At 38.0% G+C, this 217898-nt stretch overlaps 3 protein-coding genes across 9 annotated transcripts; 1 reads left to right on the top strand and 2 right to left on the bottom strand.

Moving 5' to 3' along the window:
* Positions 1-4346: 4346 nt before the first annotated feature.
* Positions 4347-36478, bottom strand: NETO2 (neuropilin and tolloid like 2). Its single transcript, XM_050311134.1, has 9 exons — positions 36348-36478; positions 24495-24551; positions 23588-23728; positions 21429-21677; positions 19470-19514; positions 19253-19380; positions 15448-15676; positions 11196-11309; positions 4347-8621 (listed from the first exon to the last, which is right to left on the bottom strand). Exons 1-9 carry the CDS (start codon positions 36379-36381, stop codon positions 8041-8043), a joined length of 1578 nt encoding a protein of 525 aa, XP_050167091.1. The 5' UTR covers positions 36382-36478; the 3' UTR covers positions 4347-8040.
* A 6458-nt stretch (positions 36479-42936) lies between these two features.
* ITFG1 (integrin alpha FG-GAP repeat containing 1) lies at positions 42937-112903 on the bottom strand. The gene is made up of 18 exons (XM_050311668.1): positions 112669-112903; positions 109200-109272; positions 107669-107814; positions 106280-106337; positions 105609-105683; positions 102332-102426; positions 92689-92750; positions 90535-90619; positions 78777-78871; positions 71979-72151; positions 65035-65185; positions 64615-64723; positions 61279-61322; positions 59312-59390; positions 49517-49641; positions 48579-48661; positions 46837-46954; positions 42937-43484 (listed from the first exon to the last, which is right to left on the bottom strand). The coding sequence occupies exons 1-18, from the start codon at positions 112874-112876 to the stop codon at positions 43425-43427; spliced, it is 1839 nt and encodes a 612-aa protein (XP_050167625.1). The 5' UTR covers positions 112877-112903; the 3' UTR covers positions 42937-43424.
* Positions 112904-112967: 64 nt separating this feature from the next.
* On the top strand, positions 112968-183291 carry PHKB (phosphorylase kinase regulatory subunit beta). 7 transcript variants are annotated; one of them, XM_050311663.1, is made up of 33 exons: positions 112991-113131; positions 115558-115652; positions 119800-119817; positions 121951-122040; positions 124097-124235; positions 124872-124971; positions 128022-128129; positions 130079-130159; positions 133495-133610; positions 140615-140678; positions 143317-143412; positions 145021-145218; positions 145936-145993; positions 148159-148236; positions 150092-150250; positions 153977-154071; positions 159431-159486; positions 159658-159751; positions 161479-161562; positions 161947-162051; positions 162871-162953; positions 163034-163124; positions 165483-165544; positions 165633-165795; positions 166641-166722; positions 168821-168878; positions 170631-170721; positions 172315-172517; positions 175159-175293; positions 177865-177994; positions 178395-178502; positions 179825-179965; positions 182260-183291. In XM_050311663.1, the coding sequence occupies exons 2-33, from the start codon at positions 115598-115600 to the stop codon at positions 182395-182397; spliced, it is 3279 nt and encodes a 1092-aa protein (XP_050167620.1). In that variant the 5' UTR covers positions 112991-113131; positions 115558-115597; the 3' UTR covers positions 182398-183291. The 7 variants fall into 7 exon arrangements, with proteins under 7 accessions (XP_050167617.1, XP_050167618.1, XP_050167620.1 ...); XM_050311664.1 differs by having other exon boundaries at positions 113005-113131; positions 115540-115652; XM_050311667.1 differs by lacking the exon at positions 119800-119817.
* Positions 183292-217898: the final 34607 nt, after the last annotated feature.

Genomic DNA, 217898 nt, shown 5'->3' with positions numbered 1-217898 from the left:
CAAAATCCTTTTAAAAACAGTAAAAATAAGCATTAGATTAGAGGTGGCATTTTGCTTATGTAGTTTGGCTGCTGAGAACAGAGAATCTGGTTTAATTTAATTTGCTATATTGTCTTTCAGTTCTTTAATTCTAGGCATGAGCCATTAATATTCATACAAAGTCTCCCTTAAAAAGAAAAAAAAATCAATACACACATCTGACCTTAATAACAAGGGTTTGCTGTTAATCAATAGAATCACTAACATAATGAATTACCCTTCAAAATAGCACTCTAGATGTTTGGATCTGTCTTGAAATCTTTCAACTTGAGTGTGGTTTAGTGCTGAAAAGTGTTTCAGCTATGTTCAATGAAGCTGATGTCTGTTGTTCATAGGGCATCCAGACCAGGCTCCTTAGGACACCGTATGATTTTTTTTTTTTTTTTTATGCTTATACACTGAATCTGGTGGACTTCCTATTAGACTCTAGAATTTGACTCCAGCCTGAAAAGGAATCAAAGACAATATTTTTTTTTTTTTCCCCTGGTTATTTCATACCAGGTATTTCTGTTAAGACTGGCCTGGGGCCCACAGGCAGGAATGTCACTCATTTCAGATATTCTCCTATCAGTACTGAAAGTGCTTCCCCATGAAAGAAGAGAGGGGTTACCCCCATGGTTAGGCAAGCAGAAGACGAGTTATTACATCTTTAAGACAAGTTGTTCTGCTTTGAGATTGGGTTGGCTTTCTGCCACTTCCTTCAGTCATTGTCAGCTGCTCTTTGTAACTCGACAAGGCAACCAAACAAACTGCATTTTCTTGAAGTTCTACAGAAATAATCTTTCATTATACTGTAAATCTGAAGAGGCTGTTCCTTACCTTTTGGTTTTTTGGGAGATTAACTTTGGTGTAGTCCTACAGTAAGGATAAGTTACGACCTCCAGCTCTGGTTCACATAAAATTCTGTATTTCCCTTTAGGAGTCCTTGTTTGGTCACCCTGTGTATTTTTTGGTTTTAAATGATGCCTATAGGAAAATAATGTAGAAATACCTTCTATTTTCTATTTCCTGTAATGTTCCCCTAAGCCTTGAGGGCTACTTTAGCTACTATTCAAATCTGCATGTTTGGTACTGTTGCTAAAGAACAGTTGGTAGCCTTTATTTGTGTTCCTGAGGGGAAGAGAGAGTACTGAAAAAGAAGTGGGTTTATGCTTTTTATTTCTCTTGTTGAGCATTAGGATTTGTCATTTGCAGCAGTGTTATAGGTGGTGCTAAAATGTCAATAAAACTTGATGTTACACATCTGGTGGCTTGTTGTAATGTAAACTATTCCATGAATGTAGGTGATGCAGCTTTTTATACTTCTATAAATTGATATTAAAACCAGGTATTTCATAATTTTAAACACAGTAATGCAATATTTAAATTTACTTATTATAGTTCTTTCTTTGTGGGCAAAAAAATACATATTTGCTTTAGAAGACATTTTATCTTATGATGCTAATAATTTAAGGGAAGTTGGAACTACAATTAAAAAGAACAAAACAAAGTAACAAAAACAAACACCCAAACTTTGTTCTAACTATGTCATGTTTGGATTCTGATAGTTCAAGCAAAGGATGTCTGCCCTTGCTTCCACTCTCATGAGGGAAGTGCAGTACAGTAAAACTTTCCAAGTCTGCAGCTTTATTAGTTCTGGATCCTAAAGGCCAGGAACTTAGTTTTCTCTTATTACTGCTTCACTTGCACAGATTTAATACATGAGAGCTTGTATTCAAATCTGCCAAACAGACAAAATGCAGAGGTGTCTGGGAGAATGTGATAACCTTAGGAGTCATAGAGAGTTCTAGAAAATATCTAATATATGAGATTATTTTAAGTATCTGTTCCTTTTGATTTGTTTGCTATGCAATTGAATTGTACATAGATATTTTGTGCTGTTCTTTTATATTCCAGAATTCCCTTCACTGTTAAAGATAACACTTAATGATGACAGAAGATTAAATGGCCTGTGCAGAATCTTTTGCCTCTGGTAAGTGCAAAACAAATATCTTCACTCTACTAACTATCTTTGTTTTCATTACTACAGAAAGATTAAAATTATTTGACTTGGCCTCAGGCCTTCAATTTCTCTGTTGGGTTATTAAATGTACAGTGGAGAGGCAGTAACGAGTGGTATTCCTTATGTACCTTGGCTGTTTGTTCCTTACAAATAGAAGATGGATTACAATGGTTAAGAGACTTGGGATTTATTGACTTGTCTTTCTAAGAATCTTTTATCTCATAATTGCTTTCAAGAGTATTTTCCTGCTTTTTTCACCCCCATTAATCACTAAATCACCTTTTTCTGTAATAATCAGTAGCAACTGAGGATGTTAGCCCATAAACTCAGGACTAGCAGGTGGCTTTTTCCAAATTATCAAGAGTATGAGGGTCTTTACTGATATGAGGGAACCTAAAATATAGGTAGAATTGTGGGCTTTATTACCTTGAGACTGCATTGAAGGGAGAGTTAAGCACTATCAGAAATGTCCAGTGCTTAATATTTGTTTCCTGTTTGGTATTTTCAACAAAGAATTCTCTAATTTTCAACTCCTCTCCTGTCTGCAAACAGCTTAAGCCTGTGTCATTTTCATAGGTGTATGTAGCAGTTATTAAAGACAAGCGTTATGAGCAAACTGGGGCAAACTAAATCCTCTCACAAAACAACACAGGCCCTTTTAATTCTGATATTACTTCCCTCTTAAATATTAAACCTTGAGTTTTAGAACACTGATGTGCTCTGTTCCAGTTTAGCCATGTTCATTTTAGGTCAAGGAGATAATCCCATGAGCTTTGAGTTTTCTTTGTAGCCTCATACTTCTCTGGTGAAAAATAAGCTGCAGTATAGTCTCAGAATTAACATAGCGTTTAAAGCCTGAAATGCTGTGGTTTAACGAGAAATATTTTGCAATATAATTACTGCTCCTAAATACATGTGGAAGGAAGACAGGAGCAACTTTATGTAGGTGATAATGAACTGTGAAACTAATTATAAGATATAATATGCATATATTTACATATAAATTGATAAAATAGTAAAATAAGTTTTAACATTTAAAAAATGTCTAGGAAATCTGTGTTTGGGCTGAGAAATAAGTTGTTCAGAGAAGTCGGTGTGATGTACATCTCTTAAGTCACTGGCAGCACTGACAGCTCATACCCTTCAGATTTAGATTCCAAAACAGAAAATTATTTTGAATTTTGAGGTGTGTAGGTCTTAGGTACCGATTATTTGGTTTATATTGTAAGACTTTATTTTTTCTTGAACAGAATGTAGCATGAAGTTTTTACAGGTTTCTCTACTGTACAAGTTATTACCATGAATTATGGTATGGTGGTGGAAAGACATACAAAGATATCAAGATCTTACTTTGTTTCTCCTGAGCCTGGTTCTGTAAGAACAGACTTATAAAAACTAAGCTGTTTTATCTGGTATATGGTAGATTATCTTCAACAGCAAGATAAGAGGAAACAAGTTGACCATTCAGAAATTACTGTTGTTGAGCTACGAAACAGATGGAAAAAGATTTTTGTTAAGCTGATTGTGTAAAATGGAGTGCAGCAAAAAAATCTGAGTATGAAAATAAACTTGCAGTTCCACCCTGACACAGAACCACATATTACAGCATATTGGCACTTGATTTGTGTATTTATAGGGGGGATTTATGCTGTGCAGAGATGCTTATTAGACACCACAGGAACAGAAGTCTTAAAGATAATAGCTTTTATATTGTTAGATTGAGATTGGTGGTGTTAACACTAATTTTCAAAGCATGAGTTAACTCATCCAGGTTTTTCATTTCAAAATCCTTTCTCCCACTATAATTAATATTCAGTTTTAGCAGTGTGATCTCAGTGTAAAATCAGCTTATCTTTCAGACTGACATGGATTAGGAATCTTGTTTTGATAAACAGTCTACAGACCTTCTGAGAAATCATAGGGCTTATGCATAAACTTTGAAATAAGGACATGTAAAAGTAAATGGATTTGACTGAGTTTTGATGTGAACAGATATAGAGCCTGACCATACAGAAAGGTCAGGCTGTAGATATGCTTTCATACATCCACATGAATTAAGTTGTTCCATTTCAAGCAGTAATTTACTCTTGGTTTCCCAGGTAGAGGTGCCAAGATTTATTTTTTTTTTTTAGTACTTCTGCTTGGCATCCTTTCAGATAAAGGATTATACTTCCATAGTTTGGAAACTTCAGTGTCCTGAACAATGATGTAAGAACCTTATTTAATTTGTTTTGCAAGTAAGTCAAGCCTTTTTTCCTTATTTAGTAGATTTGCTGGTAACGCACAGAATTCTTTGCACCGAGGAGAAACCAAAACAAACTATTTTAATGACTTAAAAGTTCTGTGACATGTTCACACAGCAAGCACCTTTTCTTGTAAATCAATGACAGTTCTTTTCACAACCCTTCTTTGTATTGGTTTAGTAAAAATAGACTAATTCTTATAATATGCCATTGTAATTTGTATGTGCTATGAGGGTCATCCTGTCTACAGCAGACAAGAGAATCTCATGCATTTTAAGTACAAATTAGTATTTCTGCCATCACTGATATATTTCAGAGTCAGGAACAGTGTTAAGCCTCAGTTCCCTGTATCACTGTTGTCATGCCTGTAAATGCAGATGTCTTCTCACAGAGCTTGCAAGAGTTCACAGTCACCTTTATTTTCATGTTGGCTTGAGGTTTACTTATACAATTTTTATCACAATTCCTTATTCATATTAGATAGTTGGCTAAGCTACTAAGATAAAAGGTAAAAATTAATTATAAATACCAAACAGTAGTTCCTGCTGTTGGTCTTTTCCTGGTCAGCTGTGTGTCTTGTGAGCAGATCTTTGCTAATGAGCGTTCAGTGTTAACAGATGGTATTGCAGATAAGGGTACAACCGAGTGCAAAATCAAGATGCTCCTAGAAATGCATGAATTTAAGATGGAGACAATGAAAAAATGCTAAAAGTACTTAGATATTGCAAAATAAGAAAGATGGTATTTTTCACTAATACCAAAAAAAGTTTAAAGACCACAACATCCACTTCAACTGGATTGAGACTGCAAACCCAATACTAGATTCTTTTGCTGAAAATGCCAGTTTCTATACTCTGAGTCAGTCCACTCAGTGAAAGGAATTTTACTGAAGTGGAAATGGAATTATGGCTGTAATAGTTACCCCTCATTTCCTAGAGCACAGCTAAGTAACTGAACCCAACACTGCCAGAGATGTGTAGGCATTATTATCTTTTAAAACACATTGTGCACAGGTTTTCCTTTCAGAATTTTAGGTTCAATGCTAATTTCACTTTGCACCAATACTTCATTTTCTTGCCATTACTATTTCTAGAGGCCTAGAGAAATCATTATTCCTTTAGGGTTGTGTGCAGCTATTGCCACAGTAAGGATTGGGTCTGCTATTGCAGGAATACAGGGAAGTTCCCTCTCGGAGAGCTTTGCTCTGTATTGGGAATCTGGGGCAGGTGTTAAACAGGCAGGAGTGTCTTGACTTACATCCTAAAGCAGCCAGAACAGATAGCAAAGAAGGGAGGAAAGCAAAGCTTGTAGAGATGGATTTGGGGATATTGGAAAAAGCTGCGCTCAAAGGACATGACTGGCTATGGGAGCTCACCCGTGTGCCCTGGGGTAGCCAAAAAGCACCTGTGCTCCAATCATGGATTTGGAATGTTATGAGAGACTGAAATATTATCCAAGCCATTTGGGAATTTCTTCAACAGGGCTTGTCCCTTTTCCTCACAGACCTGGGCTTTGGAGGCTTGCTGTTTGTTTTATTAATACAGGTTTACTGTTCAGAGACGACATAACTTAGGGAAGAGTAGGGATCATGTTATTTTTATCACATGGAGAAATGTAGCTTAAAAAGAAAACTTAATCATGCAAACCTAGCACTTACAGGAGCTATATGGATAAAAATGACCTGTGTAAACTACGTACTTGTAAAAAGAATCTGGAACTAACAGACTGTCAGAAATAACACTCTGTGACTTATAGGTCATGGTGAGGTATTTATTACTGAAAGTGTAAAATTTACTGAAAATATTACTGAAAGTAAATGAAATCTGTCAAATGCTTTAATTAAATATTCAAAAATTTTTGAGTCAAACTTTACTAGATTTTTTTTTAACACTTATCTTCTGTGTGAAGTGCATCTAAAAATAATGCTCATTTTCATTCCTTCGAATTGGAATACGTTCTGAGACCAGCACAAAAACTGACACCTGGATACAGCCTGATGGGTCTGATATATGAGCTTCTGATTAAGTTCTTTCTGGACATCAGACAGCAGTAACTTTGAAGTTGGGAAGTGTTGAAGAAACTCAATTCCCCTCTTTTTTTTTTTTTTTTTTTTTTAAATGTCATACATCCAAAGCATTTGTAAAAAAGATTGCAAAAATGCTTTGTCATTCTAATGAACATTTGTGATTGCAGCTGTTGTTCATCTTTTATTTTAAAGATTTTTCAACTGCTACAGTCATACATTAAGACGATTTTTTGTTTGTTTGTACTACAGTCAACCCAACAAACACTATGTTTTGACACCTGTAAATAAAGGCTATGCCCAGTGCAAGGTGGCAGGTCAGCTTTAGTGAAAGGTTTCATGTACCAAAAATACTGGAATAAGCTCAAACCAACCAGGAAATAAAATGTAGGCTAATGTGGAAGTCATGGGCAAGTATTGTTGGCAAATTGTGATGTGTGCAGCAGTGACTGCTTGTTCTCAGAGCTGCTAAGAGGGCCACTGACACAAGCCTGCTGTACAGGTGCTAGATTGTGATATAATAAATAGTCTGTACAGTATCACACTATATAAAAAGTTTAAAAACCACAATGAGAATATATTTTAAAAAATTTTTTATACTGTAAAAATTTTAAAATTAGGTCCAAACCACCATTAAAAAAGGTATGAAATGTGCAATTTTGCAAGTGGAAACAAGGGGCACAAGAAGGGTTCCATAAGGGTTAATAAGAGTTGCTTTGTGAATTCTCTTTGTTTCCAGTATCTTCATAGATCTGGTAATCACACAGACCTCAGAGCAGTTCTCTTCAGGCAAGTAGGACATGAGCTAAAAGTATCACCACTGATTTCAGTAGGGAAGATTGGCTGCAACAAGGAGTAAAAGGCTATTTTAAGAGACAAATGTACAGTACAGTCTATTTATGTAAATACTTGGAAAACGCAGGCACAAAATTGTTTCCCAAGTACAGAGCTGTGAAATCAATGTGCCATATGGAGCTGTAATACATGGCAGAATATTTCAGAATCCTAAACCTTGAAAGAAAACTGTTGTAAAAGTCTGCATCTAGAATAACATGACTACTCGTTTGTGTTTAACCAAAAGCTGCAAAGATTATGTATTTCCAAATGTCCTAAAATATAACTTAGTATTTTTAAAAGGCAGTAACCCTTTTCACTTATTTCTCACAAAGCATAGAGTGAGGAACTGATAATTAAAGGCAATAAAAATGGGAGGCAAATGAAACAGATGGCAGTAACATAATTCTTGAGTCTTAACTGGCACTTAACACTAACTCTATTTCCAGTTTGACAAATACAATAAGACACCTATGTTGACATACACGGGGTGCACTTAACTAACTTTATTTATGCAAGTGAGGTATTAAAATTGTCTTCAAAAGCAGACGTCTAAAGAAGAGAAAAATGGTAGCCAGAAGAGAATAGTAGCCATTGTTTTCAGTGTTCAGTGATTAGTACTTGTAGGGTTTTTTCTTCCAATATCCTCTCTTATAATTTCCATGCAAAGTCTCCGTTTTACTCCTCCACTAGATAGGTAGCTTGGGAAGATGGGAGGAAATTCACCATTTTTCAGCAAGAATTAGTTATGAAGACTGGGTTGTTCTTTTTTTTTAATGAAGTATAATAAGCTAAAAGTGTGTGCATCTCACACGCTGCGTATGATACACTTTTAATATGTACACTGTCATTGTACACAAGCATCTCGTATATACAGCGATACCACCTTCACCAGGAAGTCAGAAGTCAATAGACAACGAACCTTGTGCCGTATCCTCCCTTCCTCTCACATAAATTTCACATGGAATCTCCTCCATCACCCTGTCTTCTATACCCTGCTCAGGGCACTCATGCGCTTGTTTGAAGGTGTAAGTACTTTTCTTGAAGGTGCTGTTGAACGTTTTCATGGGCTGGGGCTGCGCGAAGTCGTTGCGGAAGGGCAGTTCCATGGAGCTGAGGTTGGTCCTGCTCTGTTTTATGTTCGAGGCCTGGGAGCCACAGTGGTGGTCGTGGATGCACCTGGAAGCTGTTGAAGGGCGTCGCATTTTCTGATAGTTCTCGAGTTCTTCCGATAAATCTGCCAAATCCGCAGAAATTTCTTTGTCCCTTAGTGAAAAGAGTTCATAATGAGGAGGATCAAACACTTCCTGGAAACCGGTTTTATTGAAGGCAGTCTTGCAAGCCATGACCTTTTTGCGAGGTTGCTTTACTTGCACTAGAATTGAAATGATGAGAAGAACTAAAACTATCCCTGATGTGATGCCAATGATTGTCCCATGAGTTTTTGTGATTTGTTCAAACAATCCAGTTCTTTTCTTTTCTGCAAAGAAAAAATGAGGATCATGATAAGACTTTTATTATTTTCCACACTTTTGATAATGTATTTCAACAAAGCAAATCATTATGATTACCAGCAAGTGCCACATTAATAAAATGACTTAAAGGCACTGGAGACTAGACCTGTATGTCAATGGGATTTGTCTAATTCCCTGTCATTAGTGGCTACCATATGATAATTCAGTGGCAGGTGGAATTCTGTGACCACTGCTTGCTGACTCAGCTGGGGGTGATTTCCATCCCGAACCTTAACTGATCAGTTCGTATTCCAAAATCTGTGAATTAAACAGGCTTAAATTAACCTTAAATAGGTTAAATCCAGCTACAGCTGACGCTTCTCTTGCCATGCTTTATTCCTGTTGGCAACATTCCCATTGATGTCCGTGGAAGAAAACCTAGATTTACAATCAGCTAGTTCTTCTTTAAAAATGAAATATTATCACAGTGGTATCAGATGTAAGAATGGCTATGTTTGCTTTCACATCTCTTGGAAACGTAATGGCTGTGTCTATTGTGTGAGGCTGTTATACCTAATTCAACACAGGGAGTTTTAGCATAGATATATTCCAGTTTTAGGAGTCCAGTAATCAAGTCAGTTGAGAGGAAAAAAGAAAGAGGGAGGGGAACCAACTAATGCAAATTTTGGCTAGTACTTCATATGAAACCACACAAGATGGCAGCATCAGAACAAGGCCATTTTCCATATTTTAAGTTCTTATTTGAAGACTCAAATTTGCCAGTTGGATTTTTTCCTCTGTAAATGTTCTTGTCCTAGGGGACTGAAAGATTTCTACAGTTGAGGCTCTGCAGTATCTGCTAGTGGGGAGGAAAAGCATTTAAGACTATGTAGAAGAAAATGTAGTAGCCTAAATATTGCATAATATCTTCAGATATCTGGCACCTGAATATGTGTGTTATGCACCTGAGTACCACACACTGTGCATGGAGAGAGTTATACACCCTCACGTGTTATTTGAAATGATCCATGTACTAAACAGACTCCCAGGGAACTGGAATAAGAAGTTACATTTCTGCTTCACAGCTTGGACTGTTGGAGGTATGGATTCCTGTGCCATGGAAGTTCTCTTGTCTGCATCTAGGTTTCTTAATTCTTGGAAGATATTTCAATCAAAAAGTTGTTACGCAAAAGGTGATGTCTTCTCCAGTCTCTTAAAATAAATTGCACACAACTGACTTTTCTAACAATTTTTGTGTTACAGGGCTTTGGCATAAGTAGGTCACAATATGCTCAGATTTATGTAGCTATTGATATGGACTAAATGAGAACTCTGGGTGCCTGCAGGAACTGAGCACAATTGTGAGCAGTTTTCTTTTTAAGGCTAAATATTGCTTACTTGGTTGCATCAGTCTCCCATAGCTGGCAATACGGATCTGGTCTTCAGCTGCCTCTAAATTTTCTGCTGTGCAAGTACTACAGCAGAATTTAGCTTGCATTAAATAAAAAACATGATAGGTTGTTCAGCACCAGATATAGCAATTTACAAATATTGGGAAATACTCTTTTTTCACATTACAGCACGTTTTTCGTGGAATTAATTTTTTTAATCCTGCAGTACGTGAGTGAAGTGTGGATTCTAGGTGAGATTCCAGAAGGCATTTGGTAAAGATGGGAAAGAGATCTAGAAATTGCACTTAAGAGGGAATGTTGAATATTATCAAAGCTAAGGGTTGTTTAGAGGAAGCTTAGCTGTACACTGAGAACTTGGGAGTTATAGATCAGTTCTGTTAGCTGGAAAGCTTCCATAATATCCAAGACATAAAGAGTATTTATTAGTGGTGTGAATTTTTTTTTGTTTACCCAAAAGGTAATAAAAAACTGGGGGTGCTTTAACAGAATAACAATTTCCTCAAATCATGAGAATTTTTCCTACAAAACCTGATTTTGAAGCAAATCTTTATTGCAGTTGTGATGGTTTAAATAATACTTCCTGCACCGTGTTCTAGAGGCAGAGATTTACATGTCTGTTTTCCATAAGTGATTACTCTTCCTAACAATTCCTCCTTCCTCCCATCCTTTCTCACACCATATGCAGCAGCTGAATTCACTCTGAAATAGCCTGCAATTTACAACTCAAATATTTTAAAATTGTATTTGTCTTCCAGGATTGTTGCTTCTATTTTGTTGCTTTCTATTCTCAGCCCTGAGAAAGGCTTTTTATGCTTGAAAGCTTGTTTGTGTTTTTCCAGCTCTCTATTTTTTTCCTCTAAAAGGCACTACCTGTCCCTACAATCCTCACTTTAGGTGAAGTTTAGAAATGGACAGGATGCAGCCTGGAAAATATTACATTCTTTTTCTTATCAAGCTAATATCCCTTTAAAATAGAGAGTATATCCTGAAGAGTTATGAAGCAGTAAGGTCAATATTCAGGAAGCTTTACATGTCTCCTGAGTTTAAACATAAAATTTGGAACACCTTCCTGAGATTAGCAGAATAGCTGTCTTCAGCATATTTCCAGGAAAAAGACATTTCATGGCTTTCTTGAAAGGCAAACTGACCAGCCCAGCTCATAAAGGTTCTACTTTGCACTGTATTCACCTCTGCAGTGATTCTCGTCCCAAGGGTATGCACAGTTCTGGATGCCATTGCAGACTAAAGAATTATTGATGCACATGTTGCTATGGCAGAAGTAAGTGTTGCCTGAGCAGGGAGCTGTAGGAGAGAGCAGAAAGAAAACATTCAGAATTTTCAGGAATTGATGCATTGCAATAAAACTAGTAAGTTCTTGTTTGTTTTTTTAACATGCTAGCACATTCTTTATCTTTGTTTCAAACACAATCCCTTTTCTTTCAATCATTAACTATCAGATGATTTTCTCTCTCTCCATGTGGTTGCTTTCAGGTGTGTTGTCTATGCTACAAAAAGAAAATTCTTGCTCCAAGTGGGTAGGTACCAGATAGAGGCAGTCACAAAATACAGATAATGGAAGCAGGCTTTAATTCATGTCTTTAAAAACTTAATACTTAAAAATCTCATGCTCACCATCAATTATATATTTATTCTGCTGTGCATCTGCTGTGTAGATGTTGTGAGGCAGCCCCTGAGCATCTGCATTTTAGAGCCCATTAATATCTTAAGGCAAATCAGATTTCAGCTTGTGGAGGACTGTTTCAGTAATTGCAAGAGATTTCAATAACTGGAGGCATCTAAGTCAGTCCTGCTTGTGAATCAAAAGCTCCTGGATCCTCCTATTAGAGCTAATGCAGGGATTGAGAGAGTACAGTTTAGCTTTTTATCTATCTGTCTATATATAGTTAGAAGTTTGAAGAAAGATATTAACTAGAAAGCTGCCCTGGAGATTTGATGTTTTTGTGAATATTTGTTATAGTTCCTTGACTTTAAAAAAAAATATTAAAAAATAGTAATAATTCTTTTCAGAGTGTGATATAATATACATAGAGAATTATTTATGAATTCAGGGCACTGGACAAGAAATTGGTTTTCCCTTTCTCTGTTTCAGTAATGTGCTATTTTCACCACAGAAATGTTTATTATTAGTGGATTCAGTTATATATTACACAGCAAAGATGTGTGATAGACATTTGACTATTTGGTGTCATAAAAAGAATTTATTCCTAGAGTAGAGCAGAGGGGAATGGCTACTCCTGAATACTGCATTTCCCACTTATTCCTTCTGTTGAACTTCAGAGTCTCAGTGACAAAAAGAGGAGTTACGTCAAAGAAAAAAGAAAATTCAGACCTTTAATTCTGAATTTGCATTCCCTAAATTTAATATGCATTGTCTTCCCATTTCTTACTCCACTAAGTCTGGTAACCTACACTCATTGGTTTTAAGCCTTTGTATTAGCTTTCTGTCACTGCTTAACCCTGGCAATCTGGCAAGAAGTTCCATGTAGGAAGTCTGTGCTTTAACTGTAGTGCAAGTGTAATACAGAATGTATTTAGAGTGTATTTTGGGAGAGTTTATCCATGTAGTTTCAGAGCTTAAAAATGTCATGGTAGCTATCACATGTATCTTCTCTCCTGAAGTGAGTTGAGAATTTAATAGTATGGAAAGTAGATTTAGCCTCAGGAACACCTTTTCCTCCTCAAAAAGTTCAACAAAAGGAAACAAAGTCCTGCAGCAGTGAAGGAGTAACTCCACAAATGCATCCAGGCTGAGGGCCAGCCAGCTGCAAGGCAGATCTACAGACAAACACTCGAAGTCCTGGTGGAGAAAAAGGGGAACGTGAGGCAGTAATCCCCCTTGTAGCAAAGAACCAACCAGCAGCATCCTGAGCTGCATTAGGGAGAGCACTGCTGGCAGGTCAGGGGAGGGGATTCATCCTCCCTGCCCAGCACTGGGGGATTGAGGCAAATGGCACAAAGACAAGGACCTGGAGTACCTAATATGATCCATATGGGTTGCCCTGAGAGGTTGTGGAGTCTCCATCCTTGGAGATGTTCACCAACCGACTTCATATGGTCCTGGGAAAGCTGCTCTCCCTGATCCTCTCTGACCAGGGAGACTTCCTAGGTAGGCTCTAAATCAACAGCCTTTTTCAATAATGTTTTATATCCAACTTTTTCTAAGGGCCAAACCATTTTTCAATGGGATTTCCCCCCCCCCACCAAGGTCAATGCAATTCCTTGATAAATAAAAGAATAAAATCAAACATTTTCCTACTTAATGTTACAAATTCAGACTTAACTATGTCTTTACCTTTTTCATCAACTGCTATTCTTTAGGAAAGGAAACATAAAGGAGGATGGTTGTTGTGTTGTTGATGTGACAAATGGTCTCCTGTAATGTATCAAGAGTGGCTGCTAAGAAAATGCACATCGTTAATGGCTCAAGGCCTAATGGAAGCATCGTATGATGCATCGTGATGGAATGTCTGAAATGATGCTGCAGTTATATTCCAAAGGGATTCACATCTCCCTGAAGGACTAAATGATGACAGGACAAAAGTTATGCAAGATTATCAATCTAAATATGAAAACAGGTATCCCAGACAACCTAAAGCCATTCATAGAAATGGGAAGACGCAGTCAACGTTTCTAACTATTATACCTATAATAATGGGAGAAAGGCTAATAATCAAAATGGAAGTGTTCATGATGCAGACTATAAAATAAAAGGCTCTTGGCCTTATTACCACATGTGGGGAGAAAAGACTTAGGTGTTTTTCCTTTCTGATTTTGGAAAGAAAGATTGTGCAAGCTTTGCTTTATAAAGGATAACCAGGATCAGAATTTAAACACAATAGTTTAAAATGGGTGTGTATGTAATAGGCTACAGTATCTACTAAAATATTTCTGACTGTGAGATAAAGGAGGATCTATGAAATTCATGTCCAAAGTGGTGGTTGTGGATCTATGTGTATCTGCTGGTGTTTTGATAGGGACCTTTAGGGAGTTGTAGTTCTTCTGGAGGCACAGAGGAATAAACAGGAATGTAAGACACGTTCCCTTTCTTATTTCCCTGAACAGGTGGTTCTGTATTTTTGGTTGATCCTTTCTGTTGCTGCTTCTCCATCCACTAGCACAGTCTCTATTGTACATTTTTGAATAGTCTCTAACTTTTTGTGGGGATGTCCACAGTTTGTAAAGATGAGACAAATGGACTTAATTTTCTTTTTGTTTGTTATTTGAGGAGTATGAAGACTAAAAGTCACAATGATTGATCAGTTCCAGTCCAGGACTTCAAGGACATAGCTGGACTCTTCTCATACCAGCTGCCTAAGACCGGTGCAATGTTCCCAGTGTCCTTTGTATCCAGCATTATTCATGTATTGAATCAAGCCAGAAATCAAATACATTGATTTTTGACATTGCTCTTAGCTGAATTACTTAGTCAAATCTGCAATTAGCACTAGGTGTGTGTTAGGTGACTGTCATGCACAATTAGTTCATTTATGTAAATGTTTTCAAAAATATTGATCATTTTCATGGTTGGCTTCATATAATTACAAATCATTAGCAAGGTAGATGAGAAAGATAGCTTAACAATCTGAAAATGTGTGAATTCCCCTTTCTCAGCTAGAAATATTGTTTATGACTAGATTATTTAAAAGTACGTGATACATTTTTCAGCCACATGCTTTTCAATTACCTACCAAGAAAGGCAGTATCCAAGTAAAAAAGAATAACCACATTCCTTTACAGATTTTCTTCTGCTAAAGACTTTTGAGCTGCTTTAAAATTTTAAGTTTGAAAAGTTATCTAGCTTTAGGAGTACTTAGTGTTTCAACCTCTTGCATTAAAAAAACCAAAAAACCCAAACACACAAGCCTCCCAAGAAAAACCCAAACTCAACAACACAAAAATCTCTTAGAGTCACATGTAGCTGAGGATAAGGGATGGCTTCGGTGGAGTGGTAGAGTGGTAGAGTGGTAGCTCTACACTGAAGGTAGAGCTGTGGATAGGAAGGAGAACAAGCACATTTTCTAGCCTTATGAATATCAAGTGTGGGCTTGAGCAGTGCCTGTTGTGGTGCCTGGAAGGGAACTGGAAGGTGGGGGCTGGTGGGAGAGCTCACTTCAGTCCCTGTGTTGTCTTTTTGAAGTAAGTCTGTGCTCGTTTGTAGAACTCTTTGTGGGAAGGACATAGCCTAGGGTGGAATTATTGCTGAATTCAAATGGAAAATGAGCCTTCTAAGAAAGGTGGTTCTTCAGGAACCACCTTACAGCTGTAATAAAGCAATTACCTAATTTACCAGCTACTATGTGAAAGAAACAGAAATAACCTTTTTCATGTACTCCTGCTGCATAACATGTATCTGATGCCTTCCCTAAAACACCTGAAGTGTCCCAATAGCAGGAGAACAGGCACTTTAAAATCTACTTACGGTCCACAAATGAAGTGAAGAGCATCCTGAACCTGCTCAGTCTGCTGCCTTCGTCTGCCCACATCCTCACCACCCCTGTCCCCGTCTGCAGCATCACATCGTTCGCCACGGTGCTGCAGAACTTGGCCTTCAGGTTTTCGATGGAGCTGCTCCCGTCATACACAGCCACGAAGTTTCTCTTGCATTCATTGGAATGCTCCATTTGGTAGTCGAGAAAGCGCATGTAGATCTGTTAGAGAAGAGGAGTTAATGTCTCCGGGGAAAGTACCACAGAGAAGATGGTTTTCTTTCTTAGCAAATATTGAGTAAGATGTTTTGTTCACTTACAAATACGGGTAACTCCCAATTCACAACACTTTTAAACTTACATTTCGTCATTAAATGTCCACGTGGAGTATTACCTGAAATTCTGTCTTAGGTATTTGTTTCACTTCTTTCCGTTCCCCAAAACAGTCCTTATTTAACAATTTCCTTTGATATATTTCTGCTCCCTTTGGAAATAAAAGCACAAAGCAGCACACTTGCTGAAGAAACCCCCAAGCAGCTCTGCTAAATGGGAAGTCTATTACTCTAGAAGAGATACAAGGAATGTATAAATGTGCTAAAATAATTTTAATGGTATTTTGACTCTTCTCCTTTCTTTTTAATTCATAAAAATAATGTTAAAATATAAGGGAAAGAGTCTAGTCAGAGAAGCTCTGAAGTAAAATAAGGAAATTAAAATTTATTGCCTCAGAATGAAAGCTAATTACTGAACCATAGCAGTGTTATGGAAGACACAAACCATGAAGTCAGGAGTAATTTGAATAAAAATGGAACTGAGAGAGAAAAGTAAGCTGGCTATGTAGGAAGAGGTAATAAATTTACGCTAATCTTAATTCTTCAAAAAGCAGAAATCTAATCCAAGAAAAGGCAGCATATGTGTTTGAACATGTGCAACAAGAAAATTAGAAGATTGAGATGGTACTTAAAGAGTAAGGAAATAATTTATTTTGCTGGAGCAGGAAACTCGTGCAAGATAATAACTCAGCTAGAATGACATGAACACCTCATAAGGGCTTTTTAATCTCTTAAATGGCTGTATTTGAACTCTCAGAATTCTAGTGAAAGTTTATGAGATATGAAACTAGGTCACCTATGCGAGCTGCAAGGGCCATTTTCAACTTTCAAAGTTTGTCAGATAGCCCTTGTTTTGAGAGGAGAAATGTGTCCAGGTGGAGGCTGAGGTCTCCTGCTTCCCCTCTGTCCCTGAGCTCTTCCCCATGTGCTCAGGTCAGCCTGGCTCCAGCCTGGGTGTGTTCTGAGGACATCTCTGATCACCTCTCTGGCCCCTGCTATGGATGCTAAAGAATTTTTTTTGCATAGTGTGGATTTTTATCTCTGCCCAACAAGTCCTGCTTAGGCTGTGAATGAGGAAGTCAGGGTGGATGAACCCCACACCTGCATCAGCTCTATTTACCTGGTTTTCTGCCCTTTTGCCATATCTCATTTTTAACCCCAGTGAGTGCCAAAGCCTTTCAAAATTGATTTATAAAGAATTCACTAAAATAAAATTAACCACCTTTGTGTGGGGGCGAAAAAAGATACACAGCACATCCCCCCATACACCTAACAGGTTTTACTGAAAACAGGGTAAAAGAGCACAGGGAAACACAGGTGACACTTGTACCCCTTGGCTTTTCCCTCCCAGTGCTTCCAGAGGCAGGTTGCCAGCACTGCCTTCCCTTGCACCGTCTGTCCAAAGGTGCAGCCTGTGCCATATCATCTCATGCTTCACCTCACTGTTTTGTGATTTTTCAGTATACACATTTTTTTCTTTTTTTTTTTTCTGTTTTCTTTCCCCCCCTGCTGTTTCTGTTAGATTTACTGCTGGAAATTCTCAGCTACACTGAGAGCCTGTCTTCCACTGATGTCTTATCTCACAGGCGTGGGTGTGAGCTGTAAGTGGTAGTATTTGGGCTGAGAGATGGTATTTTCTTTTAATGATTGACTTTATAGATCTGCCACAAAATTACAATGGAAACTAAAAATAAATTAGCACATTTTTAGTAGATCTATTATTTGTATGAAAACAAAGGAATAATTCTATTAAAAGCCCTCACCTCTTCACAAGCTCATCTGGGTTACTGTTAGGCAAATGTAAAAGGTCCTTACTCTTAGATTATACTGATTATCCTTGTAATTTTCTGAAATCTAGAGGCAATTTATTATATATATATAATTTATAATAGATGCTTCTCTGTTATGCAGATTTTAAAGGTACTTTAATTGCTGTAGTTGTGTCAGTTTTAAAAGTTTATTTTTATTACAAAATCAGGTTGAGGAAATTAAAAATGTCTATGCTTATTTTTCTCAAGAGAGAACCATATCAGATCTAATGGATTTTATCACCGTAATTCTGCCAGAATTGAAGCTTGAGAAACCACTGTCAGAATACTAAGAATTATTTTTCTGTAATGTTTTAAATCAATAATGTAGGATGATGATCTAATCTCAGGACTCACCCAACTATAACTCTGCCTTCTGGCATCATTCAATAATTTATTAAAATGCTTAAGTATAAGACCTCGTGCACTCAAGTGGCAATGTAGAGAGAAAATGGTTTTATTATTGTTTCTGGTAGAACTGCTATTACTTAGACCAGGATAGGGCTCTTGGGAGTTGAGTCACTTCCTCAAAGGCTCAAATATATTAATGGACTTTTAGTTTCTTTCTTGTCTTGTCCTCCTTCTTATCATCTTTTAGGCTGCTGTTTTAGAATACACTTGGAAGTTGGTTAACAGGGCTGGTTAGTTAACTATAAGGAGTGTGTAAGAAGGCACAGAGGTTTGTCATCTTGGCAGCTACTGCTTAGAAATATTTTTTAATTTTTATGTACATGCAAGCAGAAGCAAAGTTAAAGATAAGTATGCTACAAAAAAATAAAAATAGGTACTCTTCTGTGCAACTCGTAATTAACAAATACACGATTCTGAAATGTGTAGCTGTTGGGTTTTTTTAAGCAGGCTGTAGCTATTGTAATTTGGAATTATGAATAGGATTTTATCCTTCTCTCTGCCTAACAACAAATCTCGAGGTTTTTAATGAGCATAAGACAGCAATGTTTTTGTAAGCAGTCTCTAGTTCTGCAGCACAATCATAAATAGCAGGTACCTGAGTAACTAATGTTGATTTCTGGCTCCAGCAGCTGATAATGCCCCTTTAGGGCTTGGGCAGAAAAAGTCCAGCAAATTTTACTGAGACACTTTAGGAGATCGTGATCCTCTAGCTAAGTCAGAAGAGTGATAATTTCTCAGCTGTTTCCAGGTGAAAGCTGAGCCTTTCCTTTTAGCTCAGACTGCTGACAAAAGTGGATTTTAATGCGGTGGATTGTGAATTAGATGGGAGAAGCAGGCACGTGTTGTGTTGACTTCAAACAGAACCAAATTCTCCAACAGAACCACTGGAGGTAAAATGCTAAACCATGGCAGTGAGATTTACCGGAAATTATCAAAGGTGTTAGCCAGCATTTTTGCCTGCAGTCTTCCAATAAAACCAGAGTTCAAGTCAAATGCCCTTGAAAATTGTTGCTTAAACAGTTTTCACAGTTATTTGGTATTTGAAGTTTCAAATAATAGGAAGGCAGCTCTGTGGACTTGTGTAAGTTTAATTTCAGAAACAATTATCTCTCTGGATTTCCTAAACCACTGATACATAACTCATTTTGGTGAAAGTAAGACATTATGCAAATCCCAGCTAGTGACCATTCCCTGTTATGAATGTCATGGAAACACATTATATACTGAATTATGTGAACAAAACCCACCTTAGCATTTGGAGTAGCTTTAATTGTCCATATACAGTCAACTGCTTGTCCTGGCTTTGTTTTTCCTTCTTGTTCTACTTGACTGGAACGTACTATTCCATCAGCTCCTGAGAGCTCAAACTGGCAGTCTAGGGAGAAGATAAACCTTGCTGTCAAATGCAGTACAATATTAATTTAAAATTTCATGTATAAAGAAATTGTTACTGTAATACTAGACCTGGGATGGGATTTAAAATGCCTCCTAGGTAAGTGAAGTCAGGATCTGCAAGAGAAAGAAGTCATGAATCACAAGGGCTATCAGTGCTCGAGAATCACTTCAAGGTTTAGTATTATCTGCAAATTATGTCCGTTTTTTAGTATGTCACAATAAAAATTACCAGAAAGTTTACTGAAGCAATTGGAGGGGAACGAGGCAGTTTTTTTAGATGAGAACATTATTCCACAACGATTGACCTTATCAGAATAAGGCAATTCTATCCTGGCAGCTCACATATCTAACATAACACTAAAAAAGACTATTCAGTATTTTGTTCCTACATTATGTTCTGAATTTAACTATTCCAGTTTTCACTGAAATTGCTGGAGCTCCACAAGAGTACTGGGGAACTTTCTGTGTGCAGAAAGATTAACTAGATTTATTTTATCAGACTGCTGTCTAGTTTTGAACAATTTGAACTGAGTTTAGTAGAATATATCAAGACTTTGAAATTGCTAACTGCTCTTAATAACGGATGTGAAGAAGGACAGTTCAATCCTGAAGATACTTTTTCCCTGGGTACCTTTATCTCTTCTACTAGGCCAGGTAGTGCAGTTCTAGACCTCATTTCTGAAAGCAGAATCTCACCTTGATTGCTCCTCCATCTCCTTTCTCTTCAGTGTGACGTGTAGGTACTGTACACATCTGCAGTAAACCTGTAGTAGCACACTCTGGGCACAATACTAGTGAAATAAGAATATACTTTTCCATAACGGTTAACTGATGGTACTTGATCTGCTGAGACTAGAACTCAGCTAAAAGCGAGTCTGTAATGGGCTGGCATGTCCAAGGCTTCCACTTCAGTGATCAGGTTAGTGTTTCCTCACAAATCAGAAGAGAAACATTTAAATGTATATTTAAAGTTCCAGCCTGGAACTATGCTAATTTAGTGATGTTTATGAAATGTCTTTGGAAATGGACTTGGCAAAATGCATAAATGCTGCCCCTATGAAAACATTTTAACGTGTTATTCCCAGTGGACTGGCCACCATGTTCATCTGAAATTTCCAAGTCTAAATCCCTAAGCAGTAATATATAATCAGAGATATTGTATTCATCTGCTATAGGAGTAAAGACCAGTTGGGTAAAGGTGACATTAAGCTATGCCTGTGTATACATTTGTAAAAGGAGCAGAACTGACACTTTTATATTGCCTTTCGTCCCAAAGGACAATAAAATGCTGATAACCACACGTGTAGAATCCATGAAGTACAGTAGTCAAGCGTTGCACAAGGACATCAGGTCAAATTTTCATGTAAGAATAATGCCCTGCCAGTTTTAAGTGGCCCCACAGAGCAGATGTACTTTTGTTTGTCTAAAGGCACTGTCAGCACATTATCGTCTCCTTCCTACCTGTAAACTACACAGTCCTGTGAGCAAAGAGCAGCTCTGTGGGCTGAGCCTGTGGATTGAGGGAATCTAGTTCTACTGAGAGCTGATGCTTGGACTGTATAGAAATGTCCTCTGGCTTTTCAGAATGGAGATTTAAAATGTTTTGCATCTGGCTGGAGTGCTATTGTAGATTTGCTTCGGGTGTTTTTGTCAGTGTCTCATATTGCTGGAGGACAGGCTGTTGAAAATGCAGCTGTTTGTGTGCACAGAGGCTTCTTCCATTACTATCACCGGTGAAACCGGTACAAGGTAGAGGAACAAAGAGGGATGCTGCTGAAGACTTCAGCATGAACAAGATCAACTGTCCTCTTCATTACCAAACTACAGACCTGTGATTTCCTTTGGTCAACTTTCCGAAGTGGTTTTAGTCAAGTGTCCCAAGCAAGACTGAGACTGTGACTATCACATTGCCACTGTGCCTTCACAAGCACTAATGATGAAATGCAGCTCTAGACTGAGAGCTCAAACACACCCACAGAGTTCAGTGGGAGCAGATGGTCATTAACTCACGATTTTAGACGTTTTTACCTGGTATAAATGAGTACTTTGCTTGAAATCCCTTTCCTTCCAGCTCCTCATCAGATGTAAACTTGATCCACATAAATCTCCCTGTTGATCTAATTAGTGCAGGACTTTTCAGACCACAGTAACGATTGATGAGAGGGGAGAAACCGAAAGGTCCATCTCGAACCTCCAGATGATCAAACCGACACTCAAATGAAGGTTCTATGTAATAAGGTTCATCAAAGGTCAATTCAATTCTTTGTCGTGGAGCAGCTAGACATAAAAAAAAAAAAAAAAGATTAAATGAAGGTCTAGATAAAAACCATGAAGATGTGAAATAATGAAGAGACAGGCCTCCAAAACAGCAAGATGAAAAAGAGAGCGGAAACTTCTCAAAATATATCTGGCAGTCTGCTACAAAAATTCAGACACACCGTTATAAAATTTTTAAATTACTTTGTAAAAGATACTTTCGCATAGAGTTTTACAGGATTTTTTTTGCTTGCTGATCTTCATTGTTGAAAATTCAGAAATCCCATAAATTTAATGCAGCACATGTGCCATATTAACATATATGCAGAGGTACTCAAACAAGATTTAGTTATTAAGATATAAATTAACCCCAGTGTTATGCGAAAGTAAAATATACAGTATAGGACAAAACAGTGAGGTGTGCAGAAAAAAATGGAAAAGAGGAAGATATGAAGAACTACTGACTGGTGCATTTCTTAAACATAATGTCCAAAGTTGCAGATCCATTGGCAGAAGACATCTTTTATTAGACTATTCAGAGAAGTGCAAATGCTTTAAATATGTTATTAATATGCAGGTGGCTACAGATGCTGGCAAGTCTTGAATCAGTGGCAGCCTAATATCAGGATTTGGATCAGACCCCTAAATCCTGATGAGACGCAGCTATGACTGCTTTGAGACGGGACTTTCACATCCCTGGCTTTATACTGTGTGAATAACTTTAGTGTTCCTTGCTCTTGGCACCTCTTGAGCTGTGTGAACTTTCAGATACTCACTGGTATCTGGAGTGCCAGCATTAAGGAATCCCACACTGGCTGCTTCCTCTGGATGTGAAAAGCATTTGCTGACGTGCCTCTAACATTCAGACCTCACACCTTCCTTACACATGAGTTACACACATTTGTAGCTGCTTGTGCAGCCTGGCAGTGATCTGCAGGAACACACAGATCTTGGTGAGAAATTCTGGAGGGCCTTGGCCTCACTCAGGTACCCACAATGTTTCTGTGGAAGGGCTGTGAGGAGAGGTTTGAGAGCTGATTCTGAGCCCATGTCAACTGCCTCGTTTGGCCCCTGAAGCCAGACTGGCTGTGTGTGTTCCACGGTGCCCTCACGGTCAGACAAGACTCAAAGCTGGAACTCTGCACGTGTACACACAGAAAGGGTGTCTGTGAACCACCACTGTACTGTACAAATAAAAACTCACTGAAACCTACCACTTGAAATATTTCAATTAATTGATATGAATCAGATGATTAAGCTGACTAATATTTTTAGCTGACTTCAGTGGGTTTTGGGTGCATTCTAATAAGAGGAAAAATAATTAGAGTGTCTCAAGTCTTGCAGCCTTTATCCAAGATATTCTCATTGGAATGTGGCTTTATTCAAGTTAATGACAATTTTTTGTCCTCAGCACATTATTTTAATAGTGACTTCAGCAGTGCTAACAAATCTCTGTATTTTTAGTACAGTGCTATGGCATTCAGATGTATCTTTTTTATTAATGAAGGACAGCATAATGATTTTCTGCTGGTGAGATAGACTTAGAATAACACAATATGGTCTGAAAATAGTCTTCATTTTTTGCTGTTTATTATCAGTGATATTAAGATAACAAACTACAATTTTTATCTTAATGGTTCTGTGTCTTCATAGATTACAGTAGATCTGACGCTGCTATTTCTGGCTGTGAGGGTATGTCTTATTCCCTACAGCTAATTTTTTTCATGTTTGCATTTCTTATTAATTTGTTATTATTACTTCAGAGAGCAAATTTAGCTTCTTGTTCAAGTAAATTTATGCAGAATTTATTATATCACCAGTATGGCAAAGCAATACTTCGCAGTACTGTAGAACGACAGAGTCCTAACAGTTCAAGATTATCCATTTAACAGGAAGATTACAGCACAACGAAACAGAAATACAGCAGGTACCTTCTAAGATATAGATGCACTCCTGGTTTGGGGGGTACATGTTTGGGTAGTTTGGTGAAGCAAAATGTCCTCCATTACTCGTCCGTACCCAGTTGTCGCACTGGGTGGGGGGGATGCGATTCACTCCGATATTTTGCCCACCTTGAGTGGAAAAAAAAAAGCGATAAACGAAATTTCCTCTGCAAGCCTGCAGGTTTGATATCGCAAAAGTAAAACACTGGCATGACGCACAGCCCATTAAAGAGGACAGTAGTTAATTTTGGTTGAAACCCCTCTTTTAAGGTGCTTGTCAATATCTAACTTTATCTATGCGGTTTTAATTCGCACACCTTTGAGAGGACACCCAATGCTGATACTGGTCTTAGCTGCCTCCAGTAAATTACATCACCTTCCACTGATATCTTGGCAGCTTCTTGATTTATGGGGGTGAAAACTCTCTCTCCTGCAGAAATTTTCCAAGGAAATTCTGTAGGTGTCAGTTCAAGGAATTCTTGTCCTCTTTTAAGTGTGGGTTAATCTTACATACAAGAAAATGAGGTTTGTGAAATTGATGCCTTCCCCACTCAGCAGTCTTCAAAAATGCTTGTGGGTGGACTATTTGAAAAGCTTATTGTCAGATACAAGAAAACATGAATTTCCATGGTGGCTTCTTTCCCACCTCTGTCATCTAAAACCACAGAACTTTAACTGGGTGAGTGAACTTCCATGTTCTTTGTGACTGGATTGCTTTGTTCATTCAGAAGAAAATGCAGCAAATGGGGGAAAATGGAAAATACTAGAATTCATATTGGTAATCCAAGAGCTATTAACACCTGAACACAAATACTTTCTTTCATTTATATTGCACAATTCAAAATTACAAAACTGTTACATTTTTTGACAGAAAATCACCAAACTAAAACTGTACCTTGTGTCTTCTGTGCAACAGCAATCCCTTCCACTACAAGGATTGTTACCAGCAACACTGATGAGAGAAATTGGACAGGAAAAACATCAGTAATTCATCAAAATTACCATTCTCTGCAGCCCTGATTCATGCAAATCCTTAGTTAGCATTACTGATCAAAACAATTGAGAACACACAAAAATATGTAATTCATTTCTGTGTTTTAAAATTTCAGCTTTAGGAAACCAATGCAGTACACAAGCACTGTTGGTTCTTCTTCCAGGTTCCTGGATAGTGTATATGAGAATAGCAATTAATTGTTTGAGGGAACTTTAAGAGTATTTTCTAGAGTATATCTACTAATTTACAAGCATTTTCTAAAATTAGATGGTATCTATTTTCTATAAAACTTTTATATCCTGATGTTTCACTGCTATAATGCATCATATTTATCCTAAAACTCTATTTGCCTAATGTGTGCAAAAAGACATCTCCAGCTTCCAAGAAATTAATTTGGACCACAGGATTCACTGCATGGTCTTACCCCTCCATGGATTTCAGGAGCACTATTGAATTGTGCTTCCAGGACTGGCTGTTGTGATGCTGCCACAACACCAGGGATTTCTGCAAAAAAATTTTCCCTCCCTCCCTCCTTTCCTTCCTTTCCCTCTCTGCCTCCTTTCTCTCCCTCCCTCCCTTCCTCTCCCTTCTTCCCTCTTGGCTTTTCCTTACATTTACGTTTTCCCTGCACCCAAGAAGCATCACTGTGAACAGCACATATTAAAGATCCCAGATTCCACTACCCATTAAAGCAGGCTTAATGTCCAGATTTTCCTAAAATGCTTTGCCATATCAAACTGTTAGGGATTACCACGAGGGGAAATGGGAATGAAATAGAGTATATTAATATGCCACTCTTCAAATCTTTCATTTGCTTCCATCTTGGGTATCTCTGCAATTCTGACACATCTCTTACAGAACCAGCTAAGCAGCCCTGGACTCTGCCCTGGACAGAGGCTGGCTGAGGGGAGATAGGATCCAAGTTATAAAATCACAAGTATCATTTAAATTGTGAATGGAGAGCAACTATTACTTGCCTCTTGTAGCACAGCAACCAGGAGCTATTGGGCAAACTTAGCAGGTGGCAAGTTCAAATTAAACAAAGATTTCTTTTTTTTTCCTTCTGTTTTTCTTTTCCTTTTTTAATGCACACACTTTGTAACTCATCCTTGAAATACATTTTATTTCAGAAACCCCTTAAGCCATAAGCTGTTGGAAGTCTGGAGTAATATTTGGGGCAATTATAATTTGCTCTAGTTTTATACTCTTTATGCTTTTGTATCTCTGTGAAAGAAGGTATCAGGCTAGATGGACCTTTGATTTGATCTGCTATGGCCTTTCACATGTTCCTAATTTGCTGTCAGTCAGGTCTTACCACTGCAGGAAAAGAAGAGATTTCAGCAGGAATTTTATGGTCACACTCAAGAAGTTAGTTTTATTTTCTCAGTTTTCCCATCTGGTTGCTCAGGCATTTTAGTGGCTCATGTTGAAAAGGCATTTTCTCCATCTGTGATTTTCCTTGTGTTGCTGTAAGACTTTGAGCCCTTCAGAGAGTTCCAGAGTAAGCATGTACTGACTGTGAACTACGATGATCTTGACCCAACTCATCTACAGGATCCTGTAATGTTGGCATGGATATATTATCTTGGGAAAAGATAAAAGGAATCAAAGTCTGCTCCTGAAAGTGTCCATATAGCATTTGTGTTTGATGATGTATGTCCCTGCTGCCCTTTCTTCTCTCTGCCCATACTGAAAGAGGCTGTATTTCATTCTGAGACTTTCCTCACCAACAACTGCTTTTCCCATGTAAGTCAAGTTCATAACTGTGGGTGTTTTCTAAAATACCATATGGGTCTTGCAACAAGTGTTCTATGTTCCTAGAAGCTTATTTGATTTTTAGGCGTGGATTATGAGACAGTAGGTGAAGACTTAAGTAGTTTTTCAATTTCCATCTTTGCAATAATTCTGTATTTTCATCATTATTAACATACTGAAAAATATGCTTTCTAACTTATTATCCCAGTACAAAGAATCTGTCACTGACCATTGCTGACTCACTCTCCTTCAGATGGAAGCAACTAGCACCCCATTACTGGTCTTCAGGTTAGGACTGTTCAGTCATCTTTAACGCAAATAAACAAACATCTTTATTAACATGACTGACGTTAGTTTTCAGCTATTTTTAGGTTTTAATATTTCTTATATAGGTGCTACTATTTCACAATCATCAGCACTTTATTTTTGCAGCTTCTCTGTTCAAAATGTGCAGAGGTCCGAGTTTGAATGCAGGAACTGACAACGCATTTGAGCTCCTGCATTTGTACTTGTCCCTAAAAGAGAGAACCTTGGTAGTGGCTATAAAGCTGTCAATCTATTTTCTCTGGGTTTTTCTACACTGGTCGTGGAGCAACACTTCAAAGTTGGCTTTTAAAGTAAATGCAGTTTCCACAATCCTGTGCAAATAATGTGTCAATATGTTCTATTGAATTCACCTTTCCTGAGGATGTGCTGTGCCCACCCTTGTTTTGCAAGGACATAGCAAGCTCTGTAGAACTTGCTGTGCCACTTCTCAAAATGTGAAATGAGCTCTGACTTTTTTCCTTAGAGCAACCGAACACAGAGCTATGAGTGAAATAAATACTTCTGTGACTAACAAAATGAATGCAGTCACTTTTGAGCAACAGTGAAAAATTTGGGAGTTTTTTATTTAGTACAGCTTTTTACTATGGCTACCATTTTATACAGTTACTGTATACTTTTTTAAAAAACAAATAACAGTGTGCATCTATTTGTGTGATTGTACTGATAGCAACAACGTAAGAATAGATGTTCTGCTACACTAATTGATTTCCCTTCTTGCTGATCTGGATAAAGAAACAAGTCCCCTAAAAGGACTTCAGAAAATCTGGTTGGTTTTCACTAAAGCCTGTGCCATTTCTATAAATAGTCCAGAGCTGTATATGTGAGTGTAAATGCAAACAACAGTGCATTTTCCTTGCAGAACAGCATGGATATGCAGGCAATTGCAGAAGATAAATGGTCTGAACATTTGCCTTAATGTCTTTCTTTCGTCATGTTGTATGGATGAGTGGAAATAGTTAAGTATGGGCCACCTTCTCTTTGTTCCCTGCCCTTTTCATCCTCTGCAGTCTTAATCTCTTCCACCTCTTTCTTGCCCTTCCCTGGCAATGCCCATCCTTCTCATGCTCTCAACAAACCCTTCAGATACGTTCAGAGCAGCGCAGTAGCAAAGGTTTCAGGGTCTTCCTTTGCCATTTCTTTTATCCCGGGTGACAGTATGACAAAGGAGAGAGGTGTCTCTGACTAATAGTCTGGATGTGTGCTGGCCTTATGTCCGTGACACTGCTCTAAAAGAAGTGCAGAGGACTTACCATCTTCCTGAGAGTACTGGGCAGGTAGTATGGCCTTAAACTGTGTGCATTCACACGACACAGGATAATGTGGGATAGCAAACAGGAGTCTGGGGGCTGAAAACAAGGCCTATCAATATTCAGGATGAAAGGAAAAGAAAGAAGGGGAAAAAAATCAGTCGGGATATTTTTAGACCTTTCAGACTGTTTCCATTAACCCATTTTTGTGAGCATTTTAAAAACAACAAAGCAATCACTTGGTGTCCTAAATCCATACCACTTCCTGGAAAAGTAATTTTGAATCCCAAAGACTGATTTGGGCAATACAATCTGTAAGAAGGAAGATATCTAGGGAAGAGACAAATCCTGTAGGATGGTGCAGTGGAGAGCTAGTGCTGACCCAGTGTCCTGGTCCTGCATGCAGGGACAGACACAGCTATGAGAACAAACACGAGAGACCCAACTACTTTCACTAAGAGTCTTGTAGCACTTCCAGAAGGATGAAGAATGATCTTGTAATTTCTGATAAATTGAAATTCAAACAGTTATAATGGACCTGAACTTACAATGGGACAGAGTATTCCTCTGCTCCTTTTTCCTCTTTTAAAGTCTCTTACAGCTCGCACTGACTTGACTGTTCTTCAGTGCAGATTAAAGACAGGTCTAGACTTAGCTCCAGAGTCTATTATGGTACAGGAACCAGAAGTAGAGAGTCAAAATGCCACCTGAACATGCCTTGGCAATGTAAACAACAGCACACAGTGCAGCACTGCATGACTGCACTGATTACCAAAGGCATGGAAGGGGAGGGGAGGTCTGATTGTGCTGTTTCCAATGTAGGAGTGTGGTGAGGATTTTCTAGAGGACACAGATATGGGAGACTGACCTTATAAACTTAAGATACTTAGTTGGTAAATATAATAAAGGTTAGTGCTTCTGCACCTTATATTGAGCTTCTACTTCATGATATGTACCCTGTAGAAGAGGCCATCATGAAGCCAACAGCAGCACACACACTGAGGCAGACAGATTAAAAGGGGCTTCTTTTATTCATGAACCTGGTATTTGCTACAGGCTTGTATTTCATGAATTCTGGTGCATACTTCTGTACTACTATTTAAAGCTCTCATAGTTTTTACCTGTGTGAACATGAACTGGAAATAAAGAAAAAGCAGCAAGCTTCTGTCTCTGTTTTTAAAAGAATGGATTTTTCATTTTCTTCACTTCTTTGCATGAAATATTTTAGGTCACATAGCCTGCAGACAGCTGTATAAATTTTGAACAGTGAAGACACTAACCATACATTGCAAGTTCTTACTATTCTGTTGTTGAAGTAGGCTTATGAAACAATATAAAAGAAGATCCTGAACTGCTGTAATAAACCATGCAATGTTTGCAGGAGTCAAGATTTTGTTGGCATTTCTTAAAATTTTCTAAAATAAATCTAAGCTGAAAATAAAGACAATCTGTGTACTGAAGTATATACAGAGAGGTTCACATATGTGTGGCTTCTATTTCTCTTTAAAAATGAGAATAATGTAGTTAGTTTTGTGGTAAATGGGTGCTCAACCCAATATTGAGAAATCAGTGTGTTGCTTAAAAAACAAGTGCTTTAGGCTGCAAATGTGACATATGCTTGTACTTTCTGGCAAGATGCATTTCTCAGATTTCATGGGATACAGTGGTGCTCTGAGCTCCCTGGGATATGTCTTTCCCCTCCCTTTCTGCATGCTCTAGGGACCTTCACACACACAGAAAACAGACTACATTTGCTGTGTGGCTCTGAGAGCAGTGTCTGTCCTCACTGATGACAATGGGTGATCTGTGCACGCAGGGCAAGCTGAACATCAAACTGGGGAGCACTCAGGCACAACTGAGAAACAGAGGGAAAAATTCCACCGATTTTTTAAATAAAGACTTAATCATTTGGAGTATTACACGTTCTTAGTGCAGTGGTAGTCAGAATCCCAGGGATAAAGATGACAGAGCTTGCTTTAAACAGGATTCCTTGTATGTCTCTGCTGTACTCCCTGGATTAGGCAGCACCTTGTACACACACAGACGATAATTGGCAACACACAGGTCATGCATGTTGGAAAACCCTGGCAGGATGCCTGCTTCTTTCTGCCAGATCCAGCCTGGAGTAACAAATGCCTGATCTTAATGATATACACAATGTTTTGCCTTATGGGAATGAATCCCTTTCTGTGTACTGTTCTCCAACCTAGTTCCTAATTTGCCCCGTGTGCTAAAATTAGTGTTACTTTCAGTAACTGCTCATCACAGCATTCCAGCTTTTATATCTATTTTTTTAGCTCATGTGTGTCTAAACATTAATGTTAGCTATTAATGTGCTGGAGACATTTGTGATATCATATCCTATCTTATTATCTGGCCTAGATTGTATGTACAACATAAATTACTCATGTTTTGCTTGCTTTTAAGGACTCTGATCAAGGATGAGTTGCTGCAGAAATTCAAAGTGATTGACTGCTGGGTGGTCTTGTAAAGATTTTGTGCAATTTGGACAGACAGGAAAGTGTCCAGACACTTTAGATCCTACATAATTCTGTGTGGATGGTCATTTTTAGCTCAGAAACATGAAGTGTAAATTCCAAGGAATGAGATTTTTCTCTCTCTTCCTAGCACTTGGTGATGTTTGTTCATTGACAAAAGGCATAGTGGATTGCATCTGTTGCTGCCTTTTTTTTAGGCAAACAATTCTATTGCTGAGGATGAAAACACAGTAGTTTTTGAATCCCAGTAGTTTTTATAGTTCGTAGTCTGAATATATTCCCTAATCTATTGTGGTCTCAACAGGACATCTGCAGATTGGTAAAACGAGTATCAAAGAGCAGTTAAGGTGGCTGCCTACAACTTATCCTATTAACAGCTCCAGTGATTTCCTCATATTGGAATATACTGCAGGATTGCCACAGAATAAAGCAGCAGAGATGAAGGGATGCACCAGGCAGGACATATTTTAGCTGGGTTTAAGTCTTACCCAGAGCACGTGAGAGGAGCTGCCAACCCATTTTTAATCCTCCTCACAAAAGCTCGATAGCAGGAGTGGGCTTCACCAGCTATTAACAGTGACTCCAGTGCCTTCTAAGATCCAAATCTTGTTAGCCATTAGCTGCCAGCAGGATATCTGAATGCACTCAGGTCTATTCTCAGTTATAACAGGTTCATCTCACTCCAGCTGTTTCCAGTAGGGATTCCTCGCTTTAAGATTGCCAGAGAAACAAATTGGGACTCTGTATCTCTGCAGAGAAACCAGGTTAACTGATTCAGGAAGTAACTGCAGCTCTCCCACATCCCTTTGATGAAAATCATCTCCAGAACAATTCATGCTTGGATGGATCTGTGACAGAGTCCCCTCTAGGTTAGCTCAAAACATTTAACATTTCGGATCCTGTCCTCCATTAGAAATGTAAAAGCAGCTGTGGGCTGCTTCATTTTACCAGTTGCTCCACATCCTGTTAGTTATAATCCATCCCTGGGTCTGTCTGCCAGCAAAACTTCTGCCAGAAGAATGATAGCTTTCATTTTTAAAATAGAAGCTTTCCTTTTTATATGGAAGATCTTTTTTTTTCATCTCTAAGATGTGTGCAGCAAGAGACTGATGAGAAGGCTGCATGTGCAAACCATGTTGATGAGGGGTTTAAAAAACCTTATTAAAATATATACACTGACTTCAAGTTCAGATGATTCCCCTGTAGCTCACAGAACTGATGCTGCTGTACATGACTATTCTGAACACACCTTTCCAAGAGATAACTTGTTCCTAGAGCACTTGGATAGTGATACTTTGGACTTAAAATCTCATCAGACTTCATCTTCTTTATTATCAATATAGTATATTTTTCAGAGGAAATCTTCTCAGGAATGTCTATTATGAAATGAATATTAAAAGTTTTGCTGTCTGCTGTCACATCTGGCAACAATTTATGTACACAGTATAATTAATTTTTTTTTTCTACCTCCTCACCCTTAGTCCCTTCAAAAGAGGCTTCTTTGTGTTCACCAATTTTATTGTATGCTAAAGAAGGAGGTTTTGGAGGTTTGTTAACATATTGGCCAACCTTTTCTGCTGCATAGTGGGGTCAGCTTTGTAATAACAGAAAATGGAGTGCAGCACAAAGATAAGCTAAAAGAAATGCAGATTCTTTTTCATTTAAAGTTACCTGATGGGTGTTTGTTGAAAAATTTACACTCCCCAACCCCCATCTCTTGCAGTACTTGAGGTGGCAGTTGCCAGTCATATATTGAGAGGCAGCAAGCTATTTAAAGGTAGCAAGCTGTTTAAGTTGTCCTAGACTGTAAGTGCTTCATTAATTAAACTAACAAATTGGAATATACAAGGCACAAAGGCAGCAGGCTTCTTTGCAGCACTAGAACCCCAACTTGAATCCAAGACACCATAATTAAAATTTTGTTTCAGTCCAGATGGGTTATACATCAAGCGATGGATTTGTTTTGTATGTAAACTCTGTGCACAAGAGTATGTGCAATTATCAGCTCTCTTCATTCCTGCAATGAATTACACTGTGACTTTCTGACAGGTTCAAAAGTGATGAATAGCTTATGAAGTTTCACTTTGGGGGTAATTTTTCTGTCTAATCTCTCCTTGTGAATTAAACCTTAGGGAAGACACTGAAGATCTTAACTTTTTCATTACCTAGGGATACATAATTCAGCAGCTCCTTCAGCTTCAATCCTGTGTTATTCTGTACTCCAGCTACAGCCATATACCTGATTTATACACTGAAACTTTCTATTAATATCAATGTAATTATAACCAACTTGTTCTGTACAATTTTAGCAGTCATGGTCAACTATGTCTTAGGAAAACTGGGGAGTTAATGTTTTTGAAGTCATGCTGCTGAGGGGTGCATTTTGGATATTAAGTTTGTATGTGTATTAGGAGCAAGACATAATACACACCACCAAATACTCTCCTTAGAACACAGCAGCTTTTTGAATCCTGTTCCACAGTTAAACTTAAGTTACTTCTGCTTAACTCCTTAGCAGTGCCAGTGGTTTGGTGCTTCACTTTTTTTCCAGTACAGCAGAAAACTCTGCAAGTAGATACTGTTTATTATGTAAAAAATGAAATTCTGACTTGCACTTGATGCTGCCTTCAGTAGAGTCACTTTACCCTCTTCAGTCAGTACTTTGCTTTTGGTTTCAATGAACAAATTGTGAAATTATTAACAGATTTTCAATTTTTTTCCCCTGCTTGTTTTAGCTTTTTTGGTCGATATTACACCTTTTGATTTTGGAAAGAAGTGGCCATAATTTCTAACTGTTGTGTGGAAGTAAGCATGACTTCCTAACACTACTTGTTTGTGAGAAATTAGCTGTTAAAATCATGTCAAAATGCAAATGAGGAGGCTGAGCAGAATGGCAGGAAGTTAATCATAGTAGTCCACATTCTTGCAACCTGACAAGAGTTGGAAATAATCCTGTAGCCCATTGGAAGGTTGTGAACGCTGACTTTCCAGAAGTAGCAGTAATTTGTTCTAGCCCTGGTTGCTTCTTGAATTATTGGGTAAGAAACTACAAAATTCTCTTTTTAGAGAGAATATCCTCTCTTTTTTTACCTTTTAAATTAATCCAACTGTACTAGCTGAAGTAGTCCAAAACTAACGTAGAGTAAGGATTTAACTTACGATTTTTAGGGTTTTTTAACCAGATAATAGCATAGGCAAATGAAAGAGGGAGTATATTTGAAGAATGTGAACAAGTTCTTAGCAAACACATTTTAGAGGAATCCCAGATTTGAGGAAATCCAAGATGGGTGTATTTGCTTCAAAAGCATAACAGGAACGTGGCTTTATCAAGAAAGCAGCTGCTTTTCTCTCTGAAGAAGTAGAGGGTTATAGTGCTTTATTGTTGCAGAGCAGGTGCATTTTCCAGGGCTTGGGGACCAATTCCAGTGTGTTTAAAATCTCAGTGAGAACTGAAGACAGGAGAAAAAGGCTTTGTCTTTCAACAACCCAAAAGCAGCAAAGCTCCTTGGCCTCCAGGACGTTACAGACACCACTGAGAAAGCAGGTGGGCATTGGCTGGGCTCCACTCAGCAAAACCTGCAGCCACTGCAGCCTCAGAGCTGCTGAGCTCCACCATCACTGCCTCTCAGCACTGGCACATCTGGATGAGAGCAAATAATCCATGTAAGATGATGGGATTCAGGATGAGACTTTGAAAAGTTTTGCTGAATACTACAGACAGAGACATTCATTTAAATCAGCCCTTATTATTGATAGCTGAGGAAGATCATAGAGTAGTTTTGAACAAGCTTAATATAAGAAATTTGAATTGCCACAAAGTGAGTATGACAGGCTCTCTTCTGCCCTGAGGTTATACAGTCACAAAATATAACCTCTGTGGATGACACAAATGTAGATATGCATTCCATACTAAGAACAGATGACTAAACTGTTTCTAAGTATTACTGAAATGTGACTTATAATGATATATTGAGCTCATGGTACTTTGTACGTGGTTTAGCAGAACTCCCCCAGTTCTGCAGACAAAGCTATTTGTATGGAGAAAGAAAATTAAAAATTACTGCCACTGTAGGTAGAGCTTCCACGCTAAATTTAAGATGCAACTTGTAAAATAAGGAAGGTTACTTTGAATTCTATTCCCAATAGTCTCCTTTTGGGATTAAATCTATATGTCTGTCTACGGGAATACATTTTTTTGTGTCTGACGAAATGTAATAATCGGAATATGTGACGACTCCTGGTGAAGCAGAGATAAAAGGCAGTGCATGATGCTAAGTAATGATAGGTTGTTTCTGTAGTCATGGCAAGGGATGCATTTAGAATACTAACAGCTTATTGACTAATGGCTTTGTGCAATTTATAGGTTCTGAATAATACAAAAAACTTCCTGCAGAGGGACTTTTTACCTGGACACTAGTGTGATTATAAAAATATATATATATAGGCCTGTTCAGGAGAAAACCTGTACAGTCAAATTTGCAGCAATCACAAGTTTCTGAAATGTGAGTAAATCTGCATATCTAGAAAGTATTTAAGTAGTAGATATGTCATATACTGACTTAGAGTATTTAAATATGTTACTTAAAAGAGGCAGGAGAAAAATATCTAAATGCCTTGTCTTCCCCATGTAAGCCCTATGCTCCTGTGTTGTCTGAACTCAGTGGATGGTTAACACCTATATAGAGAGCCAGACATTTATTGACAGCAAGTAACTTCTGTCTCTCAGTTATTATGCTAATAAACGAAAAATATTTATTTAAACCTAAAGACATACATCCTTCAGTTAAGGAACACGGGATTTTATGGGCCACGGAAACATTCTGGATTTGAAACAGACTTCTTTACAACTTTCATACCGTGGGAAGACGTCAGTGCATAATCAAAACAGTTCTCCACCCTGCAGTAATGCCTTGATGGCTTCAGTAATGCAAACGGTCGCGCCAAAATTTCCTAACAGAATAATTTAATAATAATAATCCTGATAAAAAATAGACTTGCATCGCTATCAAGTCTGCAATTGCTCAAGTAGATACAGAATAGTAGAAATAATCCCTTGAGGCACAAGGTTAACTGCCACATCCAGCTTTATTTTCTAACAGAAAACCCTCGCCCATTGTCGAGCTGTATAAATAACAGCACAGACAAAGAAATGCTCTGATGACGAGCCTTCCTCAGTTGTTTACCTCTCAACCGAAAGAAGTTAGAAACAAGATTTAAAAGCCTCAAGAAGAAAAGCACAGGTCAATACCGGTCAGCCAGCTTGTGACTCAGGTGGCGACTGATTTTGTGAAAGCCCTGCTGAAAACAGATCTCGCTCCATAAAACAAGTGTGATGAGCTGATCACTGCTGGGCAGCTCGTTAGGAGAGTTCCGAAAGCAGAAGGAGTATTTTCACAGCGAACAGACCGTAACGCAGGATGCTGTTGATGGGTCTTGGGAATATACGAGGCGCTGGGGCAGAGTCGCTGCCCCTTTGACCCACGTTCCTGCAGGCTGGGATTCCCCCAACCGAGGTACCGAGGCGTCTCCAGCGGGGCCGGAGCAGCCCGGGATGGGAGCGGGGCCCCGGCCCGGCCCCGCGATGGGCTCCCGGCAGCGCCCGCCCCAGCGCCGAACCCCGAGCGGCCGCAGCGCTGGGGCAGAGCGGGACCGGGACCGCCCCGCACCAACACGGGGCCCGGACCGCGGCCGCCCCGCAGGGACGCGGTGCGGGGGTCGGGCAGCTGCTCCAGAGCAGCAGCTCCAGCAGGAGCAGCAGCGGAGCGGCCGCCCCTGCGCACCCCCGCGCCCCTGGCTCCAAAGTTTCCGCCGGCGCTCGGCGGGGGCAGCGCGGGGCAGCCGAGGGGGCGGGCGGCTCCGGGGGTACCGCGGCTCCCGCTCCGAGCAGCTGCTCCCGCGGAGGGCGCCGCGGCGCCCGCGGCTCCTACCTTCGAGCACGGAGCAGAGTTTGTGCAGGGCCATTGTCTCCCGGCGGCGATCGGCGGCGATCAGCGGCGCTCCATGGCCGCGGCGGGGCCCCCCGCGAGGGCGCTGTGCCCGCGGCTCCGGCTCGGCCCCCGCCCGCCCGCGGCCATGCCCGGCGCCCCCGCGGGGCGCGCTCCGCCCGCGCCGCCCGAGCGCGGAGCCGCCGCCGCGCTCAGTCCCATCGAGAGCGGGGCGCGGGGGTCTCCGTCGGGGCGGGCCCGCCCCGGGGGGCTCCCCGCCAGGCGCTGCGAGCGAAGCCCGGCAGCTCCCAGCCCGACTGGAGCGGCTGCCGGCAAATGAAGCTCATTTAAGATGTGAGGGGTGTTTGCCTGGCTGAGCCGCTTGTACGCATGTGCCCGCCCCCCGCGGAGCCCCGCAAGCAGCCGCAGCCGGCGGGGCTGCGGGGCTCCTCCCGCTCGGCCGGGCAGCGAGGAGGGGGCGCTGGGGCAAGAGCCGTGCTCGCCCCGTCCCCACGGGGAGCCGGGGCTGGCACCGCCGCGGTCCGCCGCCCCGGTTCCCCGGCGAGCCTCACGTCCCAGGCCCCTCCTGCTCTCCGTCCGCCGGGATTTTCCCGTTTTTGCGGTGCCCCGCAGAGCGGGCAGGGCGGAGGGGGCGAGCCGTGCGGCCCTTCTCCAGGACACGGTGGCTCGGACGAGCCTGAATCCTGGCTGCCGGCCTTTGTTTGGGATCTGAGTGGGCTCCCGGTGGGGTAAAAGGGACCCGGTTCTTCCCCTCGTTTCCCGTCCCTCCCCCTCGCCCCCTCGCTCGTGGCAGGGAGCCCGCACGGCCCCGGCAGTGCGGCGTGCCCGGTGCCTGCCTGGCCGCAGTGTGCTGTGCGCTGCCTGCGGCTCGGGCTCCGGGAAGAGCCCATCACACGCTATTGTGCGGCTGTTGTTTGACAGGAGTGACAGCTAAAATGGAGCTATTACTTTACAAGAAGTTAATAAAAAGGCGCACTTAGCCTGCTGCCTGCCCTGGCTCCCGTCCCTCTGGTTATCCATCACATCGGGTTAGCTTGTGAGGGGACACGTTACTTAAAAAGAGGGCCCGGGGTGGAGGCAGGTGGCGATGTCGGGGAAAGGGATGTCTGGAACCCCCGGGCGCCAGGCGGGGAGGGAGAAGTCTCGGCCCGCGGATCCCGCCGCGGGGGCTCCCCGAGCTGGCGATGGAGGAGTGTGAGGGCGAGAGCCGGGAGCACGGCCGCGAAAGGCTGTAGTACCCATAGGCTACATGTAAAATTACAGCAACACATGTTAGTCCCTTAGAGATGTTTTCAAATCTCCCTTAGGCAGCACCGGTTGAAGTATCGCTGGGTATTTCCTACAGGATGTCTCCTCCCTGGAATTGCCGATTAGGAGAAACTGAGAGCTTTCGCTCAACCTCCAGAAGTACTGAAACGAGGGGATGTGCGCGGAGCGTGTTAAAGGTTTGCGCAGGGGGCAGGAGCTCCCGGCCCGGCCCGGCCCTCAGGAGCTGCCGTGCGGGTGTCCCGGGCCCGGGAGCTGCTCCGGCCCCGCTTCCAGCACGAAGGAGGTCCCGTTCTCCACTAAAGTCAGGTCTTCCCTTCTCCCCATCGCGGTCCCGCACAGTGATGCAGATCTGAACCTGCAGGTGCCCCGCGCGCGCAAGCACCGTGTGGAAGCGATTTGGAAACCACTCCATAGACCCAACAGATTTTGCAAACTGTAAATCATGTGCATAATTGCAACTAGCGATCCCGTCTGCTTAAGGAGTAGGGCAGCTCACTACAGTGTCGAACATGACTGTGCGAGGTGAAGTTCTGGTTTCCTTGTGGTTTAGTGCTATGTGTTTGAATGTTAAATGCTTTCTACAACGCTCAAAGGTCAGCATATCCTGTTAGAAAAGGTCATTCTCTTGCCTCAGCTTATTTGTTAAATATTTCAGGCTCTTCAAGTCAGTGTGATTGTCAGTTAGGGCGAGTTAATCGAGGAGGGAGCGAGGAGCAGCTGGAGGAACCCGGTGCGGGAGGAACAACTTCTGCCTGCGAACGCCCCTGCCCAGCACCGCACAGGAGCCCCGGCGAGACCTTAGAGTAAAGGTCCTGAGCTTTTCTGGTTATTAAACATCCATTTCAGTGTTCTAAGAAGCTTCATGAAGTATTAAGCTTGATGGTCTGGCAAAATCCCAAGTTACATAATTATATTATTCTACTTACTTGAATTGTCCTTTCAGTTTCAAATAGAGATGGTACAGTCCTCCTCAGAGCAGAGTTTTTCCAAGAAATGTTAAATATCTGCTGCATCCCAGCAGTGGATGAAGCGATTTCTCTGTGTTCACCTCTTAACCATGTATTTATAGTGGTGTGATGAAATGTCCTGTAGTGAAAACTCCTATACAAAGAGAAGTCCTCATTAGGTGTATCTACTTTGCATTATTTTCTTTACTAACAAAAATGTTTTGCTGTAGTGACTCAAGAAAATATCAGACTACTGTATCTGTGCATCGTTCACAATTTTTTATCCTCTCTGCAAGTACACAATTAAAAGCTGACTGCTGTTGTGCAGATGGTTAGGAAACAGGGGGTTACTTGTTTTTTTAAATTTTTTTTGGAATGCACAGTATAGCTGATGGTAAAATTTGACTTGGATATTTTTATTACTTGTGATGATATTAGAAATGAGAGAACTGGCCCGATTCTCAGATTTCAGGCTGAATTTGCACTGAAGAAGACTATTTGTGGTCAATTGTCTCACACCAAAGAACAGGAGAAAACCCTTGCAATACCTTGTGCTTAGTACAAGTTTTGGTAGTAATTGCTAAGACCCAATCTGCTACAGTCAATTTAACTGAAGAGCTGAACTTCTAGTTTGTCCATTAGAAGGCTGAACAGAGCTATTACACACCTGGGGAAGTGAGCAGCTTTTCCATCCTGTTCTTTTCCCAGGGCTGTGTCAAACTGTCAGTGTGGGAGATGCAGGTAGAAGCATCAATTTGTAGATTTGGGGCATATTCTGCCATCATTTACTGCTGCTTTCAGAGACATTTCTCCTGTGGACACCCCTATTGCTTTGTCTTCCTGGACTTCTTGCTGCTACAGGTGCTGCTTTAAAGTACTTCACAGTGAACTTGTGACAGGTCTGAAGAAGCTTTGAGTTCCTGTTTTCTGAGCCTGCAGAGTGCAAGTTTCCAGGGAGGAAAATGCTGTGCCACGGGGTCAAGCTGGCAGTAAGCTTGAGTTAATTAAACTTGAGTTTGGGAGTTAAGAAAGGTTGAAGACAGCTTTTGGACAGCCAGCTGTGGATGGTTCTGATGCTCTATTGAGCCATCGTGGTTATCTTTGAATGGGAGTAGCTGAGGGAAGGCACTGGGACTGCTCATTTCCATGTAGGTGAACACCTGCAGGAGCAGCTCACAAGGAGTCAGGTGCAACAGGTGCTCTGCTGCAATTAAAGGCTGACATTTCTATTGTTAGAACTGGGTTTGCCTCCTCCCAGCAGTTCTTCCTTAAAACTTCCTCTGGTTTGCTGTTCTGCGAGAAGTTTAAATTTTAATATTAGCTAATGTATTTTTTGCTCTTGAGTAGCAGATCATACATCACAAATAGCTTTAGACCAGCAGCTGTTGTTTTTAAGAGAGGTTGCAAAAATATAGATGTCAACAGTGAATGATTATGAAAGGAAGTTAGGAGTTATATTTTAAGTGTCTGGTGCTTGGTTTTGTCAGTAGGATTTAGGTGCATTTGATAAATCCTGTTTGTATATGATTTCTACTTAGAAAATTACAGAAGGTGCAAGTGGCTCTTAGTGTGGTAACACAATATGTAATCATACATAAATATGTACAATTGGCTTTGTTGCTTACTACTGAGTTAAAACACTGCAAACTTTGGAATAGTCATGAAGAACACTGCTACTCCTCAGAAAGCTTACTGGGCACTTCTCTGCTAGGCAATATAATCAGATCCGACTGTTGGAATATACCTACAAACTTGGTTGGCTTGAATTGGAAAATTCATTAATTCCAAAATAAGGTTATAATTGTTATGGATTGTGTCATAGACGAGATCACATTTTTCACTGAAGTCAGGAATTAATTATAAAAGTGATGCTGTGTGGCTGATTATTTTCGAAGTGACAGTGAGTGTGATATTATAGTGCCTCAACAAATAGATCCTGTCACCAAAATGCAAAAAACCTCCAGAATGGATAACAGGGGGGTTACTAAAGCAGCATAGCAATGTGTCAGATTTAAGATCTCTATTGCTCTTGATTTCTTAACATACTTCTTCAATGAAAACATTTGCCTATCCATACTATTTATTTACAAAGTACGAGATTACTTAAAGCATAATTTTATTTTCTGAATTTTTAAAAAATATTCTTTTGGTTATTAATACCTTTAAAACTGACGCACTTTTGACACTATTGATTATAATATAGTAGAAACTTATGGATTGACTCCTTCTTTTCTGTTTAGGTGTCATTTATTTGAAAGAATTTGTAAATATGAATTATAATATATTGGTATCTCTACAGCATCAATATCAAACATTGGTATTAATCCAGGCTGGGGGGATGAACAAGTCGAGAGCAGCCCTGGCACAGGTTGTGCAGAGAAGCTGTGGCTCCCCATCCATGGAAGTGTCCAAAGCCAAGTTGGATTGCTCTGAGCAACCTGGTCTAGTGGAAGGTGTCCCTGCTCATGGCAGGGGAGATGGAACTGGGTGATCTTTAAGGTCCCTTCCAACCCAAGCCATTCTGTGATTCTACAAAAGTCCTGAATTGACTCGGTGCATTTACAGTGATTACTTTTCAATTAACTGCAGCAAATGTTTCTAATACAGCTGCCTGTTAAGCAAGATGGCCTCAGCACAGGAGGAGTATCATACGATATAGAATATGCCTATTAATCTGCAGCAGAAAAGTTGGTTCTTTTGTTGGGGGATTATAGTGCATTAATGATAAATCTGGTAGGAAGATTCAGTCTTAAAGCTTCTCATGGAAAATGAGAACAAAGAAAGATGGTATTTCAACAGCCATCTGTCAGTTGGCCTGTCAACAGTATTTTTATATAGGTGAAATTTCACACTGAGGAAGCCTTCCAATAGTATTTCTCACCAGGGCTGTGTTACAGTGGATGCATTTTGAAAATGTATGCAGTTAGAACTACTTCTCAAATCTCAGTTACTGTAACAATCACCTGGAACGGCACTTCCTAATTGATGTTGCTTTCTTAAACTTACTGGTGGAAGGGTAATAACTTTACCCTAACGTATTTTTGATGCTTATAGAGCAGAAAACCAAATTAAGACATGAAACCTTTGACAAGAAGTTTAACAATATTTAATTCCTTAATTCAAAATCATATGCATATACTGTGTGAGCCAAGCTAGGGAGTAGTTAGAACCTGTGGAAAACTTTATTATAAGACAGCTATTAAAGCACCAGTGATGTATACAGTGATGCAATGATGCACTACTGAGCATGCAAAATACCTCAGAGCAAAAGATGTGAATTCGTTGTTTTGTAAACCTGACAACAGCTTAAATGTCAGCATGAGGTTATTTTATTCCTAATTGCTTTTTCAAAAAAAAACATAAGGAAGCTAATCTGTGTGTATTATATTGTGATAGAGGGCTACAGATAACTTTGCTGCCACAGTGGCATTATGTATTTAGCATTATTCTCCAACCATCTGAAAAAGACAGGAAAATATATTAAATTCTGCGTCTTTTTAATAATGAAATCTGTTCTTTCTTTTGCTGATGGGAGCCAATTCTATCAATGTGGTTTAAAAAGTCCAACAGCATGAAGTATTTCTCTTAAAAAAAAAATCTTACCTTTTCATGCCACTCAGAGAAATATTAAAGGTGTACATTAAGTAAATATTCTGTCCTGAATAATACCAGTCCTGTGATATGAAAGTCTCCTGTGTTGGCATCTGAGCAGTGCATATTGGAAATATCTCGTAAAACTTTGGAGACTGTAAACTCATGGAAAATAGAAGCATGATTATTCTTAAGAGACTCTTTGAGGATCCCAAGTACACTGTGCAACTGTAACCTCATCACCATTTTAAATATTTAGAGTTAAGCTACTCATCTTATGTAATTATTATGACATTTGGGCATAGGAGTGTCCATAGATAATGTGCATTGCTTATTCTGAGTTCTTACTATAGTCTTATTTTACCTTTGTATATCTCATCACTTAACAATACATTTTAGGTGTCAATCCTCATTCCCTTTCTACTCAAAAATGTTTAACTTGTTGAAAACCAAAACCAAACAAATAATCCCGTATCTTTCTGATATGTATATATATTAAAGTTATTTTCATAATGACTTTGGACCGTTCTAAAATAAATATGGTTATACTTTAATTATAAAAGCAGTTTATGTAATCCTGATACATTTTTATGACTTTAATTTTTTAATGTGTTGTCTTCTCTCCAGAACTAGCACACATAAATACTGCATGTATCCCATGATGACTGAACCAGCATTACATTGCAGGTTTCCTTTGGTTCTCTAATTCCTAAGTTCTTTAATTATTGCAGAGATGGATTTAAACAAGGAAAAATACAGAATACTTTGGATTAAGCACCATTTAATACAATCAAAAGAATTAACAATTAAGTCATCTGAGAAATTGCTCATGTTTAATTTTCAGAAATCAGGTTATTTTGCAGGAAAGAATAAACGACGAGACCAATTCAAGTGGTACAAGGTATTCTGCTTGCTGAGATGGCAACACTTGATTTACACATCTTTCTTCCTATCAAATATTACTAAAGAATTGGTACATAAACAAGTTCATGCAACTTGATCCCTTTACTAAGAAAAAGAAATGTACAGTTCTGTTAAATAAAGGCCAAATGCTATTATATACAGGCTGTTAACTGAAAGGCCTTGTGAGACATTCAGGTCTAATTTTAATACTTTCCAAATAAATACCAAATAATGCAACATTTACAAATAACACACCAACAGTATTTTCACGGTAATAATCTTAAAAACCAGAATTCAGTGTTTCAATTAAGCAAATGAGTAGCAGCTCCTTCATAAATATTAAGGCATGTCACATAGCATCAAAATGGAACCGATGAGCCTCCTGTCGCTTCTCTCTGTCATCTGCTTTCTGAAAAATATTAATAAAAAAAACACTTTGTGGAATCTAGAGCAATACTGTTACAGAAATGAGTTGTCAAATGTCAGAGAATGGTTGATTTTTTCCGAATCATTCATTTGACAAAAGGCAAGAAAGCTTACTGAAAACCTCAATAATTAACTTTTAAATGATGTCAGCTTGAAATAGCAATAATCTATGCAAAATTGGTTTCTGCTATTAATGCTCTGCTTTTGCAGTATTTATGACCCATTATTTTCTGTTATTTCTAATAATGCTTTTTTAAAAGGAATAAGTCAAACCTGAATACTGTTTCCTACGATGCATTTACTTTGCATGATAAATATGAGATGAAACTACTCTGGATTAACTGTAAATGTCATTGATGTTACTCTTCAGAAGAATCTCATTTAAAAAACCCCATTCTGTTAAAATACAAATTTAGAGCAAGATGGCAGTTTAACCAACAATTAACAGCACAAGGTAGGCTAAAAATGTTCTGTGTTTTTGGTTTGTATTATGAAAATGTGGAGTAGGGTGCACTTCCCACACACACTGACCTGCTGAATGGTTTAGATGGTGCTTGGAAAAAATAAGTATATTTAAATTGTACCTACAATCCATGTAATGTGTAAAAACGTCCTCTCCTCCCACAAGTCTCCTCTTGTGTGCTAAAGCAGTAACAGAGGATGGAAGCACTTCTCTAAGGATTTGTGAACTTTTCTAGAAAACAGTGTTTTTGTCATGACAGACAGTATGTGTAAATCCCAGCATGAGAGAATTTAGCAAAACAGATTGAAATGCTTTTTAGCTGCTTAGACCCATCTTTTTTTGATGAGTAAAACAAAGAAAAGCCTCTCCAGTGTGCTGTTGTGTGGGCACTCAGATTTGTATCTCAGTTGATAAATATACACCGCAATTGTAAAAATTGGTGCACGTCTCCTGCCATGGAAGTTTGTCATCTGCTTTGGTTCAGGGCCAAATATTTCCTCATTACACAATGTTTATGTGTGATAGCAACTCCATTGGATTAAGTATGGATTTTACTGCATTTTGTAGCAGCACCAGAGCTGTCAGTGAGGTTTAAGATGTATCAGTCTGGCTTTTTTGGCAGGGATTTTATCAATGTCACTAGAATTTTGAATGTCAAAAAAGGGGTGGGAAGGAGGGAGTGGCACACTCTTTCCTACATTGAAATGCTTGTCACATTCCACAGAATTTCACAGTCCCACTTAGAAAACAATTTTCACTCCATTTCTTGTATGCTTCCTGAAAAAATTACTGCTTCAAATTTGACAGTAACTGATACTCTGGTGGATCCATCAAAACCCTTCTCTGGCAGCATTGCCATCACTGTGCAGTGCTCACATGACCAGCCTCAAGACCCCAAAGCACATTATAAAGAATGGAAACACAGGAAGATTGAGGTCCTTAGCGAATGGAACACACTGTAGTTGTGGTAACATGAATAATGGTGTCAATTCTTCTTCAATTACTCTTTCATTTGATGTATCAAAACTAAAAACTAGTAACTGAGATTTCAAAGCTCTCTTTTTTCCTTTTAAATGGATCCACAATTTCTAAGGCATGACAGCAACACCTACCCTAAACCCTACAGTTATTCCAATGCTACAATACTTGCCTGGCAGACGAGTGTGTGAGAACTATTGCACACAAAGGGTTCCTATTACTACCTATCTGCAGGGGTCAAAGTACAGAGTTTATTTTAGCTGCTGAATAAAACACTGCAGCTCACAGACACACGTCCTCTGGGGGATAGAAAAGATTTTAAGTGGCAGTACATATCCCCTTCCTTTCTTTGCTACAGGTACTCCAGAGATCTGCATGGGAAAATGGCATTTAGCCAGGATGGTATTTTTATGAGAGGATTACTGAGAGACAGTAAGCTAAGAACAAGCTTAGAAACAAGGAACTTTGGAGTTTAACTTTAACAATGTCTGTGATGCAGCCTTAGTGAAGGTTCTTTTGTGTTCAGTACCTCAGCCATTTCTTCTGAAAAGTGGGAAGGTAAAATCAATAGGAAAAGTATAGGAATTAACACATGTTTATACAGTGGTCTGAAAATACACACAATTTATCCAAATATTGAACCTATTTTGAGCAAGACTGCAGAGTTGGAAATGAGTTTATAATATAACCAATACACCACTTCATACACATACATGTCATGGGGTTTAAAATGGCTCCAAAAGTACTCTGGGCTGAGTCCTTTACATTGCAATGCTTGAATTACTGTGTGAAAAATTGTTTTAAATGGTGCCATTAAATCTCCATTTCTCCAGATGGAATTATACATAGTCAACCCTTCCCCAACTCAAAGTCCAAGTACCTTTTCTGCTACTCCTGTTGCTCAAGATATGCTGGAGACAGAATTAAACCCAGCCAGTGCCCAGCCCAAGTCCCAGTTAGCAGAGCTTTCCTGGTACAGTAGGACATGCTAATGACAGTCATCATAAATTTCATATTTCTTTGCTTTGTGTGTCTCATTCCCAGCTTTATTATTACTTGGGGATTGTATTTAAAGTTTTGAAGAGTGAAGATTGACAGACAAATACCATTTAAAGACGAAGCATGCGCAAAGCGCGCCTGAATGTTTAACAAGGTCATTTTATTTCCACAAGCACAAAATAACAAACAGTTCTACCATGTCAAAATGGGCAGTAATTTTATTTGACAGCTAGGATTATGGTTTGGGTATGTAGTAGCATTTATTGGCAGTCCTGCCAGTTGGATATGATTGTGAACTGAGCAGAGTTGAGAAAAATGGGAACACATTTCTTTTGTGACATGAAAGGCCCCTTTCAAAATGCTTCTTCAAATCAATGGATTTTTATACACTGCATGTATAATTCAGACCCACAGAGCAAAGAACCAACGTGCCCATGATTGACTCCCTATGCATTCCTGAATGCTAATGTCAATGCAATCAGCAAAGACAGATACAGAAAAAAAGACGTTTTCCTTATTTTTAGATTAACAGCAGAACTCAAGATAAGTAAACTGAGTTTATGTTCCATTTTCCAAAACAGTTCTCCTTAAAACTGCGAAATGGAAAGCTTAGATATGAAACAGATTTAAGTTGGAAACAACAGCTTAATGGCAAAAGCTTGCCCATGTTGCTCTTCATTTCCCTTTTTAAGTGACTTAAAGCTTAAATAAAAATAATGCCAATTTTTAAATTTGCACTGAATACTAAATTAATAAACACTTTTTGGGAATTAATTCAACCTGTGTCAGAAATTATACTGTAGAAAAACAGTCAAAAGAATCCCCAATGTACAGGGCTGTAAAACATTAGGAAGTGTTAAATAGTATAGGAAATATTCTAGTTAATTAAGCTTACCTTTTCTTGCCAGTGTAATATGCCAATTATTGCCAGGATGAAAACGCAGACACCAATTAAGGCTATAGCTGTGAGCAGTACAATGTTACTTGGGGTCAAATACAGCTTGGCACTCCAGCTATGCAAAGGAAAAAAATCGAAGGAAACATTAATACCCTTCATTAGGAAGCAGAAAACAGATTAAACTTACAAAGATGAAAAGAACCTGTTGGGGTAAGACAGGTGACAACTTGGTCTACAGAAATGAGCAACTCTACTTATAGACTGAAGCCTAATGATGTTTACTTGGAAATATATGGCTTAATATAATTATTTTCCAGTAATACCATGTCTAAATGCAGTTTCTGCTTAACTTCACGAATGCCATGGATATCCTCAGGGAATGAGTTTTTTCTCATTAGGAGATTTATCTCCTGCCCCTGCCTGGGACAAAGTAAAATGCACAAGAGAAACTTCCACAAAAAAGCCTGGGGCTTGGGGACATGGAGAAGCAGAGGGAAACAAGCCAGTAAGATGTTTCCTCCACATGAGAAGCTGCTCTTGGACAGGCTCATGGGGCCAGTTCTCTCAGTCTGATGTTTACCCAGGGACAAATGCAGTTCTAGGCAATATAACCAGTGGATTATGGCAGCAGAATGCTGGAGAGCAACAAAATTAAATGTTGTAAGGACTTCTGGAAGACATCCCTCAAACAGTGTGGGGCCCTGAGGCCCAGTGAACACTCTTCTTGTACTACAGCTTCCTGTCAGGGGACAGCCATCAGCAGCAGGCTCTGTGTTGTGGCAGCACTGAGGCCTCTCAGGAGATAACATATCTATGTTAAAAAAAAATTAAGAAGTTTTTATTATGAAATTTGATTTCTTCTGGGGATTCTATCCTCTGCTATTCTCCAGTGTCCATAAACTCCCTTTATAGGAAAGCAAAAACAGTTTAAGAATGACAGAAATTTTTCTGTGCAACTCATATCTTAAAATACCTCTAGACTACAACTAAATTTTCATGTGGCAGATGTTATTTCTGTGGTTGTTAATTAGCAACTCAAGCAGCACATCACTTCTTAACTGTTATTTGTCCTATAGTAAAATTAACTGCTGAAACTGATGTCAGAATCATTTCTGCATGATAAATGCAACTGACCTCACTGGTAGATCAAGCGGCAAAAAGCAGCTGGAATATTTGGCTAATGTTTTCTCTAATAGCAGGGAGAGAAATGCTCTCTTTCTGGGATAAACATTTCATTTGCAAAGTGAATTCTGTGTTCAAGCTCTCGTGTAACCAAGCCATTCACCTTTACCTAAGGAAGAACATTCACACCTGCAGCAACAGCTACTGCATTCAAAGGGCTGAGCCAAAGCTCTTCTATGGACCCACACAGAACTTGCATATTTGGTGCAACAAAAATGCTTAAATCAACCATTCCCATGCTTTTTTGTAATTTGTCAGTAAGAATGTTGGTATATCCAGCAAATATTTACGGGTGTTGAGCTGGTAAACATTTTGCTTGTTTGTATGAGATGGGAATAGATTTTGATTGTTTCCAGGCACCATGTGAGAGTCTGTGTAAATACCCGAGAAGGATCCTGCTCAGGGTCAGAGGCAGCTGCATCTCAGAACTGACCCCCTGGCCTTGTTCTCCAATTTACTTTTATACAAGTAACTATTTTTGAACCTACATATAATGCCTAATTTAAACCGTGTATTAATGTAATTTTGTGAAGTGCAAATCGAAATGATGGAGTTACCTTCGAGGAACGTTATGAGGATAGGGAATGACTATGAGCTGGGAGTTTGGTATGATAGCTGTCCACTCCTGTTTTCTTATGGACTGAAAAAAAAAAACAAAGGCTCTGTCAATTCCTAATAAAACAATATACTTAAAAGGAAAGAAATTCTTGTTGAAACATACAAAAGGAGAAACAAACCCCCATTTTTAAAAAGAATTTTAAGTATATGAGATTAATCCCTTAATTTTGTTTAAACTTTTTATTCTGAAAGCTCCAAAGTGCTTAAAAAAAACAACAAAAAAGTAAAAAGCTAATAACTATTTCTGACATGAAACACAGCATCTGCTTAAAAAGTACAAAGCAACAACATAATAAGGAAAGAAGAAAAGAATCGACTATACAAAGGAGGCAGGCAAAGCAATTATCCAAATCAGAATTTGGCCAATTTGAGTACCTTACTTCTTAAAGTAGTACCATCAGATCTTTAAAGAGTGGAAATGGTGAGGACCCCACTTTTATGTTTCATCTGAAGATTAGAGCATCACAGTAATCTCCACCTCCCATCACACTGATCATGATTTTATCACCGAGGCAGAAAGGATTATGTGAGTTCCAGGCTGGCCAGACCAACCCCAGGAAAGCCTTACAGCTATTACAGTCCAGAATAATTGCACTGTCAGATCTAATACTCATTTGCCCTACAAACTATGTACCTGTACACTTCAGAGACAGCTTCAGTCATCCTTTGGTCTTAGTGTTTGCTTCAGAACTTACATACCTCCCAAACCACCCAAAACATTGTTCTCTGGGGCAAACTTTTCTGTATTAAAACTTCTTTGATATTCTTACTTCAGAGAATTAAAATAAAGAGTGTCCCTAGCAGTATTTCCATCCAAACTCTTTTAGGAAAGGTAACACCACAAACATTAGCTTGACAATCTTAAATCTCAACTCACCTTTTCTCCCAGGGGACGAGGAATGCCAACATACAAATGGTCCAGGAAGTTGGCACTCCGTCCCAAGCCCAGCACGTTGTAGGGCAACTGCAGAGAGTAATGTGCTGACTGGCTGAGCTGTCCAGCTGAAATAAAACCAGAGGAGAAGACTAAGTAGGTATTTTGGGTGACAAAAACCCCACCAAATCAACCTCCAAACTACCAGCTTGCTAGACAAACACACATTTCACAGTCAGTAATACAAATGTTTAACAATATTTTACCAATCATATGATTATTTAATTCTTAAAGGCTCAATCCTGCATTTGCAAACTATTTGTGGGCACTCACGAGGAGAATAGCTTAAATGCTTATCTCTAGAAAGACAATTCTTTTGAGCACCATTAATATATTAAAACAAATCTCCCTTATTTGTTACAAGTTGAGAAGAAATCAACTATCCACATTTATTTTGATATGATTAGTGCCAAGTCTTTTGCCCCACTGATTTACAAGATCAGACTTGACATGTAAAGATTCACTTTAATTCTTGTTGATCAGTAATTACTACTGAGTCACAAAATTAGCTATGTAAATTCTCATGAACAAATGTTCAAATAATAAATTGATTTAATGAAAACAGGATTACAGTTGTTGCAAGTTAATAATAATTAAAGGAGAAACTGGAGAGGAAAAACCAGGTTCCAGGTTTCTTGAAAAGGTAGCAGGGAAAGAGACAAGTGTTGCAGCTACCCAGAAGTTCACTGATACCCCATTTCCAAAGTATCCAGTTATTCCATTGAAATAAAAAATCTTGTAATCTTTTAATTTCTGGCAAACAGATTCAGATGCTCTGTAGATTCTTTGCTCATTCTCTAGAAAGCCTCTTAGTGAGGGATCTGGTTACACAGCAGGAACGGTATCAGCACCTCATAAACCGCAGGGAATTGAGCCAGGATTAACAGAAATGAGTTCAAGGGATACTTGACAGCCACAAGTAGGTTTACGTGACCAAAAGGAAGTGTTTTTCACAAGGCTGTGATGTAGTCAGTATTTCTAGAGCATCAGATATTTCTCTGCTTTGACCCCTGACAGATTCTGCCTGAAACTGGAAATTATAAATTAAGTGACAAAACACAGCCAATTGTGAATTAAAGAACAGAAATTCACATTTTGTAATGGATTTACAGCCAACTCTATTTTACCTCTCCACACTCTCATCCAAGGTTTGATTCTGGAAGTTGGCACTTTGCTCTAGTATTGAAGGATGATGATTTTGAATCCCTCTTCAATACAATGATTACTTCACGTTCTCTTTTCCTGAACCCCCCTGCCCTTCACCAGCTCTTGAGGAAGCCACTTGCCATTTGCTGTCAGACATGTTTTGAAACAGGCTTGTTTAATCATGAGGTAAATATTCTGTATTATTGTAGCTTTAGAGCTATGATAATTTTATTTTAAAAAGGAAGATAAATGTCAACTAAATACAGAGCTCCAGATGAGATCTGAAAAATCAGCCTGATGCAGTTACGTCTTTATTAAGCTAAAATGCTATTAGCAAAAAAAACCAGTAAGGCTTCCTAAAGATTATACATATTTTAGATTTACTTTTCCCCCGTGTCAGCCATGTAATGAGCAAGCTGATGAGAAATATTAAATTGGATTTGTACTTTCAGTGCTGTTAGGAGGGCAAGGTGTACTGTGCACACTGTTAGGTAAATTTCCCAATTATGGAGGATGTGGCACTGATGAACAGCTTTTCTCTTCAAGAACAGGGTTTTTTTCAGTAAGTTGAGATAACAGGGTAGGATCTGAGTCCTGAGACTGTCCTTGCTTTGTCACTGCCTTCCCTGACATGATCTTGGCTAAATTGCTCAATCTCTAGGTGTCATTTTCCAAATCTAAAATGTGAAAAATTCCCAAATCAGAGGAAACATAGTATCTGAAAGCTCTGGTTACCAACATAAAAGTGACAAGGAGCAAAGGTGGGTTTATTAAATTTGGCTTAGTTATAAAACCAAATCAGGTGTGTGTTACTTGATCATGCTGTAATAAGGAATTTTAAAATTTGGTTCACTAATGCTGAAGGATTTTCCCCAAAAGAACAAAGTACTGCTGTAACATATAACACTGAAGAGCTTCTAGAGTTACTTTTGAGTGAAATATTTAGGATCATGAAAAGACTGCCACTAAGATCTTGCTTTTTTCTTTCATCATACAAATGAAATGAATGTCAACTAAATTAAAGGAAATAAAAGAAAATGTCATATACTGTGTGCAGTCAGCCTTAAAGAGGTTAGAGAGTCAGACACTGCAGCTGCAATTCTTAAAGCACTGAATAATTTCATGGCTACTAACACTGGTTCTTATGCCTACAAAGATAAGGATAATGAAATCTTATGCTTCAGGATGTAAATAGATCATTTGCAAAGGTCAGAAAAGAATGTTTTCTTCTACACAGCAGGCAGAAAATGTGCACATACCTATTTTTCTATTTGCCTTTAAAGTGGAAGGTAATAACCAAGCAGGATGATAGCACATAGAAGGTTCTAGTTTACATTAAAGCTGACTAAGCACATGAGATCTTCAAGTCTGTTTCTTGCTTTACTCCCCCTATATCTATCAAAAATTCTGTTTGATGCTTACTGAAATATTCCACTCAGAATTGCAACCAAGTAATTAAGAATGACAACTACTCATTTGAGAAACATAAAAGCCCTGAACCATGATGAAAAATAAAACAAGAAATTACAGAGAGTAGAGTCAATAGTTTACTGCCATATCTGAAGTTCTCAGTCATTGGTAATTAATTTACTTATGCAAATATTTCAAATTTAATTTAAATAGCAATTTGCCCTGTTGCAAAACTATTGTGAACAGTTTTCTACTTGTTCCAAGAAAATTTGAAAGTACTGTTGCATCTTCAAGGAGGGTGGGATTTATTTCTTACACTAGAATAGTTCTTTAGGCTTTTGGAGGTCTGTGCAGGTAGATAGAAGTGGCTGTTACTTCACAGTTTGTTTTGCTTCATCAGTAGAACTGTTACTATAAACAAGGATTGAAAATACTCCTCCTGACCATGTTTTTCTTTTCAACACTACTTTTAAGACTATTAAACACTCTGTCTTTTGCCCTATGCTTCTTGTTTCAAATCTGTTATTTCGAAGCATTCAGATATCATGGGCTTTGCTGTCAGTACAAGGCGGGGAGGGTGTTTGTATTTTAGTTTTAAATCATAAATCACTAAGTTTGTTGCTTCAAAAAACATTTTAACACACGGTTTTCAGCAGCTTCAGCCTGTCAGAGATCAAATTTGTAAGAAAGAGCTAATGATGTTGGGTAGCCAAACCTCAGAAGATTTTGCAGAGTTTTATATTCAGAAACCATCCTGGACATCTCTGAATCAATCTCCTTACTTCTGAAGTCTGGCATACAAAATTGGAAGCAATACGTGTCATTAACCTTTCCCAAGTCTTGTCTGAACACCAGAGTGATGTGTCTGTGACACACGCAGTCCTTGTTCTTCTATACCCGAATTAAGTCATTTTCCTTCTGTTCCCATTACTCTGATGTAAACCTGCTGAAAGCTCAAGGGTACCTGCTCTCCCCTGAGCTGAACTGTAACATCCTCAGCAGCTTATTTCAGGCAGCAGAAGTGCTTAAATGACGAATTTCACTTTCTGAAGGGGAGGTGAGTGTGTTTACATGTAGGAGCAAAGCCTTGTTTAAACAGCACTGACAATACGTAACACTGGATTTATGAACAGCCTACCTGAACCTACAGAAATAGATGCACAATACTGATAGTGTTCAATCAGTTTAAATGAGCTTATTTTGTGAAATTAAATCGAGCAGAACATACAAGATCACTACACGGAACTGAAAGACTAATGGTAAATGATTTCAAGCTTGTGCGTTTCCTGAAGCACCATTCTTCTAATTTTTTATTATGATTTTCTTGACAAAATATCATTTGCATTTAAGTAGTCAATTAAAGCCATTCAGATTAATTCAAAATACAGTAATATTTAGGCTTTCAAAAGTTTCCCAAAATTCAATACATTAGGTTTGGAAAGCTAAATATATTTTCATAAATAAAAATGTTATGTCATTATTTCTTCCAGTTGCTACATTTTTTTCCTAATTTGCAAAATGCTGCATTTATCAGAAGCCTTAATACATTCACCAGAATAGTAATTGAAGGTATTTGTGAAATGTAAATCACCTTGTCAAAAAACCCGAAAAATCTAATGGAGTTAGAAAATGTAACAAGGAATTGCTTAGTTTTAGATATACATTATTTTTACTTTTTGACAATGTAGGCATCTTTTCTGGTAAAAAAAGTGGTATCTGAGTTGTAGCCTTTAGTGTCAGACTTCTGTACCATCACCTACCTTAATACTGAGGTCAACACACGAATGACTGCTTTTACATAGGTTAGATAAACATATACATCCTAGAAAAAGTAAAAATTATTCCAAAAAAATGCCATGCAGAAGTTGCCTGGATTGCTGCATAGCTGGGAACAACATGCACTCAACAGCTGGAATGAGACAAAGCCAGTTCAAGGTTTAAGTCCCATTTCCCAGGGAATGTCTGTCACTTCAGCTGCACAGCTGAAACACTACAGTGATATTTAATTTACAGCCATTCTCGGTATTGTGCTATGTTGCACAAAGTGTTTCCCCATCTTTTGAAGCTGGCAGCACTTTATTTTACTTGAAAATATGCCAAAACAACTTACAGCAAGAGAAAGGGAAAATACAACTGATAGTAATTACGGACTCACGGAATATGCTTAAGAGTTTACAGAGCAGCTTTCAGAGAAGAAACCAAAAACACCAAACAAAAGCCCAACAACTTCAAACTTTAAAGCTTTTTAGAAAGTTGGAGAATTTGATTTCCTTGGCTTTGGTTGACAGCTTTACATCAGTTCCCTTATTACTCCTTTGGGGCTGTAGGTCACCGGCTGGAAAAAACGCAGTGGGGAAAGAGCTCTTCTTCTGCTTAAAATTATGCAGTGGTAACTGCAACTTTCTGGGGCTGAGGGTGTCTCCCTGTCCTCCTCAGCTGGTTGCCTCTTTTCCTTTGTCCACCCAATAGGAAATTCCAGATTAATGCAGTACACAACTTCACCTCAACCTTTTCTGCAGTACCTTATTCTGCAGTCCTAGAAATAACAAGGGAAACAGAATTCAAAGTGCACCAATGACTTGCAGTGCTGCCAACACTTACTCTGCAAATCCAAACTCCAAACCTGATTCATTTATATGAGAATATGTATTTTCAAGACAGACAACTTTGCACCATAAAATTGTAAAGCTAGTAAGTCTTAAAAACCCCTCAAATGATAAAATAATCATATTGCTGATATTCCAATCACTTGTATGGGGAGAAGTTGGGTCATTTGTAATGCCTAAATATCTGAGGTGAGGTAATATTTCATGCAACATTACAAGTTCAAATAGCTTTCTAAACAAAAGAAAGTTATATAGAAAAACTAGCAGGGTATTCTGACCTATAGCAACCAGAAAATCCCTCTTAATAGAATCCCGCTATTCAATTATTGAATTATTCCAGCTTGTTCCATGGATACACTCTTCTTTCTATATAGTGGAATTCTACACAATGAACCCTACCACACTGAGCAAGTGTCAAATGGCCATTGAAAATAAGCTTGTTTTGCTTTTTTTCTGGTACATATTGCAACGTTTATGTTTAAATTCGTGACTATAAAGGCTGCTAGACATTTGTGTTCACCTCACAATTCAATTTAGTTAAACAGCAGGAGAACTCAATGCAACAACGGGGAAGAGTAAGCAGATTTCAAAAAACCAGAAGGGCACGACTTCACAGCATGTGAAAGGTCATTCTGCCATGGAAGGTTTAAAACAAAACAAAGCAAACCCAGCAAAATGAAAGAGCTGTGAAATGAGAGCTGCAAAGGCCATCAGTCCACACAGCTTCAGTCATACAGATGCTTAAACAAATTATGGCTCGATCCATATGAGCCATTCAATGAAACCACTCATAGGATCACCTTATGCCCACATGTGGATCTGGATCTTTGAGTAAACCTTAAACATTTATTGTTCTGTTGTTCCTGGCCCACAGGATTAGTATGTTTGGTAGACACAAGCTGCAATTATGACCTTATTTATTTCAAATCAGTGTAGTTTTACTTCAAGGGAGAAAATGAAGATGTCCGTAGCGCTGGCTGAAACACAGAAGATATTCTCCCAGTAAAATCCAATGAAAGCCTGGAAATGCAGATGTAGAGCTGAAAATCCTGGCTGGCTCTCATACTTAACTGTGGGATTTCCTTAGCAATAACAGCTCCAAGACAGATGGGGATGGAGAAGGCAGATCACAGGAAATGATCAGAAGGCACGGCTTAGATTTGAGTTTGTGTGCTTCCCTCAGATTTACACCTGGACCTGATCTCAAGCACGAAATTCCTTAAATATTTGAAGAAGCTATTGCAGTTGATTTTCCTCTCAAGGGGAGAAGGTCTGTGGAGATATTAACCCCAGATGTAAGGCCCAGTACTCCTCAATTCCAATGCTCATGATGGCAATTGCTGTTCCCTGTAGCTAATTGAACACTATTTCTTGTTGTAAGATTACAAGTGAATTGAGCAATGGGAAAGTAAAAGCAGAGAACACATGCTAATTATTATTCTGATATCTTTTAACAACATACAGGAATGTTAATAGGAAAGAGAACAATTCCAACAATGTTTTTAAAAAAGCCCTCATAATTATGCAAATTTCCTGTCGTTAAGGCTTGGCAGATCAAAGGACCTTAAAATGAATTAGATAAGAACAGCCGTATGGGCCTTTTTATTTTACTCTTTGCACGAATATTGCCTACATGAAAGGTACCACACAGTTCACAACTAAAGTCCTGCAGAGTTTGGGAGATCAGAAGCAAAATGGGGACATTGCTTTGAGTACTTTATGATTTACTGAAGCCCAGGCCTGGAGGGATAACTTAAAGTGACTGGTTTCAGTGGTGCTGCCAATACCTCTTCCTCTGTTGAGACCAGCCCTAGAGCCAATAAGTAACATCAGCTGACTTGGAGGGGGGACAAGAAAATAATGATGAGTTTCGGTTTTATTAAAAAGAGAACTATGTTTTTACTCACATTATTTTTGGGAAACGGATTGATTATTTTCAAATTTTTTATTATCTCATTATTTCTTTCAGTTAATTGAAAGTTTCAGATATGGATTGTTCCATAATATTATATAAGGAGTGCAAATAAGTTGATGAAAATTAGTTTTAAGATAGTACCTTGATGCCATACTTTAAAAAGCTTAATGCAGAAAAGATGTTTTGTAGGTTTATACATAGCCCAAAAATACCATGTGGGTTTGGTATTGCCTACCAGTACACATAAAAAGCACTGCTTGATGTATTTATTGACAGTCAAATAGAATAGGATTATGATGTAATGGGGCTGTTTTTCAAGGTAACAACCTGTAGGCCTGGAATTGTAGTTAGAACAGTTACTGAATTTTACAAACAGGACTCGCAAAAGAAGAAAGTCTAGCTACAAACTTAATGTAATACCTTCAGAAAACATGACTTTGAAAAGTTCTTGCAGGAATTATGCAGTCTCAAAAAAAATCTATTAATTTATTAGAGCTGAGAAACTGATCAAAGGCAGCATTAGAAAATTCCCTGTAGCAATTCTGCTAGGGTCATAAATGCACTTGGAATTCATTACTGTTATTTCCTAACGTCAAAACAGAAAAGGAAATTCATCATGTCTGGACTCTGCTAGGTTTTTATTATTGTAAATACGGTAGCAGTGAAGGGAATATAGCAATATTAAATCATATTTGATAGCTGTTCTTAGAGTAAATTGTAAAAACATTGCATTTCTAAAAGCTCTGCCCTCCCTAAAATACCCAAACAAACAAACAACAAAGTCATAACCAACCAAATTCAGCAAACCCTAAAGATAATGCTTAAGAAAAATGTATTTGTTTTTGTTCTTGGAACAGAGAAAGAAACAAACAAAAAAAAATTAGGAAAATAATACATGAAAGGGATCCAAATTTTAAGCTAGTTCTATTCCACAGAGATATAAGGAATTTCTAAGATAAGTGCATTGTTCCATGGCACAAAGGAAGAAAAAACATCAGATTTCTAAACTGGAGATTGTGTTAATTATAAATAAGTAGTAAGAGTGAAAAACTTCTCTGACTACATGAACAATGAATTTAAAGAGTATAATTAGACCTAAACAAAGGTTATGTTGGTTTTTTTTGATTTACAGACAATTTATAGCACTCCTCTAAAGAAGAAGAACAAAGGGCAGTTTGATGGTTTTACTAATGTGTTTCTTAGGCAAAATACCTCTTTTTTGTTACTTAAGACAGAGTTACTCATCAGTATTCCTGATTCTCTGATAATAAGACTGGGATTCACAAGTCACGTGGCCAAGGGAAGTAGGAAGCTGTGCTTGCATTGTTAGTTTATATTCACATGGGTGCACCAGATTTAGGCAGGCCTGCAGTAAGTTCCAGTGAGCCTGAAGGAATAAATACATTGCACTCCTTCACACCCATGATTTCTTCATTTAGATGCCTGTTCACCCAATGAATGCACTCACTGAACTTGCAGTGGCGGGCTGGAAACTTTTGTAATATAGAATTTATAGGAGTTTCCAATAGCTCTGACAGCAGCTCTTGGGAAGAGGACCCATTGATTTAGGACCTTAACATGTCAGCATTTCCCCCCCTAAAATTATTGCTATGATTTAAACCAGTGTTATACAGAACTCAGTCTTCCCAGTGCACTGCTTTTTTTTATTTTTTAAATCAGTGTTTAATTTGAAATGAGACTGGAGTGACAGATGCAGGTGACTGTCCCCCTGGGGAAGGAGCCACAGTGGCACCACTCACAGACTGCACACTCTGATCATGTTTCAGCTTGAGAGTTTGGGATACGCTGCCTAAGCAAGAACTGAGTCCTTTATAGTCCTAAGATTAACAGTCATAAGTTAGACTAATAGACCACTAAGCACCTGTGTCTTCCACGAGTCACTAGTGCACACTCAGGAAGGCAGCATCACCCCAGGGTATTCTAACACCAGGCCCTGCTTGGACCACGGCCTCACAGGTTATTCTTTTCTTTGGCTACTTGTTTTTGGCCTCCTGCAAATGAAGGCATCTGCAATATCTCAGGCCATTAAACCACTAGTTAAGCTATAGTTTCATGAAGCACTTGTTCCCATTTCTTTTGAGCCTGTTACCTGATGATTCTTTGATACCTTGTAGTTCTTTTATTACCAGACAGGATGCAGCTCTCCAGCTTCCGTAGGCTACTCATGATTTGATTTTTTTAGTCTGACAGATGTAGTGAGTAAATCCAGACAAATACATCCTGTGTTTACTGGATATTATCCTGATCCTTTTTCATATGGCTACTATGATTCTATTTAGGTATGTCAAGGCCACTGTTGTTTCTTAATACATAACTGCTTAGGAACTGACAGGAAAAGTATATAATTAGAAGCTTGTGCTGTTTCACAAACTGATGATATTGTACCCAACAATTTTTCAGATACAGTCAACTGTTCAAACCCAACTGGCACAGAAGGGACAGAAGAAAAAATAAAGCAGTTGCAATATTTCTAATAAAAATGCAATCTGTAAAGAAAGAAGAGAAAGTTGGGGGGTTTTGGCATTGTAAACTGAAGACAGTCTTCAAAAACCATTCCCATTTTGCTCTGTAAACGTTCCAGCTCTTTAGGTTGCTGAGAAGTACTTACACATGTATATTCTCATGATGAGATTAGCTTACCTGACCCATTTTTCAGGTAGCCATTTGCATCTACAGTGGTGTACATGATGTAAGGACCAGGCTGATTAACTCCAAAGGGCTAGGAGGGAGGGAAAATAGAAAAAAAAAAAAAGAGGAAGGCAAAACGTTAGGAACAGACAAAACTACAGTAATTAAACAGTAAATTGAAGACAAACGTTTCTACACTAATAATTTATTTTTCATATTGTAATTACAAAAATCTTGCAACTGTTTTGGTCATAGCATTATGTGGAAATTAATTTTCAAAATAAGGGTAATCAGTTGGCAAAGTAATGTTTAGTTTCTTATGGAGAAAGCAATACTATTCAGTCCTCTGGCAAAAGGCTTAATGTTTCCTTGGAAGCTACAAGTAAAATAAAAAACCCCTAAAAATTCAAAGAATTAACTGCATGTTCTCAAAAAGCAGAATTCATTTGATGCTGTCTGGGAGAATGCACAGTCTTGATGGTATTTCTGAATTGAAAAATACTACATAAAGTCCATTTTTTTAATCATCACTTAGCAGTGTTTCATTTAATTCATGAAAGTGATTGAATAGTTACTTGTCAAGTGCTGGTATCTATTTTAAGTAAAACTCTCTTGAGGGAGAAAATGTACTTAAACATCAAAGTAGAGTCATGGGTTGGGGGGGAATCCAAGGTAGTTGTGTATTACTGAGTATGAACCAGAACAAATACACCTCAGTAAGAAGGGGTTGGAAACAATTACCTGCTATGGTGGGGCAGAAAAACGATGGAGAACAACTCTAAGAATAGATTTAAAGGATTTTTTTTTAAGTGCTGAATTCAAGCTGATATTAGGGTATCAAATCCAGTAAAGGTATTTCAAATAATTTACAGAAAGAACACTACAAGAAGAGATGATGATATGTTTCATGCCATGCCTCAAAAAACAGTCAGTCCCAAACCATAGCAGTAAGTGATAATGATGACAGATGAGATCAAAGCCTGAAAATAATAATTAATTAGAATGAAGAATAAGGAGACCAGAGAGATGATGTTAATGCAGATCTATGAGAGACGAGTAAAGTGAAATTTAAATTTTTTTTTGGTGTCAAGTAGCTGTACTCTGGCATATTATACTTTATGTTACTTTCTGACAGAGAACTTCTCGTACAGTGGAGGCAACAGTGTTTCAGTGATCTTGATAATGAAATGTTCACCAACATCTGTTGTGAAGATTTGCTTTTTAAACCCTCTCTATATTTGTAATTAAGCCAATAATACTATCAAACCTCAATATTTTATAACAGAAATTAAACTCTATGTCTTAAAATAGGCTGAAATAAAAAGCTGGTCCCACAGGAAGCATTTTTTTTTTATTATTATTTTCAAGTCAAATTTCAGTTTGATGTTTTTGCAGAGCTGAAGTGCTACTGCTAGTTCTGATTCCTCTAAGTTCCTCTCCCAGGCCAACTTTCACTCTGAACATTGTTAAACAATTGGCTAATTGGCAGTTTGGTGGGTGAGCTGCAGGATCTCTGGAGATGCAAATGTGTATGTAAGTATCTGCAGAACTCTCAGAGCCCAGTGCATTTCCTTCCTTCACTGCACCCACTCCTGCAGTTTAGTCCCAAAGTGGCTCTGTGGCTGAATCCGCCCCGTTGTCAGTTTTGCCTGGACTTTCTAAATGCCCAGACCAAGACTTGGCACAATGCACAGTCCAGACATCCAGCTGGATTACCCAAGTTTCCCTTGTGTCTGGTATATCCCAGCCCCCCCAGTGCTGGGTAACAAAGCCCCTGCACAATCTGTCAATTGATTTCAGCTCTGAGCAGGCAGCTGCCCAAAGTTCTGGGTCTCAAAGACACAGAACTTGGCCAGTCGTGATTTGGATTACACATTCTTCCAGTCAATAAGTCTTTTAAAATGTTGAGAGTTTTTGGTACAATTAGACTTCAGCTTATTTGAAGCTAAATACTAATGCAGAGTCATAGTTCCACTTACTGTTATTTTCCGAGGACAGTCGTTAGAACAGAGGCCGCTGAGAACTGCAAAAACAAGAAATGAGCTTGTAGTGTTTCTGTTCCCAAGCCATCTTGGAAGCACTATCTCTGAAACCTGGGAAAGTCTACAAATAGTGCCAGGTATCCATTAAAACACAAAGAAAAGAAAAGTCTTCTGTGTTACTTATGATAATGTATAACACTTCCCAACCTGTATAAAGCAAACTTCTTGGCAGAAATTTATCAGCTGGTCACTGTTTTATCCCACCTCACTGGTTAACCAGCTTCATAAGAAGAGATCTGACAGTTAAAATAAATCCAAATTAAATAATTTTTACAATACTGGACCGTACATTTTATTCATTATTCTTCATTTCTAACCATTTAAAACACTGGCAGAGATTCAGCTTTATTATTTTAACTGATAAAAAAGTAAAGGCTTTTCCTTCTATACAAGGCATAGTTTTGGAACTTGATTTAAAGCTATTAACAAAAGCTGTAACAAAGAAAAATCCCACTACCTATTTATTCTAATAATTCAAAAGTATTATAAGCAAATATATATAAAAATATATATAAATATATTATAATGCTACTTAATATCTAAAGCCTGCGATAGTTGTTCAATTACTTGTTTAAAACTTATTAGTTTCAAAAATCAGTTACATTCAGAAATATGTTAAAACAATTAAGCAACCATCTGTTCTGTAACCTAGAACATCCTGCCACTGAGTATTAGAACAAAACAGCAAGAACCACACACACAAAATAATCTAAGGTGCCATTCTGATGCAAAATTTGGACTGTAATGACAACAGTTTGGTTGAGCAGCAGGCCAAGAATGGCTGTGGGCAGGGAAGAGGATACACACCAGGTACTGAAGCCAAGGGAAAACACTACTTCTCCATGAGTTATGGTATCCCAAAGCAAGTGTGGCAGACAGAAAAGGAAGGTTTGGACCAGATTTGAGGGCAGGTCATCCTAACCACCAGGAATTTTTTAAAGCACCTTCCGTCTGCTTTAAGGCTGCATGGAGTTTAGGGTACAAAATGTTTGGGATCAGTGAAATACTAGAAGGTGCAAGTAAGATGTTCACAGTCCAATCAGAAATCATTCCCTATGGGAGTCAGAAGTGGCCCTGCTCTAGTGAAGGAGTCTTTCTCATATTTTGTGGGTGACTATTAACAACTGTGGAGATTCCCAAGTTACCATTCTTTGCTTGTCATTTCAAAATATTGAAATTTCCAAATATAGTAAAATCTAATATTTTATACAATCCAAAACTCCCCCAAAACCTGGACAGGTAAGATGAATGTGTGCCAAAGCAGAATTTGAAGACTATATGTATCTACAAATGACTTTTAAAGCTATAGGCTAATTTTATCTGTTATACACAAATGTGTCTGCAAGTGCGACCAACTCTTCCCATTTTGAGGCAAAAAGACACTGAAATTTGCTGTTCGGTTTCACTCCTGAACAAATTACCTGACCAAGTAGATTTGACATCAGTTATAATGAGCAAAGCTGTTCTCATTGTCCTTATGCCAAATAAGTGAACACAATGCATTTATTGATGCACTAACTCCACAAAGCAGGTTTTGTTAGAAATACTCTCCCCTGTATCACAGTAAAAATATTTTTAGCCACTCATTAATTCCCATTTCTTGGGCTTTCTATGCAAAAATACTCATCCCCTAAAAGGGTGCTAAAAAAAGGCTTGCTCCAGTTTATAAGATAGATTTACACTGAGTGAATCAAAAAGCATGTTGCAAATTACTCCTTTTCCCATTAAAATATCACAAAATTATAATTCTGATATGGCTTTGTGAAGTGTAAGATTTTTTCCAGAGGATTTGCTGCATGCTTTTGGGAATTACACTACCCACACATGGTATTATTTAAAAGAAGGCTCCGATCAACATGATTAATTATTATAGGCTATTACTGTGAGAACAGAGCTCAGGTTAAGGAGCCAAGTAATAAAAGCATCAGTCCCCAATAGTAACTGCAGTGCTGTTCACCTTATGGTGTGCAGGATGTGTGCTTTAGAAGGATTAAATGCATTTAACATGAAGGCAAATACAACTTTTGAAGGTTAACCTCCAGTTGTTCCTGTTGAGCTTGGTCCTCATAGGCTCCCAAACAGCCTCATTTTTAACTCCTCCTCAGAAAAACTAAGGAAGACAGACAAGCAGTGAGCTCAAAGCTCAACACCTCTGCAGCTGAAGAACAGGGCAGGGCATGCAACTGGAAAACCTAATTGCTCTTAATCACGGCTATTGCAGTCTAACTCCAGCCTTTTAAACCAAGTCTCTCATTGATTCCCACACCCCGGCCATGTCCGTGTCCATTCTGTGCTTTTCAGGTAAGGTGTGTTTTGTGCCTTTTAGACTGAAAACACCAAAGTGACTCCCACATGGGAGCAAACTGACCCTCAGAGCAGGCCATGCAGTGCAAGCAAAACATAAACCACTCCAGTAGTCACTGAAATGAAATCAGCCCGTTTTGAAGAAGATTCTGCATCATTTCCACACGACATAGACAAGAACCCCAGCAAAGGTTTGATATGGTAGAGGCACAGCAAAAAGAAGTCCCTGCTGGAAGAAAACACTGGAACCACTCAAGGTACAGGTGAACAAAAGTGCCCTTGGCTATTGTTTCTCAGAATAGGCAGTCACTGTGGACAAGCAAAGCATAGTCCCTCCAATCAATATTGTCATTTCTCTTGGTTCCTTTCTGTCTCACCACAGCATATGTATTTATATGTGCAAGCATCATCCCATTTTTTTCTCCAATTAGTGGACTATGAGCTAACCTTCCTCCAAATTTTAAACAGCATTACACAATTAATAATATGTTATTCGAATGACAGATATGTGTATATCTATCACAATTTTTATACTGACAACACTATATATGTGAGGAGGTAAGTGGAGGTATTGTACAGAAAATCTACAGATTGGGCCTCCTATGATCAGCTACTCCAACCCTTTCCCTCAAGACCTATTAAATCTATGAGACAATTTCTTAATCTAGTTGTCAGGACCTCTAACGCTGGTAGCTGCAGTTTCTCCAGGCAAACACTGGTCAGAATTACTTTGGATTTTAATAAGTAAACTAAAACCAAAACCCCTTTGAAATGAAACAAAACCACCTAATCCAAGCTCAGATTTTGCAATGAGAGATTTCTGCAATCCCAAGTATTTCCCATTCCGTGTTTTTTCTTTTCTAAAATTATCATACACAGAGCATTATCACAGTTTTCATATACAAATGTTTAGATGTCCACATTCTTCTCAATATCCCATTTTGACTTGATTATACAGCGATAACTTACCAATAACTTTAACAAAATAGGCGTCTGCTTCAAAGTTATTTTTCAATGTATGGATAGCAAAGTCCTTGCTGGAGTAGCCTTTGCTTAGCACAATGATATCCAAAATTCCCTAGAGGAAAAAAACTCCAAGTTTACATTAGAATGCTTATTTACTCTTGGTAACATCCAAATTTAGCAAACAAATTCTCTTAGAGACACAAAGAAAAAAAAATATTACGCAGCAAAGTTTACAACTTCACTACTAATTTTAATATCTTTAAAAAAATCTTTTAATAGAATCCTAATTTTAAGACAGAATGGTCCACCCACAAGTTATCACATGCTGCAAAGCCAATGTTTGTGCAGAGCAGCCTTCCCGGGGCACAGGGACAGGCACAGCCACACACAGACTCTGTTTCCTTGGTAAAGAGCTGAACTTACATCTTCATATATGTCAAAGAAAGTTGCTACCACTGCATCTTTGATCTGGTTTAGATCTGAGAGCTCCCAGAACACTTTGAACATGCGACGGATGCTCTTGCAGCTCACGTTGTTGCAGGGGACATTTTCTAGTAAAAATGCTTGCTGGTTGCTGTAAAACACACACATATAAACCAATTTATTATTGATAAAGTCTAAATAACAGACATTACAAAAATATTGTAATTAAATAGTTTAAGTGTGCTGGAGTTAAATATAATAACAACAAAGCTAGCAGTCCCTGGATACTTGAAAAGCCGTAAGCACGCACGTGAACTTACAGACAGAATTACAATCATTGTGTCGTGTCCGAGTTAAAACAACGAACACACTAAATAAATGGGTCCAAATTAGTAGGAATAATTTAATTAACCATCCACTCAAAGGACTAAACGTAGCCTTACTTTATTCTGAAACAAGTACAAGTGCACTTATCTGCCATTTTCCTGAATCCCTCCATGGTCCTTCATCTTAAACACTATTCAAAACATGTCCATGCTTTTTTATTATTTTATGACAATCTCTTCCCATCCCAGCTCCACTAATAAATTTCCTTACACAATGCACGATGTTTTAAACAAATTTAAGATTAAAGCAAATCTCTATTGGTATGATTTCCATTGTTTCAAAGCAAAATATAAACCACAGATCTCAGCCTAATAGCACAGTAAAAATAGGACAAGACAAACCAAACTGGGCATTTGCTGAGGTGCAGTGAATCCAGACACAAAGACAGGCTGCAATACTGAAACAAGGAGCAAAGAAATGAACCAGAGTAGCAGCTCTAGTGGACAAAAATCTCCCTTTTAAAGACTGTATCGAATAGGTGCCGTGGGTCAGTGGGACACATGAGGTTCACACACGGAGACTGATGATCAGCACCATTAGACACTGTCCCTGAGGCTTTATCAGTGCCCCTGCCACTGGGAAACCTTCAGACTTTACCAACCAGGAATTCAGCTCTTTGGGCAGGTTTGTATCCCGGGAGGCTGCTGGAATCCATCACTGCCTTGGCAATGGCAACAGATGAAGTTTCCTCCTCTCCTGCTGGGGGCAGAGCCAGGAGCCAGAGCAGCCAGTGCTCTGCAAAGCCAGCTGAGCATGTCAGAGCCCAGGGCAACAACCAAACCACGTCCTCAGTGAGACCTTGGACACGCTGCTGAAGGGATGGGGACAGCAAGGGGGTTCTCTGTGTCTTAGTGGCATGCAGTGCCTCCAGGATGCACAGTCACACACATGCACATACACAAGCACTGCTCCTTAGGAAAGTTCCTCTAATTAATGCATGGCCAAAATGAAACGAGGTAATCTGCAACATTCAAGATGTTGTATTATCTGTATCTGAGAACTCAGAATCATAACTTGAAATTCTCCAGTGCTCACATTCACTTCATGTGTTACCTAAGTATCCACATCAGAATAGCCAGTTGGCTATTCTGATGTGGATACTTGGGTAATAAATGTAACTTGTAGTTACAAGTTAAGGTGACAACCCAAGCGAAGTGAATTGTTTCAATTTCTCTTTTTCACCTCTTGACACACACTTTTTTAAATTTTGGAGGAAGTTTTAAAAAGATTCTTTCTTTCAGTTCAGATTTTTTTAAAAACTGGTAGAATTCATCTAGATGATAGTTATTTAAAAGACAAAAGACTGTCAAGCTTGCCTTACACTCTGTGTAGAGAGTATTGTTCAAGTCTAAATTATAAGCCTTGTGAATGGATAGACACAAGAAGTTTATTTACTACAGGAACCTTTTTTATTTCCTTTCCTTGCACCTGCACTGTGAGAAAAAAGGAAAACACTAAGCAAAGTAGCCCCGAGCATGGAAATACCACTTTCCTTCACCCTTCTGTAGCAACAAGAGAAACTTAAGACAAACAGTGGGAAGCAAAAAAGCAATGTCAAACCCTAAACAGATGCTGAAGACCCAAGAAGTGCACTGTAGAAGAGCCATCTTGTAGAGGAAATAAACAAATTCACAGATGTAGAACCCCTGTCCCACGTGCTACAATCTCAGCGTAGGAGGAGGCAATCTTGGTGTGTGGGTCGTGCTGCAGCAATGGGGAGTTGCAGGCCTTTATTACCTGCAGAGGGGAGAGTAACCAGCTCTTTGCTGCCTCCTCACCTCTTCAATTCTCTTTTGGAAGAACTCTTGACATCTGGAGCTAGCCTAGGAGCTGCCAGTTGAATCCTTGTATTATTTAAGCCTTTAACACACAAGCACCCCTAGAATCAAAGGATCTACCTCCATGCTTTATTTCTGCTACATACTACGATTAATAGCAGCAATTTTATGACCTTCCTGTTATTTTGAACCAAATTTTGAAGATTTACCATCAGTAACAATCTCCCTGTAATGATCATCTGCATCCTGAAAATGATGTCCTTGAAAGCCTATAAAGACAGACACTGCTGTAATGGTAAAACCTTAAAAATCAATGCTGAGGTGCTATTCAAATGTGCAGCAGTCAATACCAAACAATTCAGCTTCAATACTGACAAAAGAGAGCAAAAGAACTCTGCCCTTAACATACTTTTTGCAGCACTTTAAATATTTAGCTATCCACACCAGTGCAGAATGGCAGCTAAATTTTGTACTTCCTCAGAACTCGATACTTTGGGATAGAGTTGTCTACAATTTGGAACCTTCTGAGCAAAGTCATCTGTGCTCCAACGTAAATTTAATAAAGCTAAATAACTATGAGGGAGGCTTAACACCAAAGAAAGACTGAAGACTTATCTCAGTTTTATTTTACCATATTTCTTTGCAATTAGAATTAAATATTTACTGCTAATTTCATACATCTCTCATGCTGTCAGTTTTAGGCTAGTTCATTTACAGTTATATTGGGGACATCGAAATGACTTATATCTCACTCCAGACATTCAAAGTAATTGAATTTGCCTCTGGTTTTTTAGATTTGCTCAATTACAAGGTGCTCATCAATCCTACATTTAAAAGAAGTCCTCTATCCAACCTTACTTCTGACAAGTGACAACTAACAATGATTTAGGAAGAGATAATTTGGTCAAATAAGAGTCCTTCCCTATAAAGGATTAATACATGTACATTAATTTAAAACTGAGCACGAACACCTAGAAAACTTTCTAGAAGTCTATTATGCTCAAAAGTTTTTTATTAAACTGTCCATATCCAGTTGAATTCCTTTGAGTAGGAGTGGAATTGGAAAGACTTAGATTACATGTTTGCAATGCAAGATGCCAATTATTAGCATTTAACTGGGAACAAGTGTTAAACAAAATTTGTTTCATGTAATTAGATGGGAGAAAGGTGTTAATAAAACTCACCTACAGTAACTTACACTTTCAATGTCACCAGAGTCAACTAAAAAAAACCCAGCATGTGAAAAAATGAATACATCTAGGTAAGACAGGAAGTACAGATGAACTAATTAATAACTGATAAAATTCCTTCACTTATTATTATTCTATATACACACACAATTTCTAATACAGAATTCATGTATGTATGTAGCCCGAAGAAAAATTTCTGGACTTGAATTCTAATGTGCAGGCTTTGACTCAAGTCAGAAGTTAAAAGAACATATAAACATACTGAACATATAAACATGTAATAATCTATGAATTTAGCATCTCCACTTATTGGAATTTATTGATTCTCTGGGTTCAAACTCTCTCAATACTGGCAAACACAAGTGAGATTTCATTTTTTTGTTGTTGCTGGCAAGGTCATCAGAATATTACAGACTGTAGTTTGAAATCAAAGGGATATGGCAGGAGATGAAACAGCAGAATCTTACAACAGCTCTGAGAATACTTGAAGCTACTCATTTTCCTGACTTGCCCACATGGCAGGACAGTAAACCAATGTTATGTCCAACCATTATTATATCTTTATTTCAGTCTTTTGTAGATATTTGTAAGGATTGGATCTGAAAGTACTTTCCTGAATTGTGATGGAAGCATATAATTTATTTTAATTCTTCCTTTATCACATATGGGTATATTTTGAGATGAACAAAATTGTTTCTGCCTCCTTTAACTTCTTTATGTTACAGACAGCACCCAGAAACCAGGCTTCCCAGACGATAGCACAGATTGAGGTCAAGAGTTTACAAAAATGCTTTTATCATTTAATCACAGTAATCAATCACTGAAATTAGATCTGTAGATATAGCATGAAAGGCTTCAGAGAAAGAAATAAAGAGTTTGATCCAGAAGTGTTTAAAATCGATTAAATAAGGTTTTCATTTTAATTTGCTCTAATTTAAGGACAGCTTTAATTTAATTCCCACACTGTTTTAATTCTCTCCAATCAGTGACCCAGTTACACATTTTAAAAGGAAGTATTTGCTTAAGTCTCTCAGAAACAATGAATTAATAATGAATGTGACATTCCATAGTGAGTGCAAAAAAATGTAACTTTCATTCCCATCCCAAAGTACAAAGCATGTTTTCATTACTTTTCTACAAATACTGGATATACACAATGTTAACATGCAATGTATTTCTCCTTTTTTAGGTTACTTAGCCTGTTTCTGCCAGACTTCCTCATCTTCCTGAACCTCCCTTTCAATAACTTGTCAAATCATCTGCCAGTACCTTCAGTCCTTATGCCTTACTGTGTCACTCAACTTCTATGTCAAGTTTCAAATTAATTTTAAATGCAGTCACTTGAATAAGCAAACAATTTCAGAAGCAGGGAGAATAGAGATAGAAGTGTATCACAGCACTTCATTGCAATGAGACACAGGTAACTTCCTGGGCTTCTACAGGAGTAACTATTTACAAACTATTTTAAACTTTTTTACATGATGTTACATTGCCATAATCTTACACCAGCTAGAGGACAGAGGCTCCTAAGAATCTTAAAAGATAAAATAACTTAAAATAAATTTCTGAGCTCCAAAATCTTCAGGCAGTCCTTCTGAAGTGCAGTGGCTATCAGGACACACACCAGAAGACAGCCTATGTACACCTCAAAATACAGGATTTCTGGGACTTCAATAAAACCAAAGACAACAACTTTCCTGATGTCACAGTATTTCTATGGCAAAGACACTGGTTCTAGTTTGCTCTCTGACTCTTCGCAGTCTTTATTCAATGACTGCTGAACAGAAGATGCAAACTCTCAGCTGAGGCAGGTATGGAGTGAGAAACTTGCCATTCAGGGCCTGAGAGCTTTAACTTGGCTATGCCATCCCAGGCAGTAACAGCATCCTCCTCGTTTGCCATGTCTGAATAGAAACACCTGCTCTGCTGGTTATTTTAAGGCTCAGAGCTACAGAGCCAGAGCTCAGCTGCTCACAGCCTTGTCTCTGAATCACAGCACGTAGGCTGAATACAAGCACGTTACTCTTCAAACTGGGTCATTCTTAGGTGTGTGTCAGTATCTGAAGAACTCTAACACAAACATGTCAGTGGGTGACTCCTGTTTAGGCAACCCCTAGAAGATCTGAATTGAATTCCTGGACTTCAGCACTGAATTCTCTTACATGTACACTGTCTGAAGCATCAAAGTGAGCTCCTCAGTTCTTTTCCTTATGAATTCAAAGTATGAACCTGCACCCAAGCTTATCCAAAATACCTCAGAGGAAGACAATAAATACACCTGTAAGACAGACCTGGTTTTGCCTTGTAATGCACTGGAGCAAGCATTTGTCAAAGGTTATAGTAAGAAAGACATTAAGACTCCATTACATTAACCAATACATAAGGTATTGGTTAAAACACCTTTTACAAGCAATGACATGAGGAAGAAACATGGAATAGCATAAATAACCTTACATGTCTTCAGATGCTGGGAAAACCAGTTGTGCAGCATCAGACAGACTCTAGTCAGGGCACAGCACGCTGCACATCTCCTGTCTGTACTGAGCTTCACTGGCATCATGGTCTCCAGAGCTCTTTTAAGTTTTCCTTAGAATAAACAAGCTATTTATCATTCCTACTGTCAAGCAAAAGGCTGTTCACATGAAAACACGCTGCTTCACTTCAAGGTAACGATAAGGACACACCAGCAGTCCCGTCAGCAGGTGCCAGGTGAGAGCTGCCCAAGGCTCCTCCGTCACGATCAGCCGCATCTCTCCCGCAGCCGAGGCACAGCACAGGGATGCAGCTCCTCGGGTCAGCTCTTATGTGGATCACTAACTCCTCACGCTACAGCAGTCTCCCTCTGAGCATCCCTACATGCCCTCTACCATATAGCACCAGCTGGTAGCAATACAGAATATTGGGGGAAAAAAAAACCAAGTAAAATAAAAAGAAAGGAAAAAAAGGGAGGTCAAAGATTACACTGAGATATTAAATAGGAAGGGTTAGAAGCTCCTTTTGGAGGTGGGGGGGAGGTTGGATATGTGTGTTATTTATTTTCACTTAAAGTCGGGCAATATGAGGACCGCTGGTAAATTATTAGGTTTATTTAAACTTCCTGGCTTTTGAAAGGGACAGACCACTATTGCATTCTTCAGCAGAGTCACCAGTCAGCATTCACTCCACAGCATGGAGCAGTTTCCCCAACTCTCCAGCCTGGTGTTACCAGTCAGCACTGAAAACTGAAATCAGGGTTTTACAGAAGATGGTTTGGGAAGGGAAAGGGAGAGAATCAGCTCCTGTCATCTGGGAGGAGCACCTAAAATGCTGCCTCATCCTCCAGTCCCTGGTGCAATTCCACACCAGGAGTCACAGTCTGAGCCTGTACAATTATGCTGAATACAACTTGTAAATGCATAATCCTGCATAGCATGTAAAAACATATTCTCTGCTAAGTGTTTACCCTTTTCACAAAGGCAAACGCTTAACAGAGATCAAAAGTCTTGTTCACTTGTTACAATGAATGAGATGCACTAAAGTTAGCAATTTGTATGACTGATGATTGAACAAGCACCTGATAGTTTTATTTCCAGGTTTGCATATACTCTACCTTCCAGAAGTGTTCTTTAGTATAGCAAGAGCATCTGGGTAGCCATCCATATTGTAATCTCCAATATGAAGGGTAATTGGAAATGAAGTTTCTGTTGAAGATTTGTCATTTTGATATGGTACAAAGCCCCAGACTGTGTCTTTATTTCTGAAGTCTTGCAAGACAGGAATCCACTGTAAAATAAAACAAAAACAGAACAGCTAGGTAAAGCAATCCACTTTAATTTAAACAAGGTAATTCTATTTAAAACAGCTGACATTTCTTCACTTCATCAGGATTTGTAGCCATTTACAAATTTCCACAGAGGAAATAAGGATTATTTCCTAAATTTGTCACCAAATGAAAAAATTAATCTGAGTATTTTCTATGCATTAAATTATTCCAGAACAGGAAAATGTAGGTAAGATTGCAAGAATAAAGGACCTGTGTTTTGGAATGTGTCCAGTACACAGAGATATTCAAGAACACCTTAACTGAAATTCAGGCTTGCCTGGAATCTGTACTAATCCTAAAGTGTAGGTAAGCCCAAACCATCAGGGCCTTGAGATCCCAAGTCTAATTTTTTCCCCCTGGAATTGCAAGCCATAGGCATCATTAAAGCCTAAAGGAGGACTAATGTACCCTCATCAAAATTGCTGGATACTATCAGTATGCTTCAGGACACTTCATATCTGAATTCACTGTTGCTCCTGCTTAAAGCAGGAGGCTGGATCTCCTAAGGTTCATTTCAGCTCAAATGATTCTATTATTCATGGATTTTTAGAAGTTCAAGAGCTTCAATTCCCCTCCTATCTCCCCAGCAGCATCAGATACTGAAATGTTTGATAAGAAATTAAGATTAAAGTATCAAACTGAAAGTACAAAAGAAATGCAAAATATAATTTCTCCAGGACAAGAAATGCACTTACTTTCCAAAGTGCTGCAGAGGTGCTAAATAGGAACTTATCTTAATTAAAATCAAAGTAATTTCACAAGTTAGTATGAAGCTGAAGTACCAGGGTTAACATTTCAATGCTCCAGAGAAATTCAGTGCCATTTTTAAAGTCAGAAGTAATTTTATGTGTCAACTAACTGTCAATGCCTTCAAAAGGACAGAAGGGTGCCATCTTAAAGGATCACTGTCACCATCATCAAAAGCACTTAACAGATCTCACATGTCTCTCATCCAAGCCTCAATTTAGCTATTTCAGGAAGCAGACTGAGATCCATGACAGTGTCGTTTCCTGCTGTGGAAAGACTCCCTAACGCAATCCAGTGACCAACAACATTCCTGCACGTGGCAATCGTGTGGCCTTGACTGGTCCCTTAAGATTACATACAACCACAGGCATATCAGAGAAGCCCCCAGAATTACTAGAGAAGTGCATTAAGGTCAACTTGGTTTGGATATCACAAGTGGCTTAGAAGCCTGGAACAGTTCTGCCTGACACTGCACACACTCAGTGCATCTCTGCCCACGGAAGTGGTGACGTTTGAACTGCAGTGATGATCTCCTACACTCCTGCTGAAAACTCAAAGCTGAAATGAAACATATTTGAACCCCCACACCCTGTGACATAAGCATGTCTATTTGGTTACTGTTGGTTGCTGAAGGTTTGGGGAAAAATCTCTGAAATGGAAAAGAAGAAAAAGACTCGACCTGAGGGAAATTTTTCAAAGGGCAAGATTTCTTAGCACTTATTTGTCATGCAGAGGACAGATGATACAATATTATTGCAAATACTGTAATTTTGAAAAACACTGATTGAAAGCAGAACCATGAAATATAATATAGCTTTTACTTCACACGGTATCATTCACACAGTCATTGCAGTGAAATCCAATTACATCCATCATATACTTTTTAAATGCTCCCGTGTAGGGTAACACTACTTTAAAGAAGCAAAATTAAAAATGCAGTTTTAGGCACAAATATGAATTGGTATTTCCTCTTTACTCTGTTCAGAGTGAGTCAGGGAAGACAATTCTACAATCCTAAAGTCTACAGTGAGATATAAAACAACAGGTGAGCAAAACATCACCTATTGCTACTGAACATCAGCACTGTCCGTGCCATGGATCAGATCCCTCCATCCCGCTCAACTCGAGGGGATTGTTCACAAGAGCAGTTGTGTAACACTTCCAGAACATCAGTGCTGTTCACTGCCCAACCAGATCACATTGCAGCACCACATGGAACTGTTTAAACTGACACTTCAAATTCAGAGTAATCCACACTTTTGGTGAGACTCATTCTGAATATTTCTGTTATGAACTGCAGTCTTGTGTAATGTAATGCAAGATTAATTGTTCATGTGCCTCAGGACATATATTTCACTACAGAAGGCAAAAAATGGAAATATGTTTGTCAACAATACGAATCTCTTACTTCTTTTGTGTTTGATAATCCAGACACTTTAAGCTTCATGTTTGCTGTTACTACTTTAATAGGAAAAGACTAAAACCAATTTTTTTCTTTCACTCTAAGATAGAAATAGGTGGGTATAATGAGGACACACAAAGCTATTTTTTCCAGTTTTCTGATCATATGATTTCTGCTACACAGCTCAGATGAAAAAAGACTGAAAAATAGAATGAGTATCTAAAATAAATTCTAAATGAACACATAAAATTCAGCCAGAGAAATCAGATTTACTTCTTCCATTTCTGTTAAATTCCACTGCATGCCACTAATATAATTACTTAGAACATTGATATAAATATTTTTGATCCTTCAATTAATGATTTTGTGGCTAAAAAAGGAAAAGCACTTAAGTGCTTGAAAATTTGTTTTTAAGCTCTTCAAACATTTGTTTTTCAACAAGTAGAAAAGAGAATGCTTTACTACTGTCCTGTGAAAACAACATCTTCATTTTGATAAAGGTCTGGGGTATTTGAGAAACATTTAAAACTCATTGCATTCACCCCACTCAACTGAAAAAGGGCTCATTTCTTGCAAAGCCCCATTCTTCTATACATTAGGAAAGGCACTTCTCTGGCTCCAAAGCCTAGTAGCAGGTCTTTGAGCCAAAATTGTTGGATTAACACATGCATTTTTAAACTACTTCCAGAAACCTGAGAAGCACAAAACCCACCCCCAGTCAGCTGCCCAATTTCAGGCCACCCAGTCTGGACGTCTGTAAATTGGTGCCCATTCAGGGATTCTCCTGCTTTATTTGAGAAGCATTAATCCACCCTATAGAAAGATGAGCATCAAGAGTGGCCTGAAAGAGCTGCCCCAGCCACAGCCCTTTTCCCTGGGGGTCCCTCTCTCAGCACACGTGCATTGTAGTTCAGCTGCACACAACAAATAGCCCCATGATTTCAGGATGCATCAGGCTTTCAGTGCCTCCAAAGGTCACCTGAATCCCTTCCACAGCTGAGCAGCCACTATTGCATAAAAATAAACTAAGTAAATGACTACACTTTACACCATTAATATGGTGCTCAAAACCCAGAAGACAACGAGCCCCAACACTGATTCAGAACCATAGGAAAAAGTAACCACAGCAGTGAAGGTCACGTTTCAAAGCTCACAGCCCCACAGCTGCTTTGAGAAAGATGAGCAACTTAGGAATGATGAGAGGATCTTGCAGAACCTGAGATTTATGACAATTACAGCAGCTGAATCCATCCCACCCCCTTTAAACTGTTATTAGGAGTGAGGAAAAAATTCTGGCCCTGACCAAGTGCAGGCGATAATCGATGGTGTAACATTCCTCTCTAGCCTAGGCAATGACACCACAAAGACCTGTGGCTTGCTGTAGGATGCACCACTGTGTCCTACTTCAGAGCTGCTGAATTTCCAAGAGGAATAAATCTATATAACCTTTCTATTATACAGAGAAAGGTTATAAGAATCATCCAGCCCACAAAGAAACTCTCGAATGAAGGGACTGAAATCGTACTGTTTGCCTCAGGAAACAAATGAAAAGTCATACTGAATCCTTGGCAAAATTAAAAGAAGGATTAGTCATCTCTAAGAATATCACAGTATCTAGAGTTTCTACAATAAAGTACCAGGGACCTTAAAACGTTTCTCAGATTAGACTGGTAGGTGAATTTAAAGAAGTCTGAGGTGTCCTAACACCTGCCATAATCTGAAACAGTGTATAGGATCCCACTTCAGATCTGACAGCCATTCTGCTGTTGCCATGGAAACATTCACATTCCTTTAAAACATTAGTAGGTCTGTATCTCCTAAAGTCACTCGTGTGTATTTTGTTGGCCTTTACTTCTGCTCCATCATCCAAAAGAAGAAAATGTTATCTGAGATATTTCCAATACTTATAAAGAATAGATCATTAGATTTCTCATGAAGATTAACCTAGTTAAGTCAAAGCTTGGAAGCTGGGTCATCTCATCACACAGTGACCAAATTCAGTGAAATTAAACATTTCACTTCAAAATAAACACAGGAATTGACATGTTTGAATAGATTTCTACCTGAAGGAAGCCTGCAACACATGGGAAAAGCTGCAGACATATGAATGAGGCTACTGATACTATCCACTGTTTCAGAACAGAAAAGAGAAAATGTTTTAAGAGAAGCAGCTCCATCAGCTGCAGACGAGTGCAAGAAAAGAGTGCTCTAGATAGAATTCTTTCAAAAGGTTAGGCCAGAACAGGTCATTACTGCATGTCATTTGATACTGTCATTTTTAATTAAAAAGTCATTCTAAAAATATCAGGAGAAAATTGCTTTCAAGTTTCTAGGTAAGTATTAATACTTTTTAATACTTTTCTTCTACTAAGGTGAGAATCTCTTGGATTCTTCACTTTTTAAAATGATGTGACAATATTTATCTGCTAATTTTTATCTCAAAAGTCATTACCTTGGAAATTCTTTTAAAATCAAAACTACACAGTGAAATTGCTAAGTTAAGTAAATACATTAAATATTGGTTAAAAATTTGATGCATTAGTAATTAAATAATTTACTCTTATAAAAAAATGAAATAATGAAGGAAGATAAAAACCGTCTACGTGCAATGTTACTTCAGAGCAGGTAACAATAACAGACTCTCCTTTGGAAAAATTCTGATATTATGCAAATTGACCCAAACCTTCCTCTGCCACTGCTGCATCTCTTCCTTCTAGGAACATACCCTGAGCAACAGCTAACAGAACTGGTCCACAGCCACCCACTACTCTCAGGCTGTATCTCCCAGTAGTACCAGCTGTTTCTGTGGGGTTGATTCTCTACAGTGAAATTACTTTAATTTACAATATTTGTCTCGTGTTTACATGAGCAGAAAAACTCAAATGCCTTTTAATTCTTATATTATCAAGAGTAAGTAACTAAACTGAGAGCTGAAGAGCAGTTGGCCTTTGACAAAGAGCACCCCAGCTACTCACCCATTACAGGATGTGACCTGTGGGATGTGCTCACCCAAAGAACCAGCAGCAGTGCAGATATTCATGACCTGAGCATCCATTTCCTACTCCCCTGTGACACTGTGCAGTGCTACCAGCTATTGTCTGTATTCTTTGTTTACAGGCAATGAATGTAAGAAATAAAAATCCAAACCGAAACAAAAACCCAACAACCCCCAACCAACCAAACACGGCGTGCACAGCAAAACGTGACTTCTGAGAACAGAGCTGCCAAGATCAGGGGCTAAAAGAGATAAATTGCCAAATTTAGAGTTACTCTGTCTTGCACTGATGGTATATTCCATCCCAGTTATTCTTCCTGAACTGACTGGAAGCTCTGTGATTTCCTTTCCAACACAGAGTGATATTCCTCACTAGTAGGAAAGTGGGATACAGCCTGTGTTCTATGCTTTTTGATTCTTTAAATGAGAAAATCTACACTTGAAACTTGGGCTACTGACTGTAACAAGTTCAGCAATAAATTCTGAATTATAGATCAGAGAGGGTACTACTATCAGCACAAAATTCTACTTTTAATTTGTCAGTAAGGGAATAATCAGTAATTCATAACCTTGTTAGCAGCATGTGTGGCACACACTGTAAATTTCTGTAAGTACACTACAGTGGGTTTTGCTGTCTGCTACAAGTACTTTATACCTCATCTTGGCTTTTCAGTTCACATTGCTAAACTTGAATTTAATAAAACATTTATTAAGGCACCCAACAAACATTTGGTTAATTTACTGTATGCTGCAACTTTATGATAAATGAGGGCACTGTAAATACTTAAACCAAATTATCACACACGTATATAAATGAACATATAGTGATCTGCTGCAGGAATTATGACCATGTCTCTCAAAGCCAGCAGTGTCATGAAGAAACAAACCTGCAATAGTTTAAAAGGAGCCCAATTCTGAAGATACAGAACCTAAAAAAAGCCTTTGTATAGCACTTTTTTCAGGAAAAGACAAACTAGAAATAAGGGGTAAGAGGTGTGGGCTGGCTCAACTTGTATGTATATGTGTATATATATATACTTTTACTCTAAAAGAAGTCTCTAAGTTAAGCTAAAGAAGCTTATTTGAGTTAATTAGATCTGTTTTGAACTCTTAACACAAACCTTGTTTTTCGTCTCATGCTGGGGCAATTATCCTGCTTAGAACGCAGTGGTTTGCAATCAAGAAACTGCTCAGAAACATTCATCATTTTCCTGAGTAGAATTATTCATTATAAAGAATTCTAGCTATGCAACCTCTTCCACCAAATCCGCATTTTTCAGACAGGAAACAGACAATTAAATAAATCAATAAAAGCCTCTTGTATCCAGTAATTACAGGTGAGGAAATTTCATTTCTTTCCCGAAAAACAGTTTTTCTGTTTCATATTATTTAACAAAGCACACTACTTTCCTTGGGTTTTGCTATTCCAAACTCACATTACCTGATCCAGTCCCAGCTTAGTTAGGTAAATGGCACTTCTTTGACATGCTTCATCTTCGCAAACTGGTAATAAATGTTCACTCTGTCCGTCCCCATCTGTCAGAGAAAAAAAAACCCGTCAGCTTTGTATTTGCAAATTCAGAAACCCTGTTTACAAAAAATAGTCAGCTGTGAATACTTTGTTATTGGTTTAGATGTGAAAAATTACATGAGATAAACCAGACCCATTCAAAATCCTTAACCTAAGAATCTAATTTGGGTCTTTTGTCTGAAGATTGCCTTTGCTGATGTATTTTCATCTTGACCCATAATACAGGGAAAGTTTTAAATTTTACTGACATATTTAGAAGAATAGGTACTTAGCAATTTAATTAATCCGTTTGTTCAGTTGGGAAGAAAATCACCTTTAATACAAATCTGCCACCACAAGTCCACCATACAAACTTATTTAATTTTCTGAACTAGTTTTAAACTCTTGTGCTGTCAGTAGGACCTTAAGAAGAGTCATGAGTTCACATGTAATATCTTAATCTGTACTTAGCATAAAAAACAATGCTAGAAAGTTGATTAATACAATGGCTAATAAATCCCAGGCTTACAGAATTAGGTAAATCTGAGTAAATAACAGGTTTTCAAAAATGTTCTTCAAGCGCCTTTAATCCACATATTTCCAAAACCTTTAGTAGAATAATGACCTTTTAATGTTTAAACAAGTAATGTCTATTTGCATCTAGAATTCTGACAGACAGAACATATAATTGGGAAAAAAATAATAATTGATTTACTGCTCATTATCTGCTCCATGAGAAATCCCTGTGTTCCCATGATGACCTTGCAGCCCTGCCTAGCACATCCCAAAATATGCTGCCTCTGCACTGGGATAGAGGCCACCACCAGTTACCTGTGTGGGCTGAGAAGGAGAACACAGAGGGGAGTTGAATGGAAATGCCAAAAAGCAGCAGCAAGAACTGCTGAATTAATAACCTGCAAGTTTTATTGCAACCAGCCTCACCTTGCCACAGAGACAGAATGCCCCAGCTCAGGGAGATTCCACTTTTGCAGGCTATAAAATCAAAGCTCATGTTTCAGAAATGTAGCTCATGAATGTGCTAGGAAATGGATTTCCAGATGAACTGCCAATGTTACTGAGAGCATCTAAGGGCTTCAGGCATATATAGTGCTTTGTCTTGCAAAAAAACTCAAACCCGTTTATTTAGGCAAGTGGATTTGGTAAAATTACTTGAAACCTCCTAAGTTAATATGCAAAAACTAGATCACCTGCCAAAGTCACTGAACATCTTATCAATTTTCCAATATACTACAGAGCACAGCCTGGAAGTTCTGTCATACTTCACCTGCACTACAGGAAATGTTTTCTCAGCCTGCCAACTTACATTTCTAGGAACCTGAGCCTCCCTTTAGGGGATGTGTGTATATCTATGTATCTATCTGTGCACAGTTACATTTTCTAGGTCCCTGCCTTATTTTATCAGGAAGTTGGGAGATGGAAAGTAGGGTTATAAGGGGAGGAGGAGTGATGAAAATATCAGACTTCCCCAAATATCTCCAAGTGATAAAGCCAAGCCTTTAGTGGCTTCCTACATCCCATCTGCCTCGTGAATTATTCTACCTCACCACCAAACCCCTCCCAAATCCTCACGGTAGCTCTGTTATCAAGGATAGACAATTTAGGATGTGGAATACCGAAGTGATAGCAACCCAGTAAGTTCTCACCCCAAGAGATGGGAGAGTGAATTACCCACCACTGAACCCAGAAATCAACACAGCAGCTATTGAATCTGACCAGTCTGAAATCAGCTCCAACTTTTGAAGCTGTTTGTTTTCCTTCTGCATCACTCAAGAACAACAACTAAAACATGTTACTCACTTGAATCTTTGCTTACATGAACGAGATTAAATGTTGTACTGCAGGCTTTTTCTAAATGTAAATGGAAGAAAGTGTTCAATTTGCAAATCATATGGGAATATTGAAGGGTTTGCTAAAAAAGAATTAAGTTGCAGAAATCTAAGTGTCTTCTGAATATGAAATTTAACTTAAGCCCCAATATTTTAATCACATTCCTACAAAAGTTTCAGTCTGAAATAATTTTAGAAGATTTTCAGTAACGCACAAGGACAAAGAACCTTCAAATACTCTCTTCTTCCTCTTTTTTAGAAAGGGACAAGGACAAGGATGTTCTCATTTTAAATTACACTATGGAGCAGAGAAGAATATAAAATGTTTGATTCTACTTATATTGCAAACATTCATCTTGTTATGCCAATAACTCAGTTTGATAGTCTTGGTAATTAATGTTCAGGAATAGTACAGTATATTGACAAAAACAACCTTGGAGCTTTGAAGAATAACTAATCCATGGGACAGCAAGGATGGAACTTGCACATAATTAGACACAAAGCCACCACCTTACAGATGCAGGTGTTCCAGAAAAACTACATACTTAAGATTTCAGCCTAGGTCTACCTAGAAAATCTCTTTCTGGAGATCCTCTGTAGTCTTCACTCAGTTCCTGGAGTCCCTTAGTCTTTCTATTACTGTATGGGTTTTAAAAAAATCTCAGTCCAAACTGCTGGAAATCTCAAGCTTAGTCTTATTTGTAATTTCAGCATCATTTGTAGCAGTAGATGTGGCCAAACACTCCAGACTCCAAATGTCCTTTGCTATCACTGCTCAACTTAGAGCATCTTTGATGTACAAAGAAAAACTCAATACACAATTCTTCCTTGAGAGTGATCCTAAACAACTACATGGTTAATAAAGATCAAGTTTTATAGGCAGTGGAAAAGGCTAGAAAAAGAACAGTCCCACATACTCATCACCTGCAAACCTGTACTTATATCTAAATATGTAAAGACAAAATTAGCAGTCTTATGCCATCTAGAAATCATGTGAGAATCATTACTTACAACTGCCTGTTCACTGTATTTCAAAGAACAGCCATGGATTCTTCCCAGCACTTTGCCCATCTTTACAAAGGGCTGGCAATCCAATCCAACCCAAAAGTACCCCAAAAGCCACGGCTGGTGGAGATCAGTGGGAGCACCTCGGACAGAGAGGTTGTATCAGAGACATTACTTGCACCTGAAATCTTTACTGGCACTTGCAAAAAAACACATTGCTCAAGTATTTCCAATCTATTCTAAATGTAAATTTGAGTGTAAGTAGAAAACAACTTGTAAACCAGATTAAAACCAACACAATGTTATTAAAAATTGTTCCGTGTTCCAAATGCAATACTGAGGTGATGTAGCATAAGCACACGTTTTAAACTGAATCCACAAATAGCAAATGGTTAAAAGAGTTCCACACATAATAACTTCTTCCCAAATCAAGAGATATTGGAGAGATGCTTTTAAAGCAAACATCCTTATAATTTACTTAACATGAGTAAACACAGGCAAAAGACTCTCAAACCAAATGTTCAAATTCCTTTAAGAACACAGCAAAAGGTGTCAGAAAAGTGGTGTTTTGCAACCAGACTGAAGGGTTATTAGATGCACTGCACATACTTGTGCAATGCACTTTCCAACATGGACTCTGAGAGGAAAATGGAACCTGGGGAGATGACAGGTACCGTCATCTCTCACTTCAAAACTGTTTTGTAATATGCAAGATAAAGTTGCAGTTACAAAGAGCAAGACAGCTTTTGGTGGGTGTATGATCCAAATCCTTTAATAGTTTGAGTGCTATGTAGTTCTTCCACAGTGTAATCTTACTTCTGCTCCTTTAAAAACAAACACTAGAATCAACTTTTTGTAGGGTTTTTTTTTAGATTTTAGACTAATTACTATAACTTATTACAGTTGTGGTCAATAAAAAGAAATTGTTTTCTGGAAAACTGGGGGTTGGACTAGATGATCTCCAGAAGTCCCTTCCAACCCTAACTATTCTGTGAAATAGAAAAAAATCTAACTGTACAGACTAAGACAGCGAGAACAGTCCAGCTTTCAAAATTTTAAAACTCAAGCAACAAAAAATGAAGACCCTTCCTGTCCCACAAAGTTCTGATTCATGCTCTCTCCTGAGAACATACATTCAGAATAGCCACAGTCCCTGTGTTATCACAGACCTTTCTCAGTGCACTTTTCCCAGTTCTCTTGAAAATGGTGAGAAACTATAAATCCTCAGCATTGAACAATGAAAGCCAAAAAGTTTCTCTTTGCTGTTGATTGTAAGTCCAAATAAGGATAAGGCATCTCTTGTATAATACAACACAGTCTAATGAAGCTTTAGATGCTTTTTCTTTCACCAGACATTTAGCTTGCTCACATCTCTCCCTCTTGTCTTTGCCCAGTTCTCATTTGCCTTTCTCCTGGGCCTTTCATTTACAGTTCTGAAGAACAGTAAGAGGATAAGGAGGAAAAAGCCCTGTTAAAGTAGTGCTAAAAACAATACCCTTCTGGGGCAGGCAAGAAGCCTACAATCAGTACAACTAAGTTTGATATTCAAATCAAATAAAGGTTTGTTTGAAAGCTGATTATCTTAAATCTATCTTCTCAAGTAATAAAATCATTAGAATTCTTTTGTCACTCTCTGCCTCTAGGTGTTCAACGAGATGGTCATGACAGAGACAATTATAATGAATTACTAAGATAATTATACATTATTAAAACAATCAGTGTCATCTGCTTTTAGAAAATGTGAATCATAACTTCAAAAAACAGATGTAAAGAGCTTTTATAGATGATTCAAAGTTCTGTGGACATTAAAGAAACCTTAATAACCCTCTCCTTCACATTAAATCAATTCTGACTCCAAGCCTGTCTACATCCTTCCAAAGAATCCATATTCACAGCTCCTCTGCAGGAGAAGCATTTAAATGCAGTGTGCCAGCAAACAGCACACAGAGACTTCCAGGCTGCACTGGAGCCAAAGTGCTGTCTTCTGTCTCAAACGGAAATTCCAGAACTAACCAGAATGCAAGCAGGAAAAAGAAAGCAGATTAAATACAATATGAAACCTCCCCCCCCAACAATAAGCATCATGGAAATTCCTGTTGCAGATTCCTGCTGAAAGCTGTTTGTTCCAAGTGTTTCATATAAAACAGACACTCCCAAACCTGGCTGTGCTCTTTGGAGCTCTCTGATGTTACACATGTTAAAAGCTCACATGGCAACCAACCTCCAAGTGCTGACAAGTGAAGGGGATAACAGGAATCAAGGCAAGCCACTTGTGTGCCTCTCTTGGGTCAACTCAACCCGGGCTGAGAGCTGCTATTATATTAACCAGGATCGCTGCCAAAGAAGAACTCATGAGGAGATGAAGTTGTTCAAGAGAGAATGAATAAGCAGGTGGCACATGCACCACTCCTCCAAATTCATTGTTGGAAAGAAAGCAAAGTAATTCTTAATGTACAAATCCCTTGGACAAAACTTAACATGAAGCAACAGCAATTCCTCTTCCCCAGAGATACCAGCATTTGTCAGCAGCAACTGTGAAAGGCCTTGGCAAATTATGGGAAACCTCAGAAATGGACACTGGGAACTACATGTGGACAAAAATATCTCACTGTATGCAAGTCCTAACAAAGACTTAGAGAGAAAGAAATAACAGAAGTAGTGTTTATATTTTGGAAGGAATCAAGAACAAATATAAAGTTATTTAAGAGCACTGAGTAGCACCTCAGCTGTAACTCCAGCCAGTCTCAGCCCGTCACTCAGCACTCTCACAGGTGCCAAAACGCTCTACAATATTTTGCTCCTGCAAAATTAGACAATTTAATCCAACAATAACTGTATTATATTATTTATCCCATGCAAGTTCAGAGAAAACAAAAAATATCTCTTGGATTTTCCATACCACCATAGGTACAATTGTACCCAGCTACAATTTAGGGATGGGAAACAGTTCAGAAATGTGAAATTTCTGTGGATGTCACAGCAGGGCAGTTGCCTTAAGGAGCAGGAAATGCAGTTAGATGGCTGCAGTCTGCAGAGCAGTGGGATCTATTTGTAACAAATTTACACTTTGTTTGTTTGGGGTTTTGTTATGGTTTTTTTGTTGTTTGTTTTTTTAAAGGAACTGCAAAGGAGTAACACAGATATCGCCTTAAAACTCAGCACAGGATCTTTTTCTAGAAAGAATTGTCAAAAAGATACAAATCTAAAAAACAGGACTGATATTAAGACAAAAAGGTATCACTGAACAGCATTGCTGGTTACCAATTAACTAATAAGACAGACTTAGCTCCTGAATTCACTTTCATGGACTCAAACAACAAGTTTCAAGTAACTTGGTATGTCTTTATGCACTGTTGTTTCAGGTGAACGGAAGTGCATTTGTTACTTAAGAGAACCCCTTCCATATCTAAAGTCTCTCAGAATTTTTCATTTCCATCAACTTTACATCTTTTTCATCCAAACTGATCCCAGTAAGAACACTCTTCCTCAGATGCAGAGCATTTCAAACACAGCAGTATTGTCTTCCTGCATCTTAAGGTTCTTATAGAATCCTTTTATTGACTACAGCAGCATTTGTGTACTTTCACAATGCACTGCTCAAAGGAGAAGTGCTTTATAAAAGGGTTGTTTACTGAAATGTACCATTAAATTTTTCCTTTGATACATTACTACTACATCTGAGAATGCAACATTCTGAAGAAAAATTCAAATGCTAAAATGAAGCTGATAGGCAAAACTAAAAGGTACAAACTCAAAATGCAAATGCAGGCAGCAAAGCAGTGCATTTAAGGCATCATCAACTGCAGGATAATGAAAGTCTATTTTAAACAAGAATCTTTCAATGAAATGCATTTTGCACAGTACAATGCATGGTTTCTAAAAAACCCAAAGGTCGGCACTATGTTGTCCTGTTTAAACATAATTAACTGGCAATAATGAGCTATTATTTCCTACAAGAAAAGTGGTAATTTCTACCATGTGTCATCAAATAGTTCAGTTACTTGGTAGGGAGGAGAACAGAGAAGATTCTCTTAGGATTATTACTTGGATAACTGGATTTTAAACACGAGAAAAATTTGAGTTCAGGTCTCTGAAGGAGTTGGATGAACTTTACCAATCCCAATCCATGCTTTGTCAAAAAGCAAGTGTCACAGCAGGAGTGAAGGTAAACTTTACCAATTAGACAAGTGAAGGACTCGGCAGCAGCCAAGGAATCAAATGGTAACTAAAAATAAAGAACTGAATTGCCAAATGCTACCTGGAGAAAAGAAGAGTTGTGTTGTGTTTACTCAGGAGAACTGAGCAGGATGATCCAGTTTGATTTCAAAAAGCTATTTTCAGTCTTTCTGTTCAGGCCACCACAAAGTTATTTGCCTTAACTAAGCAAAATCAATGACTGATTAATCAACTTTTATGTTCTTAGATCAAAGGATGATCTATCAAACTCCGTTATCCAACTGAACCTATCACAGTTAAATAGTAATTATGACATTAATTTCCTGTAAAAATGAATTAATGGACTGTGTATACTGCACAATATCCTGTGCTAATTGTTTCTGAGTCACTACTTAAAAGACATGTCATTAATCTCCAAACTAACAAGAAAGCAGCAGGTTTGTGTGTCCATAACATTGCTCACATTCATCTCCTCCCTAATAATAAAAAAAAAGGTAATTTTGAGATTGTCCTATCAAAATCCTTAAATTTCTTTAAAAATACAATGTTTTCCCCGTATTTTAAATGACAATTATTAAAGCTCTCTATATTTGCAAGTATTTCTCAGGATTCTAGACAACATCTATGATTTCCTATAAAGACAGTACAAGTAGATCTTATAAAAAGCCTCTGTGAGCACAGAGATAACAACAACAGAGGATTAATCATTTTTGCTATAGCAACCACTGCACTGCAATTACCATAGTGACATGAGAAGAATAGGAAAAGTAATAATGAAGAGCTCTTACTTGTTTGGAGCAATGTGTCAGCCAAGTAAGTGCAAAATTCTCTAGTGCCCAACTCTGCTCACCTTAATCAATTGAAATGCCATTTGTAATAAATGTCAAAAAGCATTCCTGATTCACTTTTAGAAGAGCAATACAAATTTGTCAATTGCTCCCTGTCCTTTGGTCAGATTAATGTACAAATCATTGCTATCATGTAACAGAGGGAAGTGCTACTTATTACAGAGGTTCCAACTTAGACATAAAGCCTAAGGTCTACTCCATCACCATTATGTATTGATATGTACACACAAGCTTTTGCATAATTTACCATTAAAATATACAAACATATATAGATGCATACAAACATACACCTGTGTATCTTTTTAATGAAAAAAATATATCTTTATTTTTTTTTTTCAGTACTTAGGAACACTCGGTACTAAGATTACACTAACATCTGTGACAGCATCTCATGAGTCATCTAATTGCTGTTTTTTTCCAACTCCACTTATCCAAATAATTTCTTCCTGATAGCTGTTGTTCAACCTTAGTTCAAGAAAGCAACATCAGATGCTTTTAGAGGTTCCCAGTCAGAATCTTATTCAAAGCTCCCCCCTTTTTTATGGCTCAAAAGGGTATTTCAAATAAAATTTTTGGAAGCAGGAAATAACGTCAGACAAAGTCACCTTTGAAACAATGATTATTTTGCTAAGACAAAGGTCTGATCAGTAAATCAGATTCTTGCAGAAGTGCAGCAGGGTACAAATGGAAGGGTGGGTGTAAATGAGAAGGCAGCAGCCCAGGTGACACACCCCCAAACTCACATCTGGACCTGACATCATTCCAGGGTCCAAAATGCACAAGTTAAGTAAATGAGAAGTGGCACAGAGAGAAAGCACAGATACGGAATCCTTTGAGACCTTTAGCAAATGGCAAAGCTGGCACATCAGCTGGGAGGTACAGAAAACGTCAAGAAAGGGGAAGAAAAACAGAGGCTGGCAACACAGAAGTAAGAGCAATAAGAGGCTGGTGCCTGTGTGTGAGCTGTTTCTGGTCCCAGCAGCGGCTGTGTCGGTGCCAGGACGAGGACGGCCGTGCAGAGCAGAGCGCGAGGCACTTTCTGCAGCACACCCGGCTCGGCAAAACCTGCCAAGGTGGAAGGCAGCACAACCTTCTCACACATCTCATTTTCCATTTTGTTGTGATATTTTGATTTGCTGTGCAGTGAAACCTCCTTCAGGCCCCATTTCAGGTAGCCAAATAACTCTTTCAAATGGCAAACCGTCGTGCCGTAACTTCCTCTGACTCACAACAATCATTATTCCATCAGTTTTGAAACGGAAAACTGAAAAAAGGAGACGTTCAAGTCTGACAAACCATTTCTAGCAATGCATTTCTTTGCCTTCAGCTCACTACAGGCAGAAGCTGTAGAATAAAACTCTGCTTTTTGAAGTATCTATGTGTAAGCAGACACAGCACGGGGTAAATGCAGTTACTCTGAGAGAGTGTTATACTCGTAATGTGAACTTTTGACAATTACTGTTAGACTGATGCAGAACAAAAAATACCAGAATGAAAACAAACATCAGCAGAACTCAACTACAAATTTGCATTTAAAGTTTTTTTTTTCTTCTAACACTTTTTGTATAGGCACTCTTACACCCAACTATTGTGGTGTAAGAGAATTTTTTGATGGTGGGATATTGTTCAACTTCTTTCAGACTACATTTCATGAAGAACATGGAATTTAGGATTATAGCCCTTCATTACTCATATACACTGTTTTAGTTACCATATTCACTTCAATATTCTCTAAAACTTAGTTCAGTGGAAAGTAACTCCTTGTTGCCCTAAGTATTTTAAACTGACGTTAGAAAGATGAGAAGAAAACAAAATATTGATGCTCTACTCCATCTCCTATGCTGATTGGAAATCATACTTGTCAGAATAAACCTTATTCCTTTATCAAAGCACATAGACACATTTACAGAACCATTTCCCATCCTTCAACTGGAGTGATGTGGAATGAAGATGAAGTTGACAGTGTGTGTGTGGTTGTTCAGGGAGAGGCAAGACCCTCATATGGCAAGATCTGGGTGTTCTCTGCTAGAGATGAAGTGGCTGAGACCTTTCAGAACAATGACTTTAAAAAGGCAGCCTCTCCTCCCACAGCTGATACTGATGGTCCCTTGCCTCCCTGCTGTCCCTCTACATTTATTTGCAGGCATTTCTTAAGTCCCTGAGCACACTTTGTCCCGTGATATTCATCCTTGCTAGAGAGATTGCTCCCCTGTTACCCCACACTAGTGCTCAGCCTGTGACTTTGACGATAATTAGCAGAGCAGGGCATTAAACAAGTGGTGATGGAACTCCAAATCCACAGCCCCCAAGATTAATCTGTGCCAACCACTGCCTTTCATAATCTTGGCTGTACCAAACACTGCACTGCTGCAGCACTGCACACTCCATTTAGTCACACTTCCAAGATTTCAACTTTATCATTTGAACAGTTCCCCTTCTCTTTGCAGAGACATCCCAGGGTTTATTAGAATTCCATTAATTATGATACACTTCTAAAATTACGATGTATCATTTGGGCTCATTAGCTACCTAACACAGAGATAAATTATCCTACAGTAAGACTGCTTTCCACATTGTCATTGTTAAGAAAAAAAATTTTCTATTTAGTACCTATTAAGATACATTACTCAGAACATCAGCGTGGAAAGTGGCTACAAAAGCCCCGGGATATTCAATTTTTTTAACTGTAAAATCTGTAGTACTCTATCCTTTCCTTCACATATTTAATACGTAAGTGTTCAAATTTGCAGATAAACAATAAAAGATTTTATAAAAACTTTGTCAAAGATTTTTGAAAATGTGTAAACATTTCACAGAAGAACCTGGAGCGCGGTTCAGGTTCTACCTGCCGTTATTCCCTGTAGATCTGATCCAGCAGAGGTGTCTTCTAGTTCCATGCCATGAAGAGCTTTGCTAGAACTCCTCAGAACCCTTCTAAGTGGCAGCAAGAGGGTCATATTCTAGGTCTAAGAACTTTAAAACCTGCCATTTTCTTTAAAACATATTTTAAAAGAAAAATGATATAACAATGCTGTGGTTTGACAACATTTAAAGACAGGTTCAGTCTCACAATTAACAAATGTGTTGTATAAATGCAGTAAATTAGTTTTTTATGGATTTCTTTACATCCAGTCACAGCAGCAGAATCAGGCCCATAGCACTTTCCCTTGGGATGGAAAATTGTTATTCTACTGCACAGACAAATAGTACTTTTTGGACTACATAATCAACATTCTCTATTCTCTGTAACCAAACACATATGTTGACAAGCCACAACTGACTGGCTAATAGAAAAATACAGGCTTTCACTTACCTTGCAAAAATAGATTTACATATAAATGAAATTTTTCGCCTGTCCAAAAGTCTTTCAAAATTTTCAATTACAACCATTAAGATTTTACCATGTTCCAGCAATCTTTATTCAAATAATTCAGTAATTTACATTTTGTCTTTATTAGATTGTACAAGTGAAGAATTTACAACAATTTAATCAGATAATATCTTCTGAACAAGACTTGGGGAAAAAATAAAATCTTGGCAAAAAACCCATGTCTGGTAAAAGTTTGGTCTTGTATCACACCTCAAAGCAACAAAATGTAGATACATGTAATGCAGAATGTACTGGGACAGTCAAAGCTGAATTCATTAGTCTCAGATATTTCAAGATTTACAGATAAAACAAACACCTAATAGAAAAAAGTAGGGAAACATAAAAAACACTTAAACATCTTTATTTGTTCTTCAGTGAAAGTTATCTACAAAACATGGAAAATAAAGGAACACTCAGGATTAGTGTGGAAGAATAAAACTCACCAAAATCTGCAAACACGGACTGTCCAACAACTTTCGCACCACTGGGCATTTCCTTACTTTTTCCAGCTTTAGTGAAGTTCCCATCCTATCAAAGAGGACAAAGATGATGGAAAAACTGATTTGCAGTCTAAGTGATGAAATTTGACTTTTGAACCAAAGAAAGTACAGATCAATAAAGATGCAATTTAATAACAGAGAGACATCTCAGCTACAGAAAAACAAAAAAAAGGACTCTTTCAAAATTGAGACTGAGCTTTTACATTTCTAATCCTTCATGGAATCTTATGGAAGTCCAGCAATAGTAATATTTAGACACAATTTCCATTTATTTTGCTGTGTTAAGAGGAAGAGATTGGGTTATTTCAGCACCACTATCTAAATCATAATTAAGTGATTATGAATACTAATGTGCATTTATGCATATTGATGTGATTTTATAGATATAAGTAATATATAAAACCACAGCTGCACACCTGTTAAAAATAGCTTCTGAGCTGCCTTCTAATTAGGAAATAAATTGATTTGACATTAGATCTGGTTTAGATCTTGTTTTAATTACCTATTATTAAAATCTAGGCCCACAGAAAACAATAGTCCAATACTTCATCAGAAAGACAAAAAGCTCTGGATCGTTGTTTATCACAGAAGTGCATCACAACTGGAACAAGCCCATTTTAAAATGTTGAGTTTTTGTAGCCATGTCAGATGACCCAAGGCCCCCTGGCCCAGTCACTGCAGTCAGCACGTGCACAGCGCTGTCCACACAAATACCAGAGGGGAAGGAGACAAAGGCTTTGGGAATGGTGCACAGTCATCCACATCCAACATGACTCATGTCATATTCAGTTTATAGACTTCAATGCAACTCTGCACACACTCAGTTGTTGTTTGTACTGGATGTCTGACTAAATATCTCTACCTTGACATATAATTTATAATGAATAAAAAAATAAAATTGATGGATTTCCATGCAGTAAAAAAGACTAGGCCCTGTACTCAGCACCTCATATGGGCAAATATTTTAAAAGCACAAGTGCATCAATGAAGAGAATTGCTTTGTTCTACAGAGAGCAATTTATGTTCTACAGAGAGCAATTTAACAGCTTTTAATGGATCAGTTAAGGTATTTTAAGATTCACATATATGTACATGTATTGTATATGTATGACCTATTTTACTGGATTGATTCCAAAGAACAGAATTCTTTCTTTCTAAAGACAAACAAATCTATCCATACAAAACATGTAATGAAGGATAATATTTAGAATACAGGAGTCCAAAATTTGTAAGAGCATTAAAAAAAAACAAAACACCACAAACAGGAGACAGGACAAATGCCTTGTGTAGTCACTAAAACTCAATCTCTGTCCATTTAAGTCTATTTAAAGCTGGAAATACAGGATTCATGACTCACTGCTTTCATTACTCTTGCCTGGTTGAAGATGGCCATGTTGCCAAAGACAAGACTACATTTTTTGTTCTACTGACTTAACTATGACATGATGGATACATTTTCAGGTAAACTCTCAAAAACTCGTTCCTTAGCTAATAGAAACACATTAAGTCCTTTCCATTGTAACAAAAAGGATTATATTTTAACTATAATCCTTTTGGGTAACAGTACAAAGGGTACTCCTGCAATGCAAAAGCAGAATCTCAATAAATAAATAAATATTAACCCATCGAGCTATTACTTCTCAATCTTGAATTTCATTTATGGTACTTAGTTAACACAGGACTCTGGACTTTCTCAACTGTAACTTGAACACAAATTTTAACAGTTAGTAGTGACATTTTGAACCTCTGTCCAAGATCAACTTTACTTAAAAAAAAAAAAAATACAGCAAGAATAAACACCAAATGACCATCCTTTCATTTCTAAATCACCCTGCTGAGTGTGAGTAACCTCCTCACACAGGTGCTGCCAGCCCAGGAGCCCTGCTGAGGTGTTTGGAGGCACCTGATTTACTGAGTAGTCACATTCCAAAATCTGCAGAGGGACCTGTGCTGAGTGAAAGGTGCCCAGGAATGCTGTGCAGTCTAAATGCAACGGTGCAGTCAGTGCCTCAGTATCCATTCTAAGACGACTTTTCGGTTTTTATAACTTGTCCATGTTTCAACAGAAAGGTCATTTATTTCTGTTTTCTCTCTTACCTTATTTACCCACGTCTCAAACTGAATGGTTTTGGAATTTGGGGATGTAGTAAGAAACAAATCTGCAAGGAAAAATGGAAGAGAAATAAAAATATTTAGCAGTAGACTACACAAACAAATACATCTGATTACTTAGTAAAGATACATAAACTATTTTTAAAAAATTACCTAAGTTCTAAATGCATTATTCCAGTGATGTTTAGATGTAAAGATATTAAGAAACATTAAAAAACATACCTCTCCAAAACTATTTTCATCCCTCATACTCTTCCATACACAGCTTTTGCATTTGTATAGTTTAAACTCAAGTAAAGTTACTCTCATGTGAGTTACTAAGTGCTGGATGTCATATATGCACCCTGAAGAACGTTTCTTAAGAGTAAAGACCTCAAAGCTAGAAAAAAAGTATACACAGTCATATTTTTAGGAAGTCAAAATTAAAGATAAAAACCTACCAACTATCCTTTTATTTTGAATATGTTGAATTAAGCAGCAGATACACTGATGGAGAAATATTTCTGGCTTCTTTTACACTAAAATTCTCTCAAACATCAAAAGAGTGCAAAAGAGGCCTTCAGACTATTTATCTGGCATTGCCTACTGAAAGAAGAACTTATTCACTGATATTTAGGAAAGCATACAAATTAGAAAAATGGGAAGAGAAAGTTTTTATTGAAAAAAAAATTAAATCCAGTGTTAAGAAATCCAGATTTAAGAACAGTACTCTTTTAGATTTAAACACTTGTCTTTTTCATCGTCCCCTTCCCCCCTGTAATTTCAGTTGCCACTATTTGAGACAGAACACAAGGGTTTCTTTGCAGGCAAAACCCCCAAACCTAACCTGGGGCACATAACATTGTATAGGACGAGTGGAACCGACACCCCAGAGCATCTGCAAGGCTGCTGTAATATCACACTGCAGTGGCAGAAAGCAAAGGCAGGCAAAGATAGCAGATAATCTTCTAAAAATAGCATAGAGGAGCTGTGCCACGCTGCTCCTACATTAGACCAACAAGCTGCCCTTTCCCGTAGGACAACTTAATATAGGTACAGCAACACCACCTCTAGTTCTAGAGCCTGCTGAAACAATTCCACTGGCACCTCACTGCCAACTGCCCTCTCTTTTATCCTGAAGCCTCCTTAGAAGATGCGTGTCCAAAATGCTCATGCTTGTTTCTAGGATTAAACTCCCTCTCACTGAAACCGAAGCAAATGCTTAATATTTAAAAGTAATTTTCCTCTTTGATCAAGAATGCCACAGATTTCAAAGCAAGCAAAACCAAAGTATTTCTTTGCAGCAGCAGCGTAAAAAGGCAATGGAATTTAGACCCTTCAAATAACTGTTCACAAAGTGGTACAGCTCGGAATTACAAATGTTTTCCCTCAAGTTTGTGAAAGAAATGTGTGAGAAAAACCAAGCCCTGTCTGGAACAGTGTTCTAGACCTGGTAATTCCCAAAGGTTACTTTCAACCTAATGTACTTTATGATTCTCTCTGGTTTTATTATGTTTTTGGCTCCAAGAACCAAAAGCATATGAGAGAGGAAACAATTAAGAATCTCTGCAATTTATAAATATCTAACAGCCATAGCAGAGACTCCTTGCAATCATCTCCTTTCCAAAGCAGTGTCCATGGTAGTCATCTCTCACTTCACTGCTGCTGCTTTCCATGTCAATTATTACTAATTTCTTTAGTATATAGCAGCTGTAGGAGAAGAGATGGAACCAACAAATGCATTAATACCTGGATGTTCAGTTCTTGGGTTGCATAACAATGAAGACATATACAGTTCTTTTCTACACCTTTTGTATTATAAAACACCAACCATGTTGAAAACCGCAACATTTCTGTTTTGCTTCGGGCCATATCAAGAAAACTCACCCCCTTTTCCCTACAAGGAATGCCTATCACATTACACATGACCAGGAAAAGTCACTGGTCTAAAGATACGCTGCCACAGTGCCTTTGCAAGGCAGCTCAGGTTGCATTTTCAGCTGTAGAAAACAAAGTTTATTCCATACAGATCTCTAAGTTTAAAAACCAAGGACTAAGTACTGAGGGCTGTTCAAATGCTGATGAACTTAACAACGGCCCAATGCGAGATATTGAGGTTATGAAATGAAAAAAACTACAGCTAAACAACCAATTATTTACAGAATACAGAGGTGATGCTTTTACTAGACAACAGTACATTAAGGGATACAAAAAAACAAGAGGCAAGGATGTACCTCTAACAGCCTCATGGTCACTGTAGATCCTGGAGATATACCATGGAAATATGAAACAGGAAAAGGAAAATATCAGAACCAAAAAAATCAGCCTGGTTACCTTGCTGCTGCTGCTGCCAGAGAAGGAATATTGGGCTAGCTAGATGGACCACAAGACTAAGCCTGCAGGGCACTTCTTACATCTTTAACTTGAGATACGATGTAGCAAAGGGAAGTAAAGTACTTGATAGTTGGGATGGGGGAAGATCTTGATGTCAGATTAAGGCAGATTTCCTGAAGTGGAACACCTACAGCCTTAGTGAATTGCTGCAAGTAAGAAATCAATACTGCCTGAGAGGAAAGGCTGCTCTTAAACAAATGCAAAGTGAACTGTTGCAACTATCCCAGAATGGTTTTGGTTAGAAGGTATCTTAAAGATCATCCAGTTCCAGCCCCCTGCCATGGGCAGGGACGCCTTGCACTAGACCAGGTTGCTCTTGGAGCCCTGTCCAACCTAGCCTTGAAAACTTCCAGGGAGCCACAACTGCAGAGAATCTTATTAAATAAAAAGTAGGTAATATTACAAACTCATCCTTCCAAACATTGTTTTTTTCCTTATTAGGACTCACTGAAAATTGCAAGAAAACCAAACTGCACAGAAGCTGCTCAAAGTCCACTTCTGATTATCCTTGTTATTTTCTGTCACTTTTGAGTGTTGTAAAAAATGGTACTAATTATAGACAGAGCATTCATTTCACTAATGACTGATGTGACCTTTGTTTAATGTCAGAGGGCTTTATTTCAAAATAAAAACTCTCAGCATCTATGTCTGTCTTCAGAAGCCACCAGGGTATGAGCAACATTAAGTTACTCCTTGATTTCACAATCACTTCAGAAGTTTAAGTTAATAAAGGAGGTGGGAAAAAATTGCCCCTATTTTTAAACACTATCAACATGTACAAGGCATTACCCATCTAGAATTTATTTATGCTCATCCAAACATGCTTAAAAATGCTCTCATTAAGGTGAAAGAACAGGTGTGTCTGTGCATATTCTCTAACCAGAAGCTACTCTGGGGTATGAACATGCCTGGCTATGGTGATGTAGCTTTTACAAAATAGATACAAGTACAAGGCCCAGTGCTAACGAGCTTGCAATTTACTGGTCATGAATTTTTGGTGCTGGTTACACAAAACAGAAAGTTAAGGAAACATTCCTTCCAGTAGCTTCCTCCCCTGGAAAACTTAAGCAAAACAAAAAGGCTTCATATGTTCCAAACAAGCTAATTTGTGTTGGCCAATTTTTAAGAAATGTGCTTCCAATAAAAAGATTGTGAATTTATTCTGTTCAAACAGGCCTTTCAAAATTTAGTAAGTGTTTACTGGAACTATTTAGCAAAACATGATGAACAATTATAAACAACATACCTAAGAAGTAAAATCCCTTTCATTATTACAAATTACTATAGGATATTGATTTAAAAGAATCACTTAACTGGAAAACTTTTAAATTAGATCTATGCTTTATAGTTATGCTTCTTTTAGCACTTCAAACATGACTTTCAGACAATTCTGTTTATTTTCAGAATAAAGGCAATGATACTGGTTCAAGCAATAGAATATAACTGCTCAGTGTTCAGAGTACTTTCAGAACCCATTTTCACATTCATGCTTTCTCAACAAAATGTTGTTTGTGGCACAACCAATTTACTTCTCACCTGTAGTAAGCTACTGATTCCATAAAAATGTCATATTATTATCCCCCACTGTATATAATTATATCAGTACATAATTAAAAATTGCAAAAGGAATAGCTTTTGAGACACTTCATAATGGCAATTTTAAAACTAAAACTGCTAAGCACACAGCAGAGATTATGGGCTTTTTAAAAAGATTAGGAAAAAAGAAGTTAAAACAGCTATTTCTTTTCTCTAAAGATCTCTACTCATTCTTTGATTCTCTTTGTGAGGTAAGCTATGAGTAAGAGAAGCTATTGGCAAGAGCAGAGCAATCCCAGCAGGAGCAGATGCAGCTAATTCCAACTTCCAAGTCCTCTGAAATATATTCTGTCCATTTTATACGATACATTTTTTGCCTCCATTACTTGCTGTAAGTTCACAGGTAAGCTCCGTTATCAGAGCTTAAAACAGCTAAGAAATTTAAAAAATGTACCTGTTCAAGGAATAACACAGTGACACCATCACTGAATACGTGTTCTGGGAAAAAACATAAGGGAGGGAGCAAAACCACAGAGAGTAAACACATCCCCCTACCCAAGTTTTAAAATGCCACTCAAGCTAAGTTTTAAAAAACCAAATAATTTGTTAGCCTGGTTATTTTCATAGAGAATAAATGCACATCTATTGTATAAAATAAGCTTTGTTGATAACATTAACTGCAGAGAGGCCTCCAGCTTCCATGAAGAGGAAACTCACTGAATACATAACCAGTCTGGCATCAAATGTTACAGTATCTTCACAATCCAGGTTTAAATGCTTACAAGAGAAATATCACCTGTGATCCGAATGATTGTTTTTCAAGAAGAAAACTATCTACATTTACACATTTAAACTAAGAATTGGGAATAAAAAAGAAAACACATTGTGAACGTTCTGGTACATTAGGTTTCTAGATTCCCAAAGCAAAGCAACATAAGAAAATTAACCACAAGAAATCAGTAAAGAGACTGCAATTAGCTTACAGCAAGCTGTTTCTGACTAATGATTTTTCCACTTTAGTTTTCCCAAACTCAAATTTATGATTTTTCCTTCATAGTATATAAACAGTTCCAGAAATATCTACAATTATACACACCACGTGCTAATGTTCAACACAAGACTGGTTGTAAAAGCAGCACTTCCAAACTTTAGAATCACATAACCAAGTTAGACACAGAATATTTAATACATCAGCTGTTTTTCACAGCATTCAAGGATGCATTGACAGATGTACAGTATGAGGTTACAGTATAATTCAGAGCCCAAGGCAGCTTGTCTTATACATTTGAGCATTTCAAAAGCATTTGCAGGGCCATGGCCTGATTTCTTGGCAGAGGGCTTGTATTTTTGAGTGCAGACATATTTATTATTTAACAATTGGGTTTTTTTCTCTCCAGGTAATTAGGAACTATGATTTTGGCTTAGAAAGACAGCATTATCCCTAAATGAACATCTGACATTTTAGGATGTTTAAAATAAGAGTAATTAGTTAATTAATAATTAACTCATTCGAAAAAAATGACACAGCAAAATAATCGCTATCCTAAAAACTTCAGCTGCAGATAAATCACTTCATACACCTATGAGAACTTATGTTGAGACAGTCTAATTCATGCTAAATTTAAATTTCAGCTTGGTCCAAAGTACTGAACTGAAAATTCCGACTGTGATGCAAATCAACAACAGCACAAACAGTGTCTGTGTGAGCCCACCTGCACCGATGTTCACCTCAACATCATTTCTTGGTGGTCTTTATCAAGCCCTTTCACGTACCTTGGCCCCAGTTTCCAGCTACGACACCTTTTCCCCACAGTTCAGTGTAATGACCATCTTGCCAGCAGGGTTTCCTCCAGTGACCAGTGTTCTCTGCACCTCTTAACTGACACATCCAAGACACATTGCCGAGAAACACTGAGTTCCTTCTTACTTTGGATTGAGTGGACTAATGCAAAGAGAAGTTACTTTTTACCTGCTTCACTATAAGTCAAAAGAGTTCAACATATCCTACAAATCCTTCTTAAGTCACATGATGCAAATTTTTCACTTTGGGGATGTGACATTTTTAAGACGGGCCTCTTGAGCATCCTGCTTTGGAAATGCTCACCTGGATTACCTGCTCTATAAAATACACCTGATTTAATCTGGCCAAACCAGCCTATTACTATTAGCTTCAAGATTACCTTCCTAAGGCAGCTGTTAAAAATAACTAATGACAAGTGTGAGTATGTATTACTAGCCTTATTCTAACATTTTCTCCTCATCTTTCACTCTATCTCAGTTCATGTATCAGCAGTGACAGTAATGGTAGGCTGGTTAACCAGACTATTTCCAGACATCTCTTCCCAACTCAGGCACTCTGTGAACCAGATACTCCTGGAGCAACACGTGCTTAATACACATGCAAAGACACTTGAAAGTTTCTTATTTAGTTAATCTTTATCCATAAAGCACATGCAGACCCTTGGTAAGAGTTTTATACTGCAAATTTTTGCATGGTTTATACAAAATTCCCGGTCTAACTCAGAATTACTTACTGAATGAATAATAAGGAGCTGAGACTTTTCCATGAGGATGCTTTCTTTAAAAACAGCATTACTCTCTGAAACAGCCCAGTTTACCCCTCACCAAGAAAGATTAGTATTATCTTTGTTGTGGTTAGAGGATTTTTGGATTATAAAATCCTTACACTGTTAGCCTTTCATGAAGCACTGTTAGGGATTAAACACATCTTTATGAGCAAGTTCTCATATAATGAAATCATAACAATTCAACTTCATTTTACCCAGAGCAGGAGAAGTGTGGCAATTAAAAGCTCTGTTTGGAGGGTTTAATATCAGCAGGTTGAAAACGGGTTAGGCAATAAACTAGCAAAAAAGCTCCTCAGCCCAGAGAGGATTTTTTTTTCCCTTTTTTCTTTTTTTAATGTCAAGCATGCTTTAAATCTCCTAAGCTGTTTATAATGATAGAGTTGCCAAAAATAGCCCAGCTAAAAATCATGAAATTGGCTGCATCTGTTACAGAATACAAAGAGCCTCAAAACATTGCAGAATATTAGAGAAAAGTCTTAAAACCCCCCCATAACAAAGTAAAAATGGCATATTCTGGTGGTTTGGTTTTTTTATTTGTAAACAAAAATCACTGCATTCGTTTTAGGCACAACTGTATCTCCATGTCCATGAATAGCAGCGCTGCCTGTGAGTAAATACGCTGAATTTTTCAGTGCAAAGGTACCACAAGAGCATCAAATATCACAATTAAGCCTTTTGGGCAACATGATTTCAGCATGCAGACTATTCCCTTGCACCTTGTCAGCGCCTCCCTTTTAATTAATACCATTCCAATGTGTCCCAGGCCCTCTTCTTAATGAGGCTTCATTCCAGCTCAAGAATGGCTGTGTGGGTGAGCACTGAGTCACAAGGATCCTCTCCTCCTCACCAGCTCTACCTGAGCCAACCAGTAAGGAGCAGCCTCCATGGAGAAACAGCACCATATGGATCCCACTCTCCTTGCCACGCTGCCCAGCTGTGCTGACAGGGAGCAGAGCTAAACAAGCAGGAGAGGCATTTACGTGTCTTCTGCAAGGTCTGTCCAGGCTGCACAGAGCTCTGTTGGTTTTTTCTTACCTTCTATCACCTGATGCTTCTATGAGTCACTTGCGCAGCTCTGCACAGACTAACAAATTACAGGAGACGTGGTGAGAACACTATGCAGGTATTTTTTGGAAGAGGCACAATGAGACTGAAGGTGCAATTTTATGCTTGGTTAAAGGCAGGCTATGACTGCTGCTACAAAAAGAGGAGTGAACCTTTTCTCAGTGCTTACATCGGCTCTGACAGTCCTGAAGCTGCATGGTGAGTTGGATCACCTTAATAACTCAAGTGAAAATAAACTGTGTTCCTCACCAGCCCCAGTTCCAAGCAGTTACTGGAGCTGATGTGAGGGAAGTGTCATAAATGCACAGGCAGGACCAGACAATTGGTGACTTTCCATTTTGGCAGCAAACAGTCTTGGAAAAACACATCAGCCATGAAATATCAGATATACTGATATTATTTTTCAGCAACATATGTCTTATTCCCAGTTGGTCCCATTTTCAAGGGGATAGTAAAAAAAAAATTATCACTTCCATCTTAGAAGCAAAACATTACTTTAAAGAAAATAATTCTATGGTAATATTTTCTCCAGTTTTCTTCTCAGTGTGAATTATTTTTCTTAATATTTTCCTCAGGTTACTGTAACATAACACTTCCCACAGAGCTCCCCATTACACTGTAATGCAGTATTTCAGCCCAAGGTGTTTTATCCTTGCTGCTACAAGCACGTACAAGTCAGGATCTTTATGGGAAGAGCCTCATAGAGGCTTCTACTCACATCCTGAGATATGAAAATAGATGTGAATCTATAAAAGCTCCCAGCACTCTCCATACAAAGACCCTGACTTTCATTTTGATTTAATAGGGGAACTTCCACATATCACTAGCACTATCTGGAATTCTGTGAACATTCTTTAGTCTGTCTGCTGTCAGAAACCTTGGAAATGGATCCATCTGTGATTGATCTGTGTAAGCAACTTAGATTTCCTACCTTTACCCACCTGTGAGTTTTGATTTCAATGTACTCAGTTTAAAATGCTACCTGGAATGCTCATCTATGCTGCTTGTGCCACTAAAACAAAATTCCAAAAGACCTCTAGAGCTGAGTGTGTTAGAATTCCTTATTACACGACACTGATTATGGTAAGCAAGCACATATCTACTTTTCCAGTTGGAATTTCCCCTTGACAGCTTCATGTAGCAATGTGCCAGAACTGAATATTAAGGTTTGACTGCATGCTAAAGCAATTAACTTAATCCCCAACATTTATAAGCATCTTAATTAAATTTATGGACTCTTTCCTCTCTCATTCCCATGCAACTAAAAAAGAAAAAGATAAACTCTCTTTCCCAAAATTACCATATATGAATTGATGTCCATTGCACATCTAGCAAAAACAATTCAGAATTCATTCAGTGTGTTTAGCATGATATTTAAATGTGCTTGGAGGTATGAAGGAGAACGCAAGTAAGAAATAGATTCATCATGGTAGCTGAGCTGCAATCACTAAAAAAAACCCCAAGCCCCCAAAGAAAATGAAGGAAGAATACAGTTTATCTACCATAAGAAACATTGTCTGCAGTGCTCAGCCCTGAACACTGAGCTCTGAACAGGTTACAGGATTGCTCATATAGTGATACAAGAATGAAGTCTCATGTGCCATTTACTCCATCAGTGATAGAACCAACTACAACAGAACAGAACGAAGTCATATCGAAATCTTTAAGAAAAATTGTAAGTCTGGTCTTGAAAACATTCTCCTGCATCAAACTATCAAACTATTTTCAGGCTCAAGATGAAGAAAATGCAGCCCTGATCCACTGCCAGCTGAATAGCAGAGTAAAGCACTGTGGAGAGCAGGAAACGAGGCTTTAATGATGAACACAACATTATTCAGACCAAGCATTAGCTCTGAGCATCAGCAAGAAGTAGAAAACTTTATTAGGCTAATAATTTTGAAAGCAGTTTTTTAAACCCAGAATTTTCAAATTTTAGATACTAAAATAATTAAAAAAAAATTAGAAGTAGCAAATTCACGTAATTACCAAAGGAAATAACAACACAGTACATTGTATACTTACTGATAAATATTTGTAGGAAGGTATTTAACACTTTTATGACTTACCAGCAGTGAAGTCCTTATTTAAATCTATAAAGGCATGAGAATGTGGTATATACATTTTACTCTGAGTTTCCAGAGCAGCATGCCATGACAAATTCCTACAGGCAGGAAGAGAAAGGAATACATTTCAGCAATGTGCAGGGACTGTTAATCATGATAATATAGCTTTAAAAAATGGTGAAACTTCAAATAAAATTGGACAGAAAGCATGTTCTCCTAATACCAAGATAAAATTACTACTTAGCTTACAGTATACCAAGTAACTAAGAGTAATTGCTTGAAAGGTTCTGTGAAGGATGATTCATAGCACAGGGGCTCCAGTTCGATTTTATTAACTTTCTAAAGCAACTTCCTTTTTTATTTTTTTTTGCACAGAAAAGTATCACCACCCACAAAGTGCTAATTAGTGCCTAGGCTTGAACTGTAAATCCTGAGACACTGATTCCTGTCCTTCCTGGGACAGTTTCCTCAAGCAGTTTTAATTCTGGAAGTACTACTGGAATCTAGCTTATGATTAATAAACACGAGCAAAAGTGCTCACACGCTGTTACAGCAGCTCATACCTGCTGCATGTAAATGCACGTTACTTCAAATCACTTCAAAATCAACACATGAATTAAACTCTCACATTATGATGGGCTACAGGCCAATGATGTTATTTACCAAGCAGGTGATACTTCTATTTATTATTTATAAACATACATGTCCTGCTGGTTTTTGCTCTAAAAATGAATTAACTTGCATCAAACCTCTCTATTAGCAATGATTTGAAATGCAACAAATCCTTCAGAAGTCATCATTGCTGAATCACTGGTATGCTGATTTCAGAACCATTAGCTAACACACTCTGAAAAATCTCAATATGCACCATACACCAGCAGGACAGTGATATTACTATGTCTAGAATGATTTTTTTTACTCCAGTGACATTACATCCATATCACTGAAGTCCTTATCTTCCGTGACTCATTTTATGTTAAGCAAAAAAATAAGGCTCTGATGACTTCCCAGAGATCATAACTGGAATCTTAGAAATGGTCAAATGCATCACGTAATCTTTGAGAAATAATTAAACATTTTCTCTAGGTTTCTCTGTGTATTCATTTTTGAAACTAGCCAGGGAAGTTAGTTATACAGCTCTAGAATAAATTTTAAGACATTTTAGATTAAAAATGGAAAAATGCTTTTCTAAGCAGATGACATAAAGCTGTTATCCATGTACAAGCCATGGCTTATGCTATTACCTATAGCACTCAGTCTTATTTTGAGCTACAATGAGTAAGTTTATTTGTATGCTAATGCTACTGAAAGGATTTATTCAACAAAATGAAACAAATCTTTTCCACTTCTCCATATCTTCAAGAGTCCATACAATTTTTCAATATATAATCATTTCAAAGGGTTCAGAAACATCCTTGTGATTCTGAAATCTGTTTCATAAGCCATTAATTCAGATAAAAGTAGGGTGATAAAATTCAAGTTGGGATTTATTACCAAAACCATATTGCCAGGAAGGGTATGATTTCCATTTACACATTTAAAGGTTATTTACCCCACATCACTTCTGAATCATCTCCAATGGAAGGAAAATAGCCAGTTAGGAACAACAGGTATAGATTTGTTAAACTAACTGATGGGGTGTGTGAGGAAAGCCTTATTTAAACATTTCTAAGGGACATGGAGAAGCAGGATAGAAATCTGGTGTGGTGTTGCCACAGATAGAGAAATGGTTTCATTCATTTCTCCACTTTTGAAATAACAGCTGAAGAAAACCACATAGGAATGCAAAGACTTTTTAACACACTCTTTCTTTCAAAATAAACTTAAGGACTGATTGCATGCAAAGCTAAAGAAGCTGTGACACCAACACCTGCATTTCTTCTCAAACACACAGAGTTGCAAGTTTCTTTGTTAATGTTACTGAACACCATTAAGGATAATCCTAATAGTTCCACTTAAAAGCTTCAAAATACAAGTTACAAGATGCAAATTTCTTCAAACAACTGATTTAAAGGTCCAATCCTCTAAAAAACCATAAGTTCTCTTCCTAATTTTTCCACTCATTCATTATCAGTCAAGAGAGAATAGTTAAAAAAACCCAAAACAACAAAACCACATAAAAAGACTGGTGTCTCTGACATTTATAATATAACTTTCACCTAAATATAGTTTCTGCTATATTTTGAGCACATTCTTTCACAATTGAGAGAAAAATCTATCAGAGAAAGAATTTTAATTCAAATATCCTTCTTTTGAGAGACTTCTTCCTCTTTCAAAGAATGCCCAAACCACTATCAATGACATTTTTCCTTCTGGAAATCAAAGATGGAATACATGGCAAACTCAGCCTGGTAAAAATAAAGATGGACAGACCCATATTTGCCAATGAGATCCAATCTTTTGTTATGCTTTGATTTTAGCCTTCATAACAAAAATAATCCTTTGCATAATCCTTACTAACCATTTCAACATGACATTATCATTTTTATCCCAGTATTTACTAGCTAGTCCCATTCTGGGGTTAGCAGAAATTTTAATAGTCCCCTTTACTGCAATCTCATCTCACAAGACTTCAGTCCACTTCTGTTTGCCCATCAGTGGCTCAAGGCAGGGCACGAGTGGCACGTCACAGGGATGTGACACAGAGAACATCACTTGTACACACACCTGTAGTGCTACTTAAAGTCATCTCGGCTTTTTGTCACTGTATAAACTCTTCCCCAATATTTTCTTTAATATACAGCTTAATATCTTTCCACCTTGTACTTCTTGTGGTTTATGTTGTCTAACCTTCCCATTACAATTAATCTCTACAGATAAATGAGAGCTAAATTTTTTAAGTTTACCCCAAACATTTTCCTTTTGCCTTCCCTTACATTACAAGATCTGTTCCAGTAGTTCTTGCATCATCAACCTGTCACTTCATCTATTAGAGTAAATGCAGATTTTGTCAACACAAATTCCATAATACAGACTGTAATCCTAAATACCAAAGTGTACTAAACAAATTAGACTCTAACTCTTCTGAGAAACAATTCTCCTATTTCTGATGTCAAATAATAGGGGGTTTGTTTTCTCAGCTTTCATGGAATGTCTACTTCTCCTGTATAATAATTACTTCCCCTGTAAAACAACACTTTAAAGATCAGATGCAGAGTGTTGCTGAATGTTGGAAGACACACATTAAATATGGGTCTTACACCTCTTTAACAAGAGCAGAAGTGGATGCACAATGAACAAGTCACCAAAATCCAGGCTAATGAACAACCCCGGAGCTCACCCGCCAATCAATATCTGTGGCTTGTTCGAATCGCTGGTGACACCAAAGACATCAGGAATCAAGTCTCCATTAAAGCTGAAAATGGAAAACAATTTCAGAATCACCTCAGTCATTACAGGAGTTCAAATTAACTGTTCTTAAGTCAACCTGTATTTGGGCAGCATTTTCCCACCAAGCAACGAAGGACTCTCAGCTGTACAGACCTGACCAAATTTTGGCTCTTGTCTGAGCTGCTGGGAGCAGTAAATATCTTTCAGTGGGTTTTGCTTTCCAGATCTATTTCCCACCCTCACTTTTGTTCAGCATTTCACACAGAGGTAAGTACATTACAAAGGGGTTATTTGCTCATTCTGATAAGCCAGTAAGGTTTTTGCTTTACAAAATTCACTAAAAAATGAATGGCTCTTTTTTCTGCATAAATTCGAGTACTGAAATTAAAAAAATTAAAAGCTCATGTAGTTACTACTGCCAGGATAATATAATACATAGGATTTGTAAAGATGAGCATTATGGTTCTTCATCTTTAGTTGGATCAGTTGACATTACACAAACCATCCTGTTCTTAAAAGATAAAGGGCATCTGTTTCAAATTTTAGCATTAAAATACATATAAGTGGCTCTTAGTCATCACTATAATTGTGTTTTTAAAAAAAAAGGTAGGTCATACTTACTCCATTACTAGAGGCTCATCGTGGAAAGTCTTATTTAACATAGTTCTATGGTTAAGATCTGAAACCAGAAAATATTAACTTGATTCAATTACCAATCTATTGTGACATTTGCATTTTCAACTAAGACATAATTATTCTATTAATTTACAACCATGAATTTTATGATTAAAAAAATCAGGAACCGCTGAATATAAACAACTAAATGGCTTCTTGAAAATCTGCAGGGAAGTTACAGTTAAAATACTGATGCTTATTCTCTCTTCACTAAACTCTTCAACAAATCATTTTAAATAGATCTTAGTGAAATCTATTTCTATGCATGACTGCAAGCATGCAGATACATGAAATCTGAAATAGTTAGGATGAAGACAGGTTAAAAATTGACACTGTATGTTTGACTTCTGTTTAATGTTTTGTCACTGTAAAAAACTTAATTATACACTGAGTATTTGAAATAAGCATTAGAGGTAGACTGCCTAAGTGTGGAGTGAGGATTTTAACTCCTGATCAGGTTATTACCTTAGACTTCACTCTTGTAATTCAAACTCCTTGTCAGACCATCCTTGTTTCTCTCCTCTCTCCACGATGTTTCCCTTCACAATTTCCACATTTTATACAACAGTACTCTCATTACTGACTTGGCTGTCACCCCTCTATTACCAAGGAGGGACCACATACCTTCTCAGTAGCCTCACTACATACCAACAATTGCCCCAATTTTTAACCTCTGACTCCTTTTCCAGCCTCAAATGCTCATTTATTCCTCTCCAGATGTATGTTTTTTCCAGAAGCAACACAGCATATATTAATCCAAGTCATTCATATTCTTTCAAATACTTGAGAAACCTGCTGTTCTCTCAGTATTTTTATCCACTGCACATTCATGGGTCCCTTGTTTCACTCTAGAAACCTCTTGTCCAATACCTTCTTTAGTGTCTCACTGTCTTCAAAGATTTGGTTTAACAGAAATAAGTGTTATATCACACTTAGGTGTGCTATTTTGAAAGTTTATGCACTAAAGTTTACACCAAGTTCTCTGTGCATTTCGAATTGAAGATAAATCTTTTGAGATCACCTTTGTGAAGCTGACATGCACAACAGGGAAGCCATGAGAAGAAGCTCTTCAGTTAATGTTACTGCCAAACTAGAATATTTTTGGTTATGTCTCTTGCATGATACAGTGCAAGAGTTTTAGCTTTGTTCTCTTTCATCAATTATTGAATACAGTTTAAGAGCAAGATAATATAAGGGTGTGAAAATGAAGGGCTGCTAATCCCTATTTTAGCTGTAAAAATCACTACACTGTAAAATGAGTTGTAACTTGCCAACAATACTTCAAGTTCTTAAGAGGTCTAACAATCCCGTTAATGAGCAGTCTCAGCAACTCACCTAATGTTTGGTTGTGTCCCCAGAAAATAAACACAGAAAGCTCATCTCTGCCATGACTTTGTGCCTGGGTAGTCAGAAGGACATCCATTTGGGAATCTCCATCGTAATCTCCAGGAACTACACTGGTTATGGTAACACCCAGGGATCTGGAATTCAAACGGAAATTCACTGCAAAGCACTTGTGTGTCCAAAGGCTTGCCCAATTATTATTAGTTGGCCCAACAATCCTTCAACAACCTGGCTTATTATAAAGTCCTTATCTACTGCAAAAGCATCTTTAACTCAGGCATCTGGCAGGCTGTCCTTGTCTAAGGAAGATGATATTTTTAACTCCAAACTTCAGCTATCAGGCTTTCTCCAGCCATATCCCATTCATTAATACTATCTAGACTCCATTAAAACCCTTCACTTGCTGTAGAACCAGTCCTCAAAACTGTATTTCAGTGAGCAGGATCTTTTGGTTGCATTCCAAGAGTGAGACCATAAAGCAACAAGGAGCAGTTTAAAAGGAGGATTCAGACACATAAGGAGACTTTTCAAAAGACATTGTCATTTCCTTCTATGTTCTGCCACGTCTTACCACTCCTCTCTGCATTTGTTTGTTCTTTCTATCTTTTATTTGGCTGCCTACTCAGGCTCTGCTTTACACACACAACCACTGATCACTCTGTTAAGGATTAAAAACAGATAATTTCTAATGCACTAAACAAATTAGCTCCTTCCAAGGCAAGAGGGAATAAGAAAAACAAAAATATGTAGAACTGCTGAAGATGAAGCTGATCTCAAACAGCAATTTAAACGTAATACCATTAATAAGCATGATTCATAAGCAATAACCATCATAGTATTGCAGGATGTTAAAATTATGCGTATATATGAACATAAACAGATTGTTTTACATTTATTAAAAACTGATGCTTTTTTAAAAGCCACATTTGAACTCAATAAAGAAGTAGATCTCTACACAGAAATACCAGAACACTATTCTTCATATCTCTCCTAAAGCAGATGATACAGGTTGGATTCCATTAGTAGCTACAGCAACTAGGTGAATTTACCTGAAAATATGTCTTGGGACTGAGACCAGAACTACCTGCTGGAAAGACTTAACACATGATATGAAATGATAGTTTATTTTACTAGGGAATAAAATCCTGAAAATCCAAGTCAGCTACAAAAATATTTTAACATATGGGTATTTTAAATGCTAATTTGAAGACAAAAAACCCCAAAGAATAAAGATTTCATAAGGAGGTGGGAAGTCACACCCATTAGTAAAGAACATGAATGACAAAAGTCACCTCCACAAACTGTCATTTGACCAACAAAATCCAAAGAATTCAAATCAAAACTATATCAGGAAATTAATCAGGAAACTGGCCAAAGAATTGGAGTTCTAAGGGCAAGCTGAACAAGTCAAACAGATAATAGCAGCACAGACAGTTCTATAACATTCTCACTGACTGCAGAGGTGCACCTGCAAGAAAAACCAGCCACCTACATTTTCTCAGCATTGAATAGCAGTACTTACTTCATTGGTAACTTAACACGGGGCTTGAAGTAGGGTTCCTTTTGGTCAGCCAGGAAGATAACCAGCTCATTTCCTGTGGAAGCAAGGGAGATGATGAATAATGGAAGAAGACTGTAAATGGTTTACATACAAACCCAGCATGTAAACAACTATGCCACAGATATCCATTCCTCACAGCAGCAAAAACTTTGAAAGCCTTCCCATACAAATACTTCCTCCTCATTCAAAAGGAAGCAGAAGGAGAAGTTCTTTAACATGCCCTATGAAGCCAATTGCATCTCAAAGGAATGTTAATATCAAGAATATTCCTTAGTGATGACACCCCTTCTTAAGGGGTTTAGTATTAGAACGTTCTCTCTGCTATTGCTATCACATCGCTTAAAATAAAACTTCCTGTAATGAGTTAAGAAACACTACATGTGGAAAAGTAATGGATACTAGCTCCACACAAATAATTAAAGCTTTAAAGTTAACTCTTTTAATACTTTCTCTAATGTAGCAGGATCTGATACTGTTTTCCCAAGTCAGCTGTCAAAAGTACTTTCAGTGAAACTCAGAAGTTACTTGGTTCCCTGCAGTTATTTCCTCATTTAGAGTCAATGATACAAGCAAGTATCATTTCATTATTTCTAGATCTAAATAAAAGCCCATATTTTATGTTGCAGAAATAATTGAAATTTGGGGAAGAAAAAGAAGAATTTTAAACTGAATGATGCAATAAAATTTTTCAGTCAGTAAACCACACTACAGATGCACTTACTTCTGCAATTAAAACAACAGTTCATAGTAAAACAATTGTATCTTTTCTTTCTTCTCTTCACACCTGTAGCATCCCAAACTGCAAGAACTGGGTTGCCTATAAAAAATAATTCTATGACTCCAAACTTGAGCTACCACAGCATTTTTCAAGAGCATCATTGTGTGGCAAAGTCCACAGCTGTGAAATAGCAGAATACAACCTACCTCACTATGGAAGAAAAAAGGTAACTGCCATAAACCTAGTTAGGAGAAGGAGAATACACCAACAAATGAGAAGATGAAAACAAACCCTTTCAGAAAGGACTGGGGGGACCAGCACAGTCCCATCTGGCAAGTCAGTGATGCCCGAGCTGCACTGCCCTCCCAGCTGAGTGAAGGAGCTGGCACACAGAGAGGTGCAGAAACCTGCTGGCTGCTCAGCCTTGGAAAATAAACCCGTGGGCTGCCTGCTAAAACCTGTAATTCCCATTTCACACTACAGACTCTCACCTGCCTTTTTATCATCTATTTGGTAAAGTAATGATGATGATGGAGAAGCAAATGTGTTTTTACACATACCAGGTTTCAAGTCATTTATACCACTGAGAAGTGAGATTCTGTGGTCACTAAAGGTAGATTTATGAAAATTTCAGCTCAGTGTTCATCAAGAGCCAAAACAAACTAACTACTGGAAATTATTAGATGAACAGAAAACAGAATCACTATGCCACTACATCAATCCACAGTGCACACATCCTAGGTGCTGTTTGTAGTTCTTTCTGAGATGAGAGGACAAGAAGAAAGGAAAAAAATACATCAGAGGGTGAGAAAACCAAGAACAATTTCAATAAAAACAGCAATTACAGAGATTAGAGGTCTTTGGGCTGGATATCGCTATGAGAATACCACAGAAGTTTTCAAAATTCTCTAATGAAATGCAGAAGGTGAAAAAGGGAATGATCAGTCACTGCCCAGTACTACTAGAAGAGGCATCAAACATAACTAGAACGTGGTAGGTTGAACAAGCAAACAGCATGAGCTTCCTCACTTATCCCTGTTTCATACATAGCCATTTAAAACAGGTAAGCATATGCACAATTCCATTTATTTGTATATTTCTAGTTTCAAAGTGACTAAAACCAGGGTCCACTGGTAATTTTAACAAGTCTTGCAGTGAGATACTTCTGGATCTAGATTACTTCTTACGTTCAGCAGGTTTGCTCTCTCTCCCAAAGCTGTGAGTACAACCTTATTTTCATTCATGTATCTGAGCATATTGAACATTACTCTCCTTCAACTGAAGGAATGCAAGGTCAGAACAGTAATATAAATCTAGAAAAAAAGGGTCAAGATATCATCCCTATCTCCATATTAAGGGTTACAATTATTAGGACTGGGCTGCTTTACCCCATCCCTGTTCCTCAAAGTGCAACATTATCTCCAATGCTCATTTCCTCACACCATTTACAACTGGCTGCTGTTTATTCTACTATTTAGAATCCTACTGTTTAGAACTATTACTTTGTGTTTTGAAGGTATTCTGTAAATTCTCTAATTTACTTTTTGTCACGACTTAACTTATGAAAAATAATTTTTCAAGGCAGGTTATTTCAGGCTGATTTTTACACTAAGTGTCACATAGGAAAGTGATTTAGCAAGTGCTGCTGTGCAGACACAAAGAAACCATGAATCTTATTTCTAAAACTTATAACTATTCATATTTTTATATGCATTCATCTGAAAGATAAGAAAGTAAAAATTAAATCTCTTATCACAGACATTCATTTTAAATCTATTTTTTTCAGTAGATGAGTCAGTGGAGTATTTCCAAGGAGCCATGCACTTCAATAACTCAACTAGATGGGAAAGTCACTCATGCTTTACCAAAGCTACTTAGAGAAACATTTCTGAGATTGAAGGAATAAAAAAGGTGAATCAGAGAATAAATTTAGTATCTTAACTTGTTGCTTCAAGGAAGTAAGATAATCCAAGACTAATGTCTGCAAATAGCACTGACCACTGAAAATAAGCTCTGATTTGGGGTCTCACCCTATGTGAAGCCTAAGCAAAAAGTCATAGCAGGTGACTTGTGGCTGTGTGGAGCAAATTTCTCTACCTTGCCACTTTAAGGTAGGATAACGTGCAATTTATCCTCCTCACATCTGCGAAACGTTCATCTTTGTTTCCCAAAATATTGTGAAAGTAGGAGTGAAAAACCAATTTGTGACCATGCTAGAGGAGAAATTATACAAATTCTTTCAAAACCATAAATTGAACTTTAAAGAAAAGGGTCTTGCCCTGTACACACCCATACCTCAGAACAAACTGAAAACATCTTTATTCCACACAGGAATTATGTCAGGAGCAAAGCAAATGTCAACTTCATCGTGCAAACACCAGCGCGACGGCCCTCAGCAACACGGGGGGCAGCCCCCGGCACCCAGGCCGTGCTGGGGGAGACAACGAGCAGCCCGTGACCCACAGAGCCCGCGGGATCGCAGGGACCACCGAGTCCAGCTCCTGCTCCTCACGGGCCAGCTCCTACCGGGAAAGCCCCTCCGTTCCCGCCAGGAACCGAGACGGCCGCTGTCACACAGGCACCTGCTGCCCCTCCCCGAGCTGCGGGGCGCCGAGGCAGGAGAGCGGCGGCATCGCGGGGCTGCCCGGGAGGGGACGGGGAGCACAGGGACGCGGGCAGGGACCGCAGGCGCTCCCGGCTCGGCGCACTCACCGCCGCGCAGCACGAACAGGTCCGTCTGCTTGTCCGAGTTGAAGTCTCCGAAGGCCGCCAGCGTTCCGTGGGCCTCGGGCCCGAAGAGCTGCGCCGTGACATTCTGCAGGGCGCGGGCGGGCCCCGCCAGGGCCAGCAGGGCCAGCGCCGGGACCACCACGGGGACCAGCAGCGGGGCCAGCGGCGGGCACGGCCCGCGGGCCCCCATCGCGCTCGGCCTCGCCCCGCCCGCGCTCTGACGGCGGCGGGGGCGGGCCCGGCCCGGCCGGCCCGCGGTTTGCGGCAGCGCCGGCGGAGCCTGCGCGAGCCGCTTTACGGCGCGATCCAGGGGCGATCCAGGGAAATCCCGCCCGGCCGTCCCGGACCGACCGCCGGGACCTCGCCGGGATGGCGGCGGCGGCTTCTCACATGGCCGATGTGAGCTGGAAGGTGCTGGAGCTGCGCGCCCGCTCCAAGCGCTCAGGTCTGACCTCTTGGCTCGCCCGGGAGGAGCTGCGCGGGTCCCGCTCGCTCTCGCCACTCACCACCCCGCTTCCCGCCCTCCTGCCCCCGCTCCCGGCCCATCCCGGGCCGTGTTTGCCCCTCCCGGCTGTGAGAGGGACGCCTGGAACACCCAGGTGCTCCCGGGATCCGCAGCCCGTGTCCTTGGCGGGGCACAGCCCCAGGTGCTGCTCAGGTGTCACTTGGCCCCACGGCTGCACAGGCAGCTGCTCGGGAGAGTATTTATTACTGCAGTTGTGTAAAGCCGTCAAAAAGATGAAGTATTTAGGGGAAAAAAAAAAAAGGGTGCTAGTTTTTGACAGGTTTCCCTTGGATAAAGGTAACTTTTTTATGGCATGAGGCTTTCTTGTTCTAGACTTGGACTACGTGGCAGCTCCATTCTGACCTAAATGGAAGGGCAATATTTACCGAGTTGGCTTGCATTTCCAAAGTTCAAAAAAGTAATTTTTAAAATTACTTCATCAAAGTAAAATACAGTCTTAGTAGGGCTTTAATTGTTCTAATGGAAGCAGTTTTCCGGAAGATCCCTGTGGTGTTTATTTATATACCATACATGCTTGTAAAATTCAATTGTTATTTACTTACTTGCATGTTTGGTTGTTTTTGTTGTGTAAATGACTGATCAGACAGTGGGAAAAGAAGATGGAGCTTTATGAGGTCTCTAAAGGATTGTTTAAAGGCTGGTCTGATTCATTTGGCTTTAAAAGTTCAGTGTATGTATAGTATTGATTTGCAAGTTCAGTGATAAGACAGTCCACTAAAAGAGTTGTTACATTGTGGCCGATTATGATTATTAACAGGGTGTTGTTACCTGACAGCTGATTGACAAGTGTAGCCATAGAGCTCTACAAAATCAAGTGTGGAGCCTGCATGTCTGGAGTGTGTGAACCCCGAGCCCCACAGCAGCACATGAACTTCGGGATTCCCCCTGCAGGTTCAGGCCCTGTGGCTGCAGAAAGCGTTTAGGTGGTTTTAAATGCTTGAGTCTTTACTACTCCTGCCGGCGACTTTGTTGTTAAATGTATAAAAAAGTGTCTCCTGTGCAGTGATAGATTATTGTTGTTCCCTGTTCATAGAAATTTTGTCTAGAGATTTGTTCATAGAGTTTTATATCATAACTGAAGAAAATTAGTCAAGAAATAAACATTATTTTAGTTAAAAAGTTCTTCTACTAATAGAGTTGATTTAAAAATCAAATTTAATATATAATCTTTCAGGTAACATCTGTATCTAAAACTAAAAATCATGTTCTTGTTTTTCAAGTTTACTACTGTATCTTTATGCTGAAATTTATGTAAACTTCAGAGCTCTTCTATTTCCTTTCTGGCCCTGTCGGAAGGAGTCATGGTTGGGATAATCATAGAAAGTGTCTGAAACTCCCCCATACATGTCTGGTTTGGCTGAGGCCTGTGCTGGAGAGTCCCAGCTCACAAACAGCCCTGTTTTGTTTGGGGTTATTATTTTCCTAGTGTGGTGCTTGGATAAGACACAGTACAGATAGAGGATAGACCCATGTGCCTGAGCTGCACGAGTGATTCATGTTTTATAGCCAACATCAGTGTGTCATTTAAGACCCAATGCTGTAGGAGGTAATCTATATCTTCATGTTTATGTATATTAAATTACAAATTACATTTTTGCCAGTAAAGCCAAATTTTATAGAGAATTTTTTATTTCTCTTCCTTGAACAATAAAATACTGTTTCATTTTTTAGCAACAAATGATTAGGATCCTCTGATTAGGACTAGATTATAAAGATATTCAGCAGCTGACCGATCTGAACACCCTGAAATTTTAGTTACTTTAAAAAACATAAACTTCTTTAAAGATTTGGAAAACCTTGGCACTGTAATTACAAACACTGTTTTCTTATTGTGTGTTCCAAAGTGGAAGATGTTTTACCTCAAATAACTGAGATATTAAGTGCCATAAGTAATATATATGACTGCAAGAAACACCCTGGTGTAGATTTCCCATGGGGTAAAAGCAGCACTGTGCACAAGCAGAGCTGTAGCTCTCTGTGCTTGCTATTACTTAACACTTTTGTATGGACTAGTTAAATCATTATTTTTGTTTAATCTTGAAATATATCAGATTTTATTCATCACCTTTTGATGTTAGTAGCAAATTTCCTATAAAATAACAAAGCTAATGTCAAATATCCAAAAAATGGACTTTTTGTAGACTGTGTCCTTTTACTCCAATAAGTTTGATGGAAGCAAAAGCATAATGAAACCAAGAGGTCAGCATATAAGAAGGAAACATAAGATGAAATGAAACTTTGTGCTGTGCACTCTGTCATGTTAATAACTCCACTAACATTGCTTTCACTTAATTTAATGCTGGTTGCCTTTAACATTTACTAAACAGTTTTGAAAATTACTGTAGCTTAGCCTGAGACGTTTGTGATTAGCTGCACCAATTTGAAATGGCCAATTTGGATGATGACAGAGCCGCCTCTGCGCATGCTTTTTTAAAATTTGGTAAGTGTGCAGTTCTGTGTTTTGTTTTTGTTTGTGGCTGTTTAATTCAACAAAAAAATAATTGTATGTTTTGTGTTTTGTGCAATGTTTTGTGCTAGCAGATTTTTAGCACTGTACAGTAGAACTTAAAAATTTGAACTCTTTCAGTGAAAATTTCTGAAAATTGGAATCTACTTAGATTGAAATCTACTGTCAAATCTTCCTGTTCTGTTTTCCTGTCAGTATCTCTGTGTAATAAACTGAAATTTCTCTCTTAATATGATGGTCATGTGAAAGATATCCTAAGAATGGTGTTTAGAATTGGGTTCTAAAAAACCCCAATGTGACTGGTTTAGAGGTAAGAAGTAAGATTTCCAGTAAGTCAGTCATTTTTACAAATCTTGACTTGGAAATTAAGTGGAAGCAAAAGAAAGCTCCCTGGCACAGCTTCTGCTCAGGTACAACAGAAACTACAGTCATAGGGCAGTTGTCAAGGCCATTACTCTGTATTTTGAAAGGAGTTTGACAGGGGACAGAGGTATCCCTATGTGAAAGCAGCTGATAGGGGAAGGCTGTATAGGACTGTTGTGCAGTCCTTGTTGAAATACAGAAGCAGTTTAAGTGCTAGTGAGGGGAACCAGGTGAGAGAATTTCAGCTGTCTCTTGCCACACTGAGTCACTTGGACTTCCCTCCCCTGCCTGTGCCATTTCTGTTTCACCTCTCTTAACCTCAAAGAACATGTCAAGTGTTGACATTGTAAGAAAAATAATTCCTCTTTCCTAATTGTTGTATTGATACTTGATGTTTCTGTTAATAAACATTTTTAGTAGTTTTAAGAGCTATTATTTTGAGTTCTCAGAAATGGCAGTGCCTACCTTGAATATCTTGAGTGGTTTCCTGCCTTGCTTGTATCATTTACAAGGCTTGTGTGGTGGACTTTGGCATTGTGGTTATGTGAAGCTCCTGTGTACTGGCACAGTGGTCAGGATTTTATTTCTGGTGTTCAGTAGCTTTTGTGTGTTGTTATTTTTGTAAATCCTGAAATCAGTAATTTCCATTAAGCATAATATACTGTAGAGAGAAGTGACTTCAGATGATTAGGAAATAGAGAAGGGACAAAATAAATTGGTGCATATTTTTTTCCTGTCTGATGATCAGTGACAGGACCTGCAGGAATGTGTCAGGGGAGGTTTAGGTGGGATATCAGGAAAAGATTCTTTCCCTACAGGGTAGTTGGGCACTGAACAGGATCCCAGTGCAGTGGTCACGGCCCCAAGGCTGCCAGAGCTCAAGGAGCATTTGGACAATGCTCTCAGGCACATGGTGGGATTCCTGGGGTTGTCCTGTGCAGAGCCAGGAGTTGGACTTCAGTGATCCTTGTGGGTCCCTTTCAACTCAGGATATTCTCTGATTCTATTAAACACTAGTTCAATTACATGCACTGTCTAATATATGATTTTTTGGGGATAAATGATAGTTTAAAAGCTTTGTCACTTCAGTGCTATTTCAATGCTATTACAGGATTTCACTCCTTTTTACCTGTATTGTTATGATCACTCAACCTAGGTAATAATTTGTACCTTGTGCTTACTCCTACTGTCTATTCAGGCAGAAGAATACTTTGATACCTTTTACATCTTCCTCTCCAAGCTCTTCTCCTTGTGTTTTCTCACCCTGTTTTCATTGGACTGTAGAACAGTTCAGTTTGGAAGGGTTGTCAGGACATCAGCTACTCCAGCCTCTTGCTCAAAGCAGGGTCAGCTATGAGTTTCCTCCTGTATGTAGTGATTAAAAACCCCCATGTGATATAAATTCTTAAACTTTGTTGTGAGAAGAAATAAAATCCTCTTTGATCCCAGTGACTTCTGTAATGTGAAGATGTAATTGCCCATACTAATGGTGGGTAATGAGAGTTACAGTGATCTGAGATCCAGAACTTGTTCCTGTCTCAAGTGTTGGATTACATCCAGAACTAGTGTCACGTTAAAGGCTGTGGTCAGTTTAATTCTCATCAGATCTAGAAAGAAATCTTATATTCTCAGCTTTTTTCTTTTGGCCTGTCCTGATTTGAATACGCACCTTAACATTTTCTTTTGTTCTTCTGGCACATGAAATATTGCAAATAAAGTTCTTGACATGGTGCTTCCATTTATTTGTGATTAAACTTCAGGGCAATGTTTGTTTTAATTCTGTACTTTGAAAAATTTGAATAAACCCTCCTTGCTGAAATATACAAACAAATCTTTATCCATAGCTTTGGTCCAGAATTCCATTCTAATGTCTCATTTTCTTGAATATCCCCAATTGCTGCCTTTTTGAAGAATGTGTGGGTGTTCAAAGCTTCTGTGTATACAAATTTGGGAGCAGAGTTGTTTAAAAGCTATATTGGCCATAGCTTCTAAATCTAAACACCTAGACAGTTTATAGCTCTTCCCTGAAGAGCAATTAATGCTAATCTCAAACATAAATGGAATAAAAATGAGGTGGATGGGAAAATACTTTAATATCAGGTGACATAATATTTTCGGCCTCCAGAGGTTGTATATACATAGGTATTTACACTGCTAATAGCTTACCTTGGAGAGCTTTCCTAAATTTCCTTCAGTTTTATATTCTGCTTAGAAGAGATAATTAAACTGTAACTTTTTTCCCTGGAATTTGTACATCTCAGTTTCATCTACTCAGTAAGGTTTTCTTTTACTTTCACTGTCTTAACTAAGTCAGAAATACCCTGTTTATTATTACTTTAGTTCTGCACTAGTGTTTGATGTGTTTGTTATCAGTTACTGGGCTGTTTGATATTTCCTCCTGTTCTCTAATACTTTGAAAGGAAGTTTCTGTCCTTTTTAGTAATTCTTCAACTTGAAGATTGGTGAAATCATATTACTCTGGAAACCCTAAATGGTAGGAAATAAAAGGGGGTTAATTTCATTCAGAATATGGATATAGGGTATTAAGTCAGTGCAGTATCTGAACAGAGACAGGGATTTAATTGGACTTGGTATAAAGATTTTTAGTGTTCTTTTATCAGATGTGAAATATATTAGTGCAGGAAGCAATACTTTAATTTCCTATCAGTTTTTTCCCTGATTGTGAAGTAGTTACTGCCTTGCAGCAATCCACTTGTAGTGTGAGGAAATAATGGGCATGCTCCATTCGTTGTGGAAGAAGAGCTGAACTCCCATGTAACCATTTAAATGTTGGATGGGGCTGTTACACTGCTGGGCAGCTGAGGAAATACTAAATCAACAACATAGGGGGTTTTGTTACTTCCTAGTATATGTACTTATTTACCTACAGTAAAACCCACGCTGTGTGGTTACAATGAAGTGAGATATTTATGAAAAACAGTATTTAAAATTAATGGGCTCGTCCTGTTTCTTCTGAATGCTAACACACAGCCTGAGACCTCCAGGGTACTATTTGCATATGTCATTCTGTTATGTTCAGAGTGTTACAGTCTTGCTTTTGTCTTTTTTTTTTTTTTTCAGTTTGAAAACCTATTTTAAATATGTAATTGGAACTAGCTTTCTATGGCATGTTTTAGTCTTGCTGACATGAACTCTTAAATAGATTTGGGAAGACTCTAGGTGGGCTTTTTTTAGCCATCCTAAAAATAACTTGGACTTTGTTATGGGCTCACTCCAAGCCACAAGGAAGGAGCAACTTTGTGTTTGTCGTGGCTGCTCCTTGCTCTTGATTAGGTTGTGATAGCAATGAAACATAATTAACCTCATGATTTCTCCAGGAGAATGCTGTAGACACCCAAGCAAAAGATAAACTATGTAGGTGCTCATGGGAAATTAATGAAGAATATGTGGAAAACTTTGATTTAAACAAATTCTCCTAGTTATAGTAGGAGTTATTTTAAGGAATACTTGCTAGGAATAAAACTATTTTTCTTTAGTCAAATTTCTCGAACTTTGAATTTATTTTAGCTTTTTGTTTCATTAACATTCTACTCTGGCTGTTTTAATATATTTCTGTTAGTAAAGTTTCAAACATCTAAAATAATGTAATTTGTAGATGATGGTGCTTTGTCATTTTCATGCTCTTTTTTCTGTTCAATCTTCTTTCTGCTCCAAGTTGAAATCTTTGAATGCTCTGAAATAGAAGAATATTCTTTTTGTTCTTGATAACATTATTTTGTTTCTCTGTTGGCCACAGAGGGTCACAGATTGTCTGGTAAGTATGTAAATTAGAACGATTTTACTTTAGGAACTTTTGACTTGTGTATACGTGTGTGTGCCTGTGAATACTCAGCTGTGTTTCCTGGTGCAATACCAGGATTAACAGTCTGCAAGAAGTGAACTTGGAAGGATGGTGTACTGTGCATGTGTTATACAGTTAACAAATCTAAGAGAATCTTTATTTTGCCTTTGAAATTCTATTAAGTGAATATTTCTCATAAATTTGCTACTTTTTATGCAGTAAGTGATTTCCTGAAGGTTTTTTCCTTTGCGTATTCTGTCCTACTTTCACTGAATTGCCTTATAAAATTACAGTTACACAGGTCACTGTATTATGTGCTTTTGCAAGATAACTGAATTAATAGTATAACACTATAAATTATGAATCTCCTCATGGATATGGATTCATAGGTAAAAAGAAATAGAAAAATAAAATTGCTTTGAAAAATGGATTCAAATTGCTTCAGAATGTTGATTTGTTCTTTTTAATTTTTTTTAGCAGTAGATATGAAAGATGTGATATATTAGAAATTTCTTTTTCCATTACTGAACAATTTAATTTCTTTTCACTTTGTTCTTTTAGGCAGCTTTAATAAACTGGGCTTTCTGTGCTTCCCTCTCAGGCCCTTCCCCACGTGGATGTGTTGTTTGTAACTCTCCCAGTGAGGAAGGGAAGGGCTGTAGGGGAAGCTCAGATATGTTGGGAAGCATCACTAGAGCATCCATGCACAGCAGACCACAGGAATCTGCTCAGAGCAGGGGGGTTTTTTTTTTAAACTCCTATGATTGCAAAGCAAAAATAATACTAAATTGGGAGTGAGGTTTGAATTCCTGAGGGCAGGAGACATTTTCTTGTCTCCTCTCCAAAGGACTTTATTCACAGAGCTCCTGTCTCCACACACACTCACAGAATCAATTAGGTTGAAAAAGACCTCCAAGATCATCAAGTCCAGCCTTTCACCAAACACCACCTTGTCACTAGACTGTGGCACTGAGTGCCACATCCAGTTGTTTCTTGAACCCTTCTCTTTTTCTGCGTTTCTTTTTCTTTGTTTCTTTTTCTTCATTTCTTCATTGATGAGAGTCCTGAATGTGGACAATCTCCTGTCTAATACTTGGGTATGTGCTGGGATTTCCAAAGAGCCAGTGTGAATAAAGCACTCAGCTGTGTCCTGCCAGAAATGCTTGGCTGGCTGGGCTTCCCTGGCAGTTCATTCCCTGAGCTTTTCTGAGCATGCAGCCCGGAAAGGGAGAATGCTCATTCTTCCTCTTAGTACATGGCTCTGTGGGACACCTTGCCAGCCAGAACACTGAATAAAGCCCAAGGGATTGATGGAGGGAGGAGAGCAGTGTGTTACTCTTAAATCAGAAGTTGGAAATGGTTCACACCAGTAATTTTTGATAGGTAGCTCATTTCAGATATCAGGAAAACTGACTTCTCAGGGGTAAATGGGGAAGCAGTCAATGTGTGGGACACTGAGAAGGAAAGAGGTGGATTTGATATAGTTGTATTTCTCTGTAATATAGGTAATTGGGGAACTTTATCAGTTGGATAGGTTGTTTAAGCATTGTTAGTATCTTGGAACCTTTTTGTCATTCAAGATATGAGATCAGCTGGGATAATTGTGGTGGGTGCAAACGAGGTTGGATTAGGTAAAATATTGATGCTCTTGTACATGTTCACTGTTTTAGAGGGCAGATAGGGAAATAATAGCTAAATTTAATCTACTTTTGTTCCTCTTCCTTGTGTTTTTCTATATATCTTTAGGAATTTTGTCTGTAGGATATTAAAGTTCTAAGCAAATGTTCCTATAAAATTCTTAACATTTAATAGCTATCTTCAATAATTAACTATACATTTGTAGCACTTGCTGTAGCTGAGTATCAACAGGGCATTGGAGATCCAGATGGAGGTCTGATTTGTGTAGACAGATACTATAGAAAGAAATGTGCATAGAAATCAATTCCCTGAAATTGTAGAGATAGCAACTTTTTTTGATCCATTGAAATGCAATAAATTGTGGTTTTGGATAACAAACAGGAGAAATACCACATTGCACTAATTCTTAGCAATAGTATGAAACTAATTCTGATCTTGATTGTGTTTTGTTTTTTCTTCTTCTTTTAGGTTCAATTTATGAGCCACTCAAAAGTATTAACCTTCCAAGGCCAGAGGGGGAAAGTCTATGGGACAAATTAAATCATTACTATAGAATTGGTAAGTTAATAGTAGTTCCACCATGAAAGATTTTCAGTGTAACTCACTAAAATATTTACAGTTGTGCTTATGAAAGTCATTAGCTTTGTCTTAAAATAGTATCAGCAGTCCTTAATAAGGTTTTTTATTTCCTGAGAGGTAAAGGGATACAATTCCTCTTGAGATTCCTGTGATAATGTAATGCATGTATTTGGATATTTCATACACTGCTTGAAAGTGTATGCGTGGCAAACATTGTTCAAAATGATGTCATTTGTCAGACTGCAAATAGATTCTGAGTTGCACGTGATGGCCTTGGATGGGGATGGACAAAGGTCATCTGCTGACAAGTGTTTGATGTTTGACCTACCCCAGACAGGAGTTAGAATTGATGTTTTCATGGTAAATGTCAGCGCTGTGTTATTCCTACTTAAGGGGTAGTTTCCTAAATTTCTGCTGGGAGTTTGAAATGTGCAAAGAGTGCAGGACTTCTTGCTGAAAATCAAAATGCCTTTTAGAAATCCAGTCCACCTGTAAGACTGAATTTAGAATTATTCTGGATAAAGGGGTAGCTTGGTATTGCAGCATTAACCTGATACAGCTGAGGAAAAATTTAAACGGAAAAAAGCTTTCTGGTGGTATTTATAACAGTTTGGCAGGTGATCAGTAAGAAGTTCTTTTTTGTTCTTAGTGGTGCCATAATGTGTTTTGTGCTGAAGCTTTATTTGTTAGCTAACTTACTTTTAGTCAACTTTAGTGTTTTTTCTTTTCATTATGAGGTTATTTTAAGTCAAAACTGTTAAAGAAGCAATGATTTGTTTTGACTGTTAGGGGTTTTAGAAGGTCTGTGTTATAATGAAGTCCTGCCTGTATTCTAAAACGAAGGGGTTTTTAATGGCTGTGCAACTGAGTGTTTAAAATTTAAGTTTTACTCAGGCAGGGGTAAAGAATAGTGAACAATCTTGCCATCATTCTAAAAATGTGGGATGAGACTCCCTTCATTCAGCTCACTGTGAGTTGTACCCAGTCAATCCATACATGTGCTGCTTTTTGTAGGTGCATTGCTTTTAGCTTTCTTAAAAGGACACGACTGTTCAATTTGCTTTTTCAATGCTTGGCAGCAGCAGAGGTGGGCTGCATAAAAAAATGACTATTGAATTTATACTTCATTTTAGAATAATCTATGTTGACTTTTCAGGTAATATTTTATCCAAGTTTTTGTTACAAGGTGTCAAGACACTAAAGAATATAATTCAAAAAGCCATAAAACGTTATAATTTTTGTTAAATTCTTAATCTCTAATACATACGTAAAGAGAGTTTTTAGAATAGATGCTTGATAACAATTTGGGAAAAAAACCCTGCTTTCCTGTCTTATACTGCACAGATTATTGTTAGAAAGGTCATGTTTGAGGACAATAAGCCCAGTTTCAATCTTGTAGCACGCTGGTTATTATAGAACTTTAGGAAAACAATGCACAAAATGAAAAAATATTTAAGTACAAAAAGAATCAAGGTAATATTTATTATTTTTCTAAGTCAGTTTTGACAACTTGAAAATTTCTGTCTTGTTCTATTTTTATGTCAAGGTTCTAAGTTAAACAACTGTAGTTACCCTTTCTCCTTACTTACTCTCTCCTTTCTTTTATAAATATCAATACAATCATGTGGCCTAAGTTAAACATGTAATTTTTATGAATGTAGGGTTCTGGAGAGATAAAGTATCTCAGTGATTGGGGAGGCAGTTGACATACTGTAGTCACTTTTTTCGTCTCTTTTCATAAAGAGGAAATTACTGGGTTGTATTGTATAGATTCTGTACAAAGTGGGTTGTGCTAGAGCAGAGTCATATAAATAGTTTTGAATACTGTTGGGGTTTTTTTGTAAAAAGGTCTAATTTGACTGAAAAAACAACGTGGCAAATTTTTTGTGTGTTTCCCCTTACCTTTCTTTCTCTTGTTTCATTTGTACATGCTGTAACAGATTATTCACGCCTTGATTTATTCCTGAAAATCAGTTTAGAAACTGGAAAAAAATGTAAGTGTTGTTACTAGCCTTTTTATTTTTCCTTTTTCCAGTTAAATCAACTTTGCTGCTCCATCAGAGCCCAACCACAGGTCTGTTCCCTACCAAGACCTATGGGGATAACCAAAAGGCAAAGGTACACGACAGCCTTTACTGTGCTGCCTGTGCCTGGGCATTGGCCCTTGCTTACAGGTGAGTAACCTCTCAACTCACACCTCTTACATCCTTTCTGTTACTCAGTTCCCCAGGAAAGGTTTCAAAGATGAAGCTTTGTCAAAAGTAGATTCGTAAACCCATGCATGTACCCATGGTACATGTTTCCAAATCTCAGTAAAAATATTCATGTAAGGACTAGGTTAAAAATGCCACTCTACTTCTGGTAAGTAAACAGGTTTTTGTGTAATGTAATTGGTAGCAGTATTTGTAGCAGAGACATTAATTCTTGCTATTAAAAACAGGTTCTTGTGGCAAATTGTACTCAAGGAATACTGCTGGTTTCAAATATAGGAAAGTTCAGAGCATTAGCAGGCTTGATGCAGGGACTAACAATCCATTTCCTTATATCAATAAGGATTTTTTTTCTTTTTAGATTTTGAAATAGGAATGTTTGTGTAAGTTGCAAGACAAGCTGCAAAAAACCCCCCATTTTATTAATATTTTTTTAATAAGGAAGGAGGAATAGCACAATAAATATCTTAATACGGGTGAGGGCACCACTGTGCAACAGCATTAGTTAAATACTTAATATTCCAAAGCATTAATGTCTTTTTTTTTTTTCTCCTGCTAATGCATTTCTGATTTGTTTTACGAGTTATCTCTCTTACCCAGGCGTATTGATGATGACAAGGGAAGGACTCATGAGCTGGAGCATTCTGCTATAAAGTGCATGAGAGGAATTCTCTACTGCTACATGCGGCAGGCCGATAAGGTAAAACACTGGAGTGTGGACACGAGCACTGCCTTCATTCTAGGGGATTAATTAAACTGTGAAAACTAACTTCTAAATATAGATAAAATTCCAAAGGGGAATGCAGTGCTGCTGTGTGGCCCAGCTCAGAACAGCTGCTTTGCTGTTGTCAGGCCACAGCATTGTTTTAGGGTGTAGAAGGCACGAGTGTTTGATGAAGTAAAATGCAGGGTGTGCTTGAAACGTCTTGGGGTTCATTTTGCAGTTAGTTATCCTATTTAAATATTACACCATTGGTAATTGTGGGTGTTTTTATGTCTTTTTAGTGATTACATGGAAAGATGTAGAACTTCTTTTAGTTAAGGCTGGAGACTTTTCTTTGCACTGTTATCTTGGTTATTGGTTTTGTGGGTGTTCTCCTTATCTAGGTGATCATTTTGATTATTTTGCTTGTTTTCTTTAGCAGACACTTTCCAGTATTCTTTGACTTAATAATGTAAAATGAGAAGGGCAACAGCCCAAAATGAATAAGGAAGCAGTAATTTACTTATGTTGTAGCACAACCCATAGTCCTCTTGTGAGTATACCCTGAATATTCTTGAATATTCAGGGATTCCCCTTTTTAAAATTTAGATATAGTGGATTAATTTTGCATAGTGGTTAGCAGTAATTCGAGAAGTAGTTAAGTATATATATTCCATATAATTATTTTAAGTTTCATGTAACTGACTTTTAACTGCATTATTAGGAATAGTTTTCATGTAAGCACATAACCTTCATCACAGCTGGGCACACAAACTAAAATGAGAAGTTCATAGGCACGTGATACCAGTAACAACAATAATAAGCAAATCAGATGTGTTGCCAGTTGTGTTTATGCTGACATATTTTTTCTTTTTTTCATAGTCTGTTTCTTTGTGGTCTCATATCTTTAAATAATCTTGACCTAAATTGATCTTGTTGCATTTGAGCTGTTGTTTTTCTCTTTGACATGCAGTTGTTGGTTTTTGAGGACGCTGAGTGCAGATAGAAATAATAAGCATTAAATTAACACAGGTGTCACACTGCTGACATCCTGCTTGTCAGCTTTTGCCTTGTTTACTAGAGATGCTTTTCTTTTCCCACAGTGTAGTAATAAACACTTTCTGGTACCTAACAGAAATAAATCAAGCTGGACTTTATTCTGAGAGACTGTGTATGTGCTGGCCTCATGTAGAAGGAAGATGGTTTTTATTAATAAGAAGAATTATATATGTCCAAGACATGACTTGAACAGATGCTACTGCTTGTAACAAAAATTGCAGGTGTTGCATTCTGTTGCTAAGGAATGTATGAGTTATGATCTATATGGATTTAATGTGTTTATGGAGTAGACATAACTCTATAATACAGTATTTGCTTTCTTGTGTCTGAGGCACATGTATCATTTGTTGGTAGAGAAGAGTATCCCATGAAGATAACATCAGTGTTGGAAATGTTGTGAAATGTGGATCAGGTACTGGCAATGATGGTTAGAAAATTAAAAAATATGTTGGAGAGCAAAAGGTGACTTTAAAAGTTATGGAAAAGGCTCTTGGTTTTTCACCTTCATTGTTTTCTTTGTGAATTTGGTTTCATTTTTATACCCAGTTGACAACTGTCTGACAGTCCAGACTGTTTTCCCAAATGGTTTTGTAAGGTAGCAGACATTGTATTTCATGACAAAAGAGGAATCAAAACTACTTTAAAATGACCATAGTATTATTTCACACCTTTGTTAATCTATTGTATTAGTAATTAATTTGATCTCCATTGTAAGAGATTCTTAGAGATATATTCTGAGGTCCAGTGATAGTGTCCCTGCATAAAAGTTCATTTTAATCTGGGGCACTACTCTTCCTATCCCTGATCTTTGTTTCTCTTCTAAGCTCTCAGCTTTGTCTTCTAGAATCTGTAAACACTTCACTGTATGTGAATATCACAAATGGTTCTTACCAAATCCAACCCTTCTTTTCCCAGGTAATCTCTTTTATACTAGATATTCAGAGTTCTTGCAGCGTTTCATTTGTCACATGATCAAAACATTGCAATTTATGCAGGTCTATAACCCAGAAGGCTTAACAATTATTATTAATAACAACAGTATTTTTTTTGTTTTGAAACCTTTTACATTGTTAAATGGTAAAACAATAATTACTTTATGGATGGTGATTCATAAAAATTAGTGAAACTACTGTTCCTGACATAAATTTTGGGCTCTTGCACTCCAGTAAGAGCTTTAAGCTAGGAATGGTGGGATGGGGAGAGAGTGCTCGAGTGAGGAAGTGGTGGCTGGGGTGAGCAAGCCAAGGGCCTGGGCTGATGTGAACAGAAGAACGTGGCATTGATTGGAGTTGTCCTGAGTGTGCATGTGGAAATAAGGAGGGGCCTGTGGGACAGCATTTTGGAGAAGAAAGCTCGGTACCCTTTCTGGGAACTCGGTGTGCTGTGGTGCCTCAGCAGTGCCTGCACACTGATGCAGCCTGGGCAAGGAGAGGGAGCAGTTCAAGTGTGTGTGCAGCTCCAGGGCTGTGTGGGGTGGTAGGATAGCTCCACTGACTGGAATGCTGTGATGGGTGGAGACAGGCCAGGAAGGGGAGAGAGTAGCTGGAATTCCTGGTACTCTGCTAGGGAAAGGTGGTGAGCCAGCTGAAAGCTGTGGGTCAGGGTTCTGTGTATACACTTCAGGTCTGTGAATTCAAGTGACTGACGTGATTTCTATGAAGATTTCAGCTCCAGTAAAATATGATGGTGTTTGGCCAGAAGATAAAAGCAACTGAGCATCTGTAGCTTTCTATTACAGATCTGTTTTTTCTGCCAAACCCAAAGAGATTGGATAGATGGGGTGAATAGTTGTGATCTTTAGGTGTATATATGCTTGTAAGTATATATGAAATAGCTTCTGATAAGTTTCAGGAATGCTGGTTTATAAAGTTTACATAGTGGCCATATGGAGGAATTTTTTAATACCTGAAATACATTGTGAATTTGTGGTTGCCAGTCACGCTGACATTATTGACTTTGATTTTGTTTTGCCTTTCTTTCACCTTTAGGTTCAGAAATTTAAGCAAGACCCCAAACCATCTGCATGTCTACATTCTCTGTTCAGTGCACACACTGGAGATGAGGTCTTCTCCCATAAGGAGTATGGGCACCTTCAGGTAACACATGCATGTGCATGTAAAAGTTTAGCTGGTTTTTCATAATGTTATTGTTGTCTCCATTCTTCCATAATGCAACTGTCTCAGTTTGGTTAGACTTGTGTTAAATGTGCTGTACGTGGTAAAACCGAGGCTCCTTCTGCATCTTTTTGTGAAAGATAAACTATTTTCAAATAACTCAGTGGTGTGTTTTGGTCAGAAGCTGCTGAAATAACTGTCGGATTGTAGAGGTAGATGATTGCTTGTTTACAAAGTTTCTTCTTTTGAGAGCAGCAGAGGGCTGTCAATAAATAATCCTGGCAAAACAATGTTGTAGTCAGTAAAGTGAAAGATTTAATGTAATCTTACAGTGAATGTGAATGCTCCCAGCTTAATTTTCTGTAAGTTTGAGAAATTTTCATTCATAGTAATCATTTAATGTACACTGACAATAGCTTTGTCTAGTTAGGAGTTGTTCTTCACTTCTTTGTGTGGTGGTTCCTAGTCAGATTCATTGCCTAATTTAATGTTTTAGTCTTTCATTTTTCAAAGTTTTGATCTACTCCTTTCCTTCTTTTCCTCCTTCTCTTCTTCGCTTTCAGACCCTTGTTTGCTTTCATGGCCTTATTTTGCATTCCTTAGGTCTGCATAGTTCATATAGTTCAGAAATTGCTAGTGAAGTTATTCAGAGCTGCCAGTAGGTTGATTATTTCATTTCATGGTGACAACGTTACTTGAATAGTTTGTACAATAAATGTGTTGGATTCAGAAAATTTGTGTTCTGAGAAAAATGCTTTATGCAGTTATCCTGAGTTAGCATTTTGGACTTCTTTGTGAAGCTCCCTGAAAATGCACATCTTTTATCTGCAGGAGAGACAATTTTGGGACCTGGGGAGCAGTATATGAGAGTTTAAAGTCTGTTTTTTGTGGCAGCTCAACCCTTCCCATAACATGAATGCACATTTGCTTCTGTCATCAGCAAACATCAAAAAATAGAGGGTTTTCAGCTCTGTGGAGACAACAGGGCACAGAGTAACTTAGGGAATTCAGTTGGGAAAAATAGATTATATTATGTAGCTCTCATTGCTGTACTTGGTGCTTTTCAGTTTGTATTAAGGAAGTGAAGAGAGGAGTCTTTAAATCTTTTGGGATTTTTAAAATGTGGACCTAATTTTTAATCTGCTATATTTCAGATAAGAATCCAGTTAAAAAACTGGATTAAAAGTTCTAGAGGGTTTCTCTAAATTTCATATACTGAGATTGTAGGTTTTTACCTCACTGAAGCAAGTTGCTGTGAGAAACTTACTTTCTCTATTGGAGTTACACAAATTCTCAATTACAGTAGAATTCTGTAATAAAAAACCAATCCAGCAGTTTCCTTTGATTCATCAATGAATTGGCATTATGATGCTCATCTGTATAGCTGCTGAAGGTAATTACTGTTAATAATAAATGCTATGTACAACTACAAAAAAATAGTTTTTCACAAATCTGATCATATCTGAATGTTGTAATTATACTCCTGTCAGCTGATAGCACTGAAATTCCCACTAGGGATGAAGTGATTTGCTTTCTAGGTGTGCTGTGTGCTATTCAATATAATACTTGCCTTTTTGGTCATCTGCTTGCTAATAAATGGTTATGTATGTAAACATGGGACAGCTTGTGGCTCCAGTGATTGCCCGTGGGTCAAAGCAGTGTGCTTTGATAGCATCTTTTGACAGCGTAGTTTGAAATAATTTAACAAATATTAACACATCAGAAGTTTTAGAGGACAGTGCTTCTTTGTGGCATCTTTTCCTATCGATTGTTTCCCCATCATTAGGTCTAGGAGAGTGTTTTTGTAGGAGCAAAACTGTGTTATAGTCAGACCATCACTGTTAGTGAATAATACCACGTTTAGTTTGTTTGTCTGACTCCGATAAGCATAAAGTTAACTATCGTTTCCTTTCTGTGTTTAATTACTTCAGATCAATGCTGTGTCATTATTCCTCATCTATTTGGTTGAGATGATCTCTTCGGGGCTGCAGATTATCTACAACACAGATGAGGTACAAATCGATTTCCGATCCTAAAACACGTGCTTTGAGTTGTTTGTGTTCTTTCTTGGTTTTATTTATTACCAATTGTAAAATAATTGTTCAGAAAATACACTGCAGGTACTATTCACTTTTAGTGGAAGTCAGAACAGATGAACTAATGGATAGTGCAATAAATTAATAGCTGAAAAGGTGTTAAATATGCAAAAGTAGATGTAACACGACGTTGAAAACTTTCACAGTTCCCTGCTATTTCTGAAAGGTACAAGGTCAAGAATTAAAAGGTCTGTTAGGACAGTTAACTTCTACTTATGTTGATCTCAATTTTCACCTTATTTCAAACTGTCAGGCAGTGCATCCTCTCCAGTGGAATTTCAATACAATAAATAATGGGGTTAATTTTCTGGAAAGCTGAAGGTCTTTGTTCAAATATATATGAACCTGTGGGCATTAAGAATTTTTGCTGTTTCTTCAATTGAAAAAAAACCCAACCATTTTATGTCATGGTGAGGGATGTTTGTAGAGATTGTTAACTCTTCTATAAATAAGATAATAATAGCCACTGTGGCTGTGACTTGAGGACAAGTCATGTGAGGACAACCTGCTGTCCTGCTCTAAAACGAGGTTATGTTTTGATACAGAATGGAAAGCACAGATGTATGTGGGTTTTTTTTAATTTTTTTTCTTCCAATTCTCTTAAACTGGGCTTATTTAAATTTACTCTGTTCTGTTTAATAGCTGCTGCTGTATTGCCTTAAAAAGCTTAAATGCACTTATAAAAAAAAAGGATAATTTTCCAGTAAGAGTGTATTTGCATTGTATTTCTGAAATGTACATCTTCATTAATCTATTTTTTTTAAATAATGAAGAACTGAATGTTGCAACGTCTCCTTTCTGCTTAGTTAGATCATATGGTAGCCCTATACTATTTTGTCTGAATTGCCTTTATGTCTGTGAGGAGGCAAATGTATATAATTAAGTATTTACTTAACTTGATATCTAATTTATATTATCCTCCAAATTTTTGTATTGAATTACAGATTCTGCAGAAAAAAATGCATGTATATAGACTCCCCTGACTGGGGATATTCATTCCTTGTCAGGATGTAGTATTCTTTGCAACTGTACCCTATAAATCTCTGGACTATGGGGATTTAGACAAGATTATTTGATCACAGACCCGGATGTTCTGTTATTCTCGGTGTAGCTTCAACAGTTGCCTTTATTCTCAGACCTTACAACTCCACATAATGACGGTGTTTCCAAGTTTCCCTGCATGTCTAGGCAGTGTTCACATAGTGGCACTGTGGATGTGGCAATCTGCTGCCCAAACACCAAGCTGGAGATTTCTTCCCAATGGTGTCATTGCAGGGTGTATTTAGGCTCTTCCCTTCCATGGAGAGCCAGTGCTCGCCCGGTGGAAGGTGCTGGCAGATGGTTGATATTTGGCAAGCTGTCTGCAGAAATATGTTTGTACACAGAACTCTTGGCTTTAGAGGCGAACCCTGCCTGCTTGATGTCAGGCATGGCAGCTGTCAGTGAGTTACTCTCCAGTTTCATCTGTTGGCAGTTGAAAAATTAATTTAATCGTGTCTTTGCATCCATAACAAAGATAACAGTGTATGACTGTGGCAATGAGTGAGAGCAGTTATCCACACATTAAACAGTTACATGAGTGTTTGCAGTCATCCATGCTGTGTGTGTGCTCTTTATTACACCTTCATCTCCACATGCTCAACTTCTGGATAAATAAGCTTAACACACACAATCCATAATTTCTGTAAGTGCCACAGCACTGACTTGGTTATAGCATTTACATGCCAGTGATATGAATTAATTGTTTTCTGAAGGTTTTGGGTTGCAACAAGCTGTCTGCTGCCTTTTTCTGTAAATCTAGTGTTTGGAAACCCTTAGATAGTCTCATAAAATGTCTGTAATTGGCTTTTTTTTGTGTGTGTTCCAATCATCATCACTGGTAGAAGTAATCAGTAAAGCTGTATATTTCTATGTGGTGCTCTTCCCTTCTTCATTTAGCTGATACATCTCAATTTCAGTTATTGATAGAAATAGGAGAAGCCACACTCTTAATCACTGGCTATTCTGGCTCAATTCACAGAAAGTTCATTTTACTACAGCCAAATGCTAAATTACAGAGATGAATATCTAAGGAGTGGGACAGTGTTTTCTTGAAAGTAATAGCTATGAAAAGATTTAGTGTACAGGTAATTGTACACGTGCATCCCATGGTGAAATTTTAGCAAAGGCATATTATATAGAGAGAGACAAGGGTGTCTAGAATTATAATATTGCTGGTGGACTGGTTTTGGCATAAAGAGTGGATCTGAAATACTAAATTTTTAAGATTTAAAGAAACGTAGAGAGAAAAAAGACCAAACAGAAGTATGCAGATATATTAAAATGAGAGCAAATACCTTTCAGTAAAAGATTTGGGGTTTGTTTCGTAGCTTATTAAAAAAATAAATATCACATGAGTGTAGTAATGTTGATCCTTCTATGTCATTCCCCTCTATGGTTGTGTATTTAGCCATTGCCATATTCCCTTTATTAGAGTCCCCTAGAATAATTTGGATGGATGAACCAGCATAAATCTTGTGTTTGTGGTTAAATCTTCACTAAGCTCTAATCTGTGGACTCTTTGAACTGAACTGTAAAACTTATGATCAATTTAATTTTTCTACAGTTGAGCAACTCCAAATGTCTTTTTCAATAGTGCAAATGAGGAAAAATTATCTGCTTAAATAGGTCCCCAGCTATAGCTGAATACACCTTAAATGCCTTAAAATACCCTTCAGTACCTTAGTATTCAGTTGAAACATGTTGATCCATGGAGATTCTAATTATAATAAATTGGTTTAGGGTTTTATTCATGTTTATAAAGGAGTGTGTTGGAATCTGCATAAGTATGTATTATCTGGAGCTAATATAATAAACTTTGGCATACTGACTCTCTTAAAATTAATTAAGAAACAGCACCAAGACTTCTGTGTCCTAACTTTGCAGGATATAATTTCTTTTGGTTTCTGAAGTTTTTAGAATAAGTCTTTTTTGAAAGATCACCTTGTTGTAGCTCTTCAAATATGTGTCTTGAACATGAAATAATTTTTATCCCTGGCTTTGGAGGAACTTTTGCATAAATTCACATTGTCACCTCTTAATATTTTGTGATTAGGAACTGGTCTTAAGGAAAAGACCTGAGCTTGGGAACATCCTGCTCTGGATTCAAACAGAAATCGATGGAATTATGATGGCTCTTTTGTCTCTTGGGAAAAAATGAATAGATAAAGATAGATAATTTTTCTTCAGTCACTTTTGTTTTTTTCCTGTAGGTGTCCTTTATCCAAAACCTTGTGTTTTGTGTGGAGAGGGCCTATCGTGTTCCAGATTTTGGTGTGTGGGAAAGAGGAAGTAAATACAACAATGGCAGCCCAGAGCTGCATTCGAGGTGGGTGAGCAGACGTGGCTCTGTCAGTCAAAGCCCGTAAATGAATCAAAAGAATTCATGGAGTGAGTTAAAAATAATAATGCACTAAAATACTGTTTGAACTAAATTAAGGTTCTCTAAAGACTGAGAGATATATTTTGGGAAAATGTGAAGATAATTTCATCATTGTATGCATGCTGAAATAACCACATAGATGCTTAGCTGTTTGAGTATTCAAATTCCAATAATTATGTGCAGCTGCATGCAGATAATTCTGAAAACTGTGTTCAGAACTGTTCAGACCCTTTAGGCATGTGCAATAGATTGGATTCACAAGAATGTTTAGGAATATCCTGCTTTAAAAAGGTGTTGAATCATGAGTCTAGACTTTCTCATCTCCACCATGGTGGGAAGAAGATGCTGGAACTGGAGACCAGCCCAGTCCTGAGCTCTTTTCCAGGTACTTCAGATGCTACAACAACTGGACATTCTGATCCCTGTCCCAACAGACAGTTAGCAATGTTCTTAAGGTTTTAATGTTATGGTGGTCCTGTTCACTTTAGTGGAATTACTTATGTGCTGTCTGTCTTGAAGGATCAAATCTGTAATCTGACAGCTTGATTTTTCTAGTGTTACTGTTGTTTTCTTCACTTCTTGAGTTCTGAGGCTTTATTATTCATAAAAACAGCTATAGCTTGGATATCTTAGGATTTTTAAAATATTGTTGATCATCCTTATTACCAAGGGCTTGCAAAGAATACATGTGTTTCTTCCAGTTTTCAGTATTGCCAATGAATGTGTCTTCTCATTTGAGAATTGAAATTTTTTTTCTTAGTTCACATATAGTCATGTATATTTTAACATAAAGGTCTAATTACATGTCATTACAACAAAACACTTAATTTAGGTATTTTTTTCAGGGCTTTTATAGAACCTTTGTACCAATATGAGAACTGAAAAAAATCAAAATTGTTGTTATATGACCTGCTTTGTTTGTTTGCTGGGGTTTTTTTCTCCTGTAAAATTGTCAAATGGCAGACTATATGAGCATTCATGTAGAGATTCATATACTTCCTTCCACATCACACCTCGTAGAAATGTGCAAAAGGAACACAAACTCCTGTGTCTCCTGTTGTTTGCAGCATTCTGGTTATTCAGTATGTGAATTTCCTCCAGGGAAAACTGAACATCTTTTAAGCAGATGGAAATGGGCTTGTTGTTCTGTCTTAATCTAGACTGACATTTATAGGTTGGTTTCTCTAAGGTGAAGTTCTGTGAGATGGACTGAGCCAATCTAACAGATCACTGAACTAGCACAAAAGGAAGCACAGAGCTTGGTCTTAATTTAAGAAGTAAACTTTGGTCATCTGAAACAAGTATTGCCCCTGTTTCTCTTTCTTTGTGTGCATGTTGATACTCTGCTTTGCTGTAGAAAGCTGGTAGGCAATTTCCCATGTTCTCATAAATCAATAAAAAATGGAAGAGGAACATGCATCAAAAGATATATTTAGGTATTATTGAGGAAAGCCCTGGCTACGCTAAGGTGTTCTGTGTACTTTGTTATGCTCCTGGTGTAGTGGATCTACCAAAGAGAGCTCTAAAAACCATATAAAAAAAAACTGATGAAGCAATTACAACCATCAGGTCTACTCAGAAATGGTGTTTGTGTCTTCAGTGATTATGAACCCCAAGCCAGTCTCTTAATTTCAGTGTTCAGTGTGGTGTCCTCCTGGCCCTCCAAACCTAGACTGTAAATCTACATACAATTTGTGTTTGCTTTCAGAATGAGAAATTAATTCTTGCCTTTTATTGAAAGAGGCTTCATTTTTAAAGAAGACATTATATAATAGGGAGTCTATGAATAGTAGCTGTAAATTATGGCCTGTGTTAAAAGATGCAGATATTTTAAGCCTTCACAGTCTTGGTATTCCATCTTAGTACAGCTGAAAACACTTGTAATAAATGATAAATAGCAGAACACTCTGTGGAGCAGGTCTGCACTGATGTGTGCAAATTGACGGCTTTTATTGGTTCAAAGGCAGGATTTGTAACAGCTTTTATTGCACTGTGATCCCCTTCCCGAACGGCTGAACTTCTGAAAAATTAATTTGTCCTGTAACCATTTGATCAAGCTGTTCTCCAGGCATCTGCTGATACCTCTGCAAAACGTTTTTGACATCTCCCATATGTACTGTGAGAAAAATGAAATTGCCAAAGTGCAGCATCTTCATATTCTGAATCTGAGACTGCAGAGCCTCGATCGTGCTCTTCCCTGTAGAGCAGGTGTTATATTGCTATATAGTGCTGTTCTTCCTTGCTCTATTTTGATTTATATAGTTACAAAATTATTGTTACTGATGTAGGATGTTTTTTCTTGTTTGCTTATTTTTAACATCCTGTGTGGTGTTTGATGTTCCAGTTCAAATGCACAGCACTTGGATGGAGGCAAGCAGCTGAATGGGAGGAGGATTAGAGGTGTATATGCTTTAAGGTGGATTTTGATTAGCAATTGCTAAGAGTATTAAAATTTTAGTGTATGCCCTCAGGTATTTTACAGAGAAGAGTGAATCTAACAGTTAGAAGTTAGTGGGAGTTACAAATGATGTTTAAGTGCATTTACTAAATATTTTTTAGCAAGCTGGAAGTACAGTTTCTCTAGGTTAGTCTCACCTTCCCCTGCCCTAAATGTGGCTCAAGGTCAAATGTATTAGTATTATGATTGCAAGTCTGCTCTTGATAATCCTTGCCACATCACAATAATTGGCAACTACAGTAAGGTCTAAAGATTGCACCTGATGAGGTTCAGTGTCGACATTAAGAAGAAATCTCTTCATTTGAAGCAGAGGGAAGTGCCAGAACAGGATACTCCAAAGAGTTACGGAATCTCCATCATTGGAGGTTTTTGAGGCTTGTCTAGATGAGGCTGTGGTTTACTTGAATCGGTCTTGGTTATCATATCTGGCTTCAAGTGAGGTTTCATATCGGCTTAGATGGGTTCCATGTGTCCCTCACAGCTGATGACATAATGATCCTGTGAAATTTTCAGAGGAATATTTCTGGAGGGTTTGAGTTAGGTTTTCTTTGGGGCCATCTCTGAGTAAGCACCTTTTTCTCTGGGCATTGAGTCCCACATGTTAACACAGTATGTTTATGGTGGGTTGCTGAGTGGAGGAAGGAACATTTATTAAAATACATTTTGCCATTAATTCATACTGTTAAAACAACCTATTTCTTCTGTTACTAAATTATAGAGTATGAAGAATGTGTTTTCTCTACAGAGACACGAGCATAATGTTTATTATAAATCCTCTCTTGTAATTTACCCAACAGGAGGGCATTAATCAGTAGGAATGAAACAAGTGTTTGAAGTGTGATCATAATCCTGAAGTGTGCTGTGTTGTTTGATTGTTCACTCTTTTGAAGACATACTTGGTATGAAGACTCTTCTCAGACTTTTCTTTTAAAGTAACATCCTCCTCTCATTTACCCATGAAACTTTTGGTAGTCTAAGTAGTGAGTGTGTGTTTAGTGAAGGGAATGCTTGATTATGTGGAGACATTTATATGGTCACTTGCAGGTAATATTTGTGTGAGTAGAGAAGTGTCCAGAGCTTTGAATAACTAGGGGTAGAAAAATGCTCATCAATTACAGTAAATATTATTGTTATTGTAGAATAATTACCATGTAAAATACAGATGATTTCAAGGAGGGAATACGTATGTCTTGAATTTTGCCTTTTTTGTAGGCAGATTGAGTAGTTTTACATTATCCGAATACAAGTTGAATATTTAAATACTCTAGAACATTTATTACTTCTTTACCTTTTGTCATAACTTTTTTCTCTGAAAATGTAGGACTGTTGGTATTAGAACTGTTACTTGAAAGGGAGAAGAAGAATTAGGTTTTAACATGGGATACAGATTGCAGTGTGCAGAATTTCTCTGATTTTCATTTTCTGTATATGCAATTTGGTAATACTCCTTAATGCCTCTAAAAAGTTCTATTCTGAGCCCAATTTGTTTGACCAATTGCTAGGTGATAATTGGAATGAAGCAATTTTTGGAACAATTACATTTTTGTTTAGATATTTGAAGTAAAGCCAGAGAAATAATTATATTCCCAGTACTTCTGAGTTCAGTTTATTTCTTCATGATATTCTCCAGTACTAAAAGCTTTTATCATCAGAAGACACAAAACTGAGGGATTTCACCACTGTTTGATGGCAGCTGCTCAGAACAGGATGTAGTTAAGCTGGTCAGCTTTCTCTTGTTGAACCAATTAGCACTGAATCCCATGAGTACTATTTCTGGCAGCGTTTCAGAAAGGAAGATGGAGGTTTATGAATGATAAAGTGTGAAATCAGTATCTAAAATATTTCTACTGTTAAAACCAACTAAAAGGTAAATGTAATACTTAAAACACAAAATTCTGGAACTATATTGAATTTTTTTCATTATTTTCAATATTTTCTGTGCAGTTGTAATTAGATCCCATATTTAAAATATGGTTTAGTTAGTAAACATTTGAAATTTCATATTTTCCATTAATAGGACAAATAAATTTATTTACAGAAATGTAAGGTTTGCTTTGATCCCAAAATGCTTAATGGAGTATAGAAGAATAAAGGTTAAAGCACAGTCTCTGTTTGCTGGTTTCTGACAATTTGATTGCTTTAAGTCTCTTTGTGGGTGGACGATGACGTTGTTTGTCAATACTGTCAAAACTCCTCTTACATAGAAATGGGGAATATTAGTGATTATTTTCTGAGTATTTTTTATAACGCAGTGTTATAAACTCTGTGTAACGGGACAGATGTGTAGGGATAGCACATGGGTTGTCAGTGAAATAAAATCCCTGTTGTCGTTCATGTACAACTGAAGCAGGGCCAGCTCAAGGCACATTGGTCAGAGGAAATGCACTGCAGGGGAGACAAAGGTGTAATTTAAAATTTTACTTTCATGAATGATGTAGGCAGAATTACACTAAGCCTTGTTTTGATGGATGCTTTGAATCTGTTTTACCTGATTGCCTGAGAGAATGTGAAAGGTGTTTGTTTAATTAGCTGAACCTCTGCAGTGTTTCTGGTTGCTGCACTTGTGTGTCACCACTGAGTAGGAAGTGCAAAGGCCTCTCTGTACCTTGGCTGTTTATGTTGAGTAGAGCTGTCAGAAAGCTGGGAGTGTTATATATTATGTTTTTAAACTCCAGCACTGTTGGGAACTGGCTGTCATGGGTGTGTGGAAGGCTTAGACCAAGTTTTCAAAAGCAAAGCCCTGCCGGTGAGTCTCGAGATGCAGAAAGGACTCCCTTGCTTTTTAAACTCCTTCTCAGGGAAGGGTTTAGGTGTGGCTGAATCTCATCTTAGCCTCAGACTGTGTTAGCGGTTTAAATTTAAAGGAATTCTGGAGGTATGATTAAACCACTTTGTCCCACAGGTTTTAATGATGGCAAACCAGAAAGATTTATGTAAATGAATTATTTATTATGACAAATTAACAAACAAGTGAACAGATGAAAGATCCTAACCAGAATTATTTACTACACAGTGTAAAAGCTAAAAAATCTACGAGTAGAGTATTATAGAACAAAGTAATATATTACACTCTAACAAAACAGTTGCATTAAAGCAATTGTATCAAAGCTGGCAAAAGAAATAATCATTCAGTAGAGACTGCTACAACTCACCATACAGGATAGCAGGTAGATCTCCCTCTTTCTCTTACCCCCTGAGGAGTAACCATGAAGAGGCATCCCTGCTTCCTGGGAGAAGCTCCACACTTCAAGGCAATGTGTGGAAGAATCTGCTATATGGACGTTTGGACTGGGCTTTTGCAGTTATGAAGTGATGGACTGGGAGTCACAGATCTACAGGCTCTCAGACTAGCTTGTCTGTCACGTCTTGTTTCAAAAAAAGAATGTATATTCCAAGTCTGGTGAAGCAGAATGATCTTAGAATAATTTAACACCAAGACAGCAACCTGGCACCAGCAGCTGAGCTTGCACTGTGTGATGGCCTGCATAGTGTGCATTATTGCATTTTAGGTGTGTTCAGGGTGGACTATCCTGCCACACTGGCTCATTTAATATTTTACTTTCTGATGCCCTGTGACCTTAAATGTTTGAAATGTTGGCATCAACATGCCAAAAATGCAGTGTTTTATGTATATTGTTAATGTTTCAGCTCCTTACTGCAGCTGAATGGATATAAATGAAATTGACCTATATAATTATGTATTCTTTAAAACTGAGGAAAAGAGAAGAATGTTTCTTTGCTACTGTTTTCTAAGTACTCACAAGGAAAGTATAAAACTACACTTTCTTAAGGAAAAGGCTTTTCTAAAGTGTCTACTTTTATTTGTACTGTATAATTTACATAATTGGTAATAAATTAATATAGAATTTAATTTTTCAAGTTATATAATCTAATTATTTTAGTACATTATTTTAGTTTACTTTAAATGTGAACTTGCAAAGTTGAAAGCTTGCTGATAGTATTTCCGGGTCTTGTTTTGCTTAGATATTAGCCATGGAGTAAGTGAAATAAAAGATGTGTCACTATATAGTTGACATCAGAAAACCCTTCTATTCTGGATCCAGATTGATGAGTTCTTTTATTATATGGAAAGCTAGAAATCAGTCTTTTAAACTTTAATGCTTGAGAGCTGGGTTGAAAAATTGTGCTGAAGTAAATCCTCTGTCAATAAACTACGTTCAAGACCTTGAGATACATAGTGCCAGATGTCTGGTAGCAAGGTGAGAGCAAAAGCACCTTTTTCCAGATGGTCTCTGACATTTGAAGACAAATAAAAATGCTGAGTAGTGTTTAAGAGAAAAAAGGGAAAAAAGCAACCCACTACCAAAACAACCCCAAATTTGCTGCATCATCATTTTATTAACATAAAGGTTAAGCACCAAATTCAAATCAAGAGAAGATCATAGCTCTGAAAGCTGTCTAATGTGTTAAATTTTAGCCTGGGCTTGAATTATGATACCTCTGGGATTTTGTTGTTTTGTTTTCTCCTCAGCTCGGTGGGGCTGGCCAAAGCAGCTTTAGAAGCAATTAATGGCTTCAATCTCTTTGGAAAACAGGTAATAAATGTGTTTGTTTTCTCTCCTTTTATTTTTTAGCAGTAATGATTTAGACTGTGGGTTGGGCATTTTGTTAGATTCCAGCTTTAAAAAAAGTTTGTTTGCAAACTGACTGCTCCTGTTTCAGGTAGAGAATTTGTCTGATAAAATCACTATGCCCTCACTACCCAGAATTACTTTTTTTATTTCCTTAAAAAAAAAAAATCTATAATGGTTGCAGCTTAGTCTGAAGAAGAACTTTGTTGCCAAAATGGTTTTTTTTCCTTCAGGACTGTATCGCTTGATGATAACAGAGAATACCTCTACCAACAAACATTACCCTACTTTTGTCTCCTTCCCATATGTTTTTGATCCAGACTTTAAACAAACTGCTTTTATATGATCCCACTGTTTTACTGGTTTTTAATTTCAATATATTGCACAGTTGTAAAATCTTCTCCCAATCTTTCACATGGTTTGGATGAATTAGGAAAGCAAGACTTTTCTGAGATTTTTATATCTGACTTGTATTCCTTTTGTATGTGCATCGTTTCTTTTTGGTGTTACACCTACAGTAGTCTGGAGCTAAAATATAGAATATTCCTCAAAATTATTGTTTTAGAAAATGTACAGATGGAAGATACATCATCCATTTAAAAGCTGATGTCAAGTGTTAAGAACTAGGAGCTAGTGAGGATCTTCAGTAATGATCAGACATTATACATGCATTGCATTTCAGAAATAACATTTATCTATAATCTTTACCTTCCCAACAGTTTCAAGCATCAGTAAATGCGGCTGTTGGTTTGGCTTTTTTTTTTCTTTTCAAATTATTTTTTACTAAATTCTGAAATGGATGAATAAATTGCTGAAGCAAGACCAGTTATGCTTTGAGAATTTACTTCCGAGATATTTAGTTGGCATAAACAGAAACCATTTTGACCTTCAGTCTGTGGCAGAGTTTGCCTTTGTGCTTAACTCCAGCTGTGTTCCAGCAGCTTTGAGAAATCCTATTGAGCCCCTCAAGAGAGATTTGTTTGCACCTGCAACTGCACCACAATATCCTGCATAAATCACTGCCGGGGTGACAGACAGCTTGTGACAAGAGAAACATGTTCAAAGTCTGACCTAGTCAGAGTGTAATCACTTGTTTGGGTATGAGATATATATCCTATATTAAAAGCAATTTTATCTGTTTTTTTAATAAATCAAGCCTTTGTAAGGTGTCCTTACTCCAGAACTTTACAGTTTTTAGAGAAGTGAAAAATAGTTCATTTGTAAAACAAGATGCTTGTGGGTTTAGCCTGGTTTTGAATCCCCAAAGAATTCTTCACTGTAGCACAGAATTTGAAACTACACATGCATATGCACATGTGCAATTGTGTTCAGAGTTTGTAGATGAATTTGGAGATTTGTGAATAATCAGAATCTGGATTAGGAAGAAAGTAAATTAACAAATCATCAAAGCAAATGTGATTATTTGTGTACATTCTTAGCACTATTCAGTATGTATCTTGCTAGAATGATTAAGAGAACAGATTATTTTTCATGGGGACAGTGGAAAAAATGTTTTGTTTAGCCTAGTAGAGCAAAAGCTGACTATTTGTATGATAACTGTGTATAATTAGACTGCAGCTAAAGAGTGAGTCAGAAAAAACCCTCTGGAAAGGCATCTCAGTGGGTGGTAGTACTGACACCCAAAGAAAGGTGGCCAGCTACTTCTGGAGACACTTAATTGGAAATGGAAGTGTTTAATAATTAGAAAGGGAGGGTTCTGTACCAGTCTCTCTGGGAGAGCAGTGTACCAAAGAAACTGAGTGCTTTTTAGGAGAAATTTGGTGGATTTATGAGAACTCATGGTCTGGTGTTTCTGACCATAATGGAATGAGTTGGCACTGAGGGTGTCCTCCAGTGGGGTGATACTGAGATTCAGGATCAGTTGGAATGTCTGTGAAGATACCTCTTCATCAACAAACTGCATTGAGTTTGCAAGAAGTTGCCTGCTGGTAATAATTCTAAATGCTGTTGGTTGTGTTTAAACAGTGTCTCAAATGTGGGAGTTTTTCTGGCTGTTTCAGGAAGTATCAGAAAGATGACAGATATAGTATAGAATTACAGAGTGTTACTAGGAAATAGATTTTGCAAGGAGTAGATGTTAATAATGCAGACCTTACAATAACTGAAAAGCAGACAATTTTTATTTGCATGGAAGCCCTTTTCCCAAGCAGTACCTCTGCTGAATACCTAAGTAGTACCTCTGTGCTGAATATGTGTTCTAACTGACTTGTAATGAAATATTCAGCATCACTCTTTGGAACATTTCCTGCAGTCACAGGGAAGGACAGGTACTCTTTTTATTTTTTTTTTTTATCCTTAATACAGTTGTTATTTTTCAAGAATTAATGGAAGGGTTAATAGCCTGAATGAATCATATAACTGATAATCAGTGTGAGATAAAATCATCTAATTTTGGCTACACTTAAATACATGTAAAAATCCAAGGTATTTTCAACTTGACGTTGTTATATTTTCTGACTGAAAATACCAGCTCCCAGGCTATGACAGCATAACCCAAATAAAACACAGAACCAGTTGTTTTCCCCAGAATAAGCTAACCTTCTTCCCTTTCCACTGAACAAATGTAATGTTGTGTTTCCAGGGCTGCTCTTGGTCTGTTATATTTGTGGATTTTGATGCCCATAATCGTAACAGGCAGACTCTGTGTTCACTGCTGCCCCGAGAGTCAAGGTCTCATGTAAGTAATTAAATAAAATTCTCCTTGACAGAGTGTGGAGAAAATAAATGGATACAAGTTCTTAGTTGCATGGTGGCCCTTATGTTCTGCTTGATAAAGATGGGATTTTGCTGGGAAGGTGTTAAATTTTGGCTTCTAAATTGTCGCTGTGATGTAGTTGTTTTTCTGAAGTGGAATTACAGTGGTGTTCTTTATTTTGTTAATACATAAGTTAAAAGGGTAGCATCGTGAGAGCTTCCTAAACAATTGTAACATAAAATTGGAAATAACTGAAGTGAGGTTTTGGGGTCTTGGTGATTATTTTTCTTTTGGCCTAGTTTCCACTATACACTCTGTGCCTGCATTTTTTAAACACTTTTTGTTTTAGCTTTAATTCTTTCTTTTGTCTAGAAAAAAAGCCTTTAAGGTTGGCTTATCATAAATTGCTGAATATGGATAATTTCTTGTTGTCATAAGCTACCGTTACAAATTTATTTCCTCGGTTAATAAATCTGAGCGACATAAGTATAGATTAGTAAAAAAAGATCTATTTCAGTGCTATCATCAAAGGTGAATTTGGGTTTGGAAAATGTGTAATTTAAAGTGAGTGTTCATAGAGCTCTGGTTTTTTGTATGTTCTGGGACATAACAGCATTTTTGTTCATGAAACAGACTGTTATAATCTTCAACATTAATAGTTTACTTATTGTGGACAAGAATTATAGAAGAGTTGTAATGCTGGATAATTAAAATAAAAGGCACTGTCAGCTAGTTTTTTATAGTCAAATGGTCTTTTATAACTCTTGCTGTTTGTTATTTGCTGGAGACTTGAAATATTGCAGCAGAAGCTGATTTCACAACTTACTTTTCCAATAGAAGGAATCTTTGTGTCCTTGTCTTCTTTTTATGGGTTCATGTCAGTCATATTGGCAAAAACATGTTATTTTAAACAGTTGAATACCTTGAATATGTCAGCAGAAAAGAATACTCTTTTGTGTTTCTGCAAGCTTGGTGATGCACTGGTTAGTAATTTTTTTGTGGTTTTAACTTACAATAGGTGCACAGGGTTCTTGAGAAGGTTACTCACATTTTCTCCTGGATTTTTCCTTTATCCTCTTAATATCTGAATCAGATAAGCTTGTTTGTTGGAGCACCTGAAGCTATTCCTGAAAAAGCTGTTCAGAAATTATAATTTAATCATAGATACTTAGCACTGCACCTTTATAAAATATTTGTGATTCTTTTGAGCATACGATACCCTAATGTTTGTGTTTCCTCCAGGGATAACCTGGAGGATATATTTAAAAAAACCCAACAAAACACAAAGTTTTAGAATGTTTTCACTGATACCTGCACATTATCAACTGTAAACCAGGTCAGATTCTGAGTCAAACGAGTTCTCTTTTAAATCCTCTATCTGGGTATTTGGGTCATAGTTTATCCTGATGCCTCTTTAGAAGTTTTATTTTGCACCTTATTTTAGTGTGTTAGTACTATGATTTTGATGAAGATAAGTTTGGAACATTTTTTTATATTTCACTTAATAAGTTAAACAGTCTTTGTGCATGAAATAATTGTCAGGGATCTAATTTAATTTGTAATGTCCTATTTCTCCCTCTCCTTCTACAGAACACTGACGCAGCTCTTTTGCCCTGCCTTAGTTACCCAGCATTTGCTTTGGATGATGAGGTTTTGTTTGGTCAAACACTAGATAAAATTATTAGAAAACTGAAAGGGAAATACGGGTTTAAAAGGTTTCTGAGGGATGGGTACAGAACAGCGCTGGAGGACAGGAGCCGGCGGTACTACAAACCAGCAGAAATTAAGGTAAATGAATACCTGACCTATGACCTTATGGGCAGACTGTGGTTTTCCAAAATGTTTAGGCAGTACTTCAAAAAGCAAACAAACCTCAAAGCCAAACAGCCCCAAATCCTCCCAAAACCCCAAAAGAAAACAAAACGAAGCCAGACACCCCTCTGCAGTGATTGTAATTTGGATTGCACAGTGGTGCCTAATTGCTTCAAGTGAAGGAGATGCATTTTGTAATTTGCATGTGCAGTTTCCAGAGATTGCTAAGTCAGCAAGTGAGTCATTGGTTTGTTTTGTAATGAATGTGCTTTCATTTACATTTAGGGTACAGTTGATTTCACATAACAAATAAGGAAATTATTTATCATTTCATTTAATTTCACAGTTGAATACAGTCTGAGTGCATAGAAAACAATTTTGGTTTTGATCACAATATTTAGCAGTAAAGGTTATCTAAATGAAAATTTATTTCTTTTTTCCCCCCATAAAATGTGAAAAATTAAAAAGTAGGTTATTTAAATATTCTGCTTGAGAATGAGCCACAGCAGATGTAAAGGCACAGTTAAAGTGGCTGTAGGATTAAGGAGTGGTAACCTAAATGACAAACTGACATTCTAAAATGTTTTTGCATTTATGATTGTCTTTTGTTGCTTAGAAATTATTCAACAGAATTATTCAGATATATTTCCTTCAGTGAAAATGATGAAATGTCTGAATTTTTCTTCTTTTCAGCTTTTTGATGGCATTGAGTGTGAATTCCCTCTTTTTTTTATTTTCATGATAATCGATGGTAAGTATACCTTTACATTCCCGTTCTTGAAAGGCATTAGAGAGGTGAGCTCTTAGAAAAAAGAGGCAAAATTTTCCTGCCCTGCCAAAATAAACCGTAATGCAGTGACACTAAAAATCTCACCGAGAGTTCTGCCTCCTGGGTTAAAAAAAACCCAAGCACCCCAACCTGTGGTGACCTGTTTTTAGAACAGAACTTGATAAGGGTGTTTTAAAAAGCCTCAGTCTGTGCCATGGTCCTGCATTGCCTTTTAAGCCTAAAAAACTTTCACAGTGTATCAGACCTTTGCAGCAGCACCCCAGAGGAAAGGAAGTGAAACAGAGAACACACTGACACACTGAATGTAGCAGCAGGTCTTTTCAAGTTGAATATTGTGTGGAAATTGAAACAGAATTCAGAAAGTGAACCAGAAAAGGCCACAAGTTTTCTCAATCAGTCTGATTGAATTAAAAAAACCAATAAAATCCAAACAGCAACAAAAACACCACTACCTAGACCTTGCCTTGAGGATAGGAGACACAGCAAAGAAGTTCAGGGGATGATTCAGGATGGAAGCTAAAACTTCAATAGAACAGAAATCTGATTAAGCAAATTAGTAGGGTTACAGCTGTCAAAAAGATTTTTAAATGGATTAAAATCTGGCCATCTTTTTTTTCCTTTTTTTTTCCCCTTCTGTAGTATGTTAAATAGTTTTCAAATAAAGACAGTGATGGGCAGAGAGATATGCTGTCTGCCTCGACTCCTCTGTGGCCACCCACAGATTAAAATATTGTGTTTGAAGGTACAATAAGGTTTCACAATTGATATTTCTAAAAAAAACTTGACGTTTTTCCAAAGAGTGAGGAGAAAGGCACTGACATTTAATGCTGCCCACTTGCAGTTTTGAGAAGAACAAAAGGATAGGGATCTTTAACTGAAGTTATCAGAAGAATAAAAGAAGCATTTTAGTCTTCTTGTGTGCAAAAATACTTTGCACGTACTGTCCTGGTCCTTTTTTCCTGGACCACACTCTAGCAAATAGACCAACTCTGTTAGTAGATTTTGTGCAAAAATCTCCAAATCCACGGGTTTCCTTAAAGCAAAATTTGAAGTGTATACAAGTGTGACTGCAAAAAGACAATGGAATGGGAGGAGCAGATTGCAGGGGAATATCTCTGTAATGAAAGCATTAAAGAAACCCCCCAAACTGCTGCATTGTGAATACTGGTTTAGCTGTAAGCCTATTTGCCCATCCAACACACAGACTACAAAAGAAAACCTTTTCAGCAAATTGTATTAAGCAACTGAATATCCAGGTAACTCCTGGGAGCTGGGTTTTGTTACCTGTGTGACAATGGGACAGTGCTTGTCAAATTGATCTATTTTTTGCTGGATGAAGAGAAATGGTTTTGGCATTGTTGATACATATTTTCATTTAAGAACTTTTGATGAACTGAACACTGGTCGTGTTAGCGTTGATCAGATTCATTTTGAGAAGTTCTGCTAAAAAAGCCATTTAAGGTACTGATACTCCCAAACATACCAGTGTCTCTCCAGAAGCAGCATCAGAGAGTTGACTGTTCTCTTTAATATCTTGAAGTGTGTCAGCAGTTCTCAGCCTCTATAAAAGGGTGATATAATACCTGTATAACTTGCAGATGTAAACATTCCATCAAAAAAATCTTTGGAGAGATTCGATTTGCTACTTCAAATTCCTTTTGTATTTATTTAATGGGATTTCTGGGCAACTCTCATCTGGATCAGTTTGCAACTCTGCCCTGAATATTTGGAATGAGGCTGTTTGTCTCCACACTGGCACACAAGCTCTGCCCCTTTGTTCTGCTGTACTTAAGGAAGTTCTTTGCAGGGAGCTGGGCTGCTTTTCTGTGTCCAGGTCCTGTTCCCTGTAAGTTCACAGCTTTACTATCCCATGGAACTTGACGTTTATTTCAGTTTAAGCTACTAACAGAGCACCTGATTCATGATCCCTGTGAGATTTAGCTGTAGCACTAAGTGAGGATCTACAGTTTAGTGTTTTGCTTCTGTGTAGATACTAAGTTGTTTGAAAAAATATTTAGTTTTGAAAAATAAGCACTGGATTGTTTTTTTCTTTTTCTTATATGAACATTAGGCTCATGGAAAAATTATTTCTTCCATTAAATCAATTATTATTTGGTTATTTTTAGGCGTTTTTAGGGGAAATCCTGCACAAGTAAAGGAATATCAGGATCTTCTGGACCCTTTGCTTCAACATACACCTGAAGGTATTATCTGGAAATCATCCTTCTGAACACTTGTAGCTTTTTATCAATCTGAAATAATTAAAACACTAACTTCCCTATTAATGTATATTGTGGTCAAAGCAAAGGAAAAGTAATAATATCAATATATTTTTCCATGGCATAATACTGATATTAAAATAATCTCTTTTATGTAGATACATTGCATTGTAAAGTGTGATAACAAAAATAACATTGTCTGGAAAAATGCTGCTGATACTGATACAAGATTTATGCTGTACCCACTCATTCCTCCCCTGCTTTGTTGTTTACAATTTACATTGTTCACTCTGACTTTCCTGGCAAATAGTAACTGCCAACTGTTAGATTGTTTCAGTGTTCCACCTGGATACAGTTGGGAATTGCTCTCATCTTTTACTGTCACCTAATTTTACAAGATTTAAAAAATAATTTTCTATGTGCCTATGAAATTGTTTCTAGCTTAGAGAAGGGAAAGTGGCAGCATTCTAATATAAATGTTCTCTTACTTAAATTGTGCACTCCAGAATTTCTGTGGCACTGCAGACAAGGCTGTTGGTGGCCTACAGGCACATCCATCCAAAATTCAGTTAAAAAAAAGAAAAAGAAAAAGACCATCACTTTGAGTGGGAGGAAAAGAAATGGCTGGAGAACAGAACAAGCTTGAATGTACTGACAATCCAATTGTAAAACTCAGCATTTTAGTCACCTGTTCTTACATCTGTGATACAGTTATACAAGTAGATGTAGAATATTTTAGTCTGACTTGTTCTTTAAACTTGTTGAAGTGAACTGGTTTCTGTAAGAAAAACAAACATTTCCTTACCAAGTTTTCATTATGTAGCAAATGTTCTGACCTTGCTAGTCCTTGCTTTTCTCTGATTATTAATGAATATGTGAGGTTTGTGGATGTTAAATTAATCTTGTGGTTCCTTTTATTGAATGTCATCACAAATATCACAGCTTAAACTTTCAAGGTGTTCACTCACTTGAATATTCTATTTCTAATAACTCTTGGGTTTCCATTTTTTTCTCTGCTTCTTACCTGCAATTTTTTTTCTTAACAAGTAGTCAGACACTGCAGCTTTATTCTGTTTATCAGCAGTTCTTTATCCAAATAAATTGAAAACTAAAACAATACAAAAGTAAAACTTAGTTTTGCAGGAAGCATATTAATTTTCATTTCTATTTCATATAGTTAGGTCAATCATTTGTCATTATATTTCTAAATGGCTGATGCATATCCACTTAAAAAGTGTTGAAATAAAGGGTATTGATCTACAATGATCAACAACACCTGTGGCATAATTCTAGATAGAAGGTATGTTATCATCCAGTGAAGAAGTTATGCCATTTTGATTCATAATGCTTCAAAATTCAAGTGCTTTTTTTAGCATTTAATTAATAAAAGTATGTATTTTTGACCAGGATTTTAGTTTTTAAAAAGTTGCCTGATACTGAGCCTGTGTTAACTGTGGGGCAAAACCCCCCAGGTGTTTCACCGTCACCCAGCTTTCATTGCTTTTGGGTATGGTTTGTTACCTGAACTGCATTTTGCTTTAGGTGAATTGTTTTATTTTCATTTTGCACAGTAAGATGCTACATAGGCACCATGTGTGTTCTGGGAAGAAATTCTGAGGAAAAGTTTGGTGAAATATGAAGTAGTTTCATATTGCCCTGGGTTTCCATCTCTGCTTGTGGTTTTGAGAGATAATAATGAATGACATCCATCTCTGTTCAATCAAATCATTACTAGGGTGTAATTTTTCCTATTTTGGATCCACTTCAGCTTTATGGGGAGACTCCAAACAAATAATGAGGGAAGTGATTTCTCACTTACTGTTTTTTTAAAAACTCCCAGGGTGTCCTGTTGTGCCCAAGTATTACTACGTGCCAGCTGATTTTGTTGAAGCGGAGAAGAGGAGCCCTGGCAGTCAGAGGCGGTTTCCCAGTAACAGTGGCCGGGATGGAAAGCTGTTCCTGTGGGGACAGGCCATGTATGTCATTGCCAAACTCCTGGGTAAGAGGCTGAGCAGGTTCTGTCAGCTTTGGACTGTGTCTTGGTCATGTTTTTCTTGAATCTGAACCAAAACATTGGCTTGAGTTTTGAATGGACTGTGAGTGGCGTGTGTGTCCTTTGCTTTGGTACTTACATGATAGACAAAAATTGCTTTTTGAAAGTCTTTTCATTTTTATGCTGCATGCAACATACTGTGAAGTTCAGTGGAATATTTCATCGAGTACTGAAAATCTTTTAAACATGATAGATCTAGTTTTTTTGCTGTTTCTTTTCCTGGCTTTCCCTCTTCTTTCCTTTTCTTTGTGACAAAATGTGATGCTTTCTGGATTAACTATATCAACTGCACCTGTACAATGATGTTTGTAAGTGATTTGATAGCGTTTTAATTCAAATTATTTACTGCTTTAAGCAAGAAAAGTTTAAACTTTGAATAACTGTAGTCTCAGAAAAAGCTAATAATTTATTCAGTCTTTCTTATTTTTAGCCTTTAAAATGTACTTTCAATTGCTCATCTAGTTTCTTTTTTAAAGTTTGACCAATAAAGATTGTTACGGTGAATTTCAGTCACAAATGAACTCTTGGTCTCACTTGAAATGATTTTATTAAAGGCTAATGCAAAAAGAGTGGTTAAGCCAGAAAAATCTTCACGGTTGTTTTTTTTTCTCAGTATTTCTTTTAGGAGCAAGATATATCAGTTTATTTTAACATGGTCAGCATTTACCTGGTAATCAGTAGACTGAGTTCTGGAAACTTTTTTCTGTGAACACTGTAAAGGGAAACAGGCTGTTTGTAATAAAAATGAGAAACACTGAGGAGGAGTTTAAAAATTCGAGACTTGGAGAGAACAGTGGGTTTATATTTAGGTATGGAGGGACAGGGTCTGTCTGGTGCTCCCACCTGTTTGTCTTCACTGTATTCCTTCCATAATTCCTTTTTCAGCCAGTGCTTTAAAGTAAATGCAGGCAAAGTCATTGTTAATTAAAAAAAAATGAATTTAACCTCTAAGAATATTAACCAAGTAATCCTCAAGTGCACATGTAGGAATACTGTATTAATTCTTGTACTTGGTGTTGTACTAATATTTGTGTTTTTCTGTACCTGCAGAATGCTGGTTAAATAAATTACATTTATAGTTTGCTAAATTTTGTTTGTGTAACATAACATTCTCCTGTTTCAGTTTTTTGCTGAGCATTCTTACACACTGCTTTTTTTAAAAATAGTTGTGATAAATCTCTTTTTGAAATGTTGTCATTAGTAGCTGTTTCCTTTTATTGTTTTAGAACTTTCTCTCCATTGTATTCACTACTTTTCATTCACCCTCTTTTTTTTTCCAAATATTCAAAATTTCAAAACTTTTCTTTCCTTTTCTCTCACAGTCCCTGCAAATAGAGTTCTGGAGATATCATTGCAAAGTCTATTCACCGGTGGTTGTTGTATCAGGAACTCCATTTATTCATACTAATTTATAACTGGTGCATTCTGTTTTGCTCCTTTCTGCATGAAAACCTACCTGAATAACAATCTCATCCTTGGTGAAAGTGTTACTTTGCTTGTTGGTGGTTGCTAATTAAGTGGCAGGCTGGCTCCAAATACATTGGTATCTGGGAAGGCGCTGTTTTCCCATTTCATCATCCGTTCAGGATCGTTGTGTTGCCTCAAGGGTAGCAATTAATTTGTATTTGTTCAACCTCCTTGCTCCTGCTGGGTAGGCCAGCACACCTTTTAGATTCCTCTGCTGTCTCTGGGCCTGGGCTCTGCCTCTTGCACTCCAAACTTTTCTAAATGCAGCAACATGAACTGAGTCAATTCTTACACATCTCCCTCTGCCTCCCACAGAGGGGCAAACAGAAGTAGGGAGGTCAAAATTTGGGTCCTGCTTATAAACACTCTGAGTAACAGGCAATGAAAGTGTCTGTGTGTCAGATGCCTATTGGAGGGCATCACATTGTTATGCAACTGAAAAAATCGTTTATAAAGAAAAAAACATTTGCTGTGCAAATGATAATGCTGTTTTTCACACAATTTTCTCCTTAAGTTGGATAAGGAGGTTTGTAAAACCTTTGTGATAAGGTTCCCATTTTGAAGCAAGGGACAGGAATGCCAGGTATTCAGCTTTTTCATGCAACTCAAAATTCACTCGGTCTTTCATTTAGTAGCTCTCTTACCTTTCCTTTCCTTTTCCTTATAATTTTTATATCTTGTTTTGTGGATTCAGTGCTGCCTAGAACTAGGTTAAGAGTCTTAGATTTAATATGATTTTTGATATTTCTTAGAGTGTAGACCAAATGGATTAAATGTTGTCAGCTGCTGCTGATGCAGATAGTGAGCTAACAAAGAAATCTCTGCTTTTGCATTCTAATACACTTGTATTTGTAATAATAGTGATGAATATTCACTGAGATTCTATTTTAAATAAAATTGTAAATATTGAAAGTTATATTTTATAACAGTCTATTGGTATAGTTCTTTTAAATATTAAATTATTCTGACCTTATGTTTTAATTACTAAGCAATGTAAATCAATGTAAAAAACAGTGGGAATAGAACATGTATCCTGGAAACTGCTCTTGCTTTTAAGAACTGAGGCAGAGCCCATTGATCTTGAAATCATTTGGTTAATCAATTTTATTGCATCACACATAAATCGAGTAACTTCCATTCCTTTAGCCAGCATAAGAATTCTGTGTGGAGTGGAGGTGAAGTGAGTGGTTTCCTTAAATATGACCTGGTAACTCCTGTGTCAGTGTATAAATGATTTGTCCAGAGTGATTTTTTCATATTCTAGCTTTGCTGGTTTTGTGTCCGTGGATCGAGACCCTGCAGGAGCAGAGCAGAGGAACGGGCTCCGTTCCTGGCAGGAGTCCAGCCCTGTTGTCCCAGCAGCAGGCTGAGGACAGGGCAGTGTGCGGTGGCTGGCAGAGCTCCTGGCACCAGCATCTCCAGCACAGCTTCCTTGGTGAACTGCCCAGCCAGGGCTCTTCAGTGCTACCTGAGCATCTCCTTTCCACTGCACCATCAGTTCTCTTCTTTCCTAACACTTCTAAGCTTCAGCGAGGACATATTTTGAGTTTATAAACTGTTGTCTTCATTTACTACATGGTGCAGTGTTCAGAAACATTCTTATCGAGGCAGTGCTGGTTTTCTCCTGCAGCTGAATGGAGTCATGAGTCACTTCTTAGATTAATAGCTTGTTCCCCGGTGTGGAGGCTTTTAAGAATAGGTACGAAATTGTTGACTTCTATATAGAAGAAATGAAAATGCATTGTGGCCTACTCTGTAGCAGAAATTAAATAAGGTTTGGAGAGTTTTGTGGCAAAATGCAATTTAGGTAGAATGCTTATTTGAAGGGTTTAGTGGCTCATAGTAGATTATGAACCTTTATTCAAGGATTTCGTTGAAACTTTTCAATAGTATACCTTTATTGGAATACTTAATGTTTTTTCAGGAGAAGATTTAATATAATGCATTTTTAGGTGGGTTTTTTTTCCTCCCATGTAAAAAACTCCATGTGGAAATGGCTTGATTTCAAATAAATTTAATTAGGTTTTTTTTGCAATATCTAATTCTTAATTTTGCAGAATATCCTTTTGATCTATAAGTCGTTGATCCAAAACAAGGGTTGTATGCAGCAGAACCAACTCCATCAAATAAATTAGCATGCCTTCTTCACAAAAGCTGCTGAAAGTACTCAAGTCACTCTGTATTTTTATTATCACTTACTTTCAGCTGACAAATTAGTGAGTCCTAAGGATCTGGACCCTATTGGACGGTACGTGGCTCCCCAAGACCAGCGGAATGTGAGCATGAGATTTTCAAATCAGGTAAGCACAGGTTTAGTTTTAAAATATTTTCACTGAAAAATTGTCATCTACATGTTATATATATGGTCTTCTAATATTACAGTTAAAGTGCAAGGAAAATATTAAGTGTGTGTATATTTTCTGAGTTGATGGAGGATTGCTTTTAAAAGGAAGATTTAAAACATCTGCAGTTCTGGGGAAGTGATGCACATTTGCCTTCAGATTAATCAATGCAGTCAAAATGATACAGAAAATGTAAGTTTAAATAGTTGCTAATAGAGAGGTATGTTTCTTTGAGCTCTAAGTTAAGTCAGGAGTGCAAAAACGCTTTTTTTATTCCTCCAAAACAATTTCAATGTATTAATATTTTTTTGTATTTAGAGCTCCTAAGATCTACAAGGATGAGGTTCTTTTTTGTGTGTGGTTGAGACACCATGTCTAGAGGTATTTCAAAGACATGCAGATGTGGCACTCAGGGTTCAGTGCTGGGCTTGGCAGTGCTGGGTTAGCAGTTGGAATTAGTGATTGGAAAGGTCCTTTCCAGCCTTAATGATTCCATGATTCCATGATTCCATGTTCTCCTGTATTTGGATTAAATGCACAGCAGGAATGAGTGAACAAAAATGGAATGCTTGAAGAGGTGGTCTGGATGTAGGGGAGTTCCTTTATTAACGAGGTGAGAACTTTGTATGTATGGAAGCTAAAAGATGTGTTTCAGCTGTTTTGTTTCCTTATATAAGGAATATGGAGCCCCTGGTGGTCCAGTGGTAAAGGCGCCGCGCTATCACCGCAGAGACCCGGGTTGGATTCCCGGTCAGGGCCACTCCCGGGCAGGTGGGGCTCGTTAGCCCTTAAAGGCAACCCACCTACGTCCTAAGGACCTCGCTGCCACTGTCCAAGCTCGCTTGGCCCCGGCAGATGAACCTTAGGTGGGCTCAGTTCCGCGCACACTGTGTCTCACCTAAAAAATCCAATGCGCAGGCTGGAAGGTGTAAAGACCTTCCCCGGATCTTCGCTCGCGAAGACTGGCCATTATTATTATATAAGGAATATATATTTAAGAAGTCCCTTGTTCAGCATTGTGAATTTATTATTGAAGCATAAAAGATTAGGTATTTCAGAACTGAACCATGTTTTTCTTGTTCTATCCAAATGCTGCTTAAGCCCTCAGTTTCCTACTCTTTCCTCTTACCAAGGTAATCCACCTGCCTGGCTGTTGGTTCCTTCATAGTGAGACTGATTGTTCACAGTGCAGCACTTCTGCCATGTTAATATGAGATAATGAAAGCTCAGTGACTCCATTTGTTCCCAGTTTTTGTCTATTCTTACCTCATGGGATTATGAATGCAACAGAACTTGTGAGCTGCTGATACCACGTGCCCTTTCAGGAGTGCCCTCAGAGGAAGCCTGTGTTGAGTCGGGGTTGCTGCAGCCCATCCAACTCTTCTTCCATTGCTTCTTCGGACCAGGAACTTTTAATGTGCCACAGCTGAACACCATGAAGAAGATGAGGGTTTGTTCTAAAGGCACTGCATCACTCATCAGGAAACATTTTAGAAAAAAAAAGCATTTTTACTTCTACTTGGGGTACCCAATACATGATAGGGAATTTCCAGATCTTCAGAGGAAAGTAGCCTCTGCTCTAAGATCTTCCCTAAAGTGATAAAAAATAATACACTTTCAGGAAGCTGTGTCCATATGTTTCCTCTTGGGGGAATGCCAGTGTGGTGCTGGAGCAGGGCTGTCTTCACTGGCTTTAGTCTGTGTTCCAAAACACAGCGAAACCTGACAGATGTCAGAGAGGTTCTCCTTCTGCTTTGCAGTGCTAATGGTCAGGTTAAATCCCATTCATGAGGTAAAAAGAAAAGGGAATCATCCATACACTGTTTGCTTTGTTGAAAGAAGATAATGCAGGGAATTTTAGTTCAGTGAGGAGGACTCTTTAGAACTGAATTCCTTAGAATAACTTATTTTGTTACCCCTTTTTACCATCTCTGTATTCAGGAGAGACTATAACACAGTTTTGGTTGTTGCATTCTGTTTTGGGGAATGTAGTGTAGAAGGAGGCCTGGATGGTAATGACATTTGAGAAATGAGGTAGGATGGGGATTTTCTGGATTTGTTTTGCATTTTACTGGCACATGTGAAAGCTGATTTATTACTGTCTTATGTTTAATTTCATATTTAACTAAAAATCACCTTACCAAATTGCCAAAATAAGACTAATTTATCTGCTGGGTTATGTTGAAATATGTGTTTAGGGTTACAATTAATTAATTGTATTCTTTTAGTGTTTTGCTATATAGACTTGTCAGTCATTTGTGAGGACTTCAGTTACTGGGAATTAAGGTTAATAACTATTGATGAAGAGAATTGGGATAAGAATAGTTAAAATAATAGATCGCTCATTTTTTTTTATTTTCAGGGAAAAAGATAATGTGTAAAGAAGGAACTAAAATGATTAATTGGAGGTAGACTGAGATATTTTAAAATTTTCCAGCTACCCGAGTTATGTTTAGAACGGTTGGAACGTGTCTAATTTGGATGGTGTGGAGATATGGACCATATTGGATGATTTGTTTTGTCACGTTAATTATAAACATATTCGTGCATTCATTCCCGTTAATACAATTGTCTATCACAGCTAACACAATTCTAAACTTGTCAAATGTGTTTTGGAATTTGAGGCACGTGTGTGTGCAGGCTGGGTTTCATTTACCGAGCCTGGTGTGTCAGTAGCAATGACCACCCCCAGCAGGGCCCAGCTGCTGCAGGAGCAGCACAGATGTGCTCTGTGGCAGTCAGGCTGTAGGTCAGTGGCAGCAAGGTGGGTCGTTTGGGTCAAGTAGAGTGTCTGCTGTTTTGGGCTATTTTTGTTTGCCTCCCCTTGCTCCGTATGCTTGGAAAGCACAGTAGGTGTAACTTCCATCGGTGTTCTTGGATATTGTTCCCACTTTCTCACATGCTCAGAATGAATGGGTTTTTTTCAGAGTTCTGAGGCTTCCTGGCAATGTAAGCAGAGAGGCACATAGTGATAACATCTGTCCAGTGAGAGTGCACCAAGAGACTGATACTGAGCTGCTTTCTCTGCTGGTGCCAGGGACAGAGTCAAGGATGTTTCCCTTTATCCTACCTCTGATGCTTTATAACCTTGTTTAAAAATATGATTTTTTTAAATTTTTTTTAATTCTTCTTTTTGGAGAGGAAAAACAACTAATCAATATTTTATCTTGGCCTTCTGAGGTATATTTATCATCCACACAGCATGCAGAATATAGTTGGAAACAGCCCCTTCTGCCCACTCTCCAGTGTGGAAATGGAAGGCAGAAGGTTGAGCCTGGGCAGGGGGGGCCTGTTCTTGTGTCCTGGGGAGATGGTGATTGATGCTGTGTGAAAAATACCTGAGCTTTCTTAGACAAATGTGAAAGCCAACACATTAAAATGGAACTTTTAACAACAACAGGATTTATTCAGTGAAATATTTAGGAGTTTAATGCTTTTCCACATCTCTTTAAGAAAAAAATACAGCAAATGTTATATAGAACAATCATTATTGAAAAGGGTGACACAGTTTTTTGAGTGTTATATCAGTTATGTTGATCTGTGTTTCTCTAGGTCACTACTTGTTCTCCAGGCTGTGACATGTGACAGTGAAAGTAATGTTACATGTTTAGTGTTACAGCAGTCCTGTAGTTGCACAGCAATTACAGTTAAAATTTACCACAGTACTTTTAAAGGTCTAGCAGGTTTTCACACAGGTTTTGTGTTGTGCCAGTTGTGCTGCAGATGCAGTTTGCACAGTTCTGGGCAGTGTTAGAACCACCACTTATTGGCTGCTCTAAATGAATCATGTCCTTGGGCATGGCTGTGTGTGAGAGGAATTAGTACTGGGATTGGAGAGGGATGTGCCTCCCTGGCCATGTGGAGTACATGGATTTGTGTACAACTTATAAAGTCCTGCTGACTTCATCATTGATAGAGCAATAAATGAAGACCACTCCCCAGGGTAGATCACAGGCTGTCTGTGAATCAGTACAGTCTTGTTTTCAGGTATGTGTGAGGAGGGGACATTACTTTTTGTCTTATAAACAATGATTATGGTAAATAATTGGTTTGAGTTTTCCTGCTGTTTGTATAAATGCAAGTAATGGCACAATGACCTTATTCTGAGCAGGAAAATCTTTAATGTCACGTGAACTTCTGACTTCTTCATCTGGTCTCTTTGTGCATGCACTTCCATCATGAACTTATTTCATGTGGCAAAAAGTCCAAAATTTGTAGTGGAAGTGTAGTGCTGACAGACTTCTGGGAGAATGTTATCAGGAATTTCTTCTGCAAATCCCTAAGATCTAACTTGATATCAAGGCTCACAGATGCCTGAGCAAACAAGCATTCACTCTGAGCTTCCTGTTCTCAATCAATATATCTATCCCTCTATCATCACAGAAAATGCTGTCTTTTTATACAGTTGATAGAAGATGTGTTTAACTTCTGTTATTTGTGTTCTGGTAGTTTCTTGACAAGAGTAGACAAAAAGCATTTTAGCAATGAAAGTGTGAACTGCTCTTAGTTCTGTTGATTTTACAGCTGTTGAATGCCAGGGAAGAAAGGAGCAAGGAATAGCTCGGACATGTCATGTTTTAGCTCATAGTGCTGCTGCCAGAGATAAGGAAGGTGAATTGCCACTTCAGGACCCAGGTTGCTGAGTCAGTGGTTTCACCCAACATGCTGAATTCACTCCTATTTGCAATAGTTGCCTGTTGTAAAGTGCTTCATGTTTGAAATAAATACTAATATCTGTGTAATAGACAGTGCAAGGAAATGCAGTTATTGCCTGTAAAATGTAATGTATTTTCTATGTAACTATAAGGAGTACCTGTCTGATCACAATTTTTCAGAGTAAAGGGTTGAAATCATCAGGTCGTTACTTCTAAGTGCATTTTATTGTTTACCCCTAAAAAGCTGAATTATTTCACTCATTACAAAAATGTGTATCAAAACATCAGGCATATATAGGTGATACATTGATTAGATAAGCTCTACATTTTTGTATGAAATTAAGTGTTTTCCCTATGTGGATCTTTTTAATTAAAAACTCCAAACTAATCCAAACAATGAGTACCAGAAATCTGTTTATTCATGATTCTCCAAAATGCATCTTGCATCTTAGTGACAGGACAGTCTTCCCATAGTTTTGGGATTGACAGGTTTTAGTGCTGTGGTGTTCTTTCAATTTGTTCATGCTGTAAGAAAAAGCAATGCAGACAGTGATGTCTGTCATAGTTGGGAATTGTTCAAACAGCCATTGTCCCATTCATGCTATATTGAACAAAATCTTTCATTAGCAATGCTAATAATATTTTTTCCGTTTTTTTCCTAGGGTCCTTTAGAAAATGATTTGGTAGTACATGTGGCCCTCATAGCAGAAAGCCAGCGGTATGTATTTACTTTTCTTAAGAATGTGTGTATTAAGGAAGGGTTGAACAATAGATATCATAAATGGTGTAGAATAAAATACTGCTACTTGTATATCTTCTGCCAAGATAATTGTTAAAATTAAGACTATTCTGTGATTTGTCCTTAAATTTGTCCTTATTTCATTTGTAGCTTACAAGTTTTCCTGAACACATATGGAATCCAAACTCAGACCCCCCAGCAGGTGGAACCAATTCAGATATGGGCTCAAAAAGAACTTGTCAAAGTAAGGACTTTTGCATTTAAGATTTTTAATCTAACTATACATTACTTTTGTAAAAATAAGAATTTTTATCAAGCTATTAGACTTGTATCTCCCTAAGCTCATTATCTACCTTTCTTGAGCTGGCAGTGGAATGAAAAGAGAAAGAAGAGGAAAACAAGAAAATGGGATAAGATACATGGAATGCTCATCTGTAGTGGAAGTAGCACAGGAGAGGGGCAGAATCCTCTGTAGGCATAGACTGATAAGAGAAAAGGGAACACAGAAACAGATGGTGTGCAAGACCACTGTAGTTTGGTTCATGCTCATAAATCAACCCAACAGTCTGGTCTGCTTTCACAGCCATTTCTTGCTATTAGCAGATTTAATAATCTAGAATTGAAGGGCATTTTAATAAAAGAAAAACCACACCTGCTTGAAGCAGCTGGACTTGCATGAAATCATGCACTGTTCAGTGCTCTAGTGCTGAATCAGAACTGATGCTTTGACTGTAACAGGTCAAGATGGAGTACTATTATTAGAAGACAAAACATCTTTAGTAGCCTGTGTTGGCAAGGTGAGGCCTCAAGCTGAAGAGTCTTCAAGGAAAGAGATAATGTTACAATGCTAATGGAGTTCTGATTTTGTTAAGAAAGCATTTTCAGTTTTTCATTCTAGCACAATGAAAGTCCTTTTAGTGTTAATTTGTCCTGTTTACTGCCGTTCTTCTAGTCTCCATTATCCTCCAAACAGAGGTTGAACATTGTTTGGTTTTATTATGCAGAGATGGGTTATTTAAAGCTGTTAGTGTTCTAATGGCTCCATTCCTTTCCCACTTGAATAGGGTTACATAGCCTGGATGAACAGGTCATGTAGGTAATTTTGTTTTCTCTTTTAAATAGTTCTTGGTGTTAAGGCAGAAACATAAACAGGATCAGGAAGGCCCCAAGCTGCCAGCAATGAAAAGCTATTGAGTGTAATGGTTGTTCAAGTGTTTGTTTTCATTTGCTTCTGAACTACCTTCCTATAACATAAAGAAAGTTTGAACTTCGGAAAATGTTCAGAATTCTAAATATTCTGTAGTAATGGTGGGTTCCTTACCTAAACCTGCCCACATAAGGAAGAATTACACCTTTCAGTCAGGTTTAACTGGTGTGTTTATACTGTCTTGCTCACAGCTCAGTTATTTTCTTATGGTTTTATTCTCATATACCATAATAAATGAAGATTATTTATTTCATATGAAAGTCTTACAAAGTTGTATCAGTTGAAATTATACTGGGCATACATAAATAAGAATCAAGCTATGAATAATGAGATAAGTCCCTCTTGCTTGTGTTGTTGATGCATTAATTTTGCAGGCTTGTACTAAAATGAGAATATAGATTTTCAAAGAGTTCCTATATTCCTCTTTTACCTTTGTATCTACACTGGAAAAACATCGCAGAAGGCAAAACTGGCCAGACAATTAATGCAAATGATCCTTTTAAAAAATTATTTCATTGAGCAATTTGAAAAATTAAAATGTCTTTTAATTATATAGAGTAGAAAAGTAATAGGAGTAAGAAGGTAAAAAGAAGACCTAATATAGGAAACAACAAGTTTAAAAAATGCCCCACAGATAGAAATAATGACCACATTTTAGGAATTGTTTTCTAACCAGAGCAGAATACACACAGCTTTCTTTGTAAGATGTGGCAGGAGCATAAGAAAAGCTGTTTTTCATCAGTTTTCATGATTCTTTCTTGCAGGCTTACTTCCATTTGGGAGTCAATGAGAAACTGGGATTGTCTGGAAGACCGGACAGACCTATAGGATGCCTTGGAACATCAAAGGTTGTTGCAAGAAATGTTTATATTTCTGTTATTGATGTATATTTTAGATAAACATTGAGTTAGTCTCTGAATTATTTTAAATAGAATTGAAATGCAGTTTTATATTATGCATATATCTTACTTTCAAGTTCTTGTATTTGAACACTTGGCTGAATGGGGATAAAGGAAACTGCTTTAACTAAAATCAAATTTACACCTGCACATCTAATAAAAACCAGAGTGCCTAAAATTAAATATGTAGGCTTGATATTATTTTTCTTTTGAATTCAGCTGTTCTACAGTGATTATTACTTGGATAGTTTCAAAATAAATTTTCATTTTCAGCTACTTCAGTGCTTCGGATATTTTAGAGAAAAGATTAATGGGAGTCTCCTCTCTCAACAGATCTATCGAATCCTGGGGAAGACTGTGGTTTGCTACTCGATCATTTTTGATCTCAGTGATTTCTACATGTCTCAGGATGTTATGATGTTGATTGATGATATTAAGGTATTTGTAACTTCTCCTTTGAGAAAGTGACAAAAATAGAGCCTGTAGAATAAACTGTGAAGTCTGATAAAACAGAAGACTGAAGGGGGAACACTGTAGTGTGTGTTCTTTTAATACAAAAATAATCTTGCAGCTGGAAAGTGTATTAAGATGACTATCCTATCAGCCCAGTATGAGTTTTAGTGAGCATTTCTGTCTGACAGAAAAACTGCCCCAGAAGTGACTGGGGATGCTGTTGGGCAGCAAGCAAATTATCCTTTGTTTCTTCAGGAAAACAAATGTTCTTGGCTGAAAAGAGGGATGAGCCTGGTGTTATGGGAAATATGAAAGCCTCACTTGGAAGAAATTCTTGATTTTCCACAAATATTAGCAGTTGCCTGCCTGTAAGGTGGGCAGCAGTGCAGAGCTTACCTACCATGTGCCCTGGGCTCGAGCAGCCACTTCCAGGGCACAGGAGGTGGCCCTGGTTATTCCACCCCAGTGGCTGGGATTCAGACCCTGGATCCCCATGGAACTTCCTAGGCCATTGCCTGTAGTTCAGTACCCTGCGCTGTCTCATGGTTTACCCCATGGCTGGATATACGAGCATTATGAGTATTTTCAGAACACTTCTGAAATAGCAGGGCTTGAAAAGCACCTTGTATCCACTGAAGAAATCTGTTAGTGGTGGATTAGATACAGTGTTTTTAACCTGTTGTGTGTTTCCGTGCTGTGATTTTGAGACAGCTCTTTTAATGCCCTGAACTGTGTGCTGTGGTACACTGTGCTTGTTTTGTTGTTCTGTGATTTTCTGTGACCAACATGTTTTCTGTTCCCCAGAATGCCCTGCAGTTCATTAAGCAGTACTGGAAGATGCACGGACGGCCCCTGTTCGTGGTGCTGATCCGTGAGGACAATATAAGGTAGAGTGAGATAACAGCATGATTTGCAGTGTGGCATTTACCTAATTGCAAGATTAATGGAGTTCTGTTTCAAATTTCAGAGGGAGCAGATTCAGTCCAATATTAGATATGTTGGCAGCCTTTAGAAAGGGAATCGTTGGAGGAGTGAAAGTTCATGTTGACAGAGTACAGGTATGCTGGTTTTTTCTGAATGTTGTGTCCTTACCTCCTAATATGGGTACATGTGTTCTTACTACTTTTGGGTTTTATATGGTTCTAAGGATTTTATCTGGTATCATAAAATTAAGGAGTCAAGACTCAGGTACGTTTGGTACACTTTGGTTTGTCTCAAAAGAAACATGGGGTTTCTTTAATTCCTTTTGATGAGTCTTTTGAAAGTCAAAATCTTCACAGAGGATTTTCAGAAGGGAGAAGGATTTTTTTTATGTTAGGCAATCTTGTGAAATTACCAGCAAAGGATAAAGCCACAGTGTCAAACACTGAGGGATTTCTTTTGATGAGGTAATCAACGAGGGGGGGAAAAAAGGTGCTTCACATATATTAAAATTCTTACAAGAACTAAGATCTAGTTTTAACATCTTTGCTGTTTGAATTCATCTTAAAGCAGGAAATGTTGCTTCATTAAAATGTGAAAATTATTGAGTCAGATGCTGATTTTACATACTTGCATGTGCTAGTTCGTCTTAGTTTACACCTATTGAAGAAGCCTTTTTTTGTAAGAGAGAAGACCAAAGACACACTTATGACTTCTTATTCCCTAAAAAATCATTAATTTGTAGAAGACCTGGGTCACTTTTAAAGGAAATGCCCCTACCTATGATGGTTCAAGACATCCTTGTAATCTTTATATATTTATGTATTTCTCCTGGTCATGTTGTCTCTCCTGGTACCATTGACTCTTTCTATAGCAACTGCCATTACTGTGCAGGGAGAACCTTTCATTGGGCTGCAGGGTTTGTTACTGTGGTTTGGTTTGTTTGTTTTCTTAACTGCAGTGACTTTCTTGCATTGCATTGATTCAACTGCTGTATTATCAGGCAAGAAATTCCATCTATGTGTGTCATTATTTCAAGCACTACACTGAACAACTGTCAGGGAGTAAACCTTTGCTTCCATACTCATGGACCTTCTGGAAAAATCCTTTTTTTAATATAAAAAGGAGGAGCACTTTTAAAGGGTTTAAGGTGTTGGCAGTCACTGATCTTTGCTTTATATATTAGCCACTAAAATGTGGGAAAACTACAAACAAATGTTTGTTTGACTTCAAAGCCAATGGAGATGGTGGTGGGTGCCTTTCCTGCTGGGATTCAGTGGCCTTTCTCCAGCAGTTGAACTGAAATCTCTCAGTCTTATTGCACAGTTGTCACATTTTGTTAACAGTCTTGTTTCATTATAGGAAAGGATTTGGGAAAAGAACAAGGGACATCTCTAATTCGTGGTGTTTTCTTGAATAATTCATCTATTCCAACAAAATATATATTGATCTTTGTGAACTGTATTCAGCTGCTTCATTGAGATGCACATGTTAAACGTGCCTAGAGAGAATGTGTGTCTCTAACTGGGTGAATGCTCTTTTTTTTCCCTTTAAAATATACCAAATCTGATTTCATTTAAAAATATGTATGCTCAGAAGATTTGCAGCTCTCTTCTGATTTTTCCTTTCGTTGTCATTGTGTGTTCAAGCAGATGTGCAAGGCAAGGAATGACTGACACTGGTAACAAAGGCAAAGCAGGGTTTTTTATATTCAGTCATCTCACACTGTAAGAGATCAATATTTTACTGCAGCTCGTGTAGTATGAAAATGGAATATAGAAGTTCACAATACACGCTCAGTTTTACTTAGCTAATGAGAACCATCAAAAGCAGTCTTAAAAATGCTGTAGTACAATACATTCCCTCTGGCAGTAGATAAATAGGGAATTGCATAAATTCAGAAGGAACAAATTGTAACCACTGCATCAGATAAATGCAACATTTGGTTTCAGGCATGCAATCTTTTGAGGTGTAAGTATTTGTCAGCTGCATTTGATGTGCAAACTTAGGGCAGGCATGCTTGGATTAAGGAATGACTACAGAGTGGGAATGTTATTGTGAGGTGTTTGCCTGAAAACATCGCTGACACTGACAGGAAAACCACCCGTCCTTCAGCAATCCCTGAAATAATGAGCAGTGTGATCCAGAACGTGGGTCTTGTGCGGGACTCTGAGGAATGCAAATCCTTGATCTCAGGTGTTTTCATCAGACCTGGATTTTTGGGGATGGACACTGCTTGATGAAGCCATAGATTGCAGGCCAGAGAACAACAAAACACCAGCGAAGAAGAGACAGCAGCCCCAGAGACTTCTGCTGTCTTAAGCTGTCATTTTCCTTATGAGAGAGGAAAAATACTGTGAAAGTGTAAAACTATTTGGAGCTGTAGATAAAGAAACTACTTTCTCAGTGGAAACCACCAGCAACATACTGAAATCAAAAGACAGTTATATAGTAATGTACGTATTTTTAAATTTTTTTTCAATTTTTCATTTCAGACATTAATATCTGGAGCAGTTGTGGAACAACTTGACTTCCTAAGAATCACTGACACAGAAGAGTAAGGCTATGTGTAAATAGTAACAATGTGGTATTTGATAGTTAAAATATGTTCTGAACTGTGAAGAAATGATATACTTGTTTTTCAGGGCTCCTGTATTCAAGAGTTTGGAGGAGTTGGATCTCCCAAAACATTCAAAAGTCAAGAGACAGTCTAGTACTCCAAATGCTTCTGAACTTGAGCAGCAACCAGATGTAAATATTAATGACTGGAAAACCAAGTCAACATATGAGATCCTGCAGAAACTTAATGTAAGAAAACTTGATAAAAATACACTGTAACTTTGTTCCTGTGAAATAAGAAATCCTATGTCGATATTTTTTTAACAGCAGCTTACTTAGATCAGCATTAGTGTCATGATCAGTGTTAATAATACAGCTAATAACATAAAATGTGGGATGTTCCTCTCCATACTCAGGGAATCTTCCTCCTTACAGTCCTTTGTCTTAACATCACAGAACCCTCTGGCCCTTAGTGCTGTACCTGCTGCCTGGCAGTTCTCCCAGCTACCCCAATCATCTCTGGTGCTAAATGACCTTCTAGAAGGGGACTCATTTGTTAAGTGTTTTAGGAATAGATATTTTATTCACAAACTGAAATTCAGAAGACTTGAGTCGTGGGTGTTCCCTCAGATAGACTGGGAACTTCTTAATGACATCAAGGGAAAGTTCCCATCTGGCATTTTCCCTGTATGTAGAGGAAAACTACCAGTATCTGTTCTAGATCTGGTGTTTGATGCAAACCCACAAAGGATTCTACTTGGTTCCCTATGTCATTACAAGCATTTCTGTTGTAAATGAAAGGACCTGAGAAAGAAAAGTCAGGAAACATTTCCAAGATCAAATTATCTCAACTTAATATAAACCACAGAGAAGCCTCTGCAAGCAGAGGTGACAAGGATACAGTACACATAGTGTATGAAATAGTTGTGAAATCCCCTTAAAAACAACATTTGTAGACTCTTTCTTAAATTAAAAAAAAAAAAAAAGGCCCTTTGGTTAGACTTGAAATTTTTAATAGCTGTTCTGGTTTTGCTTCACTGAAAATCTGAAGGCTATTTGTGGTTTTGTTGTTGCTGTTTTTTCTCTTTTTTAAGGACTGCAATTGCCTAGCAAGTCAAGCGTTACTCTCGAGTATATTGCTTAAAAGGGAAGGCCCGAATTTTATCACCAGGGAAGGTAAGAGCTTCTTTCATTTGACTATTCAGAGTGTTTGAGGAAGCAGATGTATGTTTGGTTGCAATGAACATGAATAATAGCTGTGCATGCCAGCAGTTGTGTAGCTGTTTTCTCTGCCATTTAAAGCAATTTCCACATTAAATGGGACATGCAAATTCATAGCGTGGTGGGGAATGAGCTGCTGAATATATGAGCTCTTTTAGATTGCTTGTAGGCCAGTGCTCTATCTAGCTGTAATTTTCAGTGCATAGATTAAAAAAAAATAGAGGATTTGACCTTGTATAGAAAACTGAAACTTCAGGCAATCTGTATGTCTGTAGCAGTATGAAATATGTGAATCTTTATACTTAATTTTTATTCTACTTTGATGTAATCTGACTTCAATGTATCTGTGAAACCTACTCTAATTTTCTATTATGGCTTTGTATTAGAGCACAGGATTTAAATTCCTGTAAAATAATTCTCAGAAGGCTACTGAGGCTTGTGGCCTTTGTGCTACAAATTTTGGTGTTTTGTGTTTTTCTCAAAGACTGTTTTTTAGCTGCCTTTGTATATGAGAATACTCCTCAGAAAAAGAGGAACATTCAGATCACACAATATTCTTGTAGTTATTCACCAAGGAGAGTGACTTAGCAACTCATGTTACAGAGCCCTGCTTCTTAATTTTGGTGTCAGCTGGTTCTTGTGATGAAGGGTTGTCATTTTGACATAAGCATATATTATATTCATATTGGTATATTAAAAATGTCATAGAACCATGGAATATCCCGAGTTGGAAGGTACCCACAAAGGTCATCAAAGTCCAGCTCCTGGCCCTGCACAGGACACCCCAACAATCCCAGCCTGTGCCTGAGAGCATTGTCCAAATGCTCCTTGAGCTCTGGCAGCCTTGGGGCCGTGACCACTGCCCATCACCTTCTGGGGGAAGAGCCTTTTCCTGATATCCAACCCAACCCTGCCCTGACACAGCTTCAGGCCCTTCCCTGGGGTCCTGTCCCTGGTCCCCACGGAGCAGAGATCAGTGCCTGCCCCTCCTGAGGAAGCTGTACCTGCAGTGAGGTCTCCCCTCAGTCTCCTCCAGCTGAACACATCAAGTGCCCTCAGCTGCTCCTCACACGGCTTCAAATCAAGGCCTTTCACTGTCTTCTTATCCCGCTTTTGGACACTTTTTAATATCTTTTTTATGTTATAGTGCCCCAAACTGCCCTCAGTACTGGAAGACAATGTCGGAATAAAATTCATTGGCTGACATCCAGGGCACCGTTCAGGTTGTGCTTGGAATCTGCACATTAGGCCCATGTAGCTTTTCCACCGGTTACCTGTACTGTTGTCAGCTTTTGAGAGCCTCAGGGGCTGTCTTTTAGACCTTTGTGGGTTGTGTTCTTTGCTCTGGAAAAATCTCAAGGCAGATTTCCTAACCTCTGTAAGCAACCAATATTACCACTTACGACTATTGGATCACTCTGTTGAAATCATTTTGGTAAAAAAACCAAAAAAAGTGCTGTTGTGCCTCTGACCATTCAGAACTAATTTGCAGAGACCTTTTTGTACCATCCCACATGAAATGGTGGGTGATGATAACCTTTTTAATATGCACTTTGTATTAAACAGTCTGAGTCACTGACTAAAAGTTCCCTGCATCCTACGACTGGAGACCAAGGAGACTGACATTAAATAATCACACAGTCAATAAAACTTAAATCTAAAAAGAGAAGCAGAACCTTGGGTTCTGCAGTTTGAGGATGTACATTATGATGGGGTGTACCTTTATAGGCCAAATCTGTATGTAGATAAATTTTCCCCAATATATTGCAAGAATAGGTGATATCAGGAACATCCCTATATCATGAGCAGCAAATTCAGCTGAAATCTGCTTTGGCTTCTTGCATAACAACATATACTGGGAGACAGGGGACTTGATTGCATCTAAATTTTAGATGTTAAGCATAATAAAAAAGTGCTTTATTAAAGCAGATTCAGAATTAACCGATCTCATCAAATTGATCTTATTACTATTAAATTAAAACCTGTGCATCTTTTTTGATTATGTTTTGTTTGTTTTTCTTTTTTTTTTTTTTTTTTAATTAAATGCATTTAGGTACTGTTGCTGAGCATATTGAAAGAATCTATAGACGAGCTGGCAGCAGAAAGCTCTGGTTTGTATACATATCTCATGTTCCTTATGTTTTACATCATTTTTTTCCTAATGTGTTTATGGAAAGTAAGGCTGAATCCTTACACACTTAAAGGGGGAAAAATGACAGGTTTACTGACAAAATTGTGTTGGTGCATGGCAGCTGAAGATCTGGTTTAATATGCTTTAAAAAATTAACAAGTATCTTCTTACTGTTATCTTCTAAAATAGAAAAGCAATAGGCTGGATTTGCACCGAGTGCAAAATTGCCTATGTACAATTCTCATTAAATTGAAATAATGAGAAAAAAATACTAATATTCTTATTTCTTACAGGGCATGATAAAATATTATCAATAGTTTTCTGTAGCAAGGCTGCTGATCAGATATAAATCAGTTAAGCTGATACAATAACGCAGATTTATTGCCCTGAATTAATTTGCTTTGAGCCTCACTTTGTCACAATAACTTTAAAAGGTTTTGGCAAACAGGTTGATATTTACATGTTGTTTATTAATTTCTTTGCCCTGAAGCTCAGTAGAAATTTAATTTATTTTTATCAAAGAAGTGAGTTGAGCCTGTCCTGAACTCTGTTCTCTCACTCTGTAACTATTCCTAACAGATCAGTCTGTGAATATAAAACTGCTTTTCATTTTTATCTCTTCATACAGTTAAACGGGCCTTTGCCAATAATGAGGTAGAACCAAAATACCTTGATGGTATTTTTTTTGTAAATAATTAAAATCAAAAGTATTTTTAGAAACAAAATATGTAAACTATTTTTCATTTCTCTTCCATGATTGCCATGTGACATACATATAGGTTGGTGTTGCGCTACAGTGCTGCATTTGCACAGAAATTTTCTTCTTCTATAACCCCACATATTACTACTTTACTGGTACATGGGAAACAGGTAAAGTGCCCAGAAAGCTGAAGTGCAGCTCTGTGAGATTATTTTTTTGCTTATTTGCATTTTGATAGTATCAGCTAATGCATTTTTTAAAAGCTTTGCTCTTGATCTTAAGAAGTGTGTAGCACTTTTCACAGGAATCAGCATCAACTGTTTGAGCTTTTACTAACACCGTAGAATACTACAATTTGTTCCTTAACTCTCTGAATAAATGATTCTTAGTAGCCTCAAAACCTGTGCTAGAAAAGCTCAATTACAGGCCTGTTAGGTTTCTATTTTGTCAGGAAATTATTATTAAAAGTATTCATATCTTTGGCCATCAACTGCATATATGGAAGAATGTTTTTCTGAGAAGTTGCAGGTTGTTTTTAGCCTAGCAGGTTACACAGGTCTCTTCTTTTCATGCTACACATGCAAAATGTTAGCTCAGCATGGAACACACAACAAGGCCTTGGTGTTACGTGTTGTACTTTCTCTTGCAAAATCTTTCTGACCCTTCCTTAACCTTGGTAATTTTTTAGTCTATTTATCTTGCAAAATGATGAAAATGCCTTAAAAGAGGAGCTGGCATCTCTTACCTGTCTGTTTTCAAGATGCTGCTGAGAAGAGAACAAGAAGCTTTTTATGGAGCTGGCAGTTTAATGAGTTCTAATGAGATACATTATTGATCCATTAACCTATATCTAGACTAAAAAATGAAAATCCATATAGAAAAGTACATAAAATCTGATCCAAATTCCACTTTATAAATAACGATGTGTTCGCTGAGTTAGTTTTGAGATCTCTGGCAGCCTTTAAACTGCTGTATGAATTCATTAAACTGGCTTGTGATATGTAGTGGGATTGCTCTGTTTTCTGCCCTCAGGTCTGTTGTGCGCTTCGCAGCAAGTCTTTTAGGTAAACTAGTGGACAGCCTTGCACCATCTATTACTAATGTTTTAGTTCAGGGCAAGCAGGTAAGTCTTTGCTCCTCAGAAATGTTTTAAGGAATTATAACAGAGAAACTAAACAAATGGCTTTTTAATTTTGAAGGCCTCTGATGCTTCTTTTTTAAAAGTCCCCAATGGCTTAAAAAATCTTTAGTGAGGAAGAAAAATCCAGGGAAAATTAAGATATATTTAATAATTGCATATGGAATTGGCTAATATTTCTGTTTCTAATCAATGACAGAAAGAGACTGAAAAGACAGTTCAGCATTTAGGTAAGAGGGGAAAAGGTATGATTTGCATGAAATTCTTTAGGTTTAAGATCTCTGGGGAGACCTTAGAACCCCTTCCAATGCCTAAAGGGGCTCCAGTAGAGCCAGAGAGGGACTTCTGACAAAAACATGCAGAGACAGGACAAGAGGGAATGGCTTCAAAATGAGATAGGGTAGGTTTAGATGAGATATTATGAAGAAATTCTTTACTGTAAGGGTGGTGAGACCCTGGCACAGATTGCCTAGAGAAGCTCTGGCTTCCCCATCCCTGGGAGTGTTAAAGGCCAGGTTGGATGGGACTTGGAGTAGATTATCTTTAAGGTATCTTCCCACCCAGACCTTTCTAAAATTTATATGTAGATATATAGAGAGATATATATATCCTCTTATTTCACAAAAGTTTTGAAAGACTTCTTTAATGAAAATGTAGCCATTCTCTCTAATTGAACATTAGACAACACGTGGGTGGCAGCTGAGCCAAAGGTCTTTCAGGATTTTAGTATTCTATTTCAACAAAGTTTAATCAACAGTGTTTCATCCTTTCTTAAGGAGGATGTAATTTTTTTTTTCTCCAGCACAATAATTTTAATTAAGTTCCTGAATAACTGCTTCCAAATAATGCTAATTGAATATTTATGTCTATTTGTATTAAGTATGTGTATGTGTATACTTGCTTATATGCAGTGTTGTGACAGATTTGTCTTTGTCCTACTCCAGACTGAGGTCTGGGTTTGTGCTTCTGGCGCTCCACAGCTGTAGAGGAAACGGCACCTGCATGCAGCATGATTTGAGGCTATCTGCAACTTTTTAACCTAACTTTTCTTCACTGGTCACGGTGTAACAATGGTCTTTATTATAGGAAAAAAACTGTTTTACTGACGGTAGATTAAAAACAAACCAGAATTTTAACAAAATTCCTTTTCTGTGGTTAAACAATCCAGTAGCAGCAATATATTTTCTTAAAATGAAGGCTGTAACTTTTAGGATGCTATTAGAAATAAGAAAACAAAACTATAAATTTGATTTTGAATTTTAAGTGAGCTTCACAGCTGAAATGTATGAAATGAAATACTGTCTAAACCTCATTGTTGCAGTTACAATTATAACCAAAGCATTTTTATTTTAATATAGAAAAATACATTCCATATTTATTGTTGTCTTTAGTGAAGTTTATTACTTCAATAGCATCCAATTAACAGTATTAACAAGCATCAGCCATTGACATAAAATTATTTTTGTATTGTGCAATTTTAACAAGCAAAGCAGAGCTGATGAAGTTGAATTTCTGAATTTCTTCTGCAGTGCTTTTATTCCTGTCTGTGTCTTCTGAATTGTTTTCAATGTACCGTAGGTGACACTTGGAGCTTTTGGCCAGGAAGAAGTTGTTATTTCTAACCCCTTATCCCCAGCAGTGATTAAGAACATAATTTATGAAAAATGTAATTTACAAGATGAAAGAGAAGCCGTAGTTCAGCAGGAACTTGTCATACATATTGGCTGGATCATCTCAAATTCACCTGAGCTGTTCAGGGGGATGCTGAAGATACGGATTGGGTCAGTAAAGTATCTGCTGTTGTTCTTTATTACTACTGCTATTGCAGAAGAATATTCATACTTCAGATATATGCAGATGATTGCTACATTGCAGAAATGGTTTATGTAAGATGATGCAGCAGAACTTGTTTATTTCAGTTTTAGGAAGCCTGCCTTAATTAGTTTGCCAAAAGCAGGTACACAACTCTTCTCAAATTTGCCAGTCAGTAGTGTAAAGTGGAGGAGAGGCAGTCCTTGTCATGGTCCATTTGGAGCATTCCTACTGCTGATACAGTGAACTAGAGGACTTTACAAAGCTTGATCCCTGTAACCATGGCCTTAGTGGGGTTGGATGCTGTTGGATTCTGTAGCTAAAAGTGTTCTTCAAAACCACCTCAAACCAAATACCCCCACTCCCCAGCTGAATAGTATCCCTAGTGCAGACAGCATACACCACTTCTTGACTGCTCATCAGCTGCCTAGTTGTCCAATTCTATACTGAATAGGTTTGTCTGAGCCAGGAACCAAAAAGCTGAATCAAGTTTAAAGCATCATTTACCTGGTGGGTTGTTCAATTTAGTTGACAAGGTGACCTACAAATAGTCTGTGCTGGAGCATTGTCATATTCCATGGTATCTGCATTTACTCTGCTATCTGCAGAAGTTAATTATTGTTCACATTTAGGAAGAGACATGCATTTGAATAAGCACTTCTTTGAAGAGACCAGGTGCTACTGACTGAGATACACAGAATGAGTGAGCACGCTTTAAAAATCAGAACTTAAGTGTTCCATCTTCCCTAATTTTTTTCCTTAGAGAAAAATATGGCATTTCAGCACTGGAGGTAGATATCAGCAGTCTTTTTTCAAGCACACAAAATTCATATTTCCACTTTAGCAGTACATTCTAGTCGTCATAAACCCAAAAATTTTTCAAATGCCTGTATTAGATTTGACTGGAATACATCTATCCTTTTGCACTTAAATGCTTTTCTGTCCCCTCTACAGATCCATGTTACTCTTCTTTCCTCCCCCTCCTTATTCTCTGTATCTAATCTTTTTGCAATTTTTTTTCTTTCTTCCAAGGTTAATGCTAGAGATTCAATTTCCTTTATTTCAGTGTTATCACCCACTCCAGTGAGCAAAATTAACCTTCTCACAGAAATGCCATTCCAGTTTGGTAATGATTTGATTTAGTGTCCTGTTATTGATTTGTTTTCAGGGTTCCTTGTTGAAATAGATCAAGTTGCTGACAGGCCTATTACTGTAAAAACTCCCAACCTATGACTTCTACCCTCCTCTTATCAGTGAAGAGCTCAGTAGAAGGTCCAGTCTTGACTTTGCTGTGGTTTGGAGGCCACTGCAAAGAGAAAATACCAGTGAGGGACTTACAGACACATTGGAGTCATCAGTGAGGAAAGGACAGATTCCTGAGCCAGTTGTGTTGTTAATCTTAGTAGGGAGAGAAGGACACTATTCCCCTGCTAAAATAAATGAAAGTAGTATGTCCTGCATAATGTAATGTGTCCACGTTGCCTGATCTTCTCTGGTGTCTTGCACCTTCAGTGCAAGGTCTTGGAAACATCAAACTTAAAGCAGCGTTGGATCAGCTGGCTGGACATCTCCACATTGTCTGTAGTTACTAAGAATGATTTAGAAAAGTCTGTGATTGACTTACACAAACACAGACATTCTGCACCTTGTTGGCTGAATAACTAAGTGACCATGGAATGTGGCTAACACTGATGACAGTGTAGCTCCCTTAAGAATATGCTGCTTTTTGGGATAATCACAGGAAAGCTCTTCGATGTAACCCAGACTTGATCAGGTGTTATATGACGGACTATCTGAAGACAAACTAGTTAAGTTTCTTTTTCCTTTTGTTGAGTAATACCTGCCTGAACTGAACCAATGTAGATGGTAAGAGACCGAGCTCTGTGCTCAGCTATTTGGCTTCAAATGTATCTGTACCTTATTTCATCTTTGATATTGCATTTGAGGCTGTAGCACTGGTTTTACGTAATGTGCAGAATAAAACTCAGCATTTTCCTTCAATACTTTGCCAAGGTTTGCCTCTCTGATACCTAAGGCGAAAATTCTTTGCTGCTGCCATGTTTTTATTTAATCACGTTTTTCAAAAGGGAATAGCAGAAGAAAGTGTGATAGACTGCAAAAAGGAGTTTCAAAGGCTAAAAGTATAAGTAAGCCCTGAAGTATTTTTAAAAGTAAAATCTTGTCATTTTAATGAATTTTTAAAACTCTTCAGCAAAATGCATATATTGTTAGAGCCTAATTTTGAATAAGAGTTTTAACATCAAAAGCCGGGAAAATGTTTGTCTTAATGAACATGGGATGTAGTCAAATCAATTTTTTGTAGCCAATTTTTTTTGTAGTCAATTGTAATCAATTTTTTGTAGTCAAATCAAATTTTTCTATGCAAAGCATGCTCCACAACACATTTATTAAAATATATGCATTATCCCTTTCAGTTCATATCATGTTTCAATCAAGCAATATGAGTTGTAGAGTCTGATATTTTATGCCTTTCCTGACAGCCAAATAGCAGGATCATGTGGAATTCTTATGAGCTATTTTATTAGACTAATTTTTCATATTTGGAAACTTTGTATTTAATTAGTAAATATATTCCTTGCATTGCTTCAGATGGATTATTCATGCTATGCAGTATGAATTGAAAATCCGTGCTGGGGATATGCCAGCCAAGGACTTGTACCAGATGTCTCCTAGTGAAGTGAAGCAGCTTCTGCTGGACATCCTTCAGCCACAGCACCCGGGCAGGTAATGAGGTGTGGGGGTTTGTGGCACCTCTCTTCATTCATAATCCACTGTTCAAGTGAATTTAGTTTCTGAACACCTTTGCACACCCCTGAAATCACCAGGCATCTCTAATCACTAATACACTTATTTAAGGAAAAGTAGGAAAAATGCACTTTTTCAGTCTTTCATATGTGTTCAGGTTCTACAATTGTTTCTTTTATATTGCATATTCCTTTTTCAGCTTTATCCTTGTGGAATTCTCTTCACTGCCACAGAAAAGAGATCTGCCTACTGTAAAATGAAGCATTACATCCTTTGACGTGGGGAAAGAAGCCAAAAATTACCCAATAACCTCTACTTAAGTAGCTTGTAAGAACAGTTTGTCTGCTGTTCAGTGCCCTCTTTCTTCTAGGTTATTATATGAATTAAGAACAGATGTTCTCTAGAATTCTTGAGAGAGTGGTACTGCCTGAAACTTGTCATCTTTTCTCCAAGCTGTAATCAGCTGCCAAAAAGAGCATTCATTGTGGTACAAAGTATGCAAGACAAAAGTTAAGATTACAGTATTTCCACTGAACTGTATTGATAAGAGTGAAGTCAAAACTCTTGCTTTTAGTTTTGCTTTAGGTTAGATTAATCTTTGGCACATAGTACTGCTGATAATTCCCATAGTCCTTGACTGAATGGATGATGGCCTTTTCTCTCAACGAAGAGGAAGTGCACAACACATCCCATTTACTTGTGTTCCTGCTTCATTCAGAACACACCTGTTTTATTCCCCAGTCTATAATGCCTGAGAAACAAGTTGCTTAAATTGGTGTCTCATCTCTCAGTCCCACTGGCCATGTGCTCTATCTCCCAGGTGCTTTTTGGTGTCTGGGTTGTGTTTATTTAAATTCTTCTTGTTTAGGTGCTGTCTCTACTCACACTAATGCTGACATTATTCTGCTAAAACTGGATCAGAACAACCCCTGGTCTCTCTGTGCAGCTCTTTCCATTATGTATTAGGCTATTTAGGAAACAATTTGGTCAATCACAGTAAGCATTTCAAGCACCATCCATCATTAGAGATCTTACCTCGAGTCACCACAGCACCTTCTGCTTTTGATTCCTTGTTGTGGTTTTGATTCCTGTAACTCAGGATAGATAGGTCAGTAAAGAGCACTCAGATGGATTTTCTGAGGATGAGGATTCTTTTTATGGGGCTTATCTGAGTACAAAAGCTTGCCAGCATATTCTTCAAACCTTCCTATCTTTAACTTCTTCCTGTACAGAATTATAACTTGTTTCTCCTTGCCCATTAGTGACTCGTTTTTAAAAGTTCTCTTCCTGCCAGGAACTACAGAACACTGTTTCCTTGCTTTTTTTTTTTTTTTGTGACAGTTTTTCCTACTCTTGTGATCTTTAGAAAAAAATCTCTGCTAGTGTAACATCATATCTCACTGCCAATTAATTTGTCATGCAGGAATGGCTAATGCTCTGTTTACCTCCCCAAACAGTCCACAACCAACCTTTCTCCAAATTTTCACAGATAGTAAAATTTTTGCAATTTTCCTACCTCTTACACTGTACTCCAGGGTATGATACCATGTACATGCATATATTACATGTCTCATCAACAGAGTGCAGACTCCACAGATACTTTGAACCTATTTATGTAGGTCACAGGATTACAAGTAACCTTTTTTTAAATGTTCTTTTAATGGTCCAAATAGTTATAAAACTCATTTTGCTTTTTCAGTTTACAAGACTGTCTTCCTTGCCAATGTAATGTGTATAGGTCAGAGTATTTTTCACATCTTCAAATGCTTCTTTTTTTGAATTAAGAAAACAACCTCTTATTTCTACCACCACTGGTCTTTCTGCTTTTATGGAAGTTTTCTTGTCCTAATCCAAGGACAGAGCTGTACAGAGAGTGAGATGGAGCTGTCATAATAGACAGAAGTTTTTGGCAGTTAAGTGACACATTGCTGGTGTCTCAAATGCTGTGGCTAAAGCTCCATTGCTGTAATAATACTGAGAAGAAAAAAATAGGAAAAATAAAACTTGATGGATGTAAGTGAAAGAGGCTGTGGACAGTCTGCTGCTGAAGACAAACAAAATTTGTGATTTATGGTGAAGGTAACTCAGTTTGTTCAAAACTTTAGTTTAACAAAACCATTCTGTTGAATTTTCTAAATTTACAGGCCACTTGTTTTCTACACACCGTCAGAAAAAAACCCTACCTTCAGCAATTCTTACCTTTCAGCAGAAATTTCTGCTGAAATACGCTCTCCTAATATGATTAGACATGATGAATTCAATCTGCTGCTGTTACTGGACTGCACTGGATAGATTTCACAGTTAATTCTTTTTCTCCAGTTACATAAAACCAACACACACCTAAGAATAACATTCTGATCTCTGATGCTGAGCATCCTTAATGTGTTTGTTTGGAGTGAACCTCCCCTGAGAGCGCACCATGTACTGCGTGTGCATGTTGAGGTGTGTGTGATGTCACTGCTCACCTTGCTGGCTCCCAGCACAGGAAGGTGGCTTTGTGGTGCTCCTGTCAGAGGTTCTCACGGGAGGTTCCCCCTGTGTGTGCCCCAGGAGCTGGCTGAACAGGAGGCAGATCGATGGCTCTCTGAACCGAACCCCGGCCGGGTTCTACGATCGGGTGTGGCAGATCCTCGAGAGAACTCCCAACGGTTTGATCGTGGCTGGGAAATTCCTACCACAGGTAAAACCAGCAGAGGTGCTCAGTTATTCCTATTCTACCTGAAAATGGTGAATTATTTTGTCATTAATCTTTATTTTATGTCATGATGTTTAACTTGTTCCTGTTAGAAATGAAGAGTAGAAAAGTATTTGCAAGTTCTCATTTTTTTTTTTTGGGGGGGGAGTAAAATACAATTAGAATGGAAGGCAAGTATTTCTATTAAAGCACATTCATAAAAGCGTAAGTCTAGAAGTCTAGAAAACTCATTCCAAATCATGGACTCTGAAATCTGCTCCCTTTTTGATCCTACAGTGGTTGTATTTCTTTGTTGAGTAGGATTCAACAAGCAAACAGGCTCTACTTGGGGGGGGGTTGATTTAATGCAGATGGCCTTTGAGTAACAATATTATTTCTCTTTCAGCAACCAACCTTATCGGATATGACGATGTATGAAATGAATTTTTCCCTTCTGGTTGAAGATATGCTGCAAAACATCGACCAGCCACAATATAGGCAAATTATTGTAGAGGTCTGTGGCCAGCAATTACTGAAATTTTATAATATGCATGAGTGTGTTACAGCCTGAAGGAAAAAAAAATAACCCAGACTCAAATATCTGAAGAATTAGCATTTTAAATATAAACACTTGCTTCAGTGGTTTCTCCATAACCTCCATGATTAAACAGGTTTCTGTTAACATATTCAGAATATACCAAGTCCTTAATGTTCTTTACCTCTACCAAATATTAATGACAGTACCAATACAATTAGGTCACAGGAGGTAAAAATTAATTAGGAGTAATTCCAAAGTAGCTTTCCTTCAAGTCCCGAGCCCTTGCCTTTTCCTAACAATTTTCTAGGTCTAGCCAAAACTGCTCTAAAATAATCCATTTGCCCTCCAAAGGATTCTTCTTTCCATTTTTGCTGAGGCTGCTCTAATAAGTTGCCTTATATTAATGAATCAAATAACTTCCCATTTCCTCGTGTTCCTGTACCAAAGAGTAAAGCAAGAGGCTGTTTAAACTCCCTGCCCATCACTGTACATGATGTTTGCTTTTTGAACAGCTCTAGAGCACCTGTACCGTTGGTTGCTGACACCTGTGCTGTCAGCAGCACTCACTGTTAGTCCCCAGGTGTGTGCCCCTGGTGCTTGTGATTATTGCTCCACAGGGAAATCAAATCCCTCTCTGCTCTGGCTCACAATTCATGGTCAGGCTGCTTGTTGGAACATCTCCAATTTTTGCTAAAAGATACCAAAATTACCAAACCCAACATGGCCAGTACATACTCCACTGCCCACTTGTAGGTACTTCAACAGGACACTTGCCATGTTCACCTTCCTATTTTAAACCCCTTTCAGATGTAAGTTAGGAAAATTCTGAAGAACTAAGACTTTATTGATATTTATGGACTTTGGTTTTCATAAACTTTGTCAAAGTATGACATATAATCTGTAATTATGCCTCAAAATACCAAATGCTGAGGTTCAGTGTTTACTGCCTTTTGCCCTCTCCATTGATTGAGCACCAGCATTTGTGCAGCCACACAGTGAACTGAATAAAATAGGAAATAACTTCCCTGGCTCCCAGCCAAGTTAGATGTTAATGTCAATCATTTACACAGTGCCCTTAACTAGGTAGTCACCAGCAATTGTAACCTTTCATGAAAGCCTGCTTTTCCAGTGATTCTTTTATCAAAGTCAGAATTCTATTATCTGTGTGCTATTACCTGTGCCATTATTAAATGGCTTCCTGCTTCAAAGAGGCACATGCAATTACCAGCAGTGCTATTATGTAACCTGAATTTTAAAAAATCAAATTTAAAGTCTTACAGTCTTTTTCTGCCTTTTAGTTGCTGATGGTTATATCTGTTATTTTGGAGAGAAATCCTGAGCTAGAGTTCCAGGACAAAGTGGACTTGGACAAAGTGGTGCAAGAAGCATTTCATGACTTTCAGAAAGATCACAGCAGTCCAAAGGGAGCTGAAAGTCAAGTGAGTAAAATATTGCTGTCTTATGGAATTTACCATTCTTACTGAAGTTATAAATGTTAATTCTGTGCAGTTCAGAGTAAAAAGCAATTGATGGGAGTTCAGAATGGAACACAAAGAAGAAATCAGTATACCCAAGTGCTGCCTAAGCCTGCAAAGAGCCTTTAAGCAGAGATGAAAGAGGTGCACTTTGTTGCTGAATTGTAATTTCAAAATGTTAGGGTAGGGGGAACACTCAGTGTTACATAGCTCTGAAATGGGAGTCTGTGTAAAGCTGGAAAAGTTACTTGTTTAAGGGGACAGAATTCATTAAGGGGGACACTAGAACAGAGAAGAGTTAAAAATAAGAAAAAAAAACTAAAGCTCAGCATGGAAGTGTGGACTTAAGGTCTTATGTACACAGATACTAAGAAAAATTTAGTAACCAAAGAACTCTTATTGACTGTATTAATGTAAGAACTTGAAACACAAAACTGTTCTTGGTTACGGATTTTTGTGCTGGAGTTGCATTTGTGACCTAGCAAGCTTTTGATATCTAAGGGTTAAAATTCAAATTAATGAATAAATGCTTCTAATATTTACTTCTCTAGAAGTGTAGGGTTTATGCTTTAGAGACCTCTAAATATTCTTACTACAAGTTTTGGTGCCTCAAAGCTCTGAACTTCTGTAATAAAGCCAAGTTTATTGAACTGGTTGAAGGAGGAAATAGGAATAAAGCAGTGGGACAAGTCCCTGTGCTGCTGAGGATGATCTTCTTTGCTCTGTCTGGCATTTTATTGTGCCCAATATATTCAAAAATATCTGTGCTAGCTCTGAAGAATTTATTGATTCATAACATTGACATGCAACAGCACTTCCTCTTGCTGAATTTAGCTCCTTTAAAGGATGAGGAAGGATATGCTCCTTGGGAATTCTTTCAAATGTTTCAATGTTCACTCTTTTGCCACTAGTTTTTTGTAATAAGGTTTGAAAGCAAGACCCATATCCAGCCTCAGCAACATGTCACTCTGCATAGTAGTTTTGTTTGTAAAAGAACACAGTTTTCTTGAAATTACAATTTTTTTGGCCCATTTTGGAGGGTAATGACTCTGTGGCCGTGACAAACTTGCACATCATCCACACAAAGGGCTGTTAAGTGCCAGCTCCACACTGGATCCTGAATATGCTACTGCCTTCTTGTGACAATCTGCGAATCCCCAGTGGCACTAAAGAAAGATTCCATGCAAATCCCAGTGTTTACTGGTGCTGCCCTAGCCTCCATTGAAGTGATGGATTTTTTTCCAAGGCTAGATCTACTTAGACAAGTGCCTTTTTGTCTCCAGGAAAGAAATCCTATAGTTGTGAATAGTATGTTTAAGGTTGTTGGAAATTCCAGCTCCTTACATGAGAATTTTCTGGAACCTACCTCTCCAAATTCCCGGGTGTATGCCTGCTGGCAGCTAACTGTAGCCTATTTAGGATTGTTCTTATGGTGTTCTGTCTCAAAGTTTCCTAAAACACATGGCTAAAAACTCCTAATTTGTCTGAACTATGGTCTTCCATAAAACCAACTTGCAAATATTTTGAACTTTGCTAGTTCCGTGTTAACATACAATAAATGTCAAAAGTATTTACTCCAGTAATTTCAAACACATCTTAAAACTTCATCAGTCTAATATTTTCACCACACCATCTCTGCCCTTGATTTAATAAAAGTAACCAGTTTCCTGAATTAAAGTGTTGAGCCTTTATATAGCAGCTAATATATAATTGGAGAATAAGCAGATGTTTTAACGTCATTAGCTGTGAAAAACAGGTGTTGAGTGAAGGACACCTATTTTGGTGAACTGATTAATGAGTTAGTTCATGTGATACCTGTGGGTTGGATCTTGGATTTTTTCCTTCTGAATAAGTCTTCAGTGTTCCATCTCCATGTAGACCCAAGGCTCTGGCTCACAACTGTGCTGTGGCAGCACAGTGAGGGCCCACAGTCAGCACCCAGCTGCATGTTTTAGGAGAGCAGTTGTTCTCTGACAGCTGTGACATTTAAAAAGAAATATTAAGAAGGTGGTATCTGTATAGTCCTGGAAAACTCAATGCAGAAATAGATGCAGTAAATCTTAGTAACCTGTTCTCCATGTGCTAAGGTAAGTATATGGGGGAGATTTCTGAAAATGGAGCAGAATTGTTCTATAGCTTTAAACTCCTGAAAACCACATTTGCACTTCTGCCATATTTGTGATGTTCCTCTTGGTACCCTGTGTTTGGCTGCTTTTCTTAATCAACACTAATGGCAGCATCTTCTCCTCGCCCTGCAGAATGACATGACTGCTTTCTACAACACCCACCCACTGGGGAAGAAGGGAACGTGCAGCTACTTGAGTAAAGCTGTGATCACCTTACTGCTGGACGGGGAAGTGAAAGCAAGCAGTGATGATCCCTGTACCATCAGCTGAAGCTGTGAAACACAAAAAGGAATGGTTGCTTTAGCTAGTGTTCTATGTATAGCATATATTAAAACACTGTTTTGAAGAGTAAGGCTAGCAATACAAATGCATATTATCCTCTGCTGAAAGAAGTGCCATTAAAGATACCAAGTGCCACCTAAGTTTTTCCTTTCTCAACTATGCAGCTGTAACCGAGCACATGAAGTTAGTCCGATGGTAATTGATTAAGCTGAATGAGAATTTATGTATGATCCTAAATTATGCACCTAATGTAGCTGGTTAACTTCAAAAGAAAAACAGTTTTTGTCTTTATACTTCTATTTATTTATAATTACAGACAAGTTTATTGTAAACTCTGAATGGAATTCAGAAAATACCTTAATTAACATGCATACCAATCAGTATGGAAATACAAAAATTGGATTATTTTCTTACTATTTTACACATAAATTGTAGGTGATGGTTAAAGGGTTGTTATTCATTCTAGGTTTTCTGTATCAGTTAAATTGACAACATTCTTTTAAGGTGTTTTTTTTTAATTTACCAATTGGTAACTTGATATACAGGTTTCATTCTAATAGAGCTACCTTTTATCTCAAGCAATACATATCATTGCAGTTTCCCAACTGTAGTTTAAACATCTGTAAGTTAACAAGGGAAATGTATGATAACAAGATAAAAGTTTGTTTTTAAAAAAAGGGCAAACACGCTGTATTTAAAATTAACATCAATGAAGAAATAAGTTTGTATTACATATGCTATCTTTGCATTAAAAAATTCAAAATACACTTATTTATCTCCTAAATGTGTGAAAACACTGTATGCAATATGCTTTATTTTGGTGAAAATAATAAAAAGCAAATGCTTGTAAAAAAACCCTGTCAATAAAAATACTTTAAGTGACATGCAAAGAGACACCTGTTTCTAGAGGTTTTAAAAATATTGTTTGAAATTGATGTATATCTTGCCATATAAATATACAACATCACTCTTGTCTACAAACTGTAAATCCTGAAGAAAGGAAACAGTCCTTTCTGTGCACACCCTACAGGTTACTCCAGGAGCACTGGCAGTTCCTTCCACAGTGGCTCTAGTTTTGGCTTTGCAATTGCTTGTGATTTAAAATGTTAATGCACTTTAATTCTTACCACTTCTTGCTGCTTCTCTTCTGCTCTTACTCCCTTAATACCTCAGTTACTGGGAAGCCTCAGATTTGCTGATCTTGGTCTGACCTTTATAACTGCAAATGAATGAAAATGCCACTCACCACTTTTCCTTATTCAAACCTGCAATGAAAATCCATGCAAGCTGTTCTTGTTTTCCTTTATAGCCTTGAACACATAGTTTATGAAATTGCAGTTGTGACAATTTTTCACCTTCTACAAAATACGGTTAGATTAGAAGATGAAGATAACAAAATCCAGCAGAATCCACATTCTTTGAAAAAGGTTCTTGGGTCTGGAAGGACAATACCATTAATTTTTCTCTTGGTGAAGTAGGAATAAGACAGGAGCTTGACACAAATGGCTCTTAAGCTTTAATAACTTGCCTATTAAATTATAGTTTTATAAGATAAGAAGATAATTGGAATAGAAACAAACATTTCTACTAAACAATTTTCTACATTATAAAGTGAAATCACAGAGGAGAGAGAAATTTTTATGAAAATAAAGAGGGCAGCAGAAAATTAAATGTAAACCTGATAGTTTTTAAACAGACCATAGGTCAAGTAATGTGTGGTTAGTATATAATAAACTTGGTCCTAATTTCTTTGAAAACGTTCTGCCTCAAAAACACAAGGAAAAAGATGCATTTGGGGTTGTAAATTAATAATTGAAGGTGCAACAGTCAATGTTCACAGTGCCCTGTGAACTGACAAGAGTTGCTGGCACTAGACTTGCTCCAGCCATTAAATAAATAAGTCCCCAAGGGTTCAGTGTTGGTTCACACCATTAAGTTCCTTATTACCCACCTTCATAGTGCTCCAAAACTGGAAAAACCATTTGACTTTCAAGGGGAAGTAAGATCCATTAGAGCAATAGGAAAACAATAGTTGAAGTCGTTTAAAGTTTAGCTATTGAGTAAAAGCAGGTTGTTTTTAAGCACTTTTTTCCCCCAGGTTCCTCTATGAGATGCTCTTGAGAAGAAGACCAAATTATTTCAGCTAAGCAAATCACAGGAAAAAAAATTAATCCCTTTTTCCTCTGCTATTAGAAAGAGGGGAAATACCAACTTACAGTGACAACTCCTGGTGTAAATACACATAAACCCACCCCCCCTCTTCACCCCCAAACTCAATCACCTTCAATGTTGTCAAAACCATTGTCTTCACACTGTGGATTACAGTGACAGTAAATAGGTGTCATGTTCACAGCACAGCAGACATTTCAACCTGCTCCAGTCCTCAGGAGAATTCAGAAGGTTAGAAGTTGACACGTGCAGTCAAGGCTTTCTTGGCATTTTTGCTGTTTGCTTTGTTGCTTCCCTCCATACAACTTCAGTCTGACTTTGCTCACAGATCAGTTTGTGCAGCTGCTACAGAAGAGTAGCAGAAAAAAATAAACAACCAGGTTAATAATAAATAAATCTCTGAGAAATCCTCTTCATTACTTGCTAATGCACCGTAGCAGAAAACACAGTAAGAGATCCTGATCTGAACAGGCTTTTGTTGGATCAATCCAAAGGTGGTGCTGTCACAACACTCCTGGGGCATTTTTCTGAATAATGTTTTGTCATCAAGGTCTGTCAGCAAGCAGTGTCTGATGACAGCACCTTTAGGGTTAATATGATAATATCACAGAGAAATCACAGAATATTCTGAGTTGGAAGGGACCCACAAGGATCATTGAGTCCACAAGGATCAAGTCTTCAATGAATGGCCCATACAGGGGTCAAACCCAGGAGCTTGGTGTTATTGGCACCATGGGCTGACCAGCTGAGCTAATCTTAGGGGCATCGTTCTGCTTTTGTAATTTAGGTCTCCTATTTTTTGTTTTCACTGCCATTTAAAATACTTTCTTAAACCTTGCACGTGGAGTTCATGCCATGAAAATAAATTCCTCAAGAAATGGTCATCGTTCACAATCACTGCCATTTTATATTTATGTGCCTCCTACAGTTTTCAAGAAAGTCTACCTGCTTTACCAATGGCATTTTTAAGACTGAAAATTGTCCTTTTGTAAAAATGCAGTACTAATATCACTGAAAGACATATTTAATGAAAAAAACCCAATAATATAGTCACAGCATATACCCTGAAGATACTCTGTATGCTAGTTTGTAAAAGGAAAAAATAAATGTACCAAAGGGAGTGGGAGTGGTGGGGCAGTCTAATACCTAAAACATAAATTATAAAAATACTGGGATGCAATTAATTCCACTGAAGCCTCTATATTTCATCCCAGAAATCAATCAAGAGAACGACTTGATTGAATTTTTAGATAATTACTATCCACAAAACCCCTGCCAGACATACTCTCTTCTCCAGAAGCGTGACAGTCTTTTAAGCTAATGAACTAAGCCTTGCAGCGTGGGAAGAGAAAATTAAATAAGCAAGAAAATCTATGCTCTGCCATAAACACAAAATGAAACAGAGTTGTAAAACACTGCTGAGAGCCCAAAGGAAATGTGCAGGATTACACACTGTCCATGCCTACTCCTGCTCCTGCCACAGGATTACCCACTGTCCATGCCTACTCCTGCTCCTGTCACCTCAATTCCAAACCATGGGTCGTGTGTGTGGGAATATGGGGAGAAGATAAGAAAGAAACAGCAGGGTCTGAACTAGAGAGAACTTAAAGGATTTGCCCTTGGCGTTGTGGTCTTGTGTTTTTGTGGGTGTTTGTTTTGTGGGAGTGGAATAAGGAGGTTGTATTCTTTTCATTTGCCTGTGCAGAACTCTGACATTAGGAACCATCAGTGGGTTTTCTCCACCTCAGCAAGCTTTTCCTTTTGCACATTGTCAGGAGCTGGAACAAAAACAAAATGCAGAAACACCAGATAAAAGTCTACATGTGGTGGGTGTTTCCTGAATCAGACAGACTTTCCTAAAAAAGGCTTGCAATGGCTCCTTGTGAAAGCTTTCTGTAACAAGGCGTGTTTCTGACAAGGGAAGGGGAAAAGGAACTAAATGACTTCCCCTCTTCACCTAAATACACACAGGGTAATTGCTACTTTTTTCAAATCAGGTCAAAAATCAAGTCTCTTTTATTTCCTAAAATAACAACCTTCTGAGGCAAAAGAGATGTCATTTGGAACAATGGCTCCTGCGAGTGCCAGCTGGGATTATTCTCACCTGAGCCTTGTCCCTGTGGGCAAGTGGCACGAAGCTCAGACAGCCCTTTCAGAATGCCACAGCTGCTGTTTCTGGGAATGAAGTTGAGGTCAAACAGAGAGGGGGAAAGGTGACATCATGCATAGGAAAGAAAAGTTATGTAGGAACCATTTCTTACCTAATTTTCACATTAGTGAAACTGTCAAAAGGAAGGGGTCTGGAGGTTCTGTGCCTGGACACATCAAGAGATCCACTCAGGTTCAAGTGCATGTAGGAAGAGAGGACCTTGTGTTGGTTTATATCTGTGCAAGATCATGGACCTAAAACTTGCGTATCACTCCAGCCTGGTGGGAAACACATAATTTACTAAAAAGTAACTCACAAGAGAATAATGGATGAAAACAACCCCAAACTCCACCTTCTACCACATCACTGAAGAATAATAATGCATGTATGTCCCTCTGGGTTATGTTCCAGAAACTAAAACATATAATCTGATTCCTCTTTGAACTGGACTGGTACTGAATACGAGCATCTCAAGCTCTTGGTTTGCTTATTGAAGGCTCCTGTATCAGTGCAGCCCTGCAACAGGGCTGTCAATGAGCCAGGCCAGTAAACCTGAAATTTCTGGTATTGCTGGTGTATGAGTCACCTGGCTGCACTTCACACTCTCATAGATGACTAATCTGACTTAAGGGCAAGCAAACCCAAAAATTATCTGTTACCCAGGGACAGGCACAGCGTTCTGTAGTTAGGTATATTACACAGATGAACTTGCATTTCCTAAGGGTAAATTATGCTGCAAAATTTAGAAAGAAAACAACAATATGCCTAGAGAAGATTGGGGTTTTTTAGGACATTCGCTTAACCTACGGTGTTTATGCATCTGCTCTATAAATAATAATAAGTCATAAAAACAAACTAGAAAGAAAATGTTAACAGAGATTCTCATCTACTTGAAGGTGTCTAACACTGCTGGCTAGGAGGGCATAAAAGCATTGCAAGTAAGAAGAAACAAAACTGCCTTTAACAATGTAAAAACGAATCCTTAAAGTCTTCATGCCATGCCTGCAGACTGAGCTAGCTAACTAAATCCAAAATGCTTTTCTTTGGCAACAAATGTCCTTCCCCACTATGCTGTTTCCTCTGCAGTACCAGGGACTTTAGGGCTTTAAATACAAATGAAATTATTAAGTGCTTACTGTTCTTTAGTCTTACTTTTGGTGATTCCAAAAATGGTGATTCTACAAAAGATGTAGAAGACCCAAGTGTAAAATTAGAGAAAAGAGAGAGCCAAGCAAGGGAACACAAGAAAGGAGCGTTGTCTTGTGGCTGTGAATGCACCAGGCACATGGAAATCAATTTTAAAACCTGCTTCCTGGCCCCTTTACTGTCTCAGAGCACATGTGGAAGATGTGGTAACAATATCCATGACCAGTCTCCCCTCATCCCTCTTTGTGCTCCCACCACTGTCACCAGCCAGCAGAACTGCGCTGGAGGCCTTTGGCTGACAAAGGCCTAAATCATCAGCAGAAACATCACAAATGTAACACAAATCTTCTGCAGGGGAGGCTGGAAGGGAACATGAGCCTGCCCCTTTATCTGAATACTATTATAACAAATAACTAGTGTGCCAACAAATGGCCACAGGTGTTTTGGTTTTTTTTCTTTAAGCTTACCAAACTCAAGGGTTTTATTGTATAAAAAGACTTCAGCCTTGTGCCTGTTTCTTTTCCTATCAATAGTACAGTTTCTGCTGAAATAAATTATAGCACGGTACAAGTTTTGTGGGATTTATTCAGATTTCAAGAACAACATTAAAATTACCCAGTCTAATGAGAAGTACACAAAACATCAGTAATGAGGATTTACACTGGGCAGATAGAATGAAGGTTTTCGACTAAAAAAAGGAAAAAACCCAGTGAGTCACTAACAGAGCAATTGGCTCTTTGTATTCTAGAGACAGACAAAATAGAGGATTTACTAAAACTAGTGATTTTCATCTGAAAGGTCCCATCACAAATCTAATGAATCCACAGCTGTTACAAAACTATTCTAAAAATCAACATGTTTCAAGAGGATGATACAAACCTTCAATTCTCCTGTGACTGCTCTACAATAAATGTTTGAGTTTGGGTTCATAAATTAACCTCAGCAGCACAGTGGTCATTCAAGAAGATGAATTATGCATTATTTGTTTATGAAGCGTTACAAACACATGACAAATAGTGTTAAAGCTCCTCTTAGCCCGGATAAAAGTACTGAAAACTAGTATGCTCCTTCTGCAGCAAGAAATTTATTTGCAACTGAAAAAGTAAACAGAAAGACCTGGTTTGTGTCAGCTAGTACATCCACATCTTGCATAACATGATGTAATAGACACTTGAGAAAAAGGATTTTTGGTTTGGTTTTTTTTCCCCCCAATATTGCTAGTAGTTCAGGTTAAAACAAGCAAAAGTACACCACCATCAGAAAAACAACCCTGGTAATTCCCCAAAGAGACTCAGGCATTCTCCCAGGCCTGATTTTACTTTAGTCAAGGCAGTACCGTCAAAAATATTCCCCAAAGACTGTACACAAATCACTGATATGGTGCTGGAAAGGATAAATTATTGTATTCACAAGAATCCTTCCAAATGACACTGAAATGGCAAGTCTCACTTGGTGGTCTGATTTTCTGATCTCTGCTGGAGGGAATGGTTACAAGTTTTTCTTCTCCAAACAAGGAGCAACTGGTGAGTAACTGCCCCCACAGCACAAATACTTTTTATTTGTAGCTGCAATAAATGGTCTCTCTCTTCAAAGCACAGGACTTTTGCCCCACAACCCTGGCAGGTTCCTGTGCCTCTCATGGATGAATAGGAAGGTACCTTAGAGAGGCTACAGTCCCTCCTCCTGTATATTTTCTGCTAATATTTTCCTGCCACATATAAACCAAAATTATTGGAATAGTTATATATACATATATATATGTTTTAAAAATGTAAATACTTTGCAAGACCCTAGCCTTGAAAGTTATTTTTGTCAGAAAGCTGTACTTATATTCAGAAATATTGCTAATTAGATATGAGAACACACAAACATGGAATAATATTTGGATCTCATTTCTATTTGAAGCTGTTTCTGAAATCCTCTTATCATGCAGGCATTGTCATGTTGTCGTTCCTGTCTTTTGATGGCATTGGCCAAAAGAAAGAGAGAGAGTTCACTAACACTTCTAAAATTAAGATTTCCTCACAATGCAGGTTTTCAGATCCAGTCCTGTCAGCCTCTGTTTTAGTTCCATGATTCACATGAGCTTTGGGTCAAGTCTCAAGTGACAAAATGAATTTACTGCTTCTGGACATTTATTTTTTTTTACTTTAACACTGTCTGCTTCCCAGTACTGGAGTATTCATTACCTTAGATCAGGTTAATAGTGTGCTTATGAGAACTCATTTGTATCTTGAAGCTTTTATATTAAATATCTCATTGCCTAAATTGACTAAAAAATTCTTTACCTGATTACAATTTCAATCCTGTATTGGAGCTGACTCTGATTTGCTTTAAATGCTTTTATTTCAGAGCACTTTACTTGTCATGCAAAAATACATTGTACATTACAGAATATAAATGCTAGAGGTTAAGAGGCAGCTGGAGTAGATGTTATGTGGCAAATTGACACATCCCCCTCACACAGATTGCAGTGTCACTGCCCTAATGACAGTGCAATTTGCATATAGAAAAGGATAAACTTTAAGAGACAGCAGCAGTTTATTAATTTTAATGTAATCTACCCCAAAAATGCGCAAAGGAGAGGTAAATATTTATCTCTGGGATGTCAGCTATCTCTTTTAGTCCATCATGATACATTATTATTTCCTTTGTATCTAAATGACCTGTCAGACTGGAACACAGCTCGGAGCAAACCTTCAGTGACAGAAATTAAAGCTTCAAAAAAATATTTTGCAGTTCCTTGCAATGCAAGGCTTCAAGATGCCAAGTCGTTTTGTAAGAGAGAAAATGGAGGACAAGGACAAATAAAGAATCGGTTACCTGACTTTATTATTCACAGGCAACAGTGTTTTGTTCTTTCAAATCATTTTAAGGTTATTGTTGTTGTCATTGCTTTGAAACAAAATCAGCTATCCCTTAACTGACAACTACACAATCATTAAGGGATTGAAATCAATATCAAAAAGAGACTAAGCAACCTCTAGAGCCTTAAATTGAATTTATTCAAAAATCCACAGAACCCACCTGATCTGCATTCCTGCACGCCTGTAAGCTGAGTTTTAGTTTTAGAGAGAGAGTTTTTGAGCTTGCAAACTCCATACATATAATTTTCACATGCAAATACATAAAGCTGATATGAAAACATTTGTCTTCCTACAGGGACAGGAACAGACAAAACCTAAATACCTGTATCTTTTGTTAGTGGCACCCATGTCACATGACCAAAGTAATTCTCACCTGAGCTGGCACAAACCTTTGTCTAGCCCACCCTCAAAGCTGTATCTTCATTAAACTGTATTTTTTCACCCAACATGGCATTGCAGACTACAGCCACTAGTTTCAACACTAACACTTTATAATAATTGACAACACTCTTGCAGAAGATGGAATGCCATCTCCATGAAGAAAAATCACCAATTTGGCATAATGTAAGAAATTTTTCCCTTTTCACTGCACTCAGAGCTTCCTACCAGAAAAATTTTAGATTGTTAAAAACCAGCCTTGTACATAAAGGAAACTCTTCATACTGTCTCACTGATAAACAATTTTCAATATAAAATACAAATAATATAATAATTCAAAATTATACAAAACACACTTCAACATTCAAGACTTCCACTGAAATCTACGTAGTTTAGATCAATCAAAGCATGAAATAAAAACTGATACAAGCCCTACAAAGTTTGGCCCTCAGAACCTCCACACCTCTGGGATAGAAAAAAGTTGCTGCCAAAGCACGAGAGAGCTCTATTTTAGATCTTCCTTGAGAGGAGCCTTTCATGGGTTACTGGTAACACAGACTCAGCTAGGACTGCTCAGGAATAAAGCCTTTGCTGTGTTAGAGCTGCATCCAGACCTTCCTGGAAGAACTGCCCTGTGATGCAGAAGTCCACTGTGGAGTATCCCTGATAATATTCTAAAATGTAAGAGTTTACTTATTTGTGCTGAAGAAGCGCCACCAAGTCCTAATGAATACATGAGCTTTACTGCAGTGCTACTAAAGGACTTCCACTGAAAATGCTCGCTGGCCTCGTGCCAGCAAGGGGTGATATTTCTGCACAGGATTTTCAAATCCATTCCGTTGAACTGTTTGATGCTGCTCTGTTATGCCAGTGGTAAAGTTTCCATCAGCATCTAACAGGGAACAGTTCCCCAGGTGTTACCTATTTTCTTCTCCTGAGGCTGCCACTGACTTCTCCTGTGACACCAGTCCCTCCCCTCTGCTCCATCCAGCTCCTGGAGGGGTTACAGCACCGCGTGCTCGAGGCCATCGGCTCCAACTTTTAATTTGCCGAGTAACAGCCTATAGGGAGATGTGAAACCAAAAACCACATTAGAAGATTCCCCACGTCTTTTACATAATCTTACAGAAAACCTCCAGTATCCCAGCCTGCAGACTGGGAACGGGCCTGTGAAGTTTTGTACTGCCAGTCTTCAATAGCACTTCAGAAGGGAACGAGGCAGCTGTCTGGCATTGCCCCTCCAGTTTCCATGGTTACAACAATTAGATCAGCGCAAACAAAGCAGCTGAAATTTTCAAATGAATAGTATTTTAAATCGCTCTCTCACACAAAAATCCCGATGACAATAGATAAGTTAAAAATATTGAATTTTTTTGGTTGAAAGCCCACTCACAGATGCAGCATTGTTAAAATAAAGGTTGTACAAGAAAAGAAAATAAATCCAACATTTTACCTTTTCTTTTTAGATGAGAAACACCACAAGGACAAGGAAAGATTAGCAATATTTACTGGGAAAATGATTTCCTGTTACACAGCTTGTTTTGCAATACAAACAAAATTTAGAAAGATTTTTTGCCTTCTTGGTGAGGGGAAAAAAAAAATCAAACCAAACCACCAACAGAGAAGGTATATTCGCTTTTAGGACAACTAGAAAAGGTGCTTCGCAAATATGTCCAACTTTACTTGTTTGTAGTGATCCCAAAATATGACACTCTCAGACACAAATTCTGAATCAAGCTTAAAAAATTTATTTATTAAACTCATTGGAAATACTTAATACACCAAAGCAAGTAATAGGAATACGCAAGAATGACTGCGAGCAAGTCACTTGTAAATAGAGAAGGCTGAATTAAAATCTCAAAAGAAGAATATTCTTGGGTAACCAAGATAGAGTTTATTACAAATTTGTTAGCTTTTATTTGGTTTGATGTGTCTAAGGAGTCTCATTTTAAACTTCCATTGTGCTTTCTGTATCATTGTGTTTGTGGTGAGGGAACGAGCTAAATAGTTCAACCTTCTCAGAAGATGGAGGAAAACGTGGCTAAAGGCAAGGAAGGAAAGTTTGGATTCCCTTCTCATCAGACATTATTTCCACAGAGATTCAATAAATCCGCAAGGTTCACCAAGGGAGATTTCTGTGTCAACTTCTTCTATAATTTATTTTGAACTACAAACAACTTCCTCTCACAGATTTGATATTAATTATTAACTTCTCTGAGAGGAGCTGCTACGCTAAGATCCTTTATGATAAGGGTGTCACTAATTCTTTCGTGTTTTAAAAACATCACTCAGAAAGTCAAAGCCTGTATTCAGTAACCAGCCAAAACCAAGGTTCTAATGAACTCTTTAAGTTGAAGGTGTAATACATTGTGAATATTAATTAAATGCCATTCTTACTGGATTAAATAACTTTTTTATACTTAGAGTTTCACATTTCTGGGCATACATTTTTGGGCACATTAGCCTGTTTCATAAAGACTTCCACCCAAATCCGTGCTGTCCAACTGCACCAAGCTGCTCTACTAGGAATGGCCAGCAGCCTATCCCAAATCCCAGCAACTTCCATGAAACAAAAACAATCCCCCTGCTCCACACTTCCAAGGAAGCCACAAAAGTACAACTGAGACTATATAGAAATTAGGACAGAAGTAGGAAAATGTGAAATCCTAATTCTGTGATGACAAACAATAAGCACTGGCTGCTCAGGTTCCCCTCCAAAACAGCTTTCCCTGTATTCACTGTTAATGAGTCAGCAAGTATCAACAAAAGGAAAACAGGCAGAGAGGGCTATGGGAGACTGAAAAGGAAAAATCCAACAGGGAATGACATGGCTTCACTAGCACAGCTGTATTTTCTTTTCCTGTCTGTGCAGCTTAAACCAGGAGAGTTTACCTCTCTCCTTTATAAAAAGGAGGAGAGGGCTAAGCCATAGAAAGAGGACAAATCTAGATTATGTGCTACAAAAATTAGTCCAATAACAGAATTACTTCGTTTTCAAGGCTTTCTTCACAGACTACTGCAAGTTTTGTAGTGTCTGACTACATAGTCAGAGGGGGGATATATATACATATTCATTAGAAGTCTGCATGGCAAGGCTTAAAAAACCCAAGACATTAATGTGGAGAGTGTTAGCAATTCATGGCAGGAACTATTTAAATTAAATGATTTAAAGACTGAAATAGCATCATGCTATTCCAGGGAAGCAGAATTTATTTCTGTAACCAGATAGCTTTCCCTGCACACACTGTGTTTCTAGCTCACTGTCTCTATAAAACTTTCTATTATAGATTGCTGGGGATACCTAGAAGCACCTAAGGATAATTTGTCTATCATGACATGCTGTATCAGTGAATATCCAGGCTACATCAGTTAGATAAATGGGGGATCCAAAGCTTAAGTAATAAAAATGTGCTTGTTTACTGCTTCTTCCAGAGAGTTTTCATATTGCTTAACATAAAAAGTTAAAGGAATAAGAGGAAAGCTAGGCAGCAACTGCATTTCTTTACAAAATGTGTTGAACTTGAACTCAGACAATCTTAAGAGACAAACCTCCATAAACATGGGCTATCATTCCCTCTGTAAAGTTACTTTTAGCTTTATGAAAAAAAAATAGAACAAAACCAAACTGGGAGGGAAAAGTGGCACTAGTAATGCACTGCATGCAGACAGCACACCCTGTGTCTTCATTACATAGTTGACTTGCTATTCTCATTTACACATCTTTGATAATTTGGTAGAGAGACAGAAAATTCCCAAAGACTGACAGACAACATCAGTATTAAAACCAATCACAATAAAAGGACAATAGTGATTCCAATCTATAAATATGTGGGTTTGATGTCTCAAGGACCAAATAATTTCAAAACCTTCTTCAGCATGCAGTGGAAGAACAAGTGGAATCTGCAGTTTGAGCTTTGTAACATGAATTAAAGCAAAATGCAGCCCCCTTCATTAACATGCTGCAGCAGTGACCCATCTCAGGCTCCAAATTTGCACACGTGTGATGGCAGAGACTGAAAATGGCCCAAATTGCAGCACCTGTTACGCTGCTTATTCAATCACAGCTGTCAAGTTAGGGTTTTTTAACATAGAAAAAGCCCATTTGCAGCAGCAATCCATTCCTGTGATCTGCAGTTTGCAGCATTCACTGCCACCAAGTCGATTTGCTACGCACTGCAAACAGTGCAGGGATGGGATGTCTTTACAAAAGGTGTCGTGTTATTGTGACACAACACGCAGCAAAATTCCCAAATGCTGGAGTGTTTAACACTCAAGGAAAAGGAAGGCAGGGAGAGCTGCCATGACTGCCCTGCAGGGGTGTGCACCCATGTTCCTCATTTGCAAGGAATCACAACACAGACTGGGAATATTTTCTTTGCAGTTGCACTTCTGCCTTCCCTCAGAGATGGATTAGGACATCACTGGAGCTGCTTCAGGCCCCAGACTGGTCTGTCTACCTCGTTCACCAGGTCTGGAATTAATCTTGAAAGGACACTGGTGTTGCACCTCCAGGAAAAAATTCCACGTAAAGGATAATCAGAGGGATCAAATAGAAGTTCAAAGACACAGAGGCAAGAAAAAGCAGGTGCCTTGGAATTACAGGATCAGACCCTTCCTCCTAAGGCAAACTCCTGCAAGTGCCATCCAGAAACACAGAACAAACTGTGCAATGCTCATTGCAGAATACACCAAGTCAGGTAATCCACATGAAAGGTGCCAGCATTGATTAGAAAACCAGCTGCACCAACTGAGAATTTCCCAGGCTGACAAGGAATTGTTTTAGCACATTGTTACCATCATTAGGACAACCCCAGTTCAAAAATAAGTACAACAAGTATAGTACACATTAAACCAAAATACTGTATTTTTCAAGATTTTCTAGAGTCTACAGGAGTCATTCTTGGGGAAAGAGAAAGAAGGAAATTTAAGTGTCTCAATAGATTTAGGATTGAGAACACAAAGACAGAATAGCACAATAAGATTTAAGAGGTTTGTGTTAAAACATTACCATTTCAAAAATCTTTATTGAACAAAAACTAGGAAATGTGGTATTTGACATGCTGTAGATTCTGAACATATGCAGAAACAAAAAAGAAACGAGATATTAAAGGACAAAGAGCAAAATGAACCATTGTGTTGTTTCTATGGCTGCATTTGTTAGTGCAAAACTACCTTGGAAAGAAAATTCCTTTGTACCATAAGAAAATCAGGTTAGGAGAATTATTTAAGTAGAAAGGAATTTTTTTTTAATTCTCAATTAAAAAGCTTTAAAATATGTTTATTGAAAACACTGCCTTAAACACAGAAATAAGAGGTAAAATAACACTCTCATTAGCACTACTAGAGCAGAATTATTTGCATTGAGTCTTACTTGGTGCACAGAGCAGAAAATCAGATCCAAGACAACAGTTATTTCTGCTTAAGAGTGCCCTCTGTGTCAAGCACAGTACCAAAATGCTTCATGAGAATTTGCATTCATTCTATTCCAGGTTTGAAGAAACCAGATTTTATTTCCCAACCACAGCACACTGTCAGTTTTTATCACTCCGATCCTTTTTGTAACAGAGTGGGACTGACACAATCCATCCTGACTTAGCACAACCTGAGCTGTCATCTGTGAAATCTGAAAAAGCACTTCTCTAATGCTGCAGTGACATGAAACATATTTTATTTTTAACGTCAGCTTGTTCTTTAATACTTGAGGCAAAAAAACCCATCACATAAAATACTTCATTGACACCTGAATTCTCTAAACAGTGCAATTGCATTACCATCCTGGCCTTTCTCATGCAGAGTGGTACATAAATTCCATACCAGTTTAGTTGACATTTCTGTTCTATGTGTTAGTTCATGCATAATCCAGAGCTGAGTATCTATGAATACACATCAACAGCTGCATCAATCACACCTATAAAGCTTAGCTAAAAACAGATTTTTACCCTTTTTACTCTGTTGTGACCAAGTATTTTGCTATCATCACCATCATACTGAACAGAATTAAAAAAATTATTAAAGTGAAACAAATCAATATAGAAGCCTTGGGGGTAAAAACTTGTGATGACAGTCGTAAAACTCATATATATGAAACTAAAACCTTAATGTACAAAGCATGCATGCAACATCTTGTCACTCTTTTCTATCTTTATGGGTTCCCAGAATGCCCTTAATCTGTCATCTACTGCTCTTGGTGATGGCAAAGTTGATAATGTCAGTCAATTGACAGGAAGCAGCATTGGTGCTGAAGACACAGTGTTACATGGTTTCATTAAAAAAAAAAAAAAGATCAGCAAGACATTTCTTCATATATTCATTATATTTCTCTGAGATTCTCATGGGGAAATTTAACAAGCCCAATTAGCTCCTAATGACGCGTTCTAAAGCCCACCCACGAGGGGGTGGTGCTGCTCCTCCTGGTAGCAAACCCCTGGGTGAGTTTGGACAATTTCTGACACCTCACCCTAAGGCATGAGGATCCACAGGACTCAGTAAGCACCCTGACAGCTTCTCAGCCCCCCAGTGGCTTTGTTCTACTCAGTTCCACCGCACATTTCACCATTTCTGTATGCAAATGCATGGTCACAACAAAGAGGAGCCCACTGCCCCCTCCCCTTCTCACAGCAAAGGGCACCCTGGTGGCTCAGGGGTCTCTGAAGGTGCCACCTTGGCTGTACCTGGGGCTGCTGCCTCAATCAATCCACTGCCCTGCTGCACACACAGCTGTGCCAGCACAGCTGAGAAAAACTAGCAGGAAAGATAGGGGGAAAATCCCAGAGGCTTCTGGATGGCAGCACTGTCTTATAAACCACTGCTTTAAAAGATGGCTGGTATGAAAATCAATCATTAAAGAATATTTAAGAAAAAAGCACCAAAGAGATAAAAAACCACCACTAAACAGAAAAAAATGTGGTAGAAAATTAAATAAAGTCCTGACAATTAGATATAACAAAATAAAAAAAGGGGAATCTGGAGCAGAAAGTAACGTTTTGAAACTGAAGTTATTTGCAGACACTCTGTTTTAGAAGAACTGCAAGTGAGCACCTTTCTGTGCAGTTCTCATATACATTGACACAAATTTATTTTATTTAACAATATGTCTAACATTCAGAATGTGTCAGTATAACTGCATTCTGTAGGACTCACAGGAAGAAACAAAATGAAAAACAATGCTGCTTTTTACTTCACACACAGGATAAAAGTTTAATGGCCCTGCCATCCTCTATCCTTTTGCAACACAGCTCATGGATGGGTCTTAGTGTGTTTCATTTAAAATCACAGTCAGACCCACATATCAGCTTTTCATGTTTAGTTTCTGCCATGTTTTTCCTATTCATCACATGAACCATAAAACTCTGTCTAACTTCTAGACTCGTGGCATCTAAAAGTAGTCTTTGATCTTATTCCCATGGACCCCCATTGCTATGGAAATCTTTGATGTTAACATATTTTTTGTATGGCAGTGTTCTTCAAAAGTCCCTTGAACACCGAAAAAGCATGAAACAAATTGGCTGTTTTGGTAGAATATTTTACTAGAAGACTTGAACAAGCTGTTAAATAAACTCATATCTGCTAAAACAGGGATGTTACAACACTTGGTTTGCAGAGATGTTTTGACATCAACATCTAAAAACCAGTAAGCTGAGGATCTATTAGCAGATCACTGTTTACAGAAACAGGAAAATGCTGCTGGCATCCTCGCTCGGGGATTCAGCTGTTCCTGGCATTCTGCTTCTGTTGTGGCCACAAGTCCTTTGCTACCTGTGACCTGAAAGACAAACCTTTATGAGTTTACCCTACTCTAATCTTAGTTTAGGCTTCATGACAAAGCTTCAGCAAATTGCACAGACTAAAGCAACCAAAGGGAACTGTTCGTGTGACAACAGCAATAAAAAGGAGGAAACCCCCAAGCCAACAAGCCCAATCCCCAAATGCAAATCAGCCACCAGTTCAAAACCAGTTAAGAATGGCTGGAATGACAGAACACTTTTTTCAAAACTTGTGAAGTTAACTATGAAAAAATCCAGTAGGAATCATGCACAGAAATATCATTCCTACAGTGCTGCAGATTTCTGTTACCCTGTTCCTTACAGATACGTTGCCTCCCACACTGAGAGATTTTGGAAGTTTTCCCTGAAACCCTGCTGTTGATAGAGGGTGAAAACACACTGCAGGAAAGGACCAGTTGTAGGTCAGCACTAGCCTCTCCCTAACCTATGCAACAGGGGCCTGTCCTGCAGGTATTTTCCCCCTAATGATATTTGTAACCCCATGGCCTTCAGGCTTCCTGAGAATGGGAAATGTTGCACAGACCAACGGGGCTCATCAGCGTTCCCTAATCCAAGACATACAAGATGAACAGGATTGCTACCAATATACTCAGAAGTTTAAATAGGAGTCTACAGTTATTTTTTCAGATTTCAGTAATCCCAGTAGGCATTTTACCCCATTATTATTCTATTTGGGATAGAATTTAAGTGCATGGCACAGCTTAGAAAAGCTAAAGGTTGAAAATGCAATACAGATTACAATGCAGGAATGTTTAAATGACCTCAGGTTGCTTCTCAGAGCACGATCACTTTCTCAGACATTTGTTTCACAATTTTATTTTTGTATTCCTAATATTATTTCAAAGGAAAGAAATCAAATTCCTACCCTGTGTGGCAAACAAACAAATCTGAATTATGAGTACTTGATTTTATTATACAGGTAAAACTTACACTGCAAACATTAGGATAGCTTACTGTTATCTTGGTATACCACTTCAGCTACTCTACTAGCATTAGTAAATCATTCTTGATTAAAATTTGCTTTGAGTCACACTCACTATTTCTTAGGAGATGTTGCAGATGTATTGTGTCTGAAAGTAGAGACCTTGGAGGGGCTTGCTAAAAATAATAAGTTTGTCCTGTAAATTTGTCACAATATAAAAGCTTTTTAAGACGGTGGTTTATTTCCTCCCTTAATTTAGCAACTTAGAAAGGCAGAACAAGCAGGCTATTAACCTACTAGATGAACGGAAATACCCTGGCTGGAATTCAAACTGGTATCAGTAACATTCTTTAGGTTGAAAGAAAATAATTCTCAAAGATTAATTTTATCTTTGTTTTACTGCACCACACTGGTTCTTTGCTTTGCAAAGTTCTTAAATTGGAACATTTATTACCAAGTAATATCCTTAAGACAACTAATTTTCTTTCCTGTGCACACATTCATTCAAAGGAAAATTTTCAGACATTTTCTGCCCACACCACAGAAGCTATGGATTTTATTTTAAATCCCCTAAAGAGGCTCTTAGAGCTGGCACAGAAATATCAAACACATCTGAAGGGAAAGGTACTACCTTTACTACATTTCTAGTCAGCCAAACATTTATATATATTTATATATATATATATCTATTTACAGTAGGTTTATTCCCTTGTAGAAATCTTGAATTAGTCAAAGCAAATATGTTCATAATTCCAGTGTTTTTGGTTGGTTGGTTTTGAAAGGACAATACTTACAACTTAACATTATGTGTAATGCTTAACGAAGTCCTTATCAGCTTATTGATCACCAGTAGTTCATATAGTAACATTTCCACTGAACCAATTTCTTAAAAATTTAATGCTTCAAGGATTGTGCACATGAAGAGTTCCAAAGCACACTGGGTTGAGTTTGAAAGCTTTCTCTAGAATACAAAGGGGTCCAGTCCTTTGATAAAAGTACTGGGAAGTGGCCTCACTGAAACTTGCACAGAGATTTCATTAAAAATAAGCAGCTCATTATTAGCCCTGAAGTTCTCCTAATTCTGGTATTACACAGCCTGAGGAGACACAGGTTTAGAAAGTGTTTCTTCTGCGGTACTCTGGCTAGCAATTGTTCCAAATGTGACAGGACAGAAGCATTATTTGTATTTCTGGAGTTGAAAAAATACAGGTTACATCAACATCAGAAGGGCAACTCCAGCCTGAAGGCACTGGAACCAAAGGTAAGAGGATACAGAGTCTGAACAAACACAGGTCACTTGAATCACTTGTATCTCAGCCTGGAGGACCAATAAACCAGGGAGTGACAGAATGTAAGAGGATCAGGGCTCAGAAATGTGGAACTCGACTAAAATCACTGAAGTAATGTTGCCACGTACTTGGACACAGTAGATTGAAAGGGAAGAGGATGTTATCATGTTAAAAATTTCTTCAACTATTTGACTTCCCAACAGCAAAGATGTTGTAGAACTGTGTACTGACATTTACAGCTCACACAAGATTGATTAAAGCATCAGGAAATCAAACTCCATAATTAGTCCTGGAAAAGCCACAGGTGCCAAACTGCTATTAACAGACTGAGGGGATGTAAAATTTCAAAATTAAAGATTGTTGTGCATCATCTACAAGGAGACAGAAGGAGCAATGTGCAGATAACTCAAAGAAAATAATACTCAAACATTTCCAAAAAGGTAACTAAAACTTATATTGTGACAGGTTTGTTAACCTTTTCATGGAATTTCTAGAGATAATGCATCACTTTCCAAAGCCACTAAATCTAAGGAGCTACAAGATTTTCTGCAGCTATGATGTCCTCCCTCACATCTTATTTTCTTAGTTGTGCCTACAAACATTCCTTCTAACTGTTTCTTAAAATTCTGTGCAGTGTGCAGTATTTTAGAACAGTATCTCCACTCTGCTGGTCAAAGGGACGGAAGAACTGTCAGCCAAAGGAACACCATACCTTGGTTATTTTGTTTCTTTCCCCTCTCCACACCCACCTGGAGCCCCAAGAACTGCACTCTAAGCAGCAACTTCATGAAACCTTCGAGCTGTTTTTTAGGAAGCAACACCAATGGACATGCTGTGAAACACAAAGCAGGATCTCTCAGCACCCTTGTATTTCAATGTAAGAACAACCTGGTTTAATGAGATCCACCCATGCCTTTCGTGCAAAACTGCAAAGTAGATGCAAACTTGATGCAATCTTACATCAGCCCAACGTTCTCCCAAGATTTAGATATTTGGTGTTTGGGTGGCTCTCAGGGTCTGGCTTTTTTTGTTTATTTTTATTTGTTTGTTTGGGGGGGATGTATTTGTTTGGTTTTTTAAAACTGTGATTTCCTCAGAGCAATCTGAGTCAACAAACATAAAAATTAATCTGATAATGGAGGTCTGATCTTCTTGTCCTCCACACAAATGCTGTGATTTAATATAAGATGCCTTATTCTTTGAATAAGAATACTTCTGGGTTTTGTACACCAGCCACTGCTGCTGGCACGACTTCAGTCTGCTTTTCAACACTAACTGATCAGGTATGTTGGATTTAGGCAGAGAAACAACTGGTTTATGGATATTTATGAAGCTTAGAAGTGATATAAGCAGTAAATGGTCCTTAATGCTCTGCACATGCACAGAAGCAGAGCTTTGTGTTGCACATCCAACTTCATATCTGCTCAAACTTCAGTGCTTTAATTCTGTCTGAAGTTCATTTTCTACCTGCATCTCTTCTTTGTGTCTCTAAACTGGTTGTTAAAACTACTGTTCCTCACAGAAATATAGATAACAATGGAATTAAGAGAAATGGAAGGAGCATTCTGTCTTAGAAAAAAACCACAACCAAATGGAATGAGTACTCCAAATGGATTTGAAAGAAAATTACTGCAATTTTAAAAATTGTATTAACTTGCTGTGTTCTACATAATGGTTCTACTGTCATTACCACTTTTTTTAGAGCTCCATTTTCCTCTTTTCTGTCTGTGTTACTCATTATTTGTGCTATTTATACAACCTGTATTGACAACCACTCTAATATACATAAATATCTCCACTAACAAGATGGCAAAGGAGGGTAGGGGAATGTAATATCCCCACCAAGTAAAATCCTTTAGGGTGTCTACAAGTGCAACAGTCCTTTATTTAGGACAAAGTCCACATTCTGGACAACGAGTCACTAATTTTTTTTGGAGTCATACTGAATTTCCACGCCTAATTCCTAAAGCCAGTTACTCTACTAACATTGCTTAAGATTAAAAATAAAGTCTTTACAAGTAAAGTAAAAAGCCCTCATACTTGAGTTAGCTCAGAGACAGGTTCCCATAGGGTCACTTTGCAGAAATAGAGCTCACGGGACACTTACCCATTCCTTGTTTGTGTGTTATAGGGAACGCTCATATTCTTTAAGATTTCAGTCCCAACTGCTCTATTACTCATTTATATATCATCTGACTACCAAATATGAAAACTCTCTGGCAATTAGAAAAGCCTAAACATTTCAGTCAGTCTCTTCAAAACACCATTTCAGAATTTTGTATAAGTAAATTCTTCCTGGGCTATTAGGTGAGCACTCTCATATAATACTCAATTATTTTTGCTTTAACTATTCAAAAATTCTTGATGTAAGAGTTGCATGAACTTTACAGACTGAAATAACTTCCACAATTTTGAATTGCAAATTATTTAAATGGAATTTGTCTGGAGCAGGTTGGTTTCATTATCTGCATCACAGGCTGGCAGTTGTAGGTCTTGAATTTAAAACCTCTTTCAAATTGATGAGTTCCTCTGCTGTAATCAAAAGAACAGCAGGTATACTTTTTATCCAAATGACTCGAATCACCACGGGAAAATGTGATGAGGGTTTCTTACATGAATTAGATATTTTAAGTTTGGCAAATCCAGAACAAGCACATCTCCATTTTCTAACCTTGAGAGCCAGTAGCATTCTCCACTACTCCAGCTGCTCACCCAAGCAAAAACCAGATTCACAACACACTCCTTTGAACTCATTCATTTCCTCTCTGGGCAAAAGTATCAATTCAATAACTGTCAGGAAAAAAAAAGAAACCAAACACAACAACTTCTTAAAATACAAGATTCCACCACCCACCCCTCCCGCCAAAACAAAACCCAAACAGTACAGAAGATAAGGAGTCCAGAACAGCAAGTTGGCAATAATAAATCAGATTGCAAAGGCAAAGTAAGGACCTGCCAATGGAAGAGAAAGATGATACTTTCTGAGGAAAAAACCTGAGTATGCCAGACAAAGAAATAAATTACTAATACTGAAGAAGGAAAACCTATTTATTTGAGGAATGTTCTTTTTCAAGGTTTGCATCTTCTCAGCAATTAATCAAGATATCTGCTTACCTATAGCATGTCCATAGCCCACATGTATTTCTACTAAATTAAAGAGAGTAGCTGAAGCTAAGTAGCATTCTATTGTTACATTTTATTTACATTTATGAATTGTCAGTGCAGAAATTTTTGCTCAAAATATAAAAAGGAGCAAATACCAAGATTTTTAACTATTGAGGAGATTATGTCATTGCCAGAATCTAAATGGGGCACTAGTTATGGCAATGAAAAAAAAACAAACAAACAAACAAACAAACAAAACAAAAACCAAACAGAAAAAACCCAAACAACTCTATTCTAGCTGAAATAATTTTCATTCTATTCCACCTAAAATATTGCTACCATCATCTAGAGCTTCCTATGCATCACCTTATGCAACCTACCTACTGAGATTTACATATTTATACATCTAAAAAAGAATCAAGCGGTTTATCAGGTAGTAGAAAACAGTAAGGAAACCACAAAATCTGTACCTAGAGAGTCCCAACAACTGAAGCAGAAGGTTGGGGAAAATGAAGGTGCTTGGAAGTGCAGGATATGGCCTCAGACAACCAATGAGCCAGGGTACTTGCAGGACTGCCCCTGTGGGCAGGCAGCAGGAGCAACTACAGGACTGGAACAACTCCTGGAAGGGTCTGAATGCCTGAGGAACTGGAAAGTAACTTGTACAAGATCCTTGTGCAGCAAACTGTGGGGAGATCAGTCACCAAGCTGTGGCCTCACCTTACAGCTGTGTCACCACTGGTACAACGTGGGCCCACCAGGGGAGGAAGGGGCTCAGGTCAGTGAGAAGCCCAACTCCAGCTTGTGCTCCGTGCTCAGGAGCAGCCAACAGTGCAGGCAGGCTGCACAGAAGCAACCTTTGGCAGCCCTACTAAAACTGGCTGGCTCTGTTTTATTCAGGATCCTCAAATCCCTTTTTCTTCTGCATCAGTTCTCAGCTTTTGACCTTTCCATCCCAAACTGTCCCAAAGTGCAATCAAATACTGCATTTGCACATATGCCTCATTCAACTAAAAATGCAAACAGCCCCCTACACGTATAATTAGCTGTTCCTGTGTTCAGCTCTCTGCTTGGCATCAGGTGCACAACAGGCCAGAGACTGTGCACGTGCAAATCCTGTAGGATGCTTCTTGGAAGCTGCTCTTTCCACAGCCATTGTAAAAGCTTCGGCTGGGCAAGCAGGAACACCAGCCCCCAGCCGTGGAGGTGAGTGAGCTTCACACCCGCCCAAACTCCCATCCACCTTGTCAAACAGCGGACAGGACGTGACCAGGGAGAAGCAAAGTCCCGCCAGATAAAGAAATGAGGTGGGAAGATAAGACTCTTGGAAGAAGGGACCGGCTGGTGCGCGCCTCCCTCAGCAGCCACCAGGGCCCTGCCCGAGGCGGGGGAAGGTGTGAGGGGCGGCTGCGGCTCGCACTGACCGCTCTGCACCTTGGGGAGCCCGAGGGAAGTACCTGAAAGAGTGAATTTCCTCCTGCTGGCGCTGGGCTGTGCCGGGGCTCCCGGCAGCTCTCTCGGAAGGCCGCTCAGCTGCGAGGGAAGGGCGGCCGTCCCTGCTGATCCCGCCGGGGGTGATGAGCTGGAGGATGCTCCCACCTGCGGGGAGAGAAGGAGCCGCCCTGAGCTCTGCCCACCTGAGGGCAGGGATGGTGTCTGCTCTGTGCGCGCCCTCGGGGCACGGAGGAAGCGCTGTGGAGCTCCTACTACACTGTGGGTGTTCCTTTGTGTCGGCTGCCAGGTATTGATTCTTCTTTTTGGGGCTGCGGTGCTTTGGGATAAGTTTGAAAGAACACCCTTACCCGAGTGACTCTGAGGGGAGGGAGCAGAACAACCCTGCGGTTTGGGGCGACCTTACTTCAGCCTTCTCCCTCTGGTCTAGAAGAGGGTGAGGAATCCCAGGAGGAATTCCTTTTTTTTCCTCAGTTAGCTGAGGAAGGACCTTGAGGAGAGGAAAGACAGAGGATGGAGGTGGATGCCGAGCAGGTGAGGAAGGTAGCAGCTCTCAGCACTGCTGGTGCCCCTGGGCAGGGAGGAGGAGGAGCAGGAAAAAAGCGTCACACGGTTGTAGGGTTCACACAACCTTTCTCGGGAGTGTAGGGACTGGGGACCTGTGGTACACATTTGGTGGATAAAGTAGAAATCTCAGAAGATAAAATACATACCTAAGGTTTATGTAGAGAAAAACAAGAAGAAAAAAATGTAGGAGCACTGATGCATAGAAACAGATACGCTAAAATACTGTAACTCCCCAGAAACTTAATGTTTGGGTTTCCTACTGTGTAGATTTCAGGAAAGAAAAGGGCTTAGCTTATTTAATTTCAATGATATAAACATATAACTAAGAATATTTGAGCTATTTAGCTTAAATATCAGTTTCAGTGATGTTCTTCATCAGTATAACATTTTTTCCAAATTGGTTATTACACCTTCAAACTGTATTACCAGACTGCAATTGCCAAAGCTTTTTGTGAATACCTACAACAGATTTTACTGAACCAAAAATATTTATACAGTTCTTTAATATCAGCTGCTATGTGTATAACACTTGCAACAGATATAATGATGTGGAGATCACAAAACTGTAAAGGAGTAGAAATGAGCAAATTGAAAACAATTAAATCAGATTATTTGGGTCTGTATTCAAACCATAGTAAGGGTGACAGATATGTTGTAATTTTGAATCAAGAATGGGCCAGCTTGGTCTCTTTAATAATTTTAATGATCTATAAAAGTCTATAATTGCAACCATTTAAATTTAGTTGGTAACATTAATATGTTATCATTCAATGGCAGAGAAATTATGCTAATAATATTATTGTCACATTAAAAATTGTGCTAATTTTAGGCTTTAAGAATACAGATGTACAGCTCAAATGTTGTGTTCTCCATAGTTGTGCAGTAGGACATGACATAAAGTAGGTATTTTGTCATGGTTAGAAACAAAATGGCTTGAGTCATAAATAGGCAGCACATCTATTTGGTAGGGGAGAGGCTATACCTGTCAGCAAAACAAAATAACTCATAGGATAACATTGGTGAATAAAAATAATAAGGGAAAGCTGTTGCCTGTGGAAGAAAAAGGGGGGAGGGGAGGGAATGTGACTCTCAGCTGTTTTCTTATTTGCTGGAAACAAAAACCGTAATGTTACCTCCTAAAATCTGATTTTAATGGGTTATTTCCACTGGTGCAGAAATAATGCAAGCAAAGTCTTTATCATTTCAACAATTGATTGATTGATTTCCAACTAAAGAAAAAAAAAAGGACACAAAAAAGAAAAATATTATGTCTGAGGGCATAAGAAAGAAACTGAAGCTCTGGAGACCTGCTGCAGAAACCAGTAACTTGAAATGGCATGACCACATTTATTTACTGATACCTAGAAAATAGCTTATTCTTTCAGGAGCCATTTAAAAATGTATTTTGCTTTGTGGAGAATATTTTAGTATCAAGAAATGAGCCAGAAAGTAATGTCCATTTTGTGGTCATCAGTATTCTAGCAGCACCTTTTCATAATTCTGCTTTAATTTACCAAAGCAGTGGAACAGTTTGAGAGAAGTATATGCACTAAATATTTTCACAAAATCGTAACCAAGCGAAGGTGATTTCACTTTAGTTTTGTTCCAGGCTACTGACACCTATTGTTTATCCTTGAATAAGCAACCTCTTTTAATGAAGTCTCACTGCAGCAATATTAGCATTGTTTTCCAAGAAGGAGTGGAAGGGTGTGCTCGTGTAGCCACTGCACCCTGTCCTCAGCTGTCCTATCACCAGGCAAGCTGAGACTCAAAGGATCCACAGAGTTCACCTGGAATGTCAGTTTTTAACACTCCAAGTGTTGCTTTTAATGCTGAATAGAGAGGTTATCTTTGACAAAATGAGGAAAAGTATCCTCTAATCGTGGATGAGTTGTCTGTTTAATTTTCATTAATATCTTGATAGTCTTTCTCTGATACAAATTTTTTCCTCACCCTGAAATTTCATATGCGCTTTTATCTCTTGTAGTCAAGGTATGAAAATACCGCATCCTGATAAATGTATTGTGACAATTATTATCTCCCATATTGGAGACAATTATTTTTACGGAAGACAGAAGACGTTTTTAACACTTCTGCTAATCTTTTTGTTTAGGGTGACCTTTAAATTGGTTGATTTAAATCTCTTACATAGCTCTTGGTTCAAGCAGGGTGAGGAGTAGTCCCACTTATCTCAGATGGCTGACAGCGACTGGGCATGAACACGGTGCAAAGAGCCCAGGGGACAGGGAAACTGCAATTGCTTTTCATTAATTTATCAGAAATAGTAGTAAATGCAATAAATATGAATCCTTGTGAATTTGGAATTCTGATGGAGAAGTCATTTTTTTCTATGACTTAACAACAATATTGGAAAAGTATGTTTGTCCTTCACAAAGAAAAAGGTTTTAGACTTGGTAACCCCAAATTATGTTAAGATGCAAGAGTTTTGGCTCCAGAAAAAAACAAATGAGGGAAAGTATGAGGATAGTTTCAGTTTCAGTGCTTTTTTTTTTAATGTCAGCATTTAATGGGTCCTCTGAAAAAGTGTCCAACTAATATTTTACAAATTGATAAATCAATGGAATACTTCATCTTGGCTAAGACACATTGTTTGCTTCATTCTTCAGTGGCTTTAAATATATTTGGAAAAATCTGGGTGTAATCAAGCTGCATGAAAAATGCCAGTTCTTCATATAAAAAAAAAACCAAACAAAACAATTATTGTAATCAGATTTCCTAAAAATCATTTTAACTCCAAGTAACAATGTTTACCTTGCAGAATTCTAAGGACACTGTTCAGGCCTCAGTGCTGAGTAGGGTACCAGGTGAGAAGGAGGAATAAATGCATGAGATGTACAGTAGAAATGGAGTCATAGCTAACATCTACCTTCATGAAATCAGGATTGAAAACTGTTGTTAATGCAGAAGGCTATTCTGGATACTGTGAATGGAAAAACAATTCACTGAGAAGCAAATCTCAAGTGTCACGTGAGCAACTACTGATGGATACAATTTCAAGTAGAGTTCAAAGTGTAAGGACTCCAAACCAAGACTGTTCTCAGTCTCTATTGAATCCTGTGATGCAGCTTCAGACAGTGGGTAATTTGCCAGGCTCTGAAAGTGGTAACATCTAGGGTGGATAGAATGAATTGAAAGTATCAACCTTAATTATGAATTTTCTTGCTTTTGTGAATGTTATTTTTGTAGTTTTATGTGATCACTGCTACTCTTACATCTGTAATGATAACTGTATAGATTAGAGATGTAAGTACTGAGGAAAAGGACATTTAGCACAATTTGTAATTGTCTTATTCAAGTTCTTTTTTTGAAGGCATTCTGTCAGAACAGCTAGAAATCTGAACAAAGAATGCTTCTGAGCTCAATTGATGTAGTGTGCACATTGATTACAATTAGAAAACTTTGTGGCTAGCATATATTAGTTGGAACTGCTGAAAATGATTTAATGTGAATCATTTTTGTCAATAACAGTGTACTTGAATCGTGTTAAACCATTTCCTTGATGTACAAAGGCTGGCATCCTTATTGTTTCAACCATAAGGAACACATTATCCTGAGAGAATAATGTGCTTTTAGTACGTTAGTATGTATGGTTTGTATTGCTTTATTTTTTTTTCTTCAGTGATTTTGGTTTTTTTACTTTTTGTGGAAGTAGACCACCTTTTCACTTTGTTGCAAATACTTTCATGTTTACAGCCTTTATTGTTGGAGAATTTGCACAGGGAGTTGATGGAATAGCCTATTTAATGCCAGGTAGAATTGTCAAAGATGAAGCTTTGAATATCAGGGTGGCTGCCAAAACAGGATTGCTGAGAAGCTGGATGGTCTGGCTTGGTGTCCAAACCAAGCTTCTACAAGCGTGACTCTGGCATTTGAAGTATAATTTGTACCTAATTATGCTGACAAAATCTGCTTGCTCTACTCTTGTACTACCAAAAATAGGGTTGTGATGATGCTGCTGAGTATAGCCCCCTTGTACCTGTGACAGATGATCACCACACAGATCAAGATGAGATGTGAGCAAGGCCCAAGCCTTTGGATACCAGAAACCTTGTTATTAACTATGTTAGCAGTAATCTTATGTTAGTTTTGAACCATGTGGTTTTCTGATACCTAAACAACATATACCTAAATATTCCTACTGTTCTATGTGTTGTAATGGAACTACAGTAATAAAAGGGGCAGAAGAAAATTATAGATGGGATCAGATTGCCTCTATTTTGGCTTGATGTTGATCACTGGCAGTGACTGGAAGTTCTGTGTCACTCCCGTGGTGCTCTGTGTAAAGCCAGATCAAGAGGATTATTATGGTTGCCCTTCTCTCTTATATTCTGCCTGCTTATGCTGCAAGTGTTAGAGAAAAGAAGATCCTGTTTCTTGCCCTGCTTATGCCTGAACCTTAGGGATTCCCCACTGAGGAGGAGACATCTATCATTTATTATTGTTTATTACCCACAGCCTCTCAGCCCATGACAGCCGTGGAGTGAGGATGAGCCGGTCATTTGAGAAAGAAGTCACTTTTCTGCAGTGAAGTTCAGAGGCTCTTTGCTGCTCTGGTCAGCAAGCACACTTCAGATAGGCACAAGGCAGTTTCAGATTATAGCTCCAAAATGATCTTGTGGCAGATGCATTTTCTCATGGCATCTCTTCTATACCCTGCTCAGGTCATCCCTGATCATGAAATTTATTCAGACCCTCAGCGCTTGTCAGCAGAGATTATTTTGAGTACACCAAACCAGAATAGAAAATGCAGCCTCCTGGTTGCTCTGCCAGTTATTTTTGCCACATACTTTCAGTCTACAGCAAGGAATCCTGCAGATGAGAGGTTTTGGGTTGACTGTGTTGGTAGACTGTATGTGGGATTGGTACAAGTGGCTTGTGTGTTGTCTAGGCATGAAAAACCTCACAGCACTGACTGTTCCATGTTAGACAAATTCTTAGTAAAAAACAAAGGCATTAGCAATAAAAAGTCCCATCTTACTGAGTTATCATATTCCACAATTGACATCAACCTCACTAAAATATTCTATTTTACAGAAAAATACACTGTAAAAAAGGAAGGAAAAAAACCCCAACAACTCAATACAGGCCTTTTTGTGGTATTAAGAGTGATAATATTTTTGTTTTCCATCCCATTAGATATTCTAATGTGGTTAGAAATGCAACTGGAAAAAAAAAATTGCCCTGAGTGGTATTGAATTGTAGAAATCAGAATCTGTATTTTAAGCACAAACTACATACAGAACAGGAGAAGAGAAGAAAACAAGTCCTACTTAAAACACATGCTCCAAAAAAATGTCAAAACATACAGTCTTTTAAGAGTTTTTATAAAATAATTTGCTTCTAATACAGATAGTTATTAACAAATAGTACATAAGCCTTTAGTGTTTGAGAAGCATTTTTTCAAGTGTGATTCCAGGAGAAAAAAAAATTAATATTACAATAGTACTTAATAGAACTATCAATTCCAATGATCAATGATGGTTTTAAACTTGACTCCTTGTGCATTTAATATGCAGAAAAGCATTTATTCTTTTTGTTTAAAAAATGAGACCCAAACAAGCAGTTCCCAGTGTAGCTATCTGTTTCCTTTAAGCAAATTTCTATATGCATACAAATTCTCCAGAACTGCAGCTACAGGAAGCTACAGGAAAACCAGAAGCAACAGTGTGGGAAAAAAAAAAAAAAAAAAAGATAAGTATTTGGGTGAATGTGAGAGAGGAAGTCTGAAAATATGGAAGAGAAGCTAGTAAAACTAGAAGAGAGAGGAAGAAAGCCCTTCAAGCTATTTAATGAGAAAATGCTTGGAATAAAGACTATAATAGAAAAAAGTTCCCTTTATCAGGAGCTGTGTTCTAAAACCGTAATTGCACTGCTTAGCTGGGAGTGAAGGAAATGAACTGAATTCATTGTCTTAATGACAAACTTAGCAGATGGGCAAAATGAATACATAATAAATTGTGCTTCATTTCTTACACAGACAGCAGTTTCATGAAATATAACAATGTTCTGCATTTTCTCCATCTGTTTCTACAAAAATAAATTCATTTCTTCTGCTTTCTCCCCCTTCAAAACATTATTTGGTTTGAATATCATCTAAACTTGAAGGAAATGATCCTTGCCATAAGAGGTCTCAATCAAAGCCTTGTCATCAAAGGAAAGATGTGAAGTATGGAATTGTACCCCAAAACTCTTTGCAGATGCAGTTGCAGAATTCTGGATTGTTAAAAATATGCCTGGAACAACTGGGAAATTCTGCCAAATTTGGTTGCAGTTTAGCTGTGTAGGTAATTTAATGCAAACCCTTTTACAGTGCCTCTTAACCTACATATAAGTGCTCTACATTCTGTCCTAGCAGATTGAATTTTTTTTTTTTTTTAACTTTGGTTTCATACCAGTTATAAAAAAAAAGGCTCCTGGGAGCTCTATGAATGTGTTCTTACCATTTTATGCACATGACTCTTGTATAACTACTCTGGTGGGCTCCCCCACCCACCTTTTTTTTTTCCTTTAGTATAACAATTTAAGGTGAAATCTAGAAACAGCTGTTTGCTTCCGATGCTTTGCTCTGTTTCAGATATGGTCCCATCTGTGAAGAGTTACTCACCTGAGAGTTCAGAGTTTCTCTGAGGGTTTTTTTCATACATATGAGGACTGTTAGGTTGTGGGTATTTGGGAAGATGTCTGAACAATACTGGAGTTCAGAGGAAATGGCCATAAAGGCCAGGTTCATAAATACCTTCTTTTGTATCTAAGTCATATTTGGTGTTATAAGGAAAGGTTTTACAGTTATACACACAGCTTCTGGTTAAAGAATAAAAAAGGCATTTTATCAATAAAACTTGCTGCTTTTCACAGACTGGTCCTAATTTCTTGATAAGTCTAGGTCCAATTTTTTTTGCTTTTTATTTTTAATTTATTGTGAACAAGAATTCCGTAATCCAATAATGAAAAAGCATAGTATACAAAATATCTGTTGAGAACTATACTGTACTGTCTAAAAGTGATTCTGAATGAGTTCTGTGCTTAACTGCATCTAACTTCCAATAAAGAATTCTGAATACCATATATTCAGCCTTACAATTTAAGAGGCTCAGGAAAATGTATACAAAGGAACAGAGACACTGCATTCAGTGGAGTGTTATCCTTTGTTGTTATGCTAATGAAAAATAAGTCTTACTGAAATTTTAGCTTCCTCTGCCCTTTTTATTTTAGAGTGTTAATTCATCTTTAAGATGAATTCCTATGGGCAATTTGAAGATACTGAAAACTGCTTACAACCATATGCATTAGACCACATGCAAAGTATTTAACTTAGCAATAACAATTCTTCACAGCCTTTAACAATGTGACTTTTCAAGTGAACTTGTGTAATATTTGTCTTCCAGATGTTGCATAAGGGTCTTCTCTGTTCAGGTGCACAGTGCCTCTATATGGAAGGAAATACTGTCATCTGTATTTTAGAGAGCAAAGCAGATAAATAATTTTTCCAAGGTTATTCAGGGACAATTTCACGAGGTTTAGAATTGTGCTCTGGCTACCAGGTTACTTTGCTAATTATTTAATCACACCGGAGTGAGATTGCTCAAGTTACACCAAGTGTTTTGCTAATGAATTTGAGACTCAGTACCATCTGTCAGCCAGGAGAAAATACCACAACTTTTGTCAAAATCAATATTGTGGTTGTAGATTCTTCAGCATTTGGACCATATTTCTACAAATGTGTTTGCAAAGTGGGGCCTCTTAATATACTGAGAGATTCCAGTGATTTCAGTAGGACTTGTCAGTTGCCAACTAGACTTCTGAATAATATCTTGCTGGTTCTCCTCACATTCCCAGGCATGGCCCAGGAAAGCTTCTGTGTTCTCCAGGCTTGGCAGAGGCTGTACAGCAGACAGTCAAGGGGCTGGGTGCATGGATGAACAAGGTTTTCATATGGTTTCACTGCTGTATTCCATTTACAGCACAGTTCAGATGTGTAACAAAATGATTTGATAGACAGAGGCAAAAAACTGTACGAGGAAGGAAAAAGATCATGAGAGCAGCAAGATGCACAGTGGTAACAGATTCTGTGCTTCAAGTCGAAAAACTGGAAAAACTGTAGTTTAGGGAGGTAGGTTTTACACTACAGATGGAGGGAAGTGTGTCATTGCAGGGTGCAGTGACTCCAAATGGCTGAGGTTTGCCTAGTGCCTGTCACTGCTTACAAAAGATTCTGTCTTTGCTTTGTTGTTCCTCCCAAAGAAGGGCAAGGTGCGCTGAGAGCTCTGGTGTTCAAACCCTCCCGCCCCTGCCTGTCTCCTGCAAGTGCACACAGCTGATTCCCTCCCTCCTCAGGTTCCTTTTGCTGTTTGCAAAGGCAGCATTTAACTGGCAGAGTCACAGTGCAACATCTGTAACTTCCTACTTCAGTGACAGATTCAACCGGCTTCATACTGCAGGTTTAAGTTGTTGAATCAAGTTAAACACTCCCTGTCTTTTGGAAAGAAAAAAAGGCTTGAAAGGTCACTTGACAAAAACGTGCTGTTCAAAGACATTGAAGACTGGAGTATTTAAACTCGGAAAGAAAAGGAGATGTATCGAGGCCATATTTATAACAGAAAAATGGAAATATGTATTTTTTCCCCAGAATTAAATGAAAATTTGCTTACTGTCTTTTTCTGGTTCTTTGTATTCACTTGAGTGAATTTGTAATGAGGTCAGAGGCTTGGCTGGTGCTTTATTAAGTACAGCACATGGCCCTGTCTCATGGAATTCAAGAACTGTTAAAATTTCATATGGTAAGTCTATTAAATGTTTTAGTTCTATTTTAATTATAAGGCCATAAGGAATCCAGAAGTAAAAGCAGACCTCACATTTTGATTAATTTTGTGGTAAATCAAGGGAGAAGGTGAAAAATGACCTTCACTGAGTATGCTTTGCTTCCCCTGTGGGGAAGAGGAGAATCAAATGATGATTTATTTTTTCCCCTCCCTCTAACTGGAAAGAAGAACATTCATGCAGAGAAGAGGGTTTTTTGTAGCATGTGAGAAATAAGTCTGCTTTCTTGTAGAAGTAGTGCACTTCAGATTGGAATGGTTTATACTAGACAAGAAGCTTCTCGTTGCAGATTGAGCAGTTTTAGAAGGAGGGTGAGGATCACCAACAACTGAGGAACCGGTGTGGACACTCCTCACGTACTCAGGAATGACCCTCGTGTCTTCAGTGCTCGTGTGGAGAATGAAGAGGGTAAGGAACAATGAAAGGGGAAGAACAGAACTACAATAGTAACATTTGTTTAATTTTTGTCATTCATCTGGGAAACAAAACAGCCCCCAAGATTCTGTGGGGCCACAGTACACCCTGTATTCCAAATGGTTGAGTGGAGTGAAAATTTTTAGCAGTGTAAGATAACTCCCCACCAAAATCAAAACCAATATGAACATAACCTTTGACTTTGAATCCATTTCATTCTTGGTAATATCTACAGTACAGGGACATCAACATAACCCTAATAGTGATCACAGGTCACATGATAGTGTGGAGAAAGCAAAATACTCAGCATAATTGGGCTGACTATTTGTTTCCATACATAATTCTGTCTGGCTTCACTGTTGTTCCGACACTTCATGTCACCACTGGGTTTTGCATCACTCTGCTCCATTCATTTTTGACTTACAGAATTGATGACCATTTCTGGATTTGCCTTTGGGATTTGGATGTCATTCCAGGTATCCTAACATCTTGCTGTTCATGTGATGATCACACACACTGTATTTGCTTATTCAGTAATCCCATATTCAACCTGAACTGATCGATACATTGACAACCTTAAAAGTTAAAAAGTTTAATTGACTGTATTCAGTTACAATTCTTAAAACTCAGATGATATATTTGGTGCAACTGTGTTTGCAAGAACTATGGAGGTAACCTGCAAAGCAAGGAACTGGTGCTGCCCAATGTACTCACAGTGTTCATAGCCACAGGCTGTTGTGGTCACTCACTGTGCTGGGCAAAACAAAAATCCCTAACAGGGAAAAAACATAGTCCATAAAAGAGCTAGAATAGTTATGGTCCTGCTTCTCATTATTTCAGTATGGCAATACTCAGGTTTGAGAGGTCTTACAGCAGGATTTTGATGATCCAAACAAGACCCTGTGTGACTATGGAGGTTCCTGAGGACTCCAACAAAGAGTGGAGCATTAGTGAGGAGGACTCGGCACTGGAACTTCATTTTCTTTGGTTTTATTTGATTTACAGGCTCTGAGACAGAGCTGTGTATCTCAGTTTTCACTTTAACATTGCTTGTCACGCGACCCTAAAGAGGGAAGCTGGGAGCCAGGCTGTCTGCTGAGGATAGTCCTTTGGGAAGCATCCTTAGAAAGGCAGGATGATTGAACTGTCTGCTCAAACATCATTTTTGAAGCCTTATAGGCCTGGGATTGGGGCACAGGCATTGCTGGCTGTGCATACACAAGTGAAGCTCAGACAAAGCTTTGAAATGGTAATTGGTGCCTTAAAAAGTCCCTGTCCATTGCTTTATCCATAGGATGGAACTTCGTTATTTCAAATGAGAAATTTGTTATGCAAATATTTTCAGAAATAAAAGTTTACAGAAAAAAAAATCTAATATCCTAAAGCCATTACTTCTTTTAGAAAAAGTACAATGCAAGTGTACATTATGTCTTTTTTTTTTTTAAATGTACAGAAGCAAAAAAAAAATGGAACTAGGAAGTTTAAAAGCCCAAATAATTTTTTTCTAATCTGCTCTACTAATGAATAATTGCTTAATGTTGCCATGTATTCTCTATGGAGCTGATGTTTATAAAGAACTCATGATTTCAGCATTCCTCTCTAGAAAGCCCCTCTGTTTTTGCACATTTCAAAGATGGGAAGATTTGTGAGGCTCATATTTTTTTCATCCTATTCTGTTTTATCCCATGCCAGCAAACTGCACCAATTTTGTTTTCCTGTGGTCATGTTGATAATGGTCCTCCAAGAAAAATAGAAAATACTTTATAAGCCACAATTTGAATATTCTAATTTTTACACTCCTTAAAAATTTATTTATGATGGATTTCAAGGTATTTTATTAATCAATGCTTTTCTCTGTCTATAGGGCATTTTCTTGGCAAAATATTTTCCAAAACTGTGCAGGGTATTCTACTCTGATTCCTCAAGGTGGAAGTGAAAGGTGAATGTAGATTGTATATACATATAATATATATTTAATGAGTATTTCCTTCCTGAATTTTATTTTCTAATTTTAAAAAGTGCAGTTCAGTTCTTGTGTAAGAAAAATGCAAAATATTAGGTACTTTTCTGACTTTCAAGCAAGATCTTTGTATAAATCAGCACGAATCAGTTTATTAGAAATATCTTGATTCATTCCAACCGCATCAACATTTTTGGTCCGAGAAGTACTCGGCATCTTATTGGAAAATTGTGAATAAGGATCAACTCCTAAGTACCTGCTAGTTCCAGAGAAGCTAATAAAAATTAAATTACCTTCTCATCAGAAACCAAGATTTCTTTTTATTAGAAAGGAAGTATTGCATACACGTGTATGTTGAGAGCAAGAGGAATGTTATACAATGACTTTTTCAGGGATAACCAGAGGAATACTTTTTCTTACCTATGCAGAAAGAAGCTTGATCAAGTATC

Source organism: Myiozetetes cayanensis, unplaced genomic scaffold (assembly GCF_022539395.1).
Source record: "Myiozetetes cayanensis isolate MyiCay16 unplaced genomic scaffold, myiCay2020 scf16, whole genome shotgun sequence".
Classification (NCBI taxonomy): Eukaryota; Metazoa; Chordata; class Aves; order Passeriformes; family Tyrannidae; genus Myiozetetes; species Myiozetetes cayanensis.
The sequence above is the reverse complement of the archived record's forward strand: the minus strand, read 5'-3'. Positions and strand labels throughout refer to the sequence as shown.

Excerpts from the sequence above, each read along its gene's own strand:
- NETO2 (XM_050311134.1), bottom strand. The coding sequence starts at position 36,381 with ATGGCCCTGCACAAACTCTGCTCCGTGCTCGAAG. Across the intron at positions 24,552-36,347 it reads ACTCTGCTCCGTGCTCGAAG|TGTTGCTGGTAACAATCCTT; the intron begins GTAGGAGCCGCG and ends TTCTCTCATCAG. Across the intron at positions 23,729-24,494 it reads TGTTGCACAGAAGACACAAG|GTGGGCAAAATATCGGAGTG; the intron begins GTACAGTTTTAG and ends TTTCCACTCAAG.
- ITFG1 (XM_050311668.1), bottom strand. The coding sequence starts at position 112,876 with ATGGGGGCCCGCGGGCCGTGCCCGCCGCTGGCCCCGCTGCTGGTCCCC. Across the intron at positions 61,323-64,614 it reads CTATTTTGTTAAAGTTATTG|TTCTCAGCGGCCTCTGTTCT; the intron begins GTAAGTTATCGC and ends TTGTTTTTGCAG. Across the intron at positions 59,391-61,278 it reads ACTGTCCTCGGAAAATAACA|CCCTTTGGAGTTAATCAGCC; the intron begins GTAAGTGGAACT and ends CCTCCCTCCTAG.
- PHKB (XM_050311660.1), top strand. The coding sequence starts at position 113,056 with ATGGCGGCGGCGGCTTCTCACATGGCCGATGTGAGCTGGAAGGTGCTG. Across the intron at positions 113,132-121,950 it reads CGCCCGCTCCAAGCGCTCAG|GTTCAATTTATGAGCCACTC; the intron begins GTCTGACCTCTT and ends TTCTTCTTTTAG. Across the intron at positions 162,052-162,870 it reads TGTTGATTGATGATATTAAG|AATGCCCTGCAGTTCATTAA; the intron begins GTATTTGTAACT and ends TCTGTTCCCCAG.